The 288358-nt window shown below is 35.4% G+C and overlaps 1 protein-coding gene and 1 non-coding gene across 3 annotated transcripts; both read right to left on the bottom strand.

Moving 5' to 3' along the window:
* Positions 1 to 73259: 73259 nt before the first annotated feature.
* Positions 73260 to 286173, bottom strand: TLL1 (tolloid like 1). Of its 2 annotated transcripts, XM_059174750.1 has the most exons (22): positions 286005 to 286093; positions 253709 to 253814; positions 198964 to 199071; positions 196736 to 196816; positions 195117 to 195269; positions 194490 to 194607; positions 185054 to 185232; positions 174593 to 174698; positions 165489 to 165613; positions 153496 to 153611; positions 139683 to 139785; positions 137430 to 137546; positions 136121 to 136266; positions 124553 to 124748; positions 122074 to 122199; positions 119848 to 120008; positions 116621 to 116801; positions 107421 to 107546; positions 104632 to 104759; positions 85335 to 85548; positions 77834 to 78084; positions 73260 to 76658 (listed from the first exon to the last, which is right to left on the bottom strand). In XM_059174750.1, exons 2-22 carry the CDS (start codon positions 253728 to 253730, stop codon positions 76524 to 76526), a joined length of 2892 nt encoding a protein of 963 aa, XP_059030733.1. In that variant the 5' UTR covers positions 253731 to 253814; positions 286005 to 286093; the 3' UTR covers positions 73260 to 76523. The 2 variants fall into 2 exon arrangements, with proteins under 2 accessions (XP_059030733.1, XP_059030723.1); XM_059174740.1 differs by lacking the exon at positions 253709 to 253814 and having other exon boundaries at positions 286005 to 286173.
* Positions 92284 to 92438, bottom strand: LOC131822998 (small nucleolar RNA SNORA62/SNORA6 family). The gene has a single exon (XR_009350450.1). It is a non-coding gene; the product is annotated as a small nucleolar RNA SNORA62/SNORA6 family (small nucleolar RNA).
* Positions 286174 to 288358: the final 2185 nt, after the last annotated feature.

The following is a 288358-nucleotide window of genomic DNA, read 5'->3' as shown; positions in this document are numbered from 1 at the left end:
AACTTTGTTAACTCATGGCCAATTTACTTGAAAGTATCTTAACGAATCCTCTAAAATCTTTAAAAATTCACTTTTTTGTACATCTAATAATAGACTGCTAAGTCAAAATTTTCCAATTTCCCTTAGTGGGCATATGGTGATCAAACCAGAGGGAAGAAAATTAAGAAATCCACATTCTAAAGAAAAATCTCCAGCACTGAGGACCAGAAGATACCCTCAGATCTTAAGGTCAGGAGACCAAATAATCTCAGTAAACACCATCCCAGTAGCTCGCAGCAGCCCACCCAAAGTCTACAGACTATATTTTATTGATTCTAAGACACCCAATCCTTTCATGTTTTCACAATTCTGCAACCAAGTGCCCTTATGATTAATACTGTCTTATAGTCACTTAGGCCTGGCAGAAGTTCAGATATAGTTGCCACTGTTGTTCACATGAGACAATGTGTACAAAAGAACCAGCATCAAAACTTACAGAATAAGTGCTGGTGCCATGGAAGAAGGTCTAGGGACAATGGAGAGAGCTGTTAACCTGGAAACCAGGTGTTTGTACAGGAGCAACAGAGGCAGAAATTAACTAGACACCATTCAATACAGTTTTCAAGAGGAATCTACAGCTCCCTAAACCTGCATAATTACAAAACTTACCTGAGGACCCTGGCTATTTGGTTATGATGGATTTTATCCAAAAACACCTCATTTGGGCAGCTGGGTGGCTCATTTGGTTAAGTGCCTACCTTTGGCTTGGATCATGATCCCAGGGCCCTGGGATCAAACCCCACATTGGGCTCCCTGCTCAGCAGGAATCCTGCTTCTCCCTCTCCTACTCCCCTTGGTTGTCTTCCCTCTCTCGCTGTGTCTCTCTGTCAAATAAATAAAATCTTAAAAAAAAAAAAAAGCCTCATTCTCACAACTCTTGATGATACAAAGTATAATCTTGAGGTAGAAAAACATGAACCTTGATGACTGTGAATCCAAAGAAATTTAGAAGATTCAGACTTTGATTATGAGGTAGTTCTAGAAATATAGTCATTAATTTATTTTGCTTATATTTTTAAGCTTTTATAGGCATAAACATGATACAAAGTCTACCTGTAACTGAAGGCAGAGGCTTTAACCCATTGAGCCACCCAGGTGCCCCTAAAGACCTCTTTACAATAAGATATACTTTCAAAAAAAATGTGTGACAAGATTGCATGGTGGCATAGTTTAATTAGTAGCATTGATTCTTACGTAGTAAGTGACACTTAAAGTACCTTTTCTTTTTTTTGAATTAACACATAATGTATTATTTCCCCCAGGGGTACAGGTCTGTGAATTATCAGGTTTACACATTTCACAGCCCTCATCATAACACATACCTTCCCCAGTTCCATAACCCAACCACCCTATATCCCTACCCTCCACCCCCTAGCAACTCTCAGTTTGTTTCGTGAGATTAAGAGTCTTTTATGATTGTGACACATAAAGTAATGTTGTAGCCTACAATTGACAGTGTTTGAGAAAACCAGGACGAATAAAAACCTGGAGGTTCTTACCAAGAGTAAAACTCATGGAGAAGGGTCTGAGTAAAAGTCCTATGAAGTTCAGGGAGCTTCAAAAGAACATTTCATATTGATTAGGAGGGACTCATGAAGTGGACATGAACATCTCCAAGACTTGTTGGATGTCTACTCATACAGCTTTTTTGTTGCTCTTCCCTGAATCTACTATGGTAAAGAAATAGAAAACTGCAAGGGGAAGTAGGACAACTACAGAAGAGTCTGCATTCTCACCATTTGTTTTTACAAAGAAGTGTTCATTTCAAAGAGGTAAAGTTATATTTCAAAAGTCGCTCTCTTTTGCTTATGTTCCACACAGAAAAGCGACTCTCCAGGTAAGGAGATCAAAGTTTGTAGAGGTTTAAGTTTGTACAGGTTGAAAGGGAGCTGAAGTGGATGGTTGGAAGAAATTAAGTCAGACCCGGTCTCCGAAGTCAGAGAAGTGAGCACTGAAGAGTTCAAAGACTCTGTATAAAAAAGCTATCATTGGCCAGATGCTGCCTAACAGAACACACCCATGCTGACACAGTGTTCGCCAGGGAAGCAGCAACAATACAGAAATAAAATCACAAACAAAATTATATGAAGAGATTTTTGCCCATCTACCCTAATGCCTGCCTATCACTGTAGCAGCTAGAATATAAGGGAGGAGGGGGGAGGGGTGTAAAAAGGCTGAAGCTTCTCCATCCACGTCCCGCTAGCAAAGGGTTAAGACATTGCTTGAGGATAGAGAAAGAGATGAAATTGGGAGTTTTCAACTGGATTAAATTTATGAAAACCAGAAATGAAAGGACGGCTATGGGGTCTGCCTAAATGCTTTTAAGGAACTTTGAATTAGGAATTTGACAGAGCACAACGGAAGAATGTGATTAGAAAAGACAAAAGTTCAAGCTGCTCCATTATCTAGTTACCTTTATGTGTCAAACATTTTGAAATGTAATAAGTCTTCCTCATACTCCCCTGCCTAAAAAAGCCATACAAAAAACAAACACAAAGGAGAAACGGGCAAAATATATATCCTCATCCAGTTGAACTCTAAAGATTTCACATAATCTCAATATCCAAACTAATTCAAGTATTTTGGATACAATGCTAGAATTCTTTCCTGGGCCGTATTTTCAGACAATGCTACTAACTATATTTTTTGTAACAGCCCACTAATCTAACATTCTAGTTGCAATGTCAATAACAAGGCTCTTTATCTTTTTTCCTATAGTTTGTGCTTCTCTGTTAGTTTACTTTGAATAATACTAAAATCCATTCTTATTGTCAGATTTTAATATTTTTATATAATTTTTTTTCAATATCATGTTAAACAGTTCAGTGTATGCTGAAAGAAGTTGAGAATTTTATGTGTGTGTTTAATCTGATTTGTTTGAATATGATGTAGTAACTCATCAGGAGCCATAAAATTATCTTATAAAATTTTCCATTATAAAAACTACTGACAAAAATTCAATATCCACTTATGATCAGAAGCTCTTCAATAAAGTGGGTGTAGAAGGAACATACCTCAGCATAATAAAGATCATATATGACAGATTAAGCAATAGAGTAAGGAACTAATAATATTCCTATTTCCTACACTTGACTCTGCAATTCTATGATTGCATTATTTTATTTAAAATATCATGATATGGGGCACCTGGTGGCTCAGTGGGTTAAACCCTCTGCCTTCTGCTCAGGTCATGATCCCGGGGTCCTGGCATCGAGCCTCGCATCAGGCTCTCTGCTTGGCGGGGAACCTGCTTCCTCCTCTCTCGGCCTGCCTCTCTGCCTACTTGTGATCTCTGTCTGTCAGATAAATTTAAAAATAAATAAATTAATTTTAAAAAATCATGGTATGATGAATCATGAACAAATATAAAAGAAATGTTCTGAAATCAAACAGAAATTCTTGTATTATCTTCATTGCTCTTCCTCTAAAGTCTATCGAGAATGAATTTTGAAATTCATTTTACAAAAATTACTATGTCACTAATGACAAAGGACAAATAACATGTAGACTTTCAAAGCTCTCATCTTAGAAATTTACTACATTACTTTTGAAAAAATGACTCTTCTCTAAAAATAGGGTTGACTTAGTCTGTGACATAGAAATCACCTCTTCCTGTAGCCTAGTGTTTTTCAGTAGATTATAATCTTATCTGAAATGGATATTTAGTTCTGCTATTTAGAACAACTGACATAAACTTGGACCAATTTAGTTCTGCTATTTAGAACGACTGGCATAAACTTGGGCCAATTACATTCTAAGTAATCCAATATCTCTTTGGAATTAATATTTCTCTCCCAACCCTCCAGATTTGCAAATGCATGCAGGTTTTGTAAAATCCCCTTACTGATGTTTGCCCCCTGTTCTATAATTTCCAAATCATCATAATAAAAATAATAAACTAATCAAGTTAAAATCTGGTTCAGAGATGAGATGCATCCTTACATTTGGCCAGCACTTGAAGATTTTATTTTGAGATAAATTTTAAATAATTTTGTTTTATAAAAATACACATAAATATATCTTCATATTATATATATAATAGATATATATAAATAAAAATATAATTTTATTATATAAAAAATAACAATGAAACATTTAAGGTCTTTCCAGGTAATAAATCCTAAATTTACACACCAAAATATAAAATATGGTTGGTTTAACAAAATATAGCAATCATGGGTGCCTGGGTGGCCCAGTGTTTTAAGTCTCTGCCTTCAGCTCAGTTCAAGGTCTCAGGGTCCTGGGATTGAGTTCCACATCGGGCTCTCTGCTCAGCAAAGAGCCTGCCCACCCCCCCGCCGCCTGCCTCTCTGCCTACCTGTGATCTCTCTCTCTCTCTCTCTCTCTCTCTCTGTTTCTCTCTGTTAAAGAAATAAATAAAATCTTAAAAAAATATATAGCAATCACTACTTACCAATTTTTCTCTAAATGATGTACAAATATTAACTTATGTAAAACTCAGTTTAATACATGAGGTCATTAAAGTCTAGAGTAGTTTAGTAACCTGCCCTAGATCACACAGCTCATTAATGCCAGAACCAGCATTGAGTGCAATCTAGCCTCAAAGTTTGAGTATTTTCACATTCTAATAGGCTTCTTTGAGAAGCCTGACATTCTATCATAATCAGAATATAATGACCTTCATATATTTCCCCTAAAAAGTTGTCAGCACGTGCTGTCCCAGAATTCCAAAAAAGGAAACTGAGCCTCTTATACATGTTCATCTAGACTGTTCTCACTTTTATGTTGATGTCTCTTGATACCTCTGAGAAAATACACAAGAGTTTTCAATTTAACCTTCTCTAGGTAAGCTGTCATCATACTTTTCCATTCCTCCTGACTGGGAAATTTGTAGCTTTTTCCTGGACTTCTATCTTGGAAATATACTTAAAGGAAAGCTCATAGATGATTAGAACTTTAACATGGAACACAGTCCAGGTATGATCAAAAATAAAATATTACCAAGACTTTTCTAAAATTATTTTTAAATTGAATCACATTGTCCCTTCCAGGAGCTGAGCTCATCTGGCAATCCTGACAATAATGGATTAATTAAGGGGATTTGAGACAAATTAGTTAGAAGAGCATATATTTATGCTCTATTTTTATTATTTCTTGAAACCAGTTTTTTCTTAAAATATTCTATTTAAATTATATGTGCAGATAGACGATCTTTGTTGTTCTTATCATTCACCTTACCTCTTGCCTGGAGAATGAGAGCAGTAAGAAATACAGCAGGAAAGAAAAAGTTAGAGTGAAAACCAAAAACATCAATGAACCCAGCAGTTCTCTGTCTTTCCTTGTAAAACAATTTCTTCAGCTTCTGACCATGGCACGAGGCAGACCATAATCAAAGTGAACTACAATACCCTAAAGAGGAGGAATATACATGAGAAGTAAGATATAGAGACAGAAACAGCTGCATATTTTCATCCTTATAAAACGAAGATGATATATTTGAGTGAATTCTATTTGGATGATTATCAGTGTTCAGAAGTTTGGAATCCAGTTCTAGCATGTAGATCCATTCAATAAACAGACATATAGAAAAAAAAATCAGAGAAATGGGTAATTTATAACAGCAACTAATTAAAACCACTTAGTTTTCCTTCGGAATGTATTTTATATTGTATGTGCATACTGCCTGCTGATGGCTTGCAAATTCACATTTTGAAACATAATTAAACTATCCCACTGTACAGAAATAATGGAAGGAAGCTCTGCCCTTCCGGTCTACCTTAAACTCATCTTTTATCTTCCACCTACAAGGATATTGCCTCTAAAACGGTGAGGTTGAAAAACTTCAGAATGTCAGTTGGCCTTTTCTGATCTTCACTGCTCAATAACTATCTTTTTATACCACCAAATTTCTTATATTACTGGAGAAAAATAAAGTGGAGACATAAAACCTAGAGCTAGGAAGGACCTCAGGACCTCAATTACAAATTCCTAGCACAGCCTGGCAGATAATGTAATGACTGATAAAAAAAGACTGTGGGCAAGTAGAGGGCTCATACTCCATTTGAAGGGGGTCTGTCTATTGTTCTATTACAGGTGACCGACTGCCTTGAAGAATGCAAGAGCGATAGTGCTAAATCTTCATAATTTTCAATTAAAACCATAAATCCATAATTCGATATGACGTGTTCTAATTTCAAGTGTTTTAAAGTAATTTAACATATTCCAACAACAACAACAACAACAACACTGTGAGGGCCAGAAAAACACATTCGGGAAAGTAGAACAATCCCCAAGTTGACCAGTCTGTGAGTCCTGACCCATATTTCACGCTCATGTTATAGATAACTAACTGACGAGGAAGTAAGTTAGAGCGAGAGCTGAAATAAGAACTCAGTATTCCTCACCTTCTATTTTAGTGTCTTTTCTTATACCTTGTGGCTTCAGCTACTTCTTTGCAGCAGTACCTCATTAGAAATATGGAGTATGCTTAAAAACTTAAAATGTTACCTTCCTACAATAGCTTAGTAGTGACAATACAGATCTAGTGCCAACATGACTTTATATTTTTTTTAAGATTTATTTACTGAAGGAAGGGAGTAGAGGAGAAGCAGACCTGGGCTCGATCCCTCCACCAAGAGATCACGACCTGAGCTGAAACGAAGAGCGGGGCTCCAACCCATGGAGCCACCAAGGCACCCTGCCAAAATGACTTGACATTTACTCTCACTGTACCAGCTTCCACTAGTTCTGTGAACTTAGGGAAGTTCCTCAAACGCTCTATAACCTAGTTCTCACGTCTCTAAAGTAGGAGACAATATTATCCTTTTCATTGGGATGTTGTGAAAATTAAGCAATATAATAAATATAAAGTTTTTCTAAAACTGCCTGGCTCATATCCAATCTCAAGAAATATTAGCTGTTATTTTCATCCAGAGTGGGATCACCATGGTCATCATCACAAACTCCAGGCCATTTTAAGGCTGAAGTTCTCCAGTCCTGATGTTCTGCAACCATATTCTAATTCATGATACTCATGGTAGAAGGGCCTCCCCAGTGACAGAAGGTCCATCTCTGCTGCAGAGTAGACAGCATCGGCTGTTTTCTGGCATCTGGGGCATCCCCCAGTGCCTCATTCCATTGAGGCCTAGGCTCCAATATCCCCTTCACATTTCTGTCTCTCAAGCCTACTCTTGTTAAACAAATTCTACTATGCGATGTTCCATCATTCTGCTTTTCCTTTCTTTCTTTCTTTCTTTTTTTTTTAAATAATATTTATTTATTTATTTGACAGAGAGATCACAAGTAAGCAGAGAGGCAGGCAGATGGGGAGGGGGAAGCAGGATCCCTGGGGAGCCGAGAACCTGATGCAGGGCATAATCCCAGGACACTGAGATCATGATCCAAGGTGAAGGCAGAGACTTAACCCACTGAGCCACCCAGGTACCCCACTACTTTTCCTTTCTTAATGGAATTTAAAATTCCCAAGATAGTTTAATACACCTTTTTGCATATTTTTGTCAACCTCAGCCCTCACCCTTGAATGCAGTCTCCATGAAGATGATCATATTGTTAGTCCCGTTTATTACAGCAGCCTCAGTGCCTAGAACACTCCCCCCCCTCAAAAAAAATAGTGGGCATTCAATAAACTCTTTGCTGAATGAATTAACAAGTGATAAGAGATTAAACAAATACATGTCAAATGAAAACCTGCTGATAAAAGCAAGTGGATGGCAAGAACTCTAGATAAATTTAAGCCCCAAGCAAGTCATGCTCCTATGAAAAGCTGGATCTGCCAATTGAGAGTGACTGTGGGGCTTCAGCTACAAACTTTGTTTCAAGGTATTTCAGTGTTGTTTTCACTTTCTGACGAAGACAAAATGTTTAAATATAGCTTTCTGATTAAGTGCTCTTAAACATTCATAGTATAAATGAGTGAACATTAACAAAAACTATGTACAATTTTAAAATATTTGACACAAAATGGTTTTCTGAATGCAGTTTCTTGTATTAAATGTGCTTTTTTATTCATCAGGTTTTCTAAGATGCTTAGCAGTTTTATTGATATTTGGAAGTGATTAAAGCTAATTAATTTTATGATATTAATATTATTAAAAAGATCTTGACAAATGTCCTCTTATTTTTCACTTCCTTGTATTTTGCCTTCAGTTCTTCCATAAAAATATTGTTTTTTACATAAGTAGTAATCATGGTAACTTTAAATGACAGAGACTGTATCATAGTGAACCAGAGAGGACATGGCAAGTACCACCTCAGTAAAAGATTTTGGGTACTGCAAAATTTTCTCTGAGGAATGCTCTTTCTGAAAGACAAAACAGACTATGACATCACTCACAAGGCCTTTTGTTTGGAAGAAAGAAGAGCAATGCTGACATCTAGTGTCTATGAAGTTATAAGACAAAGGTTGACAATTTTCCTTACAAGAGTGAATTCTTATGGGCAGAAATTACACTAAAGAGGAAGACAATGAATGGACAAGTAAAGCAATCAGCTTCAATCACAGTCTGACCTTTGAGTTACCCAACAGAGGGTTTCTATTTGTGAATAAGACCAGAGTTTGAAATGACCACTTATTGATAACGGTAAGATAACTAGATTTTCATAAACACTTTGTGTGGACTCAGACTTCCTGCCAAGTAAAGACAGCTAGTCACTGAAAAGGAAAAAAGAGAGAGAGAGAGAGAGAACCTAAGGAAATATTGACAGAAGCTATGATACAAGCATTCATTTAAAAGCCCCAGAATGGTAAACATCCCTAGGATACTGACTGTTGATGTCACTGAGATTAAAATAATGCAACCCCAAATGGTGACAACAGTACTTCTTCCCTCATTGGAGCTGGTTCCCAACTTCCTGAAAGAATCAAACATTCCCACTCGCTTTTGGAGTAATACTTGCTGTGGAAAATAGCCCAAGCAGAAGTTAGCTCTGGCTTCCATACTCTATTCCACAGCAGCACATTTCCACAAAACTTCAGAATTTGTAAGGCAGTGTTTCAATATTTTCATCTGCCATAACTATCTTGGTCAGCAATTGGAGAAGAGCCACAGTCAGGTTATCATAAATGAGCCCATAAAACTGGGTTGTCTGAGAATACTCAGCAATGTCTGTTTCATCCATTTCAAATATTTCTAGAGAAATCTACAAAAAATTAAGATGATTCAAGGAGAAAAATGTCTGCAAATGTATTTACTCTACCTCTGGTTTTATATCTACAGTGGGTCTCAGACATCATCAAGTGTACCAAAAGGCAGCTTCAGTACCAGAACCATGCACCACTGCCTCCAAAGCATACCCAAATCCCGAAATTAGGTTATACTTACTGCGGAAATAGACATTTTTCCAATCTAACTCAAGCAGCTATAAAACAAATGACAAATGAGAACTCCATATGGAAAACAAATATAAAATTGCTCTGTAGGTGGAAAAATTTTATATGTTTTCTTAATAACTTTAATTATTTGATCATAATGAACATGGGTAATTCTTACCTCACAAACATTTTTCTTCCTATAGGTTGGAGGTGTCCCTCATGGTTAGAATTTAATGACTGAATATAACAAATGTTGGAATGCCAAGGTGGCACCATCCGTTAAACACTGGACTCTTGATTTCAGCTCAGGTGGTGGTCTCTGGCTCATGGGATTGAGCCCCCATCAGGCTCTGTGCTCAGCATGGAGTCTGCTTAGAGTTCCTCTCTCCCTCTTCCCCTGCCCATCCCTCCCCTGCTCCCTCTCTCTCTCTCTCCCTCTTTTTCTCTAAAATAAATAAATAAATCTTTAAAAAAAAAAAACTGTTACATTCCGAATCAGATAATTTTATAAGGGGATCTCTACCAATTGCTCACAAAAATTCTGTTAAGGAATTCTTCCGGACTGGAGAGGTGCAGAGGACTCTGTATCAAAAGACCTACAGCATCTTTAACCATAGGAATAAAAAATACATATCTGGACAGAAATGTACGATTTAGTATTCAATCCACTACCCCCCATTATATATTTTGGATCATCAAGAAGCAAATATGATGCACTCCAAGCACGCAGGGTCTGGATTCAGAGCTCAAAATTTGTTTTTGTGATTCACTGACACATTAGCAGTATTTACTGTTGTCCTAGCTTCCTCATCCATTGTGCTACTCACTTTGGGCTGCTGTAACTAAGTAACATAGACTAGACAGCTCATAAACAACAGAAATGTATTTCTCACAGCTCTAAAGGCTAGAAGTCAAAGATCAGGGTACTAATGAGGTCAGGTTCTGGGGCGAGCCTTCTTCCAGGTCTCAGACTGCTGAATTCTCATTGTATCCTCACATGGTGAAGAGCAGAAAGAGGGAACAGGCTTTCTCATGAGTCCTAGAAAGACATTAATCCCACTCATAAGGGTGGGATGATATCATCTAGTGCTAATTACTACCTCCTAATACCATTACACTGGGGAATAGTGTTCCAGAATATGAACACACATCAGATAATAACATCTGTACAGGAGAATAGTAGTGACTGCCTCGTAGGCAGTCCATGAAAAATTGTCCTTGATAAAAAATAAGTCTCTATAAATATTTAATATAGTTGCTTCATTTAAAAAAAATAAAAGCTTGGCACAAAGAATGTTCTCAATAAATGTTAATAGTCATTTCTGAGAACTTCCTTGATTAATAAAATATAAGCAGCTACAATGATGATAATGTGGTTTTATAGAAAAAGAACAAAAATAGAAAACCTCCAAGGAAAATATGAATTGAAAGAATAACCATGGTCCTGAGGATAGAGACACAGGATGCTGTAGATTTTTGCTGTTCTGCCAATAAATACCTACCAATAAAGAGGTATTTTTTTGTCTCAACCAAGAGGATGGGTTCACTTACTTAGCTTATTCTTCTACAGAATAATAAAAGGCCTGAAAGACAATCCATGAACCCCTGGAAAAACCTACTGGAGAAGTAACATCCTACTAGGCAATAAACAGCCAGACAGATCGCCCTAGAAAGCACGTTCTAGAAGCAAGAAGATGTGGGGAAATTTCAAACATAGGAAGACACACACACACACACACACACACATGCACGTACACACGAAGTACAAGTATAGTGTTTACTACTTGCAACACACCCTTGGTCAATGTGTATTAAATAAAGTTCAAGTAGGAACATGGGATAGTATGTTCTTAAAACTAGACAAAATTTGCCATGAAAGGGCAGAAAATATTGTGATACAAATACCCAAAAAGTTAAATCTAAGTAAATTATATTTTAGGGCTCATAAGAAACATAACACTAAGTGCCAGCATTGAATTACATTTCGATTAATTTCACAAACAAATCTAGTAACGTGGAGAGAAGAAATGGAATCAAAGGCAAGAGGAGGAAATGGGCTTTCCCATGCATTCTTAGTGAAAAGTACAGGGCTTCTCTGGGAAGCTCCCCTACAACCTCTTTGCTCACCTCTTTAAATGGAAGCTAACTGTGAAACATACACAACATAATGACTACATCTTATTTGACTAGGTTCAAAGGTTCTGTTTTATAATTTGTGTTCTATCTCCAATTAGCCAAGAGATGGTAGAATTAAGCAATAAATTAATGAAAAGTTCAGTCCGAGTCTCTTTAGTTATACTGAACAATGCCCAGCAGCTTCTTGGGTAAAATTAACTACCTAATAATGTTTGATGGCAAATATGAAGAAAAATGTACGTTCCACATATAAAATAAATGTAGATAATGTAGTTTTTTAAAAAGCATATAAATTAATGCTTTTCTAAGTGAAATTTTATGATCAAATATTAAAAGAAATTACCAGAAAGTAAGAACAGCTCCTTGTTTCATTTTTAATTTTGGATCAGAAACAATTCCATTTTTATAATCCACCAGGAATACAAGGTTTATGAAATGATAGCATGTTAGCAAACAGCGCTCCACTCTGAGAACAGTTAAATCGTAAAGATGTAGTAGGTATCTGATCCTCCACTAGGAGAGCTTGCTAAGAAGGGCTGAATGGGCAGCACATATGTGTAGATGCTTATCAGAGAATATACAATTCTATGACTGTGGAGACATGTTCATAAAAGCTTGTCACTGTCCTTGTTGTGAGTTAAATTGTATCCCCCCAATACATGTTCAAGCCTTAAACTGTAGTACCTCAAAAATAAACTTATTTGGAGCTAGGGTCATTGCATACCTAATTAATTACAATGCGGTCATACTGGAGAGGAGCGGGCCTTTCATCCAATATAACTGATGTCTTTTTTAAGAAAGGAAGAAAAGGCGTGGATCCAGGAAGGGAGAAGAGCTTTTGACAACAGAGTTTGAAGGGCTGCAGCTGCACGCCAAAGAAAGCCAAAGATGGCCAGCACACAACCAGAAGGTAGGAAGAAGGCAAGATTGTCTCCTGTGGGTTCTGGGGGGATTATAGCCTTGTTGATCCTTTTAATTTGGATTTGTAGCCTCCCGAGCTATGATACGATAAATGCCTAGTTTTAAACTACGTTACACTGGTACTTTGTTACAGAAGCTTTAAGAAACTAATAAAATCCATAATGTTAGAAGATTTAAAGTGTGGAAGTCCCCAAAGGACTTTTTTTTTTTTTTAAGATTTTTTCTTTATTTATCTGACAGAGATCACAAGTAGGCAGAGAGGCAGGCAGAGAGAGAGAGGAGGAAGCAGGCTACTTTTTATGAAATGCTTAAAGTGTTACCACATGAGAAGCAAAACTAGGACTAAAAATTTATGTGCAAGATTGCCAGGAAAGAGCAACATTCACTGACAGGCTCCAAGTTCAGGGGAAGGAAAGACGACCCTTTAATTGTTCGAATTAACTCATTGAATTCATTCGTTCATAAAGTACATAGGACTTGAAGTCTTCAGCACTTGTTTACAGTACATTCAGATAATTATTAGTGCACCTCCTAGTTATTAGGAGTGATATTTGCTTTTACCTATTTGACTTGCATGTAGATTGCTTACGTAGATATCTAATACAAAGATAGTACACCTAAAAAATATTTCTACACTTAAATAACTAACATTTAGTGGATTTTCACTGAGAGCCCTGGGCTTTTCCAAGAGCTTTATTTTTTAAGATTTATGAATTTATTTTTTTTATATAACTTTTATTTTTTATTTTTTATTTCTTTTCAGCCTAACAGTATTCATTGTTTTTGCACCACACCCAGTGCTCCATGAAATCTGTGCCCTCTCTAATACCCACCCCCTGGTTCCCCCAACCTCCCACCCTCATATAACTTTTATTTTTTTTTCTTTTTCTTTTTCTTTTTTTTTTAATTTTTTATTTTTTATAAACATATATTTTTATCCCCAGGGGTACAGGTCTGTGAATCACCAGGTTTACACACTTCACAGCACTCACCAAAGCACATACCCTCCCCAATGTCATATGATCTCCCTGATATGAGGAAGTGGTGATGCAATATGAATTTATATTTGAAGAGAGACAGAGAGTGACCATGAGCCAGGGGAAGGGCAGAGGGTGAGAATCTCAAGCATTTAGCTAGGAGCCCCCAGGTGGGCTAGATCTCACAGCCCAAGAGGTCATGATCTGAGCCTAAAACAAGAGTCTGAAGCTTAACTGACGGAGTCACCTAGGTACCCTTCAAGAACTTTTCACATTATTTATCTCAATCCTCTCTACCCTAGGAGATAGGTTTATTAACAGTATTCCCACTTTCCTGAGGGCAAACCAATGCATTAGAGATTCAAATAAAATGTTTGAGATGACACAGTTGACAAATCCCAGAGGTGAAATTTGAGCATAGCCTGTAAGAGCCTGAGGTCATAATACCTTTATAATATTGCTCCTCATTTGGAAACAATTTTATGCAAACCTGCTTTCCAGCCACTTGCAAATTGAAAACCATAACAGTGAAGCATAAGAAGGTCGACATGGCTGTTTTACCTAATAAACCAATAAAATTTGGTTGTTCTAGAGCTGGGAAAGTATAAACATAAAGTTAAAATATTAAAAAAAATAAGGTGTCTCTTTGGCTTTTATATCAGAAAATTACCAGAGGAAAAGCTAAATGACTTATTCATCTAGTACTTTATATAACTTAGGTTCCATACCCATTTCTTCTACTTGTTCACCTTGGAGCCAGATAGAGCTGCGTTTTATTCCTGGATCCTCACTAGATATGACATTAATTAATTTGTACCTAAGTTTTTCATTTATAAAGTAGGAATAATGAAACCTACCCTGCAGTGTGTTACATATATATGCCATCAATGAAAAACCTTCAATACATTATGCTTCACTTAATAAATGTACAGAGAATAGTAATTCATAATGAAGGTCCTACTGACTTGCTCCTCATACCATTTAAAAGATCCTGTTGAGAATCAGGAGTATATCATTCTATTATCAGGTCACTAAAAACAAAAATACATAGTGGAAGAATTAATAGAGTAGATCAAACAAAAGAGTAGTGCCTATTTACACTTTTGGCTAATAGTGTGTTCATAAAAATTTCATATTTTATAATCATGTGGGTTAAAGTAATATATGTATAAATATTTAAGATCTACCTCATCTCACTCTTCTTTTGTCCTTTCAGATTTTTGTCATTTTCCCCTCTTACCTTTTTTTTCCTCACAAAATAAATGGAAAAATAGAATTCACCTACATTTTTAAGGTGACCATATTTTGAGCAATATTTTGACATAATGATCATGCTGTAAATAAAGATTTATGTTTTTCTAGATACAAAGTGTACAGTCTTGCATTATAAGGTGAGATGCTCAGAGGTTTGTTGTTGTTATTATTTTACTTTTCTTATACTAATTCAAAAAATGAAAAAGGAATCACACTTATAGCAGTTTTCGTCAAAATCACCAAAAACTGGAAACAAATCATCCAGCTAAAAGTGAATGAATAAATAGAATACTGTTCAGCAATAAAAAGGATAACGATTGGCATGTGCATCCAAACAAATGAATCTCAAAAGTATAAATAATGAGTGAATGAAGCCAGACTCAAAAGGCTGCTTACTGTATGATTCCATTCCTTCTGGAAAAGGCAAAAGCACAGGGACAGAGAACAAACCAATTAGTGGTTTCCAGGAAAGGGGCGGGAGGGGAGATTAAGGGCAAAGAGGCACAAGAGACCTGGGGATGATGGAACTGTTCTATACCATGATGCAGTGGTGCTTGCATGACTCTGTGTGTGTGTCAAGGTCAATGAACTTTACATCTCCAGGGGATGAATTTTACTGTAGCAATTATATTTCAATAATGTAATCTTTAATTGAAGAAGAACTGCACAAAACATATACCCTGGTGAATTATCATAGGGTGAATACTGCTATAATCAAACACTCAGGTCAAAAAAATAGAACTTTTTGATAAAATCCCAACAATCCTAGAAGCTCCCTCTGTGCCCCAACTCGATTGCAGCCTCCTCTATCCTCCAAATGTATCCTCTCCCTGACATTTTAGTTAATAAATTTATTTTTTTAGAGCAGTTTAAGGTTTACAGAAAGATGGAATGGAAAGAAGAGTTCCCATATATTCCGTCAAACACCCCTTCTTCATTCCATTATTATTAACATCCTGATTATGGATTTTGCTAACTGTATACCAATGGCTCAATTTCACATGTTCCTCTGCCCTCTGTATTTCCTGCAAGTACATAGGTGGACTTAGAGGCTTAAGTAGATATGCACTCTATCCCTTTGGCAAGGCTATCGATGTTGCTTTGTTCTTTCAGCAGGGTAATGCCTGTTTTTCGCACTTTATTGATGTTCGCAGCCATTGTTTCTCTAAGTCTAGAGTCGTTTATTTATTGGAGACTTCAAAATGATTATATACTAATTCTATCATTTTGCTTACAGACATTAGCTGAAATTATTTTATAAGGACATACTTTGTATCAGTAGTACAGTTAATATAGGAAAAGAAAGATAAGAGCCTGGTTCTTTCCTTTCATAAAATATAACCAGTTTTCAAAGTAATGTCTTCTCAGGAGGTAATCATTTATTTACATTTTAAAATATCATTAAAACTTATGGATTTAGGGGCATCAGTTAAGCATCTGACTCTTGATTTTGGCTCCGATTATGATCTCATATTGCGTTATGATATTCAATACAGCCCCGTATAGGGTTCTGCACTCAGCAGGGAGTCTACTTGAGATTCTCTGTCCAACTACCCCTTCCCACTGCATAGGAGCACTCTCTCTCTCACCTCCTAAATAAAAAAATAAATCTTTTTTTTTTAAGATTTTATTTATTTACTTGACAGACAGAGATCACAAGTAGGCAGAGAGGCAGACAGAGAGAGAGAGGAAGGGAAGCAGGCTCCTGGCTGAGCAGAGAGAGCCCGATGCGGGGCTCGATTCCAGGACCCTGGGATCATGACCTGAGCTGAAAGCAGAGGCTTTAACCCACTGAGCCACTCAGGCGCCCCTAAAAAATAAATCTTAAAAAAAAAAAAAAAACTCATGGATTTAAATATATATGAATGTGGTCCCTTTCCTCTTTGCAGAGGAGTACCTGCTCTAAAAGGAATGTCTGGTGGTCTAGATCAAATTTACCCACTAGCAGAATTAGCAAAATTTGTCTTGGTTTCACCAGCTTGTTTACATTGGAACAATTTTACTGTAATGAATAAATATGGAGGGATCCCCTGCTTATCATCATGATCTGTCAAATGCCTAATTTTTTCCTTTGCTTTCCCCAGAGCATATGATAACAACATACAGGTCTCATGGTTGTTAGTAGTTTTTCCCCTCCTATTAGTATTTTGGGGGATATCTTGTTATCCAGCTTTACTGTAACTATCCCCCATATGTCTGAGAGTTTTGCCCTCTAGATGCTCTGCAATTTTTTAACATAGGCATGCAGAAATTTCAAAAATTATACTACCCATTTCACTATGATCTTACCACATTCTCTCAGATTTCTTGTAAAGTGTTAATTTATTTTATTTTTTATTTTTTGCTCCAAATCCTCTTTGGTTTATCTGTTTAATTTTACTTCATCTCAGTGTTTATTCAAAGGTTAAATGATGTTTGACAGGGTTTGCACTTAGTCAATTTAGTGAGATATCAAATTCTGTATAAGTGTGTCCCTAAGAGCTCAGATTTTATCTCCCACTAGATAATTTCATTTTCTTTTATTTTTGGTAGTGGATCTACTAAAGTATGTGTCTGCCCTGAATTAGCATCAGTGTTTATAACTGTGAATTCATATACATGTATATTCTCCTTACCTCCCTGTATCATCTTCCTGTTTTTTTTGGATAGAATTGTTTATATTAGAAAAAGTCAGGCTCTTTGGGGGCATTTTTTAATTCTTAAGTCATCTGAAAGACTGCTCTTTAAGTTTTGTTCTATAATTTAAATAGGACTGACATTTTTCATTTTCATATTTATCACACAGTGAAGCTGTCATTGTAAGACATGTTATAAAAACTAAGAAAAAAGATAAAGAAATAAAGATGAAGAAGACCGACTTTAAAAGGAAAAGATAAAGGAAGAAAAGAAAAATATATGAGTAAGATAAGAAATTTTGTGATTTCATTAATGATATATTGATGATAACATATTACATGAATAATCCCCCCTTTTTTTTACAAACAGTACTATTCCATGTAAAACACATGCCCATAAATATTCAATAATTTCTTATAGTAAAGTAAAATTTATTAGGTCAGCCGATAAATTTAGGACAAAATTTCCTCAAGGGGAAGACCATCCCAAATGTGATGTTTTATTTGCACTGACCTAGAAAAGCTCTGAAAACCCAATGAGGTTTGTAATTTGTGCAAACATCTGTAATAGCTATCATATGCTTTGTTGTCTTTTTATTTTCAAATCCTGTATTTTTTGGCTCCTCTTGTTTCAATTCATTTTCTTCCTTCAAAATACACAGTGTATGGATCTTTAACAGTGGGACCTAATAAAAAGTTTACAATTTAGAAAACTACTATGTTTTTCACAAATGTACTAATAAGCCATCAGGGTAAAACTCTACAGCCTCAGAGACTTGAGGGATGGAAAATTTTGAGCTGTGTTGGCACCTGCCTCTATCACAGTCCTCTATTTACAAATCTTCCACCTCTTCCACTTGTCTGTGATTATTTCCACTTGACTCAGTAAGTACTCCCTCAGGGCATTTCTATAAGAGTTATTATACAGTCTGATTGCTTCACTAATTCCTTAAAAAATCCCATGTGTTTTGCTTTGTATTATATATAACTTTTTTTTTTTTTTTTACTGGAAGAAACATGAACATCCACGATTTGGGGGAGAGAAAGACAATGTACAAATGGCAAGACAAAATGACAAAAAGCTGAAGAATTACAAGTGAACAGAAAAATCTAAACTTGGATGCATGTTAAATTAAAACTTACCAGATCCCTACATAACTCAGGGTTATTCAATAGTCTTCTTGTTTTATGTCTTACATGGCTGGATTTGTTTAGGTAAATTAAGCTCATGTTTATTAATACTTCTAAATTAATTGTGTTTTGCTTCTCTTACTTAATTTTTCCAGGTGGATCAGGTTAAATGCATATTACTTTGGCAGATATGAGATGCTATTTCCCCATTCACTCATGCCATTAGAATTTTCAAGCCAGTTAATACTTTAAATGCTCATGATACTACGTCATGACTCACTCAATCTCTACCAACCACATAAGAGATCAAGTTGAAAAAGAGGTTATAATTAGGTCATAATTAGAACTTCTGAAAATAATATTCAAATAATCCCAACACATGTTACAAGGCTATTTACCACAGACACTAAGGGAAGACTTCCATCTTACCAATTACTATCAGGATTCTTATCCCCATGTAGAATAAATCCAATATTCCTACATATCTAAAGCTACCACTGGACTTAAAATCTGAGTCACCTGTCAGCAAAATATTCTACATCTTCAAGTTACTCTCAGAATATCTTACTGCTCTATCTAAAACCAGACTACTTTCTGAGCGCTTATTTTACTCAGCATTGCTGTCCAGATATGGCACAGTTCTTTCTTCCTGTATTCATCCTACCACAGATTAAAAGTAGGTAATATCCAAACTTTTTGAACAATCACTATTTGCTAAGCCTCTGCATCAATTTAGCTCACTTAATCCTTAAAATAACCCTATGAGATAGAAAACATTCCCAATTTACTAATGAGCAAAGTGAGCTCCCAACAACTTGTTACTAAGGTTACCACATCTACTAAATGGTAAAATTTCATTGGATTCCAAACTCATTTTTTTTTAAGATTTTATTTATGTATTTGACAAAGGCACAGCAAGAGAGGAAACACAAGCAAGAGGAGTGGGAGAAAGAGAAGCAGGCTCCCTGCCTAGGAAGCCTGATGCAGGGCTTGACCCCAAGACCCTGTGATCATGACCTGAGTCAAAGCAGACACTTAACAACTGAGCCACACAGGTGGCCCTCTGAGCTCATTCTAATAATAGTGTGATTCGATGCCTTTTTAAGACATCTTAAGTTATCCAACTCCCTTGCATATGCAGAAGACCTCCGCATCTCCTTTCAGCCACTCCACTAAAGCTCTGTGCCCACCAAACTTGTGCCTATCTACTCTCACTAGGGTCCACTGACTTCTATTTTTCTAGTTCCAGTGATCATCTTTTAGTCCCCATTTAATTCTACATGTCCATAGCACTGGGCAAAGTAAATTAATGCTCTCTTTTAAAACACTTCACTTATCAGAAAAGGAAAAAATAGAAGCTATTTTCATGGAAACTGTAGAAAAAGGAAAATGCCATTATTTACAAACATTTTCAAACAACCATGGAAAATTAAGTCATTCCACATACTAAGCTTCCAAGAATTTAAGTCAAAATCTGTGGGAAATATATGGTGTCTGATTGTGAGAAGGGCATAGAAAAAATGTAGAAGAGATGGAGGGTGCTTATCCAAGATACTTGAAAAGGCTTAAAACCTACTCCCTCTTATTTGAAAGGCACCTCTCCTGTTGCAAAGTTTATTTAAAATATTCTGGACTTATTTCTAAAATCCATGGTTGAAGAATCCTTTTAAGTTCATGAATAAAAGCCTATATTCCCAAGACCATGCTATTTCTGTTTAAAGAAGGATTCACTGTTAAATCATCATGTAATATTTTAAAAAATAGATTTGGTTTTGAAAAGTTATAAACATAAGACAGATTCTTCCTACTCTCCTCATCTTCCTTGAACCTGTGTATTTCTCTCGCAGGAGCTGGCCTCACACTGAAAAACTCTGGACTGAAGCTGTGTCAGCAGCTTTGTTGGCTGCCCACACACGGACACGGAGTCCTGTGTATTAAGTCCATGTTTAATAGCTCATTCCCACGGTAAACTCATGAGCCAAACCAAAAAGGAGGAGCACATATTCATGCTGTAAATAGTTTTAGGCAGATTGCTTTTGAGTAAAGCATCAAGGTCAGCTTGTCATTGCTAACTCTGTTTTCTATTTTCTGAGAAAAACTCATTGTGAAACTAATTGCTTGTTAAATTACTCAAAGAGTTATCCAACCATTGAGATCACAATTGTGCCTGCTCAGATTCTTTTGCATGAGCTGGTAAGTGTTTTCCATTGTTATATAGAACCTAAAAATTAGAAGCAACTACTGCATTAGACTGTAATGACAGATTGGTTGTCCTCATTGCCCTATTTGGGCTGATAGTCCATCTGCCTGGCACAAGCAGCATTTCCTATTATACTGTGTGTGTTCTTTGCTTCATCCACTTATCTTCCCCTACAAATACATCCCATTCCATCCAGGCTGAGCTAATTAGATTAGCCTCATTGTTCTAGCAACTTTTAAACTTCCTCTATTAAGTAGTTTCCTCCAACTAGTTCTAAGATGTTGGGTCATTTTAGATATGTCTAGGGATACAGGCCATGTATCCCAAGCCACGGGCTGTATCTCGTGACACAGGAAGAAACAGTCATTCCAACATTCATTTTTTTAAAATATATTGGGTCTCCTTCCCCCCCAATTCTGAGCATTTAAAAAGGTAAAAGTTAATATTTTCATTTCTAAGTGAGAGTCTATTTAAACCAATTAATCCTAAATACGTTATTTTCCTCAAGTAAGCTTGCTAAGAAATGTTTTTTTTTCCTATTGCTATTTATCTTCACCAGCCTGTGGTATTGTAAGATTTTTATTTTTGATAATATATAGATGTCAAATGCCAAATCTTATAACAATATTCTTCTCCCCAAGTATTAACAGTATTGTTTTTAAAATGGGTATGAGCTATTTGAGTTTTGCCTTTTTTGAAATGCCTGTTTATATCTTTTGCTCATTTTTCTGATGGATTTCTTACTGTTTCTGAGTTCTGTAAATGCTCTGAATATTCATTCTTTATTGTTTATATGTGTTGCAAGCATCTTCCGGCTTTTGGCTTGTCTTTTCGTTTATTTTACGATGTCTTTTGATGGACAGAAATCCCAATTTTATTTAGTAAAATTGACCAAACTTTTAAAAAATGATTGAAATATTTGTATCTTATTTAAGAAAACACTCCCTCCTGCAAGGTGATAAATCCTTCTCCCAATTTTTATCAAGGTTTAAAATTTTGGTCTTTCCTATTCAAATTGTGAGTCCACCCAGAATTTCTTGTGCTCGTGGGATAAAGTAATCAATTGTCCCCTCACCATTTACTGAATATTCCCTGATACTCATTCTCCCCTGCAATGTGTAGTTCATCACTGTCATATACACAAGTACATCTGTATTTCTGCTTTCTAATGAACTGTATTTACCTGTCTAGCTCTGTAACAAATAAATACTAGAGCTTTTTAATACATCTTAATATTCCCTGAGTTCCTCAAAAATTCTACTTGAGGACTATCTTACTAAATTTTGGATCTTAAATTTTAAATTTTAAATTTTGGATCTTAAATGTGCATTTTATAATCCACGTATCAAATTCCTTGCTAATAGATGGATGTTGAGATGTAGTTGACATATGACATGATATTAGTTCCAGGTGTCTGATGATTCAGTATATGTATATTTTGCAAAATGATCACCACAAAATAAGTCTAGTTACCATGACTATAGTTAATAATACTGCATTGTATATATAAAAGTTGCTAGGAGAGCAGATCTTAAAAGTTCTCATCACAAGAAAATGATTTCTTGTGATATGACAATGGATGTTAACTAGAAATAATTTGCAATACAATTTCCTTGATTTAATGCTAACTCTACATTTCATAGTAGAGGACAACTTCTTTTAAAAAGGGGCAAAAGATATAAAAACAAACAATCATATTGTAAATGACTCCATTTTTTACACAGTCTAGTATTTTTAACAAAATGCTAATGCAACTTTTTAAACTACTATCTCAAAATGCTATGAGATAATAATAAAAGATTTTAGAAAGTAGTGTTCCATGTCTGAATAGCATGGGAAAACCATATGTCCTATCAGATACCTGAATATTCACAATGTAGAGTAGTATATTAAATGCTCTGATTGATCCCTAAAAAAGAAATGAATTAACTAATGATTCTAAAGCAATTGACTGCAGTTCTTAGAAAACCTATTAATATCTGCTAAAGTACAATTTGGCCAAGAATCTGATGAGACAGGAATATATGCCATATATTCTTCTTTATTTTCAAATATACGATAAAATAAGTAATTTCTTTTTTTTTTTTTTTTTTTTTTTTTATAAACATATATTTTTATCCCCAGGGGTACAGGTCTGTGAATCACCAGGTTTACACACTTCACAGCACTCACCAAATCACATACCCTCCCCAATGTCCATAATCCCACCCCCTTCTCCCAAACCCCCTCCCCCCGGCAACCCTCAGTTTGTTTTGTGAGATTAAGAGTCACTTATGGTTTGTCTCCCTCCCAATCCCATCTTGTTTCATTTATTCTTCTTCTACCCACTTAAGCCTCCATGTTGTATCACCACTTCCTCATATCAGGGAGATCATATGATAGTTGTCTTTCTCTGCTTGACTTATTTCGCTAAGCATGATACGCTCTAGTTCCATCCATGTTGTTGCAAATGGCAAGATTTCATTTCTTTTGATGGCTGCATAGTATTCCATTGTGTATATATACCACATCTTCTTGATCCATTCATCTGTTGATGGGCATCTAGGTTCTTTCCATAGTTTGGCTATTGTGGACATTGCTGCTATAAACATTCGGGTGCATGTGCCCCTTTGGATCACTACATTTGTATCTTTAGGGTAAATACCCAATAGTGCAATTGCTGGGTCATAGGGCAGTTCTATTTTCAACATTTTGAGGAACCTCCATGCTGTTTTCCAGAGTGGCTGCACCAGCTTGCATTCCCACCAACAGTGTAGGAGGGTTCCCCTTTCTCCGCATCCTCGCCAGCATCTGTCATTTCCTGATTTGTTGATTTTAGCCATTCTGACTGGTGTGAGGTGATATCTCATTGTGGTTTTGATTTGTATTTCCCTGATGCCGAGTGATATGGAGCACTTTTTCATGTGTCTGTTGGCCATCTGGATGTCTTCTTTGCAGAAATGTCTGTTCATGTCCTCTGCCCATTTCTTGATTGGATTATTTGTTCTTTGGGTGTTGAGTTTGCTAAGTTCTTTATAGATTCTGGACACTAGTCCTTTATCTGATATGTCGTTTGCAAATATCTTCTCCCATTCTGTCAGTTGTCTTTTGATTTTGTTAACTGTTTCCTTTGCTGTGCAAAAGCTTTTGATCTTGATGAAATCCCAGTAGTTCATTTTTGCCCTTGCTTCCCTTGCCTTTGGCGTTGTTCCTAGGAAGATGTTGCTGCGGCAGAGGTCGAAGAGGTTGCTGCCCGTGTTCTCCTCAAGGATTTTGATGGATTCCTTTTGTACATTGAGATCCTTCATCCATTTTGAGTCTATTTTTGTGTGTGGTGTAAGGGAATGGTCCAATTTCATTTTTCTGCATGTGGCTGTCCAATTTTCCCAGCACCATTTATTGAAAAGGCTGTCTTTTTTCCATTGGACATTCTTTCCTGCTTTGTCGAAGATTAGTTGACCATAGATTTGAGGGTCTATTTCTGGGCTCTCTATTCTGTTCCATTGATCTGTGTGTCTGTTTTTGTGCCAGTACCATGCTGTCTTGAGGATGACAGCTTTGTAATAGAGCCTGAAGTCCGGAATTGTGATGCCACCAACGTTGGCTTTCTTTTTCAATATCCCTTTGGCTATTCGAGGTCTTTTCTGGTTCCATATAAATTTTAGCATTATTTGTTCCATTTCTTTGAAAAAGATGGATGGTACTTTGATAGGAATTGCATTAAATGTGTAGATTGCTTTAGGTAGCATAGACATTTTCACAATATTTATTCTTCCAATCCAGGAGCATGGAACATTTTTCCATTTCTTTGTGTCTTCCTCAATTTCTTTCCTGAGTACTTTATAGTTTTCTGAGTATAGATTCTGTGTCTCTTTGGTTAGGTTTATTCCTAGGTATCTTATGGTTTTGGATGCAATTGTAAATGGGATTGACTCCTTAATATCTCTTTCTTCTGTCTTGCTGTTGGTGTAGAGAAATGCAACTGATTTCTGTGCATTGATTTTATATCCTGACACTTTACTGAATTCCTGTATAAGTTCTAGCAGTTTTGGAGTGGAGTCTTTTGGGTTTTCCACATATAGTATCATATCATCTGCGAAGAGTGATAATTTGACTTCTTCTTTGCCGATTTGGATGCCTTTAATTTCCTTTTGTTGTCTGATTGCTGAGGCTAGGACCTCTAGTACGATGTTGAAAAAAAATAAGTAATTTCTAATGACCTACTAGTAAATTGAGAGGGTTTTATAGAAAGCTACTTTTTCGAATCCCAATAATCATTTAGGGAAAATTTCAGAAGTATTTTAAATAAGCCTGCAGAAGTAGATTAGTCTTTAAATGCCTGACTAATCCTACCATTAGGTAACACTAGCTTGTGTAAAGTAGAAAAAAAATGTAATAGATTGTCATAGTTATCTCTTACTTATTTCTTCTACACACCAAATAACTTATTTTTTCTACATTAATCCATCCACATTCCAAACATTTAGTAACATTTATTGGACATAAAGCCTTTACAGTGGTTTTCATTATAAATAAGGCTTGCTTTCCAGGAGTCAGGTGTTTGGTTTTTTGTTTTGGGGGTGTTTTGTTTTGTTCTGTTTTGTTGAAGGAATGGGATCCTCCAGGTTGTCAGTGAAAACCTCTCTCCCAACAGTCAGGATTCTTCTATCTGAGGGCCAGTCCAAGCAGCCTCTAGGCTCCACCTGGTGTGCCTATTTATTTAGACTTAGTCGAGAGTGAGGTCTGCTATTAAATGTGCCTATTTTGGAGAGATAGGTCACATTAATGTGTGTGTGTGTGTGTGTGTGTGTGTGTGTGTTTTAAATATTTTATTTATTCATTTGACAGAGAGAGCTCACAAATAGACAGAGAGGCAGGCAGAGAGAGAGAGGAGGGAAGCAGGCTCCCTGCTGAGCAGAGAGCCCGATGGGGGCTCCATCCCAGGACCCTGGGATCATGACCTGAGCCGAATGCAGAGGCTTTAACCCACTGAGCCACTCAGGCGCCCCCAATGTGTGTGTTTTATGAAGTCTCCTGCTCCTCAGATTCTTCCCCAGCCTCAATAAACATGAATGGTGTTCCTCTGAGAACTATTTCCGCTTCCACCCTTCTTGGGATATTCTTCCCCTAATAGATTCACTTATTATTTCTGGCTTCTACAAGGCATTCAGTCTTATTTTAACATTCACACTGAATTATTTTTTTTTACTTTTCTTTTATCCTTTGAGTCATTTCACTGGAGTTTGGAAAAGGACAAGATATAAGCACATATGCCCATAACATCTTGAGCTAGAAATATGTTCCATTTAATAGCTGCTTTTATTTGTTTGGGTTTTACAAATAAATGATTTAGTTTTGTTTATCCCCAGGAAGTGAGACTAGTCACAACTACCGAACACCTTTCATCTGTTAGCAATAAAACCAAAATCTATAGTCACCCATCTGCTATGAATATTAAAAGCTAAGGTATGAATCACTTCAAAAATCCTACAAATATATAAATATTTTATCAAGGATGAGTTTTTAAATTACAAAGTATTATATGCTAATTGTAACAAATCTGAGCCACCTAATATGTAATATAAATTCCAAAGGTCTCCTCCCTCTCCTGCCTATTCATAGCAAACCAGAGCTGTCCAAAAGTTGAGTTATTTGAGTCTTTTTCTATTTCTCACATTTGTCCATTTATCACAGATTTGAAATTTTTTTAGATTACGTTCTTTTCTAGGTATAGCTGGGTATGATGTAGAAGACTGTACAAACTTGCTATTGTTTTATAGCTTGTTTGTTCACTCTAATACCCCAACGGTATTTTATTGTGGTAGTAAATGTAAGTGTTCTTTGTTTAGACTGCCACATATCATTTTCTGGATAAACTATTCTGCCAGTTTATAGATGTTTAGCTCATTTTAGTAGTTTATTTAAAAAATTTCTGTAAGGAACATCTTTCTTCACCTCTGTCAAAATATCCTTGTTGGATAGAATTATAGAAGGGAAATGGTTGGTTAATTGGCCTGCTAATTTTATGTTTGGGTATGAATTACTACAATTCTCCCAAAAAAAAGAATGGACTGATTTACACTCCCATCAGCAGTTGGGGCCCATTTCTCCACACAGCTAGCGCCACTGGATGTCACCAACTTATTTTTTATCAGTCAAAACAGTGTTAGGGTGCCAAGAAACATTAAAGAAGTACATAACTCCTAAATCACACTGGTTTAACACAAACAGAATTCTGTCTATCACCAAAATTTTCTCTTCTAACCCTGTCACTAAGCCATTTGGAACAAATGTTCTGGAAGATTGTTACAGAAGGAGAAGAGAAACTATTTTTAAATGTCTAGATCCAACAGTGACTTTATACTTCCTCTTGCCATCCATTGGCCCTCATCACTTGTCCCATCTAATTGCCAAGGGGTTGAGAAACAATTCTTTTATGTGCTAAGAAAGAGAAAGCTAGGATTACAGGTGAATACTGGAAGTTACAACCTTGTTGTTACTAATAATGAGGTGTGGAAAGTGTTATCCCATTACGGTTTCAGTTTGCTGTCTCTTTTGTGATCTTTCTCCTGTGCTGTTCCTTACTTAATTAATGACTTTTAAATTTTTATTATTGCTTTATAGGAGCTTCCAATGTACTGCACATAATATCCTTTCCTCCTCTTTGTTACAAATATTTTCCCTCAGACTCTCTGCTCTTAATTATAATGACAACATGTTTGGTAAATGACCCTCCCTTTGAGAAATCATCAGTTAAATCCATGACACACTGCACCATTTGGACCTTTTATTTACATTAACCAAATCTCTTGCCAGCTGCAAGGCTAAAAAGACATACATAATTAAAAGCATCATATTTCACATGTAAAAGTGAAGATAAGTGATGCTGCATTACCTCAGCATAGCTTCTGGATTATTTCCTAATCTTCCCACCAATATCTTTTTTTTTTTTTTTTTTTTTCCCTAACCAACGCTCAGAATTTGTGAGATGCTGCCTGTAATTGGGAACTCTCACCCTAATATATAAATAACAAAAGAAGAGGCCTAATCCAGAAAAATTCAGGCCTGAATATCTACTGAACAAAAATAATGTCATGCACACAGTAGTCCTAAATAAGCAGGAGAGGGCTGTCAGCAGTTACACTTCAAAAGCATACGTACGTAATGCAAATACATATTTGGAGGAACCTGTCCAAGTTTAGAAAATAAGCAAAATCTTTAAATGAACAATGATTTTTAAATCCATAAATCGTGCTCAGAGTCAAGAGCTAATCCACATACAGATGGCAACATCAGGCAGACTTGTAAACTCGCTTCATGGCAAGAGCTACTGGTTTGCTGCCCTGGTTCTCTGCTCCTTGCTGAGGGGGATTGGAATGAGTTTCTAAAGGCCTAATTTTGATTGGGTTGAGTGACCTCTAAACACAAAATGTACAAAACTGCCAGTTTTCTCTACATGCTTTTAAAGGCCTTTATCCTTCAGAAAAATTCTTCTGTAAAGCAAGAAATAATGGTGCCTTTTCAGATGAGCACTTCTGGTCTTTTGAAAGCAAGAGTGGCTAGGTGAGGAGAAGTTTCTGAAGGGGAAACTTCTTATCACAGCTCCCACAGCGCATGCCAACATAGCAACTCTTCCTCCCGGAAATGGGCCAAGAATACTGTGCAGGTATTCTCACTGCCTTGGGCAACCTGAAGCAGACATCCTATCAGAGACCACAAAGGATGACAGATACAATGGGACAGTGAATTCACTTTGCACTCCACCGTAACCTTGGCTGTGTTATCATCACTTCTGCTGTGAAACACATTTCTACAGACTAAATCACATTAGCTACAAACTATGTGCCAGGCTGGAAATTGGAATATAGAATCATGGCTGGAAACAAAGTTTTTTTTTAAGTTAAGTGTCAAAAGAATTGGGGTTACGCAGTTGTAAACTGAACAGAAATCCGGCAGCCTTAGGATTAACATAGTAATTTAATTCTGTAAGCATTTTCTATTTTTAAAACCATCTTTTTGGAGGCATTAACCCAGGACATAGAATTTACAATCTCTGTCTTATTTAACTCATTGTCCATCACATTGCCTGGTTAAAAGTGTCCCGACAAGGGGATTAAAACTTAAATATATAAGACTGAATCCAAAAATGACTAGGATGAGGGCATACCAAAATGTCATTTAAAATATAAGTTTCCTACAAATTCAAGTTCTCTTTTCTTTTAGTAACATTACAAACTCAAGTTTTGAAAACCATTTTTCTCCCTTGATTGCAACAAATTCTCGTAAGAATAAGCTGGGTGGTCTGCTGTATGGTCCTGAAAAAGAGCAGGAAAGCCATTGAGACTTGTTTCCTGTCATTTCCTGCCTGACCACACCTTCACACTGCCGTAGTATTACTGTAGTGAATAATAAGCACATAGCATTATTTGTTTACATCATACTCCACCAGGGTCACAAATTGTGTTTACTGTAGGAGTCATCAGGGTGACATAAATAAACAAAAAAGGCTAAGTGAAATATAATGGGGAGAGCCCTTATATAAAATGAATTACACTAAAGTAGACCTACACTGACTAAAGACATTTAATTAAAAAAAAATTAGGAGCCTTTGTTAAAAATAAGAATTACATCTGTTAAAATGTGCACTTCTCAAAGATAAGACTAAGCAATACTCTGTCTTTGTATCCCTAGAAGGGTTGCAGAAACTAATACTGAGTTTTGTGATGACTATTTGTTTAGTTGACTTGAAGGATTTCTCTTGCAAGAGTTGTGATTAGAGGGGACTTTCAAGTTCCCATCTCATCTCCTCCCAATCAGGTAGGGACAAGAAGAACTTCTGGAGAGAAAATTGCACAAGTAAAGTATGTGGCATGACTATGTCATGGGAGAAAGAAACACAGGACATGAAGAACACTGGACATCTTCCTCTGGACTCCCAAACATCTCTGGGGTGCCCTTCTGTGGTATCTCTTCTTTGCTTAGTACTTTACAGTTGCTCTGTTGGGAAATTCAAAGGCCATTTCCATTTTAAATGAATAACCTGTTAATCCAAAATAAATGGGCTAATGATAGAAGTTCAATAAATAATCTAGGGCTATATGAAACTGGAAAATATTACCAACATTATTAAAACCATCCTATGGAAATGAACTCATAAGATCTACAGAGAAGAGAATGGAATTCAGTTGTTCTACAATCAGAAAAAGATGCAGAAGCCAGCCAATTATATCTTACTCTTTTATGGATAGAATAACTGAGACCCAAAAGAGTCATGTCCTTGTCACAAAACACAGTAGCAGTATCTCAGTATTAGAGCATCTGATACAGTAACAATATCTCAGTAACAGAGCTGGAGCTAGAATTCAAGCACTTTGATTCCTAATCTAATCCTAGTTCTTTCTATCAAATTACATGGTCTTTTTGTCAAAACATATCTATCACATTTTACCCTTCCATTTCAGTAATGGCAGGTGGACAGGGTAGTAAAATATAGCCTGCAATTAAAGAAAGGCCACACGAGGTCTCTCAGGGAGGTAGTTGGGAGGGGGAGGAAGAGAAATCTCTCTATGCTCCTGGAGAGAATCAAACAAATCTCAAATGGATCAGGGTATAGCACATCTATAATATGTGTCATTCTATTAAAAACAGTAGATCTAGTAGTTCAAATAGAAAAAAAAAACTGTGGTTGACATAAATTATATGCTTTATCAAAATTTCAAATCAAGCTAGGATTTGTCAGCATTTTCAAAAATTCACTAGGTTCTGCCCTGTAGAAGCATTAAGTGTAGATTTAAAAAGTTAAATAAAAATTGAGAGACCAATAGCTTTTGTACAGAGGAGTCACATTTCTCTATATTTCCACTAAATGTAGCTTATTGCAAAGAACTTCCATTTGAAATAAATGCTGAGAACTTACTTTCTTACTTTAAAAATTTTTGTATAATTTTGCTTACACTGTCTGGTTTCTTTCCTCTTTTTAACAGTGATACATATCTTTGATGTTGATATATAGATACACACATCTATTATTATTTAGTTAATTCCTTATTTAAGCACTTCTTATTAATTAAATGATGTCCTGCCAAGACCAACAGTGGCCCACAAGACACACATTCTACACCTGACTTCATGAGCTTCTTACCATTTAAAGGTTGAAAATAGGTTGAGATCATTTCAGCCCCAAGACAACCTCTAAGCATTCCCTTTACCAGATCACATTCTGTGGTTCAGATGAGTGCCACTGATGTTCTGATAATTCAGAGGGAATCAGGCACTAGTTGATTCGACTGGTTTTTCTCCCCTGTAACAAGGTAATCCTACCTTGTTAGGTATGATTAGGTAGGTTAGTCCAATTTGTGTTTCAGAATCAATAGATCTCCACAGAATAATCCTCTGGCTTGCCCTGCCCAGGCACACCTCACCACTTTTTGGACCCTAATTCATAAACTCATATTGTGACTCCACATCAAGGTATACCCACATGGCAGGCACTGCCTTGGGATCCAGCAAGTGCCAGAAAATGTCCCCTGCCTTCCCCTTGATTAAACTTGTAGATCCTGAACAGTGCTTGCCCATCCCTCAGAACCGACAGACTCCTGTTCAATTACTGTTATGCAACCTGGCCTGACTTCAGCCTTAAAAATTCTGATTTGTATATTTGCTCCACTACCAAGATCTATACCTGCACCTGTGACGACTGCAAAACCATGGCCTTCTTAATAATAGAAGTTTGGAAAGCATGGGAAATGTTTCTGCTCTCTTCTTCTAGCTCATCCACTACCTTCAAGGCCAGGTATGGGTCTGAAGTCATAGTCCCATTCATTTTCAGAAACACACTTGTTCTTCCACATTAACCAAATTAGATAATCTGCTATCTCATTAAACAAATATCTTATTTGTTTAATGTCATTAAACAAATATTCGGTCATTGCTTATATTGGAAACAAGACTGTAGACATGACAGACACTGTCCCATTCTTCAGAGAGTTCATGGTCTCAGAAGGAACTCTTCATATCTTCCCAATGTTAATTATCTTAACACGCCCTTCACCCAACATCTAGTTTATCAAGTCCTTCTCATTCTATTACTTTCTAGATTACTTCCTCTAAACTGGGAAGCCCATTGTTTTCTTGGTCTCTAATTTTCTTCCTGAAATGACGTCTCCGTCTTAGAGAAACTACCCAACTTTTTCCTCATAAAGAACAATCCTTTAGAAAAAGGTGACTCCCCTCACTGGCTGAATAAAATTGGAATGGGTTAGACCTGAATGAAAAAAGACTCCATGGAAAGATACAGGAAGACACAGGTAACCACACAGAGATGTGCGGGAGAATGAGAGTTTTCTTATCCAGTACCTTAGAAGCTTCCAAGCTCTACAGAATCAATATATTTTCTTAAAAGAATTTTAGTTAATTTAGCCTTTAGTAACCAGCAGTGGGTTTCTGTTTCCTGCGACCAAACTATGCTAAACAAAATACTTTCCTTTCCATGTACAAAATCACCACTATCATTCAGGACACCGTCATCTCTAACTGAGCCTGCTGTGATAGTGCTCCTAGTAGTTTCTGGTCTAATACACAGCCATCATGGTCTATAGTGCCATTTGGCTAAAATATATACCACTCATGGCATGCTTTCTTACAACTTTTTAAAATACCATCATTGTCTACAAAATGATGCATTGCAGGCTCTGTGTAATCTGTACCCCATCCACAACATTGCCCCTCAGTGTATTTGCCATTGTCCTAAAACCATAGTAATTGATGTGTGTACTTACCTCATGTTGTACCTTCTTCCATGATGCTTTTCTCTCTGTAGGCAATTATCTAAGTGTATTCATCTTTCACAGTTCAACTCCGCTGATACTTCTTTGATGAATACTTCCACAATGAATATTTTCATTATTTTCCCCACACCCCAAAAGACTAAAAATTGATACTTCATCTTTATAATAGCCCTATAAAGTTTAACCAACCCTTAAAACCTCAATGAAATTATTATATTCATAATCATACAATGTCCAATTCCGAAGTTAGTATGCAAGCAAGATGAGATTCCACTCTCCTTGCTCTGCCCACTGCAATAATTTTCCCAGTGTTACCTGTCACCACGAAAGTTTGATTTTCCAGATTAATAATTGTCATATCATTCCTTGGATAATATGTATATCAAAAAAGATTAAGAACCAATCAATAACTGGGACACTTGGGTGGTGCAATTAAACCTGCAGTTGTTGGTTTTAGCTCAGGTTCTGACCTCAGGGTCTTGGGCTCAAGAAACACACGTCTGCGTTCAAAGTTTGCACACATCCAGGAAACACACATCTAAGTTCCAAATTTGCATTCAGTAGGAAAAATAGCTACAGGTTTGTTTTATTATTTTTTATTTTAAAAGAAAAGCTTTTGGAAAAGAGGAAAGCTATGTTAGGACTTAAAGATGGTTGACTGTTATAGCAGACTCAGCAGGGAATGTTTAAGAAGCTGTGTGTGTGTGTGTGTGTGTGTGTGTGTGTGTGTGTGTTTAACCATTTCTTTTACAAGATTCATTTTTAATCCTAAGAACATTAATTTTATTTCTTGAACATTAATTTTAGATTGACATCCATAGGAAACTAGGGGGATTTTTTGTGGCACAATCCAATTGCTTTTTGACATTAAATGTAAATATTTTCTTAGAAAAATCTCTAGTCTGTGGCTTAATACTTTTTCAAAACAATAAAAAATATTAAATTTCAATCCAAAAGCAATTACATTAAATTCTCTAAAGATTTAAATCAACTGTATCTCAAATTTACATCATATGGGGATAGCTCTCTTCCAGGATTAAACAAATTGATGGAATTATGTGTTGGGAAACCTGAAGTTAATATGTATTCAGGAAAACTTAGGTATTAATGTTGACTTGCATTTGAAATTTGAAATCAACTATATGGTGCTAAGCCAGGAGCTTTGGTAAAGAGATTTTTATTTGAAAACCTTTTTTTTAAAGAATTTATTTATTTATTTATTTGACAGAGAGAGATCACAAGTAGGCAGAGAGGCAGGCAGAGAGAGAGAAGAGGAAGCAGGCTCCCCGCTGAGCAGAGAGCCCAATGTGGGACTCGATCCCAGGACCCTGGGACAATGACCCGAGCCGAAGGCAGTGGCTTAACCCACTGAGCCACCCAGGCACCCCTTGAAAACTTTTTAAATTATAAAATGATATATAAAGAAAATATCCTGTGCTAAAGTATTTTATCTCTTTTGATGATGAAATTATATTTTCCATGTTATTTAATCTTCTAAGTTTTCTTAATCCTCATACGAGACTCAGAATTTACTTTGAACAAATTTTCTTAAAGTATGTTCTGCAGTACAGTAATCAAGTAGATATAAAATCATTACTTAATCTCTCTCTTGAAGACTCACAATACATAAATTATAATAAAAACTCTGTGGAGGATTACAATGAGGTAAACTAATCTTATTTAAACTAATCATTTCCTAATCTCTTTTGAACAGAGTAACTGTTATTTTATATGATATATATATTTTAAACAATGGGAAATTTTCTCTTGGCACATCTTTGGGAATTTCCCTGTTATGCTGAGGGAATCTAAGTAGTTCTTGTGATTGTGTATAATGAAGCACAGAAGATGACCCCTGCAGAAGCTATTAACCTTTCCAGGTAAGAGAATGACCTAAATGGAGAGCACAGAACCATGGGTGAAGGAAGACATATTTGCCCTTCTCTGAACAGGCCTTCAATGAATAAGTAAGCTAAAATTAAACAGAACGAAGCCCCAAGAAAGTTGTGGACGTTACCAATCAGGAGATCATGTCAAAGGATCATTGGGTACAGACTGAACCAGCTGGAACCAGAATAAGATTAAGGAGGTGAAACCCCATAGCAAATGTAGTTTCTCCACCCCACCTGCATAGCCTCATCCTCAAACACCAAAACTAGATGAGAGAAATGTGAAGGAGGTGACTTAGACCCCACTGGAAGGTCCCTCCTTCAAAACAATAGGTGACAAATCAATCTTATGGCTAGAAGGTGTGAAGATATGTAATCCAGAAACATACGAGGTTAGATTTTTAAATGAACCTTTTATAATGAAGTTATCAGAAACCTTTGATATTTTCTCATGGCGTCTTTACATGCTCAGAAAGAGGGATTTAATATAGTGTGGCAAGGAGTACTAACTAGGAAAAAAAGAGTTTATATTTATGACACACTTATGTGAGACTCCTCAAAATATATCTTTGTCTTTCTCCTCCACTGTTCCTTCATGGGTATTTATCTCAATACTAAGCCTATAGTAGCTGCTCCAGTCACGAAGGTTAAATCAAGAACTGTGTTGTACAGAAATTTGTAAAATAACATAAAATCTAAACTCCCCATACACAAAACCTTTCATGCTCAAACAATTCTCCTAAATATGTATATTATCTATATTTCCTCATGTTCAAGATATTATATGTATACTATAGAAAAAGAATGTCCTAGTTATGGTCTTAAAGATGGATCTAAGTGGTTAGATTATCTGAGTAGAGGATCAGTAGAAATAGCTTTTCATTGTGATTCTTTTTTTCTTTTCTTTTTAAGTAGGCTCCACGCTATATGTAGGGTTTTAACTCACACCCCTAAGATCAAAACCTATGCCGAGATCAGGAATCACACACTTAAATGACTGAGTCATTCAGATATCCTGTGAATTTTTTTTCCTATAGCCAAAGCCACGGATTTTTTAGTTTTTCAGTATGACAATATTCACATAACTGAATAATGTCTTCTATCCATTTATTTAGTTTCCTACGTACATGTGCAACTGGAATACAATTTTCTTTTTAAAATTTTATTTGCTTACTTGAGAGAGAGAGAGTGAGTGAGTATGAGCAAGGGGACAAGGCAGAGAAAGAGAGAAGCAAACTCCCTGCTTATCAGGAGCCTGACACAGGGCTGGATTCTAGGATCCTGAGATCATGACATGAATAGAAGGCAGATGCTTAACTGACTGAGCCACCCAGATACTCATGGACTAGGATTTAAAGAGGCACTCATATGCATAGATATATCTGTCATGGCAGATGGTGTGGCCTTCAACAAATGAGAAGAAATGGTAAGAAAAGTAAAATTTTATATAAAGGCCAATGAATGTTACTAGATGTTTGCTGTAAGATACATGGCCTATGTGGTAGTGTATAGCTAAAGAGTCACTTTCTTGAAGTCAGGGTAGATTGCACCTCTAGACTCATCTGGAGCAGTAGAAGATGTTCTTATCATGCTATCACATAGATAATAGCACATGACAAAAAGAGAGTCTCCCAGGGAGAAGACTTCTATCAATTCTAGAAATTCTAAAGCTACAGATGCAGTTCCTCATGGAGGGCCATACGCATCACACTCAGGAGTTCAGTATTTACCCTACAGGAAATGGGGACCAACCAAAAGAATTTAAGATGGAGTTGCATGGTCAGATTTTTGTTTTAAATTGACCCCTCAGTGGCTCTGAAGAGAAGCATAATCTCAATGCAGGGAGAATATTGAGGAAACTGTTATAATAATCCAAACAAATGATGGTGAGAGTCTAGACTAGGGCTGTTTTAAGAAGGAAGAAAAACTAGGGACTGATTAAAAAACTGTATAGACAGTCAAATAAACAGTAGATGGTGATTTGATGAACTGTTGACCATGAGGAAGGAGTAAAAATGAATGAGAACTCCCGGGTTTGTAGTGGAGTAAGAGAGTGTGAAAATTGAATGATCTGGGTTAAAAGACAGAAGAAATGTGGGCTTCAGGAGAAAGATGTCAACAAAATATCTTTTAGTAAAAATCTGGACTTGAATGAGATATGAGGCATCAATTCAAAACTGTAGAGGAAGACACAGTTTCTATGATTTGCCAGTTGTGTGCTTTTAAGCACATTTATCAGTGAAAAAAAATACAGTTTAGTTCTGTGTTCCTTTGTGGTTTAGAGAAACATGAAACAAAGAAGCCTAACAAACCATTCACCTTGACCCGACGAAGTTCTGAACCTAAATAATAATAGAAGCACACAATTTGTTTTGTGTTGTTCTCTTTTTCACTGAGGATTTTGGTGAGTACAGGGAGTGTAACCAAGTAAAATCTCAGGCAAATATAATTTCATGTTCTCCCTTCCAATAAATGTCAGGGCTTAAAACTAGTTTTCTGTATAACAGATGTTATAACTTCAGGCTTTTATAGGTTGAAGGAATCCTGCTATTACTAAATGATTGTTAGCATATCAAGAAAGCCAGTGGGTAGCTGTAAATCCAATTTGTATCTCAACACTTTTCCCAGTGATGATCTGGTGGCCTCAAGCCCTCAGGAGTTATGAGAGCATGAGAACAAAATGGGAGGAGGTAGCAAACCCAAGAAGGCGAGAGGGGAACGATCTGAATATTGCCTCCAGTAACCAATAATTCTAGCACATAATGGAACATTTTCCAATTTCATCTAACTTTAAAGAGCTTGAGAACATCCCATTTCTTCTAATAAGAACAGATGGGCACAGATGAACACAGTCTGAAACATTTCGTTCAATAGCTTCCTTGTTCCCACGTGGTTTGCATATTCTTCTTCTAGTTGTTCATATATTTTATAAAATGTCTAAAGGAATACAGACCAAATATTGAGACTTGCTTTAGGGAAAGGTCATTCACACCACCAGCTTCTGATTTTTAGGGCATTATTAATATCATAAAGGCCTCAGGGCCCATTCTCTGTGCCCTTCAGAATAAATAAATGTTTCATCATTACACAACTAAGGGTATGCTTGGAGAATGTAGTGATTTTTTTTTCTTCATTTATTATAATTCAAGCCTGCATTGTCCTGTCAATCAATATTTAAATAAACATCCTTATTTTCCTTATAATAAGTATAATGCACTTCAAATTTGGTTATCCAAATCAAGTATAGCATTTCACCAATTCTGAGCAACTAATTTTTGTGACTTTGAATATTTTTCAAAAAAGTCTATCAGCCAACTTTTAAATTATTGTGTTAGAACTTTTACCTATTTCAATGAGGAAATTATACAGGTTTGTGTTTTTGTATTTGTTTTTGTTTGTTTTTTTTTTTTTTTCAAACTAAAATGTTGTTAACTCCCTTTTTCCTAAAGTATAAGCCCTTGATTTCACCATTGAGAGAGTCCAGGATCCCTGCTATCATAATAGCAAATCTCTATTTCCTAGAAGGGGCCCTCAAACAGAGCTTCTAACAATAGACTTCAGTGAGATATATGGTCAGTGTAGACAAGGTGATACTCTTGGTGTTTGTAAATGCCAATCCTCGCCAAAAATCCCCAGATAAACAAAAATACAGATTTGATTGTTTGGTTGTCCCTTAGTTTAATTTGGTTGGTTTCAGTTACAGGGGGAAAAAAAGTCATGAAGCCAAGATAGAAGTGTTGGTTGTTTGCTAAATTCCCAGGTGTTCCCTCACCATCCCATCTACCTAACATAGAGCTTGAAATTGCTTGTGCTCCTTCTGTCTCTTACTTCTGCTCCTGAAATAATAAGACTTCTTCAGCCAAAATGGCAGAGATGCTTAGCAAGAAACTTTTCTCTCCATCTGCCAAGCTTTTTGGCTTTTAGTACCTGTGTTCTTCAATATCAAACTTATTTAAAATAGTCAGTGAACCATATAGCATTGTTATCAAGATCCTGTATTCTTACTTTTATTTTTTTAAAAGAATTAATTTATTTATTTGTCAGAGAATGAAAAAGAGAGAGTATGAACAGAGGGAGCAGCAAACAGAGGGAGAAGTAGGCTCCCCACTGAGCAAGAAGTCTGGTGCTGGGACCCTGGGATCAGGACCTGAGCCAAAGGCAGATGCATAACCGACTGAGCCACTCAGGTGCCCCTCTTATTTTTAGATACATGCACACCTAAAAGAATTTAGTCTTCACATGAATCAAGAAGTATCAGAAAAATATATGTTGTAAGGTAACCCATGTTGAAACCCTTCCAAAGGATCCCGTTACACAATTGCTGGAAATTGTGCTTTGTGAGATAGTCTCATCCATGACAGGCCAAAGCAGACCTTGAAAATGTTCAAATAACTCCTCCAAAGCATTTTTTAAAAACAGCTGTAGGAAGCCAAGCCTATTATGAGAATTTTTTAAGCTTAGTTTCTCTGAAGCAAGAAATGGATATGTGTCAAGAGCACAGAGGATTTGAACTACAGCAAATAGAATCAGATCTGAAATGGACTGTGTGAGTTTTCTCTTCTTCAGGAATGGAGAAAAGAAGGAATCCAACAATGCTGCAGAACCAACTGAACAGACTCACATCATTCTCCAGCATGTTTCTTACAGAGTTTATGTCATTTGGAAGAAATTGCACTTAGGTGTGGCTATTCACCATGTTCCTTCTTGAGTCTTAGCAAACTATTACTAATAGAGGGAAAGAAAAAAATAAAATAAAAACCTAGCAACTCCTAACCCAACTAGCTGTGCCAGAAATGAAATAAACTAAATATGTTGAAAAACTGTATCTCTGCTATACTCTAATTTTTATGAAGCTCTTCTGTTGATAAGTGGTAGTTATTCAGGTCATTTGGCCATCAAGCATAAATTTGCATCTAAGAAAGTTAGCTAAACTAAATTAATTTATTTAGTACTTGAAAATTTGAAACATCTGTAAATTGCTTACTGTAGAAATCTGCCAGGGTGCATAACCTCATATTAGAGAATGGGTCTTGCCTTGGATAAAAACCAGGTCTCTAACCTCTAGGGAAGAAATATATACCAAACTCATTTTAAAAGCACATGTAATACAACACTGAATTGGATTTGTAATAACTATTCACATAGATTTATAAGGCAGCTAACATATGGGAATAATAACATTTTGAATATCAGACTTTGAAGTATTCAATTGTCCCACACATTAGTACAGTAGCAAACAATATATATCAAGTGTGCTGTGCTTTGTGAAGAAATAACCACAAAACACTCTTCTAAAATTTGAACCCCAAACAATATTAACTTTAACATGTACTTATTTAAAACTATGGGTAGATCTGTGCCAATTTAATATTCTCAGGCAGAGTTAGAGAGAAATAACTACCAGTCTGGCCCTGCCTACCATCTGCGGTCTCAAAGAATCCGTCCAGCCCACACAATTTCCCTATGTTCCTTAATGTCTTTCTTTATTATCTTCCCTTGAATAATAGCCTAGTATGTAACCTCAGCACTTTGGATCATAACTTTTCATCCTTTTGGAATACCTCTCTTCTACTTAGGAACCTATTCAATTCCTTTTTATGATTGAAAAACTTGCTCAAACCCCATGACCACCCAAGTCTGAAGAAAATTGTTCATTTCTCTTTATTTTTATCTCATTTATTATCCATGTACAATACAGAGAGCAGTACCACACTCTCTCTTGTTTCATTCTCTTTTGTTGTATATAATCAGTTTATTTCCTCATCTTCTATTTTTAATATTTCCATCCTATTTCATAAGCTTCTTGAACAGAAATTTTGTGTCTTTAATTTCATTCTGGTCTCAGTATGATGTTGTAGCACCTTCCAAGTATTTGTTTCCCAGTAAATGTCCGTTTGTTTTAGTTTGAACATCAACATATTTCTATATGCTGGTGTTTTTCTACAGAAATTGAAACAAAGCTACTACTTTGACCAAAATGTCAACAAATTTGATATTTTTGTATGTTAATACATTATTGCTTCTGTGAAACTAGCCAAATAATGTGTCATATTTACACAATAATATTCTATTTGTTTGACATATTATGTCTTTGAAACGTATTTTTTTTTTTTTAAATATCTGTGCTCAGGGTGCCTGGATGGCTCAGTGGGTTAAAGCCTCTGCCTTCAGCTCGGGTCATGATCTCAGGGTCCTGGGATTGAGCCCCACATAGGGCTCTCTGCTCAGCGGGGAGCCTGCTTCCTCCTCTCTCTCTCTCTGCCTGCCTCTCTGCCTACTTGTGATCTCTGTCTGTCAAATAAATAAATAAAATCTTAAATAAATAAATAAATATCTGTGCTCATCATTTTGGGAGTTGAAATTTTTTAAGAACACATCCAAATAGATTGGGTAAGAGACCTAAATTTATTAGAACTCACACATTGGTGGTCACATAATTAAAAGATAAAGTCTCCACATAAACTAATGCCAGATTCCTCTATAATTCTAGCAAATGGTTTTAATTTCTTAAAAGATTGATAGTAACAAGAACAAGTCAATTTATCTCTGAAAGATGTATCTGAGGAGGACAGTAGAATTTCCCAATTAACCAGTTTTTAAAGCGTTGCAAATTATTTTTAATGGATGAGGAAAAGGAAATACACAACTCAACTTTATGACAATTTTGAGACAGCACCAATTGTACCAAAAAAGTTTCTTGCTTTACTCTCTACATGGTGGCAAAAATATGGCCTATGTTTATGTATAAATAGCACAGAAATTTACTCAAATAGATGGTTTAGTTATTAGTATTAATAATGTTAATCTACTACTCATTGAAGTTTTCACATGTCCCAAATATTTTGCTTCAGTTTCATGAAAATCATCTCATCTTATTCTTATTAAATTCTGAAAAAAAGAAAGAAAAAAGGAAAGAAAAGGGTGTTCCCATTAGTCCTATTTTATAAATAACAAAACTGAGACTTAAGTAATGGAAATTGTGCATTGTCTGACTCTCAAACACCTGTGCCCAGTCATCAAACTTCGTGCAAGATTCATATTTTCTTTAAGAATTAACAACTAAGGTGCGCCTGGGTGGCTCAGTGGGTTAAGCCTCTGCCTTTGGCTCAGGTCGTGGTCTCAGGGTCCTGAGATCGAGCCCCACATCGGGCTCTCTGCTTGGAGGGGAGCCTGTTTCCCCCTTTCTCTGCCTACCTCTCTGCCTACTTGTATCTCTCTGTGAAATAAATAAATAAAATCTTTTAAAAAAGAATTAACAACTAATAATTAAGTTTATAAAGATGTTCTGAAGCTAAGGTTGACAAAGGTTGCATCTATATTATATAATAATACACTTATGTTAGCTCCCTAATATATTTCTATCTGATTAAAACAATCTGTATTTATTTATATCTTACCAAAGGAGATGGACTAATGATATCATTAATGATAATTAAGTGTTATGCTTTTAGAATTAATCCTTATTAAGTCATTATGGTTTTGCTTTGGTCAAGAAATGTATTTTATTTTATTGATAAAGCATGATCTTTATTTACTCTTAGGGAATTTAGAATTAACAGCTGCTTACAGACAGGGAAACTGGGAAAAAATAAGGATGACATTCAGTATGAGCGGATAAAATGAATTCAAAGTTTTAAGCTTTTACTAAGTAAATATAAAAGGAGAACCTGAAGATCACACACACACACACACACACACACACACACACACACATACACACACAGAGTCTGAATTAGTTTCAACCAGCATAAAAATCCTTGGGCATTAAGTCCCTCCTCCCATTTAGAATAAAAATAGATAAATGTCATATGATCACTATGATATGAGGAATTTGAGAGGCAGAGTGGAGGTTTGGGGGGAAGGGAAGAAAAAAGTGAAGCAAGATGGGATCAGGAGAGAGACAAACCATAAGAGACTCTTAATCTTACAAAACAAACTGAGGGTTGCTGGGAGGAGGCGGGGTGTGGAGAGGGTGGTTGGGTTATGGACATTGGGGAGGGTATGTGATATGGTGAGTGCTGTGAAGTGTGTAAGCCTCACGATTCACAGACCTGTATCCCTGAGGCAAATAATACATTATATATTAATAAAAATAATTTTTTAAAAATAGATAAATGTGATGTTGAGCTTTGTTACTTAAAGTTTAAGAAATTCATTCATATAAAAGAAAGAACTAGGTTGAAATCTATTCAAGTTTAATTTTATAAGTAAAATTATTTAACAATAGCAATCATTACATTGGATTAGACTTCGCTTGTTTGTATGAGAGATCTTATAAACTTCAAATCTAATAAGAGAGAAGTTAGAACTAAATTTCTTTCAACACTTCCAAAACCAAATAATACATTGGTGTTACTCTTGTAAAAACATATTTTTCCTTGTTGGTATCATGGCCTACTCTTTCTCCTCGCATATGGAATGTACCAAGAAGCTTACATTCTGGAAAATGGCATGATGTTGAAGACATATTCTTACAACAGCATTAAGACTGGACAGAGCTGTGTAGGCAGAGCACCTATTTTCTTCCTTTTCCTCTCCTACCACTGTAGATCATAAGTGGGTGGTAAAGGAAACATGGACACAGAACTTTGGCAGATTTCAGGAAATTAATTGTGCAAACAAAACCTTGATAATGGGACACCTAGGTGGCTCAGTGGGTTAAAGCCTCTGTCTTTGGCTCAGGTCATGATCCCAGGATCCTGGGATCAAGCCCCACATCAGACTCTCTGCCCATCGGGGGAGCCTTGCTTCCTCCTCTCTCTCTGCCTGCCTCTCTGCCTACTTGTGATCTGTCTGTCAAATAAATAAATAAAATTTAAAAAAAAAAAAACACCTTGACAATAGGTCCTGAAATTTGGCAGAATGTTCAGAAGACTTCAGATGAGCCATGAATGTTTTTATTCAATAAATATATAATTATGAAATGCATACCCAAATATTAGAAAACAAAACAGAAGCTGATGTTTAAAGAATCGAAGTCCCTTTATGTTTTAATATTGAAAGCAAAAATTCTGATAGAATGATCTCATTTGGATTTATTTTGAAATGATTGATAATTGATATGTTATTATATACTGCAATACTTTAATATTCAAGAAAACCAGTAAAGCAAAGAGCTAAAATAGCAGAGTGGGAAGCATTTAAAATTGGGACCTATGGGACTTCAGGCAAGTGACTTAGAAATGTAAATTGTTTCTTCCTTTCCTTAAAATGAAATTGCCAAACTGAATTATCTGTGAGGTGCCTTAAACCTGGAAAATGATAAAAATGTATGTAGAAATACGCTTCTGAAAAACTGTTTCTGATATAAGCAGCTTGACAGAAAAAGTGCTCATAAAAATTCTGAAAGGTGACAGAAATAATAGGAAAATGAAGAAGTGAATAGAGAAAATAGTTACTTGGATATGAAGAATATGGTAAATAGAAATAACTGAAATAAAAACTGGCTTCTTGAAAGATTTAGTAATAAATGTCATCGCCAGCTTTGTAATGGTATTCTCTTATAATAAGAAAACTTGAGGGGCGCCTGGGTGGCTCAGCTGGTTAAATCTCTGCCTTCGGCTCAGGTCATGGTCTCAAGCCCTGCACCGGGTTCTCTGCTCAGCGGGGAGCCCGCTTCCCCTTCTGCCTACTTGTGCGCTCTCTCTCGCTCTCTCTCTCTTTCTGTCAAATAAATAAATAAATCTTTAAGAGAAGAAAAAAGGAAACTTAATTATAGTGTAGTAACTAAAATGTCGTTCATTCAACAAGTAAGTCCTAAACACCTACCTGAACACCTACCTGCTTTCCCCAAAGTAGGCACTAAGCCATTGCTGTAGGTGCTTTGAAGAGATAATAACCCCAGACCTCTTGAATCTCACATGCTATCTTTACACAGACACATGCATGTGTACATTTAAGGCACAGTGTGGCTGATTCCAGAAAGATACTGCATCCAACAAAGACAATCCACGAACAGCAACAAAAATAAATAGTGCTGGTTTGTGCTTTCAGATCTCCCATAATCCTTCTTAAGATCCTCCCTTTCCTCTGGGATAATTCTGTCAAACTTCCACACTCCTCTAATCTCTCATTGTAGAAACCCTTCACTCTTGGTCCTGTATTCCAGTTTATTTCAATTTCCAGTACAGGTGAATGTTTTCTTCCCTCTCAACCCTTCCCTCCAGCTCTACTTTTAGAGTAAGGAATGTGTTGTTTTCATAAAAATGATAGAATATCACACATTCTTCATTCCCAGGCTTCTTATTCCTATTCATCTCTTACTCAATGGGACTTTCTACAAGAATATTGATTAAGGTATACATTCTCTGAGTTGTTTCATATTTCAGAGTGTGCTTCATATTTGAGTGGTAAGTTGACTGATCATAATATTTGATAACTACCCAACTTTTCTCAGGAATTTATATTCATTTATTAGACAGGTATTTACTGAGCACATACTATGTACCATAAATTGCTACAGGTGCTGTGGATAGAGCAGCGAATAAGGGAGATCTGATTTCTGTTCTGATGGATCTTTATCTAGATGGTCTATGTAGACACATTTCTATTATTCTTTGGCGTTGATGGCTATGTGCAGATGTCTGAGGATAAATTGATTTTTTTCAAGTTTCTTGCTTTATTGAGACTGAATGCTTGAATAGTTATATTTTCATTCTTATGATATTCTGTAACTTTATCGAGATAAGATTCAGTGTGTGCCTTTTTAAGTTGCAAATCCAGTCCTTTCTTTATTTCAGAGAAATTTTCCTATGCTGTGTCACTTAATATTTTCCCTTTTATATGCGTTATCTATTTCAGAGACACAAATTATTTTATTCCAGAGTATCTCATTTGTCCTCCACATTATGGTCTCTTTCTACTTCAATCTTTTCCCACCCCCTCTGCCTTTACTGTGATTCTTCTATTTCAGGAATTTAATGTTCAGCTGGGCCTATTCTCTTTGCAATTTCATTTGTTCTGTAGCATGCTATTTTGATAGGATGGTATTTTGCCAGATCATTTCTCATTATGGATCATGCTTAACTTGAGAAGCTCTGTCCAGAATCTCTAATTATTCTTACAAAGTGTGCCAGAATTTTCAATTTTATGTGACTCCGTCTCCAGATTATCAGAGAACAGATAGCCTTCTCTGGCTTCAACGGTTATAGGGCTCATGAATATGTTATATTCATGGAGATAAAACCCAGAGAACTGAACTGGAGCTCTTTCATGATCATTAGTGGGATGGGGTTCTGCACCTTGTTCTACTGAACAGTTCTCTTCCAGGGATCACTCCACCCATTGAGCGATGTCTCCTATTTCCAGGATGGGAGTAGCCTTGCAGTTTTGGGGGTTCCTCTCTTCTGCTCCCTGAAACTGACATTTTTCCATAAAAAGCCAGTTCTGCTCCTATATAAAAAGGCAGTCCTACTTTTACATATATGCTTTTCACTGATTTCTACAAAACTAACATTTCTACCAACAAACAGAAAGGAAATCATACAGGGCAAACCTCAAGCCTGTCTGTCTCCAAATTTGGAAACATTATTGAAAAATCTTATATCAAGTCATCACAACTGCTTGGGGCAAGAACAGAAATGAGGTGAGGGAATAGTCTAGTTTCCTGAAATCTTCTCTACCCATAAATATCATGGATCATGGATTAACACCTTTATCCAGGTTGGGACCCTGAGCAATGAAAACAGAAAAGACCAAGCTTAAAAATAAGAGTTGAAGATTACAGAGGACTTACACACAAGCTATTGCTACTTACTAAGTTATGGCTTTGTTGATGTCAATGAGGATGAAACTTCATTCTGAGCTGGAAGTCAGTGTATCTGAAGTCAACAACAACTAAGCTCTAAAGAGATAGAATCAGGCTGTCCTGTTTGCTTCTCATGGCTTTTGTATGAATACCACTGGGGAGGTAGCCAAATGTTCTACATCCTGTGAGCTACATAGAAACTGTAAACTGAGAAGGCATTAGAACCTAGTAACCTAGGAAATGCTAAGAATATGAGATAGCAGGAGCTGCTACTGGATGTCATCACATCACTACTCAGTGCTGTTCCATGATTCAGCAAACTTTGGCCCTGAAGGAAAAGTAACAGCCAGTATTTGAAATAGTTGTTAAAAGATCCTCTCCCAACTAGAAGCTTTCAAAAGATGTTAGGCATCAGGATCAACTGACTCGATATCACCCAGTAATAGATGAAGACATGACATCAGGAAAGAGAGTTTAAATTGTTGATTTTGTTTTTCAAAATACCCCTTCCTCTGGAGAGAAAAGTAAGATGTTTCTTTTAGGAAACTGATGGATTTCAAGGCTTTGTAACTCTGGGTATGGTGTCAACCCAATTACAGAGATTTTGATTTTGAACTCATCCATCATATCCTAACATAGAACATAGCCTAGGAATATAAAGTCATTTTAAAGTAAAGAAGCCAAGGAAATAAATCTGCAGAATGTCTTGGAGTCTATCTCTGTGTAAATTCGAAATGGACTTTGAAAGGTAATGCAGGTTAGTCTCCTCATTTTTCAAAACAGGATGTCAAGTCAGCGTCCGGTGTATCTGGAATTTAAATCACATGGATCCTCCTGTAATCAACAGGGATAGAAGAGCTGTGCTTCAGGCACTTGTCAGAAGATTCCACCATAAACAGACTGGGATAGAGCTCTTGCCCAAGGCTTATTTGTGGGACCTGATGCAGGGCAGGCACCATCTAAGAACATTTAAAATCTTTATTCCTCAAGTTTCTCCAAACCTGTACCCTGTGTTAAGCCAAATGTCAAGTTTTAGAAGGAAAAAAGATCTGGATCACATTATCTTAATTCCCTGTAGAAAGAAATTTAGTGAGCTAAGATTTCAATTTTATATTCTCCATCTTGCTCAAGGTCATAATTCAAGGAACTCCAATATGAAAAAGATTATTTTTCATTTTACAAAGTTGTATTAAATTCTCAAGATAACTTCAATTAAAATGTTAACAATTTAGGTTTTTTGCTAAAATTCAAGGACAATAAAATATTTATTTCCCTGGATCAGGTTCTATAATGTTGTGCTTGAGGACCTATACAGGAATCCAGCAGACCTGTTTGAATTCCAACACTATTCTCCTTCCTGGTTCTGTGATATTAAGCAGATTACTTCATAGAAAAGTCAGGATGATCAGAATACTGGTTTCACAGGATAAGGCTTAAGTAAGTAAGTATACATAAAGAGTTTCAATGACTAACATATGGTAAGCTATTACAAAAGGGCAGGGAAGACATGGCAATAATCTATACAAGTTCAGTAGCAATAGTGATAGAAGCAGGCAGGTGTAGAGATGTTTAGAAGTTAATATTGACAAGACTTGGTACTGAAGTGAATATGGAATGTAAAGCAGAAAGATTTCTAATATTACACCTAAGACTGGGGCTTACACAACAAGAGATGAAATATCACCATAAAAACAGAGTACACTGAATCTTTTTTTTTTTTTTTTTTTTTTTTAAGTAGGCTCCATGACTAGCATCAAGCCCAATGTGGAGCTCAAACTCAGAACCCTGAGATCAAAACCTGAGCTGATATCAATAGTCATATGCTTAATCAACAGAGCCACCCAGCCACCCCCAGAGTACACTGAATCTTGACTTCAGTTTGGATCTATTGAATTTGAGGTGCTTTTGAAGTACCTAATTGACAGTTCAATACTTAGATTAGAGGCACAACGAAGCAGTATGAATGGCTCTGTAAATGTGGATGTTAGCCGCGCCACAGGAGGATGGGTGACTAGAAAAATAGTTTTAGATGAAAATAGAACTAGGGCTAGTTAGAACTAGTTCTAAAATAGAACTAGAGCTAATTTCCCCTGAGGACTTCCAGGGGAATTATAATCTTATCACACTGATACACTGGTTAGTATACTAGTATACTCCCTCATATTTAAGTCAACTCTTAAAAATCCACTTTAATAGGAAGCAGGGATGGTGGAAGCTGAAAGAAGCAAAACACCATGTCTTAAAACATGTTATCAAATAGCTTTATTATTATTGTATTTTTTTATTTTTTATTTGAGTATAGTTGACATACAATGTTACATTAGTTTCAGATGTATAGTGTAGTGACAACTTCATAGGTTTGCTATGCTCACCTCAAATCTAGCTACCGTTTGTCCCATACAATGTTCTTACCATGCTGTTGACTGTGTTCCTTCTGCTGGGCCTTTTACTCCCACGACTTACTCATTCCCTAACTGAAAGCTGGTATCTCCTTGCCTCCTTCTGCCATTTTGCTTATCCTTCCATCTCTTTCCCTCTGGCAACCATTGGTTTGGTCTCCATATTTATAGCCCTGATTCTTTTTTTGGTTTGCTTACTCATTTGTTCTTTTAAGATTTGACATATAAGTGAACTCATATGGTATTTTGAACAATTGTTTCCACTATTGAGAAATTAAGTGTGCTTGATGATTATCTGTGATGATATTAAGGATTATATCACTGACCTTCTTCCTTACACCAACCAGTATGACCATTTGGTGAGTCTGTAATCAAAGAAAAACTATCTGGCTATTCACAGTTGGGTTTCACTTTGTTTATTATTCTGAAATGCAAAATTTTAAAATACACTCTGACTTTCTGTAACACTTTCCTCAAGCTTACTTATACACACATCTTAAAGAAGTGTTAATGCATTAACAACCATAAGATTAATGCAGCTATGAACTGTCATTACATGCAAGTTCTCAGGAAAAAAAGAAAGTAGTGTTACATTAAATGAAAATTCGAGGCAAAATAGCTAAAGCATAGTTTGTGAAAGACTGTGGAAGATAGAAGATGAATGAGGTCTTAGTACTTTTTACACTAAATGTGACAGTTTTTCCATTTGTAGAAATGGATAATATAATAGTATTTATCTTGTAGGATTTTTCTGAGGGTTGAAGAAATTAATATAATTAAAGATCTTAAAATAATGCCTGGCACATGGGAAGAGCTTAATAATACATAATGGAGGATCATGGCATGGGTTTCAATAAACTAATGCATATTTTTAAGGAAATAATATTGTTTTGAAATTTTTTTCTTCAACTAGAAATTAATTATAGAAAAAAGTAATCAAAATGATTGTTTTCAATTCATCAATAGTTGGAGATAACACTAAACTTTTCTGAAAAAACAATATTAAGTGAAAAGAAATTAGCATGAGGAATTTACTAAAATTTAAAATACGTTTGGACAAGTAAATACAATGAGTCCTTATTAATACAATTTAATTGATTTAGTTTAATAAAAATCAACTATGATAGGCCATGTTATAATAGGGATAACTATTATACCTAACATAATGTAGATAGATAGATGATTCATGATAAATAGATAGAGATAGATAACAGATAGATGATAGATAGTTATGGATATAGGTATAAATATAGGCATTTCTCTAAGGATAATCAACTATTTTAATAGGAATAATAGGGAAAACTTGAATGTTGACTACGTAAAATAAAAGCATTGTATTAATATTAAATTCCGTGTACAACGCATTACAAACAGTAGGAACTTGACTAACATCTATTGCAACCGTTTAAAGGGATTAGCATAGGATTTTGTCAGATGCATAAAGATGTAGAATCCTGTAGTAGACACTGCCATTGCTCTGTCTGAATCATCTTGGATCATTGACCATTCTGCTAGCCATTCCTTTGCAACTTCTGTATGCTTTTTGTTTCCAATGGCTCATATCTGCAACTGCGTTCCAGGAACTGGCCCTGAGCTATTGACCAACTTTACCCATAAGTGAAGTGAGAAAATCCAGAACCAGAAGTACCTGGGACTTTACCTCCCCATCACTACCCCCTTATGACAGGCCTTAGCTTATGACTAATCAATTGGGCTAGGATGAACATCCAGCAACCCTGACTCAGGATGAGAATCACTCTTAAATGTAAATTACATTCCATAACTTCCCTGAACTTGGATCCATTCCTGAGTTTCTTTTCTTAACTTTTCCTGCTCTCTTTCATGGCTTTCTCCTAAAACACTTTTTGGGTTTTTTGTTGGTTTGTTTGTTTGTTTGTTTGCTTAAAGATTATTATGTATGTCTTCAAGAGAGTGAGAGAGAGAGAGAGAGTGGCTGGGGAAGGAGAAGCAGAGAGATGGGGACAAACAAACGCTTCACTGAGTGCTGAGCCAACGTGGTGTTCAATCTCAGGACCCTGAAATCACAACCCAAGCCGAAACCAAGTCAGACACTTAACAACAGAGCCACCAAGGCACCCCATGGGAACACTTTCTTAATATAGACCTTGTAATCAAACCTTTATCTCAAGCTCTGCATCATTCTAAGACAAATAAATTTCATCACAAATTTTATCTCTTTTCTCCCTTGTACTTTTGTACCAAATTGAGCATCTTAGAAATCCCTGAGTAGATGGTAAATTAACTTTCTTCCTGATAGCAATTATTTCAAAACAGTGTATATATATTTGGACCTTTTTTCTCCCATATTAAGTTTTATTTTAACAAAACATGGCCTCCCAAAAAAATACAAATTCCTACTCAAAAGCCTTAGACAAGATAATCTCTTAAAAATGTAGCAGATGGAAAAACTATACTTTAAAAATGCACAGCAAAAGTTAAAATAAATTCTCTTTATTCACGTGTCTTTCAAAAGTTCCATATCTCATTAAAATTCTCTTGTTCTCACTCTTTTCCAGCTCTGCTCAGACAAAACTAGTATTCAGTGATGATGCTGTCCCAGCTCTACCCTGACTCTACTTCTCCCAACTTCTAGGTGTTTCCTATTACTGGATGCATACACAAGTATAACATATATAAATATATATACATTTATGTAAAGTTCATTTAATTATTTTTGCATCTGCTGATTTAATGCAGTATTTGTTTGATTTGAATAATGTAATGAACATTTCAGTTTCCAACCATAATAGCCAAGTATTCTGTCTCTTCTCTGAAAATTTGAGACCACTTACACTAAGAAGAGAAATAGCTGAGTTTATTTTCCTGACTCTTATATATAATTCTTATTTGAACTTAATTCAGAAAAAATTAAGCTGCTTACAAAGATATGTTAAATAAAGCAAAATAAAATAGTGATTGGTGGAAAAAAATAAAAGACAATGGGGAAGACAGATGTAATGGAACATGGAAATATAATTTTATTATAAGGAAAGTGAGAATTAATCCTGGGTCTGAGAGAGGGAGGGACAGGGGGAGGAGTGGGCATTGCCTGCATTTTCCCTTGCAAGTTTCCTTTACATACCAGGATAGACATGATCACAAAACACATTGTTTCTCCAGTGACATCACTTAAACATGAGAGTTCTAGATCTTGTTTCTCAATTGAATTGGCATAACTCAGGCGAAAAGACTATGGAAATGGGATAATAGCTTTTTTTAAAGTCATCCTAATAAACTGTTATCACCTAGCACCTAAGATTAAAACATCTGCCTCTTCACACCGAAATGAAAAAGTTGTAGATGATGTAAAGTTTACATATGTTATTAGTTTATAATACCCTAACCTTAAAGATGAGTGCAACTAAAAAAGAATGTGATATCTGCTGTGGAAAATTTTACAAAACATATTAAAATATTCTCAACACTTTTAAGTTGTTAAAAATTAATATTTGACTGGTTGTAGCTTTAAACATATATTTCCCTAGTTAATCCACTTCAAGATATCATCTTGAAAGTATTAGAAGATTGTAGGTATGCTAGGACTTATGCAGAAGCAACTAGCACAAAAACAAACAAGCAAATTGCCTACTCAAAGCAAAAAAAAAAAAAAAAAAAAAAAAAAATGTGGTTGCCTGAAAAGGGATCTTCTTTCTCCCCATCCACTAACATCCTCGGCTGTTTGGACCTGGGCCCCAATATTTTTCGAGATTAAGATGCTTTCTTGCTCTAGTCATCAAACCGCTTGTTTCAGGGTTTGTTTATTTGTTGCTTATCTTTTGTAACAGCTGAAATAAAATGGTCTTCTAACAAGAAATATGACTTCACAGCAGATCCTGAAGTAACAAGTACAATATTCCTCTCATTCCTATTTAGCTCAGAAACATTATAAAGAACATTATAGGAAAAGGGGGGAAAACCTCAGCAACACTAGGATGCTGGCTTTAAATCTATTCTGGATGGCAACAGCATGTGTTTACTACTAAAAAACATCTTCTTTTGTGAACTCTAAGAAGCAAATAGGAAAGAAAATTAGAAAGCAAGCACTGTGACTTTTTACAGGTACAAAATGGGATAAACATCTCTAATGACTAAACCAACTGTAAACAATGCCTTCACATGTGTTTATTTTACTTTCAGTTTTTTTCCTGGATGCACGCCCCAAAGGATGCCTTCATTAGGTAAATACCAGTAGAAATATAATTAATGCCTCAATTGAAATCAAAAGGTAAGCAACAAGGCACCTGGTTGGCTCAGTTGGTGAAGTGTCTGACTCTTGGTTTCTACTCAGCTCATGAGTTCAGGGTCAAGAGATCCAGCCCCAAGTAGGGCTCCACCCTCAGTGCAGTGTCCGCTTTGGATTCTCGCTCTCTATCTCCCTCTGCCCTTCTCCTCAAGTATGTTCTTGCTCTCTCTAAAATAAATAAATAAATCTTTAAAAAAAAGTGTCAATTACTGAAAGGAAATCAAACAATTTTTATTTTAGCAGTTTTTTGTGTTTGGAAGGTTTTCTAGAAAATTTATGATGATATTATAATAACAAAAGTCACAAATTAAAAACTCAAAATAAGATTACACTGGTTTCCCAAAAATAATTAGCATACAGTTTTCTTTAATTTATACATATTGTTTTCAAGCTTACTGAAATTCCTTTTTCCCCTAATTGTTTTGTTCTACATTTTAAAGATTTTTTACTTATTTATTTTACAGAGAGAGAGAGATCACAAGTAGGCAGAGAGGCAGACAGAGAGAGAGGAGGAAGAGGGTCTCCGCTGAGCAGAAAGCCCGATGTGGGGCTTGATCCCAGGACCCCGAGATGACTACCTGGGCCGAAGGCAGAGGCTTAACCCACTGAGCCACCCAGGTGTCCCCTTGTTCTACATTTTAAAAGAAAAAATTATCATGTAGATTAGAAAAGTAGACTAAAAGTAATACTTAGAGAAATACCATTAATGCATAGAATTATATCATATTAATGCAAATGTAGTGGTGTATTTCTTAATATTAAATGACTCATTACTCAAGACCTTCATTATAGATTAAAAAGTAATTTTTGGAAACTTAATATTTATACCATGAATGTTTTGGATTGAGGTATAGCATAATTAACATAGCAACTTGAAAATAAGGAAAAAAAAGGATAATTTCATTTGTGTTTTCTCCCAGGAAAATAATAAAATATGACACAAAAAATAAGAATGAGATCACATGAATCAAGGACATAAGATACTATGAGAGCCAACTTTTTTTTAAGATTTTATTTATTTATATGACAGACAGGGATCACAAGTAGGCAGAGGCAGGCAAAGCAGAGAGCCCGATGCAAGGCTCGATCCTAGCACCCTGAGATCATGACCTGAACCAAAGACAGAGACTTAACCCATTGAGCTATCCAGGCGCCCCAAGAGACAACTTTTAAGGTTGATCCCTACCTGCTCGATTCCTTCTTCTTTGACTGTAGGCAGGACCTCATCACTAACTTGTAATGAAGGATTACGGCAAAAGTGATGGAGTGTCCCTTCTGAGATTAAGTTATAAGAAGGCTCTAACTGGGGCACCTGGGTGGCTCAGTGGGTTAAGCCTCTGCCTTCGGCCAAGGTCATGATCCCAGGGTCCTGGGATCGAGCCCCACGTCGGGCTCTCTGTTCAGCAGGGAGCCTGCTTCCCCTCCTCTCTCTCTACCTGCCTCTCTGCCTACTTGTGATCTCTGTCTGTCAAATAAATAAATAAAATCTTTAAAAAAAAAAAAAAAAAAAAAAAAAGAAGAAGGCTCTAACTTGTGTCTTAACTGTATTCTCTCACTCTCTTGCTCACTCAGAAAAGCCAGCCAGCAGGTACTGAGTTGCTCTATTCAGAGATGCACATGGCTAAGAACTGAGGGAGGGAGACCCTGGCCGACAGCCAGTAACTGAATCCTGCCAGCAACCACATAAGTAAGCCTAGAAGTGGTTTCTACTCCAGTCAAGCTTTCAAATGAGATCACAGCCCAGTCAATACCCTAATTGGACTCTCATGAAGGACCTTGAGGTAGAGGTATTCTGACAGCCTCACCTGACCCTGAATCACAGCAGCTATGAGGTAACAAATGTTTGTTTTAAGCCACCTAATTTTAAAATAAAGTAACTAACATAGATGCCAATTGCAAACATATTGGGTATGGTGGACAGGTGTTCTATTCCCATATTTTTTCATAAATTACTAAATTGCCAGAGCTGTAAAATTAAAAACTACATTTGCTAGGGTTCACTGCAAGTTGATGTTTTGAATAATTAAATTTTGCTAATTAGAAGCAATTTACTGAAATTTGGAAGGCAAAAATTAGCAGTCATCTTTCTGCTACTGTTTTCAGCTTGGCAGCTTGGTCATGGATAAATGAAGATTTTCTGCAGCAGTGTTCTAGGGTATAGTCTCTGGTTTCAAAGTGTTCAAATATTACTAATGGCCATGGAAGTCCCATCTGCAATGGCCATGTGCTCTTGAACTCAAAAGCTCAACAGGCAGTCTCCTGGCTTTTTTGCCCTTTGTATATGGCACAGGTAACAGGTCCTCCAGCAGATCAGTTTTACATGGTTCAGGGCAGTGAGCCTGGTGGCCAGTCAGGATCCCACCCCTCCAGTTACAATTACATCAATTAGTTTTCCTGCCTAAAATATCCAGCACAGTTTCTACTTGCTGCAAGAAACCACATTCGTGCTGGACCATACACTTATAAAAAGCAGGTGTTATATTAATTGTGGGGTTTTGGTTCAACATCTATTTGTTTCCCTGATACAGTTGTGTGTGGTCAACTCTCTGTGATATTCAAATACTGAGTTCATTTGGCTAATTTAGTAAAAGTTATTTGCTCTCCAAAATTGTATTGATTACTTTTTTATTATTAGGAATCTCTTTTCTCTTATAGCTCTTCATCTCCAGACACTATTTGAATTCTTTCCTTGCATCATAAGCCCCCCAAAAATGATAATTTATTCCATACAACTTAATACAAATGAATAGATTTAGTTCTAAAAATCTCTGACAAGGTAGTTTCAGGTTTGCTGGAAGTTAAATTATGTTCATTCCAAAGTTCCTATTTATTCAAATTTGCAAGGTTTCCACTGAGAATTTGATCTATTTTTGCCAAGAATATTAAAGAAACAAAAAAAAAAACCTCATTTTTTAGAAAACAATGGAAGTAAAAATGATAATTTAACTTTATTCTTCGTTAAATCTTTTTACATTTACTAATTAAATATTGATAAACTAGCCCTTTCTAACAGTGAAAGAACTTTTTCATTCACACAGCTTAAAGCTGGTTAAGAAAATTATATACTTAAAAATGGAAATGTAAATTTTTCTCATTATCACAGAAAATCAAATTTATTAGCATGCTGTAAAATGAGCTCATGGTTTTATTCCAAATCTACCCTCTTATAATCTTAAAAAAAAAAGAGGCAAATAGAAAAAAGAAGAGAATGAAGTTTGTTTATTTATAAAAGTAATTTCACATTTCTATAATGTAACTAAACTAAGCATGTTTAGGAATATAAAAACATTTTCCCCATTCATGATTATTAGAGTCAAGTCCATTCTTATATCAGCTATACTGTATTAATTTCACACTAGTGTTACTCAGAAAATATCCCAGATCGTAGAGTGACAGATGCTCATCTTCTGAATAGACCCTTTCTAGTACAACAGGTAATTCAACCCAATTTAATTCAATATCATTTCAACTCAATTCAAGGCAATTCTAAATATTGGAGGTTTTATTGTGCAATTCTTGCGGGTACAGGGAAAAAATAATAATATCCACTGACTGCTTTTAAGAATCACAAAACCTTACACTAGATAAAAAAAAATCAGAATAAGAATAGATGCAATCAGCATGAAAAGTAATTTGGTGACATCCAGAGAGGGGCACTCAATATAATTTTCAAAACCTCTACTGTAGTGCTTTTAAAAGCACATTATCTGATGACAAAATCTATATATTCAACCACAATATAGTTCTAAAGTGATTTATTTTGTCACTCTCCATAGGATTTCCTGAAGGAAACTATAACATAAAATGAAATTTATCTTCAGTCTTCATAGATAACATGCTAACAGAAATATTTTACAATCTATTATTTAGAATAATTTTCTCATATTCTACCAAGTAAAATCTTGATCTCAAAAAAATAAAAAAGACAGAAAAACATGTATGGGGAAGAAAGAATGCTCAATAGTATTATCAATTTCAAAATGCTGTTACCTTGAAGTTAAGACAACCCTTTGAAAAAGCTAAAAACTAAAAAAGGATTCAAATATACTTCACTTCTGGATTCCAATTTGCATTTTCAGCTTCTGATATATAATTAATTGAACCTACTAAAACAAAGCTGTTCATTGCTTTTTTTTGTCAATTATTTTCCATGAACAATTATATTTTCCTATTATTTATTCTTATTTTAACAACCAATTTTTTGTTATCATTTGTCCTCTAACATATAACTTCTTTTAGGATATGGAATTCTTGTAATTTTCTCAAAAAATGATTGTTCTTTCAAAATTTCCAATTTCCCTGTGGTCAGTGTTCTGTAATTAGGTATTTGGTCAAATTATTCATTCAACATTTTCTCTCAAGATTATTTTGGCAAAGATTAACCGTCATCCCTACAAAGATTCATATCCTATCACCCAGACTCAAGAATGAGGTAAGACCTGGAACAAAATGTTGGAAAGACAGAACTTAGGTTTTTGTTTCTCTGAGCATTTGGCCCCTCAAGTTCTGACTCCCCTAACAGATATAGGACAACTTCAAAAAAGAATTGTTTTCTTTTCTTTCTTTTTTTTTTTTTTATTTTTTTTTATAAACATATATTTTTATCCCCAGGGCTACAGGTCTGTGAATCACCAGGTTTACACACTTCACAGCACTCATCAAAGCACATACCCTCCCCGATGTCCATAATCCCACCCCCTTCTCCCAAACCCCCTCCCCCCAGCAACCCTCAGTTTGTTTTGTGAGATTAAGAGTCACTTATGGTTTGTCTCCCTCCCAATCCCATCTTGTTTCATTGATTCTTCTCCTACCCACATAAGCCCCCATGTTGCATCACCACTTCCTCATATCAGGGAGATCATATGATAGTTGTCGTTCTCTGCTTGACTTATTTCGCTAAGCATGATACGCTCTAGTTCCATCCATGTTGTCACAAATGGCAAGATTTCATTTCTTTTGATGGCTGCATAGTATTCCATTGTGTATATATACCACATCTTCTTGATCCATTCATCTGTTGATGGACATCTAGGTTCTTTCCATAGTTTGGCTATTGTGGACATTGCTGCTATAAACATTCAGGTGCACGTGCCCCTTTGGATCACTACGTTTGTATCTTTAGGGTAAAGTGCAATAGTGCAATTGCTGGGTCATAGGGCAGTTCTATTTTCAACATTTTGAGGAACCTCCATGCTGTTTTCCAGAGTGGCTGCACCAGCTTGCATTCCCACCAACAGTGTAGGAGGGTTCCCCTTTCTCCGCATCCTCGCCAGCATCTGTCATTTCCTGGCTTGTTAATTTTAGCCATTCTGACTAGTGTGAGGTAGTATCTCATTGTGGTTTTGATTTGTATTTCCCTGATGCCGAGTGATATGGAGGACTTTTTCATGTGTCTGTTGGCCATCTGGATGTCTTCTTTGCAGAACTGTCTGTTCTTGTCCTCTGCCCATTTCTTGATTGGATTATTTGTTCTTTGGGTGTTGAGTTTGCTAAGTTCTTTATAGATTCTGGACACTAGTCCTTTATCTGATATGTCGTTTGCAAATATCTTCTCCCATTCTGTCAGTTGTCTTTTGATTTTGTTAACTGTTTCCTTTGCTGTGCAAAAGCTTTTGATCTTGATGAAATCCCAATAGTTCATTTTTGCCCTTGCTTCCCTTGCCTTTGGCATTGTTCCTAGGAAGATGTTGCTGCGGCTGAGGTCGAAGAGGTTGCTGCCTGTGTTCTCCTCAAGGATTTTGATGGATTCCTTTCGCACATTGAGGTCCTTCATCCATTTTGAGTCTATTTTTGTGTGTGGTGTAAGGAAATGGTCCAATTTCATTTTTCTGCATGTGGCTGTCCAATTTTCCCAACACCATTTATTGAAGAGGCTGTCTTTTTTCCATTGGACATTCTTTCCTGCTTTGTCGAAGATTGGTTGACCATAGAGTTGAGGGGCTATTTCTGGGCTCTCTATTATGTTCTATTGATCTATATGTCTGTTTTTGTGCCAGTACCATGCTGTCTTGATGATGACAGCTTTGTAATAGAGCTTGAAGTCCGGAATTGTGATGCCACCAACGTTGGCTTTCTTTTTCAATATCCCTTTGGCTATATATTTTCCTCTCAGGACTGCCTTTGTTGTGTCCCACAGATTTTGAACCGTTGTATTTTCATTATCATTTGTTTCCATGATTTTTTTCAATTCTTCTTTAATTTCCTGGTTGACCCATTCATTCTTTAGAAGGATGCTGTTTAGTCTCCATGTATTTGGGTTCTTTCCAAACTTCCTTTTGTGGTTGAGTTCTAGCTTTAGAGCACTGTGGTCTGAAAATATGCAGGGAATGATCCCAATCTTTTGATACCAGTTGAGTCCTGATTTAGGACCGAGGATATGATCTATTCTGGAGAATGTTCCATGTGCACTAGAGAAGAATGTGTATTCTGTTGCTTTGGGATGAAATGTTCTGAATATATCTGTGATGTCCATCTGGTCCAGTGTGTCCTTTAAGGCCTTTATTTCCTTGCTGATCTTTTGCTTGGATGATCTGTCCATTTCAGTGTGGGGGAGTGTTAAAGTCCCCTACTATTATTGTATTATTGTTTATGTGTTTCTTTGATTTTGTTATTAATTGGTTTATATAGTTGGCTGCTCCCACGTTGGAGGCATAGATATTTAAAATTGTTAGATCTTCTTGTTGGACAGACCCTTTGAGTATGATATAGTGTCCTTCCTCATCTCTTATTATAGTCTTTGGCTTAAAATCTAATTGATCTGATATAAGGATTGCCACTCCTGCTTTCTTCTGATGTCCATTAGCATGGTAAATTCTTTTCCACCCCCTCCCTTTAAATCTGGAGGTGTCTTCGGGCTTAAAATGAGTTTCTTGGAGGCAACATATAGATGGGTTTTCTTTTTTTATCCATTCTGATACCCTGTGTCTTTTGACGGGGGCATTTAGCCCATTAACATTCAGGGTAACTATTGAGAGATATGAATTTAGTGCCATTGTATTGCCTGTAAGGTGACTGTTACTGTATATGGTCTCTGTTCCTTTCTGATCTACCACTTGTAGGCTCTCTCTTTGCTTAGAGGACCCCTTTCAATATTTCCTGTAGAGCTGGTTTGGTGTTTGCAAATTCTTTAGGTTTTTGTTTGTCCTGGAAGCTTTTAATCTCTCCTTCTATTTTCAATGGTAGCCTGGCTGGATATAGTATTCTTGGCTGCATGTTTTTCTCGTTTAGTGCTCTGAAAATATCATGCCAGCTCTTTCTGGCCTGCCAGGTCTCTGTGGATAAGTCAGCTGCCAATCTAATATTTTTACCATTGTATGTTACACACTTCTTTTCCCGGGCTGCTTTCAGGATTTTCTCTTTGTCACTGAGACTTGTAAATTTTACTATTAGGTGACGGGTTGTGGGCCTATTCTTATTGATTTTGAGGGGGGCTCTCTGCACCTCATGGATTTTGATGCTCGTTCCCTTTGCCATATTGGGGAAATTCTCCCCAATAATTCTCTCCAGTATACCTTCTGCTCCCCTCTCTCTTTCTTCTTCTTCTGGAATCCCAATTATTCTAATGTTGTTTCTTCTTATGGTGTCACTTATCTCTCAAATTCTCCCCTCGTGGTCCAGTAGCTGTTTGTCCCTCTTTTGCTCAGCTTCTTTATTCTCTGTCATTTGGTCTTCTATATCACTAATTCTTTCTTCTGTCTCATTTATCCTAGCAGTGAGAGCCTCCATTTTTGATTGCACCTCATTAATAGCTTTTTTGATTTCAACTTGGTTAGATTTTAGTTCTTTTATTTCTCCAGAAAGGGCTTTTATATCTCTCAAGAGGGTTTCTCTCATATCTTCCATGCTTTTTTTGAGCCCGGCTAGAACCTTGAGAATTGTCATTCTGAACTCTAGATCTGACATATTACCAATGTCTGTATTGATTAGGTCCCTAGCCTTCGGTACTGCCTCTTGTTCTTTTTTTTGTGTTGAATTTTTCCTTCTTGTCATTTTGTCCAGATAAGAGTATATGAAGGAGCAAGTAAAATACTAAAAGGGTGGCAACAACCCCAGGAAAATATGCTTTAACCAAATTAGAAGAGATCCCAAATCGTGAGGGGGGAGAAAGGGGATAAAAAAAGGTTCAAAAAGGAAAAAAGAAAAAAGAAAAAAAAAAAGAAAAGAATTTTAAAAAAGAAAACAAATTAGAAAAATATAAAAAAGAAAAAATATATATATTAGATAAACTGGTTAAAAAACGTTAAAAAAGAAAAAGGTAAAAGTTAAAAAAAAATTTTACCAGAAGGCGAGAAAAAAAACAAAAAATGAAAAAGAAAAAAATTAAATTAACTGCAAGACTAAAAAAAATCACAGGGAAAAAGCCATGAGTTCCGTGCTTGGCTTTCTCCTCCTCTGGAATTCTGCTGCTCTCCTTGGTATTGAAACCGCACTCCTTGGTAGGTGAACTTGGTATCGGCTGGATTTCTTGTTGATCTTCTGGGGGAGGGGCCTGTTATAGTGTTTCTCAAGTGTCTTTGCCCCAGGCGGAATTGTACCGCCCTTAGCAGGGGCCGGGGTGAGTAATCCGCTCAGGTTTGCTTTCAGGAGCTTTTGTTCCCTGAGCGCTTTCCGTAGAGTTCTGGAGGACGGGAATACAAATGGCGGCCTCCTGGTCTCTGGCCCGGAGGAGCCGAGAGCCCAGGGCCCCACTCCTCAGTGCGCCCTCAGAGAACAGCGCCCAGTTACTCCCGTCTGCCTGACCTCCGGCCGCGCTCCGAGCTCACCGAGCCTGTGACCGGTTCAAGGTAACACCAAGCTGTGATCTTACTGTGGCTCTGTCTCTGTAGCCGGCTTTCCTGTTCCAATACCCGCAAGCTCTGCGACACTCAGACACCCCTGAACCTTCTGTAACCCTGCGGGACCTGAGGCCACGCTGACCCCTCATGGGCTTCACCCCGGTTTAGCCTCTGGAGCGATGTGCCTCAGCGGAACAGACTTTTAAAAGTCCTGATTTTGTGCTCCGTTGCTCTGCCGCTTGCCGGGCGCCAGCCCCTCCCCCCGGGGTCTATCTTCCCGTCGCTTTGGATACACTTCTCCGCCGGTCCTACCTTTCAGAAAGTGGTTGTTTTTCTGTTTCCAGAATTGCTGTTCTTCTTCTCTTCGATCTGCTGATGGATTTTTCAGGTGTTTGCAATCTTTAGATAAGCTATCTAGCTGATCTCTGGCTAGCTGAAGTAGTCTCAGCCTGCTACTTCTCCGCCATCTTGACTCCTCCCCCTCTTTTTTTTTTTTTTAAGATTTAATTGATTTATTTGACAGAAAGAGACATAATGAGAGAGGGAACAGAAAGGGGGTGTGGGGAGGGAGAAGCAAGCTTCCCGCTGAGCAGGGAGCCCAACGTGGGGCTGGATCCCAGGACCCCAGGACGATGACCTAAGCCGAGTATAGCCTTGCTGAGCCAAAGGCAGATGCTTAAAGACAAGCCAGGCAGTCGCCCCAATTGTTTTTATTTATTTATGTATTTATTTATTTATTTATTTATTTTTGTTCAAAGATTTTATTTATTTATCAGAGAGAGAGAGGGGGAGAGAGCGAGCACAGGCAGACAGAATGGCAGGCAGAGGCAGAGGGAGAAGCAGGCTCCCTGCCGAGCATGGAGCCCGATGTGGGACTCAATCCCAGGATGCCAGGATCATGACCTGAGCTGAAGGCAGCTGCTTAACCAACTGAGCCACCCAGGCATCCCGATGGTAATTTTTTCTTAAATTCTCTTTCTGATCTTGTACTATTGGTGTATAGAAACACAACTTATTTTTGTAAATTGATTTTGTATCCTGCAACTTTACTGAAATTGTTTATTAGTTCTAATAGTTTTTTGGTGCAGTCTTTAGTTAGTCTGTATGTAATATCATGTTATCTGCAAATAATAACAATTTTACTTCTTCCTTCCTGATGTGAATGCCTTTTATTTCATTTTTTGCCTAATTGCCCTGGCTAAGACGTCCATACTATGTTGAATGTAAATGGCAAGAGTGGGTATCCTTATCTTGTTCCTGATCTTAGAGGAAAGTTTTCAGTGTTTCACCATTGAGTCTAATTTTAGCTGTGGACTTGATATAGGTAGAGGTATTTTTTCTTTGTAGCCAGTCTCTGAAGAGTTTTTATCATGAATAAATGTTCAATTTTGTCAAATATCTTTTCTGCATCTATTCAGATGGTTATATGATTTTTATCCTTCATTTTGTTAATACGCTAAATTGTATTTATTGATTTTCAGGTGTTGAACTAGCCTGGCATTCTGGAACAAATCCTCCTTGATCACTGTGTGTGATCCTGTAATATATTGTTTCATTTTGTTTGGTAATATTTTGTTGAGGATTTTTGCATCTCTGTTCATCAGCGATATTGGCCTGTAATTTTTTTCCTCATAGTATTGTTGTCTGGCTTTGGTATCAGAGTAATACTGGGATCATAGAATGAAGGGGTTTTTTTTGTTATTATTGTTGCTTGTTGTTTTATTTCCAGTATACTAAACATACAGTGTTATATTAATTTTAGATGTATAATCGAGTAATCCAACAATTCTATACATAGTGCTCATCATGACAAGTGCACTTTTTAATCCCCTTTACCTGTTTCATCCATCTCTCACCCATCTGGAAACTATCTGTTTGCACTCTATATTTAAGAGTCTTTTTGGTCCTTCCCTCCCCCCCCCCCCCCATAAAATGAGTTTGGAAATGTTCCCTCTTTTTTTTTTTTTTTTTGGAAGAGTTTGAGAAGAATTGGAATTAGTTCTTTTTTAAATGTTAGGTAGAATTCACCAGGAACGCATCTAATTCTGAACTTGTCTTGTTGGGAGATTTTTTTTTTTAAGTCATTTATACCATTTATTGATGATGAATTTATACTGGAAAACAATCACAACAACAGAACAATCTTTTGAATAGAATAATTTTTTAGTGAAATATTTCTTTGAAATGTAAAATGCAAAAGATTGTCAAGTATGACAGTATGGATGTTCATGGATTTATATATAGACATCTCAGCCATGATTTTCGTAAGTTACACTCCATATCACATCAAGTAATTCTTTTTGTGTGTGCATGTATGCGCACATATTTAATACCTGTATCTCAGAATGATTACCTGTATTTTTGTTGGACTTCCTGGAAAAATAGATTTTCTTACACTGAGATGTATGAAAGTGCTATTTTTGGTCAGCAGGTGTGCACTTATCTTTAGCTATAAACTAAGGTGATAAACAGTTTAATTTCTGAATTTAGAATAGTCTATTCAATACAATGTCCTTTTAGTAAAGTTTTGTGTTTGTGTGTGGTTTTATTTTTGGGTTTTGGTTTGTGGGTGCGTGTGTGTGTGTGGTTTTGGGTTTATTTTTGTTTTGGTTTTCTTTTTGTTTTTGTCCTTGGTGCCTAAATTTCTTCCCTTTACTTATCAGGAAAAGACAGAGATATAGGAGAAGCTGATATTGGAGACCCATTGGTGAACATCTTGTTAAAACCATTTTAATCAGTTGTTTGGGTAGTAACAGCCTTGGTTGAGAGTTCTTGTCATGGATTTCAAATGGAGCTTTTGGTATTCTTAATAGTCATAATAAGTTGCAATCTATCATTTTGTGATGGATGAACTTTTAGGGTTCATCATCCCTAGATGATTATCATCATCTAGAATTTCATCTATATTTGCCAACTCGTTCCAATTACACATGGAAGCATTTTGTTCAAGGTTGCAAGAAACATTATTTTTTTTCTTTCTTCTTGATCTTTATCTACACACGTTGTCTAAAGACTCAGAGTCCGAGGCGCCTGGGTGGCTCAGTGGGTTAAAGCCTCTGCCTTTGTCCTGGAATCGAGCCTGGCATCGGCATCGGGCTCTCTGCTCAACGGGGGTCTGCTTCCCCTTCTCTCTCTGCCTGCCTCTCTGCCTACTTGTGATCTCTGTCAAATAAATAAATAAAATCTTTAAAAAAAAAAAAGTTTTGGCCATCTCATTTTGGGTATAGCTTTGAAGGGAGAATGTTGTTCAGTAACTACTGAAGCACAAAAGTTAGTTTGCTTTCTTGGCCTCTCTTTTTGTATTGTTATACATTGTATTCTTTTCATTTCCAATAAGTGAATAATCAATTGTTCAATAAACATCCAGAAGGATGTTCCAGAAAATTCCCTGCTGTTATTCTTTGCTTTTCAATTTTCCAACTTTGAGAGGACTAATTTGTGTAAGTCCAGAGTATCAAAATGAGGAGGAAGGAAAATCAGGTTGTGGAAAGATTCTTCAACCTTCTCTATTGTTTTTGGCTTTAAGTTCAGGTCCATCTTTTAAAAATATCTAAGTAAAGTATACTTGCTTTTTTATTTTCATATGAATCACTTTGATCCTTTTTTCTTCCACACTGCTGTATCCACATGTCAAATTCTAATTTGGAGCATTTAAAGTTTCAACACTGTTGTCGTTTTCCACAGTTGAACATGAATTAATATGAAGCTCATTACTTGTCCTCAAAAAAGTGTCCACCAGCATGGGGCCAACAGACACCTAATGAATTTGCAGTCCTGGGTAAGAATCACCTTGCTTATCAACTGAAGCATTTGTTAGTGAGTGGCTCAGAGTGAAAATACTTACGGGATTATTGATTACCAGTTTCCACTGATGATTTTCTGAAATCTCTATGCTCCATGATAGTTCCTTCATTAAAGGATAACTCCAGAGCTGAAATATCCTTTGTTTCCCATTCTGTGTTCTTCTATAAGCATGCTCTGACAAATTATGTTCTATTTGGAGATGGAATTTCCAGGTGGTTCTGCAGTATCTCTTCTGGGTAGGAGGTTTTTAATTTTCAGGAAGAGCTAATTCTGAATCCAAATTCCAGTGAGTTACATTCTCATTAGAGATGTTCAACACATACAGGTTGGTGCCACAATTCTATTTCTTCTCCTTGTTTTTCCCTGCTTCTTTGACATCTCCATGGCCCACATGTCATCCCCAGCTTATCTCCAAGGACGCTGTAGTTTTCAATCCCAGTCCTTGCACATGTGGGATGAATGGTTTTATGGGTGCCCTCTCCACCTGCGTCTTCCTGCAATAGGAGTACAAGGAGGGCAGTGAGCACTGGCTCCCTTAACTGTGGATAGCCTGCCAGACCCGCAGCCAGCCTCAGGGTAGATGTCAGGGCTGGAGCCCAGACTAGGCCCAGCAAGACCAAACTTGGCTGTGGCTGGGATTCTGCAGGCTCCCCAGATGTCCATGGAAGGTTTGGGATTATAAATTTAATCTCCCAACTAATCATCTGTCTGTTCAGAACAGAAATTCCTTCAAGCTCAGTCTTCTTGATTCAGTAGATTATATATTCCAAGGAATTTATCCATTTCTAGGTTGCCCAATTTTTTGGCATATAATTATTTCTAGAACTCTTATGATCTTTATACTTGTGTGGTTATCAGTTCTAATACCCCCTTTTTCATTTATGTTTTTACTTACATGAGTCCTCTCTTTTCTTAGTACGTTTTACAAAGGTTTGTCTGTTTTATCTTAAAAGTAAAAAACAAAACAAACAAACAAACAAACAAACAAAAACAGCTTTTAGTTTCATTGGTCTTTTCTATTGTCATTTTAGTTTCTTTCATTTATTTCCTCTCCAGTCTTTGTTATTTTCTTTCTATGATGATTCTGGGCTTAATTTTTTTTCTTTCACTAGTTTCTTGAGTTGTAAAATTAGGTTGGCTTATTTGAGAGTTCTCTTTTTTCTTAATGTAGGTATTTATCACTATAAACTTCCCTCTTAGACCTGCTTTTGCTGCATCCCTTAAGCTGTGTTGTTGTGATTCCATTTTTCATTTTCCCATCATATTTTTTTTTATTTCTCTTGATTTCTTCTTTGACCCATTGATTATTCAAGAGCATGTTGTTTAATCACTACAATTATTAATTTTCCAGTTTTCTCTCATAATTGATTTCTAGTTTAGTACCACTGTGATCAGAAAAGATGCTTCATATGATTTCAATCTTCTTAGATTTATTAAGAGTTGGTTTGTGGCCTGACGTGATGTTCCATGTGTGCTTGTGAAGAATGTATAATCTACCACTGTTGAATGAAATGTTCTATACATTTCTGTTATATCCCTCTAGTTTAACATGAAATTTAAGTCCAGTGTTTCCTTACTGATTTTATAGCTGGATGAGCTGCCCTTTGTTGAAAGTGGGGTATCACATTCCCTGCTGTTATTGTATTCCTGTCTATTTATGCCTTCTGATCTGTTAATATTTGTTTTACATACTTTGATCCTCATATATTGGTACACAAACATTTGTAATCATTATATCCTCTTGATGAATTGACCCCTTTATCATTATATAATGACCTTCTTTATCTCTTTTGACAGTCTTTGGCTTAAAGTCCATTTTGTCTGTTATAAGTATAGGTACACCTGCTTTCCTTTGGTTTCCATGTATATCTTTTTTCCTCCCTTCACTTTCAGTCAGTGTGTATCCTTAAAGCTGAAGTGAGTCTCTTGTAAGCAAGATACAGTTGGGTCTTGCTTTTAAATCCATTCAGCCACTGTATATATTTTGATTGGGGAATATAGTCCATTTATATCTAAAGTAATTATTTATAAGCATCTACTTACTATTCATTTTGTTCATTGTTCCCTAGTTGCTTTGTAATCTCTTTTGTCCTTTCTTCCTCTCTTACGTTCTTTTTTTTGTTATTTGATAATTTTCTATAGTAGTACACTTTGATTTCTTTCTCATCTTTTGTATATCTACTGAAGCCTTTTGTTTTGGGGTTAGCATGAGGTTTATGTAAAACATCTTATATTTATAACAGCATTTTAAGCTGATAATAACTTCAAATGCATAGTATGACTTATATGTGGCATAAAAAAAATTGAACCTATAGAAACAGAAAAAAAGAACAATTGTCAGGAGAAAGAAATAGGGAGAAGTTGATAAAAATTTACAAATTTTAAGTCTTAAGATAAACAAGTTCTGAGAATTTAATGTATAGCATGGTGACTATATTCTATAACACTGCAGTATATGATTAAATTTACTAAGGAGTAGAACTTAAATGTTCTCTCACACACACAAAAATAAATATGTGAAGTGATGAATGTGATAATTCAATGAGGGGAATCTCTTGCATAACATATACATATATCAAAACATCACATTGTACATTCAAAATATCCTACAATTTTGTCAATTTTATTTATCAATAAAGCTGAATAAACCCTACTTTTCTATATGTTATTGATAGAATATATTAGTTTGCATGAACCTATTCCATCATAACTCTGAATAGAAGTCAATAAAATTTAATCAAGTGGAATAAATCATTTATTTAATGGGAAAGTTAGTAGCTTTTCTTTTTTTAAGGTAGACTTAGTTTTGTCTATATTAGTATTTGAAATGACAAATGTTGAAACAAAAATCTAAATTATGATTACTTTTTAAAATTTAAAATGTACTGTGTATATCAACTTCTTTTCAGATATATTTTCTTATCATAGGCACAATGTGATCTTGGAAAAGTTATTTAATTTATTTTATATTCAAGTTTCCCATCTGTGAAATTAGAACAATATTTATCTCACAAGCTATTGTGCACTCTAAAAATGCTGAATCTGAATTAAAAGTCAACATAGATATACATTAATTATGATATCTTATTTAAGAATTCTCTGAAAGCATGTTTTTTTAAATAATAGATTAATTTATGTTGATCTCCAGGAGGAGCTAGAGGGGGAAAGGAGAAATAAGAAAATGAGGAAATTATCACTTCAAGTTGAGAATTTTTTTTGTATAATTTGTAAAATGTTTTTGTATAATCTATATTCTTTGTATAGTCTTTTTTTGTACAATCTATTTTGCATAACCTAAAAATATCATTTGTATAATTTTGTATAATGGCATATAGAAACTTCATTTTAAAAATTTAGTTAAATAATTCTTACAATTGTAAATTTAAATATCTGAAAGATCACAAAATATGTTATATATCATATACACTCATATTCTCAATATCATATCATTTTATACATTACAGTTGTCAATTTATTGTCTTTCAATTCAAAATATGTTTTTTCATTGCCCGCTGTGGCAAGTGGAGCTGGTACCTTTGCATATTTGTCCTTTGCTAGCCTCATGTTAAGCTCTGTCATGGCAAAGCACTAGATGCCTTACTAGAGGAAAACAGGAAGATACCTGTCAGATAGATATATGTTTTAAATTTTAAAATTTACGTATTGTTTTGATCATCTTAATTTATACTTTCCATCTTACTTTTTCTGTGATTTCCCCCATCCTTTACGCTATCCTTAATATTACTATTTTAAAATTACTTTTCCCTGTCAGTTAAAAGTTATTTATCCTGTTTCTATTCTTTCAGTTATGCTTATAATTTTACTAGGCATTTGACAAAGTATGAAATTAATCCTCTCAAACACTATGAAGAACTTAGAACCCTTCAACCCAAAGATTCCTCTTTAATTCTACATAATATTTTCTCATTATTAATTCCATTTCCTCTTCAAATTAGTCATTACTATTTTTATAGTATTAATATCTTTTAAATTGATATGTAATTACCAATTATTTTGATCATTATTCTTTCTTGTGTATCACTCACTCCTGTTTTCATTTTTCTTTTAGAAGAAACTCCCTTTAACGATTGTCTATTAGTGGTAAACTCTTTGTTTTCACTAATCTGAAATTGACTTAATTTAATTCCCATCTGTAACTAGTAGTTCAACAGAGTACAAAAATTTAGATCAACAATTATTTACTATTAATATCTTGAAGACTTTATTTTAAAATATATACCCTGTATTTCTGAAAGTAATTCCTTCTCGTAATCTTTTCTTTGGTTATTTTTAAGATGTTTTCCTTTAACTTTCTGTTATTCAATTTCAGTGTTCTGTGGCTGGGTTTAATTTTCCTTTTATTTATTTTGTTTAGGACCTTACTGAATGTGAAGATACACATCTTCCAAAAGTTCTGAGGCATTTTAGATATTATCTCTCCAATATTTTACTTTCCTCCACCCTCTATATTCACATTTTAAACTCCTTATATATATATATATATATATATATATATAGAGAGAGAGAGAGAGAGAGAAGGAGAATATACACATTCTATTGCGTATCTCTAAATATATTTTCTCATCTCTTTGTCTCTCAACTGAAATCTCCCAGTTTATAAATTATTATTGGCAGTTGTACCTAATAAATTTTACATTTCTATTACTGTATTTTTTGTTTCTACAAATTCAACTTATTCTTTCAAAAAAAAAACTCAATATTTTGATAGAGTCTATACATTTTCCACATATTTTCTCTTTTCTTTTTTTAAATCATTTTACTCTACATATGATAATTCTAGTATCAAATGTTCTAAAGTCTAATTATATTACTTATTATTTTGGATTACTCTTTCCTAAACATTTTATAATTTTTTTTTAATTGTGATATCACATCGCATTCAATGAAGCATTATCTGTAGGGCCACATTGCAAGTTTATGTCCCTAGAATGCTTTATATATGAGTACGATCTTGAGAGGTCTGAGTATCCCAGGGACTTCACCAACAATTAAAACATAGATCTTAACTTGGAGAGGGAAGCAAATAGTGAGTCAGGGAGGCACTTCCCTGTCCCACAAGTCATACTGCAATCGCAAAACATCCCTTTCCCACCAGTTAAGCCAGCATTGATTAGAGGTTTGGGGTTTCAAGAATCTTAATGTATATCATAATAAAAATTAAAATTTATCAAACAGTATGGATGCTGGTCACCAGTAGTGATTTTTTTTTTTTAAAGATTTTATTTATTTATTTGACGGAGAGAGATCACAAGTAGGTAGAGAGGCAGGCAGAGAGAGAGAGGAGGAGGAAACAGGCTCCCTGCCGAGCAGAGAGCCCGATGCGGGACTCGATCCCAGGACCCTGAGATCATGACCTGAGCCGAAGGCAGGGGCTTAACCCACTGAGCCACCCAGGCGCCCACCAGTAGTGATTTTTGTAAGTTGTACTGTTTAGTTCTGTTAATTACATGAATAAACATCAGAATTTTGATATGCCATGTCACCCCCATTGTCCATCTTAAGAATGAATGATTTACAAGTTAAAAATACTTGGGAGTGTTTGATGCAAAAAAAAAACCAAAACAAAACAAAACAAAACAAGTGAGTAACTGATGCAAAAAAAAAAAAGTTAATTTTAGAGAACAACTGAAATTTTAAAAAGCACAATGAAAGGAAGATAGTAGAAAACCAAGGATAAAGAAAGGATACATGTCAATGTTGGTTTCAAAATGCAAACCAGGCTATTTGGAATAATGTCCCCAGAATGGCTATAAAATACAAATGCATTTGACACTTTGTGATTGCTTTTAATTAATGTTTATCTCTTCAGCTAGAATTTAACCCTCACAAAAGCAAAAATTGTGATTTTTTTTTCTTTTCCAATGCTTCATTAAGTTTTTAGTATTTAGCATTATGCTGAGAATATTCAAAGGAATTAAACAGCTATTTATGGAAGAAATACATGAAGTAAATGAGTGAATAAACTTCATGGTTGTCATATGTCTTTGGCTTGAAAATGACAAAACTTATCATGAGAACCTTTCATTCCCAGGGAATTCAAACACCAATAATAGACGTTCGGTGGCATATAAAGGACCTTAACAAATTTATTGGATTCTTGTAGAAAATTTTCTTGTAATTCACTTTAATTTTTAATTATAGCTTCCTAACGAATGTTCACTAAATATTTTTTTTACGGTAGCTTTACATACCTACGCTTTACTATCCATAATCCTTTCACTTTATTTGTCTCTTCTGGCAATCAGCCTGTTTAAATAATTTAATGGCATTCCTTGAAATACACCCCTCCTTCTGACTTCAACCTTATCACCATTATTTTGACATTTAGCTGTCATTTCTGTGAGTCACTGATTCTGACATAAAAATATCATGAGGGAATATATAGGCACTTCCGCATTTTGATTGAAAATTATCATTTTTAACTAAATTTCTAATAGTTTCTCTTTTAAAAATATTCCTATGGGGTACCCGTGTGGCTCAGTGGGTTGAGCCTCTGCCTTTGGCTCAGGTCATGATCTCAGAGTCCTGGGATTGAGCCCCACATCGGGCTCTCTGCTCAGCAAGGAGCCTGCTTGCCCCTCTCTCTCTGCCTGCCTCTCTGCCTACTTGTGATCCTTCTGTCTTTGCCAAATAAATAAATAAAATCTTAAAAAATAAATTCCAAATTGAGCTTTTGACAGATATGAAATAAATCAGTTCTTAGATTTGTCACATGGTTAAATATTATGACTAATATAATCACCTTATAATATTTAATAGAAGAGGCACCATTGGATCTGGTTTTTTAAGTGTAATTTGTAAAATACACTGAACCATTGAGCACGTTTATAGTCTTGTAAGTTGCTTTGAATAATCTTATTTGCTCTTTTTATTTCAGATGCAAATATGCCAGAAAACTTGACAAAATAAGTTGGGCAAAAATAAAATGATATATAACTGGTTTCTCAGCTACACAAACAACATAGGTAGAACACAGTAAGAGCAGTGGGACTGGTGAAGCTAGTAACTTGTATTCACATAGAAATAACGGTAATAACAAGTAATTTCATTACTCGGCACTTCCACCCTGGCAGCTAAGGCAAGACCAGGTACCAGGACCTTTTGTCCACATGTCTTAAGCCACATGTTGGCTTCTTAACTCTTCTGTCTTCACCTGCTTTCACCCAGGTATGTTTCCATTTCAAGTTTTCTCAAGTTAGAAGTTGATTTTAAAGCTTTAATTTTTTTATTTAAAATATTGGTTGAGAGGTAAGCTGTACGTAGTGAGATGTACTCAGGGCCCTATAATCTTTGTGGAATCATTCTGCATAGTCTCTGCACCAGCATTGACTAGAGTCATGAGGCAAGCCTGCCTGCAGCCTGATTACACCAGTGTGGGGCTGAAAGGAGGGCGGGTTGTGGCTGGACAATGAAACAAGTTGCTGTCAACAGAAAGTTTGGAGAATAATAATAGTATCTCACAATATATTAGATCCATCTATTGTGTCAATTATTTCTTAAGCTAATGGCAACGTCTCTTAATTTTATAACAATAACACTAAAGATCAAAAGCTAAGTGCTCATTGGTGACCATTTACTGTGCACTGAAGCATAAAAAGCTTTCACTCACTCACAGACAGCTTTTTGTTTTCTTTATGATATGCTCATTTCACATAATTTTTCTTATAAAATAGAAGGCATTACTTCAAGTTATAAATCTTTAGAAGGTAATTATTTTTCCTGTTTTCTTCTTCCCATGCCAGATTTCACAAAAGTTTTTCCAAAAAGCAAGTTTTATTCCCATTGTCACTAAATTTCCAAACATTTTGATAACTGTTTTAAGTTATTTTTAAATGCCACACATAGCTATAGTTTACTTTTAAAAAGTAATATTTGTCTTTGTGAAGAAGAATAATAATTAGTCATTAGATGCTTTTAGAGATTTTCTCTATGGGAGAGAAAATTTAATATTTGAGGCTTACTATCAAAAATACAGTAGCAATAGAAACCAAATAAAAGAGACTAAGAAATTTAAAAACAACATTGGGCAGAATTTGAATCTGATACTATGATATATTAAAATTAGTCTTACATAGCAAAAATCCAGCCAATACAGGAAGGGGACATTTGGAGACTTTGGAAATACTACTGATGTTTCTCATACACATTTTTTAAATGTTGTGTGAAATTATGCTAAGTCATGATCTCATTAATAAAGTACATTAATATTCAAAATTGACTTGAAAAATAATTTAATAAAATCATAGTAAGTAGGAGCAGTTTTTTTCTGTGTATAATAATGATTGTATAGGAGTTAGAGCTTTGGCAAATAGAGAGCACAACCAATATACTGATGTAAGGTTGAAAATAATTTACAAAATTAATTTAATAAAATGTTTAAAACAGTAACTAACAAGTATTAACAAAATAACAACAAAGCTGTTTGTACTTGCATTAACAACACATTTATGCCAAAATCGAATATAAAAATAATATGTGGCAGATTGATATCTGACATAAGATACAATAAAAATTAATGTTCACATTGAAGACCTGAAGTTGCAACATCTCTATATATGCCTTCTAAATATCTTTTCACTTTCATTCTTGGTTGTGTTGAATGCAGCTCGTTTTGACCTAATAAGATGTCAATTGTAATATCCAGAATGCTTCTTAGAGTAGAACACTACATTTCCCCTACCACACCAGATAAAATAATTTAATGTATTTATTTTAACAAAAGGTCCATCCGTTGCTACTAACTCTGAGCTACAGAGTAGATGTTTTGTTTTGTTTTAATTCTCTAGCACTAACTGTGGTTCTTAAAGATATCTACAGTTGATATTCGAATTCACATGCTGTTCCTGAAAAGAACAATATATTTTATCCTGAAGGTTTTACTGTAATTCACCCCTAAAATTTACTTTATGTGGAAAGGTTTCATCATAAAAACATGTCTACTATTTATATATGTCAAGATTGATTCCACTACATTTTTGTAGAACAAGCACAGATTTTTATATCAGACAAGCTGTGTTTCAACATGGTACACGGTTTCAACATTTACACGGTGACCCTGGGAACATTACATACCTTCTATGAGCCTCCATTCCTGAACTACAAAATAAGAACACCACCACAATTCTCAAAGGGTAGCATAAAGTTTTTTAAAAAGCCTGTGTCCTGTGCCGAGTACTGGGCTAGGCATGGAGTAATACACTAGATGTTAATGGTATTTTTCCCTCTCTTTCCCATTGCTGATATATTTGGCTAATTGAAGATAAGTGAAAAAATATAGAAGTTACTGGAATAAGTCAGCTCCACTAAAAAGCTCATTATATTGCAGGCAATAGTTACACACTCCCAAAGTATCATTCAGTAAGATCAAAAGACTGGATTTAAAAATGTATTTACATATTATAATTCATATGCAAGAAATATTTTTCAGGGCAGCAATGACAAAAAATGAATAAGCTATGCCTGTGTGTATAGTTTAATTTTGTAAAAATGAAGAAAAATACCCAATTTTACTAAATGTCAAATGTTCATGGACAGGTAACAGAAACAAATCTACTTCATATACCAATCAACATCAACATTAAAACATATCAAAATAGAGCTTCTGTAAAAGAAAAAGCCTTTTTTTTTTTTAATGGCGTTAATAATAATTAGAAGTTCCCATTATTTGTCCATGAAACCTCCAAAGAAAGGTGCTACTTCAGACAGGATTCTAGTAGAACTTGGCACATAAATTTTAACTTTTCCACCACCCACTACTTTTCATCTTCTTGTAGCTTCACTCACTCAGACAACCTCACGTATACATACACAATATTAAAAACACACATGGCTTTAAAGCAGAACAAAAGCAAGTCACCATATTTATACCCAATGTTCTAAGTTGTGGAAATGGATTTTCCTCACAGAGCTGCTAATTAACATAAGTTATTTTGTTCAACCTTTCAAAAAGTGTGTCTCCTAGGAGGCTCTGTTTGATCATGTGCAAGAATTCTAAGGCATTATAAGTAATTGTTCCACAGGACAAGTGCTGCCCTTGCAATGATATACTCTTGATACATTTAACAAGTCTTTAGTCTTCAAATGCCACAAGACAGACATAGGGAGACATTCATAGTCTACAGGTGGTTGGCTCAAAGGTCAAAAACTTTGTTTAAAAAAAACATTTATGGAATAGCACCATATAAAGTCTTTCAGAAACAGATCCTCTTTTCCAACATTCCTTTTTTTTTTTAACTGAATCCCAAGAAGAGAGAGAAAAAAAAAAAAAGAAGAAGAAGAAGAAGAGAGAGAGACCTTTCAATGACTACACAACCTACTTCCACTTCATTTCATTTTTTTTTTTAAATACAAAATTAACTATGACAACATCAGCAATAACAACCACAACAGATCAACAACAACAGAAAAGACAATAGCAGCACTGGTGACTTGAGAATGGACTATCCAGGCAGTCACTTTGAAGAATTCTGTTCACACCTGTTGGGAGTTCTCTCCTGAAGTTCCCAAGACATCACAACGCTTCTTAAATTTGGTGTGAAAAGGCAGCACTTTCACTGAAAGAACTTGAGTTTACCAATTAACTGGGCATTTTCCAGCACTTAAATAAATGATGCCTAGAGTTTAAATGCAGTAATAGACACTATTGGCATTTCCAACTTGTCAAAACGTCAGTAAAATGAAGTGGTCTCAAGGTCATTTGTGTCTCAAAGAGGTGAATCTGACCTGCAAGTGAAAATAATGAAGCTGAAATATTCCAGTTTCCAAACTTCTGGACAAGCCCACATTTAAAGGACAAACCACCCCCCAGACCCCCATTTCGCAACATCCCATTTGGATCTGTATCCAAGATACAAAGCCAAAGCGTTCATCCCAAGATACAAGAAGAGAGTTTCTCAGTTTATGACCTGCAAGACCATTTTATTTCTCCCAAATCTTGAAAAATTGTCAAAAAGAAACACTCTTCAAGGTCACAGATCCCAAATCAAACTGTCTAAATTGCAAGACATCTATGTCAACTGTGAACAAAAGCTTCCGGAGTCTTCCTTGAAGTTACATGATGTCCTCTCATCAGCTTTATTTATATTTATACCATCAAGCATGGAAATCCAGTATCTTGGCAATGCTGATCAGAGTTGGCTTGAAACTTCTCTTTTAGTACAGAGATAATCCTGGTCTTACAGTTTTCTTCTGGTCAAACTCATTATATAAAACATTTGTGCTAATATCTTCATTTAAAAAAAAATACGTCTTCTCTCCATTATGCACATTCCTTTATATTTTGATGGAGGTTTTGGTGTTATTTTTTGGTATGCATAGTATCTGGATATCTAATGCTTTTGTATCTTATATGAAATCCTTTCTTGTTGATTGTGTCATCAGTGTGAAAATGAATTAAAACTGCATCCCCAATTGAATAGATCTCTTCTGGTGGCTGAAGACAAAAACAAACAAACAGGCAAATAAACAACAGAATGAGTCACTTTTTTTTCTTCAGTGTAATTCATGTTTCTTTGGGATTTTTTTTTTTTTTTGTATATGATTTAATCCTCCTAGCAACCTTGGGAAAAGTGGGTATGAGTGACTTCTTCATTTTACAGATGAGCAAACGAGTTTCAGAGAAGCAAATGACATGCTCAAGAGCATAGGCAGTGATGTAGCTGGGCTAGGAACATAAATCTGTTTCCAAGTTCTGGAACTTGTGGGGTTTTTCCCCCAAAATTTTAATCCAAGTTCCTCTGATTTACAAGTAAATAAAGTAAGGTTCAAAGAAGGTAAAGAGATTGAATTTGTTTCAGAAGGGACTCTGAGGCAGAGCCACTTCCAGAATCCAAATCACCCATTCCTTCTTGCTTTAATAATCTAAATACCAAAAAGCTTTTTTCTTTCATTTCAGCTGATATTTGGAGAGGAATTCAATATTATTCAAGTTCAGTATTATGTAAGCAATAGACACCAGTAGACAAAAAAATGGGACTAGTGTCTTCAGAACAAAATATGAATTCAGAAGACCCCTTGATATTTATGTAGGGAGTCCTGGGGAGAAAAGCATGAAGGAAATCTCAAACTTTCCTTTTGCTTTTTCTCACGGCGACACTCTCGGACCTGCGTCTGGCATTGTGTCCCATGCACAAGTGACACCCTGCAATGGAGCAGCGTTGTGGCAGTGTTGGCTGAGCCCACACACCAGTGGTAACACAAGCCACTCAGCAAGTGTCTTTGTTGAAAGGGGAATGCCAATTTGAACTGGGTGCGTAATTCCTTTATGCTTTAATTTAGGAAGCTTACCAAATTGTCAAAGGTATGTGTTTAAATGTACTGCCTTTAGAGTCTTAAATGTTTAAACATTTATTGCACAAAAAGAACGTGAATACAAAAGAATGTGGACAGGAACAAGCACTTATGCCTACTAAATTCATCTCTCTTGTGTGATATTATTGAGAAAATTCACTAGAGATGGAGAAGGTTAAGGGAGAGTAGGTGAAAATAATACGGGTTAACCTTTTTTTTTGTAAAAACATTGCCGATTTGCATATGGTACACGTAACAATCATGAATCAGTGGGCATTTTCTAGCACGGTTATGGGATCCTGTCGGTACTGTATTTACCCCTGATCCACAGAATCGACCAAGCCCCACCGCTGTTGAATCGAGACCATCAAAGAGCTCAACATAGTCATAGCCACAGTCGGCTTCTTCCTCCACTTCAAAAATCTGGAAGGATAACTCCAGTCGAAAGCCCCGTTCTGACACTAACAGCCATTCACAGTCGACTTGTCCCGGGTAGTTGTTATCACCAAACTGTGCATGCGAATACAGGTCTCTGGGTTTGGGGTCTGCTTTCAGTCGGCCACCACACTCTGCCCAGGAAAGAAACATGAAATAAATTCAGTGAGTTTTAACAAGTCCAGTTTCAACTTCAATGTAGTGTAACTGTTCTCTAACTTCTGAATGCATTTTCATCATCAGAGGTGTTTCCCATAATCGTAGAGTCTGAGGGTGCACCGGGGCACCACCAGACCCTAGGGCTGGATTGCTGGGTTGGAATATCACCTCCAACACCTACGACCTCAGTTCCTTTAGATGAGAGATGTCATTTATCTGATCCATAGGGCTAAACGCAGATGATAAGAATAGTCCCAACCTCAGTGAGTTTTAAGAACGTGATGAATACTTGAAAATCACTTAAAACAGTGCCTAGCATATAGTAACTCTCAATACATCCTTCCATTGTTAAACGTGATATGTGATACTGATAACTAATTCTCCTAGAAATAAAAAGGTCAGTATCTTAATTCAGGTTTAGCCTGACTCAATTAAGAACCCAGAATCCAAAGGAATAAGAAATAACTTAAAAATTGGCAAAATATATAAAACTCCTGTGTGTGTATGCATGATACAGAACTCTACATAGACTATATAGAACAATTTTATTTAGGTAGAAATATTTATCTAACTTGGTTGGGAAAAACATACATACCTCTTTAATTGTAAGAACTTTTGTAGTTCCAGAACTTATTAAGTATATTTTGTGTTTGTAATAAATAAAAAATTTTAACTGCTCTTTTCACAGCTTCTTTTCCGGAGAGATATTCATAAACATATAGTTTACCAATTATTACTTTTGTCACTAGAGGTAAATATACCAGATAACTAGATGAAGATGCATAAAAATGTACAGCTAGTATAATTTAGAAATGAAAGTTTTCAAAAAAAACTTTCTCAGAAACTTTGTAATCGAGCCCCCAGACTTCCTAATGACTAGAGATTAAAAAACAAACAAACAAACAAACAAAATCAAACACCTAGAGATTAAACACAGATTCCTTCCAACCAATACACACACAAACTTATGGCAGAGGGTCAGGAAAGAAGAAGATAAAAAAGGGGTATAAAAATGCTTGAAGAAGGCAGAGTTTCTTTCTATCTCTGGTTGTCAACTGCTGAGAGGTTCCTGGGACACAGTGATTTCAGGGCTAGAAATCAGAAAAGTCCCAGGAAAACTGGGATAAGTTGGGAGGGGACAAAACCAAAAATCTAATGTGGAAAGATGTGGATGAGCCAGAACACTAGATATGAAAACACTTCTATAACATGGTCGTCTGTGACCAAACAGTCCTGGTGACGCCCTGTGAGGATGGATTATACAACTAAAAACGCTTAGTTGGATTTTTCAGATTTATCTATGGTGTACCCACACTAATGATTTTAAATAACAAAACATTTTTGAATCCTCAGGATTGAACCCCATTCAGATGTATCTAAATACACGTAGGCTCAACCAAACCTATGGGCACTGTCACAGACAAAGACATCAAGATTCTTGTGTGCGATAAATAGAGGAAAGACATCAAGATTCTTGTGTGCGATAAATAGAGGAACAAACTTCCAACCAGGGTTTCAGTCATGAGAATGACTTTCCCCCTGGGCTGTGTTCCATGAAGAATGCAAGCATCCCTCCACGTTCCAGGTAGCAGATGGAGCATCTCACACAATCTATTGCTACAGGAGCCACTATTGCAAATGTAGACATATTAGAATCCCCTGAAAGCTCAGTTCATCTCTTGAATATCAGCTCTTGAAGCCCAATGACTGGAAGCCAAACATTCTACCCTTCCTACCCATGATGCTTCTCTAATTTGAAAATTTATCATCTTTCCTCTGTGACAGATCTCCACAGCCAAACTACCTGGGTCCCAGACTGAGCTCTGCCCTTCATCAGCTGTGGGACTTTGTCTCACACTTCATTTTGAAGACAAGGATCGTACCTAGTACTCACATCATAGGACCTAGATGAAGAGTGAATGGGTTAATACATGTAAAATGTCTGAAGGACACCTGACACATAGGTAAGGCCGTATTAGTGCAAGCCACCATTACTGTCATTAGTGTCCAGTGAGAACATCTAAATGTCATCACCTGTGATGTCAGGGATCCACTCAGGTATGAAATGAAATGCCAGAAAAAATGAAAAACAATTTAAAACACTATTAATCTGCTATCATAAAGGAAGACTTGTATTTTTGAAGGCCAGTAAAATATTTTGTGAAAAATATTTCCAAATTTAATACATAAATGTAAAAACCAGTGTAATCTCATTTAGGTAACTTTTAAAATTCTACCTATTCTCATAAAAAGGGGGAAAAAAAGAAAAAATTCCACCTATTCTTTGATATAATTGCCTAATTTGTTTTTGTTCCAACTAAAAAAAAAAATTCTGCCAGCACTTGGATGACTTTGATTCCACAGCCAGGAAGAGCTGAAGGAGCCCACTGAGAGGTAAAGAGAAGGCACCCGTTTCGGTGTGTCTGCTTTGCAAAGGGAAAGGAGTAGGAGAAAGACCAGGATCCAGAAGACACAATTCTCTGCCAGCCTCAGCTTGGAACAAAAATCAAGGAGGAAATGAAGTAGTTGAACAAAATGGAAAAGGAGATTTCATGAAACCTTTGTGATTGTGAAAATGACAGTGAGGAGTTATTTGATTTTATTGAAAACATTTAAAGAATGGCAATATTAAAAATAAATAAATTATATTTAAGGATGACTTAAAATGTTTCATTAAGTTAGCCTGTTTTCATTTCTCTGTTTCAGAGCACAACTGCATTGCTATGGATCACTGATCAAACTAATAAATCTGGAATTAATGTTCCAACCATGAAAACAGTGAGAGAGAGACAGAGACAGAGAGAGAATTTAGTCCACAGCATAAAATTTTTAAAAACAGAGATTTAAATATTATATGCACAAGATGTGTGATTTTAATATGCCTTGAGCGAAATTCCATAAGCAGAAAATTACAGGCAGCATGAGGGCAATTTGAGACTTCTTATGGCAATTCTTCAAAATATGGTCAATATATCATTTAATATGGTCCCTTTAAAGGAGGTTTTTAATTAAATACATTTCCTCCAAATATTCCTATTCATTTACCAAGTTGGAACAATAGGAAAGTAGTGTAGCATGTCAGTAGTATTGTTTTTAAATCAATTGTTTGAAAATACTTTGGAAACTGCCAGAACATCATCTACAGTATTCTGGAAAATGAAAATGAAGCTGAATAAGAAAGGTGACAAGGGAAAAAAAAGCCTGGGGGGGTGGTTTTCATTTTAATTTGGAAAGACATGATTGTTTATTTCCCCATAAAGTATTAAATTCCCAAAGAGGTTCTGTAATTTGACCTCTACATGCTTTGAGTGGGCATTCTAATTTAATTGAGTTAGATTGAAATAATTTCCGTTCTAAGAAGTTTAATAATGCATTATTTGACTTTTAAATGTCATTGATAAATAGTATGATGCTGTAAGCAACAGGAAAGAAGTCCTACCAGACAGGCCATGTTTTATTTTATTTATTTTATTATTTTTAAATATTTCAAGTTTTTATTTAAATTCTAGTTAGTTAAGATATAACGTAATATTAGCTTCAGGAGTAGAATTCATTGATTCATCACTTATGCTCGTTACAAAAACTGCTCTCCTTAATCCCCATCACCATCTAACCATCTCCCCTTACCCACCTCCCTTCCAGCAACCCTCAATTTGTTGTCTACAGCTAAGATTCTCTCTTACGGTCTTTCCCTCTTGTTTTTCTTTAGACGGGCTATGTTTTAAAATATTATTTTCTCTCCACTGTTTCCTCTCTTTCTATACAGTAGCCATATCCTCTGAGAGAATACAAAGGATATATTTTTTACTGATTTGTTTTTTCAATAAGTTTCTTCATTATCTGATTAAAACATATGTGAGCTTAGAATTTAGACCTACCATCAGAGGGAAAAAAGGACTCTTTCCAATAAAGTCCATTTCTTATGGATTTTTTCACAGCATTACTTGTGAAATATATAGTCATAAAACCATATTAGAGCAATACTTCTAATCACCTGGTTTTAAAATTCATCGTATTAGAAGTTTTTCTCGTGAATAAAATTCAAATTGTAGAGAAATTTACAAATTTACTCAAGCAAATTAAAATGTGCATGTCAGGGCCCATCAATAATGTTACATGTATTCTATAATAGGCAGTAAATAGTGAGTAAGTTTTCTATACCTGTAGCAAAAATGGGCTGATGTCATACTGGATTTGACCGTCTTGTCAGTAGAAACCGACTGAAAAACCAAAAGTACTGAAACTTCTGAAAATCAGAGGTGTGACTAAGACTGTAAGATCAATGGGAAAGAACTCCTTCTATTTCCCTGTAAATGTCCACAAATGCCTAGCTTTTTGCCATATGTTAGGAATACCTTCCAATGTCTATCCAAAACAGGTACCAAATAAATATTTGATGAAAGACTATGGAATAAATGAACTTGTTAAACAGCAAGCTTTGAGAAGAGATGAATGGTAGGCAGTTACGTAAGAGGGTTTCAACATGTATGGCTACTAGAAAGTAACAGCATAACAGACCCAGAAAAGATAGCTGGGTAAGTGAGAGCAAAAATTTATGGGCGAAGAGGAAAAAACCACAAACAGATTAATACCAAAAATGTTGACAACAACAAATTAGTAGGAGTTAAGAAGCCAGGATTCCAATACCAACTGCTATTTATTTTGTTCTACTTTGGTTGTCGTTTAAGTCTTAGTTTGGAAACCTCATAAGTACGATGTCAGGGCTGGATTAAAAAATATCCAAGGCACGTTTTGCCTAACAAAAATGGAACAGGTGGCTCGCATGGGTATTTGAGTCAATGTGAACTGAACAGGGAAATAAAAGGAGCTTTGTCAGTCATGTACACGGAACAGAGGGTTTTATAAAACTTAAGGAAGGAAGCATTCAATCTCTAACTATTGCTTCAGTAACAGCGACCAGTTTTATACTGATTTGCTTCCTAATCTGAAACTTTTACATTAAAAGAAAATATACTATGGTGCAAAGTACGTGAGCTTTGGAGACAGTCAGAGTCAGGATAAAGTCCAGGCTTTGACATGGTTTTAGAAATCCCTGCAAATGAACTAATCCTCCAGATTTTCAATTTCTTTATCTGAAAAATGAGGATGATAATATATCACATAGTCTTTTGAGGACTCAATACATGTAAAGTGTATGTTAAGTATATGGGTGTGCCTAAAATTGCCAAGTTCATGTGATATACACCATCAGATCTCAATGTATGATCTCTGTTAGAACTTAATTGGATCCTACCAATGGATTCTTAACAGTAATATAAGCAATGCAAATAGGACAACGAGCAGAGGCCATACAAATTAAGGAGCCATGGAGATTTGTAGCTATAATGAACCTTAAATAGCATTTTACAGATGTGGAAACCGAGATCCAAAGAAATTTATTTTCCAAAGTTCCAAGCTAGGTAATGGCATAATTGGACCAAAAACCCAAACAAATGTACCCACATACTGGAACATAATATAGATGTTAATCCTTCTACCCACAAAGGTAAAAGAGATTCTATAAAAGTAAGTTTTTACTAAACCAAGAAGGAGACATTCATTGGTAGGTAATTTAAAATATATATATAGTCAGTTATTTCAAGAATTCTGACAGCATATTTTCAATTGACAGCATATTACTGGAACTTGGGATAGCTTGCATTCCTGGAACTTACTGCATTCCTGTAACTTTTGATAGACAGAATACTCTTATATTTTTTATTATATATATAAATACATGTATATATATACATATATACATATATATATATATATGCCATAAACTCTATGCTATCAGGATAGTATTGATGAAGTAATGGGATTACAATCACTCCATCCCTTCAATGCATAACAATTTATCAGGAAAATATTTAAGGAGTAAATGTCAAATGTGTGGAAAAACCTTTCATTAGTATGAAATTTCTGTAGTCCATGAAAGATTCTTCTCAAACTGAAATATTTATATTAATCATAAGAAATAATTAATTCACATTATTAATGAGTTCAACCACCACTAGTATGAATAAGATAAATATTCTGACAATATTCACTTTCTCACATATAGACTTCAATATAAATCTAATATTCATAATAAAATGTACTAAAGTGGAAAAAAACATTGGACAATGGAATAACTAAAATTCTGATTTCTCAAACAAAATTAAACAGAAAAACAAAAGCAATAATCAGAGCTCATAAAAAATGTTGCACTTAAATTGTTTTATGGACAAATTTGTACACTATTATACTGTGTATTGTATTACATCAAGAGTTCTACCAGGCAATGGCTCAATAGCTTATTCATCAAGACTGCCACTAGGTGGCACTATAAGATAAATGACTTTAGGAAACTGCAGGCAACAATTTTGTAAAAATTAATGTTAAACAAAGGACATTTCCTAGACATTTATGAAATATAGTATTAAGCTGGCTCAAATTTATTAAAAATATTCTATATTTTTCCTTAAGATATTTTGTATTTTTTTTTCTAAATTATATTTTATTTCTTGAAAACTTCTATTACAAAGTCAAAGTAGGGATTAGGATTCAGAAAGAGATTGTATTGCACACCAAATAAAAGGAAAAACAAATGAGACTCTGTAAAATGGAGAGATGAATTCCAAATCAGATTTACAAAAATATGTATTAAAGCAAAAGCTGGCCAATCAGGTAGGATGTTAGAGAAAACTCAACTCTTAAATACTAAAACAGAGATTTCTAGCTGTTAAATAGAGCATATAAATCAAACTGCACAAGTTTGGGGGCCTCTGGGTGGCTCAGTGGGTTAAAGCCTCTGCCTTCAGCTCAGGTCACAATCCCAGGGTCCTGGGATCGAGCCCCACATCGGGCTCTCTGCTCAGCAAGGAGCTTGCTTCCCTTCCTCTCTTTCTGCCTGCCTCTCTGCCTACTTGTGATCTCTGTCAAATAAATAAATAAAATCTTAAAAAAAAAAAAAACCTGCACAAGTTAATATGGAATCCATTATACAAATATTTAGAGATAGTTCTACTTGATCATCAGCTCAAACTACTGCATTTCTTTCTGAACGTTCAACAACTACAAAGATATTTAAGTAGGATGCTACATAGCTCTCAAATATTTCACACACTGTGCTTCATTGAGATTTCTTCTGCTGTGCTCAGAAATTCATTAATGTTCCTGTTATAGGAGCCATTGCATTCACTAGAAGAGTTAGGAAAGATAAACATGGCCCTAATTTGCTGACCTGTAGAATGTGTGGCTTGAAAGCCTTTCCTTTGAACAGATGCATCAGAAACAAACCGAACAAACATTTTACTTCCGGTAGCCACAAGGGGCTCTGGTATCTTGTTACCACAGAGTCTTCCAAGAATTGGCGATTTTTCTGTTTCTCCATCAAATACTTCCAAGTGATCATAAGCACATTCTTGATGCTGCTCAATCTCAAATTCACTAAAGGCCTATTTAAAAAAGAAAGGGAAAGGAAAACAAAACAAAAAATAACACTCAGAATGTTTTTTTTTCCTTTGGAGCAGAAATGCACATCAATAAAACATGCTCAGGACATAGAAATAAATTAATCCATATAGAACATTATTGAAAGGGTTGTAAAATAAGTAGAATGTAAGGTCTCTGGAAAAAGATAATGCAGAAAACAGCACAATAACTCCATGTGAAATTCTAAAACTGTCACAAAACTATCACAATCAACTGCAGAACTTAGACAAATTATAATAGTGGTGATATTTTATTCTTAATATAATTACAAGTTTATAATTATTGCATCAGAAAATTTTAAACACTTGTGTTTTAAAAATTGATTTCTTCTGGTTTTGATTATCATAAACTATTGCATATCATCCTACCTTGGGGCATGTATACTAAGGAGAAAACTTAAAAAAATGATTGTTATATTTTCATAAAAATTAAATAAGTACAGTAAATCTTAGTACAATAACTAAAACAAAGAAAATTTTCACTATATACTTCTTTATTTAGATCCTACAATCTATATTATTAGAAAATACTAATACGAGAGTAAAGATGGCAGAGGAGTAGCAGGCTGAGATGACATCAGGTAGCAGAAGTCCAGCTAGATAGTTATCAAATAATTCCAAATATCTACAAACCCAACAGGAGATGGAAGAGAAAAGCAGCAATTCTAGAAATAGAAAATCGACCCTTCCTGAAAATTTATCTTAATATCTTTCTTAAAAAGAAAAATCTTTTTGAACCTTTATTATTACAGTCATACTTTATCCTTCATGGTATCTAACTTTATCTTTTGTATACGCATAGGGTTTTTTCTTCTAAAAAATTTTGGGATACAATTTCTTCTAATATCAAAATATACCCTAAGTCTAGCACAGGGTTTATTCTAGTCTACTGCCCAAGCAAATTCTCTCCACTTTCTTTTTCTTTCTTTTCCCAACCAATTTATCTTATCAACTTCTTTTTTAGAATTTTTTTTTAAATTTTCATCTTTACGGTCATATTCCATGCCTTCATCTTGTTTACCCATATTTGTGTGTGTGTGTGTGTGTGTGTGTGTGTGTGTATTTGTTTTTCTTTATTTAAAATTTTGGGAGATAGTGTCTTCTAAGAGACCAAAATACTTCCAAAATCAAGTGGGTAGTTCTGTTTCATTCACCAGTATAATATATGTATTTTCTGTTTTCTTTTTCTTTTTTTAATTTATTTTTTAACTTCTTTTTACCCCGTTTCTTCTTCTTAAAATTTGTGGTCTCTTCTGAATTGGTTAACTCACATTTTTCTGGGGTCTTTGCCACCCTTTTAGTATTTTATTCTCTCATCCATATATTCTTATCTGGAGAAAATGACAAGGTAGAAAACCTCACCACCAAAAAAAAAAAAAAAAAAAAAAAGAACAAGAGGAAGTACTGAAGGTTAGGGACCTAATCAATATGGACATTGGTGATATGTCAGATCTAGAGATCAGAATGTCAATTCTCAAGGAGCTACCAGGGCTCAAAAAAGGCATGGAAGATATTAGAGAAACCCTGTCTGGAGAAATAAAAGCCCTTTCTGCAGAAATAAAATAACTAAAATCTAACCAAGCTGAAAGCAAAAAAGCTATTTATGAGGTGCAATCAAAAACGGATGCTCTTACTGCTAGGATAAAAGAGGTAGAAGAGAGAATTAGTGATATAGAAGACCAAATGACAGAGAATAAAGAAGCTGAGCAAAAGAGAGACAAACAACTACTGGACCACAAGGGGAGAATTCAAGAGAGAAGTAATACCATAAGATGAAACAATATTAGAATAACTGGTTTCTAGAAGAAGAGGAGGGTGGGGGGCAAAAGGTATATTGCAGTGAATTATAGTAGAGAATTTCCCTAATATGGCAAAGGGAACAAGCATCAAAATCCAGGAGGCACAGAGACCCCCACTCAAAATCAGTAAGAAGAGGTCCACACCCTGTCATCTAATAGTAAAACTTATAAGTCTTAGCGACAAAGAGAAAATCCTGAAAGCAGCCCAGGACAAGAAGTCTGTAACATACAATGGTAAAAATATTAGATTGGCAGCAGACTTATCCACAGAGACCTGGCAGGCCAGAAAGAACAGGCATGATACATTCAGAGCACTAAAGGAGAAAAACATGCAGCCAAGAATACTAAATCCAGCTAGGTTATCATTGAACATAAAAGAAGAGATAAAAAGCTTCCAGAACAAACAAAAGCTTAAAGAAATTGTAAACACCAAACCAGCTCTACAGGAAATATTGAAAGGGGTCCTCTAAGCAAAGATAGAGCATAAAAGTAGTAGACCAGAAAGGAACAGAGACAAGATACAGTAAGAGTCACCTTATAGGCAATAAAATGGCACTAAATTCATATCTCTCAATAGTAACCCTGAAGGTAAGTGGGCTAAATGCCCCAATCAGAAGACACAGGCTATCGAAATGGATAAAAAAACAAGACCCATCAATATGCTGTCTACAAGAAACCCATTTTATACCCAAAGACACCTCCAGATTTAAAGTGAGGGGGTGGAAAAGAGTTTACCATACTAATGGACATCAAAAAGAAGTTGAGGTGGAAATCCTTATATCAGATCAATTAGATTTTAAGCCAAAGCCTATAATAAGAGAGGAGGAAGGACACTATATCATACTCAAAGGGTCTGTCCAACAAGAAGATCTAACAACTTTAAATATCTATGCTCCTCACATGGGAGCAACCTACTACATAAACCAGTTAATAACAACATCAAAGAAACACATACAGTAATGGTAGGGGACATTAATACTCCCCCTCACTGAAATGGACAGATCATCCAAGCAAACAATCAACAAGAAAATAAAGGCTTTAAATGACACACTGGACCAAATGGGCATCACAGATACATTCAAAATATTCCATCCCAAAGCAACAGAATACACATTCTTCTCTAGTGCACATGGAACATTCTCCAGAATAGATCACATCCTGCATCACAATTCAGTTCTCAACCAAAAGACTGGGATCATTCCCTGCATATTTTCAAACCACAATGCTCTGAAACAAGAACTCAATCACAAGAGGAAAGTTGGAAAGAACCCAAATACATGGAGGCTAAGAAGCATCCTACTGAAGAATGAATGGGTCAACCAGGAAATTAAAGTAGAACTGAAAAAATTAATGGAAACAAATAAAAATGAAAACACAACTGTTCAAAATCTGTGGGACACAGCAAAGGTGGTCCTGAGATGAAAGTGTATAGTGATACAAGACTTTCTCAAGAAACAAGAAAGATCTCAAGTACATAATCTAACCCTACACCTAACGGAGCTGGAGAAAGAACAACGAAGAAAGCCTAAACCCAGCAGGAGAAGAGAAATAATAAAGATCAGAGAAGAAATCAATGAAATCAAAACCAAAAAAACAATAGAACAAATCAATGAAACTAGGAGCTGGTTCATTGAAAGAATTAGTAAGATTGATAAACAACTGGCCAGACTTATCAAAAAGAAAAGAGAAAAGATCCAAATAAATAAAATCATGAATGAAAGAGAAGAAATCACAACCAACACCAAAGAAATACAAACAATTATAAGAACATATTATGAGCAACTATATGCCAGCAAATTTGACAATCTGGAAGAAATGGATGCATTCCTAGAGACTTATAAACTACCACAACTGAATCAGGATGAAAAAGAAAACTGAACAGAACCATAACCAGTAAGGAGATTGAAGCAGTCATCAAAAATCTCCCAACAAACAAGAGCTCAAGATCAGGTGGCTTCCCAGGGGAATTCTATCAAACATTTAAAGAAGAATTAATTCCTATTTTCCTGAAACTGTTCCAAAAAATAGAAATGGAAGGAAAACTTCCAAATTCATTTTATGAAGCCAGCATTACCTTTATCCCAAAACCAGACAAAGACCCCATCCAAAAAGAAAATTACAGACCAATATCCTTGATGAACAAAGATGCAAAAATTGTCACCAAAATATTAGCCAATAGGATCCAAAAGTACATTAAAAGGATTATTCGTCACGACCAAGTGGGATTTATTCCTGGGCTTCAAGGTTGGGTCAATATCCACAATTCAATAAATGTGATACAACACACTAATAAAAGAAAGAACAAGAACCATATGATACTCTCAACAGATGCTGGAAAAGCATTTGACAAAGTACAACATCTTTTCTTGATCAAAACTCTTCAAAGTGTAGGGATAGAAGGTACATACCTCAATATCATCAAAGTCATCTATGGAAAACCTACCACAGATATCATCCTCAATAGAGAAAAACTGAGAGCTTTTCCACTAAGCTTTTCAGGAACACAGTAGGGATGTCCATTATCACCACTGCTATTTAACATAGTACTAGAAGTCCTAGCCTCAGCAATCAGACAACAAAAAGGATTAAAGGCATCTAAAATTGGCAAAGAAGAAGTCAAACTTTCATTCTTTATCGTCTTTTGGAAAACCCAAAAGATTCTACTCCAAATCTGCTAGAACTCATATAGGAATTCAGTGAAGTGTCAGGATATAAAATCAGTTGCATTTCTGTACACCAGCAACAAGACAGAAGAAAAAGAAATTAAGGAGTCAATCCCACTTACAAATACACCCAAAACTATAAGATACCTAGGAATAAACCTAACCAAAGAGGCAAAGAATCTGTACTCAGAAAACTATAAAGTACTCATGAAAGAAATTGAGGAAGACACAAAGAAATGGAAAAATGCTCCATGTTCCTGGATTGGAAGAAAAAATAATGTGAAAATGTCTTTGCTACCTAAAGCAATCTACACGTTTAATGCAATCAAAATACTATCCTTTTTTTTTTTTCCAAAGAGATGGAACAAATAATCCTAAAATTTATATGGAACCAGAAAAGACCTCAAATAGCCACAGGAATGTTGAAAAAGAAAGCCAACGTTGGTGGCATCACAATTCCAGACTTCAAGCTCTATTACAAAGCAGTCATCATCAAGACAGTATGGTACTGGCAGAAAAACAGACACATAGATCAGTGAAACGGAATAAAGAGACCAGAAATAGACCCTCAACTCTATGGTCAACTAGTCTTCAACAAAGCAGGAAAGAATGTCCAATGGAAAAAAGACAGTCTCTTCTACAAATGGTGTTGGGAAAATTGGACAACCACATGTAGAAGAATGAAACTGGACCATTTTCTTATACCACACATGAAAATAGACTCAAAATGAATGAAAGATCTCAATGTGAGAAAGGAATCCATCAAAATCCTTGAGGAGAACACAGGCAGCAACCTCTTTGACCTCAGCTGCAACAACTGTTTTTCTAGAAACATTGCCAAAGGCAAGGAAAGCAAGGGCAAAAAATGAACTATTGGGACTTCCTCAAGATCAAAAGCTTTTGCACAGCAAAGGAAACAGTCAACAAAACCAAAAGACAACTGACAGAATGGGAGAAGATATTTGCAAATGACTTATCAGATAAAGGGCTAGTATCCAAAATCTATAAATAACTTATCAAACTCAACACCCAAAGACCAAATAATCCAATCGAGAAAGGGCAGAGGACACGAACAAACATTTCTACAAAAAAGACATCCAGATGGCCAACAGACACATGAAAAAGTGCTCCATATCAGTTGGCATCAGGGAAATACAAATCAAAACCACAATGAGATACTACCTCACACTAGTCAGAATGGCTAAAATTAACAAGCCAGGAAATGACAGATGCTGGCAAGGATGTTGAGAAAGAGGAACCCTTCTACACTGTTGGTGGGAATGCAAGCTGGTACAGCCACTCTGGAAAACAGCATTGAGCTTTCTCAAAAAGTTGAAAATAGAGCTACCCTATGACCCAGCAATCACAATACTGGGTATTTACTCTAAAGATACAAATGTAGTGATCCGAAGGGGCACAAGCACCTAAATGTTTATAGCAGCAATGTCCACAACAGCCAAACTATGGAAAGAACCTAGATGTCCATCAACAGATGAATGAATAAAGAAGAAGCATATATATATATATATACATACATATATATACATATATACACACACACACACACACACACATACACACACACACACAATGGAATACTATACAGCCATCAAAAGAAATGAAATCTTGCCATTTGCAATGACATGGATGAAACTAGAGGGTATTATGCTCAGTGAAATGAGTCAATCAGAGAAATACAATTATCATTATGATCTCCTTGATATGAGGAAGTTGAAAAGCAAAGTGGGGGGTTTGGGGGACAGGAAAGGAAAAAATAAAACAAGATGGGATCGGGAGGAGGACAAACCATAAGAGACTCTTAATCTCACAAAACAAACTAAGGATTGCAGGGATGAGGGGGGTAGGGCTAGGGTGGTGGGGTTATGGACACTGCGGGAGGTATGTGCTATGGTGAGTGCTGTGAAGTATGTAAACCTGGCGATTCACAGACCTGTACCCCTGGGGCTAATAATACATTATATATTAATTTAAAAAATTTTTAAATTAAATGATGTTTATGAAAAAAATAGAAAACTAAAATAAAATGATGCTTATGGGAAATAAAAAAATGCTAATATGACTTTAGGCTAGATTATTTTTAATTTACTTTTAAGATAGATGATACATTTATTTTAATAGAGACTTGCAAAGTTTAGTATGTCTTTAAAGATTATTTTAATTTTCCTGTGTAGTAATTTCACATATAGGTCTTAGCAAATTCTTATACTTTTTAAAATTCTTGTAGCAAGAATTCCTATCAGACTTCACTCATTGGGCCAGAGACCCTTGTGATGTTAGTGGAGGATCTGCCCCTCATTGTAGTGCATTACCTACACTTGTAAGCTCATTGGCCAGCTAGCGGCCCCAACTCCAAACTTTAACAATATGCAGAAGAAAATTCTTAAAATAAAAACTCATTAAATGTATAACTCATTAAACAACACAAAGGAAAGTTTAATTAAGACAGACTGAAAACAGTAATGTCCAAATTATTAATAATTCCAGGAATGCTAGGCTATTTGCCACTGCCAATTAAGGCTTTTTCCCTTCCCTAGAAAAACCATCATACTTTCAAAAAACAAACTATCATTCCTACTAAAAATTTTTTAGCAAAGCTGAAAGAATAAGAAAATAAATAATAGATAGAGAATAAGGAAATAAATAATAAAGAATAAATAAAGAAAGAATAAGGAAAATAAAGCTGGAGAAATAGAATATATCCTCGAAAATTTGTTAATTTTCTGCAGCCTCTGCAGCATAAAATATTTGCACACAAACTTTTTACATTCATTCTTTTTAATACAATTTTGTGATGTTATCACAATTTTAAGTTTAATTAAGACATATATTTTTGTAATTTTGAAAGAAAAAAAATTGACTAAGAATGGTTCTTCTTTAGGGCTGGCCAGTTATCTATTCCTTAACACACAACAGTCTACTATTACTGGCTTTGGAGGAGTAAGGAAAGAAATAAAAGAAGCAATTAATATTAACTAGGGAGTAGGAGAAAGGAATGAAAGGTTCTTAAAAGAAGAAACAAAAGAAAAGAAAGAGCTGATCTCTACTGCCATATTCCACCATACTCTACTTTCAAAAGCAAAAATTAAAATGATAATGACTAATAAGCATTAGAGAGCCATTTATTTGTTATAACCATTATGAGTAAAAAAGAATGTTCCTTTCATTCTATCAAAGACACTGGATAGTGTGAAAGAGATGAATACTGCACAAAGAATCTTACAGGAAACAAAGACAAAACAGTGCAGAAAAATATAGTGAACAAGGACATTTTAGCAGAGTGCATTTACCATAAAGTACAAGGTCCAAAGCAGGTAATCACTGAAGTTTGCTGCCATTTATCTCTGCAATCCCGCAGCAGAGAATGGACTAGAAGGGATATAGAAGACCCTGAATGGATGGTTGGCTGGTCATTCATTTACCTATCTACCTATTCCATGTAAAGGGTCAACCTCATGGATGGAAACATGGCAAGCCAACACTTCCGTGTTTCTGCCTCTTGTGAGCTGGTACTCAGTCGGCTTCTATTACGCACATAGACACTGTCTCAGTATGAGTGTGTTAAGAAACCAATCGGAGACAATTGGCTTAACCACACTTAGAATTCTCTATTAACTATGAAACCAAACTTCTGAATTATAAAGTCAATATTATCTCAAGAAAAAAATGAACGTAGTGTTTCAGGAGAATACCAACATCTGAAAACCATTGCATGTCGAATAACTGTGTCTTCTGAATGTGATTTAGAGTCATTCAACTATAAATATAAAGAGAGAAACCATGATGGGGGTGATGGCATTGTAAAGCACATACTTTAAGTAACAGTTAAAATGGGATCAGAATCTACAGCCGACGCATGTTTGATCCACTGAAAACCGAGTGAATGAGATAACTAAGTGACTACTTCACTCCCTAATGAAATGCAGGATGTCTAGAGTGAGTCACAGCATCTGTTTTACAGAAGAGAGCAACACCACACGAAGTGGCAGTGCACTCGTTAGCTGGGGGCACACTGACACCTGGTCTGGAACCAACTGGCTCCCGCTGTTTTGTCATATTGCTAATAGAACCAGACTGACTCTATGAGGGTCTAATTAGGCAAAGGCTAGTCAGCTGACATATTATCAAGGGATGCCGACAATTCTCATTCATTCAGGTAGTAGTGAATTATCCTCTTGGAAGTGGTAGCAGCTTGTTAGGTCATCTGCAAAGATTGGGTGGTCCTTTTCCAGAAGTCAGTCTCACCCAAATGTTCCACCACACATAAGCAAAAGCGTGACTAACTCACATGCTAACATTTCATAAATCTGTATCTTAATATCACAGAGGTGTCCACATCTAAAGACCTCCATAGGTAGTGATGTTGCCTCAATAAAAAAATAGGGGCCCATGGGAAATTGGGAAAAATCTTAAATATATATGTGTATATATATATATTTTAGATTTTTCTTAATTCTACACAAATATACAAATATTTAATTAATTCTACACAAATATATATTATATATATATATAATTACACAAATATATATATTTGTGTAGAATCCCCAAAGATACAGTTTATTACCTTATTTTATGACATATGCTGAGCCATGAATGTCTATATGTAAATAATGCAGAATATGAGATTTCTAGCCACCAGGAACTGATGCTACAGAACTGCACCCCACAAAGACACTTCCCTTCCCAAAACATTCATCAACTTCACAAAGGTAACAGGGTTGCTTGCAGAGCTGCTGTATGGAGCTATCTGAAAGTCCGATTTCTGCTGAAACACTACCCTCTTTTGGGGAGCTTTAAAATATTTTTCTTAAGTGTTTACACTAAAACTTTTTAGACATTTTAGTATTCAAACATTTAAACTTACTCATTCCATGATTATATTTCTATGATTTTAAGGTTACTAATCTAGGCTTTAAAGAAACCAAAAAAGAGCAAATAACCATGAGCTCTAGTCAGAAATACTAATGCATTTCCCACAAGGCAAACTAAGAGATTAAGGAGTCCCATTCAAAAGCAATAAAATCGAATTCTCATTTTAGGCTATGGAAAGAATCACTATGTGTTTCTGGAACACCCAAGCACATCTAATCTACCTAGCTGGCCACCAGCCAGGCTGCCATATACATTTGCAGCTTCACATGAACATCTGTAGAGGTGCTTTTATTGAAAATGCAGGCGCTGGCTAAAGGATAAGGCCATTCAGAGCTGCCACATATATTCACAAAGGACAAGAAAATAAGATGATAGCATTTAATGCAGAAATAAAATTTAGCCAGGGTGACCATTAAAAGTAAGAGTTTGAAAGAGACTGATGACATTTGAGCAGCTGTGAGATAATTTAGAGCTCCCGGATCCCAGCCATCCTTTGCGTTTTCCTGTCTTCAGTGAGAACCATCATTTGGTCTCCCATACCATATTGGAAGGATTAGAGGCCAACAGGAAACATGGCAGAGTGGAATACAGAACTCAGCCTTCTGATTCAAAAGAGCTTTTCTGTTCCATGAGTCCCCTAAAGCTGCGATCAAATGCACTTTTTGTGGATTTATGGTGGAGAATTATGTAACATTCGTAGGTGTTTTTGTTTTCTAAATATTCCATATATGAAGCTATAAATTGCAACTATGTAACATGGCAAAACTCCAGGATATGATAAATCAAATAAACATGATATAAGCATACTGGCCTATTGCTGGACGTTCCTATGCCTGGAACTTTGTTTCTGTTTTGTTGGTTTGTTTTTGTTGTGTTTTGGTTTTAATGTTTTTTGTTTGTTTGTTTTTTTGTTTTTAAGATTTTTTTTTTTTTTTTTTTGGCAGGCAGAGATCACAAGTAGGCAGAGGGGTAGGCAGAGAGAGTGGGGGAGGCAGGCTCCCTGCTGAGCAGAGAGCCCGATTCAGGTCTCGATCCCAGGACCCTGGGATCATGACCTGAGCCAAAGGCAGAGGCTTTAACCCACTGAGCCACCCACGGGCCCCTTAATGTTTTAATATTTAAAAACACTTTAAAAGTACCCAAAATTTAATAATCAGTTATGTCTCTCAGAACCAAGACAGGATGAAGTCAGGAGTAAAAGAAATCCTTGTCCTTATTCATTCAGAACTTCATCTCTATTCTAATAAGACACTCTCCCCCCCCCCCTCCAAATACCTTTCGACCAGGATTTCTTTCTACTTTAAAGCTATTAACACACAGTCTGAATCTCATAATAAACACACACACATACACACACACACACACCCAAACATATTAGTTTCTTACTGCTGCTGTGGCAAATTACCACAGATTTAGGTGCTTAAATGACACACATTTATTCTCTTAGAGCTATGGTGGTTTCAAGTCTAAAATGGGCAAGCAGTGCTAGACCTTCCAAAGGGAGGTGAGGATCTATTTCCTTGAATTTTGCCCATCTTCTCAAGACTGCCCTCATTCCTTGGCTCAAGTCCCTTTGCTCCATCTTTAAAACCAACAGTCTAGCGACTTCTCTCTCCCGACCTCTTGCTTCCTTCTTGTAAGTACCCCTGTGACCACATCAAGCCCACCCAGATAATCCAGGATAATCCCTACATTTTAAGATCTTTACTTTAACCACAGTTCCTTGTACCATATAAGGTAACATGCTTGGTTTCTGGGGATCAGGACATGGACATTTTTGGGGAGATGAGGAACATTTTGTCTGCTACGAAAAGGAAGAGCTAAATGTTTTCACCCTCTGCGATTTCAAGGAAAATGACCACAGACACTTATGACTCCATGATTTCACACTGTCTTAAGGAACTAAAGCCTGCAGCGCAAGTCTAGCCCTCAGGCTGTTTTTGTAATTAAACTTTTATTGGACCACAACCATGTGCATTCATTTGTGTATTGTCTGTAGATGCTTTCACACTCAAACAACAGAATTAAATGGTAACAACACAGACCCATAGTCTACAAAGTCCATATTTCCTCTCTTGCCCTTTAAAGAAAGTTTTCTGACAAGCCGTCATTAGCTCTATTTTTACTTGTTAGGATTGAGTTTCAAATTCATAAGGCTACACAAAATCTTGATCATGGTTGAATTATCCAATAAAATGGTATGTAATTCTTATTACTAATCATTGTCATAATTATAGTTACTATTTGGATATAATATGTCAATATTTATTGGCTTTTAATATGCTATTATGCCAGACACTTTAATATGCAAGCTTATTTAATGCACACACAGAATTCCTGAGTATTAGCTCCAATTTCCAAAGGAAGAAACTGAGACTTAAAAGGATTAATATTTTTCTCAAGATAATATGGCTAGTTAGGTTTAGACACAACTCACTTTAAGTTCAAAATATATGTTCCTAAAGGGGCCTGGATGGCTCAACCATGTAATCATCTGCCTGCGGCTCGCGTCATGATCCCAGGCTTCACATCAATCTCCCTGCTCAGTGGGGAGTCTGCTTCTTCCTCTCTTCCTCCTCCCTGTTCATGCATTCTCCCTCTCTCTCAAATAAATAACTTTATTTTAAAAATCTTAAAACACACACACACAAAATGTACATTCCTGATCCCTCCAAGTCTCTGTTAGGTATTCATTTTACTTAATCATCATAATTTTATCTTATTAATATTTTCCATTTAAATCATTGTATATGCACACATACACAGCAATTATGGATGCAGGATGCTAAAATTAAAAAAAAATTAGATAAAATGTAGGAGAAAATCTTGGGCTTGAAGGTATTTAAGCTCCTGTCAGCTTTATAAACTTGCCAACATACCTAACTGCCAGGGACAACTTCCTTATCTCTAAATATCATCTGTGATACAAACCTGAGATAATATACACGATACCAGTTTGAAATCTTTAGGCACTATACACACACATGTGTCTTTTTTTTTACACACATTCGTTCTTAATTATATTTAGTCTGAGTACAGTTTTGAGAGGTACGGGAAGGGCCCAGTCAAACTGCCTTTTATTATTTGGAGAACACTCCTAGAAATGGAAAACTGGAGAATATGTATATTTTTATTTGTGGAATTACATATGACAGTACTTATCTTGGAATAGGCCCCTTTTAAAGGACTCTCTCAGGATCTCTGGATCCCAGCTCTCTACCTTATTACATGTATATAAAGATAGTATTCCAATGTATTATAAAGATCAGAGCATATGTCAAAAAAGTATATGAAAGAATATACAAAAAAATCTTCAAGAACCAATATAATCATTCATAGACACAATTCTATTTAACTTTTATATTTAGCTTTATAATAGTAAACTCATGATCTAGGGACCAAAATTAATGTTTATTATGTATATAGACATAATTTAAGATACTATTATGTTAAAATTGTTGTTTCATATTACTGGACAGTATTCTCTGTGTCATTTTTTAAAAAAAAATCACCCTTAAAGATTTCCTGCTTGTATATCAGATGGTATACTCCAGCCTGAATCTATTCTGGCTACACATTCTGTACTTTACCCACAGCAAATCTGTCAGGAGAGGATAAGAAGGAAGCACTGGTGTTACCTTTACTTTCAGAATCACATATTTAAATGCATGTATGGGATTAAAGATGGCTCCATATTGTCTGCTACTCTCCCCATTGAGATATGAAACTTAATTCTCTGCTGCTTGAATGTGGACCAGACTTTGTAATTTCCTTAACCAATAGGGTGTGAGAAGGTAACATTCAGGGGCTTCTGTGGTGTCTTCCTAGGACTCCTGAAATACTCTCCTTGGGGACCCATTACTACCATGTGCAGAGTATGGTTCTGAGACCAACATGCTAGAATGGTCATGTGTAAGTGTTCTCATTGTTCCAGCTGAGATACCTTCTAGCCCTTTCCATCAATATGACAGGCATACAATTAAAGCCACCTTGACCCTTCAAATCAGACCATACCCAGGTGAATATCACTGACCTTGATCACTGCCATGGGCAACAGAAGAATCATCAGAAAAGCACTACTGAAATCATGACCCTCCTTCTCCACAAACCATGGGATATAATAAAATGGTCTTTGTTTGAAGTCATGAGGTTTTGGGTTAGTTTATTATGAAACAATAGATAACTAAAACAGTGCATAAGAAAGAATAGTTGTGTTATACTGCCCAAAGTCTTAAATTTCTGTAAATCTGTAGTAAGCTGACCACCACTTACAGTTCAGTCCTTACATTACTGTACAATAATAGACATTAGACATGGTTGATCATATTGTGAACTGACTATACTTATGGTAAGTAAATACTATGCACAAAAATACTCATATCACTCAAAGGGCACTGAATTTTATTATAAGTCATTTACCTCCAGAATTGCAATATTGTCTAAATAACTGTGATATTTGTAGTCTTACAAATAAACCAAATTAACTGAAATACAGATATCTGAGCCATAGTGAAAGGCTTGTTTCACCCACAAACCACTACCTGCATATAATCCAACACAACTCTATATCAAGGTAAAGGAATATTTGTGTTAGAAAGAACAGTAAGTCTCTTAAAATTCACAAACAGTGGTTTTCTTTATAGCTCATGAAACTGTCTTTAGAAACAATTTCCTTTCCTTTGCTTTGATATGAATAAGTGAAATATTTAAAAATGTTTCCTTATTTTTCCATGGAGCCTAAGTAAAGAGAAGTAACAATATAAGTTGTAAAGAAAGCTCCATTGTCTACAGAGAGAGATCAAATGTTTTCTTTGCTTTCTGTCTTTGCCCTGGTGGATAGAGTTTAGTTTGTAACTGAGTATCTATCAGCAGCTCTTGGCCTAAGGGTATTAAAAGATTTAATAATTTTCCAATTTCTTTGGAATCTATTTTCCAAATTAAGTTTGGATTCAATTTCTTCCATGAAAATTAAGAATCCTTGAAAGTTAAGGATACTAAAGAAACCAGGAAAAATGCATCTATTTGAACAATGTATCTTTTTTATAACATTTGATATACAATAAGTGTCTAACTACATAGGAAGGTGACTGAATGATTTCAAATGGAATTATAAACAGGGTTGGCCAAATGTCCATTGGTTAATATCTGCTATAAACAGCAATTTCAGTCTTAAAGTAGATAAGATTAGTTAGCAGTTATATAACAAGAAGGGAGACAATGAGAGTAGATAGAAGCAACAACACTAAAGTGGTAAGAATTAAAAAATATGGAACTAAAACATCACTTGAAGTTGGCAGCTGAGGTTATGACACACTTTCTAGTGATCCTAACTGTTAGAGTATATTGAAAGTCAAGTTTTATATGAATATGACTACTAGGTTAAGAAACTGGGAATCAGTATTGTGTTTCAATTTAGAAATTTTGGGGTGCAGTTATGTACATTTTAACAAACCTTCCAGGTAATTTTGATGCATGCTAATATTTGAGAAAGCCTAAGGTTAAACTGTATTGACTTCCACAAAGATCACAAAATCAAATACTTAAAGATCAATATGTGCCCAAAGCTTTAGTTTTCTTCCTGAGAATTTCCTTCTTAGGATACTAGTAAGCACGACCACTGTTGACAGACATGTTTTATATCCTGACCTTCAAGGGGAATATTTGCATGAAAATTAAAATGTGCAATTTGTAAAGGAACAGACTATTCTAGAGTTGGAAGGGGAGTTCAACAACCTGAAAGATACAAAACTAAAAAAGAATGAAATATTGTCATTTTTAAAATTGGGGTATATAGGAGTTCTACTTCTTCTTGAATATAATAGCTGGAACTAGTGTTGCTTCTACCCTAACAACAAGAAAAACCCATGTAAACTTTAAAAATCACAACTTCGCTGAACACACATCAAAGAGCTGAAGTCACTAGTCAACCAAGTAATATGTAATGCACTGAATCTCACCCCCTCCAAGGAGAAATGGGACACAAGCCCCTGCTCACCAGTCGCAGACCATGGAAGGAGGAGATGTGCTGGGTGCTATACAACCAGGCAACAAGTAGTCAGCTATAATTTTTAATAAACGGGTAGAAGTCAGGTGTGGACTAGAGTTAAGAATACCAAGCTCCTGGGAGCTCCAGACACAGGGGGTGTTAGAACCAACTTAAAGGCTCTTCTCTTGTTCATGAGAAAAATCATGGGCTGTTCAGAAGGCCAAGTGTCTTCCTCAGTGTTGCAGGTTTGGAGGAGTGAAGAGGTCACTGCTATGAGCAAAATATGAAGCCCTGATGCAACCCTTCCCTAGAAAACAAACCTTAAGCTCTTGGGAGAGGGAAAGAAAACCCTGTCACCACAAGGGCAAAGATACAGACCCACTGTAGCCAAGCAAAAAACAAAAAACAGACAAAAAAAACAAAATAAGATCAACAAAACCCCACAATAAACATGTCTGCCTCTGGAGAAGCACTGGTCACAGGATCCTACAGCAAGAACAGTAGACACCTATTATCACTCTGGAAGGGACAAGAAACTCTCATGGAAAACCAACCAGAGATATGAGATGGAGTTTGGTCGCCACAGAAGAAAGACATAGGACCACTGAGAAACGCCATCTCCAAGACCTAAATCTTCAGGGCCTACAATGAAGCTGTACTAAGACAATACTGAACCCCTTGTCCTTGCCACCGGAGCAACAAGCACCCAGTAAGAAGAAACTGCAGACCTCCACTGGGAAGGCAAAGTGTGGAGAGAAAATAACTCATGGTGGAAATAAGCAAGGAAGCTAAAGCTAAAGTAGAAACATTGTGAAATGCTGCTGAAATCCCAGCCTTCAATTTAAAAAAAAAAAAGGAATTTAAGGCCAATGGTGCACTAAAGACTATCATAGGAACAAGATAACCCAAACTCAGCTTTACCAACTAGATATTTCCTCAATACCATCCACTCCCACACACACACATGTGCTAATAGCCTCAGAAGAGCTGTGTCAAGTTCCAGACATAACGTCTTTACTGTCATCCACATAGTGCTGGGTATATAATAAAAAATTACATGACACACAAAAAGAAAAAAAAATACACTACTAAAACAGAAAATAACAGAACAGACACAGACATAAACCCTATGTTTAAACTATGAGACAGAAGCTAAGTAACTAAGATTGGGGCACCCAGATGGCTCTGTCAGACATGGAGCCTGCTTGAGATTCTCTCTCTCCATCTCCCTCTTCTCCCACCACTGTCTGCATACTCTCTCTTTAAAAAAAAAAAAATAACTATAAATACTATGCTATAGATGATAGTAAAGAATTACTTTCTTATACTATACACAAAAATAAATCCAAAATAGATAAATACCTAACAGTGAGACAGAAACCCATCAAAAATGCTAGAGGAGAACATAAGCAGCAACCTCTTTGACCTTGGCCACAGCAACTTTTTGCTAAACATGTCTCCAGAGGCAAGGAAAACAAAAGCAAGAATGAACTATTGGGACTTTATCAAAATAAAAAGTTACTGCACAGTGAAGGAAATGATCAACAAAACTGTATGGTAGCTTACAGAATGGGAGAAGATATTTGCAAATTGCTTATCTGATAGAGTTACCATCCAAAAGAACTTATTTAATTCAACCACCTGAAAACCAAATAATCCAGTTGAAATGTGGACAGAAGACACCAGAGCTTATTCTATCAGTGCACATGCACAAGAAAGACCATGTGAGCATATTACAACAAAGTAGCGGTCTACAAACCAGGAGATGAGGCATTACCAGACACCAACCTGACAGCAACCTTAATCTTAAACTTCTAGCCTCCAAAACTGTAAAAAAATATTATTTTAATTGTTATAGCCTCTCAGTCAGCCTCTCAAAATAACATTGATGGTATTTCGGTTTGGCAACCCAAGCAAACTAATAAACATGAAAGCTATGATAATGAGTCAAATGAAAATGCTAGAATTAAAAAACATGGTAAGAGGGGAAAATAATGTGTTAATAAGCTCATCAAGCAGACTCAAGACAACCAAAGAAATAATCACTGAACTTGAAGACAGGTCCACAGAAATTTATGCAAACTTAGACTCAAGAAGAGCGAAAGAAAATTAACAGAGCACCCAAGATTATGGCATAATATAAAACAGCCTAGTATATGTGTAATTTGAATCACAGAAGGAAAGGAGAGACTATAGTAAAAAAGAATCTTGTGAAGAAATAATGGCAGAGAATTTTCAGAAATTCTTAACAAACATCATAATACAGATGCAAGAAATTCAGAGAATTTTCAGAAAAATGAATCCCACAATATTTCTAAACACACACATACACCTAGATACATTACATTCAAACTTCTCATAAAAAAATGTTGAAGATAGCAATAGGGGGAAAAAAGGAATAAAAATGGGATTTATAACAGGCTTTTGAGAAACCATGAAAGCAAAAAAATAATGGAGTCAGTGTTTATAGACAAGAAAATGAAATTGTCATTCTAGAATTTTATACCCAATGAAAATATCCTTAAAAAAAGTGATACTGCAGAGACATAACCTACACAAAATATAAAATGAATCTGTCTTCAGACAGAAGGAATGTTATAGCAGACAAAATGTGGATCTAAAAACACAATGTCTTCAGAAAATTCCAATAGATTGGAAAATCTATTTTCCAATTTCTTTAGCTAAACACACTATTAAAAAGAACACAGCCCATAAGCTTCAGAATGGTCCTTTCAATCAGGACCTCGGACAGGACTGGCAAATAATCATGTTCCCACAATACTGTCACCTTACCTTCTAGCATCTTTCCAAACAGTGGCTAAAATAAACTGATGTCTCTGTTTGGAAAGACATTTACTGATATTTTACAAATACAGTGATTGCAAGAAACTCCAGGTAGCTGTGAAAGTCTTTGTGACTTTCTCTAATTTTATTATTATAATGTCACATATAAGTAATGCTGGCTGACATTTCCTCCTGATTTTGACAACAGCATTTATGGAAAATTATTAAATTATTAAAATTTCTATATTCTTCTTATTATTTCCTTACATTATACTCTTCAAGTATCTGCATCCTGTGATAAAACTTAATATATATTACCAGATGATCAGGACAGAATGCAAGACAAAGAACACAGGAGGAAAGACAAACATTAAATTTATATTTGAATTTAGGGGAGTTCTAAGGATACCAGTATCTATCTAGAGAAGGCAATGATGTTATGAAAAAATGATCTGTCATTACAATACAACATTTTTTGTAAAAAATGCATGTATTTCATCTATGAGGTATATAGAATTGACACAAGCGGTACTATGTTATGTTTATGTGAACAGTTATTTTATTTCTTTCTTGCTGACTTTCAGATGATTTCTTGTTCCTTTCCTTATTTTCCCCTCTTGGTAAGATCATGACCCATAACATGTTATGAAGTAGAGCCTACTGTTCTGCAGTAACTTTGATAATGCCTTTTAAATCATCCAGGATAAGAACACCATATAAGAACTGTTTGGCTGCCATTACTGCATCTTGATCTAGGAAAGCAGGGATTTGTTCAGTGTAAGTAGGAAAGCATAAAAAAGAAAATCTTTTCCAGCTGCCCTTTAATTCAATTCTATTAAATAAATAATCATTTTACTTCCATGTTCTGGCCACTAAAGACAAGAGCAGTCAGCTTAACAGAAAGAAGTATGAGCTCACTTACTAATTTGATTCGGTGGCCAGGAGTGGTACTGATTTCCCAAGTGCATTCCTTCCTGCTTGGGTACTTGTCTGGCCAGTTGGGGCTGGTGATGAAGCCATTTGGACTGTGGATCTTCTGTTCACACTCAGCTGTGCCAATAACAATAATAGCAATCAGTGTGGAAATCTAGCCCAGGATTGGTTTAGCAAGAAAGTAGCCTATTTGCCCCCTATGCTGCGGAAAGATTTTCCTGAATACTAACTAATCACCACTCCAGTCTCTGTTATCATAGTTGTCTGCTTTGGCAAACATGTCACTGATCATAATCAGGCAATGTTAGTTTTCTAGATCACATGAAATTAAGTGTTTACAATGAATTAGGTAAATGCCTAAAAGAAAATGGAATAGTTTAAAATGCTGGATCTGAAAGCTCTGATTTTAACAAAGCAACATACATTGACAATTGAGGTTATCAACACTTGGCATGTGCAGAATATTTAATGCAATGCTACAAATGATAATCAATGGATTATGCCATTTTCAATTCATCTTTTTCTATTAGCAGAAACATCATTTACAGCTAATTAACATCATTAAGCCATTTTATGGATCATGTATTTTCATTTTCTCTCACCCTTAAAGTAAACACTTGAATGTCTAAACCATAATTTTAGCTGCTGAAGTAAATTAACCCTAATTTTATCAAAGTAAACTGCAGTACTAAGGAGAAAAATAAGTGAACAGCTACTAGCCATGGAAATAGCTTCTAAAGTAATTTTGAAAGCTATTTTCTTCAATTCCTATGAAATTTCTTTCAGGCTTTCACAATTAAAATGACCTTACCTTAAAGGAGACTATTCCACATTGTAAATATGAAACTTCAAAAATGTTTAATGTCAAAAAAAATTTTAATATCCTCAGGCTCTGTCCATTCTCTGTAACTTATGAAGCAGCCCCCTACACATCTTAGTTTAGACTGGGAACTATTTGTTGTATATTACGTATCCCATTCTAAAACACAACTAATACTCTGAAATTTTCCAAGAAATCTCTTTGGGGCAATTCTTTATTATATGGACAAAACACCTGTTACACTGTAGGGCTATGCAATAAATGTATAATGCCCAACATAAATGTGTTGTTGCATTCCTTGCGACTAGATCTTTCTTTTAATTGTGATAGGTTTCCATATGATATTTGACTCCTAACATAGGAATACAAAAATAAGAGAAGAAATTCAGCTCCTTTCAAACAATGTAGGATCATGTAACAAGTCTCAGAATCCAGATCTTAACGAGTTTCTATGTTCAATTTTCCCTGTTCTTGCTTTGCCATATGAAATATGGAGTCCCCAGGATATGGAAATAGTCTATAAGACAAAGCCAGGAGGCCAACTACTAAACTGTAGAAGGTGTCCATACATAGCAGAGGAAAAAGAAAATCCTAATCCTTTACTGGCAGTAAAAATGAACTTTATTAGGGATACCTAAATACTATTCTATCTAAAACCAAGTTTCCTATGAAATCCTTTCTTGAAAATATATACTGTAATAAACAAGGAATTAAGGTCCCAATTTATGGTTGTTACTTGTGAGTCTTAGGGTACATGCATACTCTGCAAAAGCTGTCTCTTTTTTCTTTGAATTATCTTCCATAACTGCAAAATAACTGGATTATTCCCCAGTCTGTTGGTTTAACAGAATACTGTACTAAGTTACAAATATCAGAGTCCTTACAGGTTTATCTTCATAAAAGAAAGTAAAAACAGGGAAAAAAATCCTGCTTGCATATGATTCTGAGCAATATCATTGGTTCAATGAAAGAAAATAGAAAAAAAAAAAAAAAAAACCCCGACACGTGACAATATTTGAAAGGAACTGAATGGAACAAGGGTCAGTTCAGGATACCCTATACTATTCCAAAGTTCACAAAGAGATGCTATCTAACTGTGATTCTAGCCAGGAACCTACCAATCTCTATGTTATAACTAGTAACTAAAGTTATAAAATCTGCCATTATAATTCTTCCAAATTGGGCATAAATCCAAATTAAGTAGAAAACTGAGGAGCAGACCCTCAAAGGATGAAATAATAACCAAGTAACTGTTTCTTGTTCCCATCTACCTCAAACTGGCTAAGGAGATAAAGGTATATATTTATAAAAATATAAAATCAGAATATTATAAGATGTTGGGGACAAAAACTGATAGACTACTATTGTGTTATTGGGATGGGTTTTTGTTTTTTGGTTTTTTGTTATGTTTTGTTCTGTTTTGCTTTGTTTTGTCAAACCCATGACTTAGAAGTTTAAATGGCATAGTATCTACCACTTTCAAATGTCTTTCCTCTGGTAGGCATTTGAGTTTGATACGCTTGGTATTTAAAGTGCCATCACTCATGTAACACTTATATGAGATATTCTGGGGAGGGAAAATAAACCAAATGCGAAACATTTAGCAGAAGTCGAGTTTAAATATGAAGACTGTTATAGGGTCTCTTCTACAAGAACCTCGGCATAATGTGGAGCTTTTCTGGCTGCCAGATGGCATCATAGCCACTTCGATGCCTGTTACACAAAGTTATTCTAATGCCACCCATATGTGAAGTGCAGAACCTTTAGGTATGATGATGTTTCCAATATTATGCCTTGGATATCTCAACACTGCACTTTTCTTTTTTTTTTTTTTTTTGACATTTGAATGGTCAGCAATGATATCAGTCATTGATATGATTAACTCTACTTGGAAGCAATGCTTGACCCAAACTACATGAAATTCTAGATGTTGTCAAGAAAAGAACACTCCTTCATACCTTCCTTGCAGTCATGTTTATTTTCATGCAGCACAAATCCATTACGGCACTGACACATGTAGCTTCCCATGGTGTTGACACACTCATGTTGACACCCACCATTATCCTTAGAGCATTCGTCTTTGTCTACCAAAAAGATAACCCCACAGTTTAGTAAGTAGCTTTAGAAACAAAGGGTAACAAAGGAGAGTCTTTTAGTTGTGGTTAACACTAGCAAAGGGTAAACTAAGCCACAGCTTTCTTTGATACCAACATAAAACAAAACCCCCCGAATTTTTAGTGTCTTAGTTTTACCCATTCCTTGTTTAGCTTGGAGCCCTGTACCATGAATTGAGTTTTTAACACTGCTGACTCTAAGATAACAGTTCACAGCCTCTTTCACTCCAATGCTGAAGTAGGAGTTTTGAGTAGGAGACAGGAAATGAATGAATTGTTTTCCAACTAACCCTAAACATTTATTGCCAATTTTTTAAAATAAATTTAAAACCGTGAGTATTTTGAATAAATGCAAGAACTGGTGATGTATTATGTATTATATACTATATATATATGCAAGAACTTCAATATATTAGCCATGGTGTAGAGACAGAGACTAAACAAGGTTCCAGAATTTATATATAATCACTTTTAAAAAAATCACTCAGTATAATTACTGCAGTTGATTTTTTTGTTGTTGTTAACTTTGCTGCTATGGTTAGCACTAATGAATCTGAATACTTCATAACCATCCAAGACAGAAAAAGGCATCATTAGGTTATCCTAAAGAAGTAATTTAACTTATATATTTGAAACAAATCTACTCCAGCAGACCAGTTTATTAATAAATGATTCCCTGAAAAGGCTCTTAGTGTGCTAGAGGTAAAGGTTAGAATAGGAAATATGAGCTTCAAGAAATAGCCAACACATTCACTACAGGGAAAAAAGCCAAACTAGATTAGCAGGCAGTCAATCCAGTGAGAGGCATCAGCCACCATGCTATGCCACTCAGCTGTCATTCCAGGGCTGGCTTGTCCATTAAAGTCAAAACTGGCAGATTGTTCCTGACACACATAGATGATGACACATCACTCAGACTTTCATCACTCCCACAGCATAGAGAACGAAAAGGACACATGACAGTCATATCAGAGGTGGGTTGAATTCAAATTTTATACTGTCAACTGAATTTTCTAATGACAGTTTGTGAGCTCACAGTAGCACACAGATAGCTAAAGCTATTTTTGCCTTTTTATCAAATCAATATTCACTCTATGGAAATGGGCTTAGGAAATGAATTTTTATAGAAGAATCTGATCATAATTTTTAAGGACATATCTATTTTTTTTTCATTTTTGGAGACTGATTACATGACATAGCATACACATGCTTCTGGAATGAATATATTCGTGTATTGGCTATATCAGAACACTCCAAAGGCATACAGGCAGTTCCAAAGTTTGAAAGAATATATCAGAATCAATACATCTGTGAATTATGTGTTCTCTAGCTACCTTTAACACCTCCATTACATTTTCTTTTACTTATTATGTAGCCTAAGCAAAATAAAAGTAGAATAAAGAAAACCATTCTCTAAAAGAGCATCAACATGTATAAGAAATCAAAATACAGAATTGGCCTTGTAAAATTAATTTAGGAAAATTTATAATCATTTCAAAGCCCTGTTCCCTTAATGGTGTCAACAGTGAAAATTACAGTTTACGAGTTATGAATGGCTTATGCAAAAATGGGCGGACAGTAGGTCAGACTCCTAACCCTGATGGTGTCAGCCTCTTGCATTTTCCAATTCAGACACTTTTCTTTGTTAAATGGAAATAACCAATTTAAAATTTCAGGTGCCAGACTTACACACACGGAAATAGTTACATATTTGCTATGAAAATGTTTATTTAATGAAAGTTTGATGATCTTGAAACAACACCTGAGAGACTGAACTTTAGTTGTAATATAGGTCAACCAGACTTACAAGAGCTCACTGGAAATCTAACAAGTGTAACTCAATTAGTTTAGAGAAAATGAGTTCACATTTGCAATTGACTGGTAAACAGATTCTAAGTGCTCAGTGAACCAGTGATGACAGGGACTGCTGGACTACTGTTTGGATTGGCATTCATGAGCAATATAAAAAAGCTAAAATACAAACATGAACACAAATTATTATTCATGCATTTTTAAGTCCATAGTTATTTTATAATCAAAACAATTCCAGTATTTCTAACATATTTCTAACATATAAACTTCATTCTACTGGAAATCTTAAGCCACTAGGTTATATTTCTAGGAAGAATTATTGTCTTTAGATTTGACAGAATGTATTATGATAGAAAATATCAAAATATAATATTACCACAATAGCTGTGGTAATGGTAACTAAAGAGAAATAAAGTTGAAAGTGAAACTGATTACATTGCATGGTATATTTATGTTGTTTGGGAAAAATAATTAATAATTTTAAAATAATCTTTAGAGGAAAAAGAAGGGGGAAGAAAAAAGAAGAAAAAGATTTTATACAGTCATTACTTTCTAAATATCCACAGTACTTTTTCTCCATTGATTAGTGTCTCCTGCCTTCATCTGCACTTTCTCAGGGTGCCTAATATAATTAATGTCACATGAAAATTAAGAGTAATCACAAGACACTACTAGAATATGTATATTCTATATGTATATTCATCTAGAGTTCAGCTAAAATTCAATTTGGCTTATGGCTTATGCAGAATGTGGACTAACGCAAGCAGCAACTAAAAGCAGCAGAGGAAAGTTATCATGCCCAGCAAAGTAGCATATATAACTGTGCCTCTGTGTGTCAAATACATATGAAAAGAGAAAATTTCAGTAAACACAGAAATACTTAAAATTATGTACACAATTTACATCATGCAGTCAAAGAAAGCTATTTATTTCAATAAACATTTTAAGTCCATCCACATTAGTGAATACAGTGAGGTTATTTTTTAAATATTTGTTCTATTTTATTATTTTAGATACTTGTTTTAATGAAAGTAAATAAATTATTCTAATTCAAGTGAATGTGCTTTCTAATTATCTGTTGATGAGAAACAGCAACATCACAAAAGACAAAGTCCATGAATATATTCTGGACTTCTTATGAATGAAAGTCACCAAACTAGAGAAAAAAGCTATTAGCAAACATAATTATGTTTTCATTTTCTTTCCCTTTTTCCTCTTAGGACATACAAACTACAAATATCTTGAACAATGAAAATCCAAAAGAAAGAATGGAGGATGATGCATTTTAACTATTTCTTAGAATGTCTGCATAGTAAATTTAATATTTGGGAATACTATCAGTAACTCATTTGACATTTCCCAGTATCTTCATACTTGAGACACAAAAATTTAAGAATAGTTTTTATTAGTGAGAGAAACCAATGTTTTGCTGAGTAGAAATAAAACATTTATTTTCTGCAGATGGAAATTTGTCTCCTTCTTTGGAATGGACATATCTGCTTTCCATTGCTTCATATTAGATAAAGGAAAGGTCCATTATTAGGAAAGAAGGAGGTGGCATTTTCCCATCAGAGGCCTGCAGAGTATCTCTGAGACTATCAGAAGCTATCAGTCTATGAATAATACATACTGGATGGAACTGAAGTGGAAACCTGTATCAAATTCTTGCAAGATTCAAAAATAAAAATTTTCTCTTTGCAGAAAGCTTCCTTGTCTGTAGGGGGAAAAAAAGGAAAGGGTCCATGCACCAGACCAGAAACATATGAGCAGATATTCTCACAGGAAATGACAAAAGATGACACAAACTGACCCACTTACACTCCTGCATGCACTCACACATGCATGAAAACAGCCCTAATAAACTAATATTACACTATATGTTAACTAACTGGAATTTAAATAAAAACTTAGGGAAAAAAAAGTGCTAATGAATTCTGCTGAGAATCACAACAAAGACACTTTGCTCCTTCAAAAACATGGCAATATTTCAACATGATTAGCAATGAAAAGTTGTCAAAATCATAGGAAAGTTTTAATTTTTAATTATTTGAAATTAATCACATTAACATTTACAGTTTTCTTAGGATAATATAGGGCTATATTTCTTCTAACAATATCTACAAGCATTCCATTAGAGAGACGGGGTACAGGAGGAAAGATGTAAGGAAGTAACTGTATGCAATGAAAAAAACGGCTGAGATGAAGAGCATTCTGCTGAAATCACTTGAATTTGAAGTAGAAAAATCACACAGATCATTTTATCTACTCCTACATGTGTTACAGACAGAAATAAACTGGCAGTCAGGAAAGCTGGGTTTTATTCCATTTTGGCTCCTAAGCAAGTCACTAGGCACTCCAGTACTAGACCTGTGAGAGACATTGCTCTCAAGTGAGGTTTAGTCTCCAAATTCTCTACTATTCACTAATTTAATTCTCATCAATCCACAGTTGGCTAAAGAAGAGAGAATGTTCAACTCTTATTGCTGAAATCGTGTGTTATATTCTTTTCAAACAATGAAAGCTAGAATTAAATTTTTTAAGAAACATCAACTTTGCCAAATATTGACATTTTTTTACTTGTATAAAATCCTATTAATATTTCCTTTATTTTTGGCCCATTTAAAAATAACTTTGTTCTGAGTGGAATACAGTTAACCTTGCTTCACCTCTTAAAATAAATAAGCTATACCACGTATACCTGTGCAGATTTGCATACTTGTATTCAAATGCACAATCATATAAAATTAAGTTTGGTTTTACTATTGCGCAAATTAAGTGATTAGTGTTAATAGAAAAACAAGTCTCATTCAGTCCAAAAACATAACAGTAAAATATTTTTGGACCAGACTATCTTCTAGAAAATGCTTATGCTCTTTCTGATGCAGGTAAAAAACTGAGCAGACACACAGTTTTATATCATGTCCAAATAGCTTTACTTTGTCCTAATTTCCTAATTTGCTTTCATATTACATCATTATAAGGTTTTTTAGTATATCCTAAAATCAATAGAGTATATGACACTTTCATTTTTGTAGGGGGCCTTGTGGACCTCCAACGGTATAATACAGTAAGCTTTAAATGTTCAAGCTATACAATTATTGTCTAATGAAAGATTTTTATTATGTTATTTAAGATTTTGAATTAGAATTCATTGTGATGGTCCTTACTCATATATTTGGAATGAACAGAATTCAACAGCTGAGAGTCATTCTTCTGATCCCATTTCTTAGGTCTAAAGAGTGCTTATTTAAAAGTAGAAGCTATATCCAAAAATAACTAGTATCTCTATGTGATTATTTTATTAAATATTTGTACTTGGAAATGATGCTATAAACATTTTATTTTACTGTACACATTCAAAATCTAAATATATTTTTATGTGTCTTTTTTCTCGATGTATCACTGAGCTGCAAGAAAGAATTACTTTTTGAATAACTTTCCTTCCAAATAAAATGGAATCACCTGTGATCAAATATTGCTTCTTCTTTTTATTGAATCCATAAGACTCTGGAAAAAATAGCTGAACATGTTATATTCCTCAGCATGTTTTCATAAATTCACAACCACTTCTGAAATCTTTAGAACACTGATTACAATCAGAAGCATTTAAGACTCAGTCTTCATAAGATATCTCTTGATTAATATATACACTAGAGTAGCACATTTATTCAATAGTCTATAATAAAATATTAAATGACTATAAAGTTAAAATTGTTAAATTTAACTCAACACAAAATACTTGTGTTAAGATTATTAACCTCATTACTATTTATTAACTAATTTATAAAAGATAATTTTAAAAGTTTCTTCACTCTCAAAGTATATTAGGTAATGTTTGCAAATCTAGAGGCATTTGGGGGTAAAGAAATATGATAGGTGTTTTTCTTCTAAAGTCATTTCAGGGACACCTAGGTGACTCAGTAGGTTAAATGTCCAACTCTTGATTTCAGCTCAGGTCCTAATCTCAGAGTCTTGAGATGGAGCCCCAGTCAGGCTCTGTGCTGAGTGCAGAATCTGCTTAAGATTTTCTCTCTCCCCTTCCCTTCCATCTACCCACTCCCACTCACACATTCTTTCTCAAAAATTAATTAATGATTTAAAGCTATTTTGTATTTAAATTGAAAACTGAGAGAAATTGGATAGAATGCACCATCTTCCCACCTTAGCACACATTCTTGGTATTTTTTACAGCAACTTTCAGGTTTGTTTCCCCCACATGCTTAGCTATATGCACTGTGCAGATAGTTTCCATTAATGTTTTATCATATACACTTTTTTACCTTATAGGATCAGTAAATCATCTTTATGGTGTAGAAAAGTCCACAAAGTGTATTTGCTATAATTTATTCACCATTTTCCCCCTGTCATGCCATTAGGCTGTTTCAAATTTCTATCACTATAATAGTATATTGTAATCCCTCTTCCAGATTCTGAAACTTTTCTCAAGAATAAGATTTCTGAAGCAACGTGAATAGTCATTGTAATGACTCTTGATTCCTATGCTAAATTTCTTTCTAAAGAGTTTGTCACAATAAACCCAGTAATGTATTTTGACAAATTCCCCAAGAGTAAATTTTAACAAACAAACAAAAAAACCTTCAATTTTGTTTGCAAAATATAATATCCTCATGGTTTACGTGTCTACTTTCTGGTAAATATAATGAATTATTTGACTTTGAACACATAATTATGTGTTATTATTTAAAGCATTATTAGATATCTAAATAACATTTTCCATGTGAGTAGAGCCTTTCTATTAAAATAGGTGATCTTCTGTAATTATAGTTCTGTATGATGATCATAAGAACATCAGGTAAACATCTGAATTTGCTGTAATCTCTTGATAGCACCACTTTATTATAATGTTTTGTTTTCCTTTTCCTGTGCAAACATCTTCCCCACTAACAGAAACTCCTAGGAAATTAAATGTAAAATAAATTTAATACTTATCCAGAACCACAGTATTTTAAATATGAATCTGACAAACTGCTGATATTTTTCAATGTATCAAAAAGAAAGCACAGGAAGTTTACACTTAATAATAGTCATTTTGGACTTTACAAAATAGTAACCTAATAATGAAGTAAAAAATATGTCTGTTGTTTTTCAGGTCAAGAAGATGTTCAGTGTAACACTACATGCTCTTTGCAAAAAGCATGATCAGCTCTTAGATAAGCCAAGACAAACTGGGCTTTAAATTCTTTATGACACTAAGCAGTTTATTTAACTCCTCAGCAGCTTCACCTGTCAAGTGAATGTAATAATGAGACTGTGACAGCTTTATTTTGATTACTAAAAAGATGATGCATGCCTGCATAATAAATTCTCAAAATGGTAGCTATCATATGAACACTTGGGGTTTAATTTCCCCCCTTAAACCTCATAGTTCCATTTACTTAACTACCCATATTCCATCAAACAATTTAGTCTAGACTCTAACGAAAGGAATCACTATCACCTAGTTGAATTATACTTTTTAAATATAGCACTGATAAACACCAAAAGCAGACACAACTTCCTAAATGATCTGCACCAGTAAATATGATTTATAGCAAATTAGTTATTATTAACTCAAGTATTACCAAGGTACTTGGATAATGTTATAAAGCACAGTCACATAGAGACGGGAATAGAGTCTATGTCCTTGGATGTGCTGAGGAACAGCATCTTCTTCATGTACCTTCATATCTGTATTATAAGAATTAAAGTAGCACATTTTATATCTTAATAGTATCCTTCCAAAGACACAAACTATCTTTACAATTTGGAAAGTTTTTCCTAACCAATAATATCAGATAGTGAATTTTAAATAATCTGAGTAGCTTTCAATTTAATCATACTTTGCCACTATATACGTAGCATGCATCCTTTAAAAAAGTAAATATTAAGTAAAATGTATGACTCTGATAAAGCAAAGAGGATTCATAATGTTTTTTTAATGATAAAATGTATTCACTTTATAATTTCAATATTTAAAATAAATATTTAGGAGGTTCTAAAATGAGAACCTTTGTCTCTAATCACTGGGTCATCTAAAATCTGTAAAACACATATGATATTTGTAAAATAGTGAAGTCTAAGAATGTCTTGCTTTCATCAAAATAGGATAGTAAAATGCTACTTTGAATAACATAAGTCTTAAATTAATGCCTGAGAAGAATTTTTAAAAGGCAATTAAATCTGGGGGAAGGAAGGCATGGAGAATAAGAGAGCCAAGATCCTTTGTATTTTGAGTGTTCTTCTGTGTATGACTTGGACCTCAATGGAACTTGTGAACCATTAACTTCAATTACACTGAAAACCCCAAACAAACCCTGAGCACTGTAAATCTCATTAATTTTAAACACATGGGGATTGGAATAAACGGACTTTGAATTAATTCAATCCAAATTACCTAATATTAAAATATAATTGGAATTCAGTTGCTTTAAATTGCTTGGCAGTCTGAAAGGCAGACTGCTATACTAAGGTTTAGTAAAATTTTGTCTATTTTTGAAGTTTCAGAATATCTTTGTAAGTAAGGTATGACTCCAAAATTGGAAAAATAAAGGAATTTCACTGGTGCTTTCATATATTTCCTTAGTGTTGGGACACATTTTATCAAATTTCAGCTCTAGACAAGGGAAATTTTACTATGAGTTGGTTAAACTAAACATTAAATTCGAAACAGAAGTGTCAACTGCTTAATATACTTGATAATCTATTATTCTTAGTAAAATTTGTAATTTCTATATTTGTAGGTTTCATTCTCTTATCCTTTCTAAAGTGATGAGGCAAAGTATGATTTTAATATCAGGTTAACCATAAGTGAAAATATAATCATAAGAGGAATAAGAAATATTTGCTAAATAATAAGAATAAAAAATATGTTGCTAAAAAAAAAAAAGATAAATCATTTTGAAACAGCCTGCCACTTTTTGGAAGTCTTTTATCATTATCCCTATACACTTATAAAGTCACTGTTTGAAAATATTATTTTAATAATTTTGTGTTATTTGTACTAGCCTTTATAATATTTGATTATTAAGTGTTTGAAAGCTATATTTCATCAGGTCCCCAACTATCAATATTCTAATTATAAGTAAAAAAACTGTTAAACCTAGGATAAATGTGCATGCACTCTATGTCTCTCCAAGTTACATTTCCAGGAAACTATGAAAAGTAGATAATAATGAAAGGCAATCCACCTTCAAAGGCCATGATATGCACATACAGCATGTGAATACTGATACCTGAGAAGAAATGTGCTTTGAAGCCCTTCTTGGATACAGTATTGTCAGATCTGAATTCAATTCTCATATTGTTGAACTGAGACGTGATCACGTCAGGCACTTCGGCACCACAAAATTTGCCATGCAACTTAGACTCAGAGGAAAGGCCACTCCAAATCTCCACATAATCGTATTTGCAAACCTAGAAAAGACATGGTTATGACAGTCACCAGATTTTAAAGTATCAGTGGTTGACATTTATTTTTGAAAAATTTATCATGTTTTTTTCCCCTCTTTACTTCTCTGGTAGTCAAACTGGAATTAATACATAAAGAAAAAAAATCAGGGAAAGAGTCCAAATATGAGGCAGATGGCATGAAAAATAGATTAGAGAATTTTGCTCTGAATATCTGTAAGAGTTATATATACCAATGTGTGCGTGTTTACGTATATTTACAGCATGTATCTTTTCCAAAAAATAGAGTTTAGGAGAACTGAGATACATATTTGTTGAGACAATGGTGCTGATGGTTACAAGAACAGTATTTGCTGACTTAAAAAAAAATTGTTTAAATTTTCACGAAGAACTGTGAAAGAATTTGTCCTGTCTGTCTTATTTAATGCCGACAACAGTGACATGAAACTGATACACCTAGTCTATGAAATGACAATTAACAACAGAAATGTTCCTTTCTATGGTAAAGAAGAGAAAACTGAGGTTCAGAAATTTCTAAATAACTTGTCCAAAATTATACTTATCATATGTAGCACTTCAGGGAAAATAGCACTGAGTTTGGCTTGGTCTGATGCTATCTCCCAGAAAAACTATGTTCTAATCAGAAGGGCACTCTTAGGAAATTTCAAAGGAGACAGACATTGGAGGATACAGTAAAAAGGATACTTTGCCTTTCAAACTTATCAAACAAATTGATATTTCTTAATTTCTTCGAGTTGCCAGGCACTATAAAATTACTCTTCAGCTATGCTGCAGGATTGCAAACAAATCTACGTGGTGGAATGGAGAGGGGAACTGACAGTACGGTGAAGTAGACTCATTCTGATTTATATGTAATGCACTAACAACACCGAAATGGAAGAAGCTAAGTGAATGCAGGTATCCTCCTAAATTTTACAACTTCCAACAGATGTTTCCATAATACACTTCTCCAAAGTTTCACAGGGCACATTCTAAAGAATACATCTTGCATGAATGACCTTATTACATAAATGTCTAATTAGCAAAGTTTAACAATGCATACAATTGAACCCTGGGGCATGATCTGTACTTTGCAATATGTCAACTCAAATTACTGGTTCTTGTGATATTAATTAGGTGATAAAAAAGCAAAATACCGCTAGGAAAGTTTTCAAAAGTCTTCTATCTACTTTGTTAAAGCTGTAACATCCATTTTCAGAGGGCTCTGACATAGGGTAGGAGAATTTTACCGAGTTTAAAGTTGTTTGACATCATCTTTGCTTTTGTATATCTATATAATAACTAAAACAATGAAGTAAAGTTTTAACTTAACCCAGTAATCTACAAGTCAAGTTTTGGCTCATGCCTTCATTTTAAGAAAATAAGACATCAAACCACAAAAACGGCCTTTCACATAGCAACGTCATTTTACGTTTACGAAACTTGGGATATGTTAGAGAGTTTGTGAAGGATCCTCCCAGGAATAAAGACCACCACCATGGGAAGAATGCTTTCAGAATACAATGACCCATTTATTTCAAACCCTCTACCCTCCTTCCTCCTGAATATAAACTTCCAGACTTCATAGTAACATCTTTCAACTAATGAATCAAAATGTCATATCTGTCACAGCTGATCGCTTTAGAGGAAATGGAGAGAATAGAAGTCATTCAACAACAAGTTCATGTCAAATCACAGAACCAGTAGGGAGATTACCATGTTAAAAAAATGTTGCTCTTATGAAAACTTTTCTAAAAATGCTGTAAAAATATTTTATTCATTTTAATAGTTCTCTAAATTTCAGGTAATTATTAAGGGAAAATTTTGTTTCATGTGGGCAAAGTATGTTAGAAATATAAATAGCAGATTTTGTTATCATAAAACAGAACACACAATGTAAGGAGGATCTTGAAAGGTACACTAAGTTCACCATATTTTAAACTTTATTATCCTTTAAGGAAACACAAAAGTCAGCAACTTCTTTTTACCTCAAAGCCATCAGTAGCACTAAAAAATCCACATAAGTGCCTTGACTACAATTGGCAGAATTAAGAGGAAAAAAGTCATTAAAAAGAGATAAAGAAAAGTGGGGGGAGGGGGAAGAAGCAAAGATACTATACAAAGACAACATAATGGTATAAAATCCACAAATATCATCAACAAGTGTTGCTCAGGAGCATAAATATACTATATTTCTGTTTTTTCACTTCTTTACAAATGTTCAACAGATATATACCAGATACAAAATAATATTTGAGTTAATTTTATCATACTTAGAAGATTTAAATCATGTTCACTTTAAAATAAACACAGAAAAGAAGTCACTAGAAGAAAGGATATGAAAGGATATGGAAATTAGAATAAGAAAAGAAAGTAGGAAAGCTCAAACAAAACTGAAATTCAGCCAATGTTGACCAACCACACAAAGGACACAGCTCTGAAAGTTCTTATTTCTAGGCTTAACATTCCATTTGAATTTGGTGTGTGTGCACTAGCACATAGGAACTCTCAAATAAATGATTTCACTTGTTTGATGTAGTCACATGGAAGAAAACTGGACATTTATCACAATAAGTTACATTTTATAAAGGAAAGATAGTGTCAACTAAATGTATCTTTGTTAAGATTCAAAGTATAGCAGGTTCTCCTAACTGGCTATATTTGTTATGACTCAACCAGTGGATTTTGAATTTTGACGAACTGTTTTTTTTTTTTTTTTTAGAAAATTCTATGTGACATGAAGCTGACCCTATTTTTTTCATAGTTCTTTCACAGATCGAGAAATTACTGTATATTAATACACTATGTAAAACTCCTTCTGGGTATTTTTCAATCTCCCAGAATTAGTCCAAAATATTATCCAATGCCAACAGGAATTACAAGTAATTGTAGAAATGAACAGGAGAACAAAAAAAGACGATGACTTCTCTGTGGTTATGCTACTGAAATCCACGCTCCCTCCATTCCTTCCTTCCTTCCGTCTTTCCATTTACCAGTTTGTCTTCAGAGTCCCAAAACACAACAGAAAAAGTTATGTTTATTATTCACTTACTTCATTGCCCTCCAATTCAAAAAACTCAAACTTCATGGAAATTCTGTATTGGGTTGGTGCAACCACCTGCCACACACAGTTTTTATTAGGAGGGTACTCCTTGGGCCATCCTGGAGTGGTTATGGTACCATTAAGCTTGGTAAGAAGTCCACCGCAAGCCGCTAGAAGGAAATAAGAAGACAAGGTTTTCCCCTAATAGAGTCAACCTCTTCTTAGCACCTTTCCACTGACAACCAAATGTCTCAGCATTCAATTTCAATCATCTTCCAGATTTTTCACAATCTAGAAAGATGCAGTCTCTGTTCCTTAGTTTTTAGTACAACTATTTTAATCATCAAATCCCATTCATAAAATGTTAATCTGTAGCTTTGGACCCAAGCAAAATACGGCTGTATGACATTTCAGATCACTTTAAAGTTAAAGAAGCAATATAAAGATAACTGGGTGTCAGTTGTCTTATCTTTTAAATGGGTATAATAATATCTATACCATATTGATGTTAAGAGAATTAATGGAAAGATAAGCATAAAGCACACTACAGTCCAATGTAATGAAACCAAAATCAACTGCTTATTTCTTCAAATTCTTTTTCCCCAAGATAAGCAACTCTTGTAGTTACTTGAGTTAGTAAACAAAATAAACTAGAATAAGGAGGTCATTTTATCATTCCAAAACTCCATTTAACAACTATTTTCTTTATCTTTTGAATGATCTATTTAAAAGGTGTAGCATTTAATATGTTACTTCTCTTCCTTATTGTTAATGAAATTAGCAAAATAATGGAATCCAAACAAAAGAGAACATATATTGTACAAGGTATGTAATTAATTCCAAGGGAGTCAAGAGTTACCTAAAGTAACCAGTCTCTTTAACAGCCTTTGTGTGTATACATGCACGAGCGCACGCATGCATGTGTGTGTGTATTATTGCATTTATAAATGTATTGTAAAAATAACCGGTACTTTCATATTTACCACTTTTTGGTGAATTATTAAAAAGTAAAATAATTATTTTTAGGCATCACACAGAACTAATAGTCATGCTACCTTAGTATTTGGTATATAATGTTCTCTGTTTTAAAGATACTACATTGCCTTCATAACTGTGTCTATTTTATTCTAGTACAGAGAACAGACTAGTAGTTTCATAGATAGGATGGAGACCTTTGCCCAAGAGAAAATTTTAAATTTTTAAGTAGAAACGGATAGTCTCTGACTTTTTTTATTTAGGTCAGTTAAGGGTATGGCATTTATTCATTAAGCAAATAAGTCTGTCACCTTTACCACTGTTATGTCCTGTATTACAGATACAGTAGAGAACAAGGTGCTCATTTTGGGGAGTTTACATTTAACATTTTTGTGAGAACCACCACAAGTAAACTTCATAATTATGTAACTATAAGTAATGTTAAACTGCTACAAGTTCTATGAAGATGATTTTGGCAGACATGTTGAGAGACGAATCAAGGAGGATAGAACAGAGGAAGGAAGATAAGCCCCTTTATGTTGTAACTTAAGTATGGGGCTTGACATAGGGTGGCACAGGGGACGTGAGGGGGAAAAAAGAGCAGCTTTAAATTCTGAAGGAAGTGATCATTAAGACATGGCAACAAAACATTGCGTAGGAAATATCTTAGGATGTATGAGGAAATGGAGAAAACACAGCAAAATCTCTTGTTTATGAATCATTTATTAATAAAACAGATTTATCTCCTGCTTTATGTCTGTGCTAGATGCTAGAAATACAAAAATAATTCAGATTCAGGATTCTGCACTTTAGTAAGGGAGAGGTACCCATAAACTATGTTAAAAAAAAAGTAAAAATAAATGGTAGATGGATGGATAAAATCTAGACCTAGACAGAGATAAAAATAGAAATATATATATAGAGAGAGAGATGATATAGGTAAATAGAGTAAGAAAGAGAGAGGGAGAGAGAGGAGAAATACATAGAAATATACATCAGATAAACAAGATGGCCTGATAACCAAAGGAGGAAATGACTGATTCTGTAACAAGCACACAGGCAACGCTTCATGTTAACAATGACTACCAACTGAGTCTTACCAGTTGAGGAAAGAGATTACTGTAGAGGAAAGGAAGGGAGGCAGACGAAAAGAGAATGAGAAGGTATTAAAGAAAGAAGGAATGGGGTGGCTGGGGTGGGGTCGGGGCACGGGGTAGTGCAGGTTCATGCAGGGAGCTCTACATGCAAATGCGACCCTACCTTCACAGCTCCTCTTGTCAGGTCCTAGCTCATAACCAGGCTCACAAGCACACTGATAACTTCCCAGTGTGTTCAGACACCGCTGCTCACAGCCCCCACGGTCAGGTTTGGCACACTCGTCTTCCTCTACAAAGATGTCGAGAGAGGTAGAGAACAACCAGAGTATAACGTTTTACATACTAGGGTGTAAATTTTTTTTTAAATAGGACACTTAATAACTGAATGAAACGAAAACAACTGATCTCTTCTACAAAGGAGCAGGAACAACTTGCAAGCCTTTGATACATGGTATACCAGAATTCATGTTGCTGTAATCTAAGAGTTGTGTTAAGAACCAAGGGAAGGACTAGAAACATAGCAGTGCCAACCGAAGATCACGTTATCTTCAACATATATGTGGGTTGTTTGCTTTTTTGTTTTTTCTAATTTCAAGGTTAAAGGGAAATCTTACACCAGAGAATGCCCAGAATAAAATAGAAAAACTTATTGAAAAAACAGCTTCACTTGTTGATTTCATAGTATAATTTGCTAGATATTCTGAAAAATGCTTTTAAAGAAATGCCATTATCAAGAAACAGCTTATGGTGAATATAAATTGAAAGAAAATTCTGAAATTTACTGGACCTCTTTAAAGTATTCAGTGTTTATTATATAGACATATTGATCCAGGAAATAGAAAAATTCCATATTTTGTAACTACATACACTATTTTATTGTATATGGAAACATTAAAATGTATATATGAAAATATATAAATATATATGTATGAAAAATATACAGTATTAAAACAATGTACATGACAAGGTACACCCTAATCTCAATTCCCAGGGGTAATCAAGTATGAGTTAAGAAAATAGCAAACAGGGGCACCTGGGTGGCTCAGTAGGTTAAAACCTCTGCCTTCTGCTCAGGTCATGATCCCAGGGTCCTGGGATCGAGCCCCACATTGGGCTCTCTGCTCAACAGGGAGCCTGCTTTCCCCTCTCTTTCTCTGACTGCCTCTCTGCCTACTTGTGATCTCTGTCTGTCAAATAAATAAATAAAATATTTAAAAAAAAAAAAGAAAATAGCAAACAATATTCTTGGAGAAATTCTTCACTGGCCAAACTCCAAGCATTTTTTTTTTTTAAGATTTTATTTATTCATTTGAAAGAAAGAGAACACAAATAGGCAGAGAGGCAGGCAAAGAGAGAGGAAGGGAAGCAGGTTCCCCGCTGAGCAGAGAGCCAGGAGCAGGGCTCCATCCCAGGACCCTAGGATCATGACCTGGGCCTAAGGCAGAGGCTTTAACCCATTGAGCCACCCACGTGCCCCATTCCAAGCATTTTTGATAACCAAATATATAAGCGTCATAGGAGAGAATCTTGATGGTATGTTTCTTCTACTATAAAATACTACAAAACTAATGCATATATATGTAAAATTTAATGGATACTTTGAATGCATTTAGTGAAACTACCAGGGTTCTCTGCCTTTCAAGTCATATGGTAAATACCTAAGTAATTCTCAGGGAAAATACAATATTATACTATTCTTTAAATAACACAATGTTGGGTTATTAATTGCACTAAATTTTGACATACACAACCTAATCCATCATTTATTCTATAAAAGTCAATGTAAAATTTTTTTTTCTCTCCCAGTAAAAGTTTTATTTTATAATGACATACTTAATGTTAAGTGACTATGAATTTTCTAAATGCAAATTTTTATGCTATTTGCACTAAAATGGTTTTGTTTGGGGGTGCCTGTGTGGTACAGCTGTTTAAGGGTCTGATTCTTGGTTTTGATCTCAGGATCTTGAGATTAAGCCCTGAGTCGGGTTCTGTGCTCAGCATGGAGTCTGTGTGAGGATTCTCTCTCTCTTCCCTCCATACCCTCTCAAATAAATAAGTCAACTTTTAAAAATAAATAAATAAAATGGTTCTTTTTACTTCAGTAATGCACACCAAATAAGGGAGATGAAAATATACTAATATTTGGATATGTGATTTAAAATTAAAGCTGGTCAATAATAATTCTTTGCCAAAGGACATTTTAGGTATCAGAAGCGTCTGCTAAGGAAGGCCCTACATTATTTCCAACATGGTGAAACATTATTCTCTACAAGGTGGTTTAGAAACACTGTCACCTGGAAATAAATTGATGAATGACTTCTTCTGGATACAAATTTTATGTTGACTACATTGCAAATGTTTTTTCCCTGTTTAAATTCCCTTTCTGGATTTTGCCATTTTGACTATTTCATAAAAATGGATGGTAGGATATCCTAATGGAGTTCCTGCCCTGTGCTACAAAATTCAAAATTCCAGTATTTTACCAATGATCTTTTACATCAAAAGTCATTCAAATATGCCTAATGCACAGTGCATGATTAACTTCCAGTATTACTTTTCTGTAGTTCTCTCTTAACTCAATGTTAAATATCACATTTTCCCCTAACAAAGAAAATCTCATACTTTGAATTACTTCAAATTACCTTTAAAGAAATTGGCAGCAAACCCTGCCTTGTTCACAGTTCCATCAGAAACAAATTTCATCCACAAGGTATTGGAGGTAGATCTGATATCTTCAGGTTTATCATAACCACAGAAACGTCCTATCAAAGGACTATTTTCACTGGTTCCGTCTCGAACTTCCAGGTAGTCATAGGCACAGTTGTCATGTCTTTCAATCTGCAACAATAAAAATATGGGAAGATACATCTCATTAATAGATAAAACAATTTTTGTAGAAAGAGCATTATGTGTTCTCAGTGCCATAGTACTGACAGGGTCATATAACAAGTTACTTATACCAAATGGGAGCTCTTCTTGTGAGCATGCGTGACAATATCTATACCACTCATGAATAAAGGGCCTATTTTTCTGGTTCACAGAGACACATAAATCTATGGAACTGCGTGTCCACATGCATCAAAATCAACATAAGTTAGCTGCATTTAAAAAAAGTAAAATAAAATATAAGTACTAATTTTTTTGCAAAAAAGAGCTAAAAAAAATCCAGACTTAAAATTATCATTAACAATCTGAATCAGGTATTCATAAGCAATGTATAATTTGTTCTGTAACATAAAAATTGCTGTTAGTTCATCAACGAAACTATTAATTTATTCATAGAGAAGTCTGATTCAACTCTGTTGATAAATATTGCACTGTTTTAAGTTATACATCTCTTTTTAAAGGAAAATTTGGTAATATGAAATTACATACTTCCTAGTCTACGTAATTCTTTACCCATAGTCAGCATAGCTGTAGCAAGACTATTGTATGTAGAATCAACACTGGCTATTCCTTCCTCAGAGTAACCTGTCTGTTCAGGTGAGCCCTTTTACCCCAATACACTCTTCTTAATCCATATAACCTGCAGGAACTCAATCTCTTTCCTTAAAACATTAAATGCAAGTAAGAACTCAGACCCAAAAAGCTTTAGGAAGAACTTCATGCTCATGGACCTATGTTTTAGCCCCAAACTTCTAAAAACAACAAACCAAAATTTAAAAATTGTTTTTCAAACTATAAAACAATTTCTAAATAAAGTTCTTACCTTTTTTCCTACATAAAATGGGTATTAGCCCCAAACTCTTAATAAATTAAATACTTATTAGATATTTAAATCTAGAAAATACAAACACCTAAAATCAATAAGCCGTGCAAAGTATCACATCCTGTCAACTCACATTCAACATACAATTCACTAATTTATGGAATTCTTCTATTAACAAAAAACGAATGTCAGAGAATACATTCATTCCATGGAACCATGGTCTGAATTGACAACTGCTGGTATAGCTGGTTGAAGAATCTATTTCATAATTTTGTCAATACATTAAGAATGATAACCTTCAAATGAGATACCATGCGGACAAATAGAAAACAGATTCTGAAGGACAGATTAGATCAGAACTAATTATTACATTTGCTGCTCATCTTTTCCCAACCACAAATCAGGATGCATTCACTCCTTCAATGAATATTCAGTGTCTGCTCAATACTAGGCGTTCTTCTCACTGCTTGGTGTGCATCCTTTAGCAAAATAACAAAGAGCCTCACCCTCTTGGACCTTACATGCTACTGTTGGGTAGAGAGCAAAGAGATAACAAACAAGATAAACAGTGAAATCATAAAATATTTGCAACCAATAAATTCTATGGAGAAATATAAAGTGAAACAAGATGAAAGGTATGAAAAGTGAGGAAGCAAAGTTTATAATCTTAAATTATACCATCAGTAGGTACACTTTGGGTTTGATTTACAAATCATGTTTTTTTCCTAAAAATGTGTTTTCTCTGCATGTGGAATTAAGGGAAAGAATGGGAAAATGTTCACTATAAAAAGTATCTCACTTTTGGGCAGCTGGGTGGCTCAGTGGGTTAAGCCTCTGCTTTCAGCTTGGGTCATGATCTCAGGGTCCTGGAATGGAGTTCCGTATCAGGCTCTCTGCTCAGCAGGGAGCCTGCTTCCTCCTCTCTCTCTCTCTCTGCTTGCCTCTCTGCCTACTTGTGATCTCTCTCTGTCAAATAAATTAAAAAAAAAAAAGTATCTCACTTTTTAAAGCATATTTTTAAGACTACAGCTGTTTAAATGGAGAGATGGCCTGGGAGAGCTAACAGTGATACTGGTAACTTAATTAGTCACCAGGGATGACAAGGCCAATCTGACCAGGTATATTTTATGCTGTCTTTTCTCAGTCTTTAATATACTCCTTCCAAAATCACCGTTCTCTATAAATATGAAAACATTTCCAGATGGCCATAGGGCTTTCTTCGGTCAGGGGGACACATTTTCATCCCAAACTCTCCAGGTATAGGCTTGATAAAAGAATGAGCAACACTGAACTGGTGACAAACTGTAGAAAATAAGAGAGGTCTCAGCAAGCTCCCCTCACCTGCCTGGGTGAGAGGCACAGAACAGATTGCTCCTGACTCAGGAATCATTTTGGAAGAAAAGGGAAAGAATAAATTAGAAGAAGAAAGGAAGTGAGAATATACAATAAAGGGGCTGCTTTTCATAGGTCAACTAAGAAAAATAAAATTGGTTGATATTATAAGCCATACTAAAAAAATAAGAAGCCTAATTAGAAAGTGTTATTAATTACTGTTTTGAGGAAACAATGGCTTTCAAAAATTACTATGTTAACAAGGAAGAAACCAAGATAGACACTACCAAAAAAGAAACCAAAAAAACCTGTACTTTGTTCTTCTAATAGACACATAATGGATCTCTTTTTAAATTTCAACTTAAATTATCTGTATATTTACTCTTTACTTAGCAAAAAATTAGAGGTTTAAATATTTTATATGATAAAGTATAAATATTTCATGGATAAAAGGCATGAAAATGGTCAATTTCAGGATTAATTCTACTGTTACCTATTTATGAATTATGTATTTCATACATATTAAATATTATGCACTTTGTGTAAGGGGTAACTCAACAGAAACTTATATTGTATTTTCACAAAGCAAATGCAGTTGTTCCTGCCTAGAATGTAAAATGTACCTCATATATATGAATTTATGATATTTAGAAATGCATTATCCCTTTACAACACTCCTAGATATCTTATCAATGACCTCAACGATCTTTACTTATTTTTCAGTATAACTCTATTAATTCAATTGTAATGTGTGCACAATGAATCTGCCCTATTGGTGTTAATTATGATTATAGCTCTTCAACTACATCTATACAAGAGTAATGATGGTGAGCACAAATGAAAGTTTGAGTTGTTTTAGTTATGTCATTTATGTAACATTTTCTTCAGCTATATCAATTACTTTATAAATTAATATACAGAATGGATAGAAATAAATATGGTTGAGGCTAAAAAGTGGATAAGTCCATTGGTATTTTGCCAGTAAGCTCCATGAGAAGGAAGAACAACAAAGTCAATGATTTATAAAAACAAAAAAGAAGAAGCAGTTTCTTTTGGAGTTACAGCATGGACCCAGTTCCTATCTAAAACCTGAATGCAATGTCGTGCACAATTACACATCTAATAAATATGTTTTGATAATGATGATGCTGATTTATTACAGACTTCAAGATAATCAGAGCACAAACCATATACAAATGTGACAAGTTTATCGTAATGTAAACAGACCTAATATGTACATACAGAACACAACAAAAGTGACAGTTAGCACTGAACAGTTTTTAGGAAACTGAAATTTAAAAGATACTAGAAGGAGATTGAAACACACAGAAAAGAAAGAATGAGTACAAAGGTTAGCCAGAAGGGATTAATATTATATTTCATTACTGTGTAGAGCTCATGCCTTTACTGGCAGGTTAGAAAAGAAGCATGGAAAAGCTGAGTGATGTTTATTTAGCAAGAACTAAAATCAATTAAATGCAACCTAAAGTAGTTAGCCGCTCATTCTAAAACTGCAAACCAGTGCTGAGTTTTGTGGTCAAAAGAAAGGACCAGGCCCAGACTTAGGATCCATTCATACACTTGGTCTTCATTTTATAATCGAATTTCCAAATAAATATTACAAAAAAATCTACCTCATTATTTGTAAAAAGCTCCAAAAACTCCAAAACTTCTAGATAATGATTTCAATAAAAGCTCCTCGATATTCCATGAAAAACTAAAATTAGATTGAGAAGTTCTCCACTTGATTCAATAATCCCACTTCAGGGTATATATCTAAAAAATTGAAAGCAAGGGGGCGCCTGGGTGGCTCAGTGGGTAAAGCTTCTGCCTTCCACTCAGGTCATGTTCTCAGGGTCCTGGGATCAAGCCCCATGTTGGGCTCTCTGCTGCGCCTACTTGTGATCCCTCTCTCTCTGTTAAATAAATAAATAAGATCTTTAAAAAAAAAATTGAAAGCAGGTCTGAAAGAGATATTTGTACCTTCATGTTTATACCAGCATCATTCACACTAACCAAAGGTGGAAGCAATCCAAATGTCCATCAATGGAAGAATAAATCAACAAAATGCCGAATATATATGCATGGAATGTTCTTCAGCTTTAAAAAGAAAGGAAATCCTTTCATGTGCTACAACATGGATGAACCTTGCAGATGTTACACTGAGTGAAGTAGAGTCAGAAAAAGGCAAGAACCAGATGATTCCACTTACATGAGGTACCTAGAGTAGTCAAATTCATAGTGACAGAAAGTAGAAATGTGCTTGCCAGCACTTGGAGGCAGGGGAGAAAGAGGAGTTGTTTGGGGGTATAAAGTTTCAGTTTTGCAAGATGAAAAGAGTTTTGGGGACTGGTTGCACAATGTGTATGAACCTAACACTACTGAACTGTATACTTTAAAAATGTACAAGATAGTACATTTAAGATAGTAAATTTTGTATTTTTTATTTTACTATAATAATGAAAACAACCCTCTCCTATGACTGTTAACAATGTAGTTTTAAAATATAATTAATATAATCCACTACACAAATGATTTAACTTCTACCAATAATATAATTTAAAATCGTATACCCAGGGAACAATGCTAAACTCATTATTTTTTGCTTTGGAGGAAAAAATGTTCAATGAAAGTGTGACTAAAAAACAATGTAGATTAGCATTCATCATTAAAAATTAATTTGGGGAATTTCCATATCTGTGTAGATTTCCCATATGTATACTACTACATACACTCTTGTTAAAATGATAAAAATAAATTAATTTTAATAATGGGAAAATTGCAGTAGAGTCTAAGACATAATGCTATCAACAAAAGGAATTTTATAAAAAAGAAGAAAAGCTTAATAAAGATCATTATTTTAAAATTTGTTACTATCAGACTTAGTATTTCATTATTTAATAATTATTTTTTTTTTTTTTTTTTTTAGAAAACAGTTCTTTTTTTTTTTTTTTTTTTTTTAAAGATTTTATTTATTTATTTGTCAGAGAGAGAGTGAGAGCGAGCACAGGCAGAGTGGAAGGCAGAGTCAGAGGGAGAAGCAGGCTCCCCGTGGAGCAAGGAGCCCGATGTGGGACTCGATCCCAGGACGCTGGGATCATGACCTGAGCCGAAGGCAGCTGCTTAACCAACTGAGCCACCCAGGCGTCCCAAATAATTATTTTATTATTATTATTTAGTATTAATTAATATTAACACACAGTTCATTACAGCTCAAAAACAGAGAAAAAATATATACATCCAACCATGTGATAATGAAAATCATGAGTCTGGGTTAGGTCTACTTCCATGTGATTTGGATTTTTTAATGCTGCCATTCTAGCTTTTTCTTTCATGACAGTTACTTCTAAGTCATTCTTAAATTTAATAAATATTCACTGAAGGGTGCCTGGGTGGCTCAGTTGGTTAAGCGGCAGTCTTCGGCTCAGGTCATGATCCCAGAGTCCCGGGATCAAGTCCCGCATCAGGCTCCCACCTCCACAAGGAGCCTGCTTCTCCCTCTGACTTTCTCCCCTCTCATGCTCTCTCTCACTCTCTTGCTCAAATAAAAATAAATAAAATCTAAAAGAAATATTCACTGAAAACTTACTATTGACAGAAAATATACATTTGAAAATGTATAAACGGTGGTGAATAAAATAGACATGTCCCTGACTGACAAACATATGCTGATTAAACACCACAAATACACAAATGAAGACAGCTATAAAGGAAAAGATTTAATAATATGAGGGCATATAGACACCTCTCTCTGCTACCAGGATCTGGGTTCAATAGCGTACGTCCATGGAATGGATTTCAGTCACAATGCTACTAATTATGAACTGTGTGACCTTGGGCAAGTTTATTTAAATGAACACATGCTAATCTTTCAGAGTAGAAATACAGCCTAAACCATAAATCTGAAGAGCTACTTAATTATCTTTTAAATCATCAACCAATATGTATTCTTAGCCAAACATCCAAAAACAGTAAATGGCAAACAGAAAAATGTTAACTAATTAAGATCTCTTTGTCTTGGCTTCCTAGGTCATTTAAAAGACTACTTAACTTAAACAATATAAAATATTTAAAGGAATTAAAGGATTACTTGTAGTCAGGCAATCCTCAAAGTATCAAGATAAGAACTTTTGAACATAGTTTACAATTGTGCAGCTTGCAGTAATAATGGGTAAGACTATTAAACATTTGTGATTTTTCTAAGGGAAGTACAACCAAATCAGAGTGTATAGAAAGGCTGACAAGTACCTCAAACTTAATCCCACTTAAATTAATGTATGTGGGGATTTCAGTGTAAACATAAGTAAGCTCCAGATTTATTTTACTTCTTTTCCGCTTTGTGGACATTTCTTTGAAGTTGTTACTATAAACATTTCCAATCTCTGAAACTTTTACTCTTCTGTATTTCTGCACACTGAAAGTGCTTGCACAAAGCAGTAATATAGAGGTTTCTTTACAAACAACTCCAAAATTATTTCTGAAATGATCTACATCCTCATTCAGACCTACTGCAGTATTGGTCTTAAGAAGAAATGTGTCATAACTACTAGAGAAGAACAAGGTTCCCAAATGGTAAAATTACAGATGTATCAGAAGTCTATTGACCACCAAACAGTATCCTTTCCTACTCAAAGATACCTGAAATTCATTAGCAAAGACCCTTGTTCGGATTTTCTTTCTGTACTCCCATTAAAATCTAAGCATTGAAGACCTAAAGTCACAACATAAATTCACAGAAAGGTATAGATAAAGGATAACTATTAAGTTCTTCATGGTGGATTTCAACAAAATGATGGACATATTTATATTTAGGCCCCTTTTACCTAAGGGGAAAGTATAATATAGAGAATACAACAAAAATAAAAAGTTACAAAAATAAGAGTTTGTTTTGTTTTGTTTTTAGATAGATATATTTATTTATTTGACAGACAGAGATCACAAGTAGGCAGAGAGGCAGGAAGAGAGAGAGAGAGGAGGAAGCAGGCTCACTCCTGAACAGAGAGCCCAAAGCGGGGCTCGATCCCAGGACCCTGAGATCATGACCTGAGCCGAAGGCAGAGGCTTTAACCCACTGAGCCACCCAGGTGCTCCCAAAATAAGAGTTTTTAAATAAAGGCAAAGACTGATATCAATGAATAAAACTGTTTGATCAGACAAAACCACAAAACACTAAGAAGATGTGAGAACTTTTATACTTACACATCTTCAAAATAAAATGTAAAGCCAAAGACTGAAAATACATTATGTAAATAAAAATAAATTGATATAAACAGATACAAATCAACTAGGTGAAACAAATCACCTAATGACCACCAGAACAAATTAAAAATATATACATGATTGATTCTCAGTATTCATGGTAGTTAAGTTCTATAAAGTTGCTGAAAACACTGAATTAGTAAATACTGATTCATTCTTTCTGAGAAAATACAGAATACAGAATTGGGTTCTGATGAGCTTTTGACAAATCTTTTGTCAACCAATCATTCATAACCTGGTTTCATGTGTGTTTCTCTTTAAAGACACCTTAATATATGTTGCCAATTCATTAATACAATTCACAGCTAACTGCATTATAATGCATGCCTGAATAATGTTTATCTAACCCATACATTTTCTCCATAAAACACATCATAGCTGGGGATGAGCATGTCAGATGACTCAAATATTATGCAGCTCTGTATATGTCCATGAATGACCCAGAAAACATCATGAGTATTGATTTGGGGGTTACAAATATATTTTAGTTAGTATGCAGTTTGCAGATACAGTAATCTGTGAATAATGAATATTGATTATACCTGGATTTTGATGCTGGTTTAGTACTTGCTCAAATGATACTAGGTTAATGACATAAGTTCATTTCCCTTATCTAGAAGATTTAAATGATATATTAGAGCATCTCTAAATTCCTTGTCACTTCTGAATTTCTTAGAACTGAGGATCTATCCAAATTGAGCCATATGACATATCAACTCCTGCATAAACTAAACTCTTCTTAGCTGTCTAGGCTTGCCTCCTTCTACACAGAAATTTATGTATATTTGATAAAGGAAGGATATATTGCTTTCTACCCACCAATCATCATGCACTCTCACACTCCTTTACCTATAATCCATCCATTCTTTCATCCCCCCATTATCATGTATGAATCCCACATCTAGTGGTGTTGGAAATATGGTGATCAACAAGATAGGTTAAGATCCTTACCCTTTGGTGATCATATTTTAGTGAGAGAGACAGTAACCATGTAAATGAACAGATCCATAACCTAAATCCCAATAGTAGTAAGCGCAAGAAATTAAAATGAAACAGAATAATGGTATGTAGACAGACAATTATAGGTAAGAATATATTTTAAATAGAGTTACCACGCAGGACTTTCTGAAGAGGCAATGAGTAAGAGATCCAAATGAAATGAGAGGAATAAAAGCATAGATTTAGAAGTAGAAGAGCGTCAATGACAAATGCTATAAGATTGAGTAAACTTGGTATTTCCATGGAAGAGAAAGAAGACCAAAGAGATCGACTCAGAGGGAGTGTGAGGCAGCTTGGGACCAATTGTGGGTTGTCTTGGTCTGGGATCACTAAGTCTGGGTTTTATTTTAGGTGTGATTGAAAACCCCTGAAAGAATTTTTTTAAAGATTTATTTATTTGTTTTAGAGAGAAAGAGCACATAAGTAGGGGGAGGGGCAAAGGGAGGCAAATAGGGATAGAGAGAATCTCAAGAAGACTCCCTGTTGAGCATAGAGCCTGATGTGGGGCTCGATCTCACAACTCTGAGATCATGACCTGAGCCAAAATCAAGAGTTGGCCACTTAACTGACTAAGCCACACAGGTGATCCTGTGGCCCCAAAAGAATTTAAGCATCGTGTTATGATCTAACTTACATTGTAAAAGTGTCACTCTGGCTACTGTGGATCAGGACATGGAGGGGAAGAGAAGAAGGTGACATTTTCATTCAAATATGAATCAAATAATCTCAAGAACGAACCAAGGTTTGAATTGCAAAATGATCGGGAGCATATAATACAACATCATGACCATATAAGAGAAGACAATAAAAGGCCATATGTCTGGGAAAATAAAGGGCAAGAAAAGGGGCAGCAGTGGGAACATAGTAGTGGCCAGAAAGCTGGGATCAAGTGGTCATGTTTGGAGCACTGTTGAAGACAAAGCAAATGAAATATGTTAACTGATCAGCCTCAGAGTTTAAGAGAAAAAGTGGAATCGGGGCTAGTTCTTAAGTGAATAGTAACATATAAAAATAGTAAATACTAAAATCGGGAAGACTGAGTTAGTGAGTAGGACATGACAATCAAAGATTTGGTCTGGTCATCTGAAGATAAGAGGCCTATCAGATATTTGAATATGTCCAGTGTATAAACAAAGCAAGACAAAACATCAGGAAATATAACAAGATGAAAAAAGGACAGGAACCTAGAAATAACAGATAAAAAGTAATGTCAATTCCAAACATGACATGACTTTTCCCCAATCCCAAATCTTGGTAATAATTTATTCATTCACTCAATCGACAAAGGCATGGTTCTAAGCGCCTGAGATGTAAATCTTTCCTACATGTCCTTTCACTATCCTATTTTTGAGGAATACCACTGTAACTATATTGGCATTAAAGAAAAAACGGCCAACCAACTAAGCCTTCTGCATCTCAGAAATTGTATCTCAATTTTTAAATGCATGGAATTCCATTTTAGATGCATTCATTGACATCACTTCTGCAATAGGAGAATTCCATAAAACTTTGAATTATATATTCAAAGTTCATCTCTTAATCATCTGGACAACATCAAAAAAATACAAGTAATGATCTCATTAGATAGATCACTTTTTACTGAACCTGTTATTTTGGTCTAAATAACAGATGAATCCTATCCTGTTTTAGTTCACTGGTAACAATAAGGTGGTCTATTTGAATAACGTTTGCAATATTATTGATCCGGTAAAATAACAAAATCCAAATATGAATCAAATAATCTCAAGAACGAACCAAGGTTTGAATTGCAAAATGATCGGAAGCATATAATACAACATCATGACCATATAAGAGAAGACAATAAAAGGCCATATGTCTGGGAAAATAAAGGGCACATGCAAAAGGGTGAAGATAAGTACCAAAGAAATACATTACACAGCTCGCATGTGCAGGTGAGAGTCTCTGGGCTTCTGGGTAATGCCTGGGCTCTGCTGATGTTTCTGCTGTAGAGACAGAGACAACTGCACACTCACTGCTCTCACAGGCAAGCATACCCTGGCACTGGAGGGTTCTCTACTGCCTTTCCATTGCTGGGACAGAGAATCAGCCTTCGAACCAGAGAAGAAATCATCTCCAGTTATGGCATCTGGATCTTAACCCTGTCTGTACCTACCACCCTCATTTCATCATTCCTTCTCATTTCACTGGTGGGCTCTCAATTTCTAGACTGATTCTTTGATTTAAACATACTATGGAGTTCACCATAAAGTCCTTCATCTTTTGGCTTCTAATCCCTAAGTCCCAGTAAAATGACTCATTAGCCAGCTTGGTACTTTACGACCCAGAATTTGTTCCAGAATTCTGCCTAACCTTTGGTTTATTGTGCCTTCATCGAATAATGTAACATAGGTGCTGATCTCCTCCCTGATATATATTTTTGATGAAATCAAAAGCTAAAAACATTTGAATCTCCATTTCTGATATAAACAGTTTTACCCGTAATGATGAAAAGGTGAAAAATGGATTTTCTCCATAACAACAACCACCACCACCAAAAATGATAGTCTACCTTTTAACCTCTTAGTTTAGAAGAGAAATAAAAGTTCTATTATTTAATGGACTCTTCAAGCAGTCTTGTGAAACAAGCCTGTGCATTTGTCAAAGGAAGCTATTGTCAGTACTTCAAACATTCTAATTCAAATAGCACAGATAATGTAAACTCACTTTAATCTTCTTGAAAATGTCTACGACAAGAGGAAAGGAGAAGAAAAAAAAAACCTCTTTCACTCTTGATGTTACATTTTATAGGCATTCCTTTGCTTCTTCGCTGATTAAAAAGCTGATTAAAAAGCTGATTCTCTGGTTCTTTGCTTATTTAATGAGGATGCCCTTAAATGGCACTGTCATTTATGGAGGGTATGTTCCGTGAAGGGTGCCTGAAACACTTTACCTCAAAGGCCTGAAAGGTCAATCCAACATAGTAGTCTTCTGACACTGTTATTTTCCACACACATTCCTTCATCGGTCTGTAGTCATCAGGATAATTAGGAGACTGAATCTGCCCTTCATTTTTACGTATCTCACCTCCACAGATCGCTGAGGGTGAAAATAAGCAAACAAATAAACCTAGACCTGACATTTCATTTTCATTTTATTCTGAGATAACATTTTTGCTCAGTGCCTGTAGCTGAGTGCATAAAGACCGGACTATAAAAAAATCAAAGTTGGCTGGTTCTTACTGTTGTAAATATTTAGATGGTAAAAACCTAGTCAGCTAACTATAAATATTAGATAATGGCACTGGAATATATGATTTTTTTTATCACGGTTTCTTTACATCTTTACCAAAAACAGTATTTAACTTTTAAAAACTGTTCGAGATTTTGTAAATGTGTTCTATGTGGTAGAATATTCTAGCATATTCTGTATGATTTCCCTGAACTGGTTCTTACAGTCTTTGAGGCTTAGGTAAAACAGCTGATCAAGAGAGACGCTCCACAGGATTCTCTGGGCCTCTAGCAGCGAGCTAGCATCATGTGCTCAACATCTGTGGCTCCATCCAAACAATCCCCTTCACTGCCATCCAGTTAATCTCTACAGCAAAATGCTTCCGTTTACTTAAATTATAAGGGAAGCAGAAATGTCCTGTCTTCTAAATTACCTAAACCCTGTGCTAGCAGAAGCAGGCGCAAGACAGATCTCTTCTGCCCACAACCTGGCAAAACAAAACAAAACAGGCTATTTTTTAAAGCCAGGACACACAATGCTGGTTTGTTGTTTCAGAGAAGTATAGAACAAAGCAGTTGGTAAATTCTCCCTTGAATGCTGACTCTCTCACTTAGACAAAGCATGCCCCAGAAATGTGCACAATTACTTTCTGTGCAGTTTCCTGTAACAGAGAATTTCAGCAGCATAGGCACTAAATAAACACAAATTTAATTCAAAGGAAAAACCATAATTTCTTCATGACATTTTAATATTATCATGGAAACAATGGAAATTTGGGTCATTCCCTCCCACACACATATCCCTACATACATTTATATGTTACTCTGTCACTGGTACCAAGAAAGAGGTTCTTGCAATTTAATTTTCCCGAGTGTTTTTCGTAAAATCAGTCTTGTAAATATTATAACACAGATTTAGAAAACTTCATAATTAAAATGTGGTTACAGTATCATTATAGTGATATGGAGAGAAAGGAAATTTTTGCTAAGAGATGTAAGGGGAAGTCATCTCTAGAACTTAATGGGACTTGCCTTCATATACCGCTGCAAAGCCTTTTCCCACCCAGTTACTGCTGCTACGAAACTCAATCCACATTCTGCTGTCTGTAGAGGTAAGAACTTCAGGAAACTTGTCCCCACAGAATCTACCTAAAAGAAATAAAAGAATAAAGAGAGACTCCTAAATATGACTCTATATTCTAATTGCTTTCCACACTAGCTACACATCATATATATATAAAACCCAATTTGGTTCCTATACTCCATCCAGAGTAATTAGAGCTATAAGTATGCTTAGTATTTACTTAACAAAAGTAGATGAATAAAAGAATCTCTTCATATCTATTTATAAATTACTGGAACATACTATTTCCTGATTAATGGACTGACATTAGTCTTACTGTCTACAGAATTAAGAAGCAGTTAGTGCTAAGGACATATTTGTAAAAGGTCACATGATACATCAAGGTAAAAAAGTACAGGTGGTCCTGAGAAACTGGCTCCAATTGTCAGACCAGTCCTTGCAGAGGAAACTTGGTTAGGGATGTGTCTCAGCCCAAAGCAGGGTTCTTTGTCCTTTGGGGCTCAATGACGACCCATCAGGGAGACCCACATGCTGCTCCAAGGTCCACATTCCATCTCATGTACAAAGTCATAATCCGTTGTGCAGTCAGCAGGATGACAAACAGGACCTGAAGACTTGCACAGGAGTTCTCACTGTTCTCTAATTATGTATCCACAGGCAAGTAAAATACCAAATGAATATAACTACCTGTCATTCCTTCTGTCTTCCCTCAACCTCCCATAAATATGTGTTGGCTAACTGTGTGTCTGCCACTGTGCTTTAAATTTCCATAGGATGACAAAATGGTTAAATCTGGCAATCCACATGAAATAATTTTATCAACACTAATACATTGCCAACCATTTCCCCCGGAAGTGATGTGATATGTAGTTTCAGTATATGAAAAACGGTAGTCAACTTAAAACAAATTCATACTAATGGTCAACAGGTGAAGAAGTGTCTTCCAAATGGCAAAGTAAATTAAGAGCATGTAAAAGACAGCAATGTTTCTTAAACCGTAATGTGCCTATAAAATGCCAGGGAGTCTGTTAAAATACAATCTCTAATTCAGAAAGTGTGGAAGGGTGCCTGAATTTCTATCCCTCTAACAAGGATCCTGATGCTGCCTGTCTGACAGGTACACTTCAAGGCAGAGGTCTCAGGGGAAATCATGGGGAAAATTTTCCACATGAAAATGATGACCAGACCGAACCAGTCCATTGACCTACTATATGCCGAAGCATGTAATGCTGCCGGTGTTCTAAAAAGAGGTATGCTCCACTATTTCGCTTTAGGTTTGGCTCTTCAATATGAATTTAATGAAATGTTTTCTTTGGATCACATGTACCTATAGTACAGATTGCTTCACCTAGGCTAAGAAACGCAATGCTCAAGACAATGTTTTCCTCAACCTGACTTACCTTCAACTCTTTATTTTTTCTTATGTTTAAACATTTCTAGATGTCTTGGACTTCCTAAGACTTTTAATACACTTTTAATACAACAGTGTCCACTCAGCGGGTTATTATGTTATTATTTCCACTTAATATCAGTGGATATTAAGGAAAAAAAGATCTGTATGGCATATAAATGCAACTGAGCAAAGCTACCTCTAAAAATCAAGGAAAAGTTGCCATTTCAAAGAAAAATCAGTATTAGTGTAGTTGCTTACATGCTCACAACAGCTCTCACCTTTAAATAAAATAGAGAGCAACAGTAAAGTGCCTCATGCAAGTTAATGGTGTGGTCTGTGGTCACTTTATGACACAAAGTACTAATGCCTCTCCTCAGCCTCAAAAACTCTCTGAGAAGCACAACCGTGACGTCCACAGTGAGAGCTAACATGGGTGGCAGAAGAGACCAGCTACAAAACACAGACCTAGGGGCTCATATTCCACTGCCTTAGCCAACAAAACAAAACACATACATGTGCTCCCGCATCATTTATCTGGGTTTCTCATTAAAGTGGTGATTATCGAATTAAAAATACATGTGGAGGCTATTCTCAGCCATTACATTCAGATCCAAATATTTCCTCATAACTTAAGCTAGTTTAAAATCAATCTCTCTATTGATCTGTCTGTATTTTGCTGTGGTTGAAAAGAGTATAATAAAAATTAAAATGTGGGCCACATACGCTTCTAAGTCTAAGATGACTCTTGAAAGAATCTACTTGAAAGGACAGACTAGATGATGCCCACACAGGAGGTAAAGAGTCTTACCAAGGAGAGGTGATTTCCTCCAGTACCCATCTCTCACTTCAATGTAGTCATACCAGCACAAACTGCTTTTGTATAGGTCCATTGTTGTAAAATTTAAAACAATCTGTGAATTGGAGCAAAATGACACAAAGAGTAAAATGATTGTGACTGCACACAGTTATTTGTTTCCTGGAGATGAGGAACCCAGGATTACTGTGAGAACAGATTCATAGCTAATTTTTTCTTTTTTTCTTTTTTTATGTTAGTATTCCCTTAATATTTTTTTTCTTAACAAACATCTCAAAAAAAAAGAATATTTTCTTGTTCTCATTAATGTTTGACAACATAGGAGCACAATGTCAGCAGTTAAACATTTTATCAATTAAACCAAAGTTCCTATAAAGGTATTTTAACAGTGGTGAAACCAACAGAAATTTTTATTCAAAGAGTTTATTTTGAGTTTTTTAAGATAAACAGGACTTAAGCCATGAGAAATTCTGATTTTGCCATGAATGTCTTCTTTTTAATAATTTATTTCAAAGACAACCAGTCAAACATGTATAATTATATTAAAAATTACCACCATGTGCCATATTCCAAGAACATAATATCATTGTGTATGTTGAAATGTTTTAAATACAGCTCTTAAGTTTGAATTTATCCATGTAACTATAATCAAAGGCAGATGTCACTATGCTTCTCTAGATCCAAGAATATATACTCAAGAACCTCTCAAGTTATAAGATCTTGCACATGACCCCTTATTCCATACTTTGTTTTGAAATGATACTGTTTTTTGTTAAGATAATTCAGATAATTCAAGAACAACTTTAGGAAAGTCAATTTTCTTACTGCTTTATAAAAACCCTTTATTTATCAAATAACTCTTTTTCCACTTGATTACACCAAATGTAGAGCAAAACTAGCATGAGAAATATACCTATCTGAAGTGAAATTCATTTGGAAGATAATTTTTTTGATATTCCAAAATTCATTCTAACTCTCTTCTGCTTAAAATATCTAAGATGCCTAAGGTGTGAGGTGAACCTATTTTTTAATTCTGGAAGCTGCAATGGACTTTGGCCCAAAGCAACCAATTACGAGTATTTAAATAAATGCTTCTAATATAAATCCATAGGTTGTAACAATTTTTAAATAATCCTTTGGTAACAATTAAAATCTGAATTTATATTTAAGAGAACTCTCAAGCTCTAGAACTAAATAAAATACATATGTAATCAATCAATGTTGAATCCATATTCCAGAAAAGTGCTACCATTTTTGTGTTAAACAACATACACTTCTCCTTTTTCTTTAACACAATACTTTTAAGTCCTAATTAGGGCAACTCGATCCTTAACTAGTTTACTTTTTATGAGAATGAAGATATAGCATAACAATAAATATTCCTTCTGGTGTCTTGCATCTCAGAAGCAACAATAGTCATCGATGGAACTGTACACCGAAACTGGTTATAACTGCCCATGTAAATAATTACTTTAGGGGCATTTTGGTGGCTCAGTTCCAAGGTCCTGAGATCAAGCCTCACGTCGGGCTCCCTGCTAAACAGGGAGCTTGCTTCTCCCTCTCCCACTCCCCCACTTGTGTTTCCTCTCTCGCTGTGTCTCTCTCTGTCAAATAAATAAGTAAAATATTTTAAAAATAATTATTTTATAGAGATTTAAACTAAGACTTTATCAAACTATAATGATAGTCAACTATGCCTTATAATGGCATTAACATTTCGCCATTAAAATCAACCTTTTTCAGTCTCTTTAAACATGTACTTTCTTGATTCCAAAGAGATGAAATCTACCAAGGGTGTTAAAATAAATAGAGGCACACTGTTTTGTTTTGCTTTTTAATGTAATACAATCTGTGTAGCATAACTTGGTTTTGTTTCATAAAATTGTTGGGGCACCTGGGTGGGGTTGTCAGTTGGTTTTGACTCGGGTCGTGATCTCAGGTTCTTGAGATTGAGCCCTGCATCAGGCTCCCAACTGGGTGTTCTTGCTAGAGATCTCTCTTCCTCTCCCTTTGCAGCTCCCACTCCTGCTCCTTCTCTCTCTTCCTCTCTTTCTCAAATAAATAAATAAATCATAAAAAAAAATTAAATTGTTCATCTATTTCTATCTTATTTATAGTTTCTTTTTCCTTTGTGTTTTCTTTTCCTTCACATAATTTTATCATTCCAGATACTCTCAAAAATGTTTACAAAAATTTCCACAATACCTCATTTTTTCCCCTTCTGTTTGCAGTAATCCTCAACACTTGATTTTTAAAATGTATAGATTCTAAACAATTTTTCTGAAGTTCCCAATGTGTTTTCTCCTCCATCTCTGAATACCAATGCAATATTGGGTTGTTCTTACAACATCATTGGAAAATAATTTCTGGTTTTCCTCTTTAGCTTTGTATTAACTTTAAGCCTGTTTAAATGAGGAAGACCACCACTGCCTGATCCTAGGTTTCATTCTGCATTTGTATTCTCTTTTAGCAACCACCAGGGATTTGAATCTGTATAATCATACAAGAACTCAGTTATAACAGAGATGGCAAAACTAGAATTTAGACACAAACGGTAGACCCTAAGTCTCATTTTGTGGCTTCCCTCTCAGATTTAAAGGTGAGTTTTATGGTCATGTGCAAATAGTTTCACTTCCTCTTTTATGAGGGAAAGAAATCAGCTAAATTAGAAGTATGTATATCATCAAATTGTATTTAAAATTAAAACAGTGTGGTTGGATTCCTAACAAGTGGTTAATATTTGAAGTTTGGAACACACACACACACACACACACACACACACACACACACACAGAGTTGTAAGGGGGATAACTCTAAACAGAAAAGTTTCCTATCTTGTTTTTAATCTTCTATTTTAAACGCCAGGCACCGTGGAGGAACAAAACTAGCCTACTTTAATATAAAACACAGAGTCCTTTAGAAGCAGAAAATGTAATAAAGATAGGTTTTCTAAAATCAAATCTTAGGGCTCTGACACAGAAGTAAAATGCTGGCCTTTTACTAAGGTTGCTAGCAGAATCAACTTGAGTTACAAATCAAAAGCACTTGGAAAATATTTGGTTGTCTTAAATTATGCTATTTTGTGTAAATATGTTGCATCTTTTTTTTTTAAAGATAGGTGAAATAAAAGCTAAGTAGCACAGTTATAGAAATGTTTATTTCTTATGGTAGGTATCAATTTACCATTATCAATGTAAAATTAATCATGGCTCCATTGGAACATGAGATTGAAGAGATACAAGGAACAATTCTAGGATTTCCTTGATCGGTTATGAGTCTTAGTTGCTATTCTGCAAAGTTAAATTGATACAATTGCTGTGAAGTATGCTTATTAAAACTTCGTTACACAGTACTGCAGAGTACCACAGAGTGCAGAATCTGGAAGAAAGGCAGACCAACAGTCAAGGGACTGGATGCCTGCAAATTTCCATTGAAAATATAATCAAAAAACTATTGGCAGCACAATTAAGACATTACTACCTAAACTAATTCCATGAGCACCACAGAAAGACCAATTAGAATTGGTCTTACAGTGCCGAGGATGGGGAAGACACAAATCCTCAATTAGACTGATATTATTAAATGACTCTTTAAAAAGAGATATTAGAATCAAAAGCAGTAAAATAAAATAGATTTCTGGGTTCCACCCAAAAGAAGCTTGGACAAACCTAATAATCTAGGGAGACTACAGTTTTCTTCTCAGGAATAAGACTAGAGGTGAGAAGATCAGTAAACTATAATCTATGGGTCAAATCCAGCCTTCAGCTAGTTCTTGTAAAAAAAGCCTTCTTGGACCCATTCCTTTACATATTGTCTATTATTACTTTTGCAATACAATAGAATTGAATATTTGATACAAACTATTATCACCTGCAAAGCCTAAAGTATTTACTGTATATCCTTTCCAGAAAACATTGCCAATTCATGGGATAATTGACCATTAAGCTCTTGTTCAGCTCTGAATTGTATCCTGCTAAAGGGAAAAATTTACATCTTGTCCTGCAACTCAAGCTATTTATGATTGGGAGTGAGAAAGCCTGGGTTTAAGCTCTAGCGTCTCAGTTTGCTAGTTTACTTAAACTTTCTTAGTTGGAATGTATTTCTTTACTGCTAAATCCCTGGAGGCCATAATATCAAGCTGATCTAAGCAGAGTTAAAGCAGAAGGATTTAATTGGATAATATTAGAAAACCACTAAGGTAATATGAAAGCATTGTTAAGATTCTCATGTAGTACTATTTTCATGGTATATATTCAAGCATCTCTCACAATATAAATCTTGAGGACAGTTATGAAAGAATTAAAAGTATTAACTCAATTTACTTAATCCAACTATGCTAGGAACATAAAAACATCAGCCTAACTTTAAGATTTCACAGGAAAATCAACACGTTGAAGGAAGAGATTCTTACTTTAAAATCCAAAGAATAGACAGGAGAACCTGGGGCCAGACTAGTTGTACAACTCAGATAGATCCCTAATTCCATCAGGGATTTATGATTTGACGGGTGAAAAACAGGAGTTGGATAATGCTATAAAAGTAATTTTCTGCTTGAATTTATATGACAACACCTGGATTTTTAAATTTTGATGGGTCATCACCAATTACAGGAATATTTTTCCTTCTTCTTTTCCTTGATCTCCACTCCACCCCTATACCTAATCAATTCCAATTTCTGCAGTTCCCCTAATAATTTTCTCCTTTTGCTTTCACTGACCATATTCTCTGTACCTGTTTGAATTAACTGCAATAGTTTCACAAGCTGTACTTTGTTATTTTTTTTTCAGATTTTTATTATTTATTTGTCAGAGAGAGAACACAAGCAGAGGAAGCAGCAGGCAGAGGGAAAAGCAGGCTCCCTGCTGAAGCCCAATGCAGGACTTGACCCCAGTACCCTGGGATCATGACCTAGGCTGAAGGTAACCAACTGAGCCACCAGGCATCCCTCACAAGCTGTACTTTGGTTTTCAGTTTCACTCATCTCCAATTCACCTATCCTGTGTATGGCCACTTTAATCCCATGAAAGCCGGGCACAGTGGCTTCACACCCAACTCAACATAAATTTCTAATCTTGGGCATCATGACTCCAAGGTCATAACCCACCTGGGCTGCCTCATATTGCACTACTTCCAACAGATCTTCACCCTACCTGTCCCTGACTTCTTGCTGCTGTGCCTGAAAAAGTACCCCCAGTTCCAGCACTCCTTTAGTCAAAGCCTAGTATTTCCTCCTGGGATACCATTTGCCCCTTCCCTGTTTCTGGAACCTCTTCACACCTTTCAAAGTCTTTAGCAAAGGCTGGGGGCCTCAGAGCTCCCAGCAAGCTCTGAGCTCTCCTATCTCAGCAATTCTACCTTGCTTTCTTCAGTGATTTTTCAGAATTTGGCTATTGTATTATGGGCCTTGTTCTTGCTATATGTTTATAAGTTCTTGATAGCAACGATCTCTTTCACACGCCAGCCAGATACACTTTTAAAAACAGAATCAAAGATTTATCTACATACTAATTGCTAAATTTAAGAGGTGCCTTTGGCAATAGAAACACTATACTGTGAATTGACCCCATATGTGTAAACCACAGATGAATGATTAAAAAAAGTTTTGCAAAATGAAAGCAGTCAAATGATCGCTCTTAATTGGGTTATATAGGAAAAGAAAAAAAAAAAAAACTATTAACTCCATTGAAGACAAAAACAATCTGCCCTTGTAAAAAAGTCAATCAATTCTATGAGACCAAAGAATCAAACTGCATAATTCTATCAGCTCAAAGAGATACATTCTCAGTTGCACATTCGGGACTGTTACCAGCAGGTACCTTGCAACATCAAGAATGGTCTTAGATTGGACAGGACACTGTTTTTACCTTGGGGAGTCCAATTACATGTAAAATGGCAATATTACTTCTTTTTTGTCATGGTGAAATAAATATACACATAAAACTTACCATTTTAATCACTTTTAAGCACATAGTTTTATGGTGATAAGTACATTTACAGTGTTGTACAATAATAAACTTATTTTTTAAAAAGAACATTCTCCCCGTATAAAACAATACATGCTTACTGTAGAAAATTAAAGGAAGAAAAAGAAATAAAACCTATCTGTAAACCCATCAGGGAGAAATAAGCATTGTTTTAGTATATACTCTTCCATAATTTTGTCTCTAACATATGTGATTTAAAAGTTAGATCTTTTCATGCCTATGATTTTTAACCTACTTATTGAATTTCCCAATATACAGAAAACATTTTCTCAAATCAATGCTATTTTTGATTTCCTAAATTTGATATCTTTCCAATTTTTCATTATTATATATAACTGCCTCCGCACAGACCCAAATAATTTCCCTAGAATAAATCTCTGGGCTAAAATGCAGGCCCATTTTTCAAAATATGAAAAAGATTAACAAGGTTGTTCAGAAAAGATATTTCCAATTTTATTTTCAAAAGCTCTATACCCTTACTATCATTCGCTATCATAATTCTATTCTTTGTCTTCTTTGATTATAGTGAAAATAAATAATTTCTATATTAATTATCTATTTGTACTGAGAGTGAGACAAAAATGTTCTGCTGTTTTAGTCATTTTCTAATGTGGTGTTAATCTTTACTCATTAATTTAAAATAGCCCTTTATATAGACATAACACCAATGTTCTCTCATATCATTTTCATTTTTATTTGTGATTTTGTATTGTTAAAGAGATTTTTAATGTAATTATTTTAATAAATTATTTTGCATTTTTTATTCTTGATTTTGGTACCCAACATATCTTTTCCAGAAAATAAAAACCAAATCACTTGTTTTCCTCAGAAAAATATGAAGTAAAGGTTTGAATTTTGTAGAAATACATAAAATTGATTATTTATTGAAAAATCTTGATCTCAGGGTTCTGAGATAAAGCCCTAGAGTGGGTTCTGTGTTGAGCATGGAGTCTGCTTGAAATTTTCTCTCTCTCTCCCCTACACCACCCTCCCACATCTCTCCCTTTCTCTAGAAAGAAAGATGAAAGAAAGAAAGAAAGAGAGAAAGAAAGAAAGAAAGAAAGAAAGAAAGAAAGAAAGAAAGAATTTTATAAACAAATATGTGACAAAAGTCTTTAAGCCCTCAGGCATAAGTTCTTTTTAATTTGTTCCACTGGCTTTGAAGCCTATTTTGACATACCACAGAATACAAATTACTGAAGCAGCTCAGTGTTTTCCTATTATTTTACAGTACAATACACTTTACTTCATCAGTTATTTTCTAATTTGTCTTGGTTATTCCAACCGTTGTTATCTTGTAAATAACTTACTTCAGGAAAATTGTGTCTATGTGTAAAACAAAAATCTTTTGAAATTTATTAGAGTTACTTTAAACTATATAATAATTTTGAAAAAATTGACTGTTTATAATATATCCTGGCATATGATGTGTTACATCCGGCTACATGATATGCTACTCTGTTTTAGTTCCACGACTTTCTAAAATCTATTGCATCTTTATATAGTTGCTTTTATTTGATCAACTTAAGTATCATTTTTTAGTTCATTCTTCTGAATTTTTCAGAAGAGAAAACATATGCTCTATAACTAAATAAAAATTAAATGATTAGCTCTGTTAAATCAAGCTGTGTGGTGGTAGGCGGTTTACTCAATCCTTTCTTAAGTTCAATTTCTTTATATATAAAACAGAGATAATTGTAACACCAAACTCAATGGAATGTGCAGAGTTTAACACAATGCCTGCCATAGTAAATACTCAATATTAGTTTCTTATATGTATTGAATTGAAAAATAAAAAGCCCTGTTAGTCCTAATTCATCAGGTTATCATTAAATATACATACTAAATTCTAGTGTTACCAGAATTTATGAAATTTTTGGATAGTTATTTTTCCATTTTGATACTATTATTTGACAAAATGACAAATTTTGTAATATTCAACTACCCTCATGGTACTGAACCAAAATAGTTTCAATTTTATAAATTATATAACTTGCTTTCATTTGATTAAATCTACATAACATCATATGTTTATATTCATAGGTAAGGCACTTGATAATTTTTTCACATGTGTTGTATAAGATACACCTACTAGACTTTTACTAGTTTAGCAAAATAAATGAAGAGAGAGAAAAAAAAATGAAGAGACTACACATTGTTATGCAGTGCACTTGAAATACTAGTTTATTATATGGGAGAAATCTGAGGTTTTAGAATTTGAAAAAACTGTCTCTAGAAATTATCTGCAAGCAGCACCATTTTATAATAACTTCTATAAACTTATTTTATATGGTTATAACTTATTCAATTTTTAGTGGTCATTAAATCACTTTTGATATTTTCAGTTTCTAGGATTCTACATTAAAAAATATTTCAAATGGAAGTATTTCTTCACGTTTTGGTTTTTAGCAAAGTTAAATATATAGCCAATTATATACAGTGAAATTCCATTATCATGAATCCAAGTTAAAAAAAAATTCACATTTTCAAACAGAAAAATACTAGCAAAATACACTAATTTTAAAAATAGCCTAAAGTATAAACTATAGACAGGACAAAATGAGCCTTAATGGAAGTCTGAGATGTGAGAAGAAATAATGAATAAAAATATTTGATGAATCTTCAAACAAATGCTGTTGGGAATGGAGACCCATGTAGAAGAGAATGAAGTCAGTTCTTTATATTAAGCCATATACAAAAATTAATTATACAATCAATGAAAGGCCTAAATGTGAAACCCAAAACTATAAAACTAGAAGAAAGCGTAGAGGGAAAGCTTCATGATATTGGAAATGGCAATGATTTCTTGAATATGGCACAAAAGCAGAGGCAAAAAAAAAAAAAAAAAGCATAAACAGTTAAGTGGTACTACATCAAACTAAAAAGCTTTTACAAAGCATATAATTAAGTAAAAAGGCAGCTATAGAAAAGAAAAAAATATTTGCAAATCATATATCTCATAAAGGTGTTAATAGCCAAAATATGTAAAGAACTCCTATAATTCCCCCCAAAAAATAAAATAATCCAACTAAAAAATGGGCAAGACACTTGAAGATACACTTCTCCAAAGATGATAAACAAATGGCCAAGAAGCATATGAAAAGATGGACAACATTACTAATTATCAGAGAAATGCAAATCAAATCCACAATGAAATATCCTCTCTCCCCGCATTAGGATGGCAACTATCAAAAAACAAAATACTACATATTTGAGGAGATGTGGAGAATTTGGAACCCTTCTACATTGCTGATGGGATTGTAAAATGGTGCAACTACTATGGAAAACAATATGGAAGTTCTTCAAAAAATTAAAAACAGAACTACCAAATTATCCAGCAATCCTACTTCAGGGTATGGATCCACAAGAATTGAAAGGACTGTCTTAAAGAGATATTTGCATACTCTTGTTTGTAGTAGCACTATTCACAATAGCCAAAAGATGGAAGCAACTCAAATGTCTATCAATGGGTAGATGGTTTAACAAATTTGTCTATACATACAATGGAATAGCATTCAACCTTAAAAAGGAAGAAAATCCTGTCACATACTAAAACATGGTTAAACCTTGAGACCATTATGCTAAATAAAATAAGCCAGTCATAATTAAACAAATGCTGTATGCTTCCACTTCTGTGAGGTATGGAAAGTAATCAAATTCATAGAAACAGAAAGTAGAAAGGTGGTTCCCAGGGTCTGAGGGGTAAGGAAAATGGACATAATGGCTACAGAGTTTCAGTTTTGCAAACTGAGTAAGCTCTGGAGATCTGCTTCACAGCAATGTGAATGTACTTAACACTATTGAATTGTACACTTAAAAATGGTTAAGACAGTACATCTTACATATTTTTCACCATAATAAAAAATTTGGTAAATATTTGCATATAGCTTAACAAATGTTAAGTGTAAAAAACCACAACAATATCTCATTTGTATAAGGAAACAAACTTGAAGAAAAATACTAAACAATACCATATAAAATGAAGATAACGAGTATTATAATCTTTTTTTTTTTTAGAATCTTTTTATGGTTTCGATGGATAAGGATACCATTTAAATATGACCCCATTAAGAAGGCTGGTAGAACAGGGGTACCAAATAATAAAATATACATTTAAAACTTTCAACCCAATAGACAGAAAATAAATGAAATGAGGGAAAACAAAACCATAAATTCAACATATAAAAAGGCAAAAAAAAAAGTAGGACAAAAGAAACAAAGTGGGACATACAGAATGCAAACAAGAAGTAATAATACATCAGTAATCACAATAAAGGTAACTGCAATTAAACACTAAAGACAAACTAACCAACATGAATTAAATAAAAAATAAAACCAAACTATTTGCTACCTAAAAGGGACACACCTGAGACACAAGACCACAGAGCAACTCAATGTCTAAAGCAAGATAAAGATATAACCAAGCTAGAATATTAATTAAAAGAATGTGTATCCTTGTTAATATCAGAAAAAAATTGAGTGCTAACCTAAATAGTGATTAGAGATAAAGAAGTACAGTGTATAGTCACAGTTATTTACCAGAAAGATGTTATATTCTAAACACAGTATGTATATAAAACATAGAATAAAAATATTTTAAGTATATTGAAATATAAATAAATATAAAATTCGTTTTTAACAAGTATTTATTTTTAAAAGGTAAATGAATAAATCCACCAAATAGTGACAAATATTAACATAACTTTCTATCGAATAAAGTAAAAAAAACAATAATTAGAGAATATATACATTTCACAATTAAAAAGAGAACTGCCACCCATATGCACAGAGAACTTACCACCCAGCTACTGCACAAAACACATTTCGTTTTTCTTTTGAAGATTTTATTTATTTATTTAGAGAGAGAGAGAGTGGAGTCGGGGCAGAGGGAGAGGAAAAAGAGAGAATCCTAAGCAGGTTCCAGGCCCAGCTCAGAGCAAGACACAGAACTCAGTCTCAAGACTCTGAGATCATGGCGTGAGCCAAAACCAAGAGTCAGACATTTAACTGTGCCACCCAGGTGCCCCATCTTTAAAGCGATGATATTCTTTATGAAGACTGGTCAGCTCCAAGGTCATACTGCCAGCCTCAAAATATTTCAAAGACGGAAATCTTACAGAGTACAGTCTCTCACAAGAACTGACTCAAGAAGAAATTAACAAGAAAAGGATGATTGGGGGGAAAAATGTATCTTTGCAAATAAGAAAATATATATTACTAAAAAATATGTTGGTTGAGAAGAAATAATAAGAGACAAAGCAGGTAATTAAAATTGAAAAATAGCAAAAACACTGTATGTCAAGCTGGTTAAATTCAGATAAAAGTGGTTCTTAGGAGGAAATTTATAGCCTTACGGGTTTGTATTAGAATTAATGAGTTAAACTGCCAACTAAGAACAACAGAATAAACCCAAGTTTAAAACAAAAAGAAACTAGTAAAATCACAAGAATGAAAAATATTAGTTGATATTGTTCACTGACCACTTAATTCAATTTATTTGCTCATCATCATACATAAAAATAATAAAAATAATTTAAAAATATGACAGATGTGTTGATTTCTTCCTATTTATAACATTTTGGAAGCTACAGTTATATTGGTAATCATACATACAAGAAAAGTGAATAAACTTTGAATACTGATGGTCTGGTCACTGCAATTGGATAGGAAGAACCATTTTTTTTCCTGTATTATCTTGGTCTTATGAATGGATGTAATTTTTATTAATCTTGTTCAAAACTCTTCATATTCAATAATTTTAATTTCAAAATCATGTATAGTTTTTTATCAGCTTTTATATCTCTTCAGTATCTTTTTAAGAATGGTTTTCATAAAATATTCTCATTAGCTTGTTCAAAAATTCATATAGAAACTGATCAACATCTATAACTACATTTCAACATAAACTTTTATTCTTAAATTAAAAATGACTATATAAAGAATTATGTATGCATTCATGTATTATTCTAAGTCAATTGTACCTTTTTATGTTTAAAAACTATACATGTTACACAAACATTTCATTCAGCTTTCACATTGAGTATCGGAACACCCTGGACAGCTCCACACCCATGATTCTCCTAACAACATTCAATTATCAGGAATATTAAACTTTCCTTAACTTCAAATGCATTCTCAACAAAATTCTAAGTATAATTGAATCATACCAGATGAATAAGTCGTAAGCAAAGAACAAAAACCATTTAATAAGTAGTAAAAATAAAGATTAATATCAATATAATCTTGTTCTGGAAAAACTTTTAAGTTTAGCGTTCAAGACAGAATTCAAAAGTTAATGGAGTCATTCATTTTCTTTCTTAATAATAAACACTTTAACCAAGAAACCAAATATGCTGAAGGGAATTTTCTTCTTTTTTAATCCTTACTATGTTTAATTACATTTTCTTGCCTTAATATGCCATGATTTCCACCAAAAAGAAAGTGGTGTGGTAGAAAGAAATACTTACAGAATTTTCCCAAGAATAATATTTGTAATAATTTTTGTTGATCTGCTTTTGAAGATTAAGAAGGTACCTATTTCTAGTTTGTTCAGAGTTTGTTGTTGTTAAATCAGTAATAGATATTTTTTCTTGATTTAATTGAGATGCACATTTAATGGTATTTGTGTCTACATATGTGCATGCGAAGCTTTGGTTTGGTTTGAGGATTTTACTTCCATATTCAAGTTTTAGCTTGGATTATACTTTTCCTTTTTTATACTTCCCTTGTCAGGAATGCTATCAAGGTTTTGCTAGCCATATAAATAGGAAAGTGGATCTTCTTTTTTATTCCTTGGAAGAGTTTATATAGGATTATTCTTAGTCCTTATTTGAATGTTGGCTAGAACTCACTAATTAAGCCATGTGAGCTTGAATTTTCATTGCTGAAAAATATCTAATAATTCAATTAAACAGTAGTTCATTTTCTTTAGTTGTTATAGGAGTAACCAAGCTTTTTTTTTTTCTTCTCAAGTAAGAACTCAGTAATATTTTGTAAGAGTTTTCCCATTTCATCTACATTTTTTTAGTTACTGGCATAATGTTGACAATATTCTTTTCTTTATTCTCATTTTTGTGTCTAGTGCATCTTGGTTATAATAACCTTTTCATTCTAGTGATAGATAATTGTGCTTTTCCTGTTATTCTTTTTCTTTCTTGATCTGTTTACATCCATTTTCTTATATTTTTAAGTTTTTTCGAAGTACCAACTTTGTTCATACTTTGTACCATGTTATTTTGATCTCCTTAACTTAACTATTATTTCTTACTTCCTCTATTACGTACCTTTACATTTATTTTACTATACCTTTAATAGCCATTCAATAAGAATGTCTAACTCATTAGTTTAGGGCATTTTTTTAGTTGTTAATGTGAGTATTTAAGTTCTGAATTTCCTTCCAAGTATTGCTTTCATTGCATCTTACAGAGTTGCTATTCAGTATTTCTTTATATTATAGCTGAAAATTATTTCTAATCTTCACTATAATTGCTTCTTAGCTAAACTGGATATTTTATGTATATTTCTTAACTGGAATATGTGGGATTTTTCTGGTTATCTATGTGACACTTATTTTAACTTAATTCCATTGTGCCTGAGAACATTATTTCAATCTTTTTAGAGCATTTATTATTTCTTTTTAAATCACATTTTTTAAAAAAATTTCCAGAGTTTGAGCAATTTTCATTATAACTTTTCTGAGATTTTTTAGTCTCATATTTGAAAAAAACAAATAAGAATAAAAAATAAAGCAAATTAAAAATAAACCTTTATATATTTAACACTTTATATAACACTAAATGAGAACTCTCGATGATATAAACTACCTTCTCCCCTGGGGTCACTGAAATTCTCCAGATGCAGTGTGTATAAGAAGGGTAGCCATTTGGAAATCCTGGAGAGGAAAGGTTGCCATTGGATTCTTGTAGGGTTTCTCCACATGCTAAAGGAAAAAAAAATACATGTATTTGCTATTTTAAAGAGATGAGTTAACCAAATTTCCTTAAAAAGATAATATCATTCTTTAATTTTTATGAAAGACATGGACATAATAAGGCCCTGAGTCTTTTGGTGTTGATGAAAATATGTATTTCTGTTCTAGAAAAGACTTTTCCAGGTAAATTTATTTTATGTTTATATAACTAGGATTTTTGCATACTTAATGGTATCATTAGGGCCAACCATAAAACAAAACTATAAGATAAATAATCTGGCATTCATAAAGTTCTTCCTCATGGAGAATTTCCTCATTCATTCCCAAAAAATTAGTAGGTCACCCATACTCATATTCAGGCCAGTGGGTATCTGGTTCATGTGGCTAGGGAATCATATGAAACAAAATTATTATTTTTCAATGTAAAGTGAAGCTAAGTTTCATAGCAAATACCACACCAAAGTTGAAAAACAGAAATATTAAATAATAACCAGAATATAATCAATAAAGGTGATACCAAAATGCCATACACAATGAAAACTTTTCTCAAAATAACCTGAAAAAATTAAAAGATTAAAACCTTAAAGGAAGATTAAAATTTTCCAAGTAGATGTGGACATTGATTTACTCTCTCATTTCTGTTGATCTTAAGTAGAAATTACTGGAAAAACAATTGTGTTTTCCTCTTACTAAGGCTGTCTAATATCTTAGAAGTAATTATCAGTCATCTAAAATAGCAAATTATCAGCTACACAGTCTCAAGATCTGTGTGTTTGATATCTCTAGGGCCATTTCAACAAAGCGATAGAGCGTAATTAGCTTATTGGTTTAGCCAAGGTTAGTGGTCAGAACCATTCTATAATGGGTTTTCCTGTTGTTTTTGTAAGACATAGCATGTGCCCCATGAACATAGGTTGGTTTAAGTGTCCTGAATTCAAGAATGATTCTTCCACTGCAAACTGTCATCTTTATAACCTTCACTTAATATGACTTCTTTCCCCCTGAAGGAGACTGAAATCAGACTGAGATATTACCATATTACAGAGTCATAGCTATCAGTAGGTGAATTCTTGTCTCATCAAATCCTCCATAAATAAAAAATAGTTTTACATGTCTTAAGTTAAATGAAGAAAGAAAGATGATGATTTTGAAAATAAAATTGAGTTGTAAAAAGTCTGATATGATATAAATATTTATTTGAAAACACAGATATTAAGTTTGCACAACAAAACACATTTCAAGTAGAAATAGCAGTGTTTATTCTGATGAATAGGCAGATAAAAGCAACTTTAGAACAAAATGAAAATGCTCAAGGTCAAAAACACAGAATTCAGCATTTCCCATGAATCATCTAAGGGCTCTTGATAAATGTAACATTGCAAAAACCCTTAGAAAAATAAAAATGTATTAAGACTTTATTAATGCAAACAATATGCTTCTGAGTAGGATTAGTTAGGATGCTATATAATCATTTGGGAGTTGAGTGTTTCAGTGAAAAATACTGTAATTTATAGCAGTCTAAAAATAAACTATTTAATGATTGAAAAGTACACTAAGCCACAAAGAATATAAGTACTGGATTTACTAAAGTGGAATTAAAGCAATTAAATATGTTTAATCCACAGAAGTATATAAACAATACTGTCCTGATAAAGATAAAACTCTATAAAATGAAAAATAAATAGAGTCAGCATATAACTCAAATATTAAGTAAATCTATTATATAGCATTTGTTTACAATGCTTATAATTATTTCTGCATTTACCTCAGTAAATGTGGCTGTCCCAGGCTACCTGATCCCTACTACAAAAGATATTTCAGTACTTTTCCCAGCCATAGGTTGTCAATGCTCAGATATACAAAGCAAAGTTTAATATTAAAGGAACTAAAGAAAAATCAGCAAGAAAAAAGTAGCACTAAGAAGTTAAAATGCATAGGCTGTTCATTTACTCAGCGAAGTCTGTGGATGAGAAAACACAAGTTTTAATCATGGCATTACCACCTACTAATTATGTCATACAAGTAAGTCTCAAAAGCTTCAGCTTCAGTTTGCTCTTGTTAAATGCCCTTCTTATTAACATATACTTAATAAAGTTGCTTTGTGGGAATCAAATGTTACTATGCCCTGAATCTTCTTTTTAACCCTTAGATACCTTTTCCACAGGTAGGAAAATTGTGGTCTAAAGTGTTTGAATACATCTTTGAACTACAAAACTTAGTCATATTTAGGAGGAAAAAAAACTATAAAGAATTATACAGTGGCTACTTATTATCACTGCCCTAGTAAGAACTACTCTAAAAGTAAATATATGTCAGAAGTTAAACTTCTATCTCTGTAGGCAGGTGACATGATCTTAAATGTATAAAATCATAAATGTTCCACACATACACATAAAACTGTTAGAACAAATAAAAAAATTCAGTAAAGTTGCAGGATATAAAATCAACAGCAAAAAATCAGTTGCCTTTCTATACACCAGCAACAAACAATTTCAAAAGGAAGTTAAGAAAACAATCCTGCTCATACTATCATCAAAAAAGAATAAAATACTTGGCAATAAATTAACCAATGAGGCAAAAGACTTGTATACTGAAAATGGCAAAACATTGCTGAAAGAAATTAAAAATAACACAAACCAATGGAATGATGGGCTGTGTTCATGATTCGAAGACTTAATATTGTTAAAATACCTATATTACCCAAAGCAATCCACAGATCCAAAACAATTCAATCAAAATCTCAGTGGCATTTCTTGCAGAAAGAAAAAAAATCCTAAAATTCACATAAAACCACAAACCAACAATATCCAAACATTCGTTGGGAAAAAAAAAGAAAAAGAAGCTGGTTCCCAATTTTGATTTCAAAACATATCACAAAGCTATAATATTCAAAATAGTATGATACTAGCCTATGACAAACATATAGACCAAGAGAAGAAAAGAGAGAACCCAAAAACAAATCCATGTATGTATGGTCAAGTTATCTGCAATAAGAGTGCCAAGACTACTCACTGGGGAAAGCATAGTCTCTCCAGAAAATGGTGTTGGAGAAACTAGAAATATACATAAAGAAGAATGTATTTGGACCCTTATTTTATATCAGACACAAAAATCAACATAAGATGAATTAAAGACTTAAGTGTACATCCTAAAACTTTAAAAATTCTAGAAGAGAACAGGTAAGAAATTTTGTGACAATAGTCCTGGCAATGATTTTTTGGATATGACACCAAAAGCATAGGAAATAAAAGCAAAAATGGACAAGTGGGACTACATCAGCTAAAAAAGCTTCTCTACGCCAAAGGAAGCAATCAACAGAGTGAAAGGAAACCTTCTGAATGGAGAAAATATTTATAAACTATATATCTCATGAGGGGTTAGTATTCAGAATATATTAGTTGCTCCCATGAATCAATAGCAAAAAGCAAAATAACCCAATTTCAAAATGGGCAAAGGGGCACCTGGGTGGCTCAGTGGGTTAAAGCTGCTGCCTTCGGCTCAGGTCTTGATCCCAGGGTCCTGGGATCGAGCCCGACATCGGGCTCTCTGCTCAGCAGGGAGCCTGCTTCCTCCTCTCTCTCTGCCTGCCTCTTTGCCTACTGGTGATCTCTCTCTGTGTGTCAAATAAATAGATAAAATCTTTAAAAAAATAAAAATAAATAAAAATAAAAATAAAAATGGGAAAAGAGTATTGGGTGTGGTGCATAAACAATGAATCTTGGAACACTGAAAAAAATAAGTAAAATATGAAGCAGTTTGAGTAATTAATTAATTAATTAATTAATATGAAAATGGGCAAAGAAGACACACAAAGGGCTGTCTGAAAAAAACATGAAAAAAAATGAAAAAAAAAATGTTCTACATCACTAGTCATCAGGGAAATGCAAATCAAAGCCACAATGAGATATCACCTCACACCTGTTAGGATGGCACTTATCAACAAAGAAACAAAAAAACAGAAAATAAGAAATGTTGGCAAAGAAATAGAAATAGAGCCTTTGTGTTTTGTTGGTAAGAACATAAAATGGTACAGCCACTACAGAAAACAGTGTAGGATTTCCTCAAAAATTATAAATATAATTCCCAAATGATCCAATGGTCCCCTCATTTCTGGGTATTTATTCAAAAGAATTGAAGACAGGATCTGGAAGCGATATTTGCACTCTCATTTCCATTGCAGCATTATTCATATTAGACAAGAGACAGAAACATCTTGAGCATCCATCAGTGGATGAAGAGATAAACTGTGGTAATACATAAAATAGAATATTATTTGTCCTTAAAACTAGAAGGAAAACTGGCATATGCTACAATCCAGATAAACCCAGAGGACATGATACTGAGTGAGATAAGCCAGTTACAGAAAGACAAATACTGCATGATTCCACTTACATAAGGTTTCTAATGTACTCAAACTCATAGAAGTATAAAGTGGAATGCTGACTGCCAGGGGCTGGGGGCAGAAAGAAATGAAGAGCTGCCATTCAGTGGGTATAGAGTTTTAGTCCAAACTCTAAACTGCAAGACCAAGTTCTATTTGTTTTTATTATTATTTTTTTTTTTTAATTTTTTATTTTTTATAAACATATATTTTTTATATACATATATTTTTATCCCCAGGTCTGTGAATCACCAGGTTTACACACTTCACAGCACTCACCAAATCACATACCCTCCCCAATGTCCATAAAATTAAAGATTTTAATTTTGGGCGCCTGGGTGGCTCAGTGGGTTAAGCCGCTGACTTCGGCTCAAGTCACGATCTCAGGGTCCTGGGATCGAGTCCTATATCGGGCTCTCTGCTCAGCAGGGAGCCTGCTTCCCTCTCTCTCTCTCTGCCTGCCTCTCTCTCCATCTACTTGTGATCTCTCTCTGTCAAATAAATAAATAAAATCTTTAAAAAAAAAAGTTTAATAAAAAAATATAAAAAAATAAAAAATAAATAAAAATTTTTAAAAAAAAGATTTTAATTTTTATTTTTCAGAGAAAGAGAGAGAGACAGAGACAGAGACAGAGGCAGACAGAGGGAGAAGCAGGCTTCCTGCTGAGCAAGGAGCCCGATGTGGAACTCAATCCCAGGACCCCATGATCAGGACCTGAGCCGAAGGCAGCCCCTTCCAGGTTTTCCAGCCAGGTTGTCCCAAGACGAAGACGTTCCAGAGATCTGCTGTACCCAGATGTGCACAGAGTTAACGGTACTGTACCATGCACTTAGAGATTTGCCAATAGGGTAGATGTCTTATTATGTGATTTTTTTGCCAAAATAAGAAATAACAATAATAAAGTAGTTAAATTTCTAAGTCCTTTATCATACAATCGATCTCACTTCTGAAACAAGTAATTCACATATACCTTCATTCCTCCAGAGTAGAAAATTGGGTGTGAATTGTATAAATGCTACTTGGATTGTGTCTTGTTAAGCAATTATTACAAATTCTGAACCGTCTAATAACATTGAGTTTACCGCTGCCTGCATGTCCATCTACAGCTACTTTCCTCACCAAATGTCTGTAATATCCACCCAACACCAAAGACTGAGAACTTTCCTTTCTCCATATTCTATAGGAGAACATTTATAATTTTATTAAGGCTAAGGAAAACACAGATAGAGATGAACAATAATTTCTACTTCATAAATCTGTTCACAAAGAATCTTGACAAATTCTAGATTAGGGGAAGAAATACAACTGTATCTAATCAACTTAATACTAACTTAATTAACCTATATTTAAATCCCTTAAACTTTTAAATATAATAAGCAAAATATAGGTTTATAATTATTTTTAAAATTATGAAATAAGAAGTTAAATGATTTTAAGATGAGGAAATGTTAAAAAGAACACTAAATCATCTGAGAGATAATGTGAGATTAATTACTGAAGTATTTTAAAGTACATTTCAATAGTAACTGCCTAGCCAAGTCTGAATCATCCTTTAAAATGAAACATAAACACCAACTCCAAGGAGCCTTCCTCCTGCAGTGTGCAGCCCAAGGTAGGCATCTCTATTCTAGAAGTTCTCTAGCATCCTTTAAGGATGAAATATACTTCCTAACCAAATGATGTTGTCTGCATGATGCCCCAGAGGCTCAGATATTCATGTGTGTAGTCTGTGCTTCCTTTTCTGGGGCCATAACATCTGGAACGGTGCCTTTCACGTGTTAACAGTGACTCATTCATTCACACAGAAACAACTATTTATTGAGCATTTAATTTACACCAGATTCAGAAAACCATGAAGGAAAACTCAACTCCAATCCCACAGAAGCTTCTACACTCCAGTGTGGGAAATGCCAAATTACTAATGATTATAGGAGTAAGACACAAAGACCAGGATCCAACGAAGCATTTGCCATGTGGAGTCCTGGGAGACAAGGAAGTCTTTAAGTAGGAGCCGAATCCTAAATATGGCTAGAATTGAACTGGGAGGCAGTTAGGAGCATTCTGACTGGAGGAAGAGACAGGAGGCAAGCATACCATGATGACTGGAGCTAAATGAATTGGAGGTGAGATCTAGACTGCAGGGGTAATACCTAGAGAAAAGACTCAGGGAAGAGACAAGAAAAATATTTGAAATGACCTAATGGAAAGGAGATTAGCCTTTATCCTAAAAATAAGCAAAATGAGCTTTGCATATTCAAAAGCCACTTAACAGCAGCATGCCCAGAGAACTAAAGAGATATAAGAATATGGACAAGAGGTGAATAAGAGGCATTTCAACAATTCAGACAAAAGATGAGGCTCCCAGGACCAGGAGATTCACTGTAGGAATGCAAGATTCCAAGAAGGCAGTAGGACTGATTAGCTGGAGAAAATGAGGGAGGAATGAGGTGAGAATGTCCTCCAGAGTTCTGGCTTGGGCTGCCAGATGATCTATGTCTGGTACCATCCACTGAACTAGGGAAAGTTTACAGGGAGATGAATAAAGGAGACCATGAATAATTGGGGAGGAAATGGCAAAATTACCATTTTTTGCATGTGGACAATATTTTAGCCAAGAATTGTATGTGTAAAAAAGCACATGTAGAAAGTATATTCTGTCAGGAATCTCAGAAAATTATCAGGAACCAAGAGATTAATGCTGTAGGTAACTAATAAGAACATTATTTCAATTGTAAAAGTGAAGTTAATGAAAAAAGTGTTTAAAGGAATGTAAAGTTTCTAGTATTCAGACCCCATGCACACTGAAACTGGCCTTCCATCCCTAAAGTGTCCACACAAATGTGCATCCATGGACATCCATGGACCACACACGTACTATATATGTAGTAACACTGAAAACTTTTAAATTTGTGAACATAGACTGTACATGTGTTCATGTGTGAATACACATACACTTTTATGTAATAAGGAAGACTCTAATCCTCAGATGCCCTTTTATTTTTAGATATTTTATTTTGTATTTTCTCTAATTTTATTATGTTACTTGATATATTTACTGGGGAAAATTTACTGGAGAATATTAGGATTGATGGTTGACGAAGTACTAAGTAAGCAAAAAGTTCATGGGACTACAGAAAAACCAGTTTAAGAGAAACTGCAAATATAGACCAGTGACTATACCAGGGGAAGAGTTAAACTAAGCAGTTCAGAAATCAGAAAGGAAAGTAAATCCTAAAATTAGATCAAATAGAAAAAAATACATTTAAAAAATGAGAGTCACAAGAAAAACAGGGCCTCCTAAGAGAGAACAATAGTACACACTACTAATGTGTACTATTGAAGAAAAAATATCCACTATGAAGAGAAAAATATCCACTTCAACTTGGACATTCTCAAAAAGATCTCCTAAACAGTGTGGAGATTCCTTAAGAAATTAAAAATAGAGCTTCCCTAACACCCTGCAATTGCACTACTGGGTATTTACCCCAAAGATACAGATGTAATGAAAAGAAGAGCCATCTGTACCCCAGTGTTCATAGCAGCAATGGCCTCGGTCACTAAACTGTGGAAGGAACCAAAATGCCCTTCAACGGATGAATAGATAAGGAAGATGTGGTCCCTATACACTATGGAGTATTATGCCTCCATCAGAAAGGATGAATACCCAACTTTTGTAGCAACATGGACAAGACTGGAAGAGATTATGCTGAGTGAAATAAGTCAAGCAGAGAGAGTCAATTATCATATGGTTTCACTTATTTGTGGAGAGTAAGAAATAAATGGAGGACATGGGGAAATGGAGAGGAGAAAAGAGTCGAGGGAAATTGGAAGGGGAGGTGAACCATGAGAGACTATGGACTCTGAAAAACAATCTGAGGGTTTTGAAGGGGTGGGGGGTGGGAAGTTGGCTGAGGCTGGTGGTGGGTATTAAGGAAGGCACGTTTTGCATGGAGCACTGAGTGTGGTGCATAAGCAATGAATTCTGGTACACTGCAAAGAAATTTTTTAAAAAAGCAAACTGCTTTAACTTTTTTTTTTTATGCCTTTACTGGCATAAAAGGACGATGGAGACCTGGAGACGGTAATGATGACCTGTTCTCCATCTTTGCTTGGGGGAGAATCCTGACAGTATGTAGGATGCAAGAGATTATAATGGCAGACAGGTAAAGCAGCATTAGTGGGTATCCTTTTAGATGACTTAATGCTAAAAAGACCTGAAAGCTGTGGGAAGGACACAGGACTGGCTTTCAGACAGCACTGTCCAGAAATCTATTCAATCCCAGGGCTGGGCAGCTTTCCCTTTTTTTCCCTTCCTTCTTTCTGGGATGTGGTCTGGCAATGAATAATGGGGTTTTAGTCAGAAGAGTGCCAGGACTGTAAAGGATCATATTCTTTCTTTATATTAGCAGTGCATAAGGATATATCTCTTGACTGTTCCTAAAAGAACAAGAAATGGCAATGAAAATAATTCTAAACTAAAAGAAACATTTTCATGCCATCACCTTAAAAACAACTTTATTCCTATATGGAGTTTTTCATGATGAGTATGCACCAACTGTACAATGAGTAATTCAGATTTCCCATACAAATTTAATTTATATATTTGGCATATAAAATAGGTAACTATAATAATGGATTACAAGGGTGCCTGGGTGGCTCAGTGGGTTGGGCCGCTGCCTTCGGCTCAGGTCATGATCTCAGGGTCCTGGGATCGAGTCCCGCATCGGGCTCTCTGCTCAGCGGAGAGCCTGCTTCCCTCTCTCTCTCTGTCTGCCTCTCCATCTACTTGTGATTTCTCTCTGTCAAATAAATAAATAAAGTCTTTAAAAAATAAATAATAATGGATTACAAGATGTTTGCCAGCCAGAAAGTATCATAAAAATTAGCAGTTTATATTGTTTCAAGGGAATTAAAAATGCATGCATTTTAATGCTGCTCATCTTCTGATAGATAAAAACAATTTCCTATATTATTAATGGAAAGGCAACAATATCTGCAGTCTGCTTATTACTAGCCTATTAGAAACCTGCCCTTTTGGACTCAAGGCCCCACTTATCATAGACCATAAAAGCTATAACCTTAAATATTTAAGTTTGAACCAGGTCGCTATTCCTTTCAAGATTAAACACTTAAGGAATATCTCTATAAAATGCAGATCCAAAACAGCTTGGAGAGTAAACTGATAAGAAATAAAGAATTAGAGTGATATAACCGAATACCTCTGATTGGTCCTATTCATTAGCAATTTCTAACAAAAGAAAACAATAAGGCAAACTTCAAGGGACTATGCAATTTTACAACTCTCCTTTCACTATTAAAACCAAGACACAACCAGATTTCATTTTATAAACCCCTACACTCTTCCTAGATGATTCTCAAATAAGTCACACTATTCACACTTCCATGTACATTTATCAGTCTTTCACATCATTCCATTAATGTTCTTGGAGCTACTGGTAAACCTACTGCATTAGTGTAACTTAAGTTTATTTGTCCTATATTTCTACAAATATCAATAATACTCCTCACTGTAAAGAAATGAAGAATGGTAAATTCACAACCATATACAGGGCTCAAGGCTCAAAGCTAAGGACTTCACACACACACACACACACACACACACACGCACACAAATGGTTCAGAGGGAGAGAGAAGGAAACAAAGAGCAAAAGATGGAAAAAAGAGAGAAAGGGAGGGACCTCTTTGGTGGGCATTAAAATGTCCAAGATAGAAAAAATAAACCATTCTTAAAGATTTAGTGAACTAAAACTTTAGATACTTTTATTTTTTAAAAATACATATTTATATGTCTTAGCTCTCTCTTACTTCATCATGCAAGTAAATAAGCAACTTTCTTTTTTTTTTTTTTTTTTAGTTTTCCAAACTAGCTTTTATTTTTTTTTTCTTTCAATATAATTTTTTATTTTTTATAAACATATATTTTTATCCCCAGGGGTACAGGTCTGTGAATCACCAGGTTTACACACTTCACAGCACTCACCAAAACACATACCCTCCCCAATGTCCATAATACCACCCCCTTCTCCCAAACCCCCTCCCCCCAACAACCCTCAGTTTGTTTTGTGAGGAAGTGGTGATGCAAAATAAGCAACTTTCTTATATTGCTTTAAAAACACAAGGTACCTTTTACATTGATGATGGTACCTTCATAAATATGGTTTTACTGTATTAACAAACCAATGTATATATTATATATTATAACTGTTTCAAGTAAGAAAACAGTCTGTTTATGTATTTATATAAATAAAGCCTCAAGTGAAAACTTATATGTATTTTTCCATTAGTAACTTAAATATTTAAGAGTTATAGACTGAAAATTATAGTTTCATAAGTTTGATTACTTTTCTGATTCCTACTGACTGATCTTCTTATAATTCATTGTTAGAAATGCATGTCTAGTGTGTTTTTAAATGAGATATAAATATATATGGATATATCTACCTATCTATCTATCTATATATATATATATACACATACACACACACATGTACTGAGAGAGACAGACAAAATGGCTTTCTATGCGAATTATTTACTTAGTTGCTATTAATCATACAATCCTCCACCAAATCTTCTTTCAAAGTTAAAAAGTATAATATATTCAGTACTGCCAGAAATTAGCCAAGAATCACTCAATTCTTTTGTCATAGCCGTGCCATTTATTTATAAATACATCCTTCCTGTGGAAATTTAGATTTAAAAAAAAAATAAATACTACACATACATGGGTAATTTACAAACATATGTGAACAAAAATTTGGGGGAAATCTGTGCTAACCAAAGTAAAACATATTTTTTGATATGTGTTATTTCAAGGAATTTTGACTATGTAGGAGGTGCACAGAATATGCACCATTTCCAATTTGAGAGCAGACTCCTTTTTTTCTTTTTTGGACCAGTATGTCACTGGTGTTCCCTTGGAACAGTCTTACTAAGAACTTCCTTTAATCTCTTTTTCATAACTTTAGCCAGTAGCAAAACATATGGTAACTCACTAGCAACACTGTTAGAACTCCTTTTTTGCATCAACGTTATACATTCCAACTAATAAAATTTTAATTTATATATCATTAATGGTGGCACTTGCAAGAAAAAGATCATTTCAGTCCTCAATTCTGAAGTTGAAATAAAGGATATTATTTTTATTTTGGCAAGAAAACTGAACATTTGACTATGAAATCCTGCAACTATTAAATAACAACTATCAGACAATCGTGCTTTTTGCTCTTTTACTTGTTAAAAGAAAAAAAAATGCTAACCCTGTTTGAAAAAAATACTATACTTGCTTAAATTTGATTTCTAGCAATTTGTTTTTAATTATATCAATGAGTGTTCCAGAGTTCTCTCATTTCATTTTATGATTACTGACTTTGAACCAAATACATCACTTGCCAGCACAAGTAAACAGTTCAGTGAATTGTGACTTATTCATCTGGAAGAACACAATCAGGCACAATTATGGTTCTGTTTTTGTATGGTGCAATACCTGGACATCTATACAGCTTTCTTGCCTGTGCAATATCTCCTTTGCTTAAACGGGTTCGCTGACCGATTGCAGGACGTATGCCATTATCATCACGAGAGGGGAGAATAGTATCCAGAAACATCCCCCTGAAAAAAATCATAAGCAAGCCACACATAAGTCACCAAATTAAGTCACATACATTCCTTATAAGATTATTTTTTTTCAGACTCACATAAGTTAAAGGGAAAATACAACTCAAATAGTGTGCCAGACTTTCAAAACATGTTTATCAAAGTAGAAAAAAAATAATTGGGGTTAAATTCTACATCTAGAATAAAGGCAATGATGAAATTCACTTTTACTTAGAAATCATTTTAAAAATCTAGAATTCTCTATAGTCCCCTATCAAGTACACCATGGCTTTTGTTTTAGGCTCTTAAACAAATCTAAGAACCCCTTGGATTACTAAATTGTAAAACAATCTTCCTCATAGAAGCCTATTTTTTAAGGGCAACCTACAATACATATTTTTGAGGTTACCAAAATTATAAAAGTCAAACAAAATGTATGTTATTTTTTAGTTTAATTGTTAATTTAACCTATATAGTCTTAGAAGTCCAAATATTACAGTATGTTAAGAGAACAGGAAAAAAGAGTATAAATTTTAGAAAGAACAGTTAAAAGCAAAACAGTTTTTTTGACACACACACACAGAATAAAATTTTCACAGTAAAATTAAGAAGAAGAAAAAAAAATTATCAGTGGCAAAGTCCTGATAATGCTAAGCTGGAGAAACCAAGTTGTGAGATACCTAAGGTTGTGATCATGTTTCTTAATCTTCAAAACTAGAAATTGTGAAAGTAATGCATTAAAGATAAAGTCTTAATTTTTCAATGAATATCAACATTTATAACTCTAAAGGAAGAACTGAGCTTAAACGTTAAAAGGATTGGGAAACTATTTCAGTGAAAAGAAAGATAAGGATTTAAAAAAAAAAAGAAGAAGAAGTAGCTTTCTGTAAAAGTATTTGAAATTAAGGAGAACCCTCTTCCACTGTTGGTGGGAATGCAAGTTGGTGCAGCCTCTTTGGAGAATAGTGTGGAGATTCCTCAAGAAATTAAAAATAGAGCTTCCCTATGACCCTGCCATTGCACTCCTGGGTATTTACCCCAAAGATACAGATGTAGTGAAAAGAAGGGCCATCTGTACCCCAATGTTTATAGCAGCAATGGCCACAGTCACCAAACTCTGGAAAGAACCAAGATGCCCTTCAACAGACGAATGGATAAGGAAGATGTGGTCCATATACACTATGGAGTATTATGCCTCCATCAGAAAGGACGAATACCCAACTTTTGTAGCAATATGGACAGGACTGGAAGAGATTATGCTGAGTGAAATAAGTCAAGCAGAGAGAGTCAATTATCATATGGTTTCACTTATTTGTGGAGCATAACAAATAGCATGGAGGACATGGGGAGTTAGAGAGGAGAAGGGAGTTGGGGGAAATTGGAAGGGGAGGTGAACCATGAGAGATTATGGACTCTGAAAAACAATCTGAGGGTTTTGAAGGGGCGGGGGTGGGATGTCGGGATACCAGGTGGTGGGTATTATAGAGGGCACGCTTTGCATGGAGCACTGGATGTGGTGCAAAAATAATGAATACTGTTATGCTGAAAATAAATAAAAAAGAAATTTTTAAAAAAAGAAATAAAATTTTAAAAAATCTTTTAAACTAGGATGAAAGGCATGATACTCCTTCCCAAATGTTTAATGAATAAATTGTATTTAGACTACAAGTTAAAAAAAACATTTTCCAGGGTGCCTGGGTGGCTCAGTGGGTTAAGCCTCTGCCTTCAGCTCAGGTCATGGTTTCAGGTTCCTGGAATCAAGCCTAGAATCAGGTTCTCTGCACAGCAGGGAGTCTGCTTCCCTCTCTTCCTCTGTCTGCCTCTCTGCCTACTTGTGATCTCTCTCTCTCTCTGTCAAATAAATAAATAAAATCTTAAAAAAAGAGAGAGAGAGAGAACATTTCCTTCCATTAGGAAATACTTTCTAAATACTGTTATAGGTCTTTATTTGTAGCCAGTAATAAAAGATACACTATGATTCTCTCATTTTAATGTAGGGCAAGAGACATTAAACAAAAGATTGAGTACTGAGATAGTAACAGGTACTATGGAGAAAAAGAAGTGAAGATGGACATTGATTATCCACGGATGGAGTAGCTTTTAAATAGAGTGATCAAAGAAAAACTCGCTTGGAAACTGACATTTTGGCCAAACATGAAGAAAGTGAAGGTGAGGGCACTGTGAGTAAATAGGAGTAGAGAATTCCAGAAAGAAAAAATAGGAAATCCAACTGCTCAGAGATGGGAGGATCCTTAAAGTGTTTGAGTGTCATACAGAGCATGTGACTTTTAGCCTAAGGAAAACTGTTACCATCTGGAAGGTGGCAAACAGATGAGTGACATGATCTATGAGTGCTTTGTGACTAACCTCTCTGGCTCCTAGGTAAGGGTAGTGATCTTTAGATAAAACCTGGATAACACAAATATAGAATGGAATTCCTTATAAATCTAAGTATCTACTGAACTCCACATGCATCTTTCTTGAGATAAAGGGAGGGAGGGGAACTAATGACTTGTGGGAGTAGACCAGCAAAAGTGAGAGGTTGCCCATACTTGATAAGATGCAACTCCAACTAGGTCAATGCAATGGAAGGAAAAGTTGAGCTATAAAATAGGGCAATACTGAGAAAAGCCATTTTCAACTATGCTTCATAAATCAACAGATATATTAATTAGGTAAGCCCAAATTAATGAAGGGTTACTGTGGAGGCCGAGAAAAATTAAGGCCATCCCAACTCAGGTTTAGCCTTAGCCTAAGTACAGCCATCTTAGCCCCGGCAGCCATCTCAGACCCATATGCCCAAGGACTGAACTTTCAATAGATTGAAGCTAGGGAGCTGCTCTGCTACGTAGGAAACCCCAACCCAGAAGCAAGTCGTCTACAAATGGTTTAGCCCTAGGTTCCCCATAAATGGGCGTTGCGTGACAGGCGAGGTGGCACCCCCTTTCCAGCCACACCCCATTTTCAGGGATGAGAGGGCTCTCCACACCGGACCCCAGTCCCGACATGAAGCAGGGCACACTATGCCACATGGGGCACATGCAGTGGCCCGCCGGTGGGGACGGCAGGGGACCAGCTATCTGGAGCCATCCAAGGCCAACCGAGGCTCCACAGGACTGCCATATTGTTCCACCTGGGTAGGATTCTGACTTAGAGGTGTTCAGTCATAATCCCACAGATGGTAGCTTTGCTCCATTGGCTCCTCAGCCAAGCTGCCTTGGGGGACCAAGAACCCCCTGGTGACCACTTAAGGGGACTCTAACCTCCTGAAAAAGTGGGGGACTCAAACCCTCTGGTGACTGCTTAGGGGGACTCAAGCCCCCCTGGGGGGGAGCGACGTCTCCCAAGACCACCAGTCGATGGGCCGCCACGTGTCCATTTGGGCCAATGACTGACCTAGTCTACCCAGATACAAGTTGGAATTCCTACCGGTAAAAGTGCAGATTGGAGCTCCTAAAGTATGTGCGCAAATAGATAAAAATGAGTGTACTCACCAGGCGGTGCAAGACCCTCCAGGTTGGGTCCTGGGAGTCTCCCAGATCTCGGTGGAACCTCCAAATGTTATACCCAAGTTTTCACGTCTGAGAGACCACCAAGAAGCCAACACCAATGCAATCACATGAGGGTTTATTCGACAAGCTTATGCTTGGGCCTAAGTATACCCGACACAGCTGAGTAGGGACTTGGACCCTGAGCTTAGTTAAGGCAGCGATATTTCTGGGTTCCTGCTACTAGAGCAGGGTGGGGATTCCTGTTACTAAAGCAGGGTGGGGATTTCTGGAACCAAAGCCGGGTGGGGCTTCCTGTTACTAAAGCAGGGTGGGGGTCTCTGGAACTAAAGCAGGGTGGGGGTTCTTGTTACTAAACTAAAGTAGGGAAAAGTTCAGCCCTTGGGCATGGGGGTCTGAGATGGCTGCCAGAATTAAGATGGCTGTAGTTATGCTAAGGCTTAACCTGAGGTGAGATGGCCTTAATTTTTCTCGGCCTCCACAGTTACCATTTCTGCAGTACTTCAGTACAAACAAATAATCATTATTTTTTAATTCTAAAAACAGATTTGTAATCTTTAAAAGGTTCATTTTTTTCCAGTTTTTAAAACAGTTCAATTTTAAAAGGTCAAGGACATCTTGACAGATATATTCAAACTCAGACAATAGAATGATGAATTTTGACTCCTCTCTACTGAGGTAACTTCTCTTCCATTCAGAAGGGGTCAATCACCCTTTATTTTGTTCTTCCTTTGTGGTCAGGAAGTTAACAATTCTTTCCCTCCACATCCAGGCCATTAAGCAATACAGACTCTTCCTGAATATCCTCAGTGAGGCACTATCAATAGTCCAGTGACAGATTACAAAGGGCTTCACTTACTAATCTTCATTTATTCTACCCACATTAGAAGAGTGAATTAGCTAGATTTCTTTAATAGCTTTGTAAAACTTTGCAATTCTTTCATTAAAGAAAAATGGGCAATCCCAGTTAGCAAGCCTCTAGTTACAAATTACCCATGCATACAAAGGCCATATATATCTAGCCCTGTTCTTCCTAAAAGTAAGTACCTAAATCTGCTGATGGATGAAATCCATGAAGACAGCTAAAACGTTTTATAGACCCCCTGGGTTCAGAATAGAAGAAAACATAAAATTGCAAATACTTGCATTAACAGAATGAAGGACAAAAAACACATGTTCATCTAATTAATGTAGGAAAAGCATTTGACAAAATTCGAACACCTTTCATGATGAAAATCTTTTAACAAACTAGGAATAGAAGGAAACTGTCTCCACATAATAAAGACCATAAATAAAAAGCCAACAGAAAACATCGTTCTCAGTGCTGAAAAACTGAACGTTTTTCATCTAAGATCATGAACAAGACAGAAATCTTTGCTCTTACTGTTTCTACTCAACATAGTATTGAAAGTTGTAGCCAGAACAATTAGGCAAGGAAAAGAAGTAAAAGACATCTAAATAGGAAAGAAAGAATTAAAATCATTTCTCTTTGCAGATTATGTAATCTTATATGTAGAAAACCCTAAAGAAAGCACACCAAAAAAGTGAGAACTAATAAACAGATTTAACAAAGTTGTAGAATTCAAAATCAAGACATAAGGGGTGCCTGGATGGCTCAGTCAGTTAAGCATCTGCCTTCAGCTCAAGTAATGATCCCAGGGTCCTGGGATCGAGCCCAATGTGTGGCTTCCTGCTCAGTGGGAACCTGCTTCTCCCTCTCCTCCCTGCTATGCTCTCTCTTGCTATTTCTGTCACTATCTGTCTCTCTCTCTCAAATAAGTAAATAAAAATAAAATCTCTAAAAAAAATTCAACACAGAATAGCAATGAATATTCTGAAAAGGAAATTAAGAAAAACAATTCCATTACAATAGCATTAAAAAGAATAAAGTACTTAGGAATAAACCCAATCAAAAAGGTGAAAGATTTGTACACTAAAAGCTACAAAACATTGCTGAAATTAAAGAAGACACAAATAAATGGAAAGATATTCCATTGCTTATGGATTAGACAGCTTAGTTTGTTCAGATGTCCACACTACTCGAAATGATCTACAGGTCCAGCTCAATCTCTATCAAAATCCCAATGGCATTTATCACAGAAATTTAAAAAGTCCTAAAATTCATAGGGAATCTCACAGAACCTCAAACAGACAAAAATTTTTGAAAAAGAACAAAGTTAAAAGACCCACACATCCTGATTTCAAAATACATTACTAAACTAATCAAAACAGTGTGATACTGGTATAAAGACAGACCTAGAAAACAGAAAAGGAATTTCAGAAGTAAACCCTAGTGAATATCATAGATCATTTTCAACAAGGGCTCCAAAACTACTCAGTGGGAAAAAAAACAATCTTTTCACCAAATGAGGTTGGAAAACTATACAGCCATGTGCAAAAGAATGAAGTTAGACAATTATTTTAGCTAGATACAAAAATTTACTCAGAACATTTTAAGACCTAAACACAAACGCCAAAATTATAAAACTCTTACATAAAAACAGAGGAAAAGCTTCATGATATTGGATCTGGCAATGATTACTTGGATATGACACCAAAGCACAATTAACAAAAGCAAAAATAGGTGAGTGGAACTGTATCAAATTAAAAAGCTACTATGCAGCAAAGATGAAAAAATTGCTAAGTATGTATGTAAGAAGGAGACAGAATATAGACAAAAATACTAGAACTCAACAACAAAAAATTAAATAATATGACTTTTAAGTGGGCAAAAGATTTGAATAGACATTTCTCCAAAGATGATACACAAATGACCAGAAAGCACATGAAAAGATGTTCAACATCGTTAACCATCAGAGAATGCAAATCAAAACCACAATAAAACATCATGCCATACCCATTAGGATGGCTACTATTTGAAAAAAAAAAATAAATAAAAGGAAAAGGAGAAATAAGAAACAGAAAACAATACATGTTAGTAAGGATATTGAATAATTGGAGCACTTGTCACTGCTGTGGGATTGTGAAGTGGTACAGTAACTACAAAAAGCATCATGGAGTTTCTTCAAGAACTTAAAAATAGAACCATCATATGGCACATACCATTTCTGGGTATATGTGCAAAATAACTGAAAACAGGGTCTGGGAAAGAGATTTGCATACCCATATTCATAACAGCACTATACACAATAACCAACAAATGGGAGCAACTCAAATTCCATGAATGGATGAGTGGATAAACAAAGTATGGTCTATACCTACAAGGGAATATTATGCAGCCTTAAAACAGAAGAAAATTCTGTCACATGCTGTAACATGCATAACCTTGATGACACTGTGCTAAGTGAAACAAGCCAGGCACAAAAAGACAAATATTGTATGATTCTACTTAAAGAGGTATCTAAAGTACCTAAATCTAAATTCACAAAACACAAAGTGGAATAGTAGTTACCAGGGCTGCCAAGAGGGGAAAATGGGGCACTGTTGTTTCACAAGCGGGGGCATAGGGTTTCAGCTTTGCAAGATGAAAAAGTTGTAAATATCTGTTTCACAATGATGTGAATATCCTTAATATTACTAAATTGTACACTTAGAAATAGTTAAGATTATAAATTTTATGTTTTGTGTTTTTAACAACGCACGCACACACACAAAACTTTAAATATCTTGGAGGTGCTGGCTAAGAACTGTGCCAAACATTATATCTCCTGGAATTCAGTTATTTAAATAAACATACAAGTTAATAAATATCTTCTTTAAAAATCAAAAGGATAAAATAATGTTGGTTTGGTCAACTCTTCTAACAGGTAGGTATAACTACTTTCACTCGAAGAATATAAGTTCATTAGGAAAACTGAATAGGATAATTTTGAAACAGTAAGACAAAATAATAGGTCAAGCCTGCTTGGCACACAGCACCATGGTGTGGGGTGTGGGGATGGTGCACTGCAGGTAGCAAGGGCAGAATGATTTATGGAAAAGAAGGAAAAGAAACAATTTAAACATGTTAAAGAAATGCAGAATTAGGGGAAATATATATTTTACATTTTGGCATAGATTCATCATTTATCAAAGATAGAAAGAATGAATGATTTCCTCTACTTTCCACTACTTCCTGTGTTCCAAAGAATCAAAAGTCACTTAGTTATAAATAATCCAGTAGTATATGAGAGGTGCTTTGGCTGAACTGGGACCCAAATCCCATTTGTTATATTTCCACAGAAAAGTCAATTCCAAGCATTGACCTAAAAATAAAATGTTATAGCTCTTTGAAATTAATTTTGGGTCAAATTTATGCATGTATTTCTACCAAAACTTAAATTCAGTTTCAGAAACCATAAGTTTTTGGGTGGTTATTATATTTAAACAAGCACATATGTGTGTGTATATACATACACACACACATCACTTCAGTAGAAAATAATTATTAAATATTGTTAATAATTATATTAAATTAACATCAATTAACATTCAATCTTTCAAATAATATAGTTTTTTTCTTTTTAAAAAAAGCATAACTGAAAAATGTATCCAGGTATTAAGTGTTCATTGACACACTTTTCTTACTTTTTATCAGGAATTTTTTTAGGGGGCACCTGGCTTGTTCAGTCAGTAGAGCACATGACTCTTCATCTCAGGATTGTAGGTTCAAGTCCCACTGTGGGTATAGAGATTACTTAAAAAAATAATAATTTTTTTTAAAGTTAAAAAAGGGGGGGGCATTAATTTGAAATTCTTATCTTCTTTCCAATCCTGCCTTTAGAAACAGATGTTTGATGAATTGTGAAATGGCCATAAGTGGCCAAAAAGAAAAAATCAGAAAGGACAAGAGTGTAAAATAGGCATAAAAACGGAAAGGGGATGACTTCAGTGGTTTGACAGATCCAAATTTCTTACCTGGGAACTATTTGCTTGATGACATCATAGTTAAAACAAAGTGACTGAAATTCAAATTTATTTCATTCTTTAAAAATAGCATTCAATATTTAATGAGATGACTTTAAGTTTCATAAGTTGTGAAATTCTAAATTATATAAAGTAAAATTATCTTCATAATATGTTCTTTGGGAATTAAAATAGCATAACTCACACTTGAGCAACAGAAAACACAGAGTAGAAAGAAAAAGTCACATAGACAGTAGACACTCCAACTCAATGACCACGGACCCTATTTGACTTGTGAATGCCTAATTTTCATTAAATACTGCAAAGCCAATTTAATATGCTGAGTGGTTTAATAATCATTTTAGTTGGACTTTTTAAAGTGATTTAGGAATGTAAAATAGTTTAAATAAGTCATACCATTTAAATTTTTAGTCTGAATTTATATATCTGATAGGAAATGTGAAAATAGGTTTTTAAATCTCAAATGCTAGTGTTGGCTATAAATACCAATCAAGTAGTTCTGTACTTAATGGCAACAGCATTTGAAAACTGTTCTAGTTCTAATGTGAAACACAGCCTTGTGAGGAGCCACACAGAGGAAAGGAATTAAAAGTCAAAAGGTATAACCTGAGACTCCAACCTTGAGAAGGTGTTCCTGGCATAGTGCATAATACTGTCAAAGTCGTATCTTTCTCCAAGTGAGTTCACTTCTCCAGGCTCCATCTTCAGAAAATTGTACTCTTGACCTAAGAATCAATCATAAACATTTCAGAAGCCTTCTAACAGACAGAGAAAAGAAGAGAAGAACCCCTCCTAGATGTGCATCTGCTCTTGACTAAAGGCTGGCTGCAGCCACACACGAACAGCCTGCTATGTGCAAAAGTTTGCATTCAGTGCTACTGCTTTTACTTCTCACCACATTGAACAAGGAATACTGAATTTGATCAGATAGTTAATTTTCAAAAAAAGCTGGATTACCAAAAGCATACTTCAGGTTGTTTTCCATGTACTTCCATTTTACGTTCTTATAATATCTGTTTCTCCAAACTCTCACTGCTTTTTTCAGTACTGCGGGAATGATCATGAAAAAGTTACATCTTTATCTTTCTCTTATGACTACATTTGTCAAGATCCACACAAATCATCTTTCTATTTGCTTTAGAGTCTTTCTCTGAAACACTAAGAAAAATATGGAAGGAATATGTGTACACACACACAACACCGCAGGCTTTAGCTCTGTGACTTTGTCACTAAAGGTAAGTCACCAGCAACAGAGTTCACTCAGAATGGAAACATGATTCCCTCTGAGGAATCTGATCCAACCTCTACTTGGAGGGATTTCTGATCAAGAAGAATGTGCTTCAGAACTTAAAAATTTATTTATTTTTGTTTTACTTTTCACAACTGTCTTTTAACTTACTTTTCAACTTACTTTTAACTTCTGGACATTTTCATTTTAATGGGTTTCTCAACTGGCTGTTGATAACTGTGTTGCTATACTGTTTCTTGAAATCTGAAAATAACAGACTTCTCTATGTAGATCTACGGCAGTGGGTCCAGAAACAGAGAATTCTCTCAGAATTCAGGCCTCAGTAACTCACATTTTCACAATCTCAGTAGCAGCTTTTATGGCTCATTTATGTTACTTCAAAAGTTTTGAAAGATCCAAATGTAAAGGTGAGTTCTCAGAATTCTGAATTCAAGGTTGCAACTCAGAATGGATCTATTACAACACTCATCTAACTAGGTTTTTATTCCAACTTCCATATGACTATAAAACATATAAATACATTAATGAAAAAAATTATAAAAGATGATAAAAAATTGATTGATACCAGGGCATAATATCTCTGTGAGAAGGAAATTTAGTCTACTCACTTGAGCATGAAGGATTAAAGAACCATCCTGAAGTTACAGAACCCAGGCTAAAGTGTTTTAGTCTATCTTTCGATGACTTAATACATAATGAACTAACCAGCTTGTACGGTGTAGTATGTGCTTGCCAAATCTCTGATGTATCTATGTGCATTATAGTCATTTTCAGGAAAAACACTACATTCTTGCCAACCTCTCCTACAAGGAAAGGTTACATCTTTCTTCTTCACAAGGAAGAATAAGTATATTTTAACATATCCATTCTAAAGTGAGATTTTCACAAACCTGTGGAGCTGATTTTATAGACATTAACCTGTAACCCACTGGAGATTTCAACTTCAAGCACAATATGGGAAGATACTCTCTAGTTAAAGCAAAATACTTTATAAAAATTTCTGAAAGTAGAACATTAAACAATTTCAGTCATACATTTTGAGGCTTAACCTGTAGGTGACTCAGTATTTGGTGAAAAATAAAAACAATATGCCATAGATGGTCTAAATGAAGAAAACTGAACTTATTTTATGAAAAAAAAGGGAAAGGGATCAGAGCACTGGGACAACTTACCCTAAACAATTAAAAAAGAAAAAAGATGATGAGCCTTGTCCTTGAAAGAGTATTCTAAAATGGATTAAAGTATTCCAATCTTTACACCGATTTTGTTCCTACTGTAGTTACTAATTTGGCATATAAATGAGAGGCTAAAGTCTACACGTATTAGACATTGCCCTTGAATAACAGTTGATCTTAAGTATCTGAGCCAGAGCAAGTCATAAATTTGTTGAAGATTAATCTCCAACATGACATGACCTCTTTCATACTAGATTTGACCTGTGACAGTAGTTCCAAAAACGTAGGAAATCTCACACAATAATTTTTTCTTTTCTATTGGCCTGAATGTTGAGTCACCCAAGGTATGAATAGCCATAATTGCTAAGAACCATGTTAAGTATTAGATATTTATATGCTACATATGTATTTCTTGCTTCAATACATACTTATGTTAAAATGGAGTCCTATTATTCTTGAAACTTACTTCCTTTATAAGATGTTTTCTCCATGTAATAAAAGGAACCTAATAACTATGGCTAACAGCAAACTTCTTCTCATTTAATTGGTAGTTGAAATCATTTTCAGAAATATTATTTCCTCTTTATTTGTTTTCCAATGATATAAAGTAAAATGAACTTCGATAGCTGGCTCAGGCATTTGAGTCCCCTATGTTGGGAGTAAACATTTTCTGTACTTCTCTTTGATAATCAACACTACAAATGATTTCATCATTTTGTAAACTGATATATAATTGACATACAATATTGTATTAGTTTTATGTGTGTAACACAGTGATTAGACACTTATATACACTGAAAACTGATCACCACAATAAGACTAATTACCATCTATTATGCAAAGTTAATAAAGCATTGACTGAATTCCCTATGCTGTATATCACATCTTCATAACTTATTTATTTTATAAGTAGAAGTTTGTACTTCTTGATGCTGGTCACCTATTTCATATTCCCAAATCCCCTCTCCTCTGGCAACCACCACTCCATTCTTTGTATCTATGAGTCTTGGTTTTATTTTGGTTTACGTGTTTGTTTAATTTGTTTTTAGATTCCCCATACAATTGAAATCATGTGGCATTTGTCTTTCTCTGCCCAACTTATTTCACTTAGCATAATACCCTCAAGGCAAGATTTCATTCTTCTTCATGACTGAGTAATATATGTTTTTTGTTTTGTTTTATTTTTTTTTAAGATTTTATTTATTTATTTATTTACTTGACACAGAGAGATAACAAGTAGGCAGAGAGGCAGGCAGAGAGACAGGGGGAAGCAGGCTCTCTGCTGAGCCGGGAACCCGATGTGGGACTTGATCCCAAGACCCTGAGATCATGACCTGAGCCTAAGGCAGAGGCCCAATCCACTGAGCCACCCAGGCACCCCCTGGATAATATACGTTTGTTTGTGTGAGGTCTTCTCTATCCACTCATTTATTGAGGGACACTTTGGTTTTCCTACTGCTGAGAATGCTGCAATAAACATGGGGATGCGTAAATCTTTTGAATTGGTGTTTTGTTTTCTTTAGATAGATATCAAGAAGTAGACTTGCTGGATCATATGGTAGTTCTATTTTTAATTTATTGAAAAACCTCCATACTGCCAGTGCCTGAGGGTTCCCTTCTCTTCACATCTTTGCCAAGACTTGTTATCTCTTGTCTTTTTAATGAAAGCCATTCTAAGTGGTGTGCGGTAATATCTCATTGTGGGTTTAATTTGCATTTCCGTGCATTAATCATTGATGATTAATGATGTTGAGCATCTTCATGTGTCTGTTGCCCATCTGTATGTCTTCTTCAGGAAAATGTCTATTCAGAGACTTCATCCATTTTAACCAGATTATGTTTTTGCTATTAATTTGTATGAGTTCTTTATATATTTCGGATATTAACCTCTTATCAGAGATATGATTTGAAAATGTCTTCTCCCATTCAGCAAGTTGCCTTTCATTTCATGGTTTTTTTCATTATGCAGAAACTTATTTAGTTTGCTGTAGATTCACTTATTTTTCCTTTTGTTACTCCTGCATTTGGAATCAGATCCAAAAAGCAAAACACACCACTAAACCTAATGTCAAGCACCTTACTGCCAGTGTTTTCATCTAAGCACTTTGCAGTTTCATGTCTTACATTTGTCTTTAATCCATTTTGAGTTAAATTTTGTGTATACTGTAAGATAGTAGTCCAGTTTCATTGTTTTGTATATAGCTGTTCTGTTTTCCTAACACCATTGATTAAAGAGACTATCTTCTCCTCATTGTATATTTGTGCTCCTTTTGATGTAGAGTAATTACTCATATATATATGGGTTTATTTCTGGGCTCCCTATTATGTTCCATTGATCTATGGGTTGTTTATAAGCCAATATCATAGTGTTTTGATTACAACAGTTTTATAGTATAATTTGAAATCAGGAAGCATAATACTTCTGGCTTTTTCTTTCTGAAGATTGCTTTGTATATTCAAGGTCTATTGTGATTCCACACAAATTTTAGAATTATTTGTTCTAGGTCTGTAAAAAATGTCATTAGAATTTTTTTAAAGAGTTTTTTATTATTTATTTGACAGACTGATATCACAAGTAGGCAGAGAGGGAAGCAGGCTCCCTGCTGAGCAGAGAGCCCAATGCCGATGCGGGGCTCGATCCCAGGACCCTGGGATCATGACCTGAGCATAAGGCAGAGGCTTTAACCCACTAAGCCACCCAGGCGCCCCTATCATTAGAATTTTGATAGGGATTACATTGAATCTGTATATTGCTTTGGGTAGTATGGATATTTAACAATATTAATTCTTCAAATTCATGAACTTGAATATGTTTTTACTTACCTGTATTTTCTTCACTTTCTTTCATTAGTGTCATAGTTCACAGTTTTCAGTCTACAGGTCTTTCACCTCCTTAGCTGAATTTACTCCAAGGTATTTTATACCTTCTGATGCAATTGTAAATAGGGTGTTTTCCTCATTTCTCTTTCTGATAATTTCTTATTAGTGTTAGAAACACAATATATTTTTATATATTAATTTTGTATCCATGAAATTTACTTAATTCATTTATTAGCACTAAAAATTTTTTGGTGGAGCCTTTAAGATTTTCTACAAATAGCATCATGTCATCTATAAATAGTGATAGTTGTCCTTCCTCCTTTCCAAACTGTATGCCCTTTATTTCTTTATCTGACCTAATTGTTATAGCTAGAACTTCTGATACGATTTTGAATAACAGTGATAAGTGTCTTGTTCTGATCTTACAGGAAAAACTTTCAGCTTTTCACCATTGAGCATGATATTAGCTGTAGAAAGGTCATATATGGTCTCTACTATGTCAAGTACATTCCCTCTATACCCACTTTGTTAAGAGTTTTTATCATAATGGGTGTTGAGTTTCATCAATTTTTTTTCTGTATCTATTGAGATGATTATAATTTCTATATTTTGTGATTATGGTATATCACATTGGTTAATTTGTGCATGTTGAGCCATCCCTGCATCCTTGGAATAAATTCCACTTGATCACAGTGCATGATCCTTTTAATGTATTGTCAAATTTGGTTTGCTGATATTCTATTGGGGATCTTTGCATACATATTCATCAGAGATATTGGCCTGAAGTTTTGTGTGTGCATGTGATGTCCTTGTCTGGTTTTAGTAGTAGAGTAATGCTGACTTTGTAAAAGGTGTTCAGAAACATTTCCTCCTCTTCAGTTTTTTTTTATTAGTTTGAGAAGGATAGATATTACAACTTCTTTGAATGTTCAATAGTATTTATCAATGAAGCATTTTGGTCCTGGACTTTTCTATGTTGGGAGCTTTTAAATTACTGATACAGTCTCCTTATAAATAATTAGCATATTCAGATTTTCTATTTCCCTATGATTCAGTCTTGGAAAATTACACATCTCTAGGAACATAATGACTTCTTCTATGTTGCCCAATTCGCTTACCTTTAATTGTTCATAGTAGTCTAATGGTCGTACGGATTGCTGTGGTATCAGTTATACCTTCTATTTCATTTCTGATTTTATTTGAGCTCCCCCCCTCTCTTTTTTATTTATTTATTTTTTGTGAATCTAGCTAAAGGCTTATCAGTTTTTTATCTTTTCAAGGACCCAGCTTATAGTTTCATTGATCTTTTCTATTGTGTATTAAGTTCTATTTCATTTATTATTTCCTTCCTTCTACTAACTTTGGATTCATTTTTTTTCTTTTTCTAGTTTCTTTGGGCATAAAGTTAGATTGTTTATTTGAAGTTTTCGTTTGTTTATTTGTTTCTTGAGATGGGCCTTTGTCGCTATGAAATGAACCCATTATATTTGCTTTTGATGCATCCCCTAGATTTTGGTATATCATATTTCTATTTTTCACTGTCTCTAGATTTTTTTTTTCTAATTTCTTTTCTGAATTCTCCAATGATTCAGTGGTTGTTGAGTAACATGTTGTTTAATCTCCATATTTTTGTGTTTTTTTTTTCAGTTTTCTTCTTAAATTGATTTCTAGTTTCGTGCCACTGTGGTCAGAAAAGACGCTTTATATGATTTCCATCTTCTTCAATGTACTAAGACTAGTTTTGCAACCTAACATGTGATCTATCCTGAAAAATGTTCCATGTACCATAGAGAAGAATGTATATTCTGCTGCTTTAGAATGGAATACTCTTTATATCTACTAAGTCTTTCTGAACAAATGTGTCATTTAAAGTGAATGCTTTCTTACTGATTCTGTGTCTGGATGATCAATCCATTGATGTACATGGGGCATTAAAATCCCCTACTACAATTGCATTTAATTTCTCCTTTTAGATATGTTAATATTTATGTATTTGGGTGCTCCTACGTTGGTGGCATATACATTCATAAGTGTTATATTTTCCTGTTGTATTGACCCTTTTAACATTATGCAGTGTCCTTTTTGTCTTTTATATTAGTCTTTGTTTTAAGGCATATTTTGTCTATGAGTGTAGCAAACCAGCTTTCTTTTTTTTTCATTGGCTCAGAATATTTTCTTTTCATTTCTTCACTTTTAGTCTGTATGTGTTTAGTTCTTAAGTGAGTCTCTTATAGGAAGCACATAGATGCATATTTTTAAACTCTTTACACACTTTATATCTTTTGATTGCAGGATTGAGTCCATTTACATGTAAAGTAATTATTGATAATTATGTTTTGTTGACCATTTTCTGGTTGTTTTTCTAATTCTTCTCTGTCCCTTTCTTCCCTTTGCTCTATCCTTGTGGTTTGATATCTTTCCTCAGTGTTATATTTACATTCCTTTCTCATTTTCTTTTGGGTATATACAACAAGTTTTTGCTTTGTGTTTACTGTGAGGTTCACATATAATATTCCTATGTATTTAATAGTCTATTTGAAGTTGACATAAACTTAAATTTGAATATATTCCTAAGCTATATTTCTACTATTCTCCCTGTTTTGTTTTTGATGTGCCATTTTCAATCATTTTATTTTATCTATTTTTTACTGATTATTTTCATTTTAGTTAATTTGTCCTTTTCTTTTGACCTTCATACTACCTTTATCAGTTATTAATCCACTATCTTTACTATATATTTACCTTTTAAAGTGACATTTTTACTTTCATATGTTTTATTGTCCTTAATTACCATTATATTTTTTTCTATTTAAAGAAGACCTTTTACAGTTTCTTGTGAGGCCAGTTTCATGGTGATGAAATCTTCTAGTTTTTGTTTTTCTGGAAAACTCTTTATCTTTCCTTTAATTCTGAATGATAATCTTGTTGGATAAAGTATTCTTGGTCAGAAGTTTGTTGTTGTTTTCCCTTTCAGTACTTTGAATAGGTCATGCCACCCTTCTCCCTTCTCTGGTCTGCAAAGTTTCTTCTGAAAAATCTGCTGATAGCCTTAGTGATTTCCCATGTATGTAACAAGCTTGTTTCTCTTGCTACTTTTAAGATTATCTCTTCATATTTAACTTTCAAATTTTAATTATAATGTGTCTTGGTGTAGATCTCTTTTGGTTCATCTTGTTTGGAACTGTGTGGCCTTCCTAGATCTAGATGTCTGTTTCCATTCCCAAATTAGAGAAGTTTTCATCCATGATTTCTTCAAATACATTTTCTGTCCCTTTCTCTCTCTTTTCTCTTTCCAGGACCCCTATGTGCAGATATTATTCTGCTTAATGTTGTCCCATAAGTCCCTTAAGTTAGCTCACCTTTTACTTGTTTTTTTTTTTTTTCTTTTTGCAGCTCTGTATGGGTGACTTGCATTGTTTTGTCTTCCAGTAAACTGAACCATTTTTCTGCTTTATCTAGTCTGCTACTGAACCCCTCTAGTGTATTTTCCATTAGTTATTGTATTCTTAAGCTCGGTAACTTCTATTTGGTATTTTCTTATATTTTCTCTCTCTTTGTTTAAGTTCTCATTGCATTCATCCATTATTCTCCCTAGGTCAGTGGACATCTTCATGAACATTACTTTGGACTCTTTATCAGGTAGATAACTTATCTCTATTTTATTAAAGTCATTTTATGAGGTTTTGTCTTGTCTTTCATTTGAAACATATGTCTCTGTCTCATTTTGCTTGATTTTCAGAACAGCTGCCTCTCCCAGTCTTAAGAATTGGCTATGTGTAGAAGATTATATGTGAGGCCCAGGAGCATAAACTCCCTGACTACTAGAGCCAGGTGCTCCAGAGGTATCCCCATGCACCTGCCAGCTGTGGCAGAGCCATGGCTGTGGCATAGAAGGAAAGGAGATGCTTCCCTCGCAGTGGTATGGCTATGGAACATAAGGGATGAGGCACTTGCCTACTTGTGGTAAATCTGTGCCTTGGAAGGGCAGGTTTCTTGCCTGGCTGAATAGGCCATATTTTTGGTGTGATCCAGGGTGCTCTCCCATTGGGCTATGGTATAGCTAGGGCATGGTTAGGTGTAACATACCTACTTTCACTAGCAGGTTGGAGGGAGATTGCCAAAATAACACCCACCGGCATTAGCATTAGCAAGGTAGAATGAGATTGCAAAAATGCACCTGCCAGTGCTTCTGTTCCTGGAAAGAGTCCCAACATATTTCTGCCTCTCTAGTGATCATTTTAAGATTAGTAATTGGGTCTGTTCACATATGGACCAGGTGCTTTTCAAACTGCTGCTTTGCTGTTTGTGCTTCAAAACCTTGAAGATTTTCCGTCATATGTTAGTGTTCCTCTTAAAGTATTTTTGAAAGGTTATTCCCTCTTATTCTTGAACTGCACTTCCTTGACTGAGGACTTAGTCATCTTTTATAAGTTACTTATTTAATTTTCTTATAGTTTTCCTTAAGGTCATCTTCCTTACCTCCACTTCCTCATTCTCAGTTAATGATCCCAAAGCTGAAAGAATTATTTTTTCTTTTTTTTAATCTGAATTTGTTCTGCTTTCACTCTTCAATTACTCTTCAATAGCTAAAAGATAAAAGCTAAGTTTCCTAGCTTCATAAAGAAGATCCTCTATGATCCAACCTCCTTTGGTAATTACCAACTAATCTCCCACTTGCAACTTACCATGCAACCATAATGAGCAAATAAAAAAAATTCAATTTTATATAATTATAGCTATCATCATCATGTCTTTTTCAGCTTAGAGATTTTATCTCCCTTTTGAGCACTTTGAACACTTACACTTTACATTTAAATTTCAGTTCATTTGTGACATCTCCCTTGACGTTCCAAGGCATTTTGTCATGTTACTTGGACTTTGTGGTATTCTCACCATATGACTATTATTGCTTCTCTCATCCACTTGCAATCTATATATATGCAAATACCCCACAGTAAGCTTTGTATTTTTCATGACAGCATTTTCAACATCTAATAATGCTTCAATAATTAGTACCAAATATGAATTGAGCAAATAAATCAATCAATACTTTTAATTAAAAGAAATTCTAAGGAATTCAATGTTTGTAACTTAAAACTTGCCATGAATAAGGAAATAAGAATACATTTTTATATTCCTGATATTTGAAATCCATATGACTTTATAAGGCAATTCCAAAAAATGTAATTTTTCTTTTGGTAACTGAAGTGTAATGATTTTTATTAATTTATGAAAGTTAAATAAAAAGCTTTAAAATAAAGCTATTATCACATGTCAACTCCCAGAGAAAATTAAATTTTAGTTATACGATATATCAACTACAGAAAAAATTCTTAAGAATTTATCTTCAGGGTAGTTTAAAGAGAATTTTCAAAGAAACTACTTAGACTACCCTGGAAATGACTCATTTCCTTGAAACTTTCTCCAGGAATGTCCCTGGTGTAATATAGATTTCTATAGTAGCAGCATGTTTTATGCCAAACCTTGGATCCTTTCTAGATTATAGAGTTAAGTATTAAAAATGCTTTAAAAATTAAATAATATTAATTCCTTGTTCAATAGACTATGCCTATTCTTGGAAAGCACAGAAGTTTAGAAATAAAACAGCTAAACTTAAGGAAAAAATGCATACAAAATCATCCAGTCTAAAGGAAAAAAAATTTTTTTAATGTAAAACAATCATGAGTACACTTTTTTATTCAGCAAAATGCTGATTCTATCATATCAAAAAAGTCAATTCACACTTTTTAAGAAAAAAATTAAATCATAAATAGTATAAACACAACTAAATGATATTCCATCAACCTTAAACCCAACATATTCTGAAGCTTCTCACCTGGCTGGATGTTTTCTCTTATGATAGTGACATGGTTATCTCGATCTGGTCGTGTGTGTTCATGCCAAAAGCCTATCACATGGCCCAATTCATGAACAACAATTCCAAATTTATCACAGTTCTTGCCAATAGAGATTGCCTGAGGTCCATTTCCCCGCCGACCTACATAGGAGCAGCATCTGTGATAAAGGAGAAAACAGAGATGATGATGGCAATGATGGATTAATTACATTACAGTGAAACTTTCAATAATTATGATCAACAACAAAGGCCAACACATTCAGAAGCAAAGCAGTCTTTCTTCAATAAACCCAGCTAATTTCTAGTCCTGATAAATGTATAGGACAACAAAAGTCTCCACATAATCATTGGAAATGCTTTTCCACTAATTTATACATTAGAAGATAAGCCTTAGATCATTATTAGGAGTGTTCAGAAAATAAACAACCTATGATGGTGATTAATGCACTTTAAACATACAGTTAAACTCAAGATTTGCCAAACTACAATCATTTATAAAACAGGGTTTTTTTTTAGTCTCACAATCCATCTACATTATTTAGGTAACTACTGTGTTACTATGGTTATCTGGCAATAATCCATTATTTTGGTTTTGAAAATTAAAACAAAGTTTATTTTCCCTCTTTAAGAAAAACAGAATTAGAAGTGTCTGGGTGGCTCAGTCAGATAAGTGCCTGACTCTTGGTTTTGGCTCAGATCATGATCTCAGAGTTGTGAGATCGAGCCCCATGACAGGCTCCAAGTTTAGTGCAGAATCTGCTTGAGATTCTCTCTCTCACCCTCTCCCTCTACCCCTCACCCCCACACACTCTCTCTCAAGGAAAAAAAAAAAAAAAAAAATGAAAGAGTGAGAGAAAGAAAAGAAAAAGAAAAAAGAACAAAAGAAAGGAAGATGGCTCATCAAAAAAGGAGTTATTTTCCTATTCATGGTAGAATTTATTTTGAAGAAGAAAACTTTTAAAAGAATGAATTAATGGAAGAAAACTAGTTTCTAAAGGTCAATTTTATAAAGTTAATAGCTAACTGGTGAAGAAAAATCAATAACTGGTAGAATTATGAGATTTGCAAATATCAATAAAATTATATCTAAAACTTTAATAATTAAGGTTTACATTAAAGTAGGTTATATATAGGAATTACCGCTTGAGACGGCAATAGAGGGAAGTAAATAATTGGTCTTCAATAGTTGGGAATTGTGATGCACAAGACACCAAACACTGAGGAAATTTCCAAAAATTAATTGCCCAAATATTAAAAGGAAATTTCACAAATTTTCAGTTTCCAGAGTAAGTATATTTGATAATCCTTTTAATGGTTTTCAAATATAAACATTTGTCATTCCAATTATTTCTGTAGACTTTAAATGCCTAAAACATTTTAACCTACACCATACACATTTTTATGATCTATTATAACAGTTAATGAAACTTAATAAATTAGTAATAGAAAAAAAGAATAACCAATAGGGAAAAAATCAGGAAATTCTGGTTTTGTCCCCATTTTTCATACTATTTTTCAATCTATACACAAATATTTACTACATATACAAATAGTAAGGTATTTTATGTAGAAAAACACAAAATTTGCAAATTTTTGAGAAATTTAAACTGAACAATTTGCTACCATAGAGCAACGATAGTTAAACTGAAATATTTGATGACCACACAGCAACTAAATTATACACACTGAGTCATTCTTACTGGTTACCTTCAAAGAAGAAACTTTGTAAATCAAAATCTGGGAGATAGTCAAGCAATGTTGTCAAATTATTTAATTTAAAACACTTTTTTAAAGCATAATTTCACCCATAGCAATTTCCAATAAATAAGATGGATTCTATAACAGAAATCAAAAATATATTTTCCACTGACTTTTATAATGATCCTATAAAAGAAGGAAAACTGTGGTGCTTTGATTCCTATGGTTCTAGGAAGAGAATAATTCTGGATGCACAGATGAATAAATAACTAAATATATGCACATATAATTAGGTATGGAATGAAAGGGTAATATGTGAGGTTTATAAAAATGTAGTTTAAACATGTCTAGGTATTATCTTAGTTTCAGATATCGCTCAGGTTGATGCCCTTTCATTGTATACAGCTTTTAATTTATTTATTTGTAATTTGTGTGCTGCTTTTAAAGCTTGACCACTATAAGATCAGTCCTCTTAGGAAAAACTTTCACCACACCTCTACCTAAGCCACAGAAAATAATCAGTTAATCTAAACCTGCTATTCCTTACTTTTGCCTCAGACTGGAGGCCCACCTTTGGATTCTGCCTATTAGATAATCCATCATGACATCCACAAAGATGTCCTCCCCACATCAGTCTTTTCTCAACACTAAGGTAATTTAAAAATTTGAAGTCATATCATGACTCTTCTCTACCCAATATTATCCAATGGTTATATGGCAAATTGTGTCAATGTTCAAAAATACTTATTACCCCTTCAGGAAGATTATCATGCTTCTTTACTCCACTAAAGCTGAGTTTGGTCATGTGACTTGCTCCAGATACTGTCATGTGAGCACGAACTTTTATGTAATCTCTGGAGAGAATCTCTAATAGTCAGTATGTTTGGCAATATTGTCTCTGTTTCATCTGCCACAACTGTGATGTTCTAAAGAGAGGTTCCTCTGTCAGACTGAATTCTAAAGTGCTAACTCTGGAGAGAGACACAGCCAACCAGTGATGGACAGGCAGTATAAACAATGAATAGGTGCTTGTTATTCAAGGCCACTGGGATTGAAGGGTCATGTATTAAATGACATAAATCATGTCAGCTGACTAATACAAGGTTTCTTTTTTACTCAGAGGAAAATATGAAGTACTCACAAATATATGTAAGATCCCACACAATCTTCACACACAAATGTCTTACCACCCAGTCCCATCTCTTACTACCATTCTGCAATTACTCCTCCTGGGCTATGCAGTGTCCTGGTTGTGCCCTCAGCATACAGACATGCTCTTGTTTTAAAGCCTTTTTCCTGGCTAAGTACTTCTTCTACTGGGAACTCTGTTCTCCCACATGGCCATATGGCTCATTTCATATTCTTTTTCAAGTTTTTGTGCAAATACCTTTCTATCTCATTTATATTGCCTTCCTTTTTGTCCTAGAACTTATAGTCTATTAATACATTTTATATTTCATTGATTTTCCTGGTTTTTTCCTGACTCCCAGTTCTAGAATGTAAGCTATTTGTGGGCAGACAACTTACATGCTTTGTATACTGATATTTCTAGTCCCTAAATTATAGTCAGGCACATAGTATAGCTCACCAGATACAGAGAACAGATTGATAGTTGCAAGCACTTGGGGTAGGAGGTGGTTGGGTGGGCCAAAGAAGGAGGTCAAAAAGTTCAAACTTCCAGTTATAAGTGTTGAGGAGGTAATGTACAATATGGTGACTAAAGTTAATACTGTATCATATATTTGAAGCTGCAAAAAGAGCAGATCTGAAAATTCTCATCACTAGAAATAAAAGTGTTGCAACTACGGGAGGTGATGACGATTAACTAAATTTATTGTGGGAATCATTTCACAAAATATGCATATATCAACCCATCACAGTATACACCTTAAATAAATACAGTGTTCCATGTCATTTATATTATAATAAAGCTGGAAAAAGATCATTTTTGAAATAAATAAATTAATTAATATTTGCTGGAAGAACAGATCTCAAAAGTGCAGGAATGAACTAAGACTCTGGTGGTGAGTGAGAAGCATCCAAAGCAGTGGTGAAGATGTCTATGACAAGGGGTTAAACATGCTCCTCCTGAGATACCTCCCTCTACCTGGCTCTCCACTTTTTCCACTGGTGTGATTCTATAAATTATCTAATAATCCAATGAGTCATTTTTTTTTCTGCTTAAATTAACCAGCCTCTGTTATTTGCAAGCAAGAATCCTGGCTAGCACACCTCCTCGGCCTAACTGTAAACTTCCTAGAAAGGAAAACACCTCACACTCAACAGTATAGTCCCCAAAATTAATACAGTACATGGCACAAAATGAAAATTCAATAGATAAGGATGAATAAGTGTCTGTTGCCATAATCTAAGCACTAAACTGACCAAAGTTAAGTACAATTTAAAATAAAAAATAGTTAAATTAACTTAACCCTAAGTTTATTTGCTTGGTTAGTTATTTTTACAGAATCATTAAAAATTAGTGGGTAGGAAAAAGGTAAGATTTTTCAAGAAACTATCTAGGAAAAGATAGAGGATATTCATGGATTAAAGACCTAAATGTGAGAACTGAAACCATAAAAATCTTAGAGGAGAATATGGGCAGTAACTCTTTGACATTGGCTATAGCAACATTTTTCTAGACATGTCTCCTGAGGCAAAGGAAACAAAAGCAAAAATAAACTAGTGGGACTACAACAAAATAAAAAGATTTTGCACAGTGAAGGAAACAGTCAACAAAACTAAAAGGCAACCTACTGAATGGGAGAAGATATTTGCAAATGACTTATCCAATAAAGGGCTACATTCTAAAATATATAAGAATTTATAAAACTCAACACCATAAAGAAAAAAAAAAATCTAATTTAAAAATGGGTAGAAGCATGAACAGACATTTATCCAAAGAAGACACTCAGAGAGCCAACAGACACATGAAAATATTTCATCACTCACCATCAGAAAAGTACAAATCAAAACTAGAATGAGATATCACCTCATACCTGTCAGAATAGCTAAAATCAACAACACAAGAAACAAGAAGTATTGGAGAGGATGTGGAGAAAAAGTAATCCTCATTCACTGTTGGTGGGAAGGCAAACTGGTGTGGCCACTCTGGAAAACAGTATGGAGGTTCCTCAAGAAATTAAAAATGGAACTACCCTACAATGCAATAACTGCACTACTTATTTGCCCAAAGAATACAATATCACTAATTCAAAGGGATACATGCTTCTCTGTGTTTACAGCAGCATTATTTAGAAAATGATAGCCAAGATATGGAAGCAGCCAAGTGTCCATTGACTAATCAATGGATAAACAAGTTGTGGTATGTGTACACAATGGAATACTATTCAGCCATTAAAAAAGAATGAAATTTTGCTATTTACAATAACATGAATGGAGCTAGTGAGCATTATGCTAAGTGATATAAGTCAGTCAAAGAAAGACAAATACTGTATGATTTCACTCACATGTGGAATTTTGGAACAAAACAAATGAGGAAAGAGAGAGAGAGAAAAACCAATAACAGACTCAACTATAGTGAACAAACTGATGGTTACCAGAGGGAAAGAGGGTAGGGATTGGGTTAAGTAGGTGATGCAAATTAAGGAGGGCACTAGAGATGAGAACCAGGTGATGTATGGAATTGTGTAATCACTATTAGTGATTACATTAGTGAAACTAATGTAACACTGTAAAAAAATAAAATAAAATAAGTAGAGGATATTCAGCAATATAAAGTTGTACAATAGACAAATTCAGCTATATAAATTTCTGACTTACAAAGAAATAAATCAAACAAGTTTTTATAAAGTGATCTCATATTTTGCTGATAATGATTACTTATCTTGTACAATATATGCCACTGATGACAATATTCATTGAAAAAAATCTTTATAGTTAAGTTAAACTTTTTGCCAATATATGGAGAGTTAAAGTACATGCCCCCTGAAGATGGATCAAAAATATCACACGCTAAAAAGTTCTGACCTCGACCTTGTTTTTAATTTTTTAATTTTATCATTTTCTTATTTACCAAAGACTTGATATGGAATTAGGCACCCAATAAATATTTATTGCATAAAAGCTGTTCTAGTAGAATAAGGTGGGAAATACAATGTTCTAAATGGTACAAAAGTGGCTCCATATTTAATAATTCTCCTATAAATATGGAGGACATTATTTTAGCTTTTTTTTTTTTAAAAAAAACTACAATAGCTACAAATGGCCTTAGTGGGTAAGCTAAAATAAAAAATGATAAAAGTGAGGGACAGTCTATATGGCTCAGTCAGTTAGGCACCCAGCTCTTGATTTCTGCTTAGGTCATGATCCCAGGGTCATGAGATAGAGCCCCACGTCAGGCTCTATGCTCTGTGTGGAGTCTGCTTGGGATGCTCTCTTCCTCTCTCTCTGCCCCACTTCCTGCTTGTGCTCTCTCTCCATCTATAAATAAATAAATAAACTCTTCCCTCAAAAAAGAGTGAAAATGATATAAAGTGGTAAGTTGTGTTTGCCTACCATCTTACAAGCCAGAAATAGAACTGGCAAATGTTGCCATCAATATCAACGGCACTACCTTACAGGCTTTTCATGTTCAATGGAGATTTATACTAGATATTATTAAATGCAACAGCTCTTATTAGATAAAGGACAGAATACCAAAGTCCAATAGGAGTGTTATGTGTTTGACTTGACATAGATCTTATTGCAGTGGCCCTCATGTTTTGTGTAATATCAACTGTCAAACTCTTTAATAATTTTGATTAATTTTTATAAGATGTAAATGCAGCATTATCATAGAAAAAAATCCCCGTAATGATAAAATAACTGTTCCATGAAACTATGGCCAGTAATGGTAATTCCAAATGAAATTTAGAAGTCACAAAATGGTTAGAATGATTAGCAAGACAATGATCAATTCCTATAAAATGTATCATCCTTCCTATCATTGAAAATACAATATAAGGAAATTGAGTACAAAACAAATCACCAAATGCACATTATTGCTATAGCAGTCACATAATATTATATATTATATGTATATATAAATACTCAAAAGTTTGATTTCAGTAGTATAATTACAGATTTAAGGATCTGAGGGGAATTCACAAGTTCAGTTTCCATTTCTCTAAAATCATTTAAGTCATCGTTAAAGTACATGCTCTTCAACACCTCTTAAAGTTCTTACATTCTTTTCTTTTAGGATTACATACAATGTGCTTCAGCTGATGTGTAAATTGTCCAATATTTTCTTGATCGGGACACCTGGGTGGCTCAGTGGGTTAGGCCTCTGCCTTTGGCTCGGGTCATGATTCAGAGTCCTGGGATCAGCCCGTGTCTGGCTGTCTGTTCAGCAGGGAGCCTGCTTCCCCTTCTCTCTCTCTGCCTGCCTCTCTGTCTACTTGTGATCTCTCTCTCTCTCTCTCTCTGTCCAAATAAATAAATAAAATCTTTAAAAAAAGTCTTTTCTTGATCACCTATCTATAAAGCAGTGCACCAGATATTCTGAGATATGAAGGGATAAGCAACCTATCATCACAGATGAAGGCAGACATATGAACCAACAGTGGAAATGTGTAATATAATACTAATATAATACAGCTGAAGGTAGAGCAAAGTCACACTGAGGGCGGCTCAGAAATGTGAACCACTTCCATGATAACAATGGAAGCAAAGACACTACAAGGAAGCAGAAAAGCACAAGCAAATGCATGAAAAAATGATAGTGAATGGGGAAAAATAATCTAGTAGAATAAAACAAGTAAAATGAAAAATTTTGAAAAAAAAATCAAATTAATGAAAGAAACTGAGTATAAATACAAATTTGTTACAAACAAATTTATCAATAAAGTAATGAATGCCAATGTTTTGTTTGTATTGGCTCCACAAAATTGAAGATAAAGGAAAGATGTATTGATTTGAACACATTATGTATTTAAAAATATGTAAGCTGAGCTGTATCCATTCCTATTAGATAACCAAGAGGAAGGAAGGACAGTATAGATTTGAATGTTTTAAATATTAGATATCAAGAACTAGGAGGCATTTCAAATGTAACCAAAGCTTGTCAAGCTAAAATTTAGTGATTTAGAAGAAAACATTACTCGAACATGTCAAAGCTAAAAAATTATGACATTATCCAAAACAATATAGAAAGGTAACCATGTATAATTTTTCTTAATGCCACTCAGATATGGTCAAAATTAAAATCCATTACTTTTTAAGTGAAGTTAAATGTTCTATGAATATGTGGTAGAACAAAGCCAGATGACACAATCCTCCCCCAATACCTAGTGACATATATATTTTGTCCCAGAAAAAAATATATGTCATTGGGGCAAGAATTCTTTCCTCCAAAGGAATGAAGCATTTATTTTTATTTCCATGTAAAAACTACACTAGAGGGTATTCAAATAGTTTGAGCTGATTAGAGAAAATTCCTCTTTGCAGAGGATTCCAGCTAATAAATGTAAAAGGACTAAAAGGAAAGAACAACATTAGAAAATCACTATTTTGCAATGATGGGAACTTTTACAATGGAGGGACTGGCCCATTACCACTGGAATCCAGCGATCAACAGCAACATCGCTAAGTGCTAAGCCACGTGCCTCCGGCAGGCATGCCATGCCAAGGAGGCAGCAAATCCTATCAAGTATTCTTCCCGAACAAGCAAAAGTTCAATGTGAATTTCATCAAATATTTAAATGTAAGTTCTGACTAACTGGAGATCGAGGGAAGATAAGTTTGAGACCTTTCACAGTAGAAAGTCTTTAAGTATACAGTGTTGCTTGGAGAACTGCTATTACTGTAACTTGGCTAGATTATGGGATGTGGTGGCAGAAGAGGCTGCACATGGAAGTTGTGGTAAGTTCATGGCATTCTTTAAATGTTACAGCAAGGAATTTGGATTTTATTCTCAGGCTAACATTTCCCAAAATGTGTTCCGGGATACTGATATATGTTCTTCACTCTTAAAAGAGTGGCATGGATGTTCCGTTTTTTAAATAAGTTTAAAAATCACTGTTATATTCTCTTCGATGGGTTGAATATTCATAATGTTCATTAGCACATTGCTGCTGAAGTATCTACTGAAATTTAACACAGCATTTCACAACTTACGGAACAGTTGTTTCGGGGAGTATTTATCATCCTGTAAGAAGCCAATCTAGAAAGCAGCACTCTACGAGGAAGCATTGAAGGATCTCAAAGAGGGTGGTGTCTTGCTCTGATCGATATTCTTTGAAGATAATTCTAGGGGCAGTAAATTGATGAGGGAATACAGTCGAGCATTTGGAATAGGTCAGTTGTGACATGACGAAGACACAAATGGACTGAGGCACTGACATGCGACGGAGGTAGAAATCAAAAGATACAGTGAATATCAATAGAATCTTATTGCATAGATCTTAGAGAGAGCACAAGAGAATCCCAGACAATATTATTGAAGTCACTAATTCAGATGAGTGGGACAGTGGCAATGCCATTGTTATAGTTGCAACATTAAGAGAAGTATTTGATGTGGTGGAGAAGTACACTTGGGGTAGATGTACACAGGTCTATGATCAAAGACTATATTTATTTAAAATATATTTTTTATGTAAAATTCACAGTCTTATGGGAAAATGTTAACTAGGCAAATACTAAGAAATAAATCCTACTTCAGGATTTTCTTTTTCCCCTTCTACACTTGCTTAAGTCATTCCCTAGTTCTACTTACCCACAAGGTCTATATGTGAATACAATGTAACTCTCTTCATCACTTCTTTCAATAAAAGTCACGCATGTGTGCTTTTCCCAGTGCCTCATGGCCTGCTTGAACATGGCTCGCTGACTGCCTGGAAAAATGGCAGGATATTAATAAAATAAAATGGCTGCTTTGGGGAGCAGTGCTTCTCCATCCTGGGTCTGGCTGGGCAGTTCAGATGCCATCACTCTCATCAACCAACAATTATTAGCCTAGAGCACCACAGGTGACCACTCTTAAGAATGGACACTCACCTTATAATCAGAAGGTTCAAGCTCACTATCCGTACAGATATGGGTGTACAAGGCTTTCTCAACAAGACATACATTCTTCCTGATAGTTGAAGAGAAATCAGCTTCCTGACATGATGGGCATATTTGCAAGGCAGTTTAAAAACCGGAACAGTAATTTAGACTCTTAGAACTCAAGACTAAACATATTTTTCAACTTCAAAGACTTTCTAAACCAACAACCAAGAAGAGTGAAGTATTTCTGATGTTCGATTTAATACTATATTCTACATATTAATATTCTGGAGCAATACACACTTAATCTCTATAATATTTCCTTATAAAAATAAACACTCCGGGAATATCTTACCAGTGAAGTTGCCTCCTATAACATAAGGAATAACACCTCCAGGCCATATTCTTTCGGTTCTTGACGTCGCAGCTCTGGGAACTCGATTTTTCTCATTTTGCCCTGAGAATTTTAGAGGTACTTTTCCTTTAACTGTGCTGTTTTGCTCCAAGCCTACAGTGACATTTAAAACATTCTGTGAAACAGAAGTCCTTGGTCAGGGAATCTTAAAAGACTAAGTTAAAATGTCTTATTTACATATTTGTGTAAATATGCCTGAAGTCAAAATGCACTAAAGAAAAACTTCATTTATATTACATACTTGCAAAAGTATTAAAATATTGAAGTACTTGATGTCAAAGCACTATTTCTTAATGCTCTATGAGCAAATTTTTATGAATTCCCATACAATAGCCTACAGCGGATAGATGTCAGGCAGACTGGTAGGCCACAAAAGATAATTTTATTTATTTTAATTTACTAGTTCACTGCCAATTCACCACCAGATGATAAGTAGACATTGTTTGAAAAGTTACAAGATATTCAAAACTCTTCTTAACTCTTGCTAAATCCTTTATTCTTTTAAAGCAGGACTGATATTCCACAGTACAGCCTAAAATTATGAAAATTACAGAGAGGATAAATGAAATACTGTGGTTTCAGCCTCCTGGGACACTGGTATATCTCTGTTCTAATTTCCTCTGGATTCAGATCCAGGTGATTTAGCACGATTTAGAGATCAGTACACAATGTGAATAGGCCAACATAAAATGTGGCCTATTCCTGGAGCAGCTTTCAAGTCTGTAATCATTAATCTTCTTGGTGGCCTTTCAAAATGTTTTTACTATTTTTGTTTTTCCTAAATTTGCATTATTCTTCATTCTTATTCATCTATCACTGTTGATCCAAATATCCCACTATTGGAATACACTTCAGACACAACAAACATTGAATGCATGCCCCCTGTTTCCACATCCCTAACAGGTCTATCTTTTAATACCCTGAGACAAAGCACCTTCGCTTGGGAAAATTATTCCTTCAAAGTGTGTACTGTCAATTATTTAAGTAATAATTCACCAATTTAAAAAATATTAGGACACACTTTGAACAGAAAACTTTTAAACACTCTGCAATCTATAAATAGTGTAAAACAAATTCGATACTGTGAGTATTAACTAATTTTGAAACCAGAAAGCTATTTTCTATGTATACTTCTGGAAGGGTCAAACATTTTAAATTCATTTTTTAAGCTAACAAATCAGTTTGTCAATTTACTTTACATGGGATATATTTCAAAACAGTCATGACATTTTTTTGATTTGATTAAAACTGATGTAGTTCCGTGCTTGATAAAACACCTTCGTGTGATACATACTGCACCAGAAGTAAATATCACAAGCAAAATAACCCCCCAATGCGTTTTGTAATGAGAAGCAGAAAATAAGATAAGGAAACATTTCAGCTGTCCCAAATTAAATTCTAAAAAACTGACATTAAACAACAGCTAACAAAAATGAATAAAGGACTCCTCAGCATATACCCTTTTCATCCTTTGCATATTAATGACAAACTGAACTGCAATTAGTATAATATTTACTGTACATCAAGTCAAGTGTCTGCAACTTTAAACATTGTTATACCAGAGCCAATTCTTCTTATCCTGTCTATAAGCTGGTAGAGGGCCCCTCGTTTCTTTGACATACCATGGTCTCCAAATCCACCTTAAGAATAAAAGAAAATAGTTAGGTTAAACTCATTGCCTGTTAAATCTCTTCTAAATAAACCATACCAACAGACTACAGTGATTTCTCTTTAAGGCATCTTTTTTATAATGTGGTCTTAGAACATTAGAGTCATGAATATCCATAAATCTTAGAAGAGTGTAAACATTCTACAAACACAATTTTGGTAACTAAAAACAAGTGGGTGCGGTGATCCACAGAGCAATCTAGGTGACTTTATTCGGACATCGTGACAACTAAGTCATCTATTGATAATCTGGAACATTTTTCTTCTCTGTGACCTTGACATCACATCATGTTATATAGGATGATAGCAAGTTGTTCTGCCCTGTTGATTACATCCCAGCTATTTCTCCAATGTAAACCGAATATTTTCAGAAGCCAAATCAGCAAATGGAAATAAAAACATTAGAAGAGCAAATGTATAGTACAAGTCTTGCTCCAAAGTTGTGATCAATTTTGAGATTTTTAAAAGCATATCGTATTTTATAATATATTCAAATACAATTTGAAAATAAGTTTTGAAAATCTATTAAAAAATAACACATAATTATAGAAAATAACAGAAAAATAACACATAATTACAGAAATCCAAAAGGATGTTAAGCGGCAAAATATGTTCTGTTAATCTATGTTATCTATGTTATCGGCATATAAAAACCGACGTAAAGAATTTTATAGCTCAAAAGGTAGAAAAGGAGGTCAGGATAAGAAAATACGTCCTTCTGCAGTTTCACCAACTGGAAAAAGATTAGAAAAGGCAGATTTCCTGTCGTAAGTCAGAAACCAGAGCATCTGAGGAAAATCCAAGTCCTCTGATTCTCATTCCAGACCTTTAATAAAATGCTTTCCCAATTTTATCTCCTGTTTTCCTTTCTTTTTCGAATCTTCAATAGACAAATAACAAGAAGGTGTCACCGAGCAAACCACCAATATAACCACTAATGGTATTGAACAACTGCAGATGAATTTATACCACGGGAGTATGGTTCCTGAGTCTCTGTGGGCGAAGACAACGAAAGGGCCAGAAAGCCATAAAGACAACAAACTGTTCTTGCACCTTGATCTCTCTCTTTCCAAAATATTTTTTCCCCTTTGAAATTAATACCAAAACTTATTTACCTAGATTAAAGCTAGTAAAAACCAAAAACAATCACAAAAAACCATTATAATATAATCCTTCTAAAGCAAAAAATCAATTACGTCCTTATAAGGCAAGCAAGTTAGAGTGCCTATTCACTGACTAATAATGTGCTTGATTATTTGCATTACATGGTCACATTTTTGTTGTGCTACTTGAGAAAAATTTTTGAAATTTTTTCATTGAACATTTTAGGAAGATGAGGTAATATTTCAATGTATTCATTCCCAAGTAGTTATAAGAAACATTTTAAAGAATGGCATTTATATGTTTGAAATGACAATTATGTAACAATTGTACTTCATATTAGATAGAGTCTGAACCATATATAAATAGATCTAGAAGAAGGTTAATTATGAGAAAAAGAAATGTCTTAGTTAATATTAAGGTAATAATAGGGCTAAGAGTAATTATAGAATTTTCAAAAAGCAATGTTTCAAGACCACTAAAGGCAGTAATGCCTTTAAAATTTAGCAATTTTTAAAAATTTTTATAGAAATTGAAATTATAAAAAATTCTATGTAGGTAATTCATTAACATAGAAAAAATGATAAAATAAGTGGTTATTTCTTACATACTTTAAAAACAAACTGCAAATATACAAACTAAGTAAATACTTATGGGAAAGGCTATACAATTTGAAATAAGAAAATAAGAAAAAAAATTGATTTGATCTCCTCACTTATAAGTCATAATAATATTAGTAGCATCTCTTCATGGGATTATTATGCACATCCAAAGAGTTACTATCTGCAAAACACTTAAACCAGGCCTGGTACCTTGTAAACATTACAAACTGTCAAAGAAATTAACTAATAAAATTAAAACTATGAACAAAATCTAAATTTCCAAATAGGTTTGTTTATGTTTAGGAAATCAAAGTTGATAAGCAGGACATTAAAAGTGACCCAAAGAATACTTATAGCATTTCAAGAGTATTTTTTCTCCAAAGTGAACACAAATTCAATCAAATAATCAACCATACCTGTGGTATGTCCAAGTCCAAAGGGGTTCTGTGTAAGGTCAATTGTCCTATCAATTTGAAAGATACTTAAGTCTTCATCATCTAAGGCAATATCACCCCAAAACACAGCTAAAAAAGAAAAGTTCAATTAAAATGTAAAATATTTAAGAGCAAAGTCAAAGCACACAAAGCTAATTAGAAAAATATTGCTAAAAATATGGAAATGCAGTCCATATAGACAGGTGTTTCAGAAAGTAATTGTATAACTGAGTATAATATTGGATCTTTTCACTATAATATGAACCACATGCAGAAGGGTATTACCTGTGTTTTACAGGAGGGTTTAAGTTATTTCTTTGAATGAAATGGTCACGATTTATGGGGGAATCTAAAGAAAGTGAATTCACTAATCATGGCTAATTTGCAAGTAAATGAAAATCTGATAAGCATTCTTGAATTCACAGTGGAGGCCTGTGACCAGCAGCAGGACTTCACTGACAAGTAGAAGGAGACTTAGTAGCAGCTTAATATTGTACTGTTATAGAAACATATTCATCACATTTTTATACAATTATACACACTTTCTCTAAAGATGGCATTGCTTCTGAATTTCTGTAAAAGCTATAAATAATTACCAAAAATAATATTTAATTCAACATTTATTTAGTCAATGACTAGGTGCTACACCTTTGACATTTAATGATAAAACTGTCCATATTTTCAGGAGCTTCAAAATCATTGCCCCAAATCCTGAAAACCCTCTGACTCTGTCCGCTGCACCCAGTCTTTTATGCTACCTAATAAAACACAGCTCTATAAACCAGTGTGGAAAGAAATGAGATAATTTCTTTAAAATCAGTATGTAAATTTTTCTTTTAAGGTCAGAAATATACAGTAACATAACAAAAAAAATTCCTTCCTTTTTGAGTCCAAAACTAATCAATCTCTTAGTGCTGCTGGTTGTCAAAATATAGTAACTTTAGAAACAGCAAATTTAAAAGAGATAATAAATTAATCATGAGATAGTAAAACACTGACAGATGCCTTGGAAATTCTGGGATATCTGTTTCATGATACAGGTTTACAAATTTTCTTTTACAAAAGTTTCTTCAAATTTTTCTTTTGCAAACCCAAGAGAGGAGGAAAATACATTAAAATTTTAGGAAATGATGAAATTCATACGTTTCAAATCACTGTCTTTTAGTAGATTTAAACCTTAATATTTAGGAATTTTAGCTATAAAAAGTTAATAAAATTAATTTATGGAATTGAGATTTCAATTTTGAAAGCTATACTTTAGGTTCTGGTCAAAAGTTTATTATGTAAAATTATTTACCCAGTTTAATTCCCTCATAAAAAATGACATGAGATAAGAAAGTTAGATTTATGTGTAAATCTAGAAAGGAAGAAAATAGAAGTTAGTTTAAGGTGAATTATCAGTTCACCATAAGGAAAAATATTCATTAAAATTAGAAATCTCTCATCAACTCTTCTCTTCCGCCTGACTGTCAATGAAACGGCAGTCTGTGGAACCAGAGAGAGGCTTGCTGTCTTTTACTGTCATAGAGACAAAGACATGAAAGGTCGGTAGAACAGTTTACAACACTGGGTAAGAGGCTGGTCTTGATGCCTGAAATTGAAGCCAGATTCTAATCAGCTTCTGTAGCAGACACTGTTGATGCTCCACTGGCCCTAAAGCCAGACATCTCAAGAAATAGATGGCCTGCCTAAATTAAAAAAAAAAAAAAAAAAAAAGCACTTTTATAAAAGCCTCATTAGTTTTCATAAAAATAAATTTTGCCCTTTTCTCCCAAGATTTTACACTTTAAGGTTGAATTCAAGTTTGCTAGTTACTGAAATCGTCCATCATCTGTGTTTACTAGGCAAACAGGGGAGGGCACTGACTGGCAGTGACTGAGCCTCACTCTTCCTTAGTGCTAGGGGCATCTGGAGACAGGGAAACAGTGTTACTCTAACACATTATCACCTCGAATAGGGATCCCAATGGATCGGGTTAAAATGCAGGCTCTGATACAGTCAGTCTGGAGAGAGGCCTCAGATTCTACTTTTTTTTTTAAAGGTTTTAATGATTTATTATTTGACAGAGACAGAGAGAGACAGTGAGAGAGGGAAAACAAGCAGGGGGAGTGGGAGAGGAAGAAGCAAGCCTCCAGTAAAACAGGGAGCCCGGTATCGATCACAGTACCCTGAGATCATGACCTCAGCTGAAGTCAGATGCTTAACAACTGAGCCACCCAGGTGCCCCAGATTCTACATTTTTAACAAGCTGCCACTACTGCAAATAATTGTCATTGTCATCATCATCTTTATTAGCATTTTTTTTTTGCAAGGATAAACTTTTGCTTCTCTCTGAACCAGCTGGTTAAATTGAAAACTGAGGCACTCAACCAAACAAAACGCAGTTTGTCCATATTCCATTTACATAATAAAGTAGTATGAGTAAAATAAAACCCAAATGTGTTTTAGATTTTTATTTTCTTGTAACAACTTTTCACATGCAATAGGATTCATGTCTTGATGGATGGATTATATCAAAAACAGAACAGCAGTCCAAGGATATAACACTTCACAGAAGCAAAAACACTACTTCTGGGGAGGAGAAAAGGCATAAGGCCAGATGGTTATTAAAAGGAGAGAAAACTGTTCTAAAATACATACACCCATTTTTTTTTTTTTTAAATCTACTGTTATCTTTCCTGAACTAAAAAGCTTCAGAATGGTTGTGTCAGTTCTCAACACACCAGGAACTATTTCAGGAGAAAACCAAATATTTCTTTGAGAACAAGCCATAGTGAGTGACAAAGCCAGACCTGATAGGCTGCAGGCCAAGAGATCTTTAAATTTTGATACTATCGATAGAAAAAAAAAAAAAAAAAAAAAGGAAAAAAAAAAGCCATCTTAAAATTACAACCTATCACACAGTTATATATTTTTTTTATTTTTTTAAAGATTTTATTTATTTATTTGATAGACAGAGATCACAAGCAGGCAGAGAAGAGGGCAGAGAGAGATGGGAAGCAGGCTCCCCGCTGAGCAGAGAGCCCGATGTGGGGCTCGATCCCAGGATCCTGAGATCATGACCTGAGCCGAAGGCAGAGGCTTTAACCCACTGAGCCACCCAGGCGCCCCATCACACAGTTTTAAATGCAAAATTTCTTTCTTCATATACTGCACACATTTGAGGGTTTCCTTCATTCATCTTCTGCTTAAATATAAGTGTCTTATTTATTTTTACATGCTGAAGTACTTTTCTTATGCCCTGGTAGAGCAAACTGGACCACACACTCTATATTACATGGATTTAGAATTTGCATTATAATCTAACACATATTTATTATTTAGTATCCAAGATATTTGAAATTCTCAAATCCACTTTGGAGGTTTTTTTTTTTTTTTCTTTATGGTATTTTCGATTTGTTTTGCATCAGAAAAAGCCCACAAAAATTAGAAATAGTTTAAAAGAGTATGAATTATTACTCATTAGGCCCATTTAATGCAGTGATTTGAGGTTGGGGATATCAGAACTGAAAGCAATACAGGAAACGGGTTATAGATGATAACACTAAGGAAATGCTCAAGTGCAATTAGAATATTTACTATCTGTTTGGAATCCTGCTTGGATTCCTATGGTCAAAAATGGGGTTGGAGCTAACCAACAGGCCAAAATAAAATGTCAAGAAGAACAATTTTTAAACTACATGGAAAACCACAGGTATTGTTTTTCTTCTGAAGGCTATTTGCATTCATTGTACAATTTTTTTTTAAATCAAAGACCAAGAAAGACAAATAGCCTTTATTGCAGTAGATAAACACATTTTATAGAAGAATGTATGGTAAGAATGAACAATCCAAGATCATAATTCCCTACACTGTAACTTTAAGTGATAGTTCTTCCACCCATTCAAGGCTCCCAAGTGATCTTTAGCCTTTCCATTTTGAAGGTTGAATCCAGCAACTAGGCTTAAGGAGGCTTCGAGCTTGTGATATCCTAAAAGCTGTATGCAAAAAATACGTATGAGCTTATATACCCAGTCACAACATGGTTTGCAGGACAAAAGTCCACTATAGGTTGTCAGAAAGGATCACACAAAGTAAAGAGCCTCTATTTTTGCCAAAAGCAAAGCCTTTCAATCCACTCAGGAGAAAATGCTTGCAAACTAAATACCTTCACAAAAATGAATACATTCACGTGACACTCATGTGAATTCATGCTAATGTGTCTGATAGCAGGTTACTACTGGATAGCATACCATAACAAACAAAGGGATAGAGTCTCCTCAGACATTACTTATAGAAATCCCTTCCAGAAACCCTTCTTTCCAACTAATCTGGTATCACCTCTGCTTCCGTGTCCTGCCTGTGCTTCTGTTAGTAATAGAGCAAGACACAAGATTTCATACCATGTTTTCAACAGCCTAATTCTTCAATATAATTTTGAAAATACTGACCACAGGCAGCATAAGTTGCTCATCTTTAAACTCTCCCTGCCAAAGTGCCTGACAAAAAGGAGGTCCTCGATATATGTTTTGAGACACAAAAAAATGTGAATGAGAAAATACCCTGGCTAGGTGTATAAATTGTGTATGACAAAAATAAGGCTAACCATGCTATATGCTTCACGGATTTTGCCCTAAGACCCAAAACACAAGATATTCACCATTCTAAGGAATATTTCAATAATTTCGGTCTAGAGTGGATTATTGTTAGATACTCAACAAAAACTTTTTTAAAAAGCAACTGCCTTTCTTTTTTATTTCAGGAGTGTATATTATGAAGTGTAGTTATGGGAAATGTGTCCGCTTTTCTCTAAACATCATACTGATATGCTCAGGAAATACAGACTGAACCAACAGATCAGATATCTTGAGATTTATGAGATTTGAAGAGATAACACAAAGATTCAACAATAGCCAAGAGCACTCGCTTCTTACATTGTTTCCATATACAGTTTAAACTTTCTGCTTTTATTGATATTGGATTTAGGGAGGAAGAATGATGTCATGTGAAGGCCTGACAAGGCTGCTTTGGCTGCTCTACCCTACAATAAAGGCTTAGGAAAAATTTCCTCAGACAAGGACAACAATGAAGGCTCAAAAGTCAACTATTTTTACTTGATTGACAACCACTAAGCAAATTCCCAAGGAAAAGTAAGATTTGGCAAAAGTTCTAATTATACATTTCGGAGACAGTGTTATAATAAAGGGAAAACAATTTGGTGGCATTTCAAATGTACAGAATAAATTGTGCCCCAAAATGACACACATGAAAGCTAAGTTCCAAGTTTGGTAAACAATTATCTTTAAAGTCCTGATACTACATAAAAATAAGTAAATACATATTTTTATACAGACTTTCAGAATTACTCTTCAAAAAAAAATTAGGATGAGAATATTTTTATGTAGCATATTTCCTTCTTAAATTTCTAATAATAAAAAAGAGTATTTGCAGTCCAATTATTGTAATGAATGTTTGTAAGAAAACAGCACATGCAATGTTTTATTTAAAATAATTTATAGGGTTTTTTTTTTTTTTCCCAAGTTCTGCATTTTCACTTCTACCAAAACTATCCCATAAACTGAGCAAAGTCTTCTAATTTGCAACTAAAGAGTATTCATGCAGGGGCACCTGAGTGGCTCAGTCCTTAAGCATCTCCCTTTGGCTCAGGTCATGATCCCAGGGTCCTGGGATCTAGTTGGGCATTGGGCTCCCGGCTCAGCGGGATGCCTGCCTCCTCTCCCACTCCCCCTGCTCTATCCCTCTCTCTATCTCTTTCTGTGTCAAATAAATAAATAAAATCTTAAAAAAAAAAAAAGGGGGGTGTTCATGCAGTGAAATACAAATGATGAGTTAAATAAAAGGTTTACTTATTCTTGCCTCATAAACTAGATTGAAAAGAGTCTCTGGACAACATGACTCTTATCTTGCCATTTTGCCATTTCAAGATGACTTTTTGAAAGGAGGAGATGTGGTGAGGTATAAAAAGCTAGATACTGTTTGGATTATTGATCATAAAAAAGAAAACTGTCCAAACATCCTCCAAATTAAAAGTTCCCTTCAAAGAACACAAAACTGCTGTTAGAGTTCAAACAATCTTCTTCAACTACTTCCAAAATCAGGAAATAATATACCATCTCAATATGAATTCAACTGTTCAACTGGAATGCAAAACAAGCATATACACATACACACACACATATATACCATGCTAGAACAAGGAATATTTCTCCAGAAAATGGCGACATTTGACAATCAAGTCATTTTCCATGATACTCTTGTGTTCCAAGACAAATCTAGATTGATCAACGGATTATGAACACAGAATACAAGGAGCAAGTCATCTTTTTTAAATCTTTTTGTTTGTTTGTTTTAATGCAATTTTACATTATGGATATGACTAAATGTTAAATTTTCAAATAAACATCTTTCTTTTTAAGTCAGAAAACAAGATTTTTCTCATAACAAAAGATCCATTGAAATACCATATCAATCTGCATTTATAGCCCACAATGCCCATGGATAGGATTTCTCAGAACATTTTTAAAATATCACCCATACCACAAATATTCATTCTGAACTCTTTGTCTCAAAAGAGAAAACATCGACAGAAAAGTACTTTGTGATCAAACAATGTAAAAATCAGTATTGAAACTTTTTTTTACATATGGCCTAATAATTTGTTACAAGCTTTAGGAAAACAATTTATTGCAGTTTCTAGGTTTTTAAAAACTCCCATTCTTAAATTGCTCAAATAAGGAATATATATTCAACCGCTACCAAGATTTGGTTTATTTATGTTTCCCACATCATACATCTTGTAACAACAGAGTAAACACTTGTTTTTTTCTTCCCTCAGGCTTGTAATTGTTTACACTTGTGGCCACTTGTGTTGGAGTCAACCCTGATACTTTTTTCTTAATTAAGTTTGTTTACTTTTTAAATATTGACACTAGCTCTTGAAGTAAATCTTGGTGTCTTTCTGGAAGTAAGACTTCATGCAAATTTGCTGTTTTCTGTATTCTATGTTTTATTCACTGGCTGGTCATCCCTTCACACAAACAGAATCTTTTTTCCCACTTTTTTCCATTTTTATTTAGTCTACTGTTAGGAAAGGTTAAGAGAGGAAATGTTGCATTCCAACCTTTCTGGTTCTTCGTATAAGATTTCCTTTTGAGCACAAGTCCAAGGCTAGGTTTTCTCTTTGGTTAATATCCCCCACTGCAAACCCATAGAAAAAACATGTGCTCAGTGAAATAAACTTTACAAAATTTCAAAGTTCATTGACATCCTAAAAACTTTGCTCCACGTAGTGATTTCTGTTTCTTTCTTCAATAGTCCCAGCAACTTTAAATAATTGGGAAGATAAGTAAAGGAAACTTTATTCACACCAAAACAAGCAAAAATTGAAAAAACAATGAAATATCCTGTCAACATTATTTTCAACATTCAAAATTTTTACTTTAAAAGATCTACAAAGTGTCAGTATCTTATACTAATATTAAATGTGTAGTGCTTAATATCAATAAACTACCCTCATCAACACTTTATTCCATTCAAGTCTTAGAAACCCCTAGATATTGATTCATATTACTAAACCTGCTGATAGAATTTACTATTTTAAAAACTTACCATTCCCTGTTGCCCATTATATAATATCTACTTTTTACTTTAAGTAGCAGTTTATTAGTACTGACCTTAGGATATCTGTTAGAGTTACAAGATTCTGAGTCAGAAGCATCACCTATCTAAAAATTTCAGGTTGAGGCCATGACTGACTCATCTTAACCATGTGAAGCTTTCAAACTGGGAATGAAGAAATAGGTGATTCCTTTTATTTTCAGATTTGCAGAAACACGGATGTTACTTGCATGGCCTTATGGAGCTAATATATGTAACTGAAAAATGTTCTCTACAAAGCAAGTGTTTACCAAGAGAAATGGAGTTGATCATGACTTGTGTATGGAAAAGGATAAACTCACCTAAGACTCTGCTTACCTAGCTGCAATATTAATGTCACTGAGTAATCTGCCTGTAATGTTTCAAGCCTTGTTTGAGATAATAAAGTAAAAGAAAACAGATGTTGAAATACAAACAGAAATCCAGGCACATTAGGTAAATAGAATCTTTATAAATGCCAGGAAAACTTTTCCTTAATTATATCATTTTTTAAACTTAAATATTTAAAACAAGTATAAATTTTAGCTAATAGATATAATTAGAAATTTGGGCATTAAATCCCCAATCTGTCTGTAGTATTACTGATGAAATAAGTTTTTTAAAAAAGAATAAATTACAAGCTCTTAAAAAACTGCCAAATACATATCACAAACAAAAATTAAATATTCAGTATTGACCAACAAAATCCAGTGGTATAAAAAAAGAAACCAATATATTAATTCACTTTAAAAGCTGTTGGAGCCTTATAAAATAAACCAATCTCTAAAAAATAAAAGGAATTTTAAAAGGGTCTTAGAGAAACCCTCTGAAAGGATTAATATGTTTGAAAACTAATGCTTAAAATCCATTTTTTTTCTTGAATTTCATTAGTGATCTCTCATGAAGTAACAAATGAATGACTATTAGAGCTACTGTTTGGGAGAAAAAAGTAAAAGTAATTTAAGTATGCAGCCAACTGTAATGATGGACTGTCATTCAGGGATACTCAGCGAGTTAAAGCTAAAGGTGTAGAACTGGGAAAACTGATACTGTGAGCAGCAGCTAGGGCGATGTGACTAATTCTGGGAGTTTTATCTATTTTTAATATTCCTTGCAATGATGCAAAGTGACCCTTAGGTATTAAGCCTACTAATTTTTTTTAATAGTAAAATGAAAAAATAGAAGGCTAACTAGTCAATTTAGAGTTGTCTTGAAATGGTTGTTAAAAGAACCTACCTGATATACTAAATTATTTTTCCTGCTTTATTGAAATATCACTGACTATATATAAAACTGTGTAGTTTGTGTACAATGTAGTGATTTTATATATGTTAACACATGCATCATCTCATATAGTTATAAATTTTGTGTGTGTTGTGAGAACTTTTAAAACATACTCTTTTAGCAACTTTCATTATACAATATAATACTGTTAGAAGTCACCATGCTGTGATGTGCTAAATTATTAATCCCTAAAGAAAGAGATTTTTGCCTTATTTATTTTTGAATTCCCAATACCTAGCACACTATCAAGACAAAAGAGAAGTTCAATAAATTAATAATAAAGATGTCTCATAATTGTTAAACATTATAAAAATAATATATCCACATATTTCCCAGCTGTGACCACTAACGTCTAGAGGGAAGGAAAAAAATGAATGACCAACACAGTGATAATAAACAACACTAGCACCCAGGAAAAGTTCCCAGTAAAGAAATCAGAGTTCTTTGAAACAAATGACTGATTCTAAGTTTTAGTTAGGAAGTGAGTAAGATGAGCCTGGATTATGCTATAAACCAGAGAGCAATGAAGCTACCAAAGATAAAAGGGCCATGATAAAGGATTCAGGAACAACTGAACAAGCTTCCACAGGCCAAAATTGAGACAGTTTGAACACTGATAAGGATAAGCAACGATCATACTGAACAGTGAGTCCATTAGTTCATAATGCTAAAAAAAAAATTGATCACCTTTGAAGGACACTAGGATATCAATTCATTTTTTTCCAAATGCATGCATAAAGAGAATTAAATTTTAAAAAACACATTGCTTGATACTAGTATGGCTAAGTATTGATGTATACATTTTGAAAAGGCTTTCTCTTTTGAGAACAGGCTGTTCCCTGGTCTTTGTGATGGTTTTCCTTTGGAAGGTTTGTCCTATGCTTATTGACTGTAGGTTCTTACGTACTCTCGATTGCAATTTTCTCTCATTACGATAGTTTCTGGTTTATAGTGGATGCCGATTATAGTTTATTTAATGTACTCAATTCAAATAAATGCAAATGATTTTAACACAATAAATTGTATAACCCACACACACACACACACAAAAAAAAAACATTTTTGTGCTTTCAAGTCCTATTTAAGCAGCACATCTTGAGGTCACAAAATAATTTCTTTAAAATACTAAAATCTTCTTTTCACACATATGTCTTTAGCCTAAATTCAACTACTTTTTCTTTTGTGATAGATAAAAATTAAATTTCTCAGGTGCCTGGGTGACTCAGTGGGGTAAGCCTCTGCCTTCGGCTCAGGTCATGATCTCAGAGTCCTGGGATTGAGCCCCGCATCAGGCTCTTTGCTCAGCGGGGAGCCTGCTTCCTCCTCTCTGCCTGCCTCTCTGCCTACTTGTGATCTCTGTCTGTCAAATAAATAAATAAAATATTTTTTGAAAAATTAAATTTCTCTTCTTCTAAATGTATAACTAATTTTCCCAGCCTCATCCTTTCTCCAAATATCTGCAGGTATTTGCCACTTTTCTCATAAACATGTCATATATCTAGGCCCTCCATTGTCTTTCACTAGTATATCAGTCTGTAATACCGTACTGTACTGATGACAATCTCTTTACTGATGACTACTGCCCTGAATTTTCAAAATGTTCTCAGTTCTTTTCAGCAATATGATTTTCCATATGAATTTCAAAAGCAGATAGTAAAGCTACAAGAAAAATCCTGTTGAAGTATTGATAAGAATTGTATTGACCCTATAGATTAATACAGAAAAAATTTTCATTTTAAGTTATTTAAGTTTTACACTTATTATCATATTTCAGCTTATTTTTGATTTTAAGTACACCTTCCCAAAAAGCTATAACTTTTCATCATAAAGGTCTTGTACATGCCTTGTTGAAATTATTTCTAGGTAAACTTTCATATTTTGTTGCTATAATAAATACTAACATCTTAAATAATGTTTTCTAGGTGTTCTTTGTATATAAGAAAATAATTTTTGTATTTTTATCTCCTATTCATCAGATATGTTGGATATTTCCATTGGCACCACAGATCTCTTGCATTGCTTATGAAGACAGTTCTATCATCTGAAAGTAATAAATCATATTCATTCTTTACAGTTCTAGTGTTTACATGTGTGTAAACTTTGTTTTACATAATTCTTAAAATCTTACTATTGAAAAAAAAAACAGTGATAACAGGAACACATGTCTTACAACTTTTAAATACAAGCCTTCTAATATTTTAGAATTGACAGTGCTTTTAGGTTTTAACAGATACTTTGTCAGGTTAGAGAAGCCCCTTATGTTTCTATTTTGGATTCTGGCATTTAGATTTATAAAAGAAATTAGCCCATAATGTTTTTACCTTTGCTTGTATTGTCTAGCCTTAGAATCAAAGTTATTCCAACCTTATAAATGAGCTGGCAGACATTATTTCTTTCCTAGTTAGTCACAAAATACGTGTAAGAATGGGATCACTTGTTCCTTAAATTGGCAGAAATTTTTAAAGATTTTATTTATTTATTTATTTATTTATTTATTTATTTGAAAGAGAGGGACATAAGTGGGAGGGAAAAGCAGACTCCTCACTGAGCAGGGATCCCAATATGGGACTCCATCCCAGGACCCCAGGATCATAACCTGAGCCAAAGGCAGACACAACCAGGTGAACAACACAGGCACCCTGGCAGAAATTATTTGTAAATATGTCTGGACATGCTATTATATTTAAGGGTAGATTTTATTTTATGTACTGTAACCTTGATGTTCCCTGTCTGCACTGCCCCTATAAATATGGAGAGGAATAACACTACTAGAGTCTTTCCTATAGTTTTTTTTAGTTGATGCTTTGATGGGCTACCCACACCTCACATTCTTATTTGAATAAGTGATTTCCAGATGCTGGAAATGTTTTCACTGAAAAACTTCAGCTATTAGCTCTCTTGGCTGAAAAAGCTGCAAAATCCATATAGCCAAACCTACTTCGTATAAGTAGCAAGCATCCGATGAGTAGTAGAGGAGTATGCTGTAAAGATACAGTCTCCTCAACCTAACTTAGGATTCTGATGGAACTTCATAGCATCAGTTCTCATCCTCTACAGCCAGCAGAGAAAATGAAAAACAAGGTCCAAAGCCCAATCCTAAGAGTTATAGAACTTGAAAGGAGGGCTATCCTCGCCATCTCCATGGGTCAGCTATGCCGAAGTTAGGTTCTACTTAGGAGATAATGGTACTGACACATGGGACGAAAAGCATGAGTTGAGGCACCTGAAAATTGTGAACCTCAAGATTTATCTGAAACTTTTAAGTGTGAAGACGTGGCTTACTCCATCTTATTCAGGACTAGTACTCTTCCTTTGTTTAAAGATAAGGTAGTGGTCGTCTCCCAAAAGACAACATGCACTACTCAGGGTCTGTCTGCACCTCCTTTTCTGGCTGCTAACCCAATAACTAAGGTAAAATCACAATAACCTGACCAGGATGAGCTGGGCCCCAAAACAGGAAAGGATTGTGTCCAAAGGAACTTATAGAGCCTTGCCAGCTTGTACTTGGAGGAGTCCAGAGATCACGCCAGGACCCAATCTAAGTTTGGACAGAAAATTATATAAGAGAGAGTTTATTCACTTGGAAGCACCATCGTGTGCTATGAGTTTTAATACCATTGAAAGGACACCAGAAATAATGCAAACATGCTATTAGGATAAAACACTCAACTACCTTAAGTAAGAAAGAAATGCCAGACAGGCATGTCAGAGAGATCAAAAGGCTCAAAGAAGTAAGTATACTTGAATGGATATACAATATTCAGCTAGAAAGCCCACCAGGTGACTATATTATATAGAAGGGCCCTAAAGAGTCACCATTTACCAAGGCTAATAAGGAACACACTGAAAAAAGAAAAACCGGCATCCCTAAGAAGTGATAATCCTCTAAAAGCCAAGACTGATGGCAGAAAATAATGTTACAGAACTGGGTTCACTGACAACAGGTAAGACAGAATCTTAAAAAAAAAAAAAAAAAAAAAGCAGAGATCATAGGACAACACTCCATTACCACAAGCCAGGTAGAGGCAATTATCATAGTGCATGGCATGGTTGTAGTCCCAGGCAGGAACGCTGACCCTGAAAGAGAGTAAAACAGATGGACTGCCAACAAAGGATATTATTCAATCAAAAATGTGGATGCTGGATGATCAGAGATGAAGACTGGTTACCTTCCATCTCCCCCAAAGTATCTAAAGCTTCAGGATATAAGTCAGTTTTCAGACCTGGAATCCATATACTGAAGAAGGAATCATGGTTCCAACAGAAATAACACTTTAATGCCATAAAAAAATATAATAATTATTCTCCTTCCTTCCACAGAGGCCTACATCTACTTCATTAAATAATCATACCCAGACATTTTGTGGACTGTTAGAGCATGAAAGGAAGATATAGCTCTTAAAACTGAATAATAAGAAAACATATAAAATTAACAAATTCTTGGCAGCTGGGTGTGGGCCAGCCTCTCTCTCTCTCTCTCAAACACACACACAACCAAGAGAGAGATACAGAAATGGCCCTATAACCATCACTCTCAGTTATCCCCATCCTCACAGGTCAGACTCTGAGCATTTAGATACCCTGATTCACATAAGTGAAGCTTTTCTACCAATGAAAAGACAACTGAACCTTAAACTATGACCAGTGCTTGAGTACTTTCAGCTTTTTGTGCCAAGGGACCAGCAGTAAGATAAAATGTCACCATCTTGACAGTGTAACCGATCTTGACCATCAGGAACTGGGGCTGCTGCTGCACACCTGGGAATGGGGAAATACGTTTGACAAAAAGTAATCCTCTTAGGCACCTCATAACACTTTCTTGACCAATTTTGATTGTTAATACAGCAGCCATGGTCTGAGAAGGTATAGGAAGTAGTGGCTTAACACACTTAGCCATGTGGGTATAGGAAGCACTAGATAATTCACCTAAACTAGCCAAGGGCAATCTAATATTGACAACCCATAGAGTGAGATCTTGGATAGAAAAAAAAAAAATCTCAAAAATCCAAATTTCTGTTGCATATGGTAGTTATTGAATCACCAGTGAACCCATTCAATTTTATATATATTGTATTCTTCAAAACAGGGCAATGATAGTCACTTAAATAATGTATTAATTTCATTTCCAAGAAGCATACTCCAGAATAGTACATTTGAATTGGTTTAAAAAAAAAAAAAAATCAAAGGTCAGTACCATTATCTCCTAGATGGCTCAGTCGGTTAAGTGTCTGCCTTTGGCTCAGGTCATGATCCTGAGATTGAGCCCCACATCGGGATCAGTGGGGAGGCTGCTCAGTGGGGAGGCTGTTTCTCCCTCTCTTTCTGCCTGCTGCTCCCCCTACTTGTTCTCTCTCTCTCTCTCTCTCTCTCTGTCTGTCAAATAAATAAATAAAATCTTTATTTTTTAAAAAGAAAATCTACGTATTCTTAGTTTCCACACATACATGGGTCAAAAGAATAATGTATATCTTTTTTTAAGATTTTATTTATTTATTTGACAGATGGAGATCACAAGTAGGCAGAGAAACAGGCAGAGAGAGAGGAGGAAGCAGACTCCCTGCTGAGAAGAGAGCCTGATGTGGGGCTCAATCCCAGGACTCTGCTCAATCCCAGGACTCTGAGATCATGACCTGAGCCAAAGGCAGAGGTTTTAACCCACTGAGCCACCCAGGCGCTGCAGAATAATGTCTATTTTAAATGATGGTGTTCTTGTGCCTCCTATGAAGAAAAAAGGTTTAAACCAAACCTCCTCCTACAGCTTTCACTTACAAGGAGGAAACAAAGATTGAACATGAAAAGTAATATTCTCTAATATACTTGAAATGTCTCAAAGAAGTCAACTGCTTAAGAATACTATATGTAGTCTTATTTCTGTTACTGTAGAATCCACAGTAGTAAATTCCCACTGGATCATGTCCAAAACCATCACGAATGTGTACGTTTTTGTCCCTTCATTTGTACATTTAGAAATCACAGAAAGGAAATTCCTTAAAGAAATGGCAATATTTACAGTATTTTTAGAATATTTCACTTCTAGTATAGAGCATCTCTAAGCACAAAAGTAGTCAATAAATATAGAAGTTATCTGATAATTTATAAACACCAATGGGCAAAAGCAGGGACTAGAATTTTTTTATTTCACTTTTTATTCAAAAAAGAGGTCTTATTTGCCCTTAGAACACTCATTAAAACTTCAATGTTTACATCTTATGAAGTAATGAGACATTCAGAATCTTTCCTAGCTTGTGTATTTAAGTTAATGAATTCCCTTGGAGTTACACAGGATGAAAATCTGTGTGGGAACTGTAGATTCCTGTGAAATTATACACACAACATTACACAGAGTAAAACTCTAGCTAGGAATAACAACTTCTCATAAACTTTATATGATAAGAATGTGCCCTAATGATAATAAAATAACAAGATTCTTCAAAGAATCAGTTAATATTTTGAACATTTTAATATGAAAATGTCCTTCTAAAAGTGCAGTGATTAATAATTCTGAACTTGTGCTCCATAGTTTATTTTCATGACATCGAGAATGCCACACACCCATGAAAGGAAGAGAAAAGCAGACACAACGTAATTTCTGTTAAGTCATCTGTAAAATAATAACAAAAAAAATTTTATGACACTCTCTGCTATCATAACATATCCATTTGAGGATATTTTCCATATATTTTTCTCTGAATTTGGCTTAGAGCCAGAGAGTTGAATTTGGAGGCTCTCTGAATATATGCAACATACACGCAGCATTTTTTTAATGTGTGTATATATAAATACTTACAATGTTATGCACGCCAACTCTACCAAATAAAAGTTATAGACAGTCTTGATACTTAATGTGTTAGGGTCCTGAACTCTTTCTAAATGAATCTCCACTGAAACACAATAATAAAGGTAAAACAACATATGTAATGATAAGATAGACCAGTTAAGCATTTCCATATCATTAAATACAAACATGTTGGGAATGACTGACGATATTTGGCCAACCATTAGGGCATAAATTAATATTTTTAAACCAAATTCAAGCTTTTTGGACTAGAATACAATTTAATATTGGCAAGGCAATATTTCCAGGTTCAAAGAAGAAGGTCCCATGGTTATCAAAAATCTCTCATAAAATACTGGAAATGAATCAGAAATTAACATATTGCTTAAAATTCCCAGAGGTATAAACTTAGGGAAGAAAGCAATCTTCCAAATATGTTTTGAGTTTTGCTAAACAAAACATCTCAATGTGAAATTCAATTTTGCCAAGCTCAAAATACTTCCAGGTTCTCCAAGGCTTAACACATACACATTGATATCCTTTCTTTTCACCACCCAGGCAGCAATGAAAGTAGCTTTCCAAAACCACAATCAATAGGTCTTTGACCCAAGTTCCCTGTGTAGCTCATCATAACTATTGCTACAGTAACACAGAGGGAGAAGTTCACTTTTAATTTAAGAGATGAACTACTATCACAATTCCAATCTCATGGTTGGAAAAAATGAGAGTTTTTGGTAGCAATTATTTCAGTTTGAATATTTTTTCTTTTTTTTTTTTTTTTAAAGATTTTATTTATTTATTTATTTGACAGAGAGAGAGAGAACACAAGTAGGCAGAGTGGCAGACAGAGAGGGAGGGAAAAGCAGACTCCCCACCGAGCAAGAGTGCAAGATGCAGGGCTCCATCCGAGGACCCTGGGATCATAACCTGGGCCAAAAGCAGCCACTTAACTGACTGAATCACCAGCACCCTGAATCTTTATTTCTTAAAAAAATATTGACAAGACAAAACACACACACACACACACACACACACACACATTAGCAAGACTTATCATCTCCCCTTTTTGAAGCCATAAATATGGTTAAATTGATTTAGCTTTTCTCTGGGAAAGCTATACCTCTGTGTTCATTTTAATATTTATTTAATATTATTTAATATTAATATATTTCATATTTAGCAAATACAGGTCCTCTAACACACAGCCCAAAAAAGTCAGAACTGAGCCTGAAAATGATAACCTCATTTCTAAAGGAGGGTGAAAAAGCAGTTTTTAGTCATTCACTTGCTTGGTCTCTGTTCTGATGCAGAGAAAGAATGAACTGGCAACCAGAATAAGAATTCAGAATTCACACTGGGTGCAGAAAAAGGGTCTTAGAAATGCTTTGGCCTAGAACCAATAGTTTGTTTACTATTAGAAGCACATGAGTCCTGAAGGTATGTTATATTATGGCTACTAATATAATAGTTCTTTCAATATAACCTCAGAAATTTAGATATGTGCTTCCTGTTAAGAAGTCCATGTTGTGAAATATAAGGCAAAAAGTACAAATAAATTAAAATTCTTATTCTGCAAACAAGATTCTGAGACCAAAGAACAAATAAGTCACCATAGATCACTTCCCCTTATATTTACAACTCAGACAAGGTAGGCAAAAAGTGCAATGCACACACTTGATTCTCACAATAATTCTATGAGGTTGGTACAGCCCTTTTACAGATAGGAAAGCTGAGTTCAGTGAAGTAAACAAACTTGTCTCAAGTCAACTTTAGTAGGAGGTGGAATGCAAACCCAGGCACTTTCTCTTTATAATAACTCATGCCTCTCTCTCTCTGCCTGCCTCTTTGCCTACTTGTGATCTCTGTCTATCAAATAAATAAATAAAATCTTCTTTTAAAAAAAGGTGGGGGGGCACCTCTGCCTTCAGCTCAGGTCGTGATCCCAGGGTCCTGGGATTGAGTCCCGCATAGGGCTCTCTGCTCAGCAGCGAGCCTGCTTTCTCCTCTCTTTATCTGCCTACCTCTTTGCCTCCTTGTGATCTTTGTCAAATAAAACAATAAAATCTTCTTTATAATAACTCATGAATAAACCTTAAATAGAAACTAGAATGTTGTATTAACTCATGAGTAAACCTTAAATAGAAATTAGACTAATTATAATCAAAGAAAGGAGGAATCCAATATAAGTTCTATCCATTGCCTTTAAAATTATTTTCCTTTCCAGTAATAGCTTAGTATGTGAGCTCCCTCTTCTCTGTCCCATATTTAATAGTGTGGATCATCTCATTCTGTTGACTCGGCCCTCTACTTAGAGCCCTTCCATCTTTTCTAATGTTTCTGTCAGCATACCAGGCCAGGCTCTCATCAAATAGATGAACTAATGAGTATTTTTCATATTGGCCTCTGGCATGCCACTCCATCACACTGATCTTTCTGCAACATTTCTAACATTACCTTTCTACACAAAATGGGGCCTTCAACAAATAGCCTCATCTTCTTTGGTACTATTTCTCAAAGTGTGAACCATGGACTATATACTCTTTAGAATTAGCAAGGACTTAGAAAAAGTATTGATATCTGGCCTCAAACACCAATGCACTGAATTATACTCTCAAGATAGGGCTCATAAATCCATACTTTAGCTCAAAAGATGGTGCTCATTTATAATACCTAAGTTGGGCAGCCCCCCTGCCCTTGCAACCTCTGAGTCTGGCTTCATCCTTCATTCATCTTGTCAGCCTGCTCATTTTCCCGTGACCATGGGCTTTGTTCTACTCTTTGTCTTCATTCAAGCTGAGGCTCCCTCTCTCTCTCATCCTCATACTTTCTAAATTTGAACTCACATCCTTCCTGTTGCCACTCTGAATACCATAATGTTTCTTAGTATTCCAGGCAAGTGAACATTCTACATCAAATTTTTAGATGGCAACAAGATTAAACATATCACACATATGCCTAGCTTCATGAAAAGTAGATTGCTGACATTCTTTCTTAGTGACTCAGAGTAGACACAATGAATACAGGCTGTTGGAAACTGTAGGGAAACACATTTATGTTGAAATTAAGGTCACTGTGTCCTCCTCTGTTATATGGGGCCACTTTCCCAGCTGTCTGTACACTTACTTCCAAAATCTCTGCTCAGTCCTCTTCTAATTCTTAGGTTCAAAGCTAAAAAGTGAGCTTATTTAGGAGCTCTACCAATAAGGCTCTGGTAGAAATTCCAAGAAATAAAGTGCCCATTTATCATAGGGTTTTATGACACATACAACACAACACAACACAGATTTGTGTTGCATGTCAGAGTTCTTAATTTCCTTTATTCAAAGCTCTACTCTTTGGGGTTGAAAAGTTCTAAGTCTGACTTCAGAGTAAATGGGTGTTGATAAAATCTTTTGTAAAGGAGTTTTAATATGTAGGGTCTCTTAAAGGTAAGTATATTCTCATCAAAAGTTATCCAAACATTTCTACAAAGAAACAGTATTAAGTCTTTTTGAGTCTACAGTGCATCTGTATCTAGATTTTGGTTACTTTAATAGAACACCGAAACAAAGTCATGGACAGAGTAAAAATACAATTTTAGAAATATAAATATTCTGAACATAAGTATATAACCAGGTATTATCAACCAACATAGTTTTCTCATGTTAAAAATGAAAAATATAAGTGCCCCCAAATTATGCAAGGGGTGACCAAGATGGATGGATTTTTTTTATATTTGACATAATGTTTAGAGTCTTTTGAATGCCCACACCTCGACCCTCTGAAGTAGGAATTACAATGTATAAGGGGACTAAAGAGAGATTCAGTGAACTGTCAGAATCAGAATTAATCAGCATTCAGGCCAGAACTGGGGCTTAAATCTGTGTGACAACTTATAAAGTCTGAGTTCTTGGGTGCAAACATACATGTCTAAACACACAATCACAGACAGACACAGACACTTACAGACACACACACTCATATACACACACATAGAGATTTTGATGCCCATAGCCACAAATCCAATGTTTTTCTCACAACATTTTATTCATAATTATTCTCATAACTAACATATTGTGTGTAACAAGCACTAAAGGTAGTAGTCCAGTTTTTTTTCCTCAGGTTTTAAAAAGCTAATGAAGAAGTTAAACCTTAAAGAAATTCATCCTGCAAATCACCAGACCATACCCAGAGAGTCTGATTCCAGAGCCCAAATATTTAACTACAACTACTTTTCTAACATCTTTCTTTTATAGCGCTTCATTCATTTTAATGGATATGCTACAATATATCTCCCCACCAGGTTGTAAAATCTTAATGGGACTCCACCATATTTAGTCTCGAGATTCTGGCACACTGGTGTGTAGAAGTTTTTCATTAGGTGTTAATGACCACACAATATCAGCAAAGACATCACTTAACACATATTATTTCAATACGTTCTGCTGACTTGGTATCTCTTTCTTACATATCTCCCAACCACACTTTCTCATTTCATCTGTTTTCATACTGAACACACAACTGCTATGAATCTGTAAATCTCAGAGCCATCACCATGGAGACTCATCTTCTCCTATCAAGTATAGGATAGAGATTCTTTACCTATTAAGATTTCATCCTGACTCCTCATAGTTTCTGCTAAATTATAGACAATTGAGATCCCTCCAGCCTTCCAGTCATATTATGCCTTTTTCCCTTCACTAGGATTATCCTTTCTTGTTTATTTGTTATTTTTTAGTCCTCACTATAAAAGCCCTAAAATTACAGAATCCAAGTGCAATCTTCCCTGAGCTGTAAGGAAAATACAATTTTCCCAACTTACCCTCACAAAAAAAGAAAATACAAGATATGACAGACATAACATAGTGATAACCATCATGAGAAAAAACTAATCCAAATATGTGCTCATTTCAGGGTCTTTGTTTATATTCGGATCTTAAAAACCTAGTGTATCAGACTGCCTGCTTTCTTTCTTATCACATCCCAACATTGTACTTGCTGGTTGTCCCTCCACCCCCACCATCCTGTTATCAAGCTGGTGGTCATAATTTGTCCCATTTATCTTCTTATAAGTCCACCAATATTTTCCAGATCTTTAAAAATATATATTCCTTTTGGGGAACCCGCTTGCTTCCTTTGTGTATTTACCCCTTTCACTCCTCTCAAATGTACAGGTATTCTGAGTATTTCAAACAAATAGCTACAGTCAAACTTATCCAGATATTCTCAGAATCCTCCTCTTCCCGTATCCTTTGGCATCCCTAGTGTTATTGGGTAATATTGTGTGGTCCTCTGCAACATTCCTACACAAATCCAATTAGTGAATACTGGAAAGAAGCCTGTAATTATTTGGAGGAGTTACAGTAATAAAGATCTAAAATAAGATATAATAAAAACAAGTTTTGAGTTTAAAAATAAAAACCGTTAAGACAGTAGACAAATTAAGAATTCTAGCCACCAGAGTAAAGTTTGAAATACACAAATTAGGTGAGCCCCTATGTTTGAAAATAAAAATCTAGGAAGGCAGAGATACAAGGAAATATTATAACTTTATTATAAGAGATTCTGCCACAGGAACCCTTCTTGGATATGGAACCTCACAACCATTCTCCAGTGGAATTTATTTCAATTATAGAAGGCTATGGTTCACATTCCAATTCAGAAACAACTTTTTCCTGATAAAGTTAAAAAGAGATTGAAGGGCAATTATGATCTGCTGTTAAATAAAGAGAAGTATTTAAGCGGCATTGTGTCCTTGACTAAACTGAGTGAAATTCACTCAGCATTTGTACAAAAAAGTATGAAAAGAGTAAATGGATGACCTATCTTAAAGGTGTTTTTTAAAGGCAAATAAATACCATTGTAGTTAACATTGCTGCAAATGGAAAGCAACAACAAAACCAGCTGGGTGCTACAGCATGAGGTGTTATAAAAATAGATGCTCTATGGAGAGAACACAGCCGTGAAGAGGCAGGTAGAAGTTAGCTCCTGGGGCTGCAGCATTGGCACAGTTAACCAGACTCCAGATGGAGATGGGAAGCTTAGAGGAGCCAAAGTATGTAAGAAGCACAAGCTGTCCATCTGGCAGTAAGTGCCTCAGGGTTCCTGAAAACTGCAGGTTGGGTGAGAACCTGAGCAATGACAATAAATATCAAAGGACAAACACTATACACACTCACTTGGACCTGCCTCCCACACCTGATCATCTGGTCCTCCATTACCCAAACCCATGGTTTCCTGTCAAAATGTTGAAGTCGCACATCCTTTCACCATGACACTCATAATCATGATGTCAAACCCAATACCTATATTACTATGCCTTGACAAGACAACTGTTTCTCACATCTTATTCTGACCTTCATTATCACTTTACATTAGACATGTTAGGTCTGCTTAAAGATTGGAAAAAAATTTGAATCCACCAACTTTATAATTAAGTAAACATAAATAAGTGATGTTGCAAATTAAGCAAATATGACAGCAATGAAATCTATATAATATCTCAGGTTTCCTATTCTTTTTAAGCTCATGCTTGCTCTTTAGTGGGGGACACATTGTTCACAATAATTTGGAAGACAAAAACAAACACTTTTTTTAAATTACTTAATCTATTGACCGTTTGAAAATATTGATTTGATTTTTTTTCTCCCACTGCTATGAATTATGGGGAATAAACATAGCTATTTTGACAGAATTCTACTGTTTCTTCCACTGAGTATTTATACATTAGAATCATGAAAACAGTAACCTTGTGTTTCCTTTTAAGGTACTCAATTCCTGAGCCAATAAACTTTCTTTTCTTTATTTATTTCTATTTCAAACACTTCAATTCATCCATTCCCAACAATTTGCATAAGAAACCTGTAAGATGGAAAAGCAGTTATTAAGCGAGGGGTCCCAGGTCACAAAATGATGAACAATATCTGAAATTCAGAGTTAATTCCCTGTCTATAGTCTCTCTAATTTACTTCCTTATTATGCAAATCACTATTAAAATATTCAAGATCATTTACAATTTAGAAGTTACTCCCAAACAAGTTTTCTTCAATATCAGAATATACTCTCATTTAAGTGTTCCAAATGCTTTCTAGAGACATATAAACATCTGCAGAAGCTATACCTGATCCATAAGATTTCAAAATTTCAATAGGCCAGCAATACTGACAAAGTAACTATGAGGTATTATAGAAACTTAATATAACCTTGAATATTTCTCACATTTAAGAGAGAATCATGTCACATCTTTCTTGACACAGACAAAATTGCAAAGTACATTAGAGTAATTTGATGAGCAGGAAACTATTTTCAATCATATGAGAGATACTTTACTATCGGCACTATTTGTAACTGAAAAAAAAAAAAACCTTTTTATTTCTATTTTTCAAATATCTTATTTATTTATTTGAGAGAGACAGCACAAGCAGGGGAGAGGGACAGAGAAAGAAGGAGAAACAGACTTCCCGCTGAGCAGGGCGCTGAAGGCAGGACTCAATCCCAAAACCCTGATATGATCTGAGCCAAAAGCAGATTCTTAACTGACTGAGCCGCCAAGGTGCCCCAAATAAACTTTTTTGGTTCTACCTAGTCAGAGCTACCTGGCCATAAATACATCAAAGAGTTGTTCAGATTTATAACAAGTGTGAAAATAAGCACAGTGCTATACAAAGTGCAGTACAAAGTGGATTAGCAGTGTTCTAGCACTGCGTTCTTTAATATCAACAATATTGCCTTTAAAAGGCTGAAAATGCACAGAAAAACTGAAATGAGGTTGACTTAGTAAAAATGGGCCAATGACTGTATTAGAGATAAAACTTTTCTAGAGTGTAACAAGATGCCTGTATTTGTCACCTAAAGAAACTTCACTCCACTGGAGAACAACACAATGGCTGAGTAGGGAACTTATGGAAGCACCCAGTGCTAAAAGAGGAAACATCTTTGCCACCAGTACCACGAAGACAACACCAGTCATACACAATCCAGTCATACACAATTACTTATATACAACATAGTCAAAATTCTGCTCAGCATTCCCACTGCATCCCTAGGGAAATGCACATTATTAGCCCTTCCTTTTTGACAAGACATGCCTTCTTAAGACTCATTTTGTCCTTCAAAGATCACCTAGACTTTCTTGAACATAGCTACTGAAGCCCATTATTAACTGTTCATGGGCCAATATGACCAAGACAGACCTCCTGTTAGTGGCCCCATTTCTGCCAGCAGGCTGAGTCTTGGATTCCACTTGGGGTAATAAACCTATGTTTGGGGACAGTCCCATAGCCAGTCTAGTTTTGATTTCTCATTATTTGCTGGCTCCAATGTCTTGTCCTGAATTCCAGCCCTCCTGCATCTAAGTTGTCTCTCGGTGAAGGATTTTAACCAGAATTTGATTTCTTTAATAGATATAGGCTGTTTGGGTTACTATCACTTCTTGGATGAATTTAGGTACTATGGGTCTTTCAAGGAATCAATAAGTTGTCAAATTTATGTGCATAGGAGATTTTTTTTTTAGTTTTCCATTTTAATAATTCTGAGATCAGTAATTACATCCCTGCTTTCATTCCTGATGTTCATAATTTGTGTATTCTCTTTTTCAGCTGGTCAATCAGGCTAGAAGTTTATTAATTTTATCAATTTTTTTTTTTCAAAGAATCAGCTTCTGGTTTTATTGATTTTTCTCTAATGGTTGCCTCTTTTCAATTTAAGAGATTTCTACCAAGATGATTTCCTTCCTTTTGCTTGCTTTATCTTTTGCTTTATCTTCCTTTTGTACACTCTGAAGGTAGAAGCTCAAGTTATTGATCCAAAACCCTTTTTATTTTCTAACATAAGCATTTGACACTATAAATTTGCCACCCAAAAACTATTTTAGCAATATCATATTTTGATGTTTAGATTTACATTCTTTCAGTTCAAAATGTTTCCTAATATCCTTTGATATTTCTTCTTTGATCCATGGATTATTTATTGACATTTATATATTATTTCATATTTCCAAATATTTGGAGATTTTCCATTTATTCTTCTGTTACCAATTTCTACTTGAATTCCATTATAGCAAAAAAACATAGCTTGAATATATATATATTTTTTTTACTTAATAAAATTTACTTTATGTCCCATAATGTGATGTCTTGGTGAATGCTTCATGTACATTTGAAAAGAATGTGTATTCTGCTGTTGGTGAGTAGAACATTCTGCAAATGCCAATCAGGTCAAGTTGCTTATGTTGCTCAAGTTTTCTGTATACATTTGCTTATTCTTATTTGTTGTATCAATTAGTGAGAAGGAATTGTTGATGTGTCCAAATATAATTGTCCCTTTCTTTATTCCTTCCAGTCTCTTGGTTTTTAACTCATGTATTTTGGAGCTTTAGTATAAAAGGCCTGCATAAATTTTTGTGTCTTGGTGAGTTGACCCTGTCATCATTATATAATACTCTTTTTGTCCCTGGTAATTTTCCTTGTTCTGAAGTCTTCTTTGTCTGACATTAGTATAGCTGATCCATTTTTTATTTTTATTCAGATCTGCGTGGTATAATTTTCTATCCTTTTATTTTTAACCTACTAATATTATATTCCAAGATTCAGAGTAGAAAACATATAGCTGGCCCTTGCTTTTATAGCTATTCTGATAATCTTCATCTTTTAATGCTGTGGACCATTTACATTTAATGTAATTACTAATTTACTTGGGTTTATAGCTGCCATTTTTGTATTTCTTTTCTACATGTTCCTTATATTTTGTTGTACTGGATTTCTATCAGTGCTGTAGCAAATGAGCAAAAATAGAGTGGGCTAAAGGAAGACTCATTTATTGTATCAGAGTTTCCACAGGCCAGAAGTCATAAGCAGAATGTGTTTCAAATAATTCCTCTGCTTAGAGCTTCACAGGCTAAAACTGAATTATCATCCTTCATGAAGGTTGTGGGGAAGAATCTGCTTCCAACCTATTTGAGTCTGTTGAAGATTTCAGTTCTTTGTAGCTAAAGAGATGAGGTCCCATTTCTTTGCTGGCTGTTAGCTGGAAACTTCTCCCAACTCCTTAATGTTAACATGCATTCCTCATCCCCTTGCCCTCTAATAACAGCAAGTTCAGTCCTTCTCCCACTTCAAATCTCTCCGACTTCTTTTGCTGAATCTCTTACCTTCTTACCTCACTTCTTCTGCTTTTAAGGGCTTATGTGATTACATTGAGCCAATCTAGATAAACCAGGATAATTTCCCTGTCTTAACAGCTGGTTACATCTTAATTATCGGCAGTGTCCCTCCAGACCAGTACCTGGATAACTTGATTGAAAACCAGAAGAGGAGAATCTTGGGGGAACATTGCTAGAATTACATCTACCACAGTCTGCCCTTGGGGGCCCCCAGAGGATCAGAGCCTCCCAAATGCAAAACATATTCACATCCCACCGGATGTTCCCAAGAGCTCCAAACCATTACAGCATCAACTCAAAGCATAAAAATCTCATCAGATTTCATCTGTTCAAAAGTTCAAAATCTCTCATCTAAATCAAGTGTGGGTGAGTAATCCATTAGAAAGAACTTCTGGGAACAATTTTTCTCTATCTGTGACCCATAAAATTAAAGACACATGTTATCATCTGCCCCCGTATACAAGTGTGAAACAGGTATAGTTTGTCAGGGACAGACATGCTACTTTCACCATAGGAAAAAGTGGAATGAAAAGCACAGTCACAGGTTAAAAACAATTTCAATATCCAGGCAGGAAAAATATATTAGGTTTCAAGGCTTGGGAAGAGCCCTCTTTGGCTCTGCCCTCTAGGGTCTTATTTCCCTTCTTGGGCTCCTGATTCAGCTGTCTGACGCACTTATGTGTTTTCTATTAAATGCAGCACCTGTTGCAGCTGAGTAGTTTTATCAGTAGTTTTACCTGCCAGCAGAATTCTGGATATCAAACAGCATTATTTCATCTCATTCTTGTCCTTTCTGTCCCAGCTGGCAGTGTTTCTACCAGCATAAAATTCTCAAGAACCTTATGGGTTCTCTGTGAATTCCACAGGGTTTCACACCCTTAGACAAGATGCTCATTTTCTAAAATGTTTCCTGGATAATCTTTTCTCTAATTTTGACTTCTGTTGAGATGGCTGAGACAAAACACCCTTCAAATTCCTAGAAGCCCTGTGGTCTGAATGAGGGGATCTGTAAGTCATACCCTTAATCTCTTCAAAGAGCCTTTTATGTACCTGGATACTTTATCTTTTGATCTTTCTGAGATTTCTAAAAGAGTTGTAGAATCACACCCTTAGCCTCTTCTCCAGAGCACCTTTTATTAAAAATAAATCTCTTAATTTCATAGTCTTTTGCCATCTGGGTAGCCTGAAAACCTCAAAATCATTAAGTCCTTTTCCTTTTTTGTTTAACAGTTTTTCCCCCCACTCTTTTTCTTCTCACATTTTACTATAAACAACAAGAAGAAGCCATATGTTATGGAATGAATGTTTGTGTCCTCCCCCAAAATTCATATGTTGGAACCCTAACCCTCAGGGTAGGCATATTCAGGGTAAAAAAGTAATTATGATTGCATGAAGTCATATGGGTAAGGTCTTGACCCAAAAGAATTAATGTCCTCATAAGAAGAGACAGGAGGGATCTTACCCCTCTGCAAGAGCACCAAAACATGTGAGCCCACAGCCAGATGGCAGCTACCTACATGCCAAAAGAAGAATTCTCAGAATAAAACCTACCTTGATGACACCTTGATTTTAGACGTCCCAGCTTCTAGAGCTGTGAGAAATAAATTTCTGTGGCTTAGGCCATGCCATCTGTGATATTTTGTTACACCAGCCTGAGCAGACTAATACACCAGGTAATACTCTTAACATTTTCTTTGGAACTATCAAGTAAATACCATGGTCATCACTTAACAAGTTCAGCTTGCAGGACCATTTTCTGAAGTGCTCGGACACTATATGGAACTGATCCCTATCCCTCCTGTTTCTATTAACATGTTCCTCATTCCCTTCTAATTCCTCACCAGACACATTGTTAATGTCCATATTCTATTTATATTCAAGGTAATCTAAGTTTTTTTTTTTCCCCTATCATGTTCTTCAAAATTTTTATAGCCTCTGTCTACATTCTAATTCCAAAGCCACTATTGCTGCTATGACAAATTATGACAAATTTTGTGTTCTAACACAACACTGTTTGTCTCACAGTTGCTATAGGTCAAAAGTCCAGGCACAGGACAGCTCAGCTGGTTCTTCTGCTTAGTGTCTCACTAGGCTGAGACTAAGGTGTCAACAGGGCTGCATTCCTTTCTGGGAGTTCTAGGGAAGAATCAGCTTCCACACTCCTTCAAGTTATTGGCAGAATTCATTTCCTTGAGGCTGTAGGGCAAAGTTCCTGAAGTCTACCTTTCCTTGGGAACTCCTTTCAGGTTTTGTTTTGTTTTTTTAAGATTTTTATTTATTTATTTGAGAGAGAATGAGTGAAAGAGAACATGAGAGAGGAGAAGGTCAGAGGGAGAAGCAGACTCCCCAAGGAACTGGGAGCCTGATGCGGGACTCGATCCTGGGAAGTCCAGGATCATGACCTGAGCCAAAGGCAGCTGCTCAACCAATTGAGCCACCCAGGCGCCCCCCCACCTTTCAGTTTCTTAAAACCACATGCATTCCTCTTAATCTTGTACTGCCAGCAAGAGCAGGTTGAATTGTTCTCACACATTTTCATACTTCCAATCTCTGACTTCTTTCTACTACATCTTTTTGATTCTTCTATCTTCTGCTTTCATGAACTGATGTAGTTGCCTAACAGTAGGTAGCTTCCTTATTTTAAGGTCAACTGTTTAGTGACCTGAATTGCATCTTCAAAGACCCCTCTGGATTAGTGTTTGACTAAAACACCTGTGGGCAGGAATCTTGGGGGGAGGGGGCTGTTCTTTAGAATCTGCCCACCACATTTGTGTTCCTCTGATTTTCCTTCTCTGCCCTCTTTTTCAATATTTAAATATTTTTAGAATCCCACTTTAATTTCCTCTTGGATTTTTGACTATAATTTTTATATGGTCTTTAAATAGACTTCATATAATCTTTTTAGTGGTTGTTCTAATGCTTACAAAGTATGAATCACACTTTCTACCACTTTAACGTCAACTTAGAATTAACAATTTTATCACTTCAAGCAAAACCAGATAAATGACCTTTACAACTATACAAGTCTTCACCATCTCCTTTAAGATAAAGTCATATGTGTTACATTGAAAGCCCTCTTAGACAATTTTCCTTTGCTCTCTGCTGAATCACCAATTCTCTCTACTAACTAGATAACTCCCATCAACATACAAACTTGCTCTAACACATATCATTCTCTTTAGTCCTCCCCTGACCTCATGTTCCCAGCACTATTTCTTTTAAAGATTTTATTTATTTATTTGACAGATAGAGATCACAAGTAGGTAGAGAGGAGGGCAGAGAGAGAGGAGGAAGCAGGCTCCCTGCTGAGCAGAGAACCCAACGTGGGGCTCAATCTCAGAACCCTGAGATCATAATCTGAGCCGATGGCAGAGGCCTAACCCACTGAGCCACCCAGGGGTCCCTGTTCCCAGCACTATTAAACCATTCATGCGACCACGTAAAGCAATTACATGCTGCCTTTAGCCCCTTCTCTCCTCTTTAACCAACTCCTGCCCAAATTAATGTCTTGACAACATGAGTAATATTTCGGTAATTATTCCAATCTCTTGGTAGTATCAGGTGAAGCAGACTACTCATTCTTCTCTTCAATTCCGTCCTAGTTTTCCTTCTGCATTATTTGCTGCTCTTCCTGAGTCTGCATGCTGAATCTGCATAATTCTGCTTCTTAAATGTTGGGGTTTCTCAAGATTCTTCCCTGGACTTGCTTCTTTCTCATTAGTGCCTCCCAGTGAATTATATTCAGTTCTGTACATTTGAAAAAAGTTACATATTGAAGACTGCTAAATTCATTTCCTTAGTCAAAACCTCTTACCTGAGTTTGAAATTTATCTGAGTTTAAAAGCCCCATATCCGGGGCACCAGGGTGGTTCAGTGGGTTAAGCTGCTGCCTTCGGCTCAGGTCATGATCTCAGGGTCCTGGGATCGAGTCCCGCATCGGGCTCTCTGCTCAGCAGGGAGCCTGCTTCCCTCTCTCTCTCTCTCTCTCTCTGCCTGCCTCTCCATCTACTTGTGATTTCTCTCTGTCAAATAAATAAATAAAATCTTTAAAAAAAATAAAGAATAAATAAAAGCCCCATATCCACTAGCTGGCATCTTTACTTGGATCTCAGATATCTTCACCACAGCAAGTCTAAAATCTTTGAATCCCCCAACCCAAACTTGTAATTCTGATGGCAGAATTACACATCTACAAAAATGATATCAACACTATCTTCTCTCAATTTCTATCTTCTTTTTTCCTACTCTACTGCTACCATTAATGCCCATCTTCTCCCTCAGATGCTACAGAAGCTTCCAAATGGGCTTTTTCCAGATTACTTTCCCACGTCCAATCCTGTCTCCAAGAGCAATGAATCTGAGCTCCTTTAAACACAGACCTTTTCATCCCTGCTTGAACCCTTAGAAGGATTTCTCCTTATACTATGGAATTAAATCCAATTTTGTTAAAATAGCCTTCCAGTCCCTGAAAAACTCTATAAGCTCATCTCATGTCATTATCTTGTCACCTATTATACTCCAGCCACACCAGAGCACACAAGAACACATCAAACACCTCCTGTCTCAGACACTTTGCAAAAGTTTTTCCTTATGTGTGAAGAAATAGATTCTTAATCACTCGCTTTTAATCTTTCTTATATTGTTGAATGTTAGATGCATAGCTAATCACTGTTAGCCAGAGTTAGATGCAGAGGCTCTTGTTAAACAGTACAGATAAATTACAGGTCTTCAAGGTCTACTATTTATGGTAGTGAAGACAATAAGAAAAAACACAAACGACACATAACTTAGGTATAATCAAGTAGATTAATATTATTATAACAGGTAACATGGGGGAAGGAGTGATTCTGGCCGAGAAGGACTCTCGGAGAAGGGAATATTTAAATTGAGGCCTGAATGATGAAAATGAGTCAACTAAGTAAATGAGCCATGAGTATTCAAAACAAGAAAAGTGTGTGCAAGACCCTTAGTCCAGAAAGAGAGTTCTGTGTTAAAAGAACTGAAATATGACCATGGAGATATAAGTGCTGAGATTCAGAAGATAGGGTCCTGCAATAAAATTGGAGAACAGACAAAGACTGAGTCAGGCAGGGTCTTAAGAAATCAGACATGGAACTAGGATTTTATAAGTACATTGGACAGCTTTTGGAGTTATTTAAGCAACAGAGCGACAAACTCTGACCTACAAAGGTAAGTTTAATGTAGTGCACTTGAAAAATTTCCCCCTAACAGATAGCTTCAAATCAACTGTTGAGATCACCAACAGTAAGAGCATCTCCAAATACCGAATGTCCTCCAAAGGGGCATTTTATCCTTTTGTTATGAAGTTACATCAGGATACTGCTTATTATCAAACAGCTGAGCCCATAAAGACTGAAACCAGAATTTGAAACTACTAAAAATATATATACACACACATAAAGAGGTCAATCTCCAAAAGGAAGGTGGAGTAGCTAAACCCAATAATATTATGATGGACAGAAGCCAATATATATATTGTGCATAGGCAGCAGCAATAAAAAAAAAAAAACCATAAATATTCAATTCCAATAAAAAACACAGCACAAAAGTCAAGAAATGAAAGATAACTCCAATCTATTTTAGCAGCTTTATTTATACAGTTCATGCATTTTCTTTAAATGATGAGGTCAGTAATGAATATTTTGTTCACATTTTCCAAAGAGTACATGCAGCTTAAGAGGACTATAGGAAACAATTTCCAAATAACCACAGCTAGAACTCAGATTCATGTTTTACTTAATACTTCCTGGCATGAGTATTTTAAAGGTTCAATTTTAAGGAGATAAGCAGTTTTCCCTTAAAGAAAGCTTACTCTATTACATAAATTTAGTCTATTTTTAAGAAAAATCATATTAAGAATATCCAAAAGAAACAAAAAAAAAATGTAAAATACTACCAAGAGAGAAGAGCTTATAATTAAAAATTTGGAACTACAAAGCACTCTAAGAAGATTTCTAAAAGCATAAATAAAACTGACATTATAGAGCATAAAACCAATAAAGTAAGGGTTTTTTTTTTAATTTATTCAAGGAGATGTCTAAAAAAATTAACATTTTGCTTCTTTGTATGAAAGCTTAAAATTTATGATTTTGTGCAAGTAAGTTTTTAAGTTGTTAAATAATTAAATTGAAAACAAGAAAAATTCATTTTATCAATTATTCTATTTGCATGAGCTAGCAATTTTCTCATATGCTGAGTATAGTAAATGAATAATGGAATTAATCCTGCAGTGCAATTAATTTGGATTTAAAGTACCCAGATAAATATTAGAAGTTTAAAGAAAAATAAAATGAACTCAAATTTCTCATTCACCCTTGTAAATATAGATATTTTTTTCTGCTCATTCCAACCATTAATTGAAATACTTTATCAGAGAAAGTATCTTTCTAACCTGAAAATAAATGGTATTCAAAAAGATCCATAACCAGTAATACACTACATAGCTTGGTGTTCTGAGAAAGCCTATGTATGTGAACAATAATGTAGAACACTAATAATAATCACAAGACCTGCTTTTGCTGTGTAAGCTTCCCATGGCATGTATACACATTTAACATACATTATCTCAATTCTCACAGTTATTCTATGAGAATGAAAATAGTATTGAACCCATTTGTACAACTGAAGAAGCAAAAGCTAAAAGAAGTAACTTGTTCAAATTACACAACTTGTAATTTAAAAATAACATATATTCTTCTTTCCATCACTACTCTATACTGAAAGGTACTCAGCTCGATTCTGGTAATAGAAAGACAGGACGTAAGTTCTGCCTCAGCCTGCCATGGAAATAGACAAAAACAGCAATAAGTATAATGCAAAGTGAAAAGATAAAACACAATAAACACCATGGAAGCCCAGCAGCACGTTTTTTTTAACCAGCCACGGTGGAGGCGCCTGGGTGGCTCAGTGGGTTAAAGCCTCTGCCTTTGGCTCAGGTCATGATCCCAGAGTCCTGGAATCGAGCCCCATGCTGGGCTCTCTGCTCAGCAGGGAGCCTGCTTCCACCACCCCCCGCTCCCCCCCGCCTCTCTGCCTACTTATGATCCGTTTGTGAAATAAATGAATAAAATATTTAAAAACAAAAAACAAAAAAACAAAACAAAACAAAACAACCACAGGTAGACAGAGAAGGAAGCCTTGCTGCCTGAAGTGATGCCAGGGTTTGAGCTGAGTCTTGGGAGGAGGATGAAGAGTTAGTCAGGAAAAGAAACAGGGAGGGCAGTGGGAAGAACCTCACAGGAAAATGCTATACAAAGCCACACAGATAGGAAATGGCCAGATTATCTTCCAACAGCTGCAAATGCCAATGTCAGTGAGAGCATGAGTCTTGGGGAGAGAAAAGGCCAGAAGTGAAAATGGAAAAGAGATCAACGGATATCCCTCACGAAGAAATGATGATTTACGGTTATTTGGGGGAAAGCTACTTCATCTTGCTTTGCTCCTATCTCCTCATCCACAGAATGGGTTAATAATACCTATAGATTTTGCGAGGGGTAAATGAACTAATAACCAAAACTTAAAAGAATGGAACACAGTATGTATTCAAATATTTGCTATTCTGAGCCCACAGAAAGAAATAAAGTAGCTGGGCCCACACCACTTGCAAGTGTCCTAGCAAGGATCTAAACTCAGACTGGAGGAAATCTAAGGCCATTATTCTAGTACTGCTTGAAATCTAGTAACTAAAAAATGCATATGCTACAATACAATTCAAATAACAAATACTGTTTTTCGGGGCGCCTAGGTAGCTCAGTGGATAAAACCTCTGCCTTGGCCCAGGTCATGATCTCAGGGTCCTGGGATCAAGCCCCGCATCAGGGTCTCAGCTCAGCAGGGAGCCTGCTTCCCCTCTCTCTCTGCCTGCCTCTCTGCCTATTTGTGATTTCTGACTGTCAAATAAATTAAGTCTTTAAAAAAAAACAAAAAAACAAATACTGCTTTTCTTCATATTTTGTTTAAGAGCTTTCAAATTAAAAAAAAAAATCCAAAAATTTTCAAAAGTCAAGGTGACAGGAAAGGAGAACAAAGTGACAAGAGAAAGAACCCAAATACAGTAATTATGTTTTAAAATGTAGTAAAATAAAATCTAAATATTAAAACGTAGAAAAAATGGAAGGCAAGAAGGAAGGGAGGAAGGAAAGAAGACAAGCTAATGAACATTTGCTATTGATTATAGCATTTACTCTATGCATGGGAGTACTCTGCCTGGACAATTATTTCTTCCTTTTAACTTAATCTTAAGTTTGTTTGTTTGTTTGTTTGTTTGTTTTAAACGGATGTACTTTAAACTTAAATACATTTTCAGGTCAATGTTGAGCTATAAAAATGCCTATGATTTGTTAAGGTATAATTCTAAGTTAGATCAATTCTAAATTTCAGCAACAATTAATTATTAAAATATGTCTTAGCCACATTATTCATTAGATAACATATTCTCTGTTTCCCCTCTCACAAAATCTAAGCTATGTTGTAATGGCTTGGACTTTTGTTTCTGTCACTCCCATATGCTCTTATGCTCAAACGATTTCTTATTTTCATTTTACCTCTATTTTTCTCCTGAAATTTAATTCTTGCCTCATCACTGGAACAAGCTCACTTTATTCTGTTGAACCTCAGAGGAATTACCCTTTCTCAAGGCCTCTCTTTTATAACTGGTAAATAAGGAGTAGAATCTTTCTCTGCATTACTATAATAACAAAGTGCTATTTAATAAATGCTTTATGTTCATAAATAAGGACAGTAGAACAAAAGTCACCAAAAAGAAAAAAAAATCATGTCTTTCAAATTTAAGTATAAAGAAGGCATCTATTTTAAGTTTTCATATAATCTTGAGCCTATTACAAAGCTTTTCAGAAAAAATATATATATTATATATAAATACATACTGAAAATATATATACACAAATATAAACAGAAAATACGTCTTATTCTCAGATCTAAATGATGTAAAATGATCATGAAATCTGATATAACAAAATCATATTAAATTCTGAAGTACTCTTTATATAGAATAATAAAATAAGCACTTCTAAGAGACAGGATTGAGCAATGTATAACATTTACAGCCATATGGCAGAATAACAATGGAAGAAATAACCTTATAAATCATGAATCCCTACAAAATGCAAGCAAATCTGGCCTCATCCAACACTGTACTCTAGAACCCGCCCACCAGATAACAAAGTTGGCCATGTGCATTCTGCTCTTTCATAATATAGATGATATAGGTAAGATACATGAAAGATCACATATCTATATCACACCTTTCTTAACAATAATAGACACAGGAATATCTAGGAAGACAAAATCTCATGTTATTTTCCTTGAAATAATTTCTACTTTACACATGTTCATATTAATGAGAAGTCTTCTTTTCTTAAACACATTAAGAAATTTCTACTCCCCATACAATCAATTTATCCACCATAAAATTACCAACATCTTTGGTTATTTTTATGCCGTGTGTGTGCGTGCGCATGTGCGTGTCTGTGTGTGTGTGTGTGGAGAGAGAGAGGGATGATGCTATTTGTACAATTCTTAGGAATTTCAACTTCCTGACATCAGTTTCATGGGATTTACACCCAGAAGATTTCTCTAGTTATGCAAATGTGTGATGTACATCTTTTAGTAGAATAATAAGGATAACAAAGAAAAAAAAATAAATCATATTCAAGCAGCAGCAATGGACAGAAAATATGGAATGCAATCATATAATTTTAAGGAAAGAACTAAGTGAATATCTTTATTTTCCAATTAAATATGCAGGGGTTATTCTAAAATATCAAGCATAATCGTACAGGAAAATTGTAGTGTCCTGGTATAAAAAAATGAAGAGAAGAAGCTGATTTGGTAAGGAAAATATCTTTTGATTTTACCATTTGACTTTTATTAAAATGGGTAGGACCCAGAAACAAAAATGCTCAATAAGAAGATGGATATACAGGGCACCTGGATGGCTCAGTGGGTTAAGCCGCTGCCTTCGGCTCAGGTCATGATCTCAGGGTCCTGGGATCGAGTCCCGCATCGGGCTCTCTGCTCAGCAGGGAGCCTGCTTCTCTCTCTCTCTCTCTCTCTGCCTGCCTCTCCATCTACTTGTGATTTCTCTCTGTCAAATAAATAAATAAAATCTTTAAAAAAAAAAAAAAAAAAAAAAGAAGATGGATATACAAAACTGTAGTTTGGTTTAAGCTAGATAGGATATTCTAAGTAATCACTGATGGAAAGGCAGAAGAGTGATAATTATAAAACCCAGAATTATATCAATGTTTAAGAGGTAATATGGATGAAAATGGCACCATAAGAATAGACAGAAAAAGAAGGTAGGCTTGCAAGAGTAAGAGTAAGAAAACCATGAAAATCAAAAGAAAAGAATTTCTAGCAACAGTAGTACATTTTGCCAAATGCCACAAAAGAGTGAAGTTTATATACAAGAAGTCCACAGGGTTATTTAAGGGTATAGCTGCAGACTTCTCTTTTCAGGATGGATGTGGGAAGACATTTCCATACACTTCTACTCCCAGAACTGTCCCTAATCAAGAACTAGAACTCGAGGGAAAGTTTAGACACCATCTAGACTGACACTTAGAAATATCTGTAACCCAAATAGTAAGTAGATAAAGGGAGAGTAAATGACTTAGCAGAATAGAAGAGAGATAGCTTTACAGAAATAATGAAAAGGAAATAATCCAATTTGACTTGTCGAACCCTAGAAAAGTTCAAGTGTGGAAAGCTCCAAGTATAGTGGAAGGCTGAGGTGAGGCTAGGGGTTAAAAACAGCTTAGTCATCTTAAAATCTGTTTAAAAAATTGTTGGGTCCCCAGACTCTATCCCATTCAGATCTGCCAAACTACCCAGAAAAAAAAAAGTTTTATAGATGCTGAACAAACTGAGCCAATCAGACACCAGATTTGAACAACCTGAACCAATCAAAAACTGTATTTGGGGACACTCAGCACAGAATAAATCCATGATGAGAAGTAACATTCAAAACACAATGAATGGCTAAGTGATACTCTGCACAGCCATCAGTGAGATCCACAGCCCCCTCTTCCTGCCTCAAATTTTTAAGATTAGGAGCTTATATTACCTGGAAGGACACTGGGGGCTCTTTCTTTGAAGGTAGAATACCAACAACAACAAAAAAACACATTTACAGATAATTTTAGAGCTACTAGTGAATGACTCAGCTAGTTACTCCACAGTGAAGACCCAAATCCTGCAAGACCCACCCAAACACACAGAACTTCCAATTCGCTTCTTAGTACTTCGCATTTCTAATGATTGGATAGTTAAGAACTATCAGACATCTAAGAAACATATCCAACTTGGGAGAGGAGGGAAGAAGAGCAAAATAAAGAAAAAAAGGAAACTCAAAGGAAATATAAAACAAAGTTTCCAGGAAACCATAATTAATATCCATAGACAGATAAAATGTTATTTAAAACAAGATGCCATGAAATAAGAAGTTAGGAAAAATCTTAAATACGGCTTAAATTAAAATATTTATTAGGAGTGTATGTAAAAAAAAAAAAATCTGTAAGTTGTGGAAACCTACAAGATAGTAGAACAAAAGAAGAAAGGTTTTAGGCAGAAGTCTAGGTCCAGAAAACAGAGTAGTGGTTGCCACGAGATGAGGGTGGGAAAAGGAACTTTTATCCTTTGATTACAAAGGAACACAGGGAAACGGAAGATACTGTGGTAGCAGTTTAATGACCCCATGCATTTGTCAGCATATCACATTGTAAACTTAAAAAGGGCAACTTCTAGTGCATGTAAATTATGTTTGAAAACCAAAAGACATAGAGATGGAGTCTAGGTCCTTTTTGGTTGCTATAACAGAACACCATAGACTGAGTGATTTAGAAACAACAGACACTTATTTCTCACAGTTCTAGAGGCTGAAAAGTCTAAAACCAATGTGGGCAGAGTCAATGTCTGATGAAAACCCATTTCCTAGCTCAAAGCAGGCCAACTACTTGCCACTGTGTCCTCACAAGGAGGTAGGAGCAAAGGAGCTCTCTAGTCTACTTTATAAGGGCACGAATCCTGTTCATGAGGGCTCAACCCTCATAACCAAAATACCTCCCAGAGGCCCCACCTCTAAGAATCATCACATTGGGAAATAGGATTTCATATGTGAATATATGTCAATACATCCCTAGGACAGAGCCCATAGAGATGAAAAATGGGAAAACAAAAGGAAAAAAATTAGAAAGTTAGTCCAGGAGGCCAAACATTCAGGTAAGAATTGCAAAATGAGAAAATGAAGAAAAGGAGAGAAAATTAAAGAAACAATAGAAGAAATCTTCCCCAAACTGAAGAACCAGACTCTCTATATAAAAATGTTTCACCTAGTGCCTTGTCTAATGACTAAAGACTTACACTGAGACAAATGCTTAAGAATTTTAGAACACTGGGTATGAGAAGAGTCAAAAAATGGAGAAATACACAATTTAACAGGAATCAGAATAGCTTCTAAATTTTTACATAATATTAGATGCTAAAGAATATTAAGGTCATCCTTTCAAAATAATTAAAGGAAATTATATCCACTTTATTATTTTATATCCAGTCCATGAAGGAAACAAAACAAATAATAAAAATTACAATTCAGAAAAATCCTAAAATAAAGATATTTGAAATTATACATTAAGAGAACATGGTGTACATAAAAGTATCCATGCATAACTAGCAACACTAATACATAATCTAGTAAAACTCTGGACTTGAAAGAAAAAAAGAAATCCTGTGGGTATCTAGACAAAAGGATTATATAACATATTAAGGAAAGAAAATGATTTTCTTTGAGAGTGTCTTATTTCAGGAAGAAGTAGAGAGTATTATTAAGATTCCCCAAAAAATTAAAATATAAGACAAAGATTTTTACCCAACAAAACTTTCAATATAAAGGACACAGTTACCAACATGAACGAACTCAGAGAATATGGCTACTGTTACCCCTTCTTGCACAATCTACTAGAGAACAAACTTCAGACAACCAGAATGACTGATGAAACATCAATGGAAGAACTTGTGTAAAGCATTAAATAAATATAGAACAAAGAGAAATGAAGATTAGAAGGAAGAAATTATTGTATGTTGCAGCTATCAACTGACCAAAAAAATGAAGGTTAGTAAGTATATCATATTTGTTTTATTATTTTCAGTAATCATAATTGATTAAATAGCCCTGGTATTGTTTTTCTAACAATATTGTGTGTGATATGTGGGATGGAATAATTGTGGAATATTCTAACATCTTCCATGTCCTTAAGAACCAAAGTGAAATAAAAAGATTAAGTAAAAACCCAGGGATCCAATATTTGAATTGGCAGTATCTGAATGAACTCATAATTCAATTTATCTTAAAAAATATATCTATTTCCTAGTTTTTCCAGTGAACAGGCCAAGAAACAATGACTAAAAAAAATAGATGAAGGAATCTTCGAACAGGAGAAGGGAGTAAGAATAATAGAGGGAGCAGGAAATTAGGTATATACAGTAGAGTTTACTCCTCATGAGTCTTATAAATCATATTTGATGATTAAAACAAAAATCACAACACCATCTAATACTCAAGACAATGATACTTATTTTTTCCCAGCTTCATGGAGGTACAACAGTCATATAAACATGTCTTTCTTTAAGATGTATAACGTATTGATTTGACACACTGACATACTGTAAAAGGATTATTACTATAGGCTTAGCTAACACCTCCCTAGGATCATATAACTACCATATCTTTTTGTAGTGAGAACATTTAAGATCATTATCTTAGCAACTTACAAGTATATCGTACATTATTATTAACTATAATCACTCTGCTATACATTAGGTCCCCCGACATACTCATCTAAAAACTGGAAGGCTGTCCTGTTTGACCAATATCTCCTCATTTCCCCACGCCACCCAGCCCCTGGTAACCACCATGCTATCCTCTCTTTGGAGGAAATTGGCTTTTTTAGATTCCACATATAGGTGATACCATACAGTATTTAAGACAATGATACTGACAGATGGAAATGGTAAAGGTACCTAAATGGAAGGAAGGTTTTGTGCTTCATTTAACAGAGTAAAATGCTCATACCAGTAGATAGTGATAAGGCACATATTTATACTGTAAAACCAGAAGCAACCACTAAGAAAACTATATAAAAAACACAATCTATGATGAGCGCTGTGAAATGTGTAAACCTGGCGATTCACAGACCTATACCCCTGGGGATAAAAATACGTTATTTGTTTATTTTTAAAATTAATTAATTAATTTAAAAAATAATAATAAAAAAATAAAATGTTTTTTATCCTTCAAAAAAAACAAAATCAAAACAGTATAATGAAGGATTCTTAATTTTATATAATTGTGGTAAAATGAAGCATAACAAGTATGTTCAAATTAATTCATAATGGATTTTTTAAAAGTAATTGGTCACTTTTAAAGGATGATAGCAATGAAATTACTGCCTTCAAAATTCTAAAAGTAATTGTATAATAAAGAAACATTTATCCTGCCTTTCCTATATGAACTATACCTCTGGGTATAAAAATAAAAGAAGAGAGGCGCCTGGGTGGCTCAGTGGGTTAAGTCTCTGCCTTCAGCTCGGGTCATGATCTCAGGGTCCTGGGATCGAGCCCCGCATCAGGCTCTCTGCTCAGCAAGGTGCCTGCTTCCCCCCCTCTCTCTGCCTGCCTCTCTGCCTACTTGTGATCTCTCTCTCTCTCTGTCAAATAAATAAATAAAATATTTTTAAAAAATAAATAAATAAAAGAAGAAAAATAAGAGGAAAAATATTTCTTTATGAAGCTATATACATGAAAAAGAATCATCATTTTGCAACTCTCAAGGAAGGAATTAATAATTATTATAAGCCTTCAGTGTCAACAGCTACTAATATAAAAAGTTCAAACCAGACATGCTGTGCCTCCTGATAAACAGAACACACTAGCAGAGGGCTCTCACTTGAGTCTGATTATACGTCTGGATCCAATTGCTAAGTGCGGGAAATCTGAACGTGGAAGAACAGGTTGAATGCACCACAAGTCTCATCAGTAAAATGCAGACGATGGTAAACTATAGCAGTTAAAGGGTACATGTTCTCCCTCGGGGAGATTATAAGAGAAAGGAGGAGATTGAAGGGGAACCTGCAGATGAAGAGACTTCAAAGATACATCACACTTTTTAATGGGCCAGACTAAACTATAGTGTCTAGGAAAGCACTCATAGCTGATAAAGCCGTAAACAAAAGTGTTTATTACAAAAATCAGGGTAGTGGTTACGCGTGGAGAATGGGAGAGGCCTCTTACAGGGGTGGGGCACACAGCAGTTTCTGGGGCCAGGGGCAATGTTCTACTTCTTGACCTGGGTGGTGGATACACTTTATAATTCACTAAGCTAAATATTCATTTTGTCTAGTTTCCCACATTTGAGCTTTACTTTTATAATATTAAGGCCTAAAAAGGTTGAACTCAGATTAGGTGCATCAAGTTAGTACTGCATTATATTTATACTTTGCTAGATCAAAAGAGATTGATGTCAGACAAGTAACGCTGATTCTCCCAGCAAAACTTTCTCAGTGTGTTCCTAGGGTGATTAGCAAGAAACATTACTTGTCACAAGATCTGTTGTCACAGAGGTCACAGAGGTATTTCTTCCTTTTTTTTTTTTTTAATGATTTTAATTATTTATTTGAGAGAGCGAGGTGGGGAGAGATTATGTGTGTATAAGCAGAGGAGAGGCACCAGGGAGGGGAGAAGCAGTCTCCTTGCTGAGCAGAGAGCCGGATGCTGGACTCAATCCCAGGACCCCAGGATCATAACCTGAGCAAAAGGCAGAAACCTAACTGACTGAGCCACCAAGGTACCCCAATCACAGAGGCATTTCTAACATGATCTATTTACTGAAGCTTAGTAATGTGAAAAGGCGTGAGTCAGTTGGACATAAATTTTAATCCCGATCCCACAGCTTTTTAGTTTTGTGATTTAGCCTTTCTGATTTTCAGTTTCCTCATCTGCAAAATGGGAGCAACAACTGACACTATTGTTTTTAACACTGGAAATTTTTTTTGCAAAGTGCCGGAAACAGTTTGGGCCCTCAGGAAATATCACCTATTAGTTTGATTACAGAAATTCCTTTTATAATTTTCCCTTTAACAAAATATTGAAGCCTAAAATACTGACTGTTCCATAATAAAAGAAAAACAGAATTCTGTTTCATTCCATCTCCCACTACCAGCTTCCAGCTTCCATGTATTTTGAACCAGTAACAATACAGTTATCTTTTTATTAAGGGATACTGTAGCCATTGTGATAAACACATTAAAATGTACTAGATTCCAGAAAGCACTAACAAGGGGATGAGGCCACCAGGAGACTGGCTAGAGGTGATCCCAGAGTCTGCTGGAATGAGATCAACCAATGGTCAAAAATGTGATATAGAGCAAGGAGAAAACCTGCTCCTTCATCTTTGCTTTTTCTTTTCGAGTGAACTTCTTCCTCACTGCCTTTAGCTCCCTGGGTCGTTCTCTTAAAGCTGGATGTGAGCTCTTTGTGTCTGACTTAAGAGCTCCACTTCTGTACGTTTTAAAAGACATCTGAATCATTACCTGACACCGGCGCTCCATCCTATAAAGTCTAGTCGCCAGGACTAACACACAGTGGAAGTCACATCCCGGAGGTTACAGAAATGATTTTCTGAAAACACCACAGTGTTTTAAAAATTATTTCCTCTCTGATAAAGACTGTCTCCCAGCAGGCATTCTGCACTGAAAGAGTGAGGATGGATGCCACCCTGAGAAGGAGGTGGATATGACCTAGGGGAATTTCCATCAAAACACAAAGGAGAAATAAAAGGAGCTCATGGAAATTTAAAGGATAAAGAGGAGCAGCGGGGAATCAGGCATCAAGAGTGTGGAAATAGCACAGGGAGAGGAGCCGCTCAGGCATGCTGAAAGAAAAGCTGAAGACTGAGGGCTGTAGAAAAGGAGCGGGTGCCAGTGGAGTGGACCTACTCGGAATAAAACGCCAGTTAGCTCTCCCAAGCCCCCCACAACCCTCGCGGGTCAAGGAAGGCATTCAGGACACTTCTTCATGCCCTGTGCAGGATACAAAAGTAGTCGATTGTGCTGGATAATATTTTCAAGGGAGTTACAGCAGTCAAAGTGATCCTGAAATTAAAAGAGGAAGGACAGACTGCCAAGACAGATGGACTGCCATCGTTGGGATTTTCAACCATGGTTGCATCAGTAGGACCATAGCTTCATCGTCCCTGATTTCCACAGGGAACACCAGCCAAGGAAACAGCAATGGACACAAGCCCAGAATTTTCACCCCCAAGCAAAGACCAGCGAGAACCCTGAAACACTCAGATCTGAGACTTCCTCTCCCTTGAGAGGGCCATGTCACAAGCCGGCCCTCCCTCCCGGCCCCTGTACACCCAGAGAACATCTCAGGGAGTCTGTGAGGAAAAACTGATCAGACAGAGAAGTGAACTTACTGAACAATTATGCAACATGAAATTAAGGTAACTACTTGGTGCCTTAGGTACCCACCACCCTCCATCAACAGCACCACCAGCATGCAAAGGAAGCTTGAAGAACAAGACACAGGAAAGAGAAAAGCTAGGGTTTGATTTCCGGTTGGTTTTCAGGTTTTGGTTTGGGAGTTTGGGGGTGGGGGCTGGGCACATGCGGTACCATATGAACCTATTTGAGAAATTTCATATGTAAGGGCCTATTTAGCCAGAGCAGCCCCCCACCTCGGTTGAACAGCCATTTTGTTGTTATACAGTAAAGCTTAAATTGACCCTGCCCACCCCAGGGGAACTTACTTAAAAGCAAGTCCGGGAAACCAGTCCCAGGTAACAGCCTAAATACAAGGGTGGGTCAGGTCAGGTGGAGACATTCAATCAGTGGGGGCATGTACTGTCTCTTAGCTACCAAGGTGATAGGCTAGTTTCCACAGCTACTATGGGGTGAACTGTAATTCAATTAGCCACCTGTGTGTGGCCAGGCCCAACCACGTGGCCTTTGCTCTATAAAAGTTAGTCTGGAAAGCAGGGAGGGGTAGTCCTCTCTGTAAGGGGCGGCACCGACCAATTGTACTGTTTGACGGTGGGTTTGATTCTTGATGCTTGGCATGAAATAAAGCTTTGCTTGACCTTTGCTTTGCATCAGTCTTGCTCCTTTGACCATGGACCCATTTTTGGGGGACCTAACATTGGGGACCCAACATCATATACTTAAAGCAGCTTTAGCATTCTAATCAGAAGCCGTAAATGTACCAGGTACCCTAGGTGTCCTACAGGACAGCTGATAAGCATAGGATTTTATCTGATCAACACTTGAGCTGTAGCTTTCACAGCTCTCTGCCATACATCAGACAGTTCAATGTCACAGGTTTTTTCCACAGTGCAGAAAAGCTTGTCTCAAAGCAAATTTAAATTTTCAAATCATTACAAAACGGAAGGAAGGCTTTTTTTCACGCTCACGGGAACATAACACACTACTAATTTTAATATATTTGAAGGTACTGTTAATGTATTCATAATGTTTTAAGTATTACATATTTATAATTAATTTATATAAGCATATACATAATGGCTAAATGATTATTAAATTATATATGTTTTAAAATATTCTTCTTACAAGGAGCGCCTGGGTGGCTCTGTTGAATAAAACATCCATCCTCCTCTTGATTTCAGCTCAGGTCATGATCTCAGGGTCGTCGAAATCCAGCCCCACACTGGGCTCGGCGCTGAGTGCAGAGCCTGCTTCAGAATCTCCGTCTCCCTTTCCCTGTAGCCCTCCCTGTTCATGCGTGCTCTCAGTCTCTATTAAAAAGTATATTTTTTCCTGACAAGTCCTTTAATAACAACAGATTGTCCTAAAGTCCTTTAACAACAACAGATTACACATGAATTCTAAAGGACAGCGAGACATCTGAATTGTGGATGCCAGAATGTCCAACTAAACACAGTACCACCTTCCCACTCTCAGTCCTCAGCCTCCATTTCTCACCTCATGTCCGAGTTCTGTCTTCCAAGATAGGTGAGGTTACTGCAAATCCTGACAAGCATCCCCATTGTGAAAAGTTTTTAAGTCATCCCTATTTATTAACCTGCCCTATTGTTCCCATGTAAACAGATAGATACAGATGGAACAGACAGAACTGTTGTTACACAGACAGAACTTTATAAAGATGATGCGAATCAGGGATGGGGAGTACTTTCTGATGAGGATACTCACTTTCTACCCACAGAAAGTATTAACTGAGAAAGTCCCAGTATAAAGAAAAAATCTGGAAGAGACGGTGATACAAGAAACAGGTTAAATAACAATTTCAGACTCACAAGCCTATGTTGACATGTGGAAGAGCTGAAATAGCAATGCTTTAAGAAAAGGAGGTAAGGGTTGGGAGGGGAGATTCACATGAGTGTGGACTAAGAGGGAAACTACTGATCTCAAATATCTCTGGTGGCTTCTTTGCTTTTACTTCTCACCTCTCTTCACTGTAACCTTAGTGCTTGCCCAAGATTAGTTGCAGAGTAGGTGGAGATAAGTGATGTGGAATACTGAACCCTAAGGATCTCACTGCCTCCTCCACAATATGCCCCCCCCAACCCCGGCTTTTCCCACAAAGGTAAATCCCAGCCAGTGAGTCCACTTACAGTCAAACTCTATCAGTCACTCCTCTCACATTGTTATTGAGAATTAGAAGAGCTTCCACTTTCCTCCTAAATGCCATACAGGGGACTATACCCTCTGCTTCTCAATTATCCACCACCTGCAAAAAAAATCTTGACTTTGCCTCAAGCCACTTTCTCTTTGTGAAGAATCTCACAAAGATTCCTCAGAATGAACTGCTGAATGGAGAACAACCCCGAGCAGAATATAAGGCTAGACCTTGCAGTCTCCAGTACGGGCACACTTGAATGCACTAACTTTAAAGGAAGAGAAAAATGAACTCAACAGAAACCTGGGTAAAAAACAAAGCTGAGAAGAAGCTTAAAAATTAAACTGAGCTCAGAACTGAAAACTACCAAATTATGACTCAAGATAACTTTCCTAAGTTATTAAAACAGTTCTCTGCCATTCTTAATACATTAGTCATGGACGACAGTGACTTGGCTTTCAATGTCATGAAACATAACTATTCATTTGTATCAACAAATCCATGCAATAAATTACACATGGCATTTTATTAGTTGCCTTTCTTACAAGCTAAAGTCTTTAAATGTATTCACAACTAAAAAATGTCATCTATAAAATAAGAATAATAATTATCCTACTTCAAAGAGTTGTTGAAAAAATTATGAGTACTTAGAACAATGTCTAACACAGAATAAGCACCTTCTTATTTTACATTCAGCACAAGATCGCATTCGGCAAACATAAACATTTACTATTGTTATGATTATTTATTCATTTCCCAAATATAGCTGGTGACATGCTATTCAAGATCACTTCACAGCCCCTTATTACTATATGCATATGTGTTTTCTGGAGTGCCTACAAAGCTGAAAGACATATTTCCTTTTATATATTCTTTCAACACCTGCATTTTTAAAGAATTTCTCAAGTATTAGAAAGCAAATAAGATGCAAAGAAAGTATTTGGGGTTCCACTTCTTCAAAAGAAAAGAATTTCATTTACCTAGGTGAATAATGACCCTGAGAGAATTTACCTAAATCGCAGAAATTAGTTTGTGTTTACAAAAAATCATTTCTTTAAAGCAAGGGTCAGCAAACTTTAAGGTAGCAAATATTTTATTTTGCCTTGGTGGGCCATAAATTCTCTGTTGCAACTATTTAACTCTGCCATTGTAATACAAAAGCAGCCACAAACTGCATGTAAATGAATGTGACTGTTGCAGCAAAACTATTCTAGCTCAAAAGCATGCAATAAATAATTATCCATAGGGAAAACAAAGTCTAATTGATGATTTAAAAAAAATATGCACCGACTGCATGATGAACAGTCTTTAAGAACTCAAAATATTTTAAATTCTCACATATCACACTTACTGATCATTCATCCATTAAATCTTCATAATAGTTCCTTTGCTATTATCGCTGGGGTCTATACATCTCAAAGGGGGACATGTTGCCTTAGAACAGATTAATTTGTACCTTCTACTCCTCTTACCAACATGATAAAGACAACTGAACTCCTGTGATTTCTGGGAAAATGCCCCTGGCCTTGATTTCTGAACAATCCCCCTTAGCTCAATCCAGATTAAAAAGTATTGGCTTAATTCAGTGGCTAAATTAGCAAAGCTCCACTAATCAACTCCAGCCAAGTCAGCTCTTTACTGAGATATTTATTAGATTAAGTGATGTTTTGACAAATTCATAATGAATAGTTAATCATGAATTTTACATTCTACTTGGGGTAGGGGGGAGGGGTTGCCAAAAATCCAACTACTTAGAATTTAATCATATAAACAGGGAACTAACTGCCATCAAGGTTGGAAAAATACTTACTTGTATTATATAAACTTTTACTTCTCAAATACTATAAGACTACTTCCTAAGTCCTGAGCAATGAACAGCAGGTATTACTAGATTTACTTCTAGAAGAAGTTCAGAAATTGAGAAATGAAGTGTCAGAGAGTCTACTGCTTGGGGGACAGATCCCCTGAACTCTCATCCAGTCACTGTAATATCTACTACCTAACTTCTTTTTATATCAGGATATTTCCAAAGGAAAGCAACCGAAGGAGTTATTCCATTTAAACTCACTTCTCCTGAGACAAGTCAGACTTGCTGAGGGAAAACTCACACAAATTCTTTCTACTTCTTTACAGATGATAGAAAGATGAATTTCCCACAATACTCTGTGTGTCCTTTTATGACATCATCTAAAGGAAGATACTGATTTCCACGGACACAAAAGAAAATCAGGTGTGATGGTGGCTGAAGCCAAGGAGAGAGCCGCTTGCTAGGCAATGCTGAGCAGCATTTGGTTACCCAAAGCCAAAAACTGGCACTGCCTATTGCCAATCTGTGCCAGAAGTCTTCACACTACTTCTGCCATCATGTTCTCTATTTGTTTAGGATGGCTGAGCGGGATGGCACTCTATTCGGTGCACCTGCATTTGTGAACTAAATCAGCAATTTTAATTACCCAAGTTCATGGCCGCAGGGAGGTTATTAAAATTCAAAATTACCTCAAGGTTATTTGATGGTGGAAAATATCAGGCACTTTTTTTTTTAAATTGGATTTGTTGTTCCTGACTTTTCGGCACCATGAGCCACGACGTTAGCAAAAAAGCAGCAGGGGAGGCACAAGTTAAGACAAATAGGAGAGCTGGGAGCCTGAGGGAATCCTCAGGTTGGACTGGAATGGAGGCTGGTTGCACTTGGGATGCACCCACTGGAAATGAATGAATGGCTAAGGTGTAACGTCCAGAGTGAAGCAGGGATGTTTACTTTTTGCAGCTTCATGATTCTTTTGGAAGGTTTAAGTATTTTAAGGCAATACAAGAAGACTAATTTTATGCAGTGATCATGTTCCAGCCTTCCTGAAACTTCTCAACATATTCCAGGATTGTCATAATTCTAAGCCTTTACTTATGCCATCTCTTTTGCCTGGAATGCCCTTCCTCCCCTTCAGGGAAATCCCTCCTCTATCCTTCCAATAGTCAATCAAGTTCTACTTTCCTTCTGAGGAGATTGTACCCAACTCTCTTTACCTCCAGCAGCAGCTGTCACTCCCTGTTCTTTAGAACTTCGATCACACTTTTCTTACAAGGCTCACCATGGTGCATGGTCACATCTGTTTACATGTCTGTCTCCCCAGTTAAATCACAGGCATTTAGAAATCAGAACCACAGCCTCTGGTCTTCTGTACCATTTCACTCATAGACTCTAGTATGTTATTTGACACAGAGGAGGTGCTCATGTCAGGTTGAATAAATTGTTTAGCCAAACTGTTTCAACTTTGTTGGACTAGGAGAAACCTTAGATCCTGTTCAGTTCTGATTTGAGAAACAAAGAAATGAAAGAGTTTAAGCAACATGGTCAAGTCACAGCTACCCAACAGATCTCCTGACTCCCTTTTCCCTCTGTACAATACCACGCCTTGAGAAATGACTTGAAAGATTCCATTAGCACAAAGTAGTGAGTGCCACTTACTCTTACCCTCACCAAGCTACACATACCTATTTAAGAAAGAGGAGAAGAGGGGCACATGGGTGGCTCAGTTGGTTAAGAAATTGCCTTCGGCTAATGTCATGATCCTGGAGTCTTGGGATCGAGTCCCTCCTTCTGACCCTGCCTCCTCTCAGGCGTTCTCTCTCATTCTCTCTCTCTCAAATAAATAAAGTCTTAAAAAAAGAAAGTAAGAAGGAAACTGAAAAAGAAAAGATATAAGGAAGAAGCCAAATTATAAATACACGTAGATCAGGGTTTCTCAACCTCAGCACTACTGACATTTTGAACTGTATAATCCTTTGTTGTCTGGGACTTTCCTGTGCTTTGTGGGATGTTTAGCAGCATCCCCGACCTTTACTCACGTACATGCCAGTAACAGATCACCTCCCCAATTGTGACAACCAAAAATGCTTCTAGACATTGTCAAATGTCCCCAGGGGGCAAAATTGCTCCAGGTTGAGACTAACGACTACCCCTGATGACCAATCTCAGAGGAGGTAATCTTTACCTGACTTCAAGCACAGTACCAGTAAATTAGCATGTTTAGTATACTGGCTTCAAACCAATATTCCCATATTAGCACCGAAGCCAGAACCTGAAATACTTAATCTCCTTCCATTTTTATCAATCCATTTTATTAAAAACAATGATGTTGTCACTTGGTCTATAGCTGTTAATACAACAACTAGAGCAGAAAAAGAAAGAAAGAGAGAGAGAAGAAAAAAAGAAAGAGAGAAAGGAAGAAAAGAAGGAAGGAAGGAAGGCTGGCCAGCCGGCCTATCTAAAACTTCTAGTTCTAAAAAAGAATTGAACACCCTTAACATGTCCTAGAGATAACCATAATGATTCTTACTTTAGTTTTACCTTAAACTTGATTTGAAGTCCCCCCTTGGTATCAAACATAAGAATCAAAAATTCAATATTTCTACACAATATAGTCTAAGGAAAAAAATTAGTGAGAGAGGAAGCAAATATCCTTGACTTGATTTTTAGTATCTATCTTCCCAAAGCCATGCCCTCCTCTACGCCCTAATTGAGATTTTAATGTACTTGTGGGTTTTTTTGTTTGTTTGTTTGAAATTTAGAGTTCTGTTCTATTTTCTAACTAAGTAGTATAACAACAAATTCGCATTTCAAAACTGAAATATTAAGCGTGAATAGTCAATGGACAAAGCTATTACTTTTTGTTTTTTATTAAAAAAAAAAAAGAGTGTAAACCTACCTAGTCTACTCCATTCATCTAGTCCAATAAAGCCTTATCGTGACTTAATAAGTAGAATCCAAAGCGTACTTGTTCCATTGTATAAACCGTGAGGTTCCATTATTGCAAAGTTAATGAAACAACAGTCAGCAACACAGATGTCCGGCTGGGAGTTCTTGGAGCCTGGCCTCCAGCTCGTGGCCTTGACCGGGCCCCACTGGATGGCAACAGTCCACTCCAGCTTAAAAATCCATGAAGACAACATATGGTGCTATTGCCAGCTACGATGTCAAGGGCAAGAGCAGGGATTCCAGAGACTCAGGTGATTTCAACACCACACTGTGCAAATTGGATCCAAAAGATACTAAAGTTTCACCACTCTGCTTCTGCTTCCCGAGACACAGTAGTCTCCCATTTCCCACCCCATCTTACATACCCCTCTGGTCTTACTGTCCCCTTCATGTAAGAACTACAGCCAATTGCAAATGGCCAATCACATGATATCCAAATCAAACTTGATTTGGATATCCAAATTTGATTTCTTGAGGGGTTTTGTCTAGTTGCCCATATTTTTAAATGCACTTCAGAGGAATATCACAGTTTTAAGTATGAAATTTTTAGCCAGAAACTTCCATCCTCCTCACTATCTCCTCAGTAATGCCTTAAAACCTGAATTCCTCTGTTTAAAAAGTATAGATGGTAGATGGAACTACACACACACACACTCACACATGAAATTTTACTTCTACTGCAATTCACAGGCTCCTAAGGTATCTGAGCATCTGGGATGCTACAAGACTGGCAAAAGTTGTCATTACTGCCACCCACCCTTTGAACTATGATAGTATTCAAAATCTAATTTCTCATTTAAATTTAAGTTTCATTTGAAAATTCTATTATTTTCCTACCCCAAAGCTTCATTAAATAGCATAGAAACAATTCTGATATTTCAAATTCACTTTTCCAATAATTAAGATCATAACTATACTTTACTTAAAATAAGTACTTTACTTACTAAACTTTGAAATCTGATACATAAAATGGTGATAATCTGCTAATTCTAAAAGTCAGCAACTTCTGATTATTGACAAAGAGTATTTGTATTTGTATTTGTATTTGGGGGATCTGATAATATTTTAGGGAAAACTTCCCATTTTTCCCATTGCCCTGTGGCTTGGAAGCAGGGCTACTGCATCTGATTCTACTATTTATACATTTGCAACAGATCCTGGGTGGCAAATTGGGGCCTAAACCCAGCCCAGCGTCAGTGCCAAGCCACACCTGAAAGGAAAAGTGCATTACTAGGATTCTTGAGCTCAGAGGGGGCAAGTTCTTGTAATTTATCAAAGACAAGTACAGGCTAGTTAATGGCATCCCTACCTGAGAGACAGGTACGCTACAGCAGCTTGCAGAACACTACAATGTGGAACACCAGGCAAAGAAAAAAGTCTCAAGTGACCAGAGGCTGACCTTCCAGAATCTTGTGCTGGCTACCAAATCCTAACCCTCAGAGGAGTAGGCTCTGTCTAAAGATCATTTTCCAAAAATCCTAATTTTTACACATATAATTCTGAAAATCCTAAATCAATGCTAACAAATAATCCAAATTATTGAAGTAATGCCCTGTTTTTTAACTTTCATGTCTTTACCAGCACCAGTGTCTAAGCAACAGGGAAAATTTAAAAATTCAACATGGCACATGAATCCCCTTTAAGCTGATATTCCTTATGATTGTTATGTTTGAGAAAAATACTTCTGAGGTGTCCATGGTCAAGTTAGGGCGTGTACGTCTACAGAAATCATTCTAAAATCTTGGGACAGAGAACAGAGAACAAGGAAGGAGAGCAAGAAGAGACATGGGAAGAAAGGCAGGGAAGGCAAAAGATGACTATAATAAAGAAATGAAGGGAACAAGGGAGAAAAAGCAACGCCAATTTTCTGCCTTAGGGTAATTACTGAATGGTAAACAATATTCACGCAAATATTCAGCTTTCTAAGCTACTCTTTCAACTACAGGTTTCAAAAAACAAACAACTAGTAACAAAGAATCACAACAAGTATTTGATTCTAATAAGTTTATATAGTTTCAAAACAGATACTCCTCTTGATTTAAGATGTTTAAATTACGAATGCCAAGATAAATAAGTCCTTTACCTCCTGTTACCCATTCATTTTTGGCCTTTTCCTCCCTTCCCAGTGCGCTTGGCCCAGGTCAACTGGTGTGTGTTTTTTCCCTGGGCTCCAGTCAACTATTCTGAAATCAGCCCTGACAAGCAGCAGCAATCCTGATAAAAAGAACCCATCTTACCAGGATTGCTCTTTGTCTTTCTCTTTCCTCCAAGAACCTTCTTTCCACCTCCGAACCAAAAAATTCAACTTTGGCTGTTATCCTGTTTACACAATTCAGATTTCTATGTGCTTCTCAAACTCTGCTTACTTTTCCTTTTTAATGCATTATTTTTCTGTTTCTGTTCTTCCCTGAGTTTTCATTCTAAACATGTGGTGTGGTTTTTAGAAAAGTGGTTTTCTGTTTGTTTTGGGTTTTTTTTTTTTTTTATAATTTTGAATGGTATTGATACAGCTAAAGAGTTTCAAATCACAGAAGAGCCTCAGCCAAAGTGTGGCTAGACACACCTGTCAATGCTACCTGTATCTTTATTACTCACTGGGGACCAAAGAATGCTCTCCTTCTTCTGGTCCAGCAGCTTAGAGCTTCCCCTTACTACAAAACATCAAGGGAAAGATGTCAAAAAAAACTTTTTACAAAACCTGCCAGGATCTCTAAGTGACATAATATTGATAAAGAAGAAGGTCTACAGGGTACAAAACATAAGGTCAAGAGACAATCAGGAAAGTCCCACCATCCTTGCAAAATAGGGGAGAGGGAAGAAGAGAATGCAGAGAGAGAGAAAGAGGAGCGGGGAAGTTAGAGAAAGGGTAGAGGAGGGAGAGGTAGGAGGGCCCATGAAGACAGTCTGATCCAGGATATGCCACGGAACTAAAGTTGCTTTTTGTAAATATTTTTGTGTTATTCCGCGAATTTCAGCCTACTCTATATCTTACTTACTTTGCTACTTGCTCTTTTATCTTTAAATAGAAGTTATATAAAGAAGAAAATCTTCCTTAAGGTCGCTGGATAAAATACCCATATTTAAAGCATTTTGTTCTAAGTCTTGCACCCAAAAGATCAACAAATCTTTTACAGCCTCTTAAAGTGAACAAAATAATTTTACATGTGTCATCTCATTTCATCTTCACAACAACCTAGAAGGGTAGGCACTCGCAGAACTTAAACGACACTCTAGTAAACTGGGGAATGGGAATCTAAAATGTATGTATGATTTTTTGTTCTATATACCATGTTCTTTTCAGTATTTGTTATTTTAACATGTTATAGGATGGTTTTAATTAAGGAAATAGCGATACATTAAACATTAATTTATGTGATATGAATTCAAAGTTGTTTATCAGAGTTAGATGCAAGCCATTATATAGAAAAATAGAAACTAACTTGAATCTTTACTTACTGTAGAACCTTGCTTTCCCTTCTATATAATGAAGTATTATAATTTTATATACATATATATAAGACTATATAACTATACATATATAACTATATATATAATCATATATATGTGTGTGTATATATTTATAAAACTTGAACAAGAGCTCAAGAGTTCAACTGTACATGATCTTTAAATACCATTATTTTATAACTTATAAACAGAAAATCTATTTGAAAAGAGATTTAGATCCTCAGGACTTGATGAGAATTAAACTTAATGTATACAATAATTTCTTCTCTTTGTTCATGATGGAAATTTCATCTTAACATAAGCATCATAACTTCATTAATTTTCCCTAAAGGAAAAACTCAATCCCTGCAATTTATCACAAATGCACATTATTTCTACTATTTTTATTACCTATTTGTACATATACCAAGTATATTCTGCTACATCTTACTTAGTTGTTACCTTGGGAATTCCTACATGGTTGGGAATTCATGAAGTAATATCTTTGAAAAGAAATAAATCTGTACTGAACAAAAAGGTCCAACAATGTTCAAACTATAGCAAAATTAAAACTATTGTCAAAGACATATTTGTAGATTTGCCCACTTAAGCATTTATGAGTCTATTTATGCTCAGCTTTAAAGTCCAAGAAAATTTTCAATTAGACTCTCTAAGTTTTCCCTAAACTATAATTGATGCATGTTTTCCAAGTAACTCCAGTTTCCTCAAAGTAATATTTTCAAGGAATTGAAAATATCAGTGGGCAATCCTAAGTGTGTGTGTGGGGGGAATGAATGCATCACATCTTTAAACTATGCTTTTCACCACAGATGCATAAGAATTTATTTGAGGAACACTTTCATAATTTTATTTTAAGTCAGTGGCAATATTTGGGGGTATGATGATGACATAAAACACACACTGAAAATAATCGTTTATATGGCTGACTTCATACAGACGTAAATCACTGAAGGGATTTAGCCCCCCAAATTAGGAAGTCACTTACATTGACTCTGACCTCCCATCATGAGAAGTCCAGGTGCTTCTTCTTGAACTTCAAGGGCTCGGGCAGCCCAGGCATTGCCCCAACACTGCTTAGAGCAGTGGTCAGTCTGGAAGTAAAGAAGCACAGTAGTATCCCAGAGTGAGTGTTTTAAACAAGGCCTTCAAGAGGCACTAACACTGCATCCATGTTTGGCCACATGCCATTTGAGACTACAACATTATCCCACCACAGCAAGAAATGGTGATGAAAACCTAGAATGAGCTGTATTTATTCAAAGAATATATCATAAAAGGGTTATCAACACATTTTTCCGTATTGCCATGAGAAATTAGCTTTAGTCTAATGAAATTACACCTCCATATTTCAAAAAATTCTGGAACACACAGAAAGTCAATTAATTATAGAATGCATATGAATTATATTGTTGTTTATAAATAACAAAATCATAAGTATATCATAATATAGGTAAAATTATTTTAAATGAGTTTTCATTATAGAATATGTTTTATTTATTCTACCATCTTTGAAATAATTTAATATATATCCCATGACTAATCTAATAAACATATATTCCATTATTACTGAATAAAGTACAATATAAATTCATTACTATATACTGCATTAAACTCAGACCAACTAGAAATGGCACTATACTTTATCCTGGCCAAAGAGAACTCTATGGAACAGCCTGCCCAGTCCAGTGCAGGTATTTAGACTCTATTCCAACATCTTCACTCATTCCCCAGTGTTTTAGGAAACACAAATGTATGATATCCCTAAGTCTCATCCCCCAAAATAAGACCTGACTACACATGAGACATCTATTCCAAGGGTTTTGGAGATGACACAAACTCTAAAAATAACACACTCTGGAGTAGCCAAAAGAAAGCTGTGCAGGAGACTAGAAAAAACACTGGTTTAAGAGGAAACCAAGATTCTGTTTCAGTTCTGAAGGTAAATAGCTCCATGACCTCACCAAGATCTAGATCCATTCTCTTGTGTCCTTTGTAAATGTTGGCAAAAGCAACACACACACACACACACACACACACACACTCCAGATGATGACTCTGACATTAATCACAAGGGGTGCTTTTGAAAAGTAGAACTAAATAGTCCCAATTCACAGAGATTCTAATTTAATATAATTGGAATATAACAAAACATAAGTATTCTTTAAAAACTTCCTGAAATAAAAATTAAAAATCTAGAATTCCAGATGATCCAGAAGCTTCCTCCCAGCCCACAAAATTTTATGATTCTGTACCATAGCTTATTTTGTCACTCACACAATACACACCCACACACACACACACACACACATATATATATGGTGGGGTGGATAAAATATAACTACCCAACAACTCTCTAGCTAATATTTTCATTAGTCTAAAATTACATCTACAATTAACTCAGTATCTTTATTCACTTGCTATGAAAAATTAGCATCTTTACATTGCAATTTTTTAAGTTTATTTTTTAAGTATTTTAGAAAACTAAAATTTTGATGTCTCACTTTTTAAGAATTCTACATTTTTTATTTTTGAGTTGTACTCATCTACAATTCTAACATTTTGGAAATCTAAGAGGAAACTGAAAAGCAGTAATCAACACTAAAACCTAGGAGAGAAAAAAAATCTTTTAAAGGACAACAGTTATGAAATAAACCTAATCTTAACCTAAATGTGCTTTATGGATGACTCATACTTTTGTGCAAACAACTATAAGAATTACAGTGTGTATGCATTATTGACAGGAAGTGAAGATGTAAATCCTATAAATACTCAGAAGCATAATCCCCTGTGAAAGTAAATATCAGCTATAAATAAAAAGCAAAATGAATTAAACAAAGTATAAATATGAAATGTTGTAAATACACCAGTCATTCACCAGCATTTTCTGAGGTTACCACTAATAAAAGTTGTTAGAGCTGATATTACTAAATACCACAATTTGTAGGGTACGATCATTATCCCCATTTTATATTTAAGGAAGAAAGATCAGAGAATTTGAGTAACTTCTTCAGGTTTGCACACTTAGAAATATCACCACTAGAATTTAAATCTAAGCCAACCTTGACTCCAGAGATTCTGACCCTCTAAACGTTCTAGCAGAGTATTCGAATAAAGGAGAGGTCATTTTTAGGTAGTCCTTCATTTTGATTTATACTAGTCAAATATGAGAAGCAAAGCCAACTTTTTTTTTTCCCCCCCAGAAAAGGCTTTTGAAGAATCTATGTAAAGTTCATGGACCTTTTCTACAAATGTTAATTTCATTTCCATACTTTCACAGAAACACACTGATCAAGAAATACCATATGCATTTATTTATATATGAATGAAAAACAGAGTGGAAAGTTGGCCCAGAAATACCACAGAATATATAAGCCCACAGTCAATTCTAGTGTATTGAACAAGAAGCCCAAAAATTGCTTTCACAAAAAATACATGAAGAAAAGAAGAGTCATCAATCCTTCTAAAAGTAGGAGTTTCAATCATCTTGTAGAAGGCCTTTTTTCATCTTTGAGAATACTCATGACCTTTCTGACATTTTATGTGAAGAAGTCTTGGGCAAATGCTCAAATTTGAATGTAAAAACAAGCAGAACCAGTTCTTTAAAGATCTTTTGGTTCTAGCTCCTGTTCTGCCAATGACTAACCTTATTCTCCCTGAGCCTCACTTTTCTTCACTTAGAAAAATGAGAGGGTTGAACTATATATATTGGTGAGTTTTCCCCCAAATAATTAAGGAAAATTTCAAACATGGCACAAAGTTGAAAGAGTCATTTAATAAACACCCTTAAGTCCTCCATCTACATTTTACCATTAACATGTTAGTATCCTTGCTTCATTGTGCTTCCAGCCATCAATCTACCTCAGTTAGGGTGTACTTCCAAATCAATCACAGACATCAGCACGTTATGTTAAAGTCAACATCAACAACAACAACAACAGTTAAACAAAAGTTTAACATCCCTAATATTTTAGCGTGCTATAATTGAGTCCACTGATTGTTCAGTTTTTCCCATAAAACACAAATATAATAAAACACAAACATTAAGTGCATCTTAACTTAGTTTTAATAAATGCATATGCCCAAACTCCTTTCAAGATAAAAAATATTATATTGGCTTTTGAGTTTGTTTTGTAAGTAACAGAAGCCAAGATGTGGCAAAAGTATAGAGGTTGTATTAGAAATAAGAGTAAAAGTCTTCATTCTCAGTGATCCCTCTGTCCTCAGAGTTCCAAGACTCTTGGCCCCTCAAAGGGGAGAAAAATCATCCCAGCAGATGCCCTCTGAGACCCCCTCCAGCTCAATATGGCCAAGCCTCTTAGTACAGATGAAAATAGTTAAACCACTCTGACATTCTCTGACTTTCACCATACATGAACCGAGGCCAATTTCTCAACACTTGGAAGTTTCACTGGTAAATTATAATTGGTTTAATTGTTTGTTTTTTGTGCTTAAGGCGATCCTGTATTTGCATCTCAGATATTCATCTTTTTAAAGTGATTTTGAATGGCAATTAATATTTTTCCACACCAAGGCCAAGCTCTAGTCATAAACTGAAATGTATCTTCAAACATTCTGGCCAGTTTCCAAATACAGTACTAATTTGGGTTGGTATTTACAGTGACAAGTTGAGTTTTTTCTACGTAAGGATTATAATTCCTGTTAAGATCAGTCTCTCTCTTTCTCTCTGCTCTCTCTCTCCCCTCTCATATTTTGACTTTAACATAATGTATATCTTTTGAGTAAACAAATGCCCTACAGGGAGACATGAGATGTTAGTTCTTCTCCTCTCTCTTGTGTAACTTCGGGCAACTCTCCCAGACTTCCTAGGCCTCGGTTTCCTAGTTGATCAAATTGAAGGAGGGGTGACTAAATAATCTTCAGCATTAAGAACCTCAATCATATGAGCAGTTAACACAAAATTCATTTCAAAAGAGTCATCTTCCTGCAGGTAATTACCTGGCAAAGAAAGATCCAAGCCTGTAGTTCATCAGATCATTCAATCATCTTAAACATCCAGTCCTAACCACAATATTTCACTATAGAAAGACTTAATCTGTTCTCAGTAGTTATTAGCCCTGTCTGAATAGTTGGTCCTTACTACTTTTTTTTCTTTTTTTTTTCCCCACAGACCATCTTCTTTAAAAGGAAATTCCAGGTCAGGCTATTATTATTTGACATGTTTCCTAGAATGTCGTAAAAGGCCGATATTGCCTGCCATATAGTACACTGGTATGAAAGAGGACCTCCTATGCGATGAGCTGTTCCTCCTCTCCTCAGTACTCCTAGTTATTTTTATTTTAGCTGGACTGTTAATCATCAACACTGACTATGATAAAGATGATATAAAAAGACAGACTCCAAGGTAAACTCAAGTAAAGCAGAATTAGTAGACAGGACAAAAAAGTTCTAAGAATTGTTTAAACCATGAGCGTATTCATTGCTCAGGACTATTGGGAGACTGTTCTCCAAGGGTCTCTTGCGAGCACACTTTGTGAGCAGGAGTACTGATGTCCTTTGTCCTAGACTACCTTTTCAAGGACACTACATAGAGGACAGTCTATGCAGACAGGGCAGAGGGCCCATTTGTTCGCTGACCAGTATAACAACATCTCTCTCCGGATCAAAGTTAGGGCAGGCTCCCTTGCAGTAAGTTACAAAAACGTTCCCAAATCTCAGGGCCCCGGTTGTGATATGAATCCTCTGCCTTAGCGCCGCCCACCTGGCTCAGTCCTCAGCATCCTAAGGAGCTGGTGTGCAGGAAGAACTCACGCAAACCCAAAGTTCACAGTGTTTGCTGTGCCAGATGCACTGAATGTCTCTGTCTCTAAAACAGAAGTTTCTGCCATCATCTGCAAAACAATAGCAGCCTATCCTGTCAGCCTGCAAGGAGCTTGTAGAACAGTGCAAGAATCTCAGACCTTCCCCAGCTCTTCAAGAAGGCACTGGCATTTCCCCACACTTCTGGCTTGCTCTGTGCCTCTGTCTCAACTGAGGGATCACTCAGTCTCTAAGGGAAATCTCCACCGGCTTGAACATCAGACCTGCAGAGAGCCTTCCTGAAGCCACAGTGCTTGATGAGTTTGAACAGCAGTACAAATGGCACTTCACAGAATCTATGTGTATAGATATATACATAGAGAGAGAGAGAGAAGATAATATAGTACAAATGATATGAGTAAATTCAAGACTCCTCCAAATCTGCATAAGTATAACATCTTTAGTAAAGCCTGCTGTGCTCTGGGGTAAGAATGGAAAAAAAAAAAAAAGAAAAGAAAAGAAAAGGAAAAAGCTCACATTTCACAAATGGTAAAAAATAAAAACTAGATACAAAATACCATCAAATGAATATTAGGGAAAAAAATTCCTGAAAAGAATTTAAACATCATTTCTTACCGGTGCTCTAAACAACTAAAGAAGGTGAAGAATGAGAGGATTATGGAGATTTACCGCACCGACTTCTTACAGTTTGGGAACTTCCCGCAGTGTATGCTGTAAATAATTATAGACTAAAATATAAGTGTTTTACATCGTACCTCAGTTCAAATGGCTACTATGAGACAGCTGTTATTTTGCACAACTGCAAATTAAGGGTAAGATGCAGGAGGGAAGTCTGGGTAACATGGGATTCTGTTTTGGAACACAGTACTAACATATTTTCAGCTAGACTTTGATACCTCAGCAGGATCAGCTTTGCCCTGAATTTCTCAGGTGAATAAATTATATATCATTTTATTTGCTTTAAACAGTTCTCTGTAATTAAGCCATAGTTCCAAAAGTTATCTGCATGTGCTGTCTTAGGAAAATAACATGAGGTGGCGAACAGGAACACTCGGCTCTGTAAAGGCTCTTTTCACAAAATAAAAATAGACAGTAGTCAGCAAGGTGAGAATATAAACTGTGTTCTGTTTGTCTCTAGCACTTAATACCATTCTTAACAGTGAGGAGATATTTATTAAATAGTCACTCATAAAATTAACATAAATAACTTTATTTTCATAGAATATTTTAATCATAAGAAACTCATCATGTACCAAAGGGAATAAAAAAAATTCAATGATCTGGACTTATTATTCAAATAAGAAAAACATTCATTGGGAAACTGGCTGAAATGTCTTATTTCAAAAACTGGAATAAACATAACTACTTCAGTTTATGTGGTATGAAGATGATTTTCTAAAAATATTTCTTTGTAAACCCCAATGCACAAAGTGGTTTATATGTGATGAAAGACAGAAAATGATTAAAAAAAACTCACCCCCCCAATTTTTCTTTTCATTATATGGGGAAATAAGAACCTCTATGGGGATTATAATTCTAAATCTATTTTACTATGATGGGCTTACACAACACTAAGAGCAAACGGACACCTGTTTCTAGAGATTAGAATGTCTTCTCAAAATAATTCTCAATAATAAAGTTTCTAAATCAAGGTGCCATGACAGAATCATACCACATTCTCTAACTTCCCACCATAGATAAAGATCCTGGACCATTGAACTAGGAGAAAATTGACATAGAAACTTGCTTCCAGCAAAGGTATTACATGGACAGAAATGCCTGGTCTGGCAGTGCGTGAAAGCAACGTGTTTCAGTATAAATTTCCGGTTTCAATTCAAGCCACTGATTCTGTACTTCCGATCTATACTTTAGAATTTGTCATTTTAAAAATGTCTCCAGGTGATTCTGATATTTTGACAGGTTTGGGAACTGTTCACATGGGTCACAGAAACGGAGTAGGAAACCAGAACGGTGGACAACCCAAATCAAGTTCTGGAATGAAAATTAGGAGGCAGCAAAGGAGGCAGCTGAACTGGGGGTCGGGGTGGGGAGGCGTGGGATTGTCTAACAAGAGAGAAATGGGTATCAGAGACTCAAGCCAGAGATCTCAATAAGATAGTGTGTTACAACCAGGAAGAAAGTTAAGGAAGCTGGATGTATGGGTTGCTAGACTGTTAAAGAATATAACAGTATTGTCAACAGAAAGTCTAATGCCTCATTGTCAGGATTTGGAAATAATAAATTTAAGAATATCTTCGATTCTAATTTTTCTATAGAAAATTCAACACTCGGGGCACCTGGGTGGCTCAGTGGGTTGGAGCCTCTGCCTTCGGCTCAGGTCGTGATCTCAGGGTTCTGGGATCGAGCCCCACGTCGGGCTCTCTGCTCAGCAGGGAGCCTGCTTCCCTCCTCTCTCTGCCTGCCTCTCTGCCTACTTGTGATTTCTCCGGTCAAATGAATAAATAAATTCTTTAAAAAAAAGAAAAAAGAAAATTCAACATTCAACAGACCCATAAATAATAAGATTTGTGTTTCAGAAACATTAAAATCTGAACAACGCATTTTAGGACTAAAGAATATGAGGGCAGTTTTTGTTTTTGTTTTTAAGATTTTATTTATTTATTTGACAGACAGAGATCACAAGCAGGCAGAGCAGCAAGCAGAGAGAGTGGGGGAAGCAGGCTCCCCACTGAGCAGAGTGCCCTATGCAGGGCTAGATCCCAGGAGCCTGAGATCATGACCTGAGCCAAAGGCAGAGGCTTAACCCACTGAGCCACTCAGGCACCCCAGATGAGGTAGTTTTTTAAGCGCGTGAGGCACAGAAAGGAAAAGTGAACCTTTAGTTTAGTTAAATTGGAAAGTTAACTTGAAAAGAAATAAGGGGATGAGAGTACAGAAATGAGGCACTTGATCAAGTAAACTCTGATTTTCCCACTTAGTAAATGGAAATAAATCAACGTTACCCCACATCAAGGAAGGTATACCCCCCAAGAAAGACTGAGTGTTTGAGATTTCAGGCTCAGAACTCAGGTTTGGGTTTCATTGCTTAGCAGCTGTGTGATCACAGGCATGTCAGTTAATCTTGAGAAGCTCCAATGACCTCATATGTAAAACTGAATGACAGATGGGTGATAACAACAGTAACTGTTTCAAGTGGTTATTATGGTTATGTGAAATAGCGTATTATTTTATTAAATTACTTAGATCCACATTACAAGTTCATTATTACAATGTACCAGGCACTTCAGTTACCTGATTTTCTTGGACATATTAGTCTAAAGATTCCCTTTTATATAGTAGTAAGGAAAGGGCCCACATCCTGAAACGTGTGGCTTTCCATGGAATGGCAGGATGCTACAGTTGGAACTGCTTTTAGTGACTCTACTCAAACTCCCTAATTTTGCGGAACTGTAGACTTGGATACCAAATGGATATGAACTACATCTTTCTGTTGATGTCTAGAAATTGCTTAATTGAACTTTTTCTTATAGGTTTCCTTATTTTTGTCTTTTTCATGAAACTAAAAAAAAGTAACACATGTTCATTCCAAACAAACCAGATAATACTGAAGAGGAAAGTAAAAGTCTCCCATAGTTGTTCCTCCAAGTCCAACCTGCCCCCCAGAAGTTAATTATATCTATGTCCTCCCAGGCCTCTTTAATGTGTTTACAAATCCTTTCCTACATGAAAGCTGTGCTCTCAGCAACACAGTAAGCTTGAGAAACTGGTTTCAAGGCTTTCAGAAAGTTAAGCAGCCAGGACTGGTATCCAAGTTTCTTGATTCTCAGTCCAGTCATTTCTTCAGCACCTCGTGATTCCTCATGTCCGTGAAGGCTGTGTCCCCGTGTTCAAATGTTCTTCTGCTATTTTCCTTAACATCAATTACTTTACTTTATTCTGATCTCTAATTTGTTTCTTCTTATAAAATACACTTTTAGAAACTTATCAAGATCTCCGACAGCAGGGAATACAGCAGGTATTGACAATTCACTTGATGTTAGTAACCAAAAGAAGTCTACTACGAATTGTAAAACCAGAAGCAACTCATTCACCTTCTCTGGTCCCAGCTTCCTCATGTCAAAAATAAGGATAATGACTCCCTATTACTTACTTCTCACTGTTATTGTGACAGCCATAAACATTCCTTCATCCAATAAATAAAAATGTTTAATGACTACACTGTTTTATGATGGACTTTCTTGAACTACTCTATGCCTAACATACTATTATACCTATAGCATGGTCTAGGAAAAAAAAAAAAATCTCTCCAAGGTGTTTTCAAGTTACGTTTCAACATGCCTTTACAGCTTTCCCATATTCAGCAGCCTCATTTCACCTTATTCTAAAGTAACCACATCAATGTCAAGCGCCTTATTGTTTCCTCCTCATCTTCAAGATTTCAGAATGCTGGAGTGCCTCAGAGCCAAGTTCTGAGACCTCTTCTCTTCTTTATCTGCAATCCCCTATGGTTCAGCACACAGTCTCACCTCTATAAATACCACCTCCATTCTGATCACTTCTAACTTCGTATCTCCAGTCCAGACTCTACTCTGAGCTCTAAACTCATGTGTTCGGCTGCCTATTTGACATCACCACTTGGATGGCTCATTGATATCTCAACTCTACACACCTAAAACTCAAATCTGACCTGCTCGTCTCTGGGTTCCCCATAATTTTATTTTTAATTTTCTAAAAATAAATTTAAACTGAAATTGAAATTTTTAAATCCAAGTTTTAAATTTTGGATTCATTCTTGACTCTTTCTCTCAAGACCCCACATTATGTTCATCAACAGGTGCAGTTGGCTCTGTCTTCAGAATGTATCCTGAATCGAAACACTTCCCTCCAACCTCATTACCGGTACCCAGGTCTGTGCCATAATCTTGCTTTGCCTGGATTATTACAATCGTCCACTCATTTTCCTTGCCTTGCTCCCACCTCAAATCTATTCTCAAGCATCTAAGGATCTCCAGAGTCTGAACACCTCCCTGTCTCTCACCTATTTTCCAACTTTTTTTTCCTGAGTTTGAGGCAGAATGAGTCTAGCTTAATGCTTTCCATTCTTCTCTTTAAAGGGTGGTACAACAGAAAACTTAAGAAGATTCTGAGTTTGAAGACCCTTAAGAGCAACACCACCACTTATCACTTGTGTACACCGAAGACATTTAACCTCTTATCTTAAATTAATTTTCAAATGAGAAAAACAATGTTACTTGTTCTATTAGGTTGTTATAAAATCAGATTAGATTTTTGAAAGTGTTTGAAAAAACCCAAGTGCTATAGGAATATTCAGTATTCATTATAATCTAATCTTTCCTATCTACTCAAAATCCAGTCCACATCTTTTTGTAAAGCATTCCAAGGTGAACTGGTAAAAGAATGTCTTTTCCTTTTTAAGTCCTACAGCACTGTTTGTTGCAAATGTTTACTATAGTTCATATCAACTTATAGCATTGTCCTAAACAGATAATTCAATAATGCAATACTGTCTAACGTATCATAAGTGTGTAAAGTGTCCTACGTGAAACTGACCTTACTCTGCATTTTTTAATGCCATCATCTGTATACTTATTCTATTACTCCTAACCAGATTATAATCTCTTTTTAGGACAAGATGCCCTTTTTAAAATACTCTTTAATTTCTCATATATTCCACAGGTGCCTAGTAAAAGAAAATGTACACATTTTTAATAGCTAATATGGCCATTTGGGTGCAATGAATAAGTATTACTTTAACATCTCATAATGAACAAAATTCATGCTTCCTATCTTGAAAGAAATACCTACTATCACCCTAAAAGAGAAAGGACATTACAGCTTGAGTCCAAAAATAAAAACAGTTATGGCATGGTGGTCTTTCAATAAAAGCGTTACCATGACACACTCTCAAATATCAGTTCATGCTAAGCTCTGGTCATAACTACAGTCTCCATAAGGAGAAACAGTTACCAAGTTGCATGTTTATAATTTTTAAACTTTTTTAGACCACTGTGTCAAAAATCCAAACTCAAGTAATTTCAAGAAAAATAAGCAAGCTGTCAGAATCTCTTGAGCCTGTTTTATTTCACATGTTTTAGTTACAAACAATTAGCAAAATAAATGCTTACCGATTTCTCTACTACAATGATGCAGAAAATATAAAACAGGTTTAGGGAAAACTCAAAGTTAAGGAACCAAAATTTTTGGAAATGATTTTGATTTCTCATTGGAACAGTTCCATGGATATAACATTGAACCAAACAGAAAGGAAAAAGAAAAACAGAGAAATGGAGAAGTTGACAAAAGGAGCCTGAGTCTACTATCCTACAGAATTACTATCCTGATTGTGTATACAGGTCTAATTCAAAGAAGTAATTCTCTAAGGACGAATAAAACTAATTTTTTTTTAAACTTGCTTAGTCCTATAATTACTCTTTCGTAGATAAGTCTAAAGAAACTACAATAATTAATCTAAAACTAATTAAATGTATCTTATCTTCTTTCTTGTAATTTAAATAATTCTCTGCTTTTCACCTAAACTGGTTGGCTGTCCACCATAAATTAACCATATATTCCATGTGCTGGATTTTTTTTTTTCTTAATTCTGTATTTCCTTTATTTCTTCAATTGGAGCAGCAGTATGAGACAGCTGTTAAAAGCCCAGAGATTGGAGTGAAGCCACCTTTGTTTGAATCCTGGATCTACCACTTATTAACTTTGTGACTTGGGACAAAACGCTCTGTGCCTCAGTTTCCTCAGTTAAATAGGTACTGTAACATCTACTCCATATAGTTTTTATGAGTTTTAAAATTAATATTTGTACTTAATATATTTTTTAAAACTTGGTACCTAGGGGGTACCTGGGTGACTCAGTCAGTGAAGCATCTGACTCTTGATTTCAGCTCGGGCCGTGATCTCAGGGTTGTAAGATGGAGTCCTGTGTGGGGCTCTCCACTGGGTGTGGAACCTGCTTAAGATTCTCTTTTTCCCTCTCCTTCAGCCCCTCCCCCCACCACACGCACACATGCATTTTCTCTTCTCTCTGAAACAAAAACCCTAGTACATAGTAAGTGCTCTGTTTGCTAGGGGCCAAAGAACATTTTCTTAAAGGGCCAAAAAGTAAACAATTTAGGCTTGCAAGAGGTCCATGCTACCTCTAGTGACTGCAACTATTCAACTCTGCTATTATAGCACAAAAGCACCCATAGACAATATGGAAAAGAAGGGACATGGATGTGTTTCAATAAACTTTTTTTTTTTAATAAAACTTTTATGAGAAAAATAAGTCAGCAGTTACTGACTCCTGAACTATAAAATATAGAAAATTGCTCTATCTTGAAATGAACTGGGGCATTATTACTCTGAAAAGAGAAGCAGTCATTTCTAGGATATAATGAGGGTCTGCCCCACTGGACATTTGTGGGGTCTCTCATTGGTGAGAGTGAGTCTGATAAGCAACTGATGATGCTTTTAGAAAACAGGTTAGAATTATAACATTGGTTTTAACATATTCGGATACTCTTTTCATTCCGGCCCCTAACCCTAAACATTTCCAATATTCACTGCTCTTAATTATTATAGGATCTCCTCAAGTTGTATTTGATGCTAATTTTAACCAAATTGCACCACTACAAAAGTAGGTGTGTGTGTGTATGTGTGTGTGTGTGTGCATGTGTGTAAGTTCAGGGAGGGAGGGAGTATGAGCAGAGTAGGTCAGCAAACAGGAAGACAACAGGGAGAGGAACATAACAAGGTAAATATGGCACAGGAGATAAGAACTAAAGGGCAGTATGGAAAGTCACAATAAATAGGGAGAATGTAGAACACCAAATCCTTGGTGAAATGAGACACATTAAGACAGGACAGAAGGAAAGGTTTAAACAACAAAGGAGAGTTAAACAATGAAAGAAAAGGTTTTGTGTACCAACATAGTGATCATCCCCCACGTTCTTCATTCCTTTGCATAGATTCAGATTGTCCTCTGTTGCTCTTTGCCCACAACTTGAAGGACTTCTTTTGACATTTCTTATAGGATAAGTCGGAGAGTTACAAATTCCTTCAGCTTTTGTATGTCTGAAAAAGGACTTCACCTTCATTTCTGAAAGGTACCTTCACTGAGTAAAGGTTTTTAAATTAACGTTTTCTTCAATACTTTGAAGACGTTGCTCCCCTGTCCAGGTGCCTTGCTTACAATGACAAACCAGCTGTCATTCTGATCTTTGCTCCTCCATATACAAATCCTTTACATGTTCCTCTGTGCTGTGCTCTTTTCTCTGCTTTGTCTAATATTTTCTCTTTATCACTGGATTTAAAAGTATGATTATGTTGTGACGTCATGCAGTTTCTACACGGTTCTTCTAGTAAGGGTTTATGGACATTATTGCATCAACAGATTGATTGTTTTCATCAGATTTAGAGATTTCCAGTCATTATTTATTCCAATAGTTTTCTAGGCTGTGTTCCACCATCACATTTATCTCTTCTCCTTTAAGAATTCCAATTACTTGTGCAGCCCCTGCGTGATTCAGTTACGTGAATAACTTGGTTTAGGCTCAAGGTCATGATCTCAGGGTCATGGGATCAAGACCCACATTAGACTCTGCTTAGCGCAGAGTCAACATGGGACTCTCTCTCCCTCTTCCCCTGTGCTGTGCACGCACGCATGTGTGCTCTCTCTCTTTCAAATAAATAAATAAATATTTTTTAAAAATTCCAGTTACTTGCATAGTAAGTCACTTGCCTTGTGCCACAGCTCACTGACACTTCACTCAGAACTTTAAAGTCTTTTTTTCTCTTTGTGTTCCATTTTGCATAGTTTCTTTTACAGTGTTCATGTTTACTAATCTTTTCTTCTGCAATGTATAAAATCTGCTGGTAATACCATCCAGTGTATTTTTAATCTCAGTCACTGGATATTTCTTCTCTATAAATTAGATTTGGGTCTTTTTTATATACTTCGTATTCCACATAACACATTAAAAATTTTCTCTAGCTTCTTAAACATATGAAATGCCATTGTAATTACTTTAATATCTTTCTCTACTAGTCCTATCATCTGTATCATTTCTGAGATGCTTTTATTTTATTGATTTTTCTCCTCATTGTAAATCATATTTTTGTGGTTCTTTGCAAGCCCTCTTGGGTTTTGAGCTACTTTTTATTATAAAGACAGTACAACATTATATAAAGTTCGGGGAAATTGAAAACACAAAATGATTCATAACCTGCCATCCTAACACTGTTCATTTTCACATTTTCTCATCTACACTTTGTCCACACGCATCTATATTTTACATACTTTATATCAGAGAGCTATCATTATTGCCCACAAGTATTCAGATATAAAAAGAGGGGGTGTATATATATATATCTTGCATTCTTTAGAAAAAATCTGAAGTTCTTACTGGTTTTTATCCACATGCATCTCTCATTTTTATGGTTGTAAAATTAAAGCTTATAGTCAAATTAATATTTCTATATTGTCATTTTATATCATAATGATCTTTAATATCCCCATATAGTCTTTGTAATTATTTTTTCTCTTAAATATTTTAAAGATCAAAAATTATGAGATAATTTATGCTTATTTTACAAGTGAAATAATTAAATTATATTAAAGAAAAATTATTGGCAAATATTGTAGGTTCTGTTCCTTACCACCTCAATAAAGCAAATATTGCAATAAAATGAGTCAAATGAATGTTTTGGTTTCCCAGTGCATATAAAAATTAGGTTAAAGCTATACTACAGGGTGCCTGGGTAGCTCAGTTGGTTAAGCCACTGCCTCTGGCTCAGGTCATGAGCCGGAGTCCCAGGATCAAGTCTTGCATCAGGTCCCAGCTCTGCAGGGAGTCTGCTTCTACCCTGACCATCTCCCTTCTCACACTCTTTCACTTTCTCTCTCTCAACTAAATAAATAAAATCTTAAAAAAAAAAAAAAAAAAAAAGAAAAGCTATACTACAAAGTGTATAATAGCACTGTCAAAAAAAGAAAAACAATGTATATACCTTAATTTAAAAATGCCTTACAACTAAAAAATGCTAATCATCATCTGAGCTTTCCAGCAAATCATAATCACTGATACAGATCATAACAAAAATAATTTTAAAAGTTTTATAATATTGTGAGAATTACCAAAATGTGTTGCAGAGACATGAAATAAGTATATGCTATTGGAAAAATGGCATTAACAGACAGACTTGCTCAATACAGAGTTGCCACAAACTCTAATTTCTAAAAAGACACAATATCTACAAAGTTCAATAAAGTAAAGTATAATAAAGTCAGGTATGCTTACATATGGTCTCCATACCCTACTTCAGTTCCATTTCCTGAGATAACAAATACTATCACTCTGGTGTGTACCTTCCTTACTTTTTCTATTTCTTTATCTTTCATATATAAATAATATATAGACAAATACATAATTTTTGTGCATTTTTGGAACTCAATTTTTCTTCATTTATTATACCATGAATATCTCTCTAGGTCAACCAAGAGATACATGCTAAACTAATTCTTTCAAGAGCTTCATTTTATTCTCTACTAACCATGTAACATATTTTAATCAACCACTTTCTTAACGATAGACATTCCCATTGCTTCCAAGTTTTCTTTTTGTTTGGAGGAGTGGTTTTTGTTTGTTTGTTTGTTTTTGTTTTGCCTCTTAAAGCAATGCTGCAATACTGATTGCATGCCAGATATAATACTGATTGAATTTTAACTTGCTGGTTGCTGGGTATTTTTATATTCCCATAAATATTCATGAGTTTTGTTCTGGGAAAATGAAGTTACTTGGATACTTTTTGGTCTTTTTTTCAAACTTCATTAGAAAGGACCAGAACAGCTTTTAGTCTAGAGCTAAGTTTTTCCCAAGACTCTGGAAAAACGCTTCTCGAGATATCTACCTGATATCCAGTAAATTGTGGAATTTTTCCTTTCTGCTAGGGGGGAAGAGAATACTATTACCAGCTCTGTGTGAGTTCCAAGGATTTTTCTGTCTTATCTTTTTAGGGTAGTTATTTCCCGAGCTTTGGGTTGTCTTCTTACATGAAGACACTAATCAGTGGTCAGCTATTTGGTTAGATTAGAACAAGGGGATTCTCTGCAGATCTCCAGAGCTTTTTCTCTGTGCCTCAATCTCCCCTGTGGTATTTTGCCTTGCAAATTCTAGCTGCCTTGAATTCTGGACTCCCAGCTCCATATATTCAATATAGGGAAATTTTTGGTATCTGTCTGGATTCTCCTCAGTAAGGTGATGTAGTCATAAGGCTCACCTTTTACTTCCTATCTCCCCAAAATCACTGTCCTTTGTTGCTTGATGATCAACATCTTAGAACTATTATTCCTTATACTTTGTCCAGTTTTTTAGTTGTTTCAGACACAATGATAGTCTCCACATAGTTTGAATTTAATAAGACTTTATCAATCCCATTTCAAGAAATATGATTATTCAATTTGGATCAATTTTTCTTTAAGTAGTGAAAAACTATATAAAAAAAACTTACTTAAAAAGCAGTTTAGGGGAGCCTGGGTGGCTCAGTGGGTTAAAGCCTTTGCCTTCTGCTCAGGTCATGATCTCAGGGTCCTGGGATCAAGCCCTGCATGGGGCTCTCTGCTCAGCAGGGAGCCTGCTTCCCCTCTCTCTCTGCCTGCCTCTCTGCCTATTTGTGATCTCTGTCTGTCAAATAAATAAATAAAATCTTTAAGAAAAATTTAAAAATTAAAAAAAACAGTTTAAAAATTATGATTATTATAACCAAGTTTATAGGACTATCAAGTGAAACACTCATTCAAAAGCCCAGTACAAACCTACCTGCTCACTGATGACTCAAAATGACAAGCACAATTTGGAATTGTGACAAGGACTGAAGTTGACAAAAATAGCTACCGATCTTGAAGATGAACTCTTCTAAAGTAAGGTCAGAAAAACTTCTTTAGGGAAAAACATTTCTATAACCACAACCCAGATCAAAGCTAAGCAAGAAAAACTGGGCATAATGCAGAGGCGCCCAATAAAAGAATACAAAAGTTTAAGGGTAAGAGGTATCCAGACCAGGAGCTACCCAAGAGCAAAGTGAAGTAGGATACGATTATCCTCAGAGTTCCATTCTCCACCTTCTTATTTTCTGTTCCTGGTACATTTATAAAACTGACCTAATCTTCCATGTTAGTAATTTTCATGTTAATGACTTGATCCTTCCTAAGCAAAGAGTATCTGTGCTTTCAAAGAGGCATAGAGAAAGCAATGCTTATTTGAAAAAAAAAATCATTAGTCCATGTTTTCAGGAAACCATACTGAATCAGTAAATGATATATTCACTAACTCACCTCCATTCGTACATAATAAAATCACCACCTCCAACTCTACCTAATTGCAAAATCTGTTTTAAATAGGTTAAGCATGATAACTGGGATTGGTTAGAACTTCAAAACAGCATTGCAGTGCCTCTAATATGAGGAGTTTCAGACTATAATTTCTACGAGTACCTTCAGAGGTATATTCTTACAAACTAGAGAATAATATTTTCTTTGAAATGAAATGTCATGTTGAAAGAGTTGTTAATTGAGGTTAAAGTCATATTAGTAAAAGTTTTAATAACCATGTGAGAAGAGGTTAAAGAAATTCTGTTTATTTTAAATTAAAACAAGAAAAACCTTATTAATTTGAAAAATTAAAGAGATTAAATAATGATGGGTTTCTTCTCTATGTTTTCAAAATCAGTAAAACAGAAAGCATTAAATATCAAAATATGCTAAAAAACATTCCTGATCTACATTATAGTAAATTAGTGAAAAGCATAATACTAGCTTTTTCTAACAAAGTTAAAAAGTAATCGTATTTGCCTTAAGGCAGCAAGTCAGTGCAGGTAAACTGCATACTGCTTCCTTCAAGCAGTGTCTTTCCCTTGCAAATCTTAATGGCTAGTTTGAGTTACATAGGGATTTTCTTTCCCCATGACATCTGAATTGAATACTTCCAAGTGAAGGGCATGCAAATGTTTACATTTACAATGAAATCTTCACAAAAAATTCGTGAAACTTCTGGAGTTCTTGCGCATACCTGAAACTGAATGAATGTCCTGAAAAGTCAGCTAAAACAAATGGTGGCTGAATCATTACGAACCAAACTAGATATGTGGTATATTCTCATAAAGGACCTTATGTTTACATTTAACATAAGATGATAAATTAATTTTAAATAAAGCCATTTACTCATCATAATTTATAAATTCCAAAAGAAATTCCTTGAAGATACTCAGCATTATAAAGTCCTTTTTAATATTTAAAACCTTTTATAAAGACTGCTGTCTCTACCAACTAGGTAACAGACTAGGTAACAGTCTAGGTAAGGTAAGTAGTCTACCTAGCAGACTAGGTAACAGAGCTTCCTGCATAACTAAAATGGTGGATAAAATATTTTAAAAATCTTTCTGCATGTATGACAGGATGAATAAACATCTTCATGTTTGAGTGAAGGAGGGAACACAGAAAAATAGGCAGAAGACTAAAACCAACTCTCAAGTGAAGGGATTTACCAAGCCTAGATGACCTGATTATTGAATTTTGTTATTAACCAGAGTTCAGAAGAAAGAAGACAGTACAAGGCTCACCAAAGCTGTAAAGTATAATAGATAACCCCCCCAAAATCTGAGACTCCTAAATCTGGCCTGCCTGAATATAAGGAAGAATGAAAATTAAATCCATGTCACCCCAGGTAACTGCACAAAATCTGATTATCTGGAAGCTTAAAACTAAATAAGAGAGAGAAAAGCAAATATCCTCTCAAATGTCATAGGCAAAAATCATCCCTAAAGTAAGTTTGCATTCTAAATTTATACTACCATGGTAGCCTAATAAACTCAAGCAGATAATTCAGTTTAAACTTGTCCTAAACTGTTAGTAATGCTAAACACTGGACAGAAACAAAAATAATACTTTTAATTTACTAAAAGAACAAATAACTCCAATCTTCCACAAAATATTCCAGAGTATGTGGCTAACACAACCTTGACACCAAAACCCAGTAAGAACAATAAAAGAAGTCAGGCCAATTTAACTATGAACACAGAAACAAAAAAATTCTAAAGTACATATTGATAAACAGAATACAAGGGTGTAAAAAGAATAATGGATTATGTTCAAACTAGGTTCATCCCAGAAATGCGAAATGAGTTAATATTAGTACATCAATTATTCGAATACACCACACTAACTGGTAAAATAAAAATAATCATATCATCTCAATAAAAGCAGAATTCTTTAATCTGATAAAAAATATCAATTTTTAAAGACACAAAATAGCATAGTTAATAAGTAATTTAAAACATTCTACTTAAAATTCAGAATAGGGTAATCTAGCCCTCAATCATCATTTCCAAATAACACTGGAAAACTATTAGTACATATCAGCAAGAAAACTAAAATTAAATTAAAAGCATAGGATTGTAAAGGAAGAAACAAAGCTGCAGGTTTACTGCAGATAAGTTGATTACCTGTGTGAAGAACATACAGATATATTATTAATATGAGTGAGAGGTTGGCAAGGATTTGCAATAAAAAGTAAACCTCAAAAATCAAATACATTTCTACACAATAGCAGCAAATGGCTTAAAAGAAATTTTATAAAATACTACATTTATATCATCAGAAAATAGAAAATATATGAATATATGTGTCAAAACATGCAGAAAAAAACCTTTATGCTTAAAAATACTAAAAATGTATTAAACAGTATTAAAGAAAGTCTAAATAAATGCAGGTACATACCATGTTCGTGGATTAGAAGACTCAATATCATAAAAATAATTCTCACTAAATTAATTCATAGGTTCAAGGCAATTCTAGTCTAAACAATGGAACATGACAACTGCTTTCAAAGTTAATAAAGAATACCAAAGTCCAAATATAACCAATATACCCCTGAAGAATAACAACATAAAAACATCAGGTATGTAAAACTCAAAGGGATCTTAAAACCAAATTTATTTGCTTTACAAAAGACAAACTATGATGATGATGATGATGATGATGATGATGATGTGTTTCTTACCTTGCTCTTTTGTATCCCTGTTTACCCACTCATTCAAGTGTGCAACCATGGAACCATCATCCTTGAGTCCTCCTTTTCTTCTACCTTCTGACCCTCACCCCAAGGCTATCCACTTGGTGACTGGTCTCTTAAACTTAATCCCTCTTTTCTATAACTACTGCCACAGTACAATTGCAAACACTCATCAATACTTGCCACTATTTTTACTATAGCTGTAACAAGTCTACCTGTTCCCACCTGCTTCTTACCTCCTACAGCTACCATATCAGACCATGCTTTACATACTCAGTTACCTTTAAAACATAAGGTTGTTATCAAGCCAGTAATCTGATATAAATTTCCAGTAATTTCCCATCCTGTTGCAAAGGGGATCAGGATCACCCTCCCCTGGGCATTAAAAATCCTTCACATTGCACCTTCCCAAATCATTTCCTCCAAAGCACAAAAACTTACATACCCTCTGCACTACCTACAGTCGACTATTTATCAACCTCCCCCCACCTCCTCTTTCCTAAAATTCCATGAATCTTCACCGCTTCACTTTTTATCTTAGTTACTTGACTCTATAAGGTTTTATACCACCTTTTGTCCCAGAGAAAAACTTACAAGACTGAGATCCAACTCACCTTCCCTGAGAAGCCTTTCCAATCCCAAATATAATGCATTCCTTCCTCCAAGTTACCACGATATTTTGCTTATTGAACTTTCATACTGACAACTGAAACATGTGTTGCCCTTTTTCAGGGAGATACTGAAATCACTATAGGAGGGGTTATATCTTATATGTATCTCCCCATCTTCCTGAAACACACCAGGCATAAAATATTGGCTGTATTAGTTTACATCTGTACAGTGCATCACACTTAGGCATTTAATCCTTACTTGTTTCATAGATGAGGTAATACTATCCCAATATTACAAATGATTTTAAGTTCAGCAGCATTAAATAAGTAGACCAAAATAACAGAATTAAACACAGAAGACCTGAGACTTGCACCTGATTCTCCTAACACAATATCCAGTGCTCTTTAAGTAAAACCACACCACCTAGATTACTGTGACTAATTTCTATTGGAGTTCATTCCTTACTCTTATAAAAGCTCAAGAATGAAAACCTCCTTTGGCAAAGATTTGTTTGAGAATTTAAGACTCTTCATTAAAAAAAAATGAATACATAAAATGAACTAACTTATGATGAAAAAAGTAGTTCTTTACTAGACAATTCAGATAAATTGAAGGCTTATGAAACTAAATTTTATAGAGATAATAATATACACTGGTATCAAGTGAAAGAATGTATTCAGGATAGATATGCAGTTAATTGATATAAGAATGTATCTTTTAATATATTGTACATTTCATAAAATGCTTTAAGCCAGAAAAACTGTCCCATAGATTCTTTGCTGATAGCTCTTGTTCTCTCCATTATGAATATTGACCTCAAACTTGAAAGAACTGAATTCTCCCTCCTCTACTGGCCATTTTCTGCTCATTGACAAGCAATCATCTTTCCTGTGAAACAAACAAGTAACATTTTATTCTAACGGTAATGTGATACTAACACATCCTGAAGAGCACATAGGTGAAGCCTACGTACCTGGTCCCTGTTTTGACAAATTTTTTACAGATGGACAGAGGCTGGGAAAGAGGAATGGGAAATTATGCATAAAAGTTTTCAGTGATAATTCTGGCAAAGTCAAGTCAAGGAGCTCCACAGCGATTGCAGCTGCAGTCTGTTGGCTGCCTGGACTTGGCCAGAGCCATGAGAAACCTGAGGGGGGACCTTAACAAAAGTGCCCACTGGAGACGTGTGAGCATCTTCCTTTCCCTCTCACTGAACAGTACAGGCCATTGACCCTGCAGCTTCCAGGTACCACCTCAGTAGAGATCTTACTTCTGATATCAGGGACACAAAGATTCAGAAAACTTTGTAACGTGGACAGTCTTAGAGATTTCTAAACCTCAGAGACTCTGGTCCCAGAAAATCAAGGGACATCCCCAAGGTTACACCCAAATACAACAGAAGAGACAGTAATGGAAATTACATTTCTTACTACCAATCCAGTTTGTTTTCCAATTGCCATACCACTACCCACAAAAAATTATTTAAAGAAAGTAAAATTTATATATGCTTTTCAAAACCACAGTAAAATACTGCAAGTGAAAAGACTAGACATTTTTTTTTTTTCCTTTACCATTTGTTTTTGCTTCTCCTGGACCTGTAAACAAAGAAAAAGTCAACCATGTACATTTAAATACATTTAAGGATAAAGATACTGTGTGAAGGACAGAAACATAATCTAGTAGATAATGTGGGAAAATATGACAAAAAGAAGTTGAAATTTCTAAATCAAGCTATCTGAGAAAAATAAATGGAAATCAAATTACCAATACAGATTCTTCCAAATAATTGCATAAGTAATTATTGGTTACACCCCATCCCAATCCACTGCCAAATAACAAAGTCTGCAAAGTACTTTCTTAAAAGTTTTTATGCTCTCCACAAAACTTTCCTCCTCATATATCATGAGTAAAGAAAATTCCAGGAAAGAGGTATAAGAATATATATCTTGATTGTCACAATTTATTATAGTACCCATTTTCAAATGCATAGATTGAAATAACTTTAGCCCAGTTAAGTGATTATTATATAAGCAACTATTTACACAGAAAATATCATCTACCTAAGAATGATAAAGTTAAAACTTTATACCAGGTCAGGCTTGGTATCATATTTCACACTTCTAGAATTCCAAGGATAAATCCATGTTTCATCCACAGTAAATGTTCAATAAGGGTTTGATGAGTTTATGAATATTTGTAGCTTACAGCCATGTGCTTAAACTCAGCTCTATGTAAACATAGGATTGTATGTAAGCTCTTCAAGTTAATCCAGATGGCAAATAAAATCTGTACCAGAAATTAATGAAAGACTATATAGCCAAGATTCTATTCACACATTAGTCAATGTGCATTAAAAATTGTCAATATATTTTGGGTCTATTAAGCATTTTAGGAAATAGCCAAGAGAACAGTACCAAGAAATGTGTATATTAGTAATCCCTGTTACATTTCCAAATCTCCCTCACCTTTCCATTTGGAAATTTAACCTGTCAAATGCAAGATTTAGAGGACTTGGACTATGAATGCATTTTTATATATGACAAGAAAAAAGAACTTTATCTACAAACGTTTTTATAAAGATCATCTTCCCACAAACAAGTAGCTGCAATATTAAAAAAAAAAAATCCTCTACTTCCTATTTTTTGGTACTAGGAGTAAAAATTATACAGTGTTTACTATGTTCCAGACAGAGTGATTTTCACTTTATGTTCATGTAATAACACCATGAGGATCATAACAACATCTCCATTTTACAGGTCAGAAATCTGAAGCATAAGAAGGGTTTTAAAAAGCTGCACACTATCACCATGTGGGGGAGTCTGGTATTAGAAGTCATGCCCATCTCACTCCAGACCCCAAGTTTTTAACAGGTGCACTATTTTGTCTCCCTGAATTCTTAAAAAAATATTTTGAAACCAACCCCAATTTTCGAAAATACACCTATCCAAGAGAGGGGGAGAGAGAGAGAGAAGAGGAAGCAGCAGCAGCAGCAGCAGCAATGTGGCAACACATGGAATTCCAGAGTTCTGGATTCAAATTCTGACTCTATCACTGGACGACATATGGTAAGTTACCTTGAAACACTAAGCTACAGCTACCATTCAAAACAGAACTAAGATATAAGGTACTGTCTTCATTTTCATACAGTTTTATATACAAAGCCCCTTCCACCATTGGAAATCTTTTTTTTTTTTTTAATTTTATTTATTTGACAGACAGAGATCACAAGTAGGCAGAGAGGCAGGCAGAGCTCCCCGCTAAGCAGAGAATCTGATGCTGGGCTAGATCCCAGGACCCTGAGATCATGACCTGAGCCAAAGGCAGAGGCTGAACACACTGACCCACCCAGGTGCCCCAGAAATCTATTCTTATTGTAAATTTTTTTTCTTATTGTAAATTTTGTAATCTTGGAAACACTGGAGTATATCTTATTATAATCAATATCTTTTTTTTTTTTTTCTCCTGTCACAAGTTTACCCAGCAAATCTCACAAATCTCTTTCCCCACAGAAATAGAAGGCAACACAAACCCCTGATTTAGGTCATTAATTCTGCTATCCATTCCAAATGGCAAATCCTAACTATTCCTTCGCTGGTCACTGCCTGCAGGCCACAGTCTACCCAGGTCCAGATATATACTATTTCTTCCCCTGAGACTAAAATGTCCATATAAAAAATGTACCCTTGGTTCTTAAGTTTAGAAAAAAAGAAAACTTCAGAAAAGGTAAGCCTGTTTCTCCACATTCTGTTCTTACCCATTTGTCTGAGAAAAAATACAAACAGGAACTCTTCCTTCTAGAATACAGGACAATTTGCTAAAAGTAGCATGTTTTCTTCAAAGAAATTGTAACTTAGTAAATATTATATAAAGTATATATTTTGAACATGCCAGACTTCCTAGTCTTAGGAGACCACACTGGAGTTCCAAGAAGTTTAGTTAACCCTAGGATCTGCTAAAGCTTTCAAGCTTTTGACCTTAGGGCTTTTAGACAAGTTAGGATTGAAAAGATAGTTATTTAAGAGCCTTCTCACAGCATATTTGTTTTCTCAAAGGCATTCACACATCATTTACATACATAATGTACACAGTAAACCACTTTCCTGCATTGGCTGCATTTGTAAGGATATTCTTCACACTCTTTATGGGCTCAAAATCATGCATTGAATGAATACTCAGACAGCAAATCTAAAGTGTGAAGTGAAACAATTTAACACATACCACAGAGAACTTCAGAGCCTGTGCCAAGAATGGGACACTAATGACGGAATTCTGCTCAAATCTAACTCAACCTCTGCCTTACTCAACATGAAAAGCCTGCTGTCACAATTAAATACTTGGGACAACGGGCAGCAGTGTCTCCCTGACACTACTTAGCACTCACATATTTCTCTAACTCTATTAAAACTAGTGATGGGCATTTTTATTTGTCCCATACATAACTGGGCATTTCATTTGCAACTTCCCACACTTAGACAACATTCTTTTGAAAGAGACAATGGTCTGCCCTATATTATAGTTCATGCAATGGAAAATACTGGCCCCCTGACAAATTAGTAGATGGGTCATAAATGCAAGAATGTTGAGGGCAAGACGTATCCTCGCTAAAGAAAATCATTTGCCACAATGGATAGATGCCTGTGGCATAACACCACCACATCAATTTCTAGTCTTAATGTATTTGTACTGGCTGAAGAGCCAGTGCAGGCGATTCAAAGAAAGAAAGGCATCTGAAATACAGAACCAGGGTTCAAGTTCTCACCACTTAGCAAGTGCCATGGCAGCCCAGGCCCTGAACCTTTCTGAGTCTGTTTCCTCATATGTCCAAATCGGCTAACAAAAATATTAATTGATGGAGACATGGTGAAGATAAGAGATCATTTAAAATGTTTAATGTGAAAATAGGAACTATGTTATTTTGACACGAGTCACAAAGGCAATTCCCAGTTAGGTGAGACCCATGGGGGTCTAAGAATTCATTCTCTAGAAAGCTCTCCATGTGGCTGTTTTCTAGTTATGTGTGATGTTCTTCCTTAGGATATTTCAAAAGATTGACTTCTACATATGAGGTATACTTAACAACACAATAATCTGAATACAAAACACAAAATATCATAAACTCTCATCTACTAGGTATTTGTGATCAGAAAGATGAGCCCAGAGGAATGGAGTGCCATCCTTTCAATATCACTAGGCCACAGAACTGATGCCAATGGGGTTCTCAATGTTGCTCAAGAATAAAGATTATCCTAATAAACACTTCAAATCATTCGCATGGCCAAATTAAAGAGTTCAAAAATGCTAAGATCGGCTACCAGGCCAGGGGCCATTGGAAGAGTCCCTGTGGTACCCAGTCCATGTGCTAACAGTTTAATGCAGATAAGAAATATAAAAAATGAAGCAACTATTGTACCCTCCTACACCTCCTGCCTTCCCCAACACAAGAATTGTCATTAATTGGAGGTTCACAACATAGGAAAGACATCAAATGTCAATAGTAAAAATATGCTTTGTGTCTCCATCTCCACGTAACTCCCCTGATTTGTAAAATGGTGTAGTGTGTTAAAAACTATTGAAATGTTGTTGTTTTGTTTTGTTTTGTTTAACATTAAGGTGCATGCTTTGAGTAGGATATTAATATACCACATTAGATTTTGTTTGGGAAAAATAATACATGTGAGAGTACTTCTGGCCATCTTAATGTATGGTTTCAACTTTTTACAACTATTAGCAATCAAGAAAGTGTTGTGTTTTTTGGTTTTTGGTTTTTTTAAAATATGGTCCATAGCAAATAGTTTAAATGTAAATTGCAAGAGAAGAGCTGAGTAAAACAAATGCCTCCTTGGTTCACTTTCTAGATTTCAATTAACACCTAATTTACAATACTTCTTAATACAAATATATAGCTGAGCTCCTTAAAACAGCCTGGCAGGGTTAGCACACACTTTGTAAAGAGCTGACAAAACAAGCATTCCATTAGCCAACCCACAATGTCTCAAATTTAATAGTCAATATCCCATTTTCAGGGCTGACAATGGCAAGAACTAAATAAATAACCAAGGGATTCCCTCCCTCCTACTTTCTGGGAAAGAACACATTCTATGCAATTCATTCCATAGCTTTAAGGCTATAATTTTTTTTTTTTTAATGTTCCTCCCTAAGCATCATTATTCAATAGATAACTAAAGGAAATAAACCACTAAAGCCATATTGCTAAATCATTCCAACGGATCCAGAGCTATGGAGAGGACTCTTCACTCCTTCATTTAGGAAGGATAAGCCCAGGATTAATTCCAGATCTCTGAATATTAAAGAACTGTAAGAGGCCTCAAAATTCCCCCAGTAGAGGATATCCTACATCCCCGAAAACCTTTACAGCCACCTGAACCTAGGCCTGGCCCAGACCTAGCTATGGGCTCAAGATGCTACAGGGGGCTCTCCTACAGTTCAGGGGAGCAGCACAGCCCCTTTCCCCCACCTCCCCAGACACCAGATGGTCCCAGCAGGATGTGCAAGGCCTCATTTTAAATGGATTATTTACCTCTATCTTTTCTAAGCATTCTTAGAAAAGCTTAGGGAGGTCCTAGTTTTAAATATTTTAAGTGGATCAGTCTAAGGTGATATTAAAAACAATAGATAATATTCTAAAGAGACAAAAGGTAATGATGGTAAATCACTAACACCTGTTATCATCTACCTGAGTTCTAGAAAAATTTAAAGGCTAATCTCTGTCCAATACACTCACTGATGAAGAGGCCTAAGAGATCATTAATGTGACTAATATTCTTAAGGTTGACAAAAATGTGATGTTAACTACAGACAAGTGACACTAAGTTTTAAATCAGGGGAAGCTGCTAAGATACACAAAAATAAGATTCTTACATATACCATAGGGGAGACAATATGGTTTTTGTAGAAGAAGCCATACATGGCATACATTAGGTTTTCATAGAAAAGTGAGCCATCATGCTGGCAAGATGAAAAACATGGAATTATATACTAACTTTCTCAAAAAGCCTTTGCGAGGCTCTTACACACTTTTAACTGTCCCACTATAGACTAAGGAGGCCTAAACAGGGAAGGGAGGACCCAAACACCACCTACTGAGCTAGAAATCATAAAGATTCCATTATTTACTACCCGAACTGCCTGAATGAAGGGCTTCCAGCTAGATTTTCAACTTGCAAATGACAGAACCCTCACTGGAGGCCAAAAATGGGAAGATCTCAGGAGACTATGTGTAAATCAACAAACAAAAAGGAGCTTGAAAGCTAGCTGACTCTATATTTAAGAAAATATATTTTCTTAAACTGAGAGATATATTTAAGAAAAACTAGTCTATCTAATTCATACCTAGTAACAGGAACTGCCATTTATGGGCAAAAATGGACATGGATCCTCACAACAAGGGCTACAGAATCACTATTGGCAAATGATGAACAGAATTTAATTATATAAAATATAATGTTTCTCCAATCCTTCTGCAGAAACTTACTTTGGCCACTTCCAAGTTGGCATCAGAAGCATGAGGAGGAAAAAGAAAAAAAGAAAAAACAAGCTCTGAGGAATGAAAACTAAGAGAAGAGGAGCTGGTGAAGAGAAGCCACTGTACGAAATGCATTTTTAACATGAGCATTTGGCAACCAACAGAGGTGCTGACCAAGAAATATACGTTTCAATATTTAATATCATGAAAGAATAAAGCCAACACAGGGTTGAACATCAAATTCTAAAACATCATACCTAGGAGGCTGACTCTGAAGCTAGAAAAGACAGCACTGAGGACCAAAAGAATGAGAAGATCTTACCAAGAGATTATAAACTTATGAAAATCATCCCAAGAATTAGTATACTAGGACACTGGTACCCTGAATATAAAGAACAGCAGAAAGAAGAACCCTTTAGGAAGCCAAAAGCCTATTTCTAGGTAAACAGGCCTGCATATGCCACTCTAAAGGCAAATTTAACCTTGCAAGTCACTGACCTTTAATCATGTTTGGATTTTTTCCAGGAAAAGGAGACATTTACTCAGAAGATTCAGGATAGAAAGGGTTTTTTTTTCAAGGTGTTCATACTTATCCAAAAGGATAAGGACAAACTTCTCGACAAACATTTTACGTCATCGGTCTCCTCAGCCTCTCCCCATCATTTGAAATACTAAATTCTTCCGTCCTCTTTATTGCATATTCTATTTTAAATTGCCTGAGCTTTCCGGATATCCCCTTAAATACAAAAAGAGAAAAGAAGGGAGGAAGGGGAAGTAGGGAATACAGACTTGGTTTATTGGGTCTCTGGTTTTCCAGGTAATCTCCAGACAAATCTGAGAGATTACCTTGCACACCAAATTTGCCCAGGCTCTTCCAGATATTAACACTCTGATTAACACCTATTGGAGCAATACAACACTGAAACAGGATACCTCAGTCTCTGTTCTGGAATGACTTCCTGCAGCATCAGCTTCCCAGTGTCCCTTAGGAACCTTCTGAACTAGAGAGAGTAAGATTGCAAACTCAGGTGGCTATGTACTATGCTGAAGAAAGACAATCAGATATCTCTTTGAATTATCTGCATCTTTCTGTTTATCTATATATAGAAAGAGATTAATTACCTAAATTCTGTCCTAATGGATTGTAAATATATCTTAAGTTACACTGCACTAACTTACCTACTTTCACTTATACCAAAATGGCTTTCTAAGTGAAACTTCAATTAACACAAGGCTTCCTTTCTGTCCAATAGTTTCATGAACTTGAAATTAGAGTTCTCATAGGTATAAAAATTATAGTATTTCGCAAATATAATCTATTACTGGGATGAACATTAAAAAGTAGGTATGATACCTATCTTCAAAGACTTTATATTGTAATTGGGTTTGGAAAAGATGAAACTATCTATCTTCTTAGTCATTTCATGCTTATCAGATATGAAAGTCCCTGCATTTCTATTGGTCTAGATTCTAGGTAAACCTGGACAAACTTCTATTGTTTGCATTTCAAGGAAGGCCTCCAAAAGGCCAGCTAAGGATACAATGTCATTATTTTATCTATCTATCTACCTAATTGCATGCCAGATTTTGCTGACAGGAGACTTCAAATCAAGTTCTGGTTAATCTTAACAACCATTTGACCTTGTGGAGCATCTGTTTCCCTATCTGTGTAATGGGAATATTAACAAGTTTCACTATATTGGGCTGTGTATTGATCTAAAATAATGTACTAAAAAGTGCTTAAAATCTATAAAGCTATAAGAGAAGTTCAGAAAGGACACTTTATGGTCCATGCCCTCTTCTCTGCTCTTTGGAAAGGGCAGATCAAAGGTGCCCCTGAATCTCGAGAGCACTCTCTCTGGCTTTTGTGTGGCCTTCTTTCACAGATCCATCCTCATATTTCTTATTTTAGTGACCTTTTTTTGACTCTTGTTTTGGGAGTTCAATGTGCTATTTAATTTTTTTTTCCCTGTTATTACAACTTTTGTCTTATACAGTGCCAAAAGTGAGGGCACAAAAAAAAAAAAAAAAAAAAAAATTTACTGCTCTTTAGCCAAGATGGCAAATTAAACCCTTTCATGTCACTAAATTTAAAAAGCAGCGTTGACCATTTAAAAAGTGATCTCAGATTTTAGATAAATTTCTCAGCTTTCCACTTGGGTCATTCTTATTTCTCTTTCATTATACATATACAATATACATATAGACACAGGTATGCCTCTTGTACTCAAAGGTTATGCTCTAAAATAAACCAGTATTAAAGGAAAAGCAAAAATTAAATGCTCTTAAAGTTTTTTTTTCTTGCCCTAGATGTTTATTTGCTGAGAATAATAAACATTCATGCTTGAGGCGGATTTCAATACACATGGTGCAATCACTTAAATTTTAAAATTGAAAACATTCTTAAATAGAAAAAAAACTAGTTATGCTCACAGAACCTTATTCTGGACAATTTCTAATATAAGTCTAAAAAACATACTTTCTGAAATGGTACTAGCTAATTTTTGACACTTCTTATATTCATACTTGAAATTAATGATTTTTAAAAGGCATAAACTTTTTCTTGAATCTGTATAGAAAACTGTATTTTCCTGAAATCAGGCCAATGTATACATATGCACTGTTTTTTTCATATTAATAGCTGGTCGCATCTTTCATACAACAGAACCTCAGAATAGATGTTTTCCTAGACAATCTTTAGAAATACCACGTCATTTCTACTTTACCTAAAACAAGAAAATACACAATTTTCACCCAGTTACAAACATGATTCAAAATTAATTCCTCAATAAAAAGTATGTTTGGGGAGTTGTATGGTACTGAATTCTGGTTGTCCAGCCATTAGTCATCCATCACAGCAGGAAGGTGTCTTGTTCCACAAACCATCAGGGAAGGCCCGAGAAACTTCTGGTGGGATAGACTGAGTGTTAAAGGGGAGAGGAGGAAACTTATAAACAAAATAGAACTAAACCAGAATTCCGAGTTCCAGACTGACAAGTTTCTACTAAGCTACCCTAAGTTTTGAATAACTATCTCCAGTAAGCGCGCATGAAGAAAGATCTGATAACGTGTACAGAACACTCATAGGCCCCTGGTCAAAGCAATGTGTCATCAACGGTACAAATTAACAAGGGAATTTCCAGCATTTTCCTTCACTGTGTGCACTTCTCCTTCCTTTGGGACCAAGAAAGGTTCAGTCAGGTTTACCTAGCTATGAAAGGGAAAGAAATCGCAGTCACATCCGCACCCAGCCCGCACAGAATCCACAGACACCGAGGAACTCTGGATGCTTTGCCCACTCCCTTCCCTCTGCTTCGCCAAAGCCCACACCTCTAGAAGACGGGACAGAACGTGCCTTTAGCGTACAAACAACTCCGTGAAGTCGGCCCCAACAACCCCTGTAACCTTCCTTCCGAAGTCAGTCGTGAGTCCACAATGAATTCGGTTCACCTCAACCTCAAGTCCGCAGGGCCAGGAACCTGGAGGCCCCCGGAGTCCGGGACACTGCGCTCACGTGGTCACCGGCTGCGGCACGTGCGGCTGCGACCTGAGGCGGCGGGAGGGAAGCACCGCCCCGAGCGGGAGGGGAGACCCGCCGAGGCGCTGGACGCGCGGGGTAGAGAGGAAGGTGCCGGGGCGATCCCGGACGGACGAGGAGAAGCTGAGCTTCAGGCCGTGCTGGTCAAACTGCAGTTCCCGGGGGGGTGTGCACAGGAAGGAAGGCGCAAGTTTGGATGGGGTAACAACTTGGAGCTTTTTTTTTTTTTTTTAAGGTTTATTTTAAATGGGCAAAAGCATTTGATTTCCATCTAGCGTGAGAGTTTCCAAGGTCGTCACAATCCCCTTCTCGCCTGGATCCCACACTTGAGATCCCTGGCAAAAGAGGGAGCAAAGGTGTCCCGAGGTGGCAATTCCATCCCCGCCCATCTTTTGGGGAACTCTAACCAACTCGGTCCCAGGCGAACATTGGGGAACCGCACCCTGGAACAAAGAGGAGGTGTAGTCCCCTCAGATGCTTATAGCCCGCTGAGTGCTGGTATTTAAAACCCACGGCAAGCCAGCTGTGTTTACGGCTTATTCCATTTTGCTGGGGGAGGGGAAGGGAATCCGAACTCTGGACATTTTTTCCCAAACTGGGAGCCGGGAGCTTGGCATGCGATCCCACTAGCACAGAACTCCAGTCAACTCGGGCCGTGGTGACTGCCACTTGGGGGTGGGGAGGAGAAGGAAAGGAGAGCAAGGATGGAGCGACAGAGGGGCTGGTGAGAGGGCGAAGGAAACAGGTGAGCTCCCACCGCCAGCCCTCGGAAATGCAGCGCGGCAGCCCCCCGCACGCCACAGTCCCGACGTGGAGAGGCACTTACCGGCTTTACAAGGGTCCTTGTAGTCTATCGTCTCCGCTTTATCCTCTTCGCTCCCATCAAAAGTGTAGTCATAATCGAGTCCAGCGCAGATCCAAAGCTCCCCGTAGAAAACAATCCCCGAGGCCACCAGCCACACAAGCATCCTCGGGGGAAGCGTTTTCAACCCCATCCTCCTCCCCTGGAGGAAAAGGAAGGGACGGGACCGGGAGGTGAGGCGTCCGCGGTCCGCGCTGATGTGCGGCGCCAAGGGAACCGGTGCTCCCCTCCCTGCCGGGAGGCTCCTCAGCGACCCTGGGGTGTTCAGGTGTCCGGAGACATGCGGGTGCCGTCGGGACAGTAGGGAGGGCAAGAAGTGCCTGTTACCCCCCAGTTGCAGGGAGAAGTTGGCTAGAGGCCTGCGGGTGGGCGGAGGGCAGGTAAGGAGCTCGGCTCCCGGAGACGGGGAGGGGCAGCTGCGGGCAAACTCGGCTCTGGCGGAGCGGGCGCTCGCTGCCTGCCAGGTCGTCCTTCTGGCGGCCGAACTTCCCGCGGCCGCGGCTGGGCGAGCGGCACCCCGCCGGCTCAGCTGCCACCGAAGCTCGGGCTCCCGCGCCGCGCCCCCGCCGCTGCCAGGACCCGGAGGTAGAGCGCGAGCTGCCGCCGCCGCCTGCGCCCGCCGCCGCCGCCGCCGCTCGGGGAAGATGAATCCGGTCTGCACATCAGCACATCTGAACTGAAAGGGGAGACCGAGGAAGGGGGTGGGGGGCAGGCATTTCTACGCCGCAAGACCTTAGAAGCCTGCAGAAGCCAGCAGAGCAACTGACTGAAAAGAGCAAAAGTGTGAGGATTTGGGGATGCATCGTTTCCCTGCCCCCCCACCCCGTCTTTTTACCCTCTTCCTAACTTGAAAAAAAAAAAAAAATCTTCGCAGCATCTAACCCAATCACTTGCATCCTGCTTACTTATTCATACAATCAGGGTCAGGATCCGGGCCACAGCCTCCTCTCTGACTTCTTTTGATAGCCTTATACAAACAAACAGACACGAGCGCGCTGACAATTTCATTTATATTTTACCAAAGATAAAAATGAATATATTATGTATCTGCGTCCGCGAACAACATTTAATAGATGTTGTACGTGTCAGCCAAGAGTGCCAGACCGGGGGTGGCGCGAGGGATCGTGATAACTTAGCTGTAAACCTTTACTTCCCCTCTCCCCAAATAAACAGCGGGTGTGTGTTTCTTTCCTTTGCTGCGGTTTAACCTTAGTGTAGCCCGGGCATGGAGGAAAAGTGTCTGAGCCTTCGTGACTTGGCTAAGGAAATAGACTGCTTTAAAAGTCCCCCAACCAACAAAGTTTTGCTAAAAGTAAGATCCCCAGAACTGCAATTAAAAAAAAAAAAAAAAAGAAGAAGAAGAAGAAAGAAAGAAAGAAAAAATCCAAAATCAAGTTACAGATTGCAGCAGCAGGAAACGCTAAGACCTTGCTGATGGGCTGGCGCTATGGCTCACGTGGGCGCAGGAAGGGAAGTTGGAAGGAATACTCGGGAAGCAAATTTTCTGTGACAGTTCTGGCGCCCATGCCCGGAGTTGCTCAGTATCCTTCGGCTTCAGTTGTTTTACTTCTGAGGAGAGTGTGTAAAACCTGGCAGCAGGATCAGCGAGGTAAACCACATGTCAGCCTAGCAGACGCAAGACAAACACAGGTTGTGGGAAATTGGGGAGGAAAAAAATCAGAGGAAATCTCTGCAAAACCCCTGTTGTGAGCAATTCAGTGGTTTCCCCACATCTGCAAGTAGTTTCCAAAATAGGTGAGAGGACTTCTCCTCCCCCAGACTGGTGATTGGGAGACTTGCATTTTCCAACTAAATCTTGAACTGTCATTTTAGCAGGGACTTGTAAAAAAATCTTGTTGCCTTTACATCTTTATTTAACATTTAAGTGTCCCCCTTTTCCAAGTAACCATCAGGATACAGTATCATCTAGAGGAAAATAGGAAAGTAACACCCTCCCATCCACAACATATTTTTGACAGGGTAGACCCAGTTAGCTTAGGTGATTTGACCAGGTTTTATGGTTGTTAAAGAAAACTTGGAGGCTAAACTTGAAGAAATGTCATCTATTTCCCACTTAAACTAAGACTAAAAGGATGGGAGGGCTAGGTAGAACTGATTTGATATTCCTGGCAAAGCTGGATCTTTCTCAGAGTCCAATGCAGTAATGGAGCCTTCCTTCAGTAGATCTCAAACTTTTAACCCCATGTCACAGAACAGAGAGCAGATCTGAAAAGAACATGTTCAATAAGTAGGTAGAGGTATTTGGTTTTGAAATCTCTTGCTGAGTCATTCTCAAGTTCTTTTACCCATCAAAAAAA

The sequence above is a fragment of the Mustela lutreola genome, chromosome 1 (assembly GCF_030435805.1).
Source record: "Mustela lutreola isolate mMusLut2 chromosome 1, mMusLut2.pri, whole genome shotgun sequence".
NCBI lineage: Eukaryota > Metazoa > Chordata > Mammalia > Carnivora > Mustelidae > Mustela > Mustela lutreola.
The sequence above is the reverse complement of the archived record's forward strand: the minus strand, read 5'-3'. Positions and strand labels throughout refer to the sequence as shown.

Bases quoted from the DNA above. Each gene is read 5' to 3' on its own strand.
- TLL1 (XM_059174740.1), bottom strand. From the start codon at position 286,173: ATGGGGTTGAAAACGCTTCCCCCGAGGATGCTTGTGTGGCTGGTGGCC. The intron at 153,612-165,488 runs GTATTGCACCAT...TTTTTCCTTTAG, and splicing joins AAAGCTGTATAGATGTCCAG to CATGTGGAGAAACCCTACAA. The intron at 136,267-137,429 runs GCAAGTCCCATT...TTTCACCCTCAG, and splicing joins CTTTGCAGCGGTATATGAAG to CGATCTGTGGAGGTGAGATA.